We start from the raw sequence: 288358 nt of genomic DNA, 5'->3' as shown, positions 1-288358 counted from the left end.
TGTATGGTATAAGTTGTCTGTGCGGTTTGTTGTACATCGGCAAAACCAAGAGACCTATCCGGCAGAGGATCTGCGAACACAGATCCTGTGTGAAGAACCAGGTACCAGAGAAACCCCTGGTGGCACACTTTAAGGGTGCTCATCATGGTGTGGATGACATCCACTGGTTCATTATTGAGCTGATACGTCCCCAACCAAGAGGAGGGAACAGAGACTTAAAATTGAGAGAAGCTGAACAAAAGTGGATCTATTCTTTGGATACCGTAAGGTACGGTTTAAACATTTCAATTGAATGGTCTCTATTCATCCATTACAAAAAATAGTGGGTTAAATCACGTAGCTAGGAGTCATGAGAGATGATATGATCATGACTAAATATGACATTGAAGTAATCCACATATGTGTATATTGACAATGCACATGGTGCCTGACATCTTATTACATCTAGAGAAAAAATCTGGACTGGGACATACAATCTTTTATTTACGGTCTTCTGTCAGTTGAAGTGGAGTAGTGAGCAAAGTACAGATACCACTTCAAGATGGTGGAGATGATACCCACACTAAGATGGCCGCCCATCATGTGGTAATATGACCACGCGTTAGCGTGTGTCTCACGTGATTCGAGGCACTGTTCGATAAATAGCCCAGGACAAATAATGATCGTCCTGCCGCTTCGACATACCAGGTGACAGCGTAGGGCATGGACAGGAGATGGGAAACGCACATGTCTTTTCGTAAGGTAAGATGAATGCGCTTAGAACAAATACCCTCGGTTTGCCCGCAGAGAAGAAGTTTCATTCCCCTCTTGTTTTTGTTTTGACTAGATTGCGTGACAATATAGGCAACAATATCCAGTGAGGTCTTGGACTCCACATGTCCTTTTGAAAAGCGAGACTATGGGGAGATTTTTCAATTGGTAAGCCCGATGTGAAATAAGACATAGAAGTGCAGTGTTCTTCTAGATAGTCCCTAGTAATACAGGCTTTTACTTCTTTCTGCATAGAATATCGTGGACAGCGGAGAGGTACTCCACGCAGCCCACCCTCCCCCGCCCCTTGGAGGAATAGAAGAGTAAAGGGTGGAACCGTGTAGCTAATACGGAATGGTTACTAGTGCTACGTTGGTCGATTTTTGGAGAACCAGCAAGAGGTAAACATTCACATAAGGGCACGTCTTGTTCTGAACGATGGGGATGTTTTCCTCTCCCTTGTAGGACATGTAAAAAGTTGAAAAATTGTATGAAATAAGGACATTGTACGAAATTAGGATAAGTAAAATGTTGAACAATTGTGTAGTAGTGGACAGTAATAAGACCAAGAATGACCAAATCCCTCTGCTTACATTAGAAATGGAGATGAAGTTGAAAAAGATGCTATGCACGACTTGTTGTGTAAAAAAATTGAAAACCATGTTTTTAAGATTAAATGTTTATTTGTTTTTTAGAAATATTGAAACTATGGCAATTGGCACGTGAAGATATACATGAGAACCAGTATATAACAAAAATTAAGTGCCCTGATGACAGCACCGACAGGATATACAATGGGGATATAATCCTGTGTTTATTTTTGAGATTCATGTTGGTTCTAGAAACACATTCTTCAAGTGTTGGCACAGTTTCTTTTTCCTGTATGAATTAAGAAGGGTATCATTAATAAAAGTAGAGGGTTAAATAGAGACACACCCTCCAGTTCGGCACAAAAAACGAATTTGAAATGTTTGCGTGTTTGCAATTTGTAGAATATGTACACACACTGATGTGAGTTTTAGCGTGTGTTTTAAACATATTGTTGTTTTAGAAAAATATATTGTAATGTGTTAAGTGTGTTTGATAAATGTTAAAATGTGTATTTTTGATAATTACATGGTTATTCGCCCTTTTTTGGTTAAGGGGTGAACATGACTAGGGTTGCATGCATCTAGGATAACTCACTCTCAGCAGAAAGGGAAGGAAGCTGTTCTGTGGGATTCTTTAGATTTAGGGTGTACTTTTCTGACCTATCTGCGACAGGCATTTCATTAAAGGAAGAATAATATCAAAGCTGTTTGTAATTCGTAATTTTCTTTTCTTGATGTTGGTGATAGATATTTTATAAATATTTCTGTTTCCTGTGAGATAGCTGTGAGGAACCTGAGGCCATCCTAATCTCTTTTTCCCCAGCATCCTCTGCTCAGGTGGGCAGGAAAAGGCCATCGCTTTTGGATCCCGAACCTAGGGGTGGATATGCAAGGGAGGATCACCTGGGTGGAGGGAACTTGGGGAGTGAGGAGAGAATGTCTTCGGGTGAGACATGGTATCCCCCTTTCCCTTGTCAAAGTGAATCCAATATTCCTCCTGCCTTTGTAGGCTACTGTCAATCCTTGACTCTTTATTGTGACCAAAATGTCCCACTGGAACGAGGAGGAAACAACTAGGAGTTATGCACACTTCCCTGCATTCACATCACTTTGGTACTGGCACGACAAAGAAGGCTTTTGAGGAGTTCAACCACAATAGCCAGGCATGTCCCACTAATACGTGTCACAAAGGTCAGGCAATTAATGTGGAGGACTTGCACCTGCAGCCTCTTAACAAGCCCCAGGTGTATAAGAGGGAGAGGGAGAGACGACAGAGGGAGAGTCGGCCAGGAGCAAAGGATGCAACGTATGGAGGCGGAGCGGGCTGGAGAGGAACCAGTTGGAGGAAACACGGGTTAAGACAGAGTGTGAGGGAGATGCTGGGGCTAAGGTTGCCTGTGAGAGGGTCGAGACTCCTGCAGTCTCTCCTTCCGATGCCCACAACAGGAGCTGTGGGGAACCGAAGCCTCCAAAGTGCTGCCAGCCGCTGAGAGAGCAAGAGGGGCTCTCAACAGCTTCTGCCATTGAAGAGTGGGGCTGGGAACTACTGAAGACAGCGATCGCTGTTCGCTGGAGATCCCAAAGGAAGGCAGAGCAAAGAAGGAGTGAACCGAGAAGCCCTAAGGTGCGAACGCTTACCAGTGAGTGCATAGAAGGGAACATGCATGGCGAGGCACTCCGGGACTGTGCAAACAACATTCCTGAATGCCTAACAAAGTGAATCTTGTTGCACATGCTACAGAAGGTCAAATGAGAGTACTGTGATCCTTATTGAATACTGAGCTGACTGAAAGATATGATGAACATGTTTATAAAGCAAATGAAGTACTTTTGAAAGATGTAAAGAGCATCATTGAATGCCGAACTAACTAAAGGATATGATTAGTATGTTTTGAATACAGCGACAAAGCAAAGCAAGTGATGAACCTTCATAAGCATTTATGAATTAAGTGAAAGCAACAGAGATGAGAAAGAGTAAATCTCATAGTGTGAACTGAATGCGATACAAGTTGTGGCAATGGCAAAAAGACTGCCCAGAAGAATGTGTTGGGCAGAACCTGAAAAATACAGAAGTACAGCAAAGTACACAGTGTTATCGGTTGTGTGACCTGTAATGGGTGGGCCGTGTGGTCCAACAACTACACCTAGACCGAGTGACCCCACTGGAAATGAACAAGGAGTTGAACTGGTATTGTTTTGAGAGCCAGAAAATTTGAACTGACTTTTTCTGTTTTTGCATGCTGAAAGAGTTGGCATCTTGGGGAAGGATCCCCCGAGACCTTTGTGGAAATGTTGAACTGTTGTTGTGGAACTGTTTGAACTTGGGGATGGGGAAGCTGAAAGAAAGCCACATAGCTGGAAGAAGTTCCGAACTTTACTTTTGAACACCATTGATTTTGCTGCTGACATCCCTACACATCGTATAGATTTAGTTGTGAGGGCAAGTATAGGTTTTGGACATAGACAGACTTTTCATTTGATCTTACTGACACTGACTATCCTTAGTGTTCTTCAGGTAGGGAAATCCGACCTTAGCATGGGGCAGGTTAGGCCTTACTCCATCCTGACATTTAATGTAAATAAAGCTATTTCTCAGAAAGCTGAATCTATTGTCTGTGTCTTACTTCATGTTGTCTTCACATGGTGTAGGTGAGATTGTCTTTTTAAGAACTGTTTTAATAACTGTTGCATTTTTATTTTATATTATATACATCCATACTATGTTATGCACTGGGGTCTGTATGATGCAAGGTTGGCGGAGGCCAAAACACTAATTAATTTGTTCATTACCCCTATATTAAGACAAAGTCATGCTAGAACAAAGCACTTTAGAATGCACTTTAGAAATGTATGCTGCTATATTGCTTTTTAAATTGCTCGAGTATGTATTCATTATGTACAAAGTTGAAGTGTTTTAACAGTTGATGACGTGTTTTATGTATATAAATGCATGTATGACCTAATGCAGAAATCAAGCTAATTTGAATTGAATTGATAGTCCAAATCCTATCCAACTCTCCCACCTTCTTCTCCAATTTGGGTCCCTCTCTCACAACACTTAGGATACGCCAGCTCTCTTTCAACTCTCTCAACTTCTTCACTCCTTTGGGTGCCTTCTTCGCCCATTTAGTCACTTCTATTAGGACAATTATGGTTCCGTAATTCACTTCTTAGTCTCCCACCTTCTTCATCCCTTTGGGACCCTTCTTCACACCTTTGGGCACTTTATTCATAATCACAACTGTTCTTCACTTTTCTCCTGTATTTTCCACGTTCTGGATCTTTCTCCTTCTCCCAGCACACTGGCTCTCTTAACTCCCTGCATTTTGGATCTTCCTTTACCAAAACCCCTAGGTCCTCTATGCAGCCCTCTCTCTCCGCATCTCAGGAGGATAGGTTGGGGGTAACGTGCTCATCTCGAAAGCAAGACGATGCGGAGCAACACAGGTTCAATCCCGGGTCCGAGCTTAGAAACCTATGGGTATTAAACGTGTTATAAATAACCAACTATAATTACCTCAGCCTTCTGGGTCTCCCCTGCAGCTTCTTGCCTTCTGCTCTTGGCAGGCTCCAGAAGCTCAGTTTCACTATCCAGCTGCCTGCTCCCTCTCCAGATTCTTCTCTTGCTCTCTCCATCCAGAACCAAAGGAGTTCTTCCTCCAAACACCACCACCAGCTACTTGAGCTCTTGAGTCTTAAACCCACTTAAACCACCAGCCAACAGAATGATCCCTACAAACAGATAAGGGTGGGGCATTTTATAGGTCGGACACAGCCCATATTATGTGTATTAATGTTCTGCATGACTTGATTTCAAATACATTTTATTTTTCAAGTTGCCAGAGGCCACCTTCACCTTCACTGCTTGACATTTCATCAGTCACACATGTGAAGAGCACATGTGTGGTACTGCTGAGTAGGTAGTGTATTGTCTCTCTATTTCCACTCCCTGCAACACAGCAAGACGCAGTACCTGAAAGCAGAAACAGGAAACGTGGCTTCACAGCACTTGGCAATCTGCTCGCAGTCTCTTGAAATAGTGCCAAGACAGATCCAGTCCCCCACAGGTTGGTCCCCAACTCCAAAACCTGTAGAAGGAACTACAGAAAGAATGTGACAATATCCTACTCCCACCCGCCAAAGGTGGTGAATAAGCCCTACTCAGCTAATATGCATGCACAGTCCCAGACTATCATCCATCTTTTCCAAAATGTCTGCTGACCACCAATCCTACTCGCTACCTCCTCCACCCCCTGGGGAGAATCATCACCCCTTCCTGTCAACCTATAGTTTCTTCACATCACATCACCTTCTGGATTCCAGGCAGAGGGGTCCCAAAGGGAAGCAGACATTGCCTATGGGTTGTCCTTTGTATGCAGTTTCAGAGGAGTTTGCCAGCCTTGAAGTAGGTATGTTGGAAAGTAATCTGTGGTGTGGATGACAGCATTCTGCTAATACTACACAATAAGATTTGGATCCAGAAGACTGTACATCTTGATGCTTGCGCAAGACATCTATAAGTTTATGAAAGCCATGTGGATGACATGTATTTCACAATTACTCTAGCAGTTTTTCAAGCCGTAGGCAATTAGTAGTTTTATATTGATAATACATGTGATAACTGCATCGGTTCTGACGCTACAGTGCTTCAGAGTATGTAAGTCAGTCCCACTACCGCCCCAGTTATAACAGTTATGTGTTCTAAACCTCTGATTTTCAGCACCTTCTGATGACTAATAATGCCCTCTGACCAGACCAACACCATGTCCTTACAACACAACTACCTCCTCCTGAAAACGACCATTACATTGTCAAAACCCCCACCATCGTCTGCTCCTTGTCAAAAACACTACCACCTTACCTATGACAACACGTCACCCTGGCAGTCACCACAAAGTGCTGCCACCTCCTCTCCAATCTTTGTTTCTTAAGCTTGTACTGTTGTATTATTTATGTGTTATTGTTGGATGCCTAACAGAATGTACAGAATATACAGCTATGGGAATGGTACCTGCAGGCTTAAATCCGCCTTCATGCAAATATCGTTTAAGATGCATACTGGCTTTAAGATTAGAAAATATTAGAATATATTGTTGTCATTTGGCACTCCTGATATGAATAGCACCAAGGCCACTATGAAGGAAAGTATGTTATTGAATTTAAATGACACTCAATCCAGAACCACGCTTCAGTAGAACAGGGTTTGTTTTCAAACGTGCAACCCCAGACATTTCTATTAAATTTGAGTGTCATTCTATTTTCCCAATTTATATTGATTTCAAGGGGGTTTTGGGGATAGGGCCTCTCTTTCTTCTGTGGCAGCGGCTGTGGGTAAGACATGGGATGTTCTATCTTCAGGTTTCCCTTTGGTGTGGGGAAGATGTGGCGTCTCTGCCTGGCCTCTGGTAACAGTGCTACAAAATGGTTGCATGTAATCCTATCTCTCTAGAATGTTAATTGGAAGACACGGGTAGATCTTTGATGACTGTCCTGGAGGGAGTGGAAAGGCATTTTAACAGATTCCTCTGCACTTTGTCAGGGGAAAGTCACCAGAATTCCCCGAGACCTGCTCTGAGACCTTCTGGGTACTCAAGATCCACAGGACCCAGAAAAAAGGAAAGCCATAAAAGTCTCCATAGTATGGAGGGAGCCTGAAGCTTAGTCCAGCAAGATCCAAACATTTGACATAGCAGTTCCCCATGCTACTAAAGAATTATCACGAATTAAGATAGTTTCACTTTCTAACCGCTGGCTTCCCTGGCTTCTGAATCATCAGCAGTGGCCGGGAGGATAGCTCAGGGGCAACGCCTTTGTCTTGGAAACAAGATAGGGCATAACAACACAGATTCGTATCGCGGAGACACTGGTACCTGTTATTAAGGGTGTTTTAAAAGAACTATTATAATTATAATTATTATAATTATAATCTGCTTGGGAAACATACACACACAGTTTAAAGCAAGGCATGTCAGCAGCACTCCAGAGGTGAGGAGGAAAAAACGATATGTACTGGGACACAGTTAACTTAAAAATGGTGGCAGGTACAGATATAATCTCAGACCCTTCCCCTTTCAACTCTCATAACCACCGCCACCCAGAACATGGTCCAATCACAGTCCAACTCAACCTTTTTTATACAGATATAATTATGTCCCAAGTCACCACCCAAGTGGAGGTGGAGGCCCTTTTGAAGGTCGGCAGCACAGCTACTGAGTGTCATTGCATGGAAGAAAAGGAAGGTAGAGAGCAGCAAACCCTCAAAGGCCCCTGTCCAGGTAACCCTATGTGAGAAGAGAATGTCAGTGGAGACTGAGGAGGATTGAATGGTGTAGTAAGGAGGCAGAACCGTGCAGTAGAGTGGAGGGAGAGATTTGTATCAAGGAAGACATTTTGGAGCTGGAAGGGAGTAGTAGGGTGTAGTAGGAGGGTGGTCCGAACTTGTTGGGGACATACAGAGGGCATATTTGGTAGTAAGACAGAGAGGAGTTATCAACTCAGAGTCTAGAGCTATGGTTACCTCCTGGAAGGAGAAGAAGACCCTTGTACAGGAGAGACATGTTATCTGAAAAGAGATGGTCAGGTGTATGTGGTGCTGTAGGAAAATGCAGTTATCGGTGTGCAGAGGAATAAGAGAGATGTGATCAAAGAGAGATAGGTGAGAGATAACATCAGGGAGAGGGATGAGAGATATTGTTTGGGAGAGGAAGAAGAGAGATGTACTTTTACAAAGGTGAGAGGGGAAGGAGATACACTTGGGAATGTGTCTTAGGGAGAAAGGGGAAAGTGAAGATCGACAAGAAGATAATTGGTGTAAACGAGAGAAAGGAAAAGACCAGGAAGCAAGGGAAGGTTATAGATAAAAGGAGAGATACCAACAGGGGGAGAGATTGTCAGGAGGCTGTAAGCAATATTTTGGTCAATGGATATTTGGTACCTCAGGTGGGTACCTTGTTCTACTACCCCCTAATCATACAGTACTACCCCACAATTGTGGGCAACAAACAGGTGGTTGTATCAAACTATAATTTATTTACATAAAGAAATTAAAGGTGAAAGTAAGGCAAAGATAGTCTCTAGCTCTCTAATAGTTAGACAAAGAAATAACATTCTAAAACAGTTCTTTTAAAAGATGTATCACCACATGTATTAAAACAGAATTCAAAGTACATTCCTAAACTGCAATTAACAGCTAAAAGGGTGAGAAAGGAATTCAATAAGGTAATATTCTTTCATTCAATTTGAACTCTAAACATTTGTTTTTATCAACGTATTTCAGATCTCTAGATCCATCTTCAGGAGAGAGATCTAAATCCTTATACAACGATAACAAGATGCTCAGTCCTAGGTTTATTTGTAGGTATCCTCAATCATAAGTAGACCAATCACTCCCTACAAAAATAGAAGAACATATATCTGAGTTTACTTTTAAATAACATTATTTTGATAGCTTATATAAGGAGAGTTATATATTTCTACTTACTTAATTTCTTTGTCCAGTGATATATGGGATGGTCCAATATTCTCCTTCTAAGTGTGGTAAATAGTAAAGAACAGTATATTATTATAACCAAATTCAATGTTAATACTGTATTGAGAGATAAAATATCCATTCAAACACAAAACTATCTTTTATATATAAGGCCAATATCTGTGATTTGAATGCTTAACGTATATGTGTGATTCTAGCAAACCTAAAGTTGATAATTAATACATTATATAGGTTGTACCCTTCTTCTTATTTTATTTCTAAAACTATTTACAAATACACAAATGAATAGCTAATCACTATTACCTTGGTAAATAAATTCACTTTTCATAATAAAACATTATTAAATAGCTTACATTTCAGAGGTAGTAAATCTCAATACAGTAGACGGTCTAAACCGATATCTACTTGAGTTTCAATATAGTCCAAAATGTGGGAATTTGAAGCAAAATGGTCACTACCCATAGTGCTCTTTGTTGTAGATTTCATTAGATTTCCAGACTACAAAATAACACAATTCCAACTGCACACACATTTAAAACCTAAACCAAAACATACATTTTTCAATAATGCAAAATTGAATTAAACATGACAACTCATATGGATCTATGCAAATATAAAACCAGGTAACTATTATTGCTCATACCAGTTCATGAAATCTTTGAGAAAGTTTTTATTGTACAGATAATTCATTGAAAAATTCACAGAAAAAAATGTAATTCAAGTTCTTCATTGAAACCTTTTGGATTCACTGAATGTATCCTATTCATCCAATAGGCTTCTCTTTATAGTAACCATTTATCCAAATCATCACCTTTGTTGTGTCCCATTGCACATTCTAAATTCACAAATTTGATCTGAGAAATACATTTTTACAATATGTAAATTGTTTAGCTACTGGTGATTTGAAGTTAGCAGTTCTGATATTGGATTTATGTTCTATCCAGCATATTTTCACTTTTCGTTCATATTTAACTATATAGTATAGGCCACTTGGACATTTGATTCCATATATAACATTGTTGAATCACAAGTAGCAAAGTGTTTGAAACAAATAGTTTTACCAGTATGTAGATGTGATATAAGTCACCCTTAATGCGTTACAGCTTAATTGGCGGTGAAGGCATGAAACATACCTTTTTTTCCGTGTTGTTTTTTCATTTAAAGTAGGATCAAAATTAAATCATTCCCAATTTGTCATGACTATTTTTCATACTTGGGCATTGACTAGAGAATGTAGTAATTTACACCAAATCTGGATTTAGTACCTTTTCTCTAACAACTGATAAGTCAGTTTGGGTTGTAAGGGATTTCAATCCGGCACACAACCAAGTCACGCCCAGTATGTAGTGCGCAATTGAAACCCTTATTAATTTTTATCTATAAGTTCAATATTCTGAACGATATACCACTCGTATCACACCATTCTCCGGAGACTCCCCTGCCCCCCCGGTCACACTGAACCAGGAATCAGGCTAGTTTGCAAAGGTAAATATTTATTTATGTATTTAAAATGTAATCACAATATATTTTAATAAGTAAACAACAATCACCAATGGGGTGACAGAACACTGAATAGTATCTTTAATACACTAGGAATCAAGGATTGAGCATAAAACAAAAGCAGCACAGAAAATATACTTTTGTGTTGGTTTGGTATAGATGGCACTATGGTTAGGGGTTCCCCCTGCAACACCCCTCAACCCACCAATAGTCAATTAAATAGATGTGAGGAGAGAGCAGGTATTCAGGAATAGCACAAAGCAAACAGAATATCCATCCGACCTTCCCCCTTCAAACACAAGAGAAAAACAGAATTGACTTTTCAGCTGTCAGGATGGCTTTGAAATTGTCTTTGGAATTGACTGAGCAAAAACCCCAAATGTGGTCACAAATACTTAAGTTATTATGAATTCCTATGGGAGCCGCTTTGAACAGTTACACACAATCACAAACAATGATTTAGTCAAAAGAAAAAAATTGAAATCTCAAAGTCCAAGTTGGGAGCAGTTTAAAGCTAATCCACATGTGCAAAAACCTTTCAGAATTTCAACTTGCGGCAAACGTTTACTTACGTGATATTCGCTATAACGGGTGAATCACACCTCTGTTTTGCACAAGTAGGAGTTGAAATTTCGCTTCTATCATAAAAACTGAGGGAGTTATAGGGGTTTTAATAAAGGTCATTTTTGTAAAATAGGCGCGAGAATGGAAAACAGAAATTCTTGTTTAGAAATGACAGATAGGTTTTCAGATGCTATATTAAGGACTATAAAAAGGAGAATATCACACAGGAAGGTCATTCACGGCCGCTCATAACAATTCATGTGTGATACTTTAGTTTCCGTTTGGTTTCGGAATTACTTTTCTTAATCAATCAGTAAGAAGCCACAACATGGATCAAATCCTTCCTCTCTAATAGAACCATGAGAGTTTTCTCCCAAAGAGCCATGGCAGACCCAGCACCGGTCCTTTTTGAAGTCCCACAAGAATCCTGCGTCTCGCCTACTTTGTATAATATTTTTACAAAGCAATTATTTGACTACCTTGACAGTTTGGGTGCCATCTACACCGAGGGGATGTGACCAAGCAGTTCGGGCTGGACTGCCCCTTCTGGGGTGGGGCCAAGCCTGATTTGCATATGGTCTTTCCCCTTCTGTAATGGCTTGGCGAGCAAAGAACGATGGTCTGGAGGGTTGCCCAGAGCAATGCCAGTGGTTAAGATTCATTCTAAACCTTCCAGCCATCATCTCTTTGTTTTTGCTTTGTCACCCCGAGTGGGACGGGTATGCCAAGACGTGGGTCCCGTGCCTGCTGGGCCTAGAGACCCAAGCTACTCCTCACTGATGAGGCCCAACAAGGCCGAAACATGTTTGGGGATGCTTGTGGTCTCGTGCAGAAGGGATGTGACCAAGCAGTTCGGGCTGGACTGCCCCTTCTGGGGTGGAGCCAAGACTGATTTGCATATGGTCGTTCCCCTTCTGTAATGGCTTGGCAGGCGAAGAACGATGGTCTGGAGGGTTGCCCAGAGCAAAGCCAGTGGTTAAGATTCATTCTAAACCTTCCAGCCATCACCTCTTTGTTTTTGCTTTGTCACCCCGAGTGGGACGGTTATGCCCAGACGTGGGTCCCGTGCCTGCTGGGCCTAGAGACCCAAGCTACTCCTCACTGATGAGGCCCAACAAGGCCGAAACATGTTTGGGGATGCTTTTGGTCTCGTGCAGAAGGGATGTGACCAAGCAGTTCGGGCTGGATTGCCCCTTCTGGGGTGGGGCCAAGCCTGATTTGCACATGGTCTTTCCCCTTCTGTAATGGCTTGGCAGGCGAAGAACGATGGTCTGGAGGGTTGCCCAGAGCAATGTCAGTGGTTAAGATTCATTCTAAACTTTCCAGCCATCACCTCTTTGATTTTGCTTTGTCACCCCGAGTGGGACGGGTATGCCCAGACGTGGGTCCCGTGCCTGCTGAGCCTAGAGACCCAAGCTACTCCTCACTGATGAGGCCCAACAAGGCCGAAACATGTTTGGGGATGCTTGTGGTCTCGTGCAGAAGGGATGTGACCAAGCAGTTCGGGCTGGACTGCCCCTTCTGGGGTGGGGCCAAGCCTGATTTGCATATGGTCTTTCCCCTTCTGTAATGGCTTGGCAGGCGAAGAATGATGGTCTGGAGGGTTGCCCAGAGCAATGCCAGTGGTTAAGATTCATTCTAAACCATCCAGCCATCACCTCTTTGTTTTTGGGGGCCATCTACACCAACAATGCAGATGACACCCAAATACTCATCTCCCTCACAGGATGTTATGAATCAGACTCCAAGCTTCTCAACAATGTATATCAGGTCATCCAGGCCTAGATAACCACACATGGACTTTGTCTCAATGACAAAAAAACTGAGCTACTACTAATTGGATCACAAAATCGCCTAAATAAATTGCCCGAGCAATTCAAATCCTTCCTTATTGACAACACTCTCAATAAAGTCTCTAAAGATGTCAAAACCTTGGGCATCTACCTTGTTGCAACACACTCTCTCAATAAACAAATCAATTCCAGAGCCTCATCAGTCGCATACAGAGCTAAACTTATCACAGCCCTTTCTCTTCCCCACCAGTTTTATCACTCTGGCTAGAGCCTTGACACTATCAAGATTGATATATATTTGAAGAGGAGAGCCCACCTTTGTGCCATGATGCCAATATAGAGATGAAAGAGGTATACAATTCTCTTTCTACCTGTTCTACCTTCATGATGGAGACATGAATTGGCCCAGTTGTAGTACAGATTTGAGCATAGCGCTGGACAAACTTTGTATTTCATGTAACCAAGATATGTTTAATCGCACAGTTGCTATGCATTCATTTTGTGCATTATGTTAGGGTGACTTATGCCCAACTGGCATCAGACCACTGTACAATGAACGTAAGAACAAGAATGGGGATGGAATACTGGAGAGGATGCGCAGATGTCTGTATGCCTTGTATTAGCACATGGAAATCGTTATTAACCTCAGCCAATCAGAATGTGTAGAGTGCAGTCAATAACTACTGGTTTGACTGCTTTCGGAATATTCTGTCTTAAGATGCTGACGGGGATGCAACAATGCAATTTCCAAACAAGATATTCTTTCAACAAGGCACTTCCTTTGCTGTAGGACTTTTTTTGTGCTGCAGACATCTATTTAACACTCAAAGGAGAAAGAGAAAATCATTGGAAAATGATTTCACTTTCTTATTGAGAAATCGTATATTTTTACATGACATCTAATGCATGCCCATTTAAACCTGTTCAAGTTTCAATTAAAATGCTTAACGTTTGAAGACAACCATGGTGTTTAAATGGTTCAAAATATAACCACAGTATATTTAACTTACTCAGTTTGTCTATTTACTTTACCCGCTCTTAAAGCACCATTTTTTATTTCACTACAAAAACTCCAAAACATGTTTTGCTACTATCACCATGAGCTGAAAGCCTTATTGACTTTGGGAGTGTCAATATCACTTGGGATAATGACCCTTCCCCAACTGATGGCCCTCACCTTTGCCTCATGCCATAACTTGGTGGTGGGTCATTATCCTGAAATAACACCTCCTCCCTCAGTCTATGAGGCTATATTGATGCTACGCCCCACAAGCAAGGTAGAAACATATACAACACATGCATTGACAAAAACATGAGTTCTGGCTGTGTAAACAGACAGAGTATGATTCACTTTGTAAAGCCCCCAAAGGACAATAAATCATTATACTAAGCCAGACTGTTGGCTTTGTCAATGCATGCTCTTTGCAGTCACACACATGTTTAGCAGTTTATTTGCTAAATGATGAAGACTGCATTCATTGTTAATATATATATAAAAGGATGATGTTCTGCAGTTATACTGTCCAGTGGTTCATAAATATAATGTTTTATTTTGGTGCTGTCTTCTACCGACATTTACCATGAAAAGCACTTTACGAATGAATCACTCATCCACACATTGTGCTCACCCACCTCAAACCCATTCTCACTTGTCACCAGGCAACATAACCTCATCTACCTGCCCTGAAACATTATGCTGTGTCACCCGGTGAAAAGGGGAACTCTACAACACAACACAGTAGGATGTAAGATATCTGAGTCAACATCTGCTATTTTGGGCTGCTTCCTCTCGTGCTAGCCTGTGTGAAGATCCAAGCGACACATCTCATCATAAAATACACGGCAACGCTACGTATTCTATACTCTGAGATGTAGTGGCATGCTTCAATTAAAGATCTGTCTCACTCTGCACAGGGTGACTCCATGACACCCAATGCAGCACTGAGCTAATGCTTCTAACAATTACAAAAACGCTATACTCCATATCAAAAGTGACATCTAGAATGCTAGGATCAGTAATGCCAAATCAGAAACAAAAGAATCATTCTCAATTCTAAGAGAATTAGAAACTCCAGTGACCCCCCAAGATCACTGTACTAAAGACTCTAAGTGGTGCGCCAATATTCAAAAAGCACTACTGGACAAAATCTCGCTCCTTCAAACCAAAATTGATGCCAAAAAGAATAGCCTCTCCCCTGACTTTCTACTCTTCAAACATCCAGACTCAACGATGATTCATCCCCTCTTCCAATGTTCACCAATCTCAGTGACCGAAGTCACTAGAATTATTGGAGACCTTAAACCCTCCAGATGTCAGGGAGACACATGTCTTGTCACACTTATCAAAGATATCAGAGAGGACCTCATCCCATTAATCATCACATTTATTAACGCATACTTTAAAAATGGGACAGTACCCAATAATCTTAAGGATGCTTGGATTCGCCCACTCATTAAGGAAACTACCCTAGACCCAAATATACCTAGCAACTACAGCCCCATAACCACAGTACCCTTCCTACTGAAAAGTCTGGATAGAGCAGCTTACCGGCAAATCCAAAATAATCTCAAATCCAACAATCTACAAGGCCTACAGCAGTCAGGCCTTAGACCAGGTCATGCCACAGAAACCACACTCATCGACCTCAAAAACCAAATTGATGAGTTAAAGGATAAAGGTAACCTAGCCCTCCTTCTCCTTCTGGATTTATCAGCTGCCTTTGACCTGGTCAACCACGACATACTATGAAAACATCTGACGACAGCGGCTCATTTTTCCCCTAAAGCCACAACATGGCTCAAATCCTTCCTCTCTAATAGAACCATGAGAGTTTTCTCCAAAACAACCATGGCAAACCCAGCACCGGTCCTTTGTGAAGTCCCACAAGCATCCTGCGTCTCGCCTACTTTGTATAATATTTTACAAAGCCATTATTTGACTACCTCGACAGTTTGGGTGTCATCTACACCAACTATGCAGATGACACCCAAATACTCATCCCCCTCACAGGATGTTATGAATCAGACTCCAAGCTCCTCAACAATATATATCAGGTCATCCAGGCCTGGATAACCACACATGCACTTTGTCTCAATGACAAAAACGGAGCTACTACTAATTGGATCACAAAATCGCCTAAATGAACTGCCCGAGCAATTCAAATCCTTCCTTATTGATAACACTCTCATTAACGTCTCTAAAGATGTCAAAACCTTGGGCATCTACCTTGATTCAACACACTCTCTCAATAGAGAAATCAATTCCATAGCCTCATTAGTCGCATACAGAGCTAAACTTATCACAGCCCTTTCTCTTCCCCACCAGTTTTATCACTCTGGCTAGAGCCTTGACACTATCAAGATTGGACTACTGCAATGCCTTATACATTGATACAAGCTGTTTTAACCTCAACAAACTACAAGTTCTACAGAATAACTCATTAAGAGCAGCACTCAGCATCCCCAAAGCCAATCACATTACTAGCACTAGACATATGGTTCACTGGTGATCAATTAAAAACAGAATAGCCTTTAAAACACTATCTTTAAGACACAAATGTCTGGCTGACAAAGCTCCTACATATCTAAATTATAAATTCACCAAGACCCAATTACCTAGACCCACTAGAGCTGTCCATGTAAATAATTTACAAGTACCTAGATACAAGCTAGAAAGAAGAGGGGGGAAAGGTTTCCCAGTCTTAGCATCCAAACAGTGGAATTCTCTGCCACCTAACATTAGAAATGAGACGTCCTACTGGACCCTCAGGAAAACACTCAAATTCTGTCTATTCGGGCACGAATAGTTTGCTATGCCAGCACTAGAGTAGCACCACAAGAGTACCACTGTCATCTTCTGGTCTAATGCACACCACTGCAATGCTCTCTTCCCCAGTCTCCCTAGCTCACTATTGTAATTAAATTGTAACATTATTGTAAATGTAAATATTCTACTACTGTACAGACTTGGATCAGGTTTTCTTGAAATCGACTATCCTGCAATGATATCATGTAAATACTATATTAAGTTAATGTGTAACTACCTGTACTGTCTAGCATGTTTTGTAAACTTGCGCCCAGATACTTTTGGGTTAGGAGCGCTATATAAATAAATAAATAAATAAATGTACAGTGTGGACGCAAGCACTGACCCAAAAAAAAAATAGTGATTGTTGCAGGGTCAACGGATGTTTGTGAAAGGTCAGCAACACCATTGTGTTTGCAACAGCTGTCTGTCAACCTTCTACACTAGCCAACACCCATGCATCTCTGCATCTCTGCAGTAGCACTGTCTTCCTGCCGCTTAATCTCTAGAGAACAAGCAGCTCCCAAAACCTGCCCTTGTTAAACTCCCCATCGATACCATTGATCCATGCCACCATACCATACCATAGGGTAAACCACACACAGGCACCGGGCTTCAGCTTGCTTAACACCAACACCTAGCAACACCTTCAAACACACTGCACACAAAGCACACACACTCCTGCATGCAGGCAATAATGAAAACAGCCCGACATTCACAGATGATCTGCCAGAAAATTCTACTCTGCTGCCTCTTTTCTCACAAACCCAGCCATAACCCTACATTTTTACTTGCAAGACATTCTGAGCAGAGTTGTGCAGTAAAGAAATGACAGTAATTCTGTTACCGAGGATTTCTTTTGGTGTTTACAGAATTAGCAATGAATTTTATAGCTGTTAATTTCCGAGTTTTGGCCTTTGATTTGAGGATTTACCTACAGCAAAGGGGATCCTCTCCCAAAGTCCATGCTAGAGATTTCCATTAACCACATCTGTGACTGCGTGTGTGCAGCCCAATTATGCAGCTCTGCCCTGGCGTTCTACCCTGCTAGTACTGCTTATAAGCTGCCACATCTTGAAGCTTCCTTGTTCTTGAATTGCATTCTGAACCTCTCGATGCCTTGATGACTATTTTGCCTTGCACTTTGCTTGTGGCTTTTACGCGCTCCTTTGCTGTTTTGCTCCAATTCTTAAAGTCTTGCCTTGCAGGCTCAGTGCTACACCCTCTGCTACTGACAGTGTGTTTTCTTCTTCCCTTTGTTCTGTGGCGCTGCAGCAATAAACCTGTTTCTTGTCCTGATTTCAGGCAGCAACCAGCCCCATCTCCTGTGCTGTGTCCCTGCAGCTTTCTGCCTTGTTACTTGTGTTGTTTCCATTCAGTCTCCTTCTCTGTTCCCTGCTCTGTCATTCCCTTGCTTTCCCGTCTATTTGCTCTCAAGTGTTACCCCATTAGTCAGCCTCTGTTTATCTTGCTTCTAGTCCTGTTTTCCACAGTCTTGCCTTGTATAGTTTGTGTGTTTCCAGCCCAGTTTTCTAGAATGCTTTTGTTACCTCGATTCAGTTACCTTGTACCAGTATTGTGCTCAGTTACCTTGTGCCAGCAACCTCCTTAGTTACTGTGTACCAGTATCGTGTATGTTACCTTGTACCAGTTACTTGTCTCTGTTGCTGTATACCACCTCCTTGCCTCTGTTACCTTAGACCAGTTCTGTGCTACAGTTTTCTACTTTTCTAATTCCTGCTTTCTTGTTCTGAACTCTTGTTTCCCTCTTGGGTCTCTTAGTGTCTGGTAAGTGTTTTGTACAGAGATTGGCTCCTATACTCTAGAAGTCAATCTCTGCCCCTTCCTTTGTCTTTTGTTACCTGTAGTCTATAGAGTATTTCACGTAACAGTGCATTGCGTTCTGTTCCCACAGGCATCCACTGTATGTTTTGGCTGCACCCACACCAGCTTGTCTTTTTTAAGTACACTCCTTGTTTCTGCCTTAGGGTTCAGATACAGAAGCCACTCCTGCTGTCCTCTTCCATGGGCTTGCAGGGTGTGGTGCCTGTAAGAGTAGCTTGCACAGAAGCATTGAGCTTTCCTTATTTCTGTGGGTAGTCTCAGGTCCAACCTGTGCGATTCCTCATTGTTTGTCCAGTACATGTTTCCCATCTCTTGTTCACCATTGAGGTCTGCCCTTTCTTCCTGTTCTGTTGTTCTGATTTACCTTGCCTGTTCTTCCTTCTTGTTTACCCTCCCGCTGTATGCCCTTGTCTGTCCCCTTATACCAGAATAGCCACGCCCAAACTTCAGTTCCAGGTAAGTGTCCTGAAGAGGTCTGCATCGTCAAAGTCTGCATTTATTCATCGATTGGGCTTGCATCTTGAAGTTGCACCCAACTGGAAAGAGCCTAACAAAGGATGGAAGACCGTGCTCCCAGCAATTCCCAGACGACCCATCATGATCTCTGGGAAAATCACAGTCAGGGGTTAAGTAAGGATACCTGTGCCTTTCCCTCCATCCCCCGTCCTTGATAGTATAGCATTGGGTGCATTGTCCTTTGTCTCCTATCTCCCTCTTACTTACCTTTGGTTATCAAACCTGGGTCAAGTATCGTGCCCCTGGGTTAGCCTTGGGTATGGAAGCAATAGGAGAACTTGCCTGTCTTCTGGTAAATTGTTGCTGAACTTTTAAATAGTTTGAAAATGTTTTGAATCACCATCACACATCCATGACATCCCTTTAGAGAATACCTACCTGTGAGAAACCTTGTGATGAAACAAGTGACATTTTGGCACTAGACCCCATACTTCTTAGGGTTGGACTTCTAAAGTATGGCAAATTGAACTTGTGACTGGTTCTCATCATTTTTCACCTGGTTAGTTAAAGTGAAGATACTGATGATTGTATACATTCATTGTTTATGGTATTGCTGATATTACTACCTGCTCGTTACATTTATCAGTGTGGCCTAAAGGACTACATAAATATCTGTATTTCTTTAACTGACTATCTAAGCTGAATTATTGTGTGGGCTCATTGAGGGCCCTGACCACATTGACACTATCCTGAGACGAAGCCTTGACTGTTCTCTACTCTACCTTGATTGGGTTTTGACTAAATTCTTAGAGCTCCCTGTTCACCATAACTAGGGTGGCCTCCTAAAATCTTTCGACCAGATCTGATTTTAGAAATCCATATTAACTTTAAACAAGGCTATTCTGGGAATCATTTTCTATGTATGGTAAGAGCATGACATTTTATAAGAGTGGACCCCCAGTCTCCTTAAACAGTGTGCATGAGGGGTATACGGTGTTATAGGAATGGAATGTTTCCAAGCAGTCAGGACTTTAGAGGGAGAGTCAAAGATCATCCTTACAGGCCAGGGATACTAACAGTCTGGATTGTTTATCATGCACAGTGGGCGAAACATGCATCGCTGATTCTATGTATATAAACATAATGCCAAAAAGGAAGCATACATATGCTGCAGTCAGAGGCCATCACATTCAGTTTCAAACATCCAAGAAAAGAAAGACACTCCCTGTTTTGTGGATACATATTTTGAATCATATATACAATTAAGCTAAAAAAAAGACAATACAATTGTAGTGGCAATGTGCCAACAGTAAATAAACTGTGCTTTCAGAATATTGGCTAGCCACTTCCTAAGTGATAGAGTTGAATGGATAAGGAGACATATCACCCCCGAATAAGGTGTAAAAAGTGAAAGGGGCGACACAAAGATGGGGAACAGAGGACCATATTTAAGTGTGGCTTGACACTTGTCTCACAAAAGAATACACATGTAAAAGGCATACCTGGTGGTGATGCATAGTTTGTGTCAAGACAGAAAAGGAACATAAAACATGCACAGAGGAAAGTGCAAAATGAAATTAAATCTTGTGTAACAAAGCATTGATTTTAGGAGGGATGGGTGATATATTTGCAGAAAGGAAAAAGAGAGATCGCAGGATATCTTCCTTGAGCTGTTCCATACAGGCGGAGTGGACGGAGAGTGGCAGTCCTGCAGGAGAGTCTGGAAGGTCTGTTGCCCATTTCTACTGATTTCTGAGTGGGGGAGGACCCTTACATAAACCCCTTCCATCCGCGGAGCGGACGCGGAGTGGACGGAGAGTGGCAGTCCTGCAGTCATGACTGTCAGGGCTGCAAGGGCAAACAGAGAAATGCGGGAAATTGACATTAACTCGGAGCAGAACGACCTCCTGAGAGAGGAAGAAATGGAGGAAGAGGGTAGACGCCTGAGGAGCGCCAAACCTAACCAGAAACAGCAGGGCCAAAAACAACAACAAACATTAACCTCCAAGGAACATCTTGCGGCAAACACGGGTTTGCTTCAAATGGGCTCCCCAAAACTAACGATGCAGCAAGAGCAAGTGCAAGTGACCAACATAAAGGCGCAACCCACTAAAAGCAAAGTCTACCGGCCACCAGTGGTCTTAGAAGACTTTAAACCAGCCCAACACAGCCCCCAGCGACGACCATTCCTACCTGGAGAGGCGACTGACGTGTTGTGGGCAAAGAGCCTGGAAGTCAGGACAGCCGAGGCTTCTGCCTGCCGGAAAGATGCCCTGTCGCCACTCCGAGCCGCTGCGGTTGAGCAGGACCCCGCAGAGGCGGCCCTCGAAAGGGGACCGCGGCCCGCGTGGGACGGCGAGGAGGGGTCGACAGAGAGGGAGGGCACGGTTGAGGAGGTTGGAGCTGCCGGGAGAGCGAGCCTTGGAGTGGAAGCCAAACTCGACGGTCCGGCGCAGCCCTCCATACTTCCCTCCCCCCTCGGAGCGCCGCAGGACGCTCCCCGCCCCACAGCGGAGGCTCTCGGAGGAGGGCTGCCGGGTGTGGATGTTGCTGAGGGAGGGAGGGGAAAGGAGGAGGAAGGTGCAACAGCCTCAGGAGAGGCAGAGCCAGAGGAGGCGGCGGGCCCCCCACCTGAGGAGAATGGACGGGGGAGCCCGATAGAGAGCTGCACACTGCAAGGGCACCACCGCCGTATCCACCAGTGGGACCGAAAGTGAAAGTGGTGGCTCTCATTCACAAAGAGGCGGAGGAAAGTGCAGAGACCAGTCTGGTCTCAGAAAAAAACAATGAACAATGGCAATCCAACCCTAATAAAAAGAAAAGACAGAGAACAAGTTCTTTGCCCCTCAAGAAACACAAGAGCCGCAAAATAACGAAAAATAAGATCAGTATCAGAACGAAAAAAAATGTCCCAGAAGCTCGAACAGCAACAAAAAACACCAGGACAATTGATGGACAATATAAATGAAAACGAGCCACAGAGAGGAGAAGGAGGGGCACTTAAAAATTCTATAAAGGATTATTTTTATGCAAACATAAGGCAAAAAGTAACAAAAGAGTACTCCCAGAGGGAACTTACAGATCTTGAAATACTGGAAGCTTTAAATGATTGCTTACCGGTAGCAAAACTACGCAGAGTTGAGCACTACGTTAGTGATAACCTGTCATATAGTAAAAGATTGGCCTCAGAAGGCAGCAACAAGGCACAAAGACAGCCAAGTGTCAAAGAGAGGGCTGAGGGGGAATCACTGAGCTCGACGCCACCCCAAAAGAGTCTTATGAATTCACCAAGAGGCCAGTTAAATCCGGAGCCGACAAAAGACACAGAGAAGGGGGAACACAAGAGAAATGCGGACAAAGAGTCAGAAATGGGGGCTGTCATGTCTCAGCACAATGGAAACCCCCATACCATTCAAGAGGAGAGCCTTACTACAGTTGATACGGAAGGTCCAAATGGCGCAACAACAGAAAACGAGGAAGGCTCCTGCAAGCTAAACCCTGCAACACCCTCACCCCCTGAGGGTACAGCCCCGAACGCAGACAACTTTATAGGAACAGACAGAGACAAAGCTCACAAAACCCCAAATAAAACGCTGGTGCCTGAAAATCTCAATCAACCAGGGCTCCCCAAAGCCCAAAGAGAGAGCACGACAATAGAAAGGCCATCCACAGCAGGCACAGACGATCTAAATCAAGATAATCTTATGAGACCCCAAATCAATCAAAACTTGAACATGGGGGGAAATGACAATCGAAGTTCCCATATCGACAAAAACCGAAAAGGAAGAGCCTCATCAGAAACAACAAGGCCATCTCGAGGCAGCTGGACAAACCAGACAACAATGTTAACTGAATCACCTATAAGAAGAAGCTCTCCACATCAACTGACCAGCCTGACGGATTCCTCAAATAAAAAAAAAATTGACTTATTGTCAATTATGTCATCAGTGAACATTGCATTGGCACCATTTATGAAGCCCTACGAAACTATTGCGGACTCCTTGAAAGACCATACAAGCATCCAAGCGATGATCCACAGCAAAGTTATCTTTCTAGAAGCATATGTCATGGCCTTGGAAGCCAGAAAATCAAGCACAGCCACAACAAACGACGAGGGCTCATCTTCCCGACAAAAAGAGCGGTATAGAGAAAAAGAACAAAGACTGGTGAGCAAAACAACGGGGACTCAAACCATAGCTACAATAGACCTCACAACAAATAACTTACCAACACAGTGTGCAAATAAAGAGGTGAAGCTAATACCGATCGGGAACCAACCAACAAAGAGACCACCACCTAGACAACCCACTATTGGAAACCAAACTGCAGAAGGTATTTTTTAACTTTTTACACGACCAGTAAATCAAAAGGAAACATCACTAATGAAAACCAAAGAACCAGAGTCGAGGCAAACAAAAAACCTAGAAGTATCAGAAAAAAGAACCTCCAGCCTATCACCATCAATAATTGAACGAATTGAAAATGAAGAATTGATGAACCTGAGCCAATACCTGCCAGAAAACTCTCCTATGAGCCTAAAGGCTCATAGCCCCAGCGAAGCTTTAACTTCACAATCACACAAAGAAAAAGAAAACACAGAAATCGCAGGGAGACATGAAGAAGCGACTGGAGAATAAGCAGCAAAAAATTCAAGGGAAAACGCGAAAAACACAAAGAACAAGGGCGCAAGATCAATCGAAACAGATAGACAGACAAAGCTAAAAAGGATGATGAAAGAAACAAAAAAAGAAAACGAAAGGATGAGATCGAGATCCAGAGACAATCAGACCCCAAGAAATTGGAAAAAAGAACAAAGACATAACTCCTTCAAACAGAAAGATGGTGAACGTGGTGAATCAAGTAGATCAGAAGATAGACGGGACGAACAAAAACATAAAAGAAAACCGTACAGAAATACATCACCAGGCAGATCTCGTTCTCAATCCAGGAACGCCCACACCAAAACCAATGCTGAAAAGCGACTATGCCAATCACAAGATAAAGGAGAAACGATCTTTCGATACAGATCCAGAACACAGAAATATAACTTAAAACCGAGAAAAGTGGATAAAGCTAAATGGCGCATAAAGCTGACACAAGTGAAAGAAAACAGAGACGAAATAACCTTGAACCGAAATTCGGTGCTAAAACTTTTTAAACACATTCAACAGCTGAATCAAATAAAATCAGAAGACCTGCTTGTGGTAGAGCCCAGCCATGTAAACGCAAAAGCAAAAACGGTACTTTACGTAACATCAACAACGTTGAAAAACTTGATTCTCTATTGTAGTGAAGAGCTGGACGAAATGGGCTATGATGTCAAAGTGCAATCAGCCACAAGCGAAGAAGATAACAAAAGGGAGGCTGAAAACAAAGGGCACAATACGCCCAGCAGAAAGCAAGCAGGCAGACACCTAAAAAGCGCCATAGGAACAACCGGCCGTAAGAAATCTCCTGCAAAAAACAAGGAAAGAGCAAGAGCCCTGGAACCTGAAGAGAAACTGAGGGAAAACCAACAAGCCTCCAAAGAAAACAAAAACTATGAAAGTTCCACAAAAATTAAAGATACAAAAAAACTCAACATTGCCAGGACAATCCCAGAAACAGCGGCCAAACTTTCAACAGAAAAAGTCCTACAAAAAAGATGTGAACCCATGAAAGGCATATGGTCCTGGTTGCCTAAAACTCTGAGGGAAAAAAAGCAAATATAGCAACCCGCGAGAGATGAGCACATTCTTCAAGATAGACATCGCTCGACCCCCCAAAAGTGCGAACTAAAAATGTGCTCGTGGAACACGAGAGGACACACCCACCTACTGTCCCCAAGTGACATGGACCTGGGGTCATATGACCTATTATGCCTCCAAGAGACCTGGCTGACCGAACCCCCTGCAATAAGGGGGTTCGAAGTCATCCTGGCACCAGCCAAACAAGGATGTCGAGGAAGACCTTCAACGGGTTTACTGATTGCGTCTAAAAAAGACATCCGGGATCAAATTAGAAGAAACATTGATCAGCAACCAATTGATTCTGATGGTCAAGGCGTCATGGACCCGACGGATTACCGACAAAAATGCCTATGAGAAAGTCAGCTTTATCGTAGCAAACACCTACTGGAACCCAGCAAGCATAGAGCCTACCACCTACATAGAAAAAATTGAGGACGCGATAGACGAGGCACTATCTGAACACCTGGTAAAATACTTCGGCCCTCATTACGACCCTGGCGGAAATCGTGGCGCAAAATGCACCATGGAGCACGGCGGAAAGCTGCCGATAGCGCCATGGGGGTTGGCGGATTTTCCGCCCCATTCCGACCTTGGCGGGGCGGTAAATCCCCATTCCCCATTTTACCCTTCCCCATTCCCATTTTTGCCCCATAGGGTATAATGGGAGTGGGGAAGGCGTTAATTACGCCACCGTAAAATACGGTGGCGTAATTAACAACAAGGTCCCGTAGCGCCATGGATTTCTCCGCCCGGAAAAACCAGGCGGAAAACGCTCCATGGCGCTATGGGAACTCGTAGTAGGGCGGACGGGTCCGCCGCGAATACCGCTGGTGTAAACCCACTCCGCCAGGGTCGTAATGAGGCCCTTCCTCATTTGCGGAGACTTGAACGCTACGTGCATGAGCTCGGACGAAAGGGAGGCGGACCAAGGACACAACTCAACAGGCAAACAACATGGCAATCTATGGGTCAAATTAATGAAATCAAGAAACCTTCACAATTTGCACGAAGCATTCCCAGACTCAAATCGCCCGCCATCATGGGAAAGAAATGAATCGACAGGTACCATAGACTACATTTTCGTCACCGAACCAATACTGGCAATAACGAAAGACTTTGAAATTACACGATTAACAGTAAGTGACCACAACCCCCTGTCAGCAACTTGGATGTCAACAAGGCCCCGGAATGATTACGCCGAGCACCAAGTCATAGCCAACACTAAGGGAAACCGCCTACATCTGACAACAGATTCCATTGCGGAAATAGAAAAAGGATTCAGCTCAATGTCAAACCATTTGGGCAAAAATAAAACAGACTATACGCCACTTTTGACGAAGTTCAAGAAGAACCGTACAACAAAAACAAACAGTGGAAATCCCCCAAGACACGGGCACGACCTAACACTGGTGGAGAAACGCCGGGCACTGCGTAAAATACAACGCAAAGCAAAATCTTCCGGATCTCCAGGGGCTGTGAGAGCGGCGGAAGTGGAAACCAAATTCTACAAAGCTTGGGTAAAAGGTCATAGACTGTCCCTTTACCAACAAGATGTCACACCGCGGCCGTGGAAACTCTGGGCAAGATGGAGGCGGTATCGAGCCTCTATGCCGGTCCGCTTGACGCTCTAGTCGTCTTGGACCAGCAGGTATAATAGGAGACCACGCCCCCTGCAACTCGCGTTGCAACTTGCTTTCGTTAGTCTCTTGACTTCCGCCCGCACAGCAGTGCCCCGTCCAGTGTGCATTATTACTCCTTGCTCCCTTCGGTCCTTGCTACCCTGACCTCTCCGACTGAGTTTTTCTCCGCTGGATTCTGCCTCGCTCACTTCCCCTTCTCTCGTTCCTCCCTTTTTCTTTCCCTGCTCGGATTCCCAGTCACCCGTTCGCGGTGTGTTCAGTGTCCGCGACTCCTTACTACGCTCGTGTCTCTCTCTCTTTCTCTCTCTCCCACTCGCTTTCTCTCTCTCTCCCCCGCTCGCTTTCTCTCTCTCTCTCTTTCTCTCTCTCTCGCTCTCTCTCCCTCTCTCGCACTCACACTCTCTCTCTCACGCTCGAAATCACTCTCTCTCTCACGCTCGCACTCACACTCTCTCTCTCACGCTCGCACTCACTCTCTCTCTCACGCTCGCACTCTCTCTCTCGATCTCTTCTTCTTTCATCTTTTCCTCCTCTCTTACCTTCTTCCAGTGATAGGTCGAACCCCGTTCTCTCCCAGAGCTTCGCTTGGAGCAAACCCCTCCCCGGGGAGATCAGACCTTCTGTTAACTTACTGTTTCAGCTGATACGGAACTACGCCAGCCTCTCCAGTCTCCAATCTCCAGTCTCCAATCTCCAGTCTCCAGTCTCCAGTCTCCAATCTCCAGTCTCCAATCTCCAGTCTCCAGTCTCCAGTCTTCACATCGGAATTGTCAATACCATCCATTGACACACAGGGTTTTTTCTGCCATATCAGGCTTTTTCCCTGTTTGAGGAGCGGACTCCCCTGGGTTCACCTGACTGCCGGATCCATAGGCGGGCAAGGTGGCCTCGGGGGGAGACCGTCCCTATCTCTTCGAACGTAAGAAGGGAAGAAGGACTATCCAGTCAAGCGACGAAAGGGGGAGTTTCCATACAGAAAGAAGAAGGAGACCAAGGTCATCAAACCCTGCTGAAGTCCCAGGTGAGGAGTCTCAGGGGGCAGGAACCTTTACACACTCTGACAGATTGCAACGCCAAACTACCGGCATGGCCTCACTGGAACAATACCAAGAGATGGTGACAGCTATTCAGGGCCTTCAGGCCGAGGTTCAGAATCTCCGGACCGAGAACACTAACCTACGCCAACAAGTAGCGACACGAGAAGAATCCCGAGGCGACTTACCTCCCCTGGCTTTTTCTTTTGGGAAGTATGATGGCAATCCGAAACTCCTAAAGGAATTCCTGAACGCCTGTATGGTTTATTTCGCATTTCGACCAAGGGCATATGAACTAGATAGAACTAAGGTAGGATTTCTTGTTTCCAACCTTGCTGCTAACGCACTGGCTTGGGCAACTCCACTGATAGCCCTCGCAGATCCTGCCATAGCGGATTACTCTCAGTTTACTCAACTGCTGCGTACTAGATATGAGAGACCAGAGGTCCAGTATTCTTCTTATGAAACCCTTCTAGATCTCCGTCAAGGCCATCAAGATGTACAGACTTATGCTTCTACTTTTACCAGACTGGCCACAGACTCTGGATGGCCAGATACGGCCCAGCAGACCCTATTTCGCCGAGGCTTACAGGATGAGCTCAAGGACGAGCTAGCCAGGATGGCGCGTCCTACCTCCTTTCAAGAGTTGGTTACTTTATCCCTGCAATTGGAGTACAGATTGCAGGAACGAAGGTCAGAAAGAAGGAGATTCAGACACCATCCTTCAGGAGGGATTCCCACTGCAGGTTCTCCTAACCGACCACAACAGGAGGAGCCTATGCAAATAGGAACAACCCGAGGCCCTTTGACCCCCGACGAACGCAAGAGACGCAGAGACCTGGGTCTTTGTATGTACTGCGGATCATCGAAACATTTGCTCCGGAGTTGTCCAGAAGTACCCCCGAGACGTCCGGGAAACGCGCCTCCCCGGTCTTGAGCAGGGAAAAGAACCGGGTAGAATCGAAGAATCCCTGCAATTCCACCCACCAGGATCCTTCTGCGGACAATAACAGCCTTATGGTGTTTTCTGTGCACCTTACATTTGAATCCTCTCCTTCTGTAGAAGTCCTAGCAATGCTGGATTGTGGTGCGGCCGGGAACTTTATTGATATCCAGTGGGCTCAAGAACAAGGCATACCCCTGCGCCGGAAGGCCTGCCCTTTGCCTGTAGAAGGGGTAGATGGAGCTCCCCTTTCGTCCGGTCCCATCATTAAGGAGACAGTCCCGGCTAACATGTCCTTCTCTCAGCACCAAGAACGGATTGTCTTTGATGTTATAAGAGCAGCCCATTTCCCAATCATCCTGGGCATACCCTGGCTACGTAAACATAATCCCAGGATTGATTGGTCAGCAAATACCGTCTGTTTCTTGTCACAGTACTGCACGAAGGAATGTCTACCACAACCCTCTCCTTTGATGAGGAAGGGGATAACACTCTCGACTTTCACTACAGTGGTCCAAACGATTCCACCGCATTATCAGGAGTATGCTGAAATCTTCGAAGACAGGCTACCTCGTACTCTACCCCCACATCGAGCCGAGGACTGCGGTATCGATCTAAAACCCGAGGCATCAGTTCCTTTTGGTCGTATGTACCCTATGTCACTTCCGGAAAGAAGAGCCTTGAAAGAGTACTTGGATGCCAATCTGCAAAACGGTTTAATACAAGAATCCCGTTCTCCGGCAGGATCCTCAATGTTCTTCATTCCCAAGAAAGGGACTACGGAATTAAGACCGTGTATAGACTACCGTGGGCTTAACAGCCTGACCATCAGAGACAGGTACCCTATGCCCCTCATTAAGGAGGTACTGGAAGCAGTGGAAGGAGCCTCAATCTTTACAAAGTTAGACCTTCGAGGAGCCTATCATTTGTTGAGAATAAAGGAGGGAGATGAGTGGAAAACGGCATTTAGAACTCCCTTGGGACATTTTGAGTATAGGGAAATGCCCTTCGGACTAGTGAATGCCCCTGCCGTGTTTCAACGTTTTGTAGACAAGATCTTCTCAGATATGCTATACATCTCAGTGGTGGTCTATTTAGACGATATTTTGATCTTCTCTTCCTCCCTCTCTGAACATCGAAGACACGTCACGCAAGTCCTTCAAAGGTTGAGTGAACACCAACTACTGGTTAAACCCGAGAAATGTGTTTTTGAAGCCTCCTCAGTATCCTATTTAGGATTCATTCTTTCTAAGGAGGGGGTACAGATGGATTCGGAGAAGGTTACAGCAGTTCTTCAATGGCCTACTCCAAAGAATCCCAAGGACATACAGAGATTTCTGGGATTATCTAACTTTTACAGAAGATTTATTCCTAGCTTCTCGGATATCGTTCTACCAATCACCCGTTTGCTTAAGAAGGGTCAGAAGTTCGAATGGGATAAGGAGGCGGATCAGGCCTTTCTTTTACTTAAGAGGACTTTCACTACCGCCCCTATTCTAGTGCAACCAAATCAGTCTCTTCCTTTTGTGGTTGAGACGGATGCTTCCGGAGGTGCCATAGGAGCTGCTCTCCTACAATCAGGCAAGGATGGAGCAGAACATCCGGTAGCATACTATTCCAGAACTCTTACACCTAGTGAGAGGAACTACTCCGTATTGGAACGAGAATTACTGGCAATTCGTCAGGCATGCATCGAGTGGAGGCATTTACTGCAGGGGGCGGCACATCCATTTCTGGTTCGCACAGACCACCGGAATCTTAAGGTATTACAACAGATGGAATGCCGCAATTCTCGCCACGCCCGCTGGGCGTATTTTTTTTCCCAGTTCGACTTTAAAATAACCTACCTTCCAGGAAAGGAGAATACCCTAGCGGACGCTCTGTCCCGCAGTCTGGAGCCCAAGGAAGAACAGGGCCTGGGTGAGATACTCTCTGGTAAGAGAATCCTAGGAATGATCAACTCCTTCATACAAGAAGTAGAGTGCTCGACCAGACCCTCTGAAGTCTCTCCCGACCAAATGACCCTCATGGAAAGGAGAGGGAAGCTATTCTTTTATCAAGGATCACTGTATTTACCATCTGAGAAACTCCAGACGCAAGCCTTGTTCTGGTGCCATGACCTTCCCTCGGCAGGACATAAGGGCCAAGAGGCAACACTCCATCTGATATCCAGATACTTCTGGTGGCCGACTATGGACCAGGACGTCAGAACTTACGTGATGGCGTGCCCGATATGTGCGGCTAATAAACCCATTACTCATCGACCCATGGGGTTGCTCCAACAAGAACCTCTACCATCACAACCCTGGGAACACATTTCCACTGATTTCATCGTGGATCTCCCTCTCTCTATGGGATCCACCGCAATCATGGTTACGGTGGATACATTGAGCAAGATGGCTCACTTCTCTCCCTTGCCTGGCTTGCCTTCTGCATCCGAAACCGCCGAAGTGTTCCTGAGAGAAATAGTCAGATTGCATGGTCTACCTCGGACCATAGTTTCCGATAGGGGTTCCCAATTCACATCCCGATTCTGGTCAGCTTTATGTAGCACTTTGGGTATAAGGAGAGCCTTATCCTCTGGTTATCATCCCCAGAGCAACGGACAAACAGAACGCCTAAATTCCACCCTCGAACAATATCTCCGTTGTTTTTGTCATCAGGAACAAGAGAAGTGGAAATCCTTTCTAACTTTAGCAGAATTCACCTACAACAACACCAAACATTCGGCAACGGGCTGCAGCCCCTTCTACTTCACCTACGGATATCATCCGAGGCATATACCTCTCTTTGGGATCCCTCCAACTTCAGTCCCTTCGGTAGACCAGCGCCTGTTTGATCTTCGATCCATCCAGAAGGAAGCGACTCAGAAGCTGGAGGCAAGTAGAACTCGATACAAGAAGTATGCTGATAAGAAGAGATCTCCAAACCCCGAATGGGAAGTGGGAACTAAGGTCTGGTTGTCAACCAAATATCTCCCTCTTGGGTTCATCCTGGTAAATTCTCAACCCGCTTTATAGGCCCATTTCCCATTTTATCTCAAGTAAACCCAGTGGCCTTTCGATTACGTCTGCCATCCAGTCTGAAAAGGATACACCCTGTTTTTCATACCTCTCTCTTGAAGGCTTATCACCCAGATCCCATGGGCCGTCGTATACCCTTTTCTATACTCCAAGATCCCGAACCGGAAGAATATGAGGTGGAGAGGCTGGTGGATTCACGTTACAAGCATGGAACTATACAATATCTGGTTCAGTGGAAGGGATATTCTGTCGCAGAACAGTCCTGGGAGCCCAGAAGTCATATCCACGCCCCACGACTTCTAAGACAGTTCCATCGCCTACATCCGGGGAAAACTGGGGGAGAGTCGATGAAGAGAGGGCATACTGTCACACCGCGGCCGTGGAAACTCTGGGCAAGATGGAGGCGGTATCGAGCCTCTATGCCGGTCCGCTTGACGCTCTAGTCGTCTTGGACCGGCAGGTATAATAGGAGACCACGCCCCCTGCAACTCGCGTTGCAACTTGCTTTCGTTAGTCTCTTGACTTCCGCCCGCACAGCAGTGCCCCGTCCAGTGTGCATTATTACTCCTTGCTCCCTTCGGTCCTTGCTACCCTGACCTCTCCGACTGAGTTTTTCTCCGCTGGATTCTGCCTCGCTCACTTCCCCTTCTCTCGTTCCTCCCTTTTTCTTTCCCTGCTCGGATTCCCAGTCACCCGTTCGCGGTGTGTTCAGTGTCCGCGACTCCTTACTACGCTCGTGTCTCTCTCTCTTTCTCTCTCTCCCACTCGCTTTCTCTCTCTCTCCCCCGCTCGCTTTCTCTCTCTCTCTCTTTCTCTCTCTCTCGCTCTCTCTCCCTCTCTCGCACTCACACTCTCTCTCTCACGCTCGCAATCACTCTCTCTCTCTCACGCTCGCACTCACACTCTCTCTCTCACGCTCGCACTCACTCTCTCTCTCACGCTCGCACTCTCTCTCTCTCTCGATCTCTTCTTCTTTCATCTTTTCCTCCTCTCTTACCTTCTTCCAGTGATAGGTCGAACCCCGTTCTCTCCCAGAGCTTTGCTTGGAGCAAACCCCTCCCCGGGGAGATCAGACCTTCTGTTAACTTACTGTTTCAGCTGATACGGAACTACGCCAGCCTCTCCAGTCTCCAATCTCCAGTCTCCAATCTCCAGTCTCCAGTCTCCAGTCTCCAATCTCCAGTCTCCAATCTCCAGTCTCCAGTCTCCAGTCTTCACATCGGAATTGTCAATACCATCCATTGACACACAGGGTTTTTTCTGCCATATCAGGCTTTTTCCCTGTTTGAGGAGCGGACTCCCCTGGGTTCACCTGACTGCCGGATCCATAGGCGGGCAAGGTGGCCTCGGGGGGAGACCGTCCCTATCTCTTCGAACGTAAGAAGGGAAGAAGGACTATCCAGTCAAGCGACGAAAGGGGGAGTTTCCATACAGAAAGAAGAAGGAGACCAAGGTCATCAAACCCTGCTGAAGTCCCAGGTGAGGAGTCTCAGGGGGCAGGAACCTTTACACACTCTGACAGAAGACGCTGAAAATATCCTAAAAGCGATAAGCGGCAAAAACATAATAGAATTTTGGAAAATCTTGAGAGCGGTTAATGAAACGCAAGAAAATACTATCATAACCGAGATTGGAGAAACCACGTGGACAAAATACTATACTACTATGTACCTGGCACCAACTACCAACTTAAAATTACAGGGCAAAATGTCTTCGGAGCCATGGGTAAACATAGATGACCCACAGGAAATCCGATCAAAGATCAGAGGCTTAAAAAACTCTCATGCCCCAGGACCCGATGGGATTACGAACATTGATTTAAAAACAAACCAAAATGAGTGGGCCGGTCTGCTAAGTAAAATCTTTGGCAGATGCTGCATCTTGAAAACGATACCACCCTCATGGAAACAAGCAACAATGGTACCAATATTCAAGAAAGGAGACAAAAAGGACCCGGCAAATTATAGACCCATTGCGCTCCTGGATGTCATAGGTAAAGTATTTGGCTCAATGCTCCTTGACCGCTTTAAGATCTGGGCGGAGGAATCACCTTGCAACGACCCACTCCAAACTGGATTTTAAAAAAATCTGGGCACGACAGCTAACATCCTAATGCTAAACGTGCTGAAAAACAGAGTACTGGAAGGGGGAACGAGAATTTTCGTGGCGTTCATCGACCTGACCCAAGCATTCGACCAGATTGACAGGGTCTGGCTATGGTCCAAACTTGAAGCCTGGGACTGTCCACCTTCTATACTAAACCTGATTAAGGCACTGTACACTGATACTTCAATACGCATTCGACTCGACCAAAACGGTCTCTTGTCATCACCCATTCCAACAGCGCGGGGAGTGAAGCAGGGGTGCCCTTTGGCCCCGGCCTTATTTCTGCCATTTACCGGCGACATCCAAGATGAGGATTTAGAAATTCGAGCATTTCCTCCAAAAATCTGCAAAAAATCTGCAAATCTGCAGACGATTTGGTCCTAATGGATCACACACCAATAGGTCTGCAGCGCCAATTGACAAAACTCCAAGGGTATATGCAAGAAAATAAACTGGAAATAAATGCAAAGAAAACAAAATTCCTAGTACTAGAAAAATCGACCAGGAAAACAGAAAAACTGAAACTCAAACTGGAAGGATCATTGATCGAGCGAGTGTTCGATTTCAAATACCTAGGAGTAATCCTGGACTCCTCTTCACAAGACAAAGCTATGCAATTGGCCCTGATGACCAAAGTCAATAAATTGGCAGCTCAAGCTAGGGCCATAGATAAAAAGTTCGGGAGATTCTCGCTGATCCCAGTGCTAGAACACTACAAGAAAAAGGTGATGCCGACATTAATATATGGGGGAGACGCAATGATGAATCTACCACAATCCATCTGGACAAAAATTGAGGCAAAATTTTGGCGAAAAGTACTTAGACTCCCAAACTTGACCCCAATAGCCTCAATTCGACGAGAGCTCAGCTTACCATCTCTTAGAAGTTCAGTCTCACAATCGTCTCTAAGGCTGTTCAGGAAATGCCGGATGGCCGAGCCACCGTCAATATATTATCTCATCAACCTCGAAATAGAAAGGAACACAAGCAAATCCCTTAATAAATGGAAAGAAGAAAACATCAGTTTGCTAGAACAGGCACAGGCAGATGAAGAACAACTAACAAAGTACCCAAAGAGAACCTTCACCAAAATCAAAGAACTTGACTGGATAAACACCCTGGAGACAGCAGGAAAAAATAAACTAACCCTACATCTGCCTCCAAATACGAAAAAACTCAATGAACTACAGGAGTACATAAAGAAGTTCCCATCCAGGAAGGGGAGAGATATGCTGATGAGGGCCCGTTTAAACTTACTGCAGACAAATGAGATCTTGTCAATCAGAGGCCAGTCGGAAAATAATTGTTGTCGATTTTGTGCGACGCAAGAAAAGGAAACAATCCGCCATTTTCTCCTAAAATGTGCCTCAAACCAACATATAAGAAGCCGATACTTAAAATCAACCTTCACAGACTTCATCATAGAGGACGAAGAAATATGTTGGTCTCGTCTGATTGGAGGCGACAAAACACAATGGCAAATAGCCACCTACAAAATCTTGGAAGCCATAAACTGGCCGACAAAGGCACATTTTCAGAGAGCTGTTCTCTTTTTCTTTTCTTCTTCACGACCGCAGACAAAAGACAGAAACCTCAAATTGTGTAAACATCTCTTGATTAAACACAAATAAAAAATAAATAAATAAAAAAAAAAACAAACACATAGAAAGATTGTTGTATCTTGGACAGGGAGACAGTGACTGAAGCAGGCCAATGCCATCAGCCAAACAATGTACATGCAGTTCTTTATCCAAGTTTTGCCCATCAGGTGCTTTACTGTGCAATTTCAGTATTTACTCCTCAGACCATAGAGCTTGTTTGTAATCAACATCCCTTGGATGATCAGTTACATGATTAATGATCAAGAAAGACATACCTTTTGAGATTCCTTTCGTGTTTCTCCTGGAACTGTTTACCCATGGTGTAGGCTTGGTGCTGATTTGTCAGAGCACTCATGTGCTGTAGAATCCTCAGTTTTAATATGCAAGTTGTAATCCTACATACCATTTCCAGCAAATCAAGACAAGACATATACCACATTTGTCATTGTACAGGTTTTCAGGCTTCTGTTTTTCTGTGATTGTTTTATGCCCTTCCCCTACATCTTTCACATCCTCGTACTCCATGGCTGCAATATCCAACGTACTGATCACATGGGAAAAGCTGGAAGTAAGGAGGCTGACATCCATAGAGATTAACTGCCCATGCACGCTCATCTCGACCCCTACACAGATCCTTCGAGTCCCGTTCATGCCCATTTCCAGTTTCAAACAACAACTTGATTAAATTCCACCATATTTGCAGGCCTCCCCAGGTGAGTGGTAGCTTCATTGATGATCGCTCCAAGATTATTCCCTCAAAAAGGGTTGTCTACCTTAATAACATCCTCTTTTTAAGACTTCCACATCACTGAGTGCCAAGCAGCAAAACATCTATTTGATTCTCTATTCTTCCTGACCAGCCGCATGGACCTTAAAGAGATCATACTCTCCCTCATGCATCTCAATGGCCAAAAACTCAACCTTATCTTTACCTCCTCCCTGATCCTCTCTGACTCAAACTGCTTCCCCCTTGGCAGGACCAACCACACCCCAATACCCTTTACCATATCATGCACAAAACTGCCCCAAAAAGGCATGGCTGAATGCCCTGTGATTGAGCACTGTCTCTTCAAGAATGTCATGCTAGAAACACTAGAGGCAACCTTTGCAATGTTCCCCACCACAGGGAATGCCTGAACCATTCCTGATACATTCAATCACTTCATTAAAGAACTAGTGTACAGCCACATTTACCTAATACTAGTCATCCCACAGTCAGTCCATCTGCACCTTTGTACACACCTGTGCTCACCACCAAAAAACGCTTGAACAGATCCCATGAAAAACGGTGGAGCAAGGACCACAACCCAGGGATCGTGCATTCCTCAAATCCCTGCACACCCAACGTAGATACATCATCTCTGAGGGCAAGTCGGCTTACTACACTGCCACCATTGAGGCTGCCGCTAACAGGAGAAAAGCTTTAATCAAAACAGTCAACCACTATCCAAGCCCACACCTGTCCCCAACGTTCTGGCTTTAAAAATAAAATGAGACAGAGTTAATACCTCCGTCAACAAAATGTATTAGATTAGAGGGCTCATTGATGCCTCAAACCCAGATGAAGCCATCCTACCTATTCCCCCATGTACTGCCATACTGGACCAACTTCAACCTCCACTCTTCAAAAGATCTCTTAGACACACATGCCTCCCTTAAAACCAAGCAATTACATGGGTAACTTCCTTCCAACATCCCTCATTAACCAACTCACTGGTACAGCGCTCAGCCCACTCCTCAATATTTTCAATGCCTCCCTCAGTGAGGGTGCCTTTCCAGGTGTGTTAAAGAGAGGTCTTATATGACCTCTTCTAAAAAAAGAAATCACTTGACCCAGAGTACCTAGCCAACTACAATCCCATCACAATCCACCTGTTCATTGTGAAGTTATTGAGAATGTATTTGCAACCCAACCATTTGGCAAAATTGACCCGCTTGGCTAACTTGGCAATTGCCAGTCTGGTTTCCACTTCAAATGCATCGCCAAGACTGCAACCATCCAAGCGATGTAAGAGGCGCAGTGAATCTTCATCAAACTCCCAGCTCTCTTTGACACAGTTGACCACCTAACACTGCTTCCCCTCCTTGTCAAAAGGATGGGCTTCTCTTGAACCATCCTAACATGGTCTGTATCATACCTATCCAGAAATCACAAGGCCATACATATGGTCTCATTGAGATCCAAGTGACTTCCAGTCATGTGTTGAGACACCTAAAGGTCCATCCAACCTCAATCATCTTCAATCTATACCTAAAACCCTTTGGAACCCTCCTAAATGATTGCAATATAGCCATCCATCAGTACGCTGATGACACTCAGCTGTCCCTTAGGGTCAGTGACTCCCAGGATATCATTCACTTCTGTAAATGCCCGACTAGCATCTAAATATGGATTTCAAATGCATACCTCAAAGTGAAACTCAACAAAACCAAATTCGGCTCCATCGGTCCCCCGCCAAACAACAGCTAGTGCAACAGGGACTGGGCAACACGTGCCTGCAAGGATTCACACTGCTCCATTCAAACTCAGCCAAATCCCTGGGCTTCATGGTCCGCAGTGGTCTTTCCTTCTGAAAGCACATAGCCAAAATGGTACAAACCATGTATAAACAGATCTCCACACTCAACAAAATCAACCCTCCATCCCTCTGCATGACTCCTAAACAGTGTTTCAAACCCTTGTGATCTTATACGACAACAACAGAAATGCCTTCCTTACTGGGCTTCCAGCTACACATCTCCCCACCTTTAAGGTAGGTGACCATGCCTCAGCCCACTTCATTAAAGGGGGCCACAAATGTGACTGTATATCCCCTTCACTGCGTATGTTTCACTGGCTCCCCTTCCCCATCAGGATCATATTCTCAACTGCACATATCACCTACAAAACAGTCTTGAAAGGAACATCAACATACTTGGCAACTAAGCTCCACGACTCTGGAGGCTCTCCTGCCTCTACCTTACTTTGATTTGCTGTAGTCACCCCGAGTGGGACGTTATGCCCAGATGTAAGTCCTGTGCCTGCGAGGCCTAGACACCCATGATACTCCTCACTGATGAGGCCCAATGAGGCCAAAACATGTTTGGGGATGCTTGAGGTTTCAAGCTGAAGGGAGGTGACCAAGCAGTTCGGACTGGACTGCCCCGTTGGGGTGGGACCAAGCCTGGTTTGCATATGGTATTTCCATTTTGTAATGGCTTGGCAGGTGAAGAGCGATTGTCTGGAGAGTTGCCCAGAGCAATTCCAGAGGTTAAGATTATTTCTAAACCTTCCAGACTTCACCTCTTTTGTTTTGCTGTAGTAATCTGAGTGGGACAGGTAGGCCCAGACATGGTTCCTGTGCCTGCTGGGCCTAGAGACCCACGCTAATCTTCACTGATTAGGCCCTGCGAGGCCGAAATACGTTTGCGGATGCATGTGGTCTCGTGCAGAAGTGACCAAGCAGTTTGGGCTGGACTGCCCCTTTTGGGGTAGGACCAAGCCTGATTTGTATAGGGTATTTCCCCTTTTGTAATGGCTTGGCAGGTGAAGAACAATGGTCTGGAGGGTTGCCAGAGCAATGGCAGAGGTTAAGATTAATTCTAAACCTTCCAGTCATCACCTCTTTTGTTTTGCTGTACCTTACCCAAAGACGTTCTTGAAGTAACTAATTTTGTTTTGTGTTCCACTACTTTAAACTTGCTTGACTGCACTTTTTTCACTCCTGCATTGTAGCCCGCACTACCTTGGTACTGGTGGATTTTTTGTGTTTTTATTAGTTGCTTGTGTTTAATTAAATATCGTATTTTTATTTTTAAAAAATTATTTGGAAATGAATGTACTATTGTTATTTGGAAGCTTCTGCTGTCAACTCATAACTATGACGATTGCCCTCTTTCCGTGTTACCAAAATAGAGGTTGGGGAGGTTAGGGAGGTATAGAATTCACTTTCTACCTGTATTACCTTTAGAGTGAAACTCTCCTTGTCTAAGTGGTAGTACAGGCACAGTGATGGAAAGCTCTTGTTCATATATCCAAGTGACTTTGGTTAAAAGAAGATAAGACAAAGAAAGGAAAGAAAGAAAGGGGACAGAATCAGGAGCAGTTAGATCATTGATAGGTTGTATACGAATTGTTCGTATTACAACTGTTCGAATGACAATTGACCTTTACACAATTGACCGAATTGTGAAGGTCAATTGTAACATATATGCAGGGGAAACCCCCCGCAAGCCCCCCACCCAACCCATATATATATATACGGCAAACCTACGTGATCAAGCGGTCTGTGTACCGCGAAACGCGTCGTTTTTTTCTTGGTTCCCTTTCCTGATGCACTTATACTAATAAAGAAAACGTGCTGCCAGGTGTTTTTTCCACTTACTTGCTGCAAGGACATTGTTCTCCTGTTGTAGCTGGTCTCTGGAGTGCATTCCACTCGCTGCCTTTCTTTTGAAAAGCATTCATTTCATATATATATATATATATATAACCAAAGCGATATATATATATATATATATATATATATATATATATATATATATATATATATATATACGGTCAGTTGTGAAAAGGTTAATTGTGACCCTTTAAATTCGGTCAATTGTTCATTCGAACAATTGTAAACGAACAATTTGGGTAATACCCATTGATACATCTCCTTTCAAGTAGATGACTACGCCTCTGAAAGCGATAGATCGAACAGAGTTAGCTGAAGTCTATGAGTGGTGCGTTAACCATAGATGTCTTTTTTTCGTGAATCCGTAGAACTTATTCTATGAATTTCATTGGTGCCAAGATTATTGTCTATACATTTTTGACTTTCTATCTGCGCCCAGATGCAGTTTCTGCCGGCTCCCATGTCGGATATGCACATTATAAATATAAAAATCTAATCAAATCAAGCCCACACTCACTATCAAGCGAGAGCACCCTGCCTGATCACTCCCATTATGCTGTGTCACACTGGGAAAAGGGGAAGCATATAACACAATGCCAAAGGATGTAAAATGCCTGTGTCAAGTTCTGCTATTCTGCACTGGTTCCTCTTACACTACGCGCTGAAAGGATCTGCAAAGTTCCCATAGACACAGTGAAATGACATGTGCCCTAGACGTGGAACCGACCTTGCTCAGCTCTAGTATTGAAAATCTGTTTGGTTGCAGGTAGTATTAGTTGCAAGAGCTCAGGTTAGTGTTGAGGTGTAGCCCACACCTCATTGTTTGGTAGAGAGAAGGGGTTAAAACCTGGATACCTTGCATCTGTTAGTTTCAAGAAATCGTTTTTCCACGCAGTTTTTCTTTTTGGTGCTTGATTGTAAGAGGGTTTCTTTATTTGATCTTGTTAGGTTGTAAACACCCTTTATAGGTACAGTCGGGGCTCTTATGTCCCCATGTGGTCAGCCAACACGTGTTTTGACCCGTAGGTCTTTTTCAAGGCAATGTAGTGCGATCCGGCGCCCCCTGTGGGGTTTTGGTTAGTGGCTTGGGTTTGTTCCTGTGTATACAGTGGCTCCTGTTGGGCCCTGTGCTCACGATGGAATATTTCCGAACTGATTTCCGAACTGATTATTTAGTTCGGAAATATTCCAGCGTGAGCACAGGGCACAACAGGAGCCACTGTATATACAGGAACAAACCCAAGCCACTAACCAGAACCCCACAGGGGTTCTTGAAACTGACAGATGCAAGGTATCCAAGTTGTACCCCCTTTTCCCATAGACACACCCCACACAATATACCTGGCAACACTAAACTTTCCTATACTCTGTGCAATGTCATCACTCTACTATAGGGCTCTATCACACTACACTAGAAAAAGGACTGATGTATGGAATGGTCACAGGCACTTACAACAAACTGCTGATTGCTGCAGTGTCAATGGCCTCTACTGTATTATGAACGTTTTGCAACTCTTTTCTGTTGCATTAACTAACTCAAAGACCCGCCCTAAGCTACACCCACCCAACTCTTCATTAGCAGCCTCAATCTGGCTCACTGTCTCCAGACTAGAAACATCTCACAAATCCAGCATTCACTAAACTCACAAACTCGATCATCTATCCTTGCCTCCTTACCATACCATAGGCTAAACCATACACAAGAGATGGGCTCTGTCTTGCTGAACACCAACAGGTAGCAAAACCTTAATGCACACTGCACATAAGGCAAACACACTCCTGCATGCAGTCGATAATACAAAAACGCTAAAAGGTGGGAGACCCCATAATGAGAATAAACACAGCCAAATAACCTGTTCTGTGTGCGGTTTCCCGCCCAGCGGGTCTTCAACCACGTTTTAGCTCCCTGGCCCTTCAAAGAGGAAAAATGTCCATTTGCATATCAGTCTGGTACCATCCAACAGGTCAGCCCAGCACTCAAACAATAGGCAATGAACCGCTGAACAAGAGTACAAGCAGCAACCCCAACCCGTGATTTGGCGTTGTTGGGACTCATTAGTTAAGTGAAGGTGTGCCTCTCTAAACACAGTGAGGAACAGGCCCACATCTGGTTTAAGCCTAGTAACTTAGGGACGCGACCCCAAATCTTCCAAAATACATAAAAATGTGGGCGGCTACTACTGAGATAATAAACGGCTAAATAACCTGTTCCATGGACGATGTCCCACTCACTGTACCTTTCGCAGAGGAGACATATCCATTTGCAAATCAGCCTAGACCCACTCACCAGCACAAACACTGAAATGCTAGGCAAGTCTGCGCTGAACAAGCGTACCAATAGAAACCGCTTGTTGGGCATCATCAGTGAGGTGAAGCTGTGCCTCTGGAAGCACAATGGGCACAATGAGCAAGGGGTCCACATGATATAAAACTTGATTGTTTTGCATCCCTTTGAACATGTTTGTTGAGCAATGTTCACTCTCAGGAGTGGGGCTCCACACTTCTGTAAATAATGAAACACAGCCTGTCTGGCACAAATGTACAGTCTGCAGCGTGGGCCATGTGCTCAGAGTACCTAAACTTGCTGCAGTGCACTCTGAGTTCACGGGCGGCACACGCTGCATCATGCATGATGACGGGAAGCTTGCTGGAATATCTTTTTGAAAAGGGTCTGTTCTCCCTCGAGGTTTTGCTCCCTTTTGTTTTTTTCTGGCAAGGCAACTTGTCACATGTCAACCTCCTGCTGCTAGGACTCTGGAGAGACACACCCCTCCCCTGATCCCTCTTAGTGGCCCAATAGGCGCTGAGGCCTCAAAAGCACTGCTGATCACTTTCTTTCTTAAAGCAGAGCGTTTAAAGTGGGTGCAATTTACTATTTATTGATAGCCTATTTAAGAGACCATTGTTGTGTTAAGAAATGCAACTGGATTTTTTTATTTTGAAAGCACATGCAAAGCAGCAGTTAGCTGCCTAAAATCTGTGCCTTCCTCCAGCACAATTAAACATATTGCACAAAACTGCTTTATCTTTTTGCCTTATTTCCACATATTTATATGTTCCAGGTCATAAAGCATTTATGTAGAATGTAACATTTTTCTCAAATTATATGTGAAGCATGGAAGTGAGCAATTAATATTTACCAAGGATGTGACAAGAGAGGTTGTCACCATGGACACTGGAGGGGATATTTTCTCTGGGTCTGGCCCTGTACTAATTTTCAGGGCACAAGTCGATACGTGTAGGTGGCCAGCATCCGCCCACTTTTTTCAACAGGTAGACGCAACCCCGGTTCTGTGTTTTTGAGGGCAGCATGAAAACATTTTTGCAGGCACCAGTGTTCAGCTACTAGGATTTAACACCAGGTTGTAATCTTTCCAATGCAGGCGCTTACCCAAAGTAACACATAAAAGACATTAGATATTAAAGCGCACGTCTCATGTTTGGATTTTAGTTTTCTTTGGCTTAAAAGGTGGACACCTTTTATACTTTGCTAATGTAGTTACTGGAAATTATCCTCTTGGATTGTTTATATCTTCACTAACAAAAAACATTGTTAAAGGGACGTTATGGTTAAGTTGCGCTACTAAAAACCTATCTCCTTTACTGAAAAAACTATGCTAAAGGAAGGTTCAGGTTCCAGTGCCCTACTAAAAACGATCAAATTCACTGACAAGAAATGTTGTTACAGGGACATTATGGTTCAGTTGCCCTCAGAAAAACCTATCAAATTCAGTGCCACAAGTACATGAAAGGAACATTATACTTACTTTGCACTAATAACAACCTATCCACATTGTGGTTACAAGTAAAACCAAAAAATCCCAGAAATTATTCGCCAGTTATGGTAAACTAAGCAACCATAACTCGCGCCACCTCTGTGCACTGCTAAGACTAACACCCATGACATGAAAGATGACATCACAAATGTCATAGATGACATCACCTATGACAGCACATGTGTGCGTATCTCTATTTGTGTTTACTGATACATGAAGGCCAGATGGTTTTGCTTACGGACAGTCAAGGACTAAAAATTGAAAAGGTACTATATTTATAGACCTTACCCTTCTCATATGTTGTTACAGTACTTTCGTTAGAGTTCAGTTACATCATTCGATACATATACATAGGGGAAGAAGGAATGCTGAAACACAGCAATCATTTTTGTGCATGAAGATAATGAGTTTATTTATGAACACTTTTTGGTAATATTGCTGTTTTTTTCCTTATTTTATTTTCCGTGTATATGCTCATATTTGGATGCATTGAACGCACTTTAGGTTTTGTTTGTAGTAGTACAATTATGTAGAAACTGAAGCATTATTACACACTTACTGCATGTTGCACAGTACAGAAAACTCTGAAAGGTAAGCGTTCATCATTTTCCTATCCAACATGGCAAGAGTTTGAAAATGTCCCCTTTACAGTCCATGCTGCAGACAATGCCTATGGTTGCACATGAGTAGGTTCATGTACTGGAAATAATTCTGTGATAGAATGGTGTTTATAGCAATGCATTACTTAATGAACTATGTATGTCATGATAGTTCTCCCAATGACCTCTGATAGCTTACCCTAACTGGCGAATTTCTGGGTTTTTTGGTTTTACTTGTAACCATAATATGGATAAGTTGATATTAGTGCAAAGTAAGTATAATGTTCCTTTCATGTACTTGTGGCACTGAATTTGATAGGTTTTTCTTAGGGCAACTGAACCATAACGTCCCTGTCACAATGTTGGTTGTCAGTGAACTTGATAGGTTTTTAGTAGGGCACTGTAACCAGAACCTTCCTTTAGCATAGTTTTTTCAGTAAAGGGGATAGGTTTTTAGTAGCGCAACTTAACCATAATGTCCCTTTAACAATTCTTTTTGTTAGGGAATTTCATAGGTTTTTAGTAGGGCACTGTAACCAGAATGTTGCTGGAGCATACTGTTTTCAGTAAAGGTGATATGTTTTAGTAGCGCAACTTCACCATAATGTCCCTTTAACAAAGTTTTTTGTTGGGGAATTTCATAGGTTTTTAGTAGGGCACTGTAATCAGAACGTTGCTTTAGCATAGTGTTTTCTGTAAAGGTGATTGGTTTTTGGTGGCACAACTGAACCATAACATCCTGCTACCAATGTTTTTTTACAGAATTCTTGGCTGCCCTCATGACGAACTTGTTGAAAGCCCAAATTTCCCTGTGTATGTATCCATATGTGCTTCCCTTTCCCTTTCCTAATAGTGTCTATATATCTTAGAAATTTAAGGTGTACATGTTAAGTGTTGGTGAGTGTGTGAGTGGTTTTGCATTTTCTGTTAACATTGCATTTTGAGTCTGTGACGCACATTACTGTCCGAGATGGCTGCAGGTAAGCAATATGGAGGCTTCCTATGGAGACTGCACCTGGCTGCCGTATGAGCAATCACAATGCAGGTATCCGTAGGACTCCAGTACTGGCCGCATGGCTGCATCTTCTAAGACACTTTTAATTAGTTGTGGGAGTTCACGTCTGTCCATTCCACAGTTATGCACATGCGTAGGGCATCCTCTGTGTGCTGGTAACACCGCCCAAGTCGCCAGCCCTAAGGATTCATATGGTAGACTACTGCATTTCAAGCAGTCCTGCTGACTATGTGGTTTGCTGTGACCACCTACCAATTAATGGCTGCAGCACGCCTGGCTGTTTCAGGCGCACTGGAAACACTGAACAGCAACCTCCAGTGTACGCTGGGCATGTTAAATGTTGCATTAATGTGATTGATGTGCTGCTCGCTTTTACATGACCCATGAAACAGGCACACCGTCTCTGCAGTGAGCACCGTGACGGAAAGTGTCAAATGTTCGATTGCGGGTCGTAGAGCTGGATAAAACATTTTACTGCAGGTGTGACAGTCTGTAGTGAGTCTGCAAAATGGCAAAGCTGGTGCGGCTTGGTCCCTCACATACAAGTGCATGTAAAGAGAAGTAAGGAAACAGCAGATTCTTCTGTGCGCAAAGAATGTCAGTGGTGGTTTGAAAAGTATGGTAGCCACATTGGGGCATGCTGAATAATTGTCTTCCTGCTCCACCTAATGAAGTTGTTGTAAGCATTCTTGTATTTCAGAATTCATTCATCTCCATGAATGCTGGTCCTACGGCTAATGCCGTACCATGAAGTGTCCATACTGCATGTGAAGAGAACTTAAATTGAAAGACAAGGAAACAGTGGGCAGGGCACTGCCCTTCCAACAATGCAGTAGGATAATTTCATGTACAGCATTGTACACATCTGCTCCTGCCAAGAACAGGGATACTCCTGTAGGGCAGCGGATCCTTAAAACATTTTTGCAGACCATATGATGCGCTGCAGACGCTTACCTGGCAAAGGGCATTGTATTGTTCATGTACTGTGATGCGCTACTCTACAGAGGGAAGCTACTTGGAAGTGCTTGGGAAGGGTCGGTCTGGGAGCATGACAATGACTGCCGCCTATTTAAGTGAGCGCCGCCCAACATTTTCCTCTCTGTGTACGTGCCCTATGTTATTCCTGTAGGTGGTCCCCCTTCTGTAGCAGCCCTTGCCTTCCTTTCCTTCTGTGGCGTGTGTTACAAGGCCAACATAAATAGAAAACAACTGGAAAAGGAAACAAGATCAATGAAAACAGCTCCTTTCAGAGTGGAAAAATGCAATTGCCAATAAACGGCTGCAGGGCGCCACGCACTGTATACGCTCCCCAGAATGTGTGCTAAATAAAGGGAGGCGTGGCTCTGCGGAAAACACTGTAGTGGAATCGGGTAGAAAGAGCTGGCTGTGAAAAGAGCTTTTTTACGTGGTGCTGTATGTTTTAAAGCATTTACGTGCACAACATCTACTACACAAATTCTTCCTGTACTTCCAAGAAGGGCAGCAAGGCATTTTGGATAGGTCATGCAAAAATCATAATGGCAGGAATAGTAAGATGAACGCGTATTTTTTGGGAAAAACCCTTCATGCTGTGAAAAGTCATATTCCCATTTTGGAAGTACGACATTGTCACATGTCGTAAAAAGGCACAAATAGATTTCTTCCCAATATACCGTGCTTTCTCCATTTCCGGACCAAATGTAAAATAATGCAGCCACATCTGTGTCTGTGTAATGCGATAAAAAATTATGCAGGGAATCAGAAACAAACGCATGACCTGGGCAAGTGCCTCCTTCATCGCAAACGGCACTGAAACTCCAGTGACATGTTGTGAAGCTTTCCCTCCACAATTAAGAACAATAATGTTGGCATGATTGCGTGTCACAAAAGTCTCACAAAGACAAACCAAAATCAATCACGTCATTGCAGGCACTCCAAAGCGGTACAAATCCACATGATAGAACCCAAAATATGCAGTCACTGCACAGTGTTTTCCATTCACTTTCAATCAATGTATTCAGAACTCCCCCAAAAAACGTACGCTGTGGCTCGTGAAACACACAGCCATAACCACAGCTTCTGCTTTTTGGTTGAAAAATACACTGTGTACCACAGTAGGTGTGTGCAAACCACACCCAGAAACCTTATTGAGCAATCCTGTAGCCTCCACAGGGCCATTTCTATGGCCGCCATCTGCAAAAGGCCTGGATGTGACACGTGCAACTATCGCAATGTCCGCGGACTTATCGTGTTGTGCGCGCAGGAGTGGGGGAATACATTTCAACCAAGGTAGGGTATTTCGTTTGTAGTAGTGGCTCTGAAAATAGCCTTTTTTTAAGGTGCTTCCATAGAAACACCTTTTTCTGGTTTTTATAAGTGTTTTTGTTTTTTGTACCTCACCTCACATTCTTACAATAGCGTCTTCAGTGCAGCATGTAGATTGTAAAACAAAATATAATTGTCACTGGTCCTCAAATAAATGCCATTTGCATTGAAAAGGTTCACATATCGAGACACAATGTTGTCATTCTCACAGGAGAACATCCCAGCAGCACTCAAGAAGTCACACATGCTTCTGTTGAAAAGACCCCTTCAGACCTCTGGCTGGCAACAATAATCTTTGGAATAGTCCTATACTAATCTTGGTGCTATACATGAGAAAAGTACCTTCACAGTGGGAAAAATACACTTCAATGCTTTCATCAACCTCTTCAGTTGACGGTACACACGAGAACAAGCCATGGAACCCAAATGGAAGCCACCATAGTGCACGACCACACCTTGTACATTAGCGTAAGTGGCCACTCGTCGACATTCGGCAAGCACAACGCCAAAACTGCAGACATCGACACCGCACCACAATGCCTCCACTCCCTCCAAATTGAAATTGTCATAAAAGCCTCTTTCGATGGCATACTGGAGGAGATCTAGCACAGAGCCATCAGCCACAAAAAAATCTGTGCATCTCTCCATCTCTCCCAGCCTCACTATACAGAGTAATGAAAAAGAATATTTACGCCCTTTCCTGTGACGCACACCCTCAGCACCTGATTGGACAATCCCCATAGTCCCATTTCCATTGGCCAGCATGGTGAGAAGCACAGAATGTGGCACGTGCGCTTCTGTTCTGATCTTGATGGTCGTGCCGATTATTGAATACCTCCGTCCCCAAGTACCACACAGACAGAATGACCAAATACTGTATGTGCAATCTTTGAGGCCACAGGTGTAGTGAGCCGTCAACTGGAACCAGGAAACGCCGGAAGAACCCCTTTGACCGCTGTAAGGCAATAGAAGGTTATCATACTAATGCAATATGGACACAGTAATAAGGAATTGATTGAAGCAAGGCTTACCTAGATGAACTGTGGGCCAGGTTGTAATGCAATAGGGGCAATCAGCAGAGACAGTGGGTCGGGTTTCAGAGAGGCTAGGCTGGTAATTCCATACCTGGGTAGGTTGACAACAAGAGTCCAAAAGAGGAGTCCAAAACACGTAATGGGGTCGAAACCAGTTCAAAGCACAAGATCCAAGCAAGGGATAGTTCGTTTGAGCAATCCGTGAAGAAGGTGCAAGCAAGAAAAGTTCCAGGGCAAAGGTAACAGATGAAGCCAGGAAGAAGTAAAGTATCCAAAAAACAGTCCGTGGTCGTAAAGCCAATGAATCCTTGATGAGAACAATAACGCCAAACAGTCCTTACGAGAAGCAGCTGAGAAGCGCTGCCAACATGGTTTCCGGCGCTTTTGAATGTTAGTTGTAGTCACATGATGCAAAAATGCGGCAGCGTGGAAAATCACGTGATGGCAAAGGATAAACGTGATTGACAGCAGTTCATCTCACTTGACGCGAGAATCGCCGTGTTCCTCGGCGGTGCTGTAAGGTATACGAAATTTTCCACGGGAGTTGCCAGGACAATGAAGGTAGGAAAACACCTGGAAAACCAGTCATCCTTCTCCAGTGTTGAACAGAAGGTCGTTTCCTTGTGCCCTGATGTGCAGTGAGAAATGTGCCAGGTAAATGTGGGCTGATCGTGGGTTGGCTAGTGGGTTGCCTAGTGAGTTGCCTTGTAATGGGCACACTGGGAGACTTGACAGAGCCCCCCCCCAAGGGCCCACGACCCAGTGGGCAGGAAGGATGATCCCGATGGAAATGAGCTACCAGTCTAGGGGCGTTAACATCCTGGGAAAAAACCCAAGAGCGCTCCTCAGGACCGTAACCCAACCAATCCACAAGGTATTGCAGTCGACCCTTTCTAAGACGAGAGCCCAAAATGGCACTGACCTCAAAGACATCTGGAGAGGAGACCGAAACAGGGGCAGGAGGAGAGATGATACGTGTGGGAGGAATGCAAGGCTTGAGCAGGGAGACATGGAATACCGGGTGTATACGCCATGTTGATGGGATCAAAAGACGTAGGGCCACAGGGTTTAGGACCTTGAGAATTTTGTACGGGCCAACAAATCGAGGCAGCAACTTCCGCCAACCAGGGATGTGCAGGTGGCGGGTTGACAACCAGACACGGTCACCCACACGGTAATCAGGGGCTGCCACCCGTTTCCGGTCTGCCTTTGCCTTCATAGACACTTGGGCCTCACGTAAATGGAGAAGGGTCTGGTTATGAACCGAAACCAGATCGCGGGGGCAGGCCGTAGCGGCAGGGGCAGTAGAGGAATCGAAATCAGGGAAAGGAAGGGTTCGGGGATGCTGGCCATATAAAGCATAGAAAGGAGAAAAGCCCGTGGAGGAATGCTGAGAGTTATTGTATGCAAACTCAGCGAGGTGGAGAAGATTCAACCAGGTATCTTGGAACTGAAGAGTCAGGCAGCGTAAGTATTGTTCTAGGGTCTGGTTCACTCTCTCCGTCTGCCCATCGCTCTCCAGGTGGTAAGCGGAGGAGTAGCAGGCGTCAATACAAAGGAGCTTAGTGAGGGCTTGCCAGAAACGTGAGGTGAACTGTGAGCCACAATCCGAAACCAGGACCTGTGGCAAACCAAAAAGACAAAACACTGATTAGAAGAATAATTGGGCCAATGTAGGGGCAGAGGGTATCCCTGTACAAGGAATAAAACGGGCCATTTTGGTGTATGAGTCAACGACTACCCAGATTGTGTCATAGCCCTGTCTGCGAGGTAGATCTGTGACTAGATCCATAGAAACAGTGTGCCAGGGTCTGGGGTGTAGAGGCAAAGGTTGGAGCAGACCTAGTGGTCGACCACGGCGTGTTTTGCACTGAGCACATATGGAGCAGGAGTTCACATAGGCCTCCACATCACGCCGCATCGATGGCCACCAGCACCAGCGCTTTAGTAGTTCCAGGGTACGTAACTGTCCAGGGTGACCATTGATGGCGGCATCGTGGGACCAAGCAAGCGCCTGATTGCGTACATCACTTGTGGGGAGAAAGAGTTTCCCGTGAATAAATGGTAAGCCTTCCTGAAGTACCAAGTCCCAATCTGTCAACTCATTTGGCACCCATTGCCTAATGGTGGATAGCATGGGTAGGGATGGTGTGCATAAACAGACTACATGACCCTTCCCTAATAGTGTTTCAGGATACAAAGACAGGGATTCCCCCCAGGAGAACGAGAAAGAGCATCCGCCTTGCCGTGGGTAGTCCCCGGCCTATGTTTCACTACAAAATCATATGCAGCGAAGAAGAGATGCCAGCGTACCTGTCTGCTATTTACACATTTAAGGGAAGCCAGGTCTTGGAGGTTTTTGTGATCAGTGTACACTATGGTCTGATGTTTTGCCCCTATAAGGTGATGTCGCCATGTTTGCAAAGTGTCCTTAATGGCCAACAATTCTTTTTCAGTAACCGTGTAGTGATATTCGGAGGACGTAAACTTCCTCGAGTGATAGGCTATGGGATGCAGCTGCCCCGTGGCTGAACAAGGTTGAGAGAGCACTGCACCTAATGCAAAGGAGGAATCGTCGGCCTCCAGGACAAATGGAAGATCCGGATCCGGGTGTTGAAGCACCGTGGCGGAAGTGAACCTGGACTTCAGGGTCTCAAAGGCCTTTTGATGCTCCAGTGTCCAACAGAACGGAGCAAGGGGGCTGGTTAAGGCGGTTAGCGGTGATACAATGGAGGAAAACCCAGCGATAAAGCGCCGATAAAAATGGGCAAAACCAAGAAAAGATTGTAACTGTTTCAAGTTGGTCGGGGCAGGCCAGTCAATGATAGCGTGGACTTTCGAGTTGTTCATGGATAGGCCACCAGGAGTTATGTGAAAACCCAAAAAATCCCCCTCCTTAATGTGGAATTCACATTTCTCGGGTTTAGCGAATAAGGCATGATTTTTGAGGCGTGTTAATTCTTCTTTAACATGGACGATATGTTCCTCCAAGGATGAGGAAAACACCAGAATGTCGTCCAAGTAAGCCACTACATATATGTCAAGAATATCACTGAACACCTTGTTGACAAATCGTTGAAACGTAGCTGGGGCGTTACATAAACCGAAAGGCATCACAGTGTATTCAAACAAGCCCTGTTTGGAGCAGAATGCTGTTTTCCACTCGTCCCCCTGACGCATACGGACAAGGTTGTAAGCACCTCGGAGATCCAGTTTAGTAAAGATGGTTGCGCGTGTCAGTTTATCTAGTAGTGGGGAGATCAATGGAATGGGGTACCTGTTCTTTATGGTAATAGCGTTCAGTTTTCTGTAGTCCACACAAGGACGTAAGTCCCCTTCTTTTTTCGGTACAAAAAAGATGGGACTAGCAGCCGGAGAGCAGGAGGGTCGTATGTGGCCTAGTCGTAAGGCTTGTTGGATGTACTCCTTTAGGGCCTGTTCCTCTGACTGAGATAGAGAATATATCCTGCCCCTTGGAATCACTGCATCAGGGACTGAATCAATGGGGCAATCATAGGGTCTGTGTGGCGGTAATGCTTCTGCCGTGGCCTTGTCAAACACAGTCAAAAATTCATGATAAACCGTGGGGATACCAGCCAATACAGCCCCTACAGTATGTGTTGAGGGTACATTTTGCATTGTCTCCTCTAGACGGGAAGAGGCCATTGCCCCAAGAATACTGGCAGGGGAGGAGAGCATCTGAGATTCTATCAGGCAGAAGTTTTGACAAATATCAGATTCAAAGGTGACTTGACCCGTACCCCAATTGATTAGTGGGTTGTGTTGTCTCAACCAGGGAATGCCCAGAATGACACTGAATTGCAGGGTTGTGATAAGATCAAATTACATAGTTTCCTTATGGGTGTCTTGCATTATCAGTTCCATAGGAGCCGTCTGATGCATGATAGGACCGGAAGCAAGGGAGGTACCATCAACTGCTTGCACTGGTTCTGGGTGTTCCTTCTTAATCAAGGGTAAATTGAGTTTGTGGGTCAGTGCTATATCGATGAAACAGCCAGTGGCCCCAGAATCGATCACTATATGTACCTGATGTGTAAGCTCCCTAGTAGGTTTCAATGAAGCTTGTACCACGATAGGTCTGATGGGACCGAAAATGGGTTCAGTGGGGGACATGGAGGTGCTCGCCCGTACCCCCGCTCTTATGAGCGAGCCTTCTGTAAAACCTGGTTCTTATTTCTTGGGCGTCGTGGACATTCTTTTACATAATGTCCGTTGATGCCACAGTAAAAACAAGAATTATCCGTTCTTCTGCGTTCCCGTTCAGCCTGAGTAATGGGACTCCTAATCCCACCGACTTGCATGGGTTCAGGGGCCGACAAAGTCGAGGATGTTTGACTTGAAAAACCAACCTCTGCCTTACGCTCAGATCGACGTGCATCAACTTGCAGGGTTAGGTCTACCAACTCGGAAAAAACAGAGGGAAGGGCCGGGATCACTGAGAGGGCGTCTTTCATAGTATTACATAGCCCTTTGTAGTACACGATAGCTTTCTTTTTCTCCGGCCATGAGGTCTCTGCAGCAAGTTGGTTAAAACGTGTTATATATTCAATAAGTGTTTGTCTGCCTTATGAGAGCTCTAGGAGTTCCAAGTCTCGGGATTGTGCTTTATACCTGGTATCGAATACCTTAGCCATTTCAGTTACTAGAAGATCGAAATCATATAATGCTGGATGGTTATTTTCCAGTAACGGGTTCGCCTAGGTAGCTGCCACGCCAGATAAATGAGAAAGAAGGAAGGCTGCCTTGGTGACGGAATCTGGAAAAGGTTGACAACAAGAGTCCAAAAGAGGAGTCCAAAACACTAATGGGGTCGAAACCAGTTCAAAGCACAAGATTCAAGCAAGGGATAGTTCGTTTGAGCAATCCGTGAAGAAGGTGCAAGCAAGAAAAGTTCCAGGGCAAAGGTAACAGATGAAGCCAGGAAGAAGTAGAGTATCCAAAAAACAGTCCGTGGTCGTAGAGCCAATGAATCCTTGATGAGAACAATAACGCCAAACAGTCCTTACGAGAAGCAGCTGAGAAGCGCTGCCAACATGGTTTCCGGCGCTTTTGAATGTTAGTTGTAGTCACATGATGCAAAAACGCTGCAGCGTGGAAAATCACGTGATGGCAAAGGATAAACGTGATTGACAGAGGTTCATCTCACTTGACGCGTGAATCGCCGTGTTCCTCGGCGGTGCTGTAAGGTATACAAAATTTTCCACGGGAGTTGCCAGGACAATGAAGGTCGGAAAACACCTGGAAAACCAGTCATCCTTCTCCAGTGTTGAACAGAAGGTCGTTTCCTTGTGCCCTGATGTGCAGTGAGAAATGTGCCAGGTAAATGTGGGCTAATCGTGGGTTGCCTAGTGGGTTGCCTAGTGGGTTGCCTAGTAATGGGCACACTGGGAGACGTGACAGCTTCCCCAAGTACTGCAAGGGCTGTGCCCCAGTAAAGAAGAAGCAGTCCTTCTTCCCTTTCCACTATTTTTTGTCCATCACTATCTCATTGGGTACTGTTAAATAGTCACACACGCATCCACCAATGGCATCCAAGACGTTAGCATCTAACACTGTCACTTCTGTCCAACACTTCATAGGTACCGTTACACATTCAGCCTCCAAGTGTCATGTCATTGGAAAGCACGTCCAGTAGAAAGTTCATTAAAAGAATGCAAGATTTGTGCATCAACATTCATCCACATGAGCACCCATCACCACAAAGTGGAGGTATGAATATTTTTTCTGCAGTATGTTTACAACTCCGTTATAAGTGCCTGTGGTGCGGTATCTGCAACTGAGCGTCCATTACGTTCTTAAAAAGTGTACTGTTTTTTTCTCCTATCCACTACCATCAAGTGGTACTCCAATTGTATATGCTTTCAACGTTTCCATTTACCCATATCACCCATTGCAGGAACTCTCTTGTGTCCTTCTGATAATACCATGAATTGTTTTCCCCCACTAACCCATCTCCTACATAAATCGTAAAAATATGGCACCAACACCAGCACTGCATGTATGTTACCAACGTAAAGCAAGGTCTAAAAAGCTCACTGTCTCCACAGCTGTGGTTCTCTCTAGGCTAGACTATTGCAACAGCCTTGTTCTAAATCTGCCTGCTTCTACTCTCTGCCCTCTGCAACTCATCCAGAAGAGGACTGCACGCCCTGTCCTTGGACTCAAGCCCAGGAGCGAATCTCTCCTGGACAGAAATGTCTGCACTAGTTCCCAGTAGCTGCGAGGAATAAGGTCAAAACTCTCTGCATTATGCACAAGGCCTTCTGGGCCCTGGGGCCGCAATACCTGCAACTCTCACTTCCTAAATATGTCCATGCTCGAGCTCTTCCCTCATCCGCCTCCAACTCCCTCAGGGTCACTCGCTTCTGCAAGCAACCAGTTAGCGGTAGATCTATTTCTTCGGCTGTGGCCTCCCTCTGCAACAGCCTACCTGTCTCCCTGAAACATAAGGAGAACCATTGCCGGTTCCAGAAGCACCTCAAAACCTTTCTCTTTGCCTCTGCTTTTTCTCCTCCTCACCCTGCTGACTTCCTGGCTGAAACTGATTCTGCACTGGTTACCTGGCCACCTTCTGATCTTGGACCCAGGCCACCTTCCCACTAGTCACACCCCTGCACTGGCTTTCTGGCCAACCCTGCACTCGGGACTGTTTTCTGTATCCCTACCAGTTCCACCACCACCTGATGTCTGCACTTATCCTTGCATCTGCCACCATTGGGCCTATTTTACTTACTGGCATTTTTTCTTCTTCCGATGTACTGCACTTTCTCCTCCCCCGCCCCATGCACTTGGGCGATCTGAGTGACACCTGGCCTGGTAGGTTTGTTGTCTCTGTCTCCCCTCTGGTCCCTCTTCCTTGCCTCGTTGTGCCTTCAAAAAACTTGTGTATGTGCGCACTATAAATGGCATATCATACAATATCACATCTTATCATATCATACAACATTGCATTCATCAGAACAGGATGCCTGGCACTTACCTTGTACACTTCAGAGATTTTTTTTCCACAGCACCCCACTTACTACAAACTTAGGAAAAAAATGATTGCACAAAAGCAACACTAAGTGTATGTTAGCAACTTCAAACAAGTACATACAGTGCATGCATACAAACAGGATGCTTGTGCCTTACCTTGCTCACTTCCACCATAGCCTTCTGCATGTCGCTGTACAAAGAGACCTTCTGCCACAGTTTTTCTGTACACACCACAACCAGAAACAGTCCCATTTCCATGGCTACCATCCTGAAAAGGGCCGGATGTGGCATGTGTAATCCTGAAAATACCGCAGAATCTGCTGAGTTATTGTGCTAGGAAGGAGGGGGGTGTCGAGAAGTGTGAAACAGGTTAGGGGTTTGGGTCTTCAGTGGTCCCTTGGAAAAGATATATTTTGTGGGGTTTTTTTTCATGCTTACAAAGAACCTTTTTTTTTGCTCTTTATCTGAGTTTCGCTTTTGTTTGCCTCCTTACATTGTTACAGGATTGTCTTCAACACTTTTTGCACAGTGTAAAACAAAGCAGCATTGCCAATTTTGGTTAAAGAAATACCATTTGCATGGAACCAGTGCAAATTTTGCTCATTAATGAAGAACATTTAGATGATTCTTAAAAATAGTCAGTGGAGAACATCCTAGCAGTGGACATAAATTGACACATGCTTCTGTTAATGAAACACCTTCCGACCTCTGGCTAGGGACAAATTACACCACCATGGTCCCATGCACCTCTTGGTGGTATGCTTGAGAAAAACACCTTGGCAGTGGGGAAAATCTGCATCACTTCTTCCATCAACTTCTTTAGGCAACGGAGCAAACGTGCACACGACAACTACCCCAGATGTAGAGCTCCATAATGCAGCACAACAACATTCACAGTACTGACAGAGGCCACACATCTGCAAAGGTCAACCATAACACCAAAACTGCCCTAATAGACAGTGCCCCAGAAAGCCTGCACAAAGGTATCACCCACTAAAATCACTCTGCATCTCCCCATGTCTGCCTGCCACCCTTACTACACAGACTAATGGGGAAAGATAGTACCAGCCCTTCCTGTGAGGCACACCCTCGACACCTGATTGGCTCATTCCCACAGTTCCATTTCCATAGCCACCATGCTCAAAAGGGCAGGATGTGGCATGTGCGCTTTCCCAGCTACAGCAAGGGCCCCTCCCCATTAAAGCAGGGACAGTCCTTCTTCCCTTTCTACTCCAGCCATGCATCCAAGGCGCTGGGGCTTCACCACACACAAAACACCATAGTACACCCTATGTTTAAATGCTCATAGCCACATGTTTGCATGCATGGCTGCATAACGTTGCGGTGGGTGTGCTGAACAGTATGTAGGTGGCTGTGTATATTGTCTATATTTTACATGTGTGATGCTGAGCACTTCCTTTCATGATGCAATATCTTAAAGCACTTCCAAAAGCAAGGGTCTTATGAGGGCCTAACCATAGCAAACGCAAATGGGCACATGTGGGTCCCTAATGTACAACAGTTGCAATGATTTACACCATATTCTAATGTAAACATAGCAGCTCACTTATTCTGTTCTACCAAGTCTACAATGTCCTGCACAACCATTGTGTAACAGTCACCAACTTCAAATACATGCAGAGTTACAACTGCTTGCCTGCATTATGTTGTGGTGGCTGTGGTGAAGGCTTAGGTTCTTGGGTGCATGGCCTACGTCCTACGGCCTTTGACCATGCACCGAACAGTCTAGGCCTTGTCCACACCCACCACAACATAACAGAGCCATGTAGGCGAACATGTAGCCAGAGTCCAGAATTCACAAAGGCAACATAGGCAACGGCACTTCTACCCAACTGCCACCCCAAAATACAGCGATGCATATAAAAATGTTCCAGTTACCAGAATCCACAAACATACCACACTGTTTAGCACCCCTACCCACTGCCATTCACATAGAATTGTATTACTGCCAACCAAACCACAAATTCTTCACAACATTGGTCGTGCTCCTAACACTCTAGTACTGCATACAAGCAAAACTGCAGAGTGCCGTACAACACTTACTAATCTGCGCAATGCAGACTACCCAAGCACATATAAAATCCACTTCAACCGTACCCTCTGCTATACAGACAGTATTCTAACACTGCACCCAGTGGACACGCTGCAGGGTTGCTCACTGCAACATCTCCAACCATGCAATGACAACTGTAAGATTTTCTAACAATGCCCACACCCATGGAGTCAACAATGTATGCAATGACACATACTTCGAGCTTAATACAGAGACAGCATCAGATCCCGGGTCACGATGGGAGGCTTACAAAGCAGTAGTGAGGGGCAAACTCATATTGTGGACAACTGCACATAGAAAGAATCATCTACTTAAAACACATGAAGCGGAACAACAGGTAAAGCAGGCTGAAGAAACGCACTTAACCCTAGCCACGCCTGATACAAACCGTGCCTTACTCCTAGCTCAGAAGCGGCTTCAAAACATAGCACTGGTCAATGCCAGGCACGCACACATGGCCATGCAGGCGCGAATATACCAAACAGGAGACAAGGCCGGCAAGATGCTGGCGTGGCTGGAACGTAGGGAGCAGGGACACAGCCATGTCTGGCAGCTGGACACAGGGGACACATCCCCACGAATGTCATACCAGGACATAACGCAGGGTTTTGCGGCATATTACGCAGAGCTATATAAGACACCCACCACCTGCTCAGATGCTTCAATCATGGACAAGATTCATATTCCCACCTTAAACACGGTGCAACAAGAGCTTCTAGAGAAGGACAGCACAGAGGATGAGGTGGTGAGCACCATGGCCTCCAATCTGGCAAGTCCCCAGGCCCAAATGACTTCCCGGTCGAGCTGTGGCAGAAGGTGGGAACCAATGTAATTGCGCCACATCTACTGCGAATGTACCAACACGCAAGAGAGCAGGGCATACTGTCCCCAGACCTACGAGAAGCCATGATAATAGTCATACCCAAACCAGACAAACCCCCCGAACGCTGCAGCTCATACAGACCTATCTCACTTATAAACAGCGAAACCAAAATATTAGCAAAGCTACTAGCAGATCGATTACAGCAGGTCATCCCCTCCCTGATCCACCCGGACCAATGCGGCTTTATGCCTCAGAGATCGACGCGCATGAACCTCTATAGACTACACTCAGCCCTGGAAAGAGCCGACAGCATACAAGGACCACTAGCACTGCTAGCAATTGACTTTGAAAAGGCCTTCGACTCGGTGATGTGGGAGGCCATCTGGGTCATAATGCGGCGCATGGGCTTCGGCAGGAGCTTCATGAGCTGGGTACAGCTACTATACAACGGCCCAATGGCCAGAACTAAAGTCAACAGCTGGCAATCAGACCCTTTCAGTCTGGGCAGAGGCACTAGACAGGGCTGGCCCCTATCGGTGATGTTTTTTCCGATTGCTATCGAACCCCTAGCTATCCTCCTACGAAATACATCACTCTGGGAGGGCTTCCACCAGTCCGAGACCTGGGAGGATAGGGTCTCGCTCTACGCGGATGACCTGCTCATCTACTTGAAATACCCAGTCAATTCCTGCCACAGAGTCAAACAGATGCTGAAGAGGTATGGGGGCTTCAGCGGCATGCGCGTGAACTAGTCTAAATTCACCTTATTTCCCATAGGCAGCGTGGCAGCTGCGAGCCCCGCAGACTGTCCCTAATGAATTGTATCAGAACAGTTCAAATACCTCGGCATAAGAATCACGAAGCAGCTAACCGACTACACATCATTGAACCTCTACCCACTCGTAACGAGGTTCGCAGAGGACACCCGCCACTGGATCTCTCTGCCACTGACACTGATGGGCAGAGCTGCCCTATTTAAAATGATTGCTCTCCCCAAGTTCCTGTACATCCTGCAAAATGCTCCACTAAACATCCTACATCATGAATTTCTGAACATTGACCACATCCTCCGGAAGCTACTGTGGAGTGGGGGCCACCCACGGATGGCACTCTCCGCACTGCAGAGGTCCATCTGGCAGGGAGGAATTGGGTTACCTAGACTGCAAACATACTACTGGGCCAGCCAGATGGCGCTGGTGAATGACATGCTTCATGGGGACAGGAACCTGCTGCATATCAGAGGGATCAACTCTAACAGAACAACAACATCACTGGAGCTCTTGTACTCTGGTTTGGGACGCACATCAAACTCCGACATGGCAACACAAATTGCGCGTGCATGGGTGGAAACACACCGACACCTAGGGTGGGGCTCGAAACTGACACTGGTCCAACCCATGTGGAATAATTGTCTCCTCCCCAAAAGGCCCGCCTCGGCGCAGCGAGGTGTCACCAGCATTGGAGATGTGATGAGGGAGGATAAACTGGTGCCGTTTGAGACACTCCAAGCTGAATTCTCCCTCCCAACCACGGAAGCGTACCATTACATTCAATTAGGCCACGCCCTGCAACCCCATTGGCAGATTACCAGTGACATGCCAGAATGCCTCCGTTAGAGCGCAACATAGTTCAGGACAGATAAAACGAAATCACCTCAACCATGTACAATGTGATCACATCCTTTGCAACACTAGAGCTGATCAGCCTGAAAGCTAAATGGGAGCGAGATGTGGGACCACTGCAACCAGAAGATTGGATACAGGCCATGATTTACCCTCGTGAGGCAACCATCTCATCGAGGCTCAAACTAGTCCAACTTAAGATACTGCATCGTACTTACTATCCAAGAGTGGCACTCTTCCGATGGGGCAGGGCCTCGGACTTGCGATGCCTACGCTGTAAGCGTGAGGATGGAACTTTCTTTCATATTCTATGTGAATGTGACAACATCCAACAGCTATGGCGGAAGTGCTGTGATAAACTATCCGGAGTCTTGGGCAAAACAATACAAAGGTGTCCGAAACAACTCCTGTTAGGGATCTCAGACAAATGTGATCTCTCCCGCTATCAAAAACTGCCATGGTCACCTGCCATAGCGATACTTAGAAGAAACATTGCGCAGCTGTGGGGATCGGAGAGAACTCCCAGCTATGACCAATGGGTCACGTATGTGGACATCTGCGCGACACTGGAACACAGAGTGTACGCAGCGAGGGGCTGCCCACAAAAAGCGAGCAGAATGTGGCGGAGATGGGAGGAGGCTAGCTAGTCAACTGACAAGGTGGCACTGGCAACATGTACAAGGTGGTCTGCGCAACGCCAGGCAAGTCGGCCTGTCACGAATGAACTGATGTGTGAGAATCCCCCGCCGAAGGCTTGACGGTCCGAGGGGCCAAGGTCCTTTTTCTTTCTTTCCTTTGATGTTTTGTTCCCTTTTTTTCCTCACTGCAATGCAAAGTGTTATTTGCAATGTTTATTCATGTTTAAAAATCAATAAAATCTTTGATTGAAAAAAAACAATGTATACAATGCAGCCAACTCACACACAAACCGACAATGTGAAAATGACTTGCAACCAGTGGACATGCTTGTCGGTGCAAGGGCTCTAGCAATGCATCCAACACAAAATAGGAAGGGTCTTATAAAGGGCAAACCCTAGCAAACGGAAATGGTCACATGGGACTCCCTAATGTGCAACACTTGCAATAACCTACCTACACCATATGCTAATGTACGCATAGCAGATCACTTCTGCTGTTCTACCAAGTCTACAATGTCCTTCACAAACATTGTGTAAAGGTCCCCATCTTCGAAGATATGCAGAGTTACAACTGCATGGCTACATTATGTTGTGGTAGCTGTGGTGAAGGCCTAGGATCTTGGGTGCATGGCCTACGGCCTACGGCCTTCGGCCATGCACCCAACAGTCTAGGCCTTGCCCACACCCATCACAACATAACAGAGCCATGCAGGCAAACATGTAGCAATGTGGCAGAATTCACAAAGGCAACATAGCCACCAGCACTTTTACCCAACCGCTGCACCACCATACAGGGATGCAAGCAGACATGTTCCAGTTACCATAATCCACAAACGTACCATAGTGTTTGGCACTGCTACCCACTTTCATTCACAAAGCATTCTATTACTGGCAACCATACAACAAAATCTTGACAACATTGTTCCTGCTCCCAGCCTACTAGTAAGTGCATAGAACCAATATTGCATAGTGCAGTACAACACTTACTAATCTGCCCAATGCAGACTACCGAAGCACATATAAGAACCAGTTCAACCGTTCCCTCTTCTATATGGACACTATTCCAACACTGCACCCAGTGGACAAACTGCAGGACTGCTCACTGCAGCATCTCCACCCATACACCGACAACTGTAGGATGTTCTGACAATCACCACACCCATGGAACCAACAATGTATGCAATGCAGCGAAACCACACACACAAAGCAACAATGTCAAACCTACTTGCAACCAGTGGACATACCTTTCCTTTTCAACCAGTGGACATACTTTTCCAGCCATGCATCGAAGGGGCTACGGACATACCACACACAACACACAATAGTACACGCTATGTTTAAATATTCTTGTGATGTGGAATGCACTGCCCATTTGCAATTCAGCCTGCCACCACTCATCATAGAAAGAGATAATCGCTGGAGCTGTCATGCCATAACGAAGGCTGCCTGTAATCACCACACAAGTTTGTTGCCTGTTGAGATAACCGTGAATTGGCGTAGCATGCATGGTTACCGCTGGCACACCACTGTCTTCTTCCAATGAGATATATCAGAGGAGCCACTTCTCACTCCCCCACCCTTTAGATCCCTTCTTCCCACCACTAGATGCCAGAAGGTATGTTTCCAGACCCTTTCGCCGTCGCATTGTCCTCGGATATAACATGCCGGCGTTATCGAAAACTTATGACGCATATCACATCACCGTACACTGTAGTGCTATCAAACTTTTGACCATGCAGAGAACAGGGAAATGGGATGCCGCAGCGGTGCCAGATATGACTAATTGTAGTGGGCACACAATTACGTACATGCGCTGCAGCCATGCACACAATGCCCTAGGGGCTTGGCACCTCCACCACAACACTATCCTCTGATACACCATGGCAGCATTTCCCAAAAACTTTGACGCACAGCACGCTCCCCTCCAGCCAACCACCAGCCGACATCATGATGCACTGCAAGCCAATGAGCCTTCTGTCCACGGAGCGACAGGGAAATGGGTCCGGGGAGCAGAGACAGATATCACACATTTTTTTAGATGTACATTTCAGTTCTTTGCAACAAAAGTACTGGTTGGGTTTCCACCAAACACACAAACGCTTTCTGAACCAAGCCCCTGGTCCTGCCGCAATTTGGTTAAAATCCATCCAACCGTTCGGCCTGTAGCCGTGCGCAAAGTTATTCCCCATTCAGTCTCTGGAAAAAAAAGAAATTGGGACCACCCCTATAACTTTGCGCCCCCTCCACGAAACCTCGACAAACTTTTAAAGAATATTCAGCGGGCCCCATATACTTTTTTGCCAAAGATTGGTGAAGATTCGTCCACAGAGAGCAAAGTTATAAACCGCCAAAAAAGTGGTCTTCCTATGGGTTGGGTTTTGCAACTTAACCATAACTACATGCCCGCTACCGCGGGCCGTGTAATATATATATATATATATATATATATATATATATATATATATATATATATATATATATATATATATATATATATATATATATATATTTATATTCAGTAAAAAACTTTGTTAAAGGGACGTTATGGTTAAGTTGCGCTACTAAAAACCTATGAAATTCAGTGAAAAAACGGTGTTAAAGGGACGTTATGGTTCAAAGTAAAACCGAAAAACCCCTGAAATTCGGCAGTTATGGTAACATAAGCAACCATAACTCGCGCCACCGTGCACTGCTAGCACTAACATCCAGGACATCAAAGATGACATCACAAATGTCATTGATGACATCACTGATGACATCACATGTGCATTTACTTTTCATAAAAACTCTGTACAGGGGATTCTTATAATGCTGACCAAAAACTGTCAAGGATCATTGGGATAAATATCATGAGCTAATTAGTGCATTAAGCAATGCATTGATATAAATAGCATTCTATTATGAAGTTCTATCCAGTATACTAAGCTACTCATGCAGAAACATAGGCAGTGTGTGCAGCATACATGATGAAGGTGCCATATTCATAATCTTGCCATGTTGAATACTGAAATGATAACTGCTTTCTTATTAGAGTTTTGCGTACTGTGAAAAATGTAATAAGTAGATAATAAAACCCACTTAATACATAATTATTACAGACAAAACACAAAGAGACAACAACACATACAAATATGAATATATACAGGGACAGTGAAGTAAACAAAAAAGCAGAAGTAGTAGCAGAAAGAGTTCATAACCTAACTGATTGTCTTTATGCAGAGAAACTATTGCTCTGTTTCAAAGCTGCTACTTACCATATGTATGTGTATCACATGATGTGACTGCACCCAAAGGAAAGGAGAGTGAGTATAATGTATACAAATGTGAGCATATACAGGGAAGGTAGAGTAATAAAAATAAAACTATGAGAAAGTGCTGATAACCCTAATGATTATCTTCATGCACAGAAAGGATTGCTCTCTTTCAAGCCTGTGTCTTCCGCTATGTATATGTTTCATATGATGTGACTTGACCCTAACAGGGTAATTCATAGAAATTCGCACAAAAGTGGCGCAAGCGGCTGGTGCACAGCATGCCCGTGCGAATGTCTGCGCCAGCCGCGTGCGCTAAAATCGATTTCCGCGCACAGCGTATTCATGGAATTTCGCATCCAAAACCAGCCGTGGCGCAGCGTGGCGCAGCGACCCTGCAGCAGCGCCAGTTACGCCCCCAAGAACGCCCTCGCGCAAGGAAAAGCCTTCAAAATCCCCAAATAATCGCAAAGGGCTGCGCCAACCCTGGACCAGTTCACAGGGCTGGCAAACAGCAAACGCCAAGCGGGGAATCTGTATTTCAGTGGTTCGCGGGAAGTTCCACACGCGATTGTCCTGTGTACGTGTGCATCAGGGGTGTGGGGGAAGTAACACATGCAAAAGCAGCAGGGTACGTGTATTCCAGGGGTGCGCGGGAAGTATCACACGCAAAAGCAGCAGGGTATGTGTATTTCAGGGGTGCGCGGGAAGTATCACACGCAAAAGCAGCAGGGTACGTGTATTTCAGGGGTGCGCGGGAAGTATCACACGCAAAAGCAGCAGGGTACGTGTATTTCAGGGGTGCGCGGGAAGTATCACACGCAAAAGCAGCAGGGTACGTGTATTTCAGGGGTGCGCGGGAAGTATCACACGCAAAAGCAGCAGGGTACGTGTATCTCAGGGGTGCGTGGGAAGTATCACACGCAATTCCATCAGGGTACGTGTATTCCAGAGGTGCGCGGGAAGTATCACATGCAAAAACAGCAGGGTACGTGTATTCCAGGGGTGCACGGGAAATATCACACGCAAAAGCAGCAGGATACGTGTATCTCAGGGGTGCGTGGGAAGTATCACACGCAATTCCATCAGGGTACGTGTATTTCAGGGGTGCGCGGGAAGTATCACACGCAAAAGCAGCAGGGTACGTGTATCTCAGGGGTGCGCGGGAAGTATCACACGCAATTCCATCAGGGTACGTGGATTCCAGGGGTGCGCGGGAAGTATCACATACAAAAACAGCAGGGTACGTGTATTCCAGGGGTGCACGGGAAGTATCACACGCAAAAGCAGCAGGGTACGTGTATCTCAGGGGTGCGTGGGAAGTATCACACGCGATTCCATCAGGGTACGTGTATTTCAGGGGTGCGCGGGAAGTATCACACGCAAAAGCAGCAGGGTACGTGTATCTCAGGGGTGCGCGGGAAGTATCGCACGCGATTCCATCAGGGTACGTGTATTCCAGGGGTGCGCGGGAAGTATCACACGCAAAAACATCAGGGTACGTGTATTCCAGGGGTGCACGGGAAGTATCACACACAAAAGCAGCAGGGTACGTGTATCTCAGGGGTGCGCGGGAAGTATCACACGCGATTCCATCAGGGTACGTGTATTCCAGGGGTGCGCGGGAAGCATCACACGCAAAAACAGCAGGGTACGTGTATTTCAGGGGTGCGCGGGAAGTATCACACGCAAAAACAGCAGGGTACGTGTATTTCAGGGGTGCGCGGGAAGTATCACACGCGATCCCATCAGGGTACGTGTATTCCAGAGGTGCGCCGGAGGTATCACATGCAAAAACAGCAGGGTACGTGTATTCCAGGGGTGCACGGGAAGTATCACACGCGATTCCATCAGGGTACGTGTATTACAGGGGTGCGCGGGGAGCACCACACGTGAATTGCACGTGTGGGTCCTCCCAGGTGTTCCCTCTACACCCTCCACGGCCCCTGCAGGTGGCGCACACCACAGGGGCCTACCCTGCACATGTCCTGCAGGCACCCCATCCACCATGGCCATGCCCACCAGTCAACCGACATGTCACCTTGCACTACTGCCCACCAACGCATGTCCCCCTGCACCCCCAGCCACCAGGGGCAGCCTCCACCAGGCCCCCACCCATGTCTCCCATCACCCCCACCCCCCAGCAGTGCAGGGGCAGCCTCCACCAGGCCCCACTTATGTCCAACTCATGTCTCCCTGCACCTCCACCCCCCAGCCACCAGGGGCAGCCTCCACCAGGCCCCCACTCATGTCCAACTCATGTCCCCTATCACGGCCACACCCCAGCAGTGCAGGGGCAGCCTCCACCAGGCCCCCACTCATGTCTCCAATCACCCCCACCCCCCAGCAGTGCAGGGGCAGCCTCCACCAGGCCCCCACTCATGTCTCCCTGCACCTCCACCCCCCAGCCACCAGGGGCAGCCTCCACCAGGCCCCCACTCATTTCCCCTATGACCCCCACCCCCCAGCCACCAGGGGCAGCCTCCACCAGGCCCCCACTCATGTCCCCTATTACCCCCACCCCCCAGCAGTGCAGGGGCAGCCTCCACCAGGCCCCCACTCATGTCTCCCTGCACCTCCACCCCCCAGCCACCAGGGGCAGCCTCCACCAGGCCCCCACTCATGTTCCCTATCACCCCCACGCCCCAGCCACAAGGGGCAGCCTCCACCAGGCCCACACCCATGTCTACCACCACCGCCACCCCCCAGCAGTGCAGGGGCAGCCTCCACCAGGCCCCCACTCATGTCCAACTCATGTCTCCCTGCAACTCCACCCCCAAGCCACCAGGGGCAGCCTCCACCAGGCCCCCACTCATGTCCCCTATCACCGCCACCCCCCAGCAGTGCAGGGGAAGCCTCCACCAGGCCCCCACTCATGTCTACCACCACCGCCACCCCCCAGCAGTGCAGGGGCAGCCTCCACCAGGCCCCCACTCATGTCTCCCATCACCCCCACCCCCCAGCAGTGCAGGTGCAGCCTCCACCAGGCCCCCACTCATGTCTCCCATCGCCCCCACCCCCAAGCCACCAGGGGCAGCCTCCACCAGGCCCCCACTCATGTCCAACTCATGTCTCCCTGCACCTCCACCTCCCAGCCACCAGGGGCAGCCTCCACCAGGCCCCCACTCATGTCCCCTATCACCCCCACCCCCCAGCCACCAGGGGCAGCCTCCACCAGGCCTCCACTCATGTCTACCACCACCCCCACCCCCAGCAGTGCAGGGGCAGCCTCCACCAGGTCCCCACTCATGTCTCCCATCTCCCCCACTCCCCAGCAGTGCAGGGGCAGCCTCCACCAGGCCCCCACCCATATCTACCACCACCCCCACCCCCCAGCCACCAGGGGCAGCCTCCACCAGGCTCCCACACATGTCCTCCTGCACCCCCACCCCCCAGCCACCAGGGGCAGCCTCCACCAGGCCCCCACTCATGTCTCCCATCACCCCCACCCCCCAGCAGTGCAGGGGCAGCCTCCACCAGGCCCCCACTCATGTCTCCCATCACCCCCACCCCCCAGCAGTGCAGGGGCAGCCTCCACCAAGCCCCCAGCAATGTCAACCACCACCCCACCCCCAGCAGTGCAGGGGCAGCCTCCACCAGGCCCCCATCCATGTCTACCACCACCCCCACCCCCCAGCCACCAGGGGCAGCCTCCACCAGGCTCCCACACATGTCCCCCTGCACAGCCACCACCCAGACACCAGGGGCAGCCTCCACCAGGCCCCCACTCATGTCCCCTATCGCCCCCACCCCCCAGCAGTGCAGGGGCAGCCTCCACCAGGCCCCCACTCATGTCTACCACCACCCCCACCCCCCAGCAGTGCAGGGGCAGCCTCCACCAGGCCCCCACTCATGTCTCCCATCGCCCCCACCCCCCAGCCACCAGGGACAGCCTCCACGAGGCCCCCACCCATGTCTACCACCACCCCCACCCCCCAGCAGTGCAGGCGCAGCCTCCACCAGGCCCCCACTCATGTCTACCACCACCGCCACCCCCCAGCAGTGCAGGGGCTGCCTCCACCAGGCCCCCACTCATGTCTCCCATCACCCCCACCCCCCAGCAGTGCAGGGGCAGCCTCCACCAGGCCCCCACTCATGTCTCCCATCACCCACACCCCCCAGCCACCAGGGGCAGCCTCCACCAGGCCCCCACCCATGTCTACCACCACCCCCACCCCCCAGCAGTGCAGGGGCAGCCTCCACCAGGCCCCCACTCATGTCTCCCATCACCCCCACCCCCCAGCCACCAGGGGCAGCCTCCACCAGGCTCCCACACATGTCCCCCTGCACCCCCATCCCCCAGCCACCAGGGGCAGCCTTCACCAGGCCCCCACTCATGTCTCCCATCACCCCCACCCCCAGCAGTGCAGGGGCAGCCTCCACCAGGCCCCTACACATGTCTCCCATCACCCCCACCCCCCAGCAGTGCAGGGGCAGCCTCCATCAGGCCCCCACTCATGTCAACCACCCCCCCCACCCCCCAGCAGTGTAGGGGCAGCCTCCACCAGGCCCCCATCCATGTCTACCACCACCCCCACCCCCCAGCCACCAGGGGCAGCCTCCACCAGGCCCCCACTCATGTCCCCTATCACCTCCACCCCCCAGCCACCAGGGGCAGCCTCCACCAGGCCCCCACTCATGTCCCCTATCACCGCCACCCCCCAGCAGTGCAGGGGCAGCCTCCACCAGGCCCCCACTCATGTCCAACTCATGTCTCCCTGCACCACCACCCCCCAGCCACCAGGGGCAGCCTTCACCAGGCCCCCACTTATGTCCCCTATCACCGCCACCCCCCAGCAGTGCAGGGGCAGCCTCCACCAGGCCCCCACTCATGTCTACCACCAACACCACCCCCCAGCAGTGCAGGAGCAGCCTCCACCAGGCCCCACTCATGTCTCCCATCACCCCCACCCCCCAGCAGTGCAGGGGCAGCCTCCACCAGGCCCCCACTCATGTCTCCCTGCACCTCCACCCCCCAGCCACCAGGGGCAGCCTCCACCAGGCCCCCACTCATGTCCCCTATCACCCCCCAGCCACCAGGGGCAGCCTCCACCAGGCCCCCACTCATGTCTCCCATCACCCCCATCCCCCAGCCACCAGGGGCAGCCTCCACCAGGCCCCCACTCATGTCCCCTATTACCCCCACCCCCCAGCAGTGCAGGGGCAGCCTCCAACAGGCCCCCACTCATGTCTCCCTGCACCTCCACCCCCCAGCCACCAGGGGCAGCCTCCACCAGGCCCCCACTCATGTCCCCTATCACCCCCACCCCCCAGCCACCAGGGGCAGCCTCCACCAGGCCCCCACCCATGTCTACCACCACCGCCACCCCCCAGCAGTGCAGGGGCAGCCTCCACCAGGCCCCCACTCATGTCCAACTCATGTCTCCCTGCACCTCCACCCCCCAGCCACTAGGGGCAGCCTCCACCAGGCCTCCACTCATGTCCCCTATCACCGCCACCCCCAAGCACTGCAGGGGCAGCCTCCACCAGGCCCCCACTCATGTCTACCACCACCACCAACCCCCAGCAGTGCAGGGGCAGCCTCCACCAGGCCCCCACTCATGTCTCCCATCACCCCACCCCCCAGCAGTGCAGGGGCAGCCTCCACCAGGCCCCCACTCATGTCTCCCATCACCCCCACCCCCCAGCCACCAGGGGCAGCCTCCACCAGGCCCCCACTCATGTCCAACTCATGTCTCCCTGCACCTCCACCCCCCAGCCACCAGGGGCAGCCTCCACCAGGCCCCCATCCATGTCCCCTATCACCCCCACCCCCCAGCCACCAGGGGCAGCCTCCACCAGGCCCCCACTCATGTCCCCTATCACCGCCACCCCCCAGCAGTGCAGGGGCAGCCTCCACCAGGCCCCCACTCATGTCTTCCTGCACCTCCACCCCCCAGCCACCAGGGGCAGCCTCCACCAGGCCCCCACTCATGTCCCCTATAACCCCCACCCCCCAGCCACCAGGGGCAGCCTCCACCAGGCCCCCACCCATGTCTACCACCACCGCCACCCCCCAGCAGTGCAGGGGCAGCCTCCACCAGGCCCCCCTCATGTCCAACTCATGTCTCCCTGCACCTCCACCCCCCCAGCCACCAGGGGCAGCCTCCACCAGGCCCCCACTCATGTCCCCTATCAGCGCATACCCACCAGCAGTGCAGGGGCAGCCTCCACCAAGCCCCCACTCATGTCTACCACCACCGCCACCCCCCAGCAGTGCAGGGACAGCCTCCACCAGGCCCCCACTCATGTCTCCCATCAACCACACCCCCCAGCAGTGCAAGGGCAACCTCAACCAGGCCCCCACTCATGTCTCCCATCACCCCCACCACCGAGCCACCAGGGGCAGCCTCCACCAGGCCCCCACTAATGTCCAACTCATGTCTCCCTGCTCCTCCACCCCCCAGCCACCAGGGGCAGCCTCCACCAGGCCCCCACTCATGTCCCCTATCACCCCCACCCCCCAGCCACCGGGGGGCAGCCTCCACCAGGCCCCCACTCATGTCTCCCATCACCCCCACCCCCCAGCCACCAGGGGCAGCCTCCACCAGGCCCCCACTCATGTCCAACTCATGTCTCCCTGCACCTCCACCCCCCAGCCACCAGGGGCAGCCTCCACCAGGCCCCCATCCATGTCCCCTATCACCCCCACCCCCCAGCCACCAGGGGCAGCCTCCACCAGGCCCCCACTCATGTCCCCTATCACCGCCACCCCCCAGCAGTGCAGGGGCAGCCTCCACCAGGCCCCCACTCATGTCTTCCTGCACCTCCACCCCCCAGCCACCAGGGGCAGCCTCCACCAGGCCCCCACTCATGTCCCCTATAACCCCCACCCCCCAGCCACCAGGGGCAGCCTCCACCAGGCCCCCACCCATGTCTACCACCACCGCCACCCCCCAGCAGTGCAGGGGCAGCCTCCACCAGGCCCCCCTCATGTCCAACTCATGTCTCCCTGCACCTCCACCCCCCCAGCCACCAGGGGCAGCCTCCACCAGGCCCCCACTCATGTCCCCTATCAGCGCATACCCACCAGCAGTGCAGGGGCAGCCTCCACCAAGTCCCCACTCATGTCTACCACCACCGCCACCCCCCAGCAGTGCAGGGGCAGCCTCCACCAGGCCCCCACTCATGTCTCCCATCAACCACACCCCCCAGCAGTGCAAGGGCAACCTCAACCAGGCCCCCACTCATGTCTCCCATCACCCCCACCCCCCAGCCACCAGGGGCAGCCTCCACCAGGCCCCCACTAATGTCCAACTCATGTCTCCCTGCTCCTCCACCCCCCTACCACCAGGGGCAGCCTCCACCAGGCCCCCACTCATGTCCCCTATCACCCCCACCCCCCAGCCACCGGGGGGCAGCCTCCACCAGGCCCCCACTCATGTCCCCTATCACCGCCACCCCCCAGCCACCAGGGGCAGCCTCCACCAGGCCCCCACTCATGTCCCCTATCACCCCCACCCCCCAGCCACCGGGGGGCAGCCTCCACCAGGCCCCCACTCATGTCCCCTATCACCGCCACCCCCCAGCAGTGCAGGGGCAGCCTCCACCAGGCCCCCACTCATGTCTCCCATCAACCACACCCCCCAGCAGTGCAAGGGCAACCTCAACCAGGCCCCCACTCATGTCTCCCATCACCCCCACCCCCCCAGCCACCAGGGGCAGCCTCCACCAGGCCCCCACTAATGTCCAACTCATGTCTCCCTGCTCCTCCACCCCCCAGCCACCAGGGCCAGCCTCCACCAGGCCCCCACTCATGTCCCCTATCACCCCCACCCCCCAGCCACCAGGGGCAGCCTCCACCAGGCCCCCACTCATGTCCCCTATCACCCCCACCCCCCAGCCACCGGGGGGCAGCCTCCACCAGGCCCCCACTCATGTCCCCTATCACCCCCACCCCCCAGCCACCGGGGGGCAGCCTCCACCAGGCCCCCACTCATGTCCCCTATCACCGCCACCCCCCAGCAGTGCAGGGGCAGTCTCCACCAGGCCCCCACCCATGTCTTCCATCACCCCCACCCCCCAGCAGTGCAGGGGCATCCTCCACCAGGCCCCCACTCATGTCTCCCATCACCCCCACCCCCCAGGGGCAGCCTCCACCAGGCCCCCACCCATGTCTACCACCACCGCCACCCCCCAGCAGTGCAGGGGCAGCCTCCACCAGGTCCCTACTCATGTCCAACTCATGTCTTCCTGCACCTCCACCCCCTAGCCACCAGGGGCAGTCTCCACCAGGCCCCCACCCATGTCTCCCATCACCCCCACCCCCCAGCAGTGCAGGGGCAGCCTCCACCAGGCCCCCACTCATGTCTACCACCACCGCCACCCCCCAGCAGTGCAGGGGCAGCCTCCACCAGGCCCCCACTCATGTCTCCCATCACCCCCACCCCCCAGCAGTGCAGGGGCAGCCTCCACCAGGCCCCCGCTCATGTCTCCCATCACCCCCACCCCCCAGCCACCAGGGGCAGCCTCCACCAAGCCCCCACCCATGTCTACCACCACCCCCACCCCCCAGCAGTGCAGGGGCAGCCTCCACCAGGCCCCCACTCATGTCTCCCATCACCCCCACGCCCCAGCAGTGCAGGGGCAGCCTCCGCCAGGCCCCCACCCATGTCTACCACCACCCCCACCCCCCAGCCACCAGGGGCAGCCTCCACCAGGCTCCCACACAAGTCCCCCTGCACCCCCACCCCCCAGCCACCAGGGGCAGCCTCCACCAGGCCCCCACTCATGTCTCCCATCACCGCCACCCCCCAGCAGTGCAGGGGCAGCCTCCACCAGGCCCCCACTCATGTCTCCCATCACCCCCACCCCCCAGCAGTGCAGGGGCAGCCTCCACCAGGCCCCCACTCATGTCAACCACCACCCCCACCCCCCAGCAGTGCAGGGGCAGCCTCCACCAGGTCCCCATCCATGTCTACCACCACCCCCACCCCCCAGCCACCAGGGGCAGCCTCCACCAGGCCCCCACTCATGTCCCCTATCACCTCCACCCCCCAGCCACCAGGGGCAGCCTCCACCAGGCCCCCACTCATGTCCCCTATCACCGCCACCCCCCAGCAGTGCAGGGGCAGCCTCCACCAGGCCCCCACTCATGTCCAACTCATGTCTCCCTGCACCTCCACCCCCCAGCCACCAGGGGCAGCTTCCACCAGGCCCCCACTCATGACTCCCATCACCCCCACCCCCCAGCAGTGCAGGGGCAGCCTCCACCAGGCCCCCACTCATGTCTTCCTGCACCTCCACCCCCCAGCCACCAGGGGCAGCCTCCACCAGGCCCCCACTCATGTCCCCTATCAGCGCATATCCACCAGCAGTGCAGGGGCAGCCTCCACCAAGCCCCCACTCATGTCTACCACCACCGCCACCCCCCAGCAGTGCAGGGGCAGCCTCCACCAGGCCCCCCTCATGTCCAACTCATGTCTCCCTGCACCTCCACCCCCCCAGCCACCAGGGGCAGCCTCCACCAGGCCCCCACTCATGTCCCCTATCAGCGCATACCCACCAGCAGTGCAGGGGCAGCCTCCACCAAGCCCCCACTCATGTCTACCACCACCGCCACCCCCCAGCAGTGCAGGGGCAGCCTCCACCAGGCCCCCACTCATGTCTCCCATCAACCACACCCCCCAGCAGTGCAAGGGCAACCTCAACCAGGCCCCCACTCATGTCTCCCATCACCCCCACCACCGAGCCACCAGGGGCAGCCTCCACCAGGCCCCCACTAATGTCCAACTCATGTCTCCCTGCTCCTCCACCCCCCAGCCACCAGGGGCAGCCTCCACCAGGCCCCCACTCATGTCCCCTATCACCCCCACCCCCCAGCCACCGGGGGGCAGCCTCCACCAGGCCCCCACTCATGTCTCCCATCACCCCCGCCCCCCAGCCACCAGGGGCAGCCTCCACCAGGCCCCCACTCATGTCCAACTCATGTCTCCCTGCACCTCCACCCCCCAGCCACCAGGGGCAGCCTCCACCAGGCCCCCATCCATGTCCCCTATCACCCCCACCCCCCAGCCACCAGGGGCAGCCTCCACCAGGCCCCCACTCATGTCCCCTATCACCGCCACCCCCCAGCAGTGCAGGGGCAGCCTCCACCAGGCCCCCACTCATGTCTTCCTGCACCTCCACCCCCCAGCCACCAGGGGCAGCCTCCACCAGGCCCCCACTCATGTCCCCTATAACCCCCACCCCCCAGCCACCAGGGGCAGCCTCCACCAGGCCCCCACCCATGTCTACCACCACCGCCACCCCCCAGCAGTGCAGGGGCAGCCTCCACCAGGCCCCCCTCATGTCCAACTCATGTCTCCCTGCACCTCCACCCCCCCAGCCACCAGGGGCAGCCTCCACCAGGCCCCCACTCATGTCCCCTATCAGCGCATACCCACCAGCAGTGCAGGGGCAGCCTCCACCAAGTCCCCACTCATGTCTACCACCACCGCCACCCCCCAGCAGTGCAGGGGCAGCCTCCACCAGGCCCCCACTCATGTCTCCCATCAACCACACCCCCCAGCAGTGCAAGGGCAACCTCAACCAGGCCCCCACTCATGTCTCCCATCACCCCCACCCCCCAGCCACCAGGGGCAGCCTCCACCAGGCCCCCACTAATGTCCAACTCATGTCTCCCTGCTCCTCCACCCCCCTACCACCAGGGGCAGCCTCCACCAGGCCCCCACTCATGTCCCCTATCACCCCCACCCCCCAGCCACCGGGGGGCAGCCTCCACCAGGCCCCCACTCATGTCCCCTATCACCGCCACCCCCCAGCCACCAGGGGCAGCCTCCACCAGGCCCCCACTCATGTCCCCTATCACCCCCACCCCCCAGCCAACGGGGGGCAGCCTCCACCAGGCCCCCACTCATGTCCCCTATCACCGCCACCCCCCAGCAGTGCAGGGGCAGCCTCCACCAGGCCCCCACTCATGTCTCCCATCAACCACACCCCCCAGCAGTGCAAGGGCAACCTCAACCAGGCCCCCACTCATGTCTCCCATCACCCCCACCCCCCAGCCACCAGGGGCAGCCTCCACCAGGCCCCCACTAATGTCCAACTCATGTCTCCCTGCTCCTCCACCCCCCAGCCACCAGGGCCAGCCTCCACCAGGCCCCCACTCATGTCCCCTATCACCCCCACCCCCCAGCCACCGGGGGGCAGCCTCCACCAGGCCCCCACTCATGTCCCCTATCACCGCCACCCCCCAGCTACCAGGGGCAGCCTCCACCAGGCCCCCACTCATGTCCCCTATCACCCCCACCCCCCAGCCACCGGGGGGCAGCCTCCACCAGGCCCCCACTCATGTCCCCTATCACCGCCACCCCCCAGCAGTGCAGGGGCAGTCTCCACCAGGCCCCCACCCATGTCTTCCATCACCCCCACCCCCCAGCAGTGCAGGGGCATCCTCCACCAGGCCCCCACTCATGTCTCCCATCACCCCCACCCCCCAGGGGCAGCCTCCACCAGGCCCCCACCCATGTCTACCACCACCGCCACCCCCCAGCAGTGCAGGGGCAGCCTCCACCAGGTCCCTACTCATGTCCAACTCATGTCTTCCTGCACCTCCACCCCCCAGCCACCAGGGGCAGTCTCCACCAGGCCCCCACCCATGTCTCCCATCACCCCCACCCCCCAGCAGTGCAGGGGCAGCCTCCACCAGGCCCCCACTCATGTCTACCACCACCGCCACCCCCCAGCAGTGCAGGGGCAGCCTCCACCAGGCCCCCACTCATGTCTCCCATCACCCCCACCCCCCAGCAGTGCAGGGGCAGCCTCCACCAGGCCCCCGCTCATGTCTCCCATCACCCCCACCCCCCAGCCACCAGGGGCAGCCTCCACCAAGCCCCCACCCATGTCTACCACCACCCCCACCCCCCAGCAGTGCAGGGGCAGCCTCCACCAGGCCCCCACTCATGTCTCCCATCACCCCCACGCCCCAGCAGTGCAGGGGCAGCCTCCGCCAGGCCCCCACCCATGTCTACCACCACCCCCACCCCCCAGCCACCAGGGGCAGCCTCCACCAGGCTCCCACACAAGTCCCCCTGCACCCCCACCCCCCAGCCACCAGGGGCAGCCTCCACCAGGCCCCCACTCATGTCTCCCATCACCGCCACCCCCCAGCAGTGCAGGGGCAGCCTCCACCAGGCCCCCACTCATGTCTCCCATCACCCCCACCCCCCAGCAGTGCAGGGGCAGCCTCCACCAGGCCCCCACTCATGTCAACCACCACCCCCACCCCCCAGCAGTGCAGGGGCAGCCTCCACCAGGTCCCCATCCATGTCTACCACCACCCCCACCCCCCAGCCACCAGGGGCAGCCTCCACCAGGCCCCCACTCATGTCCCCTATCACCTCCACCCCCCAGCCACCAGGGGCAGCCTCCACCAGGCCCCCACTCATGTCCCCTATCACCGCCACCCCCAGCAGTGCAGGGGCAGCCTCCACCAGGCCCCCACTCATGTCCAACTCATGTCTCCCTGCACCTCCACCCCCCAGCCACCAGGGGCAGCTTCCACCAGGCCCCCACTCATGACTCCCATCACCCCCACCCCCCAGCAGTGCAGGGGCAGCCTCCACCAGGCCCCCACTCATGTCTCCCTGCACCTCCACCCCCCAGCCACCAGGGGCAGCCTCCACCAGGCCCCCACTCATGTCCCCTATCACCCCCCAGCCACCAGGGGCAGCCTCCACCAGGCCCCCACTCATGTCTCCCATCACCCCCACCCCCCAGCCACCGGGGGCAGCCTCCACCAGGCCCCCACTCATGTCCCCTATTACCCCCACCCCCCAGCAGTGCAGGGGCAGCCTCCAACAGGCCCCCACTCATGTCTCCCTGCACCTCCACCCCCCAGCCACCAGGGGCAGCCTCCACCAGGCCCCCACTCATGTCCCCTATCACCCCCACCCCCCAGCCACCAGGGGCAGCCTCCACCAGGCCCCCACCCATGTCTACCACCACCGCCACCCCCCAGCAGTGCAGGGGCAGCTTCCACCAGACCCCCACTCATGTCCAACTCATGTCTCCCTGCACCTCCACCCCCCCAGCCACCAGGGGCAGCCTCCACCAGGCCCCCACTCATGTCCCCTATCAGCGCAACCCACCAGCAGTGCAGGGGCAGCCTCCACCAGGCCCCCACTCATGTCTACCACCACCGCCACCCCCCAGCAGTGCAGGGGCAGCCTCCACCAGGCCCCCACTCATGTCTCCCATCAACCCCACCCCCCAGCAGTGCAGGGGCAACCTCAACCAGGCCCCCACTCATGTCTCCCATCAGCCCCACCACCCAGCCACCAGGGGCAGCCTCCACCAGGCCCCCACTCATGTCCAACTCATGTCTCCCTGCACCTCCACCCCCCAGCCACCAGGGGCAGCCTCCACCAGGCCCCCACTCATGTCCCCTATCACCCCCACCCCCCAGCCACCAGGGACAGCCTCCACCAGGCCCCCACTCATGTCCCCTATCACCGCCACCCCCCAGCAGTGCAGGGGCAGCCTCCACCAGGCCCCCACTCATGTCCAACTCATGTCTCCCTGCACCTCCACCCCCCAGCCACCAGGGGCAGTCTCCACCAGGCCCCCACCCATGTCTTCCATCACCCCCACCCCCCAGCAGTGCAGAGGCAGCCTCCACCAGTCCCCCACTCATGTCTCCCATCCCCCCCACCCCCCAGGGGCAGCCTCCACCAGGCCCCCACCCATGTCTACCACCACCGCCACCCCCCAGCAGTGGAGGGGCAGCCTCCACCAGGTCCCTACTCATGTCCAACTCATGTCTCCCTGCACCTCCACCCCCCAGCCACCAGGGGCAGTCTCCACCAGGCCCCCACCCATGTCTCTCATCACCCCCCACTCCCCAGCAGTGCAGGGGCAGCCTCCACCAGGCCCCCACTCATGTCTACCACCACCGCCACCCCCCAGCAGTGCAGGGGCAGCCTCCACCAGGCCCCCACTCATGTCTCCCAGCCAACATGTCATCACAATGTAGATCCCTGGCCCTTATGGTCAGTGTTAGGCAGAAACATGTGCAGTTCCCTCTGGGACCACTGCAAAAGATTTAGGACTACAGGTGTTTGGCGGTGAACCCACTTGGTAGCAGTCTGTACCACACAGATTCACTTGGTAGCTGTGGCTGATCAGTCAGACTTCCCTCAAGAAGAGTTGAGCAGTATGTGGAGTATACAAGATAGGGCAATTCTTCCCAGCAAGACAAGCAAACACGCAAAGAGGCTTAGTGTAAAGATATTAAGGTATTTATTTATAACGAAACATCTATCAAAAACACTATGGCAAGTTCACGGCAAACAAATCAAACACAATTACTCTACGTAGAAGAAATGATCAATCCCCCTAGCAATATTTCGACAAGTCTAGGTTCTACCGGTACCACTTATTTTCAGACAGAGGTGTATACCTCAACCTAGATGACACTCTAATATTTGTTAGGACGGGAGAGAAAAAGATAGGCAGATTATGAAATCAACACAGTTCAATCCTTCGCGGATAAAATGCAAGGCAGGAAGGCAAGAATCACAATAGATCGTAAAGTTCAGAGGCCAGGCCCACTCGGAGAGAGGCAAGGCGCGATGTCCCAAAAAGTCTCTAGTGGTGATGCATTCAAGTCTTTGTAGCAAATTGTTATCGGCAGATTGAACCAGTTCAGAACAATAAATGAGAAAAGCTTGGAGGCGACCCAACGGAATGGAGAGGATTAAGACACCTCACTCAAACTGATCGAAAGGGAAGCCAGGCGGACACGGTACCTTGTTGTGGAGGGCAGCTCCGGCGGGGGGAGTTGTTCCTGGTGGTGGATGCAAGTCGGGTCTTTGCCAAGAGTAGAGATGATCTCGTCGTCGAAGAAAAGTGAAGTCCGGTGCACCACCAGGGAAGAGACCAGCCGCGGAGTGCTCCGTCACAAGGCACCACCTTTTGGTCGTGGTACAGGAGTAGTGGCTATCCGGTTGCCGAGGTGCTCTGCACGGGCAATTCGACCACTGCGTCCGGAGGCGAATAAAAAGCAAATGGGACCGGTTGTTCCACCAGTCAGGGGAAGAGACTCTCCGGCAGGGAGATCTCCTCTGTCGTCGGAAAGTGGTGAGTCGGTTCTGCAGGGCTCCACCGGAGGTGTCATCGTGCAGGTCGGCTCAGCGTTACCCTCGTCGGATTCTTAGGTCCTGTGGCGACTTCTGAAGATCCAGTCCGAAAAGCCCTGCTTTTATGCAGAAAACCCCCATTCATTCAGCCTAGCTGTCAATCAACACATCAACACGTCAATCAACACATGCTAAGTGGTGAGCGGGGAGGCTCACCACTTGGGCCAATCGGTCCAGGGTGCTTAAACCCCCTCCCACCCCTGTGGTAACCCAGACAGAATGGCACCACTTTGGAGGGTCTCTGTACAGAGCCCGCCAAAAGTGGAACAAAGGGCTCGACCTTTGGTTTAGGAGTCACAGAGACAAACACAGACGCCATTTTAAAACCGAGTTCTGGCAGAAAGTACCATCCAGTAAACTTATTTAAGATAAGTAGACCGGTGGTACGTTAGAGATTAACGAGGAAAAGTATCAATCTCCAACAATGGGACGAATCCCATAGGGTTATGTCCGGGGTCGAACATAACAAGTAGTTTCCACTGCCACCAGCCAAAACTTGAACGAGGGGGGACGGAACAGTGCCCCCTCGAGTAACAGATCCAGGAGTAATCGAATTACCCCTACTAGTACGTCCACAATAAGATGGTTTGTACTAGTCCGGTTAGTAAATTTAGGTCTAGTAAAGCCAATGGTGACTTTACATGCCCGGCGGAGACGGTAGACAGTACCCGGGTATGGAGTCTATGGTGGGGGTCCGCTAGGACGCCCCCATGTTACGGCACGTAGGGTGCGGTGTAATACACATAGAAAAACATATGAGACCCTATGGAGTAAAAGACCCCATAGCCCATAGAACACATTGACATTCGAAGGAATTACACACATACATGTCCAAGAGTGGGAGAAAAAGAGTCTCACTCTTGGCAGGATGGAAAAAACAAACTCCCGAAATCCAGCAAAGCTGCTGGGGGACTCACTAGGTTAGGCATACACCTCTGTCTGTAAATAAGTGGTGCCGGTAGATTGATCGTTCCTTCTTCGTAGAGTAATTGTGTTTGATTTGTTTGCCGTGATAGTGCCATAGTGTTTTTGATAGATGTTTCGTTATAAATAAATACCTTAATATCTTTACACTGAAGCCTCGTTGCGTGTTTGCTTGTCTTACTGTGAAGGATTGCCCTCTCTTGTATACTCCACATACTGCTTAACTCTTCTTGAGGGAAGTCTGACTGCTCAGCCACAGCTACCAAGTGAATCTGTGTGGTACAGTCTGCTACCAAGTGGGTTTACTGCCAAACACCTGTAGTCCTTTTGCAGTGGTCCCAGAGGGAACTGCACAGGTTTCCACCTAACACCCGTGCAGAGCACCTCGGCAACCGGATAGCCACTTCCCGGTGTACCGCGACCAAAAGGTGGTGCCTTGTGACGGAGCACTCCGCGGCTGGTCTCTTCCCTGGTGGTGCACCGGACTTAACTTTTCTTCGACGACGAGATCATCTCTACTCTTGGCAAAGACCCGACGTGCACCCACCACCAGGAACAACTGCACCCGCCGGAGCTGTCTCTCCACAATCAAGGTACTGTGTCCACCTGGCTTCCCTTGTTGCCGGATAGAGTGAGGTGTCTTAATCCTCGCCTCTCCATAGGGTCGCTTACTAGCTTTCTCTAGCGTATTGTTCTGAACTGGTTCAATCTTCCAATAACAATTTGCTACACAGACTCGAACGCATTTCCACAAAGAGACTTTTTGGGACATATCGCCTTGCCTCTCTCCGAGTGGGCCTGGCCTCTGAACTTTATGATCTATTGTGGTTCTTGTCTTCTTGCCTTGCATTTTTCCCGTGAAGTATTGAACTGTGTTGATTTCGTAACCTACTATTTTTCTCTACCGTCCTAAAGAATACTAGAGTGCCATCTAGGTGGCAGCATACACCTCTGTCTGCAAATAAGTGATGCTGGTAAAACCTAGACTTGTCGAACTATTGTTAGGGGGATTGATCTTTTGCTTCGTAGAGTAATTGTAATTGAATTATTTGCCGTGATAGTGCCAGAGTGTTTTCTATAGATGTTCCGTTATAAATAAATACCTGTATATCTTTACACTGAAGCCTTGTTGCGTGTTTGCTTGTCTTACTGTGAAGAATTGCCCTATTTTGTATACTCCACATACTGCTTAACTCTTCTTGAGGGAAATCTGACTGCTCAGCCACAGCTACCAAGTGAATCTGTGTGGTACAGACTGCTACCAAGTGGGTTTACTGCCAAACACCTGTAGTCCTAAATCTTTTGCAGTGGTCCCAGAGGGAACTGCACAGGTTTCCGCCTAACACTCCTCCATGGCCCTGAGGGTCCGCAGGGCCGTCTACATGTTCCCCCCAAACTCCCTGCGGATTGCCTCGAGGCACTCGGCACGCCTCAGGGCCCTCTGCATTGAGTTCTCCGCCCTGACCATCGTGAGCCGTGCCTTTTCCGCCCGCTGCCGCTCCGCATCTATGGCGTGGCCCAACCGCTGCCACACGGAAGACACTTCCCATCCTGGGTCCTCTTGCCCTCCGGCCGATGCCTGCCCCTCCAATGTGGAAGGCCCCGAGCCATCATGGCTCCCACCACATTGTTTCTGCTGCTGCGCCTCTGCCCGTGCACTGCCTCCTGCTGCCTGAACATCCTCCGCTGGCTGGGGTGCAGTCGTTGATGTGGCCACCCCTGCTGGACGTCCGACTCCTGACTGTGGCAGGGATGCCTCCTCCACCAGCCTGGCCGCACCGTCAGAGGCAGCTCCACAGGGCACCCAGGTGACTGATGGGTGGGAAGATGGCACGGAGGACGACTGGCGCATAGGGGGTTCAGTTGAGGAGGGGGTCGTAGCAAGCCCCATCAAACGGAGGAATCCGGCCTGGGTGACCTGTCCCAGTAGGACGACGCGGTCAACGAGCCATTCGAGATGACGTGCAGTCTCCTCATGAAAATTCTGCAGGTCACCTCGCATGGCCCGTTGACGCAACGCCATACCAGTCAGGACAGGCTCAACCCGGACCCGGATAGCCACGTCCGCAGGCAGAGGAAGGCCAATTGTCGTGAGCTCATCCCCTGCCTGAAAATGGGTCTGGACGTAGGCATCCCTGCTGGTGCAAGATGATACAGTGACAGGATCAGGGACAGGATTGCACACAGGCACCTCCGCGGCGACCTGTGCTGCCTCCTGTTCCTGGTCCTGCACTGCACCACTAGCACCAGTGGAATCCCCACCTCCAGACCCCGTCTCTGTTGCTTGCACGGCCTCCTCCTCCACCAAACCCCCCACCAACCTGGATGACTCCGTGCCATCTTCCCCCGTTGGGCCCTGTGGGGTCCCAGCTGCCCCTTCTGCTGCCGAGGAGTCCAACTCCGACCTCCGTCTCTTGGACCTCCCCCCGGCAGCTGCGGCCTGGGACGCGGCACCAGACTCCTCACTCCCCGACGAGATCACAACCTGGGAGGGGAGCCGGGCCTTGCGTCTCCGGCTGCCGGTGCAATCCCCGCCGCTGTGCTCCACAGCACCTTCTCCGCCCTCTTCATCAGTTGACGCTGCAGACAGGGAGAAATTAAACACAGGCATCAGGGCACTGTACAATGGACACATACACACATGACAGTTGCACATGAGTGGCATTGGCAAACCTCAGGCATGGCACCACAATCGGCAACACACATGTCATTTCAACTTGCACACATGAGCCATACCACAGCCACATCCCAACTGCCAGCACCATCCAGACACATACAACAGCATGAGCAGGCAAAGGTGAGCCATACATCACATGCAACACAGGGAGCGCACTACACATGCACGCACACCACCACACTTGCATGCATGTGTACACCTTAGCCAACTGTCGCAGTGTTCCGATGGGCATCCATGTCACAGCTGACAATCAGGCTTCCACATCCCGCTGTCACATGCATCCATGTTGCATCACTGTTGCACCCTTGTCAAATACACACACATGCACATGTACACAGTGCTGATACATGCAGCTGAAAACAACATACATGTGTGACATCACGAACATGCCCACTTACATACACATTCATCCAAACATGTGTGCCCACACGACTGCATTTGGCATGCAAGCCTACACACACAAGCACCATCCATGTCTCACACAGGACAGCCCTCGCATGTGTTAGCCTCACAGCCCTGTACACCCCCACCCATACTCGGCCCCATACAAACAGATGTGCAACCACCACACCACTGGCACATCACCACACGCACAGCTTACAATCATGATGCATGTACACTTACCGCTCGACTCCAGACGGGTCTGCCTCTCAAGGACCTGGACGTGGAGCGCTGGGGATATGCGTTCCAGGACCCTCATCTGATCTTCCGACAAGTGGCCCCGGAGCCCCTTAGCATCCTCTGCCTTCAAGAGGCGCCGGGCCTTGTTCAGGGTCCTGGACCTGAAGTCCTCCCAGTGCTTCTTGACATGTTGGAAGTCGCGGACTGCCACCCCCTCCGCGTTGATGGCAGTCACGATGTCCGTCCAGATCCGAGTCTGTCCTTCCTTGTCGGCGCGCACACTTCCGTAGAGGGCATCATACTGCCCAGGACTTGCTCCACCAGGACACCAACTTCCCTGGCACTGAAGCTGGTGCCCCTCTGCCTTTCTGGCCGGGGGTTGTCAGTGGTGCCAGATGTTGCAGTGCCCGACATGACAACCCCAGAGGCAGGAGTGGGTGGGCAACTGGGTCCTGGGGCTGGTCTGTGGAGCGATGGAATCCCAGTCGGGAGTCTTCGGTTCCAGCAGGGGTGGTCACAGCAACAACACCCCTGGCTGATGTGCAGGCAGCAAATGGCAGGGCACGTGGGCAGCAGGCAGTCAGGCAGCAGCAGATGGCAGGTGGGAGCATGCTCGGGGCTCTGGGGGGCAGTAATTCGGCCTTCTGGGCAGGATCGTGGTCTTCCGTGTGCTTACGCATGGCCAGCTTGATACGGAGTGATTTGGCACGTGAAAATCCTGCACGTTTGCGTGTGAATCGAGGAAAGGCCCTTAGCGTGTATGCACGTCAGCACGCATATGCAATTTCATTGGACCAAAGGCCCTTAGCGCGTAAGCGCGTCTGTGACATGACGCGCGCGGGTGTTTCCCTCATTACACATGATGACACAGCACACATGGATTTACACCAATCGCGTGTGGAACTTCCTGCGCACCCCAGAAATACACGTACCCAGGCCAATCGCATGTACGCTCACTTCCCTCCGATTACACGCGATGACACTCGGACGTGCAGTTTTACCACGTGTGCTCGCATATGCGATTTCATTGGCCCAAAGGCCACCATGCGCAGCTGTGATGTCACGCGCATGGCCGTAGAGAATGGCGCGTGTAAAAATGAAGAGATACACGTCCGAGTGTCAAAGCGCGTAATTGGTGGAAATGTCCTCATTGCGTATGCGCGTCTGTGACGTGGGTATAAAAGGTACGTGTAGAACGCCATTTCCTTGTACGTGCTTTTCGTGGAGAGCGAGTGGGTGAATTCTGTACTTCTTGTCGGTTCACACGCGATTTACTTCACGGCGTTTCCAGTTCGTACTCCCTGTTACCTCTGACAGCTTTTTCTCCTTTCCTCTTTTTCCTGGGCCTGTTTCCTCAAACAGCGTTCCCTTCTACTGTTGTCCTGTCTCCTCAGACAGCGTACAATTGTTCTTTTGGTGGGGGTGTTGCCAACGCGCACACGCGCATATTTTTCACGCTTTTGTTCCTGGCAGACGGTGAGTCGCGCACGTATTTAACATCTGTGCTTGCCCCATGTGTCGCGTACCCCGTCAGAGGTCATTCTAGGCTGCGGGTGACACGCATACGTTCATTCTTGTGTTTCTGGGTGCCACAGCGTAGTGCAGGTTTATTTTTCCACGCACGTGGTCTAGGAGGGGTTGGGTGCACCTTACTTCGCTTTTTTGGGGTGCCTGTGCGTTGCGTGAACCGTCATCTTTCCCCAGGGGTGACATACAGCCTTGCTAGAGCACTAGGGTACGATTACCATCTGGTACCCAACCCCTTTGACCCCCAATTGCCCAGGACAATAGTTCACATCGACTCCCATATGCACAATAACATCAGTGCCATGGCTGGGAGGCGACCAAGCCGTAAGGGTGGCAAAGGTGGCCGAGCCCCAAGTGGTGGCCGTGGTGGATCCAGTAGGGGACGTGGCTGTGACTTGCAGGGTGCCCCTAGCCCCCCATGTGTGGAGGAGCAGTCAAGGACACCCATGCCCCCCCCCCTGGTTGAGGTTACCGTGGCTGACACCATCTATGCTCAGCCCTTGTTGGACCAGCCCACTGTGGAACCAGACCTGGCACAGGGTGACTCCATGGCTGACTTCCAGGTCAGCAGGTCTAGGCCACGTGCGCCGGTGAACGTTGGTGTCATCAGGCCACGTGGATCAGGGGCAGCTAGGTCATCTGCTGCCCCGCGTAGGCAGGCTGGGGAGGCTGCAGGGGCAGCTGCGGCTCCATCCACCCCACCTCTCACACACCCATCCAGGACAGTGTCGGTCCAAGTCCATCATGCTGACATTCCCCCTGACACCATCACACTTGAGCTAATGCCTGCACCAACTCCCATGCTGAGTGTGCAATCCCACGCTCCTGCCCCTAGTGTCCAGAGCGGCGTAAGACACTCAGGATCTCCACCACCTTCCAAGCGGAAGAGGAAGAGTGCTCGTCCAGTAGAGGCTGAAGCCCCAGACACGGCTACACAGTCCGGCCCGTCAAGGAAGCTCAGCTTCAATGAGGCCGAACTGAATGCACTTGTAGAGTATGTGTCCGAACATGACCGCGAAATGGTGATTGTTGCAGGATCCAAGACCACACCTGCACAACGTCAGGCACACTGGCAGACCATTGCGGACATCATAAGTGCCCTTGGAATCGTGAGGCGCACAGCTAATGAATGCTACAAGCGCTGGAATGACCTGAAGCGCAGGGCAAAGAATAAGCTGGCCTCAAGTCATGCCGCAACTCTAGTGACTGGAGGTGGGTCTCCAGCAGACGACATAGAACTCACTTCACATGAGCAGGTTGCTGGGACCTACGTCACGGAGGAACAGATCCAAGGCGTGGGAGAACTGGCAGATTACGAGGCATTGTCCGGTGAGTGCACATGCATGTGTGTGTCATCCATGTGCATGGTGTGTGTGGGAGGGCTTCTGTTTGGGTGCCAGGGGAGGGTGTGTGTGCCTGTGTGGTTTGGGTCACCCATGTGACTCTTCCTATACATTCTTGGCACCAGCATTTGGGTATAGCAGCATCCCTTCGACCAACATTAGACATCCAGCCCAACACCACGCCAGTTGCCCTTGGAGTGTCATCTTGCCACAACACTGCTGCTTATTTACCTCTGTTTATTCAGGCAGATTGTTTGCATACCACCACTTTTACTCGGGATTTCGCAGTCATATTGTCACATGTCTGACATGGCTATTGTACAGTGGACTGGCTCAGTTTCCTGGACATGATTAGTTTAGACATGTCCCTGTGCTATAGGACCATTTTTGACTGGCAGCTGCAGGTTAAACATTTGAACCATTACAATGAAAATAATCAATTATATGAGCAAACTGGACTGAATGAACAATTGGTGACCTCCTCTCCCTCTTCACTTCATGGCTAGGGTACATGCCATCTGTGTGATGGCATGTGTATTTGACCTGCCAATCACTGGCCAATGCGTGATGCCACTGCTAGGCAGCATGCAGCAAATGTGTTCATCTTCCATCTTGGTGTCATCAATGTGTGCCATCTGCCTCCCCATCACACGCAGTGACGGTGCATGCATGGGAGTGTTTTGTTAATATGGGACATTTGTCAATCAAGTACTGTTTCTGTAGCCTCTCAGCCCTAATTGTGTGCCATAGTGCTAATGCCTGTTTACATTTGTTTTCTTTTATGTCTTTGCAGGGGAAGATGCACTTGATACTGCTGGGGTTGTGGAGATGGTGCAGACCCAGGAGGGGTCTGAGGGCCGACCGACCACCAGTGAGGGACGTGGTGTGGTGGTGGGTGAGAACCCACAAGTGCTGCAGGTCGTGCTCTCAAGGGGTGTCTCTGGCTGCACCTCCCCCGAGCTGTATTCAGGTGTCGATTCGGATGATGAGACCTACGTGCCGTCGCAGGTGAGTGTTCCTGGGAGGGATTCTGTTCTGTCCGACCCACCTGCACCAGGGTCAGAACCCTCAATGGGGATGTCAGTGTTGGCAGGTACGCCTTTGGTGGTTACGGATGCAGGGTCACACTCCGCGACATCTGATCCTGTTCCTGGGCCAGCAGATCAGAGGGGGAATGCAGTCCTGCAGCCTCAGGCAGTGCCGGCACAGCAAGGCACAGTTCGCCTTGCCCCAGACAGGTGTGGTGCCCGCCGACGTGGTGGCCGTACGCCACCTGGCAATACCGCATGAGAGCAATCCATGTACGGTATGGCAACCCAACAGGCAGCATCATCAGAGATGATGGCTCAGGTCATGGATAGGGTGGCCACTTCCATTGTCCCCCCCCCCGAAAGGCTGATGGAGCGACTACAGCAGGCAACCGACTCCATCTGCCAGTCACACAGGGAGGACATGTTGGCATCCGACAGGGACAGGCGGGCGGCACTGGCGACTCTGCATGAAGCCATCTCCATTGAGTCCCAGGGCCACAGGGAAGCCCTGAGGCTGGAACTCCTTCACCTCAGGACGACTCTTGTTGAGCTTGAGGCTTCAACAAACCGAAGGACAGAACAGCAGCTGGAGCGTCTCACCCATACGCTCTCAGCTGAGATGCAGGCAACTAGGGCGGAGGTCCGGGCATCCCGTGAGTTGTTGCATGGGGACCTGCGCACACTTATCCTCCAGAACGAGACCTACCACACCCGCATGCTTGCAGCCATGGAGGAACAGACTAGGGCTTTGCGTGGGCTGCCTCCCATAGTGCCACCACCTCCTCATGCAGCTGCAGAGGGTGAGGATAGCGACAGCAGTGATACTCCCACAATAGGGTAGCCGTGTAGGCAATGAGCCCATGGAGGTATTTTTTTTCGCAAGATCCACACAGGTGGGTTTTGGTGTGCACCCTGTCCTCGGACCTCCTGGGCGGCCTCCCCCATTAATGGCCATTTTTGATTATTTTTTTTTGGGACAGTGTGTTGCCTTGTGTGGCTCCCGTGGGCATACGCTGCATTGTGGCTGGGCACATGCAGGCTTGTCATGTATTTGGTTCAGATGCTTGGGTTTTTGTCACACACACCCCTCCTGCTTCCCGTTTCCATGGGCTTGCAAAGGGTGTGCCCAAGTGACATTGACGTACATGGTGACATTGGACTCCCATGGGCTGTGTGGGCAGTCTGTAGTCAATACTGTGTATACATTCATAGTGCATATTGTTGTTGTATTGTACACTGCATGGTGTATTGATATGTGCCTCTGCATCCATCTCATCCTCCATATTTGCAGGTCCATTCCTCATGTCTTCATAATGTGGTCCACCTTGGAACTGGAGTCCATGTTGTAAGCAGTGCACCTACACTCTTGCGTGGCGCTAACACTGTATACTTGGAAGTGTTCGGAGGGCTGTCATCATCAGGTGGTGAGACTAGCTAATTTTTAAGTCTGTAATGTCATGTTTAAGGTAGGTTGGAGGTTGTGTAGGTGATTGGTATTCTTGGTAAGTATTTGGTAATGTGGGTTGTAGGTCCTGCATTACTGTGAGCATTTCATGTGTGGACATGTTTCCATTAGGGACACTGTAGCTGGTGACACTTGGGGCATGTTGTGGGGATTAATTTCTTTCCTCTCACATTGCATGACATGCCATGGTGTGTTGTGTGGCCGTGCCGGGGTGGGGGTGGGTGACATGGCACAGTTTTCATGTAGTATTTTGCGAGTGGGTATTCATTTCTGCAGCATGGAAGTGTCTTTTCATGACACTGCATTGGTGGTGTTTGTGTAGGTAGGGATGCACACATTGTGACACTTCCACATGAACAATCTCAGGCTGCTATGGTTCTGACAGTTGACAGTCCCTTTGTTCGTCTTAATTGTCAGGTCGAGTCATCATTGCTTATCAGATGGTATGTGCCAGGCCTGTGTGCACTCCACTGGGGTGTGATTTCTATGTGAAGTAATTAGCCACCAGCTGCGTACGGGCTGCCTCATCCCGTGCCCTCTCCCCTCCCATGCGCAGCGGCCGTGCATGTGGTTGGGGATGTGGGGGCACCACCATGTCCACAGCCAGGCCACGGCGTGTTGCAACAATGTGCAGGACACATGCTGCCACTATGATCCTGCACACTACTGGGGGCGCATATACCAGCTGCCCGCCAGAACGGTCAAGGGAGCGAAAGCGTGACTTGAGCACTCCGAATGTGCGCTCCACTATGCCCTAGGTTTTTTTTTTTTTTTTTTTTTTGCTTTCGATTTAATCAAGCATCCCAGTGACAAGCAACTGGTTTTCTGTCAATATTGAAAATTGCTTTATGTTTTTTTACAATGTACTAATTTTCATTTATTTGATTGTTTGAAAGTCTTCACACTCAATCTACAAATGGGAGATTTATGTTTATGTTCTTGATTGTATATGTTCTTGCAAGATGGATTTCATTTTATTATATGTACCAATTTTCTGATATAAGGTTTTAACATCAATCTCTCCTACAATCTGTTTATTTGCAAGGAGTGTTCTAGTACACACATTTGCATGCAACATCTATAACCATTATGGTTACATGGGTTGAGACCGGGTGAACATCTCGAATTTATTTTTCATTTCACACTGGCCAACCCTTAGCATACCAGTATCTTTGTTTTGTTGAGATTATAGATTCCGCCCCCTACTGGTATGTTACCCCCCGGGGCAGACCACTGTGGCCACTGAGTGGCCCCTTTATCAGTCTATATATAATCGTTGTTGGAGCAACCATCCGCACCCTGTAACGTCACGGAGAGAGGCGGGGAATATGAATCCTTTGATAATATCAGGCTTAGGGGCGGGAGATATGATTTAGTGTCACAAAAGCAAGTCAGCAAGGTCAATAGCGCCCATAGGAAATTGTACTATTAGCAGACAAAAGGAGTGGTCTTAAAACACTTTCACCCTGACAACGAACAATACAAACAACGTTCTCAGAACACCCCCATTTTGTGTAATTGCAACCATTTCGGGACACCGCGAGTGTTCTTAGAACACATTCAACTAGACAGATTACAATACAGACAGCGTCCTGAGGACACCCCCAGTTTGTGTATTTACGAACAATTAAGTACACCGCGAGTGTTCATAGCTCATTTTTACCTTCCTTGCAAACAAAAATGACACATACTCCGTCCTCTAAACACCCCACCATTTAGTTTATTTACAAAATGTCAGAACAGCCGTGTTCTCCGCGGACAAATCGAATGCAACAAAAATGTCTAGCACATAAAAAAACAAAACATTGAACCTATCTCATTCTCCCCCACCCTCCCCAAACACTCTTACACACCAACACACGGCACAAAATACAATTTTTTATCCACGTTTCACCGCGCTGTACGCGGTCGACGGCGAATACAAGATGGCGGGCGCCACAGAAAACCTGACGCGCTCCACGCCCCTCGCCGTCCAATCAGCGAACACGTCGCATGTCCGCGGACATGACGCAAGGCCATGGGCCAATCGGGGTGCTGTCCGCGGAGCAAACAGGGACGTCCGTCCGCGAAGCGAACACAGATATCACTAATTTTTTTGCCTTACGTTTTGGTCATTTTATAAAAAACTACTGGACGGATTTACACAAATTTGCAAAAGCATGCTTTCGGGACCAAGCCCCCGCTCCTGCCGCAAATTTGGTGTAAATCCGTCCAGCGGTTTGGCCTGTGGCCGTGCGCACATTTTTTTCCCATTATGTCTTTAGGAAAAAACACAAGTTTTGGGACCCCCTATAACTTTTCCCCCCTGGACGAATCCTCACCAAACTTTGCAAAACAATTCAGAGTGGTCCATATACTTTTTTTGCAAAGTTTGGTGAGGATTCATCCAGAGGGAGCGAAGTTATAAACCACCCAAAAAATGTTCTTCCTATGGAAACACCAACTTAACCATAACTACATGGACGCTACAGCGTCCATGTAATATATATATATATATATATATATCCAAAATAAGGAGGATAGGCAAGCCGCACTCCCGCAGGCACAGCAGCAATTGCAGCAGACTCCAAAACACGGACAAAAAGCAAGGAAACACTGGGCCTCATTCCGAGTATGGCGGTAAGGGATAGCGGCCACCGCTAACGAGAGCGGTGGCGGTAATCCCCTACCGCCATACTCCGAGTTCCCTTTGCGCCATGGAGGTTTTAACACCTGCTTTTAGCAGGTGTTAAAAACCATGGCGCTAAGGGACCTTGATGTTAATTACGCCACCGTAATTTACGGTGGCGTAATTAACACCTTCCCCACTCCCATTATGCCCTATGGGGCAAGAATGGGAATGGGGAAGGGTAAATGGGGATTGGGGAATTACCGCCCCGCCAACCTTGGAATGGGGCGGTAATTCCGCCATCCACCAAGGTGCTGCCGGTCCGGGTACGGCGTCAACCAAGGCGTTAATAGCGCCATTGGGTAGCGCCGTACTCGGAATGAGGCCCACTGTGTTGAAAAACGGATGTATTTTAATGTTTCCATAAAGGTAAAAGGATTGTACAGAAAAATAATGGTACAATCAGCAACCACACAAAGACACACAGAGGCAGGACACCATGGTACACGACCTGCACACAACGCGTTTCGCGCTCCACTGAGCACTTGATCACGTAACAAGGGGGGAGGAATTGGCAAGTAGAAATACAATGAAAACTACAGTCCTATTACTATGTTGATTAACTTGTGGGTCCATGGCTAAACAAGGAAAATGCTGGCGGCCATTATAGAGTGTGGTAAAATGCGTGCATGAGTAGGGAAAGAGGAAAATGATGCATAGTCACAAGGGACAAATGGATCATAACTATACAAATATATATGTGTATATATGTATAACGGAAATATGACATAAAGATAATACTGCAAATGTTAACAGATTTTTCAATTTAAATTAAAGCCCCAGTGGAAAAAAAATTGAGCATGAAAGCGCAGTCAAAATGGATAAACATACATGCAATCAAATATAAATAGCAATTCCTGCAAAGCAATAATTCATGCACGCAAAATATGAATTAATAGAGCCACACTGCTGTACAGTGACTGCATATAAAACCATAAATGCAGCGCTGACGCCATGCAGTCGGGATGTGCTGAGCATGCCTGTGAGGGATATAAACAATGGCATAGATGACATATATATCACCAGCTAAGTAGTGCAACGGACAAGCATGAACTTTGCATACCGGCTGTAAGTAGGAACAATGGTCCAAAAGGACTAAAGTGCATAATGCATACGGAGGGCCAGGCTCATAATAGAGAGGGGAATAATAATATTAACCCTACATTGCAGACTCTATTAAAACATTACATCAATCAAGCTAAAAGGTAAATACAAAATTGCAACCAGTTAAGAAAGCCGAAATAATGACTCTGCAATGTGATGATGGAGCCGAAGCAAACCGCGTCATCAGCAAGGTAAGGAATGATGACACCTACACATTTCATCAACAGGTCGAACAACACTCCCAAAAATCAACAATGGTAATAGCTCTCATGATCGAATCAGTGCATAAGTAAAATGTACTCGTAAATGGAAATAAATGAAATACTGGCTAAACAAGTGCAAAATAAAAAGGCATCAGAATATTAAAACGGCCTCATGATGTTAAAGCCAAGGTAAAGTGCAAGTGCATTCATAGCTGGGCCTTTCAGCAAGTATTAAGGTACACATACATCGGCAGTGGCATGGCAGTAATGAAGAATGGCCTCAGGATGGCATGGCCATAATAAAGTGCAAGTGCAAAAGCAGCTAGAGCGTAAAGCAATTGATAAAGTGCAAATGGAGGCAAATGCCAAATTGGCAATTACAGAGCCCACCTAGCTAACTGCCAATATGCCAGTATAACTGTACCTGTATCCACGCATTAAAGCACCAGTATATTGGCAACTACAAATAGTAGATATGGCCTCATGGTCGCATGGCCATATTTAAGTGCAAGTGCTTAAGTAACTAGAACAAGACACAAAACACAAATGCAAATATGAAGGATAACCGAAATAACAATTAAAATGCACTCGTAACAATTTACAGCCGATAATCATAAATCATTGCACAGATTGTAAAATTTGAAGCTAAAATAGGAACTAACCATCGAAGTACAGCAAGGCAACAACAGTACACCAGACCACAGCAATGGAAGGACCCTGAGTTAAAACCAATTAGAAGGAAAGAATTTGATGATGTAGACCTCCCCATAGGTACTAAAGTGAACAGCCAAAGTATAAAAAATCAAAATTAAAATTCAAGTAAAAAGTCAAGAAATAATCTCCAGAACCTAAGACAAAAAAAAGGAGAGAAGAACATCCAAGAACAGCAAATCAACTTCTAAAATGGACATAGAAATTAGAGAATAATCGTAAAAAAGGCCTAGGGAAAGAGACAGAGCAGTAACGGAGTGGGAAGGAAGGCAAAGAATGAAAATTAAGTGCCCAGAAAAGTATATAGTTCCTCGTCAACACTGTGGCCCTTTGGATACTTGGTATCAAAATCTAGAATGAATCTAGTTTCAAGTTGTCTTAATTTTAGGACACGGCCCCCACCCCTCGGATGAGCAGGTACATGTGCCACTCCAAATAAAAGTTAATAATTTCACATCATTGTCGTGGTCTTGTTTAAAATGTTTAGCCATGGGATACGCTGGATCACAGTTCTTAATAGCTCTGAGATGTTGTAGGATTCTCAGCTTCAGTTTGCATGTAGTACTCCCAATGTACCATCTCATGCAAAGGCATGAGAGGACATATACGACAAAGGTGGTGTCACAGTTGATGGAATACTTGATCTTTTGATTAATTTTGGTGATAAGGATGAATAAAAGATTTGAGCACTGGGGCATGGGCACATGCTTTGCATTTCATGCATTTTGTAAACCCCATTGAGGAGGTTGAGAGCCATGTCGTAGAAGATACCTTTTTCTCTACGGGAGACAAAAAACTGGATACAAGTTTGTCTCTGAGAGAGGGCACACGTTTGTACGTCATGGTGGGATGATTGGACAAAACAGAGCCAAGATCACTATCTAAGGTAAGGATGCGCCAATGTTTCTCAACAATTTTCCGAATGTAGTTAAAGGCAGCATCAAATGAGATGATAAATCTAGGGTCATCATTGTTGGCGATTTTGGGCTTGGTATTGTATAATAAAGTGTCTCTAGAAAGGCCCCGTGCCTTCATGTAGGCCATTTCAACAGTCCTCTTGTCATATCCTTGTTTGGCAAAGTCTACAGCTGCCGATGCACAGTAACGATCAAAGCAAGCACTATTGCTGCAGTTGCGACGAAATCGAATGAATTCGCCGTAGGGAATAGATTTTTTGCAGGACGGCGGGTGACAGCTGCTAGCATGAAGGGGCAAGCCGGTATTAGTCAACTTCTTATGAAGAGCCGTATGAATACCAAGGTTGTCCATCTTAACAATGACATCCAGGTATACAATCTCGGAAAAACTATGGCATTCAGTGAAGCTGAGATTGACCTTGTTGGCATTAATACTTTTAACAAAAAGTAACCAATCGCTTTCAGTTCCCTTCCAAATAATAAAAACATCGTCAATATACCGCCACCAGGACACAATCTGTGTTGGAAACAAAGTGGCAGGTAAATCAGACAGGAAAGTAGCCTCCCACCACCCCACCGTGAGATTAGCATAAGATCGTGCAAAGGTACTTTCCATAGCAGTCCCCCTGACTTGTCGAAAGAAAGACCCCTCAAAAAGAAAGACATTGTTGTGTAAACAAAACAGAAGCATTTCCAAAATCATAGAACTGTGACCAAAATAATTTCAAGAGCGAGTGTCCAAATAATATTTGCATGCATTAGTGCCCACTGTATGGTCGATGGAAGTATAAAGGGAAACCACATCTAGTGTGGCTAAAATCAGACCCTCTTCCCATGGTGTATTTGTGATGTGTTGAAGGAAATCCTTAGTGTCCCTCAGGTAGGATGGCAACACAGATACAAAAGGAAAAAGTGTTTTGTCAATAAATTGAGCCAGATGTTCTAGTAGTGAGCCACATAGAGTAAAAATGGGCCTACCTGGGGGACACTTAAGAGATTTATGTATCTTGGGAAGAAAATAAATCATGGGTATAGTGTGGCATGCAGGAATAAGGAATTTAATCAGATCATCATCCAAGAGATCTTCTTTCGCCCACTTGGTACACAAAGTAGTAAGATCGACCCTTATTTCTACAAATGGATCTTTGGAAAGCCTCTTGTAGCACAAACGATTGTGTAGCTGTCTGTTAGCTTCTGCTACACATTTGCCTCTATCTTGAATGACAATGTTCGAGCCTTTGTCAGCTGGTTTAATGACGATGTGTGGCAATTGTTGAAGTTCACTGATAGCCGCATGTTGAGTAAAGGTCAAGTTCTGCTTAGTCATATTGGTTTTCTTGCGTAGTTTTCTGAGGTCACTGATACAGAGATCCTGGAACGCCTCGATGCAGCCCCCTACTGGAAATTGCGGATTGAATCGTGACTTGTTTTTCAATTTGGTACGTATGTCCCAATTAGGATTAATATCAAAGTCAGACAAATCGAAATCAGCAGTGTCAAATTTGTCTTCATCAAGGCAGGCCAGATCCATGAGTGATGGAATGTCAGAAATCAAAAGATCAGTGCCGCCAGTTCGTGATAATGGAGGCTTAGCAGTCGTAGAGTTGGTGACGAAAAACTTCTTTAACTTGATTTTGCGCAAAAATTTGTCAAAATCGATGCGCGCTTGCACGTAATCAAAACTGACAGTGGGACAGAAGTTGAGGCCAAGAGACAAAAGCGAGGTCTGTGATTTGGTAAGGACATGAGTCGACAGATTAACTATTTGGCAGCAGTTCATACGACCGGTGGCTAATTTTTTGTCCCAGAGCGCATTGTTCTGCCCTGTTGGTGCCCCTTTGGACCGTTTCCCACGGCGGCCTTGGCGGATGATCTTCCTGCTTGTGACTTCTGTTCTTTTCCTCTTCCTTTTGTTTTGCCATTGCCTCTGCCTCTTTTTTGGTTTTTCCCATCCTGACATAGCAGTCTCATTTCGTCTGAAAAAAATTATTTTGGCGTAGATTCATCGGTCTCAGATGCAGAGATATCCGACTCTGATGCAGCAGCGCCCAAATCGGCAGACTGTGTGGCTGTCGACTATATGGCATTGGTCCTGCGTAGGCAGTCAAACCGTTTGGCAAAAGTAAAAACTCGGCCCATTTCATAATCTATTTTATCTCTCAAGAACTTCCTATGTTTCCGTTGTTTGATATCATCTTCATGGAGATCAGACCTTCATCAATTTTAATACGTAGTTGTTTGCCTTCCTCTGTGGGAGGAATCTTGGTTAATTCCGTCTCTACTTTGGCCAATTCCTTGAGCGCCAGCTCCCGATCACGTTTAGCATATTTGACTAAGATTGTTAAGAACTTACCGGAACAATCTTTGCTTGCTTCACCCCACTCTTGGAGCATCAATGGTTCTTGATCCTCGAAAGAGGGAGTAGTCATAATGCGTAGGCCTCGAGGTATTCTGCCAATGTCCAAATAATTCTGAAGAGAATGCTCTTCCCACCACTTCGATATCTCTTTCTTTCGCAATTTCTCGTATTCCCTTAATAAAGTCACTTCCTTGCTAATGTTTGCATTAGACTTTTTGTTGGCCCCTACAGTGGGCGGCGTGAATGTATGTTCTTGCTGTTCACTAAATAAATCTTTGGCCTGGAGAAGCCGTTCTGCTACCCAGGCGTCCTGCATGTTGGCCAACTGAGCGGTTGCTTGAATAAAAAAAAAAGGGGAAGAAATATCAAAGAGGCTAACTCTATATATATATATATATCTTTTTTTTACCATGTTTTCACTGATGCCTGCATACGTAGTGGTCATTATCTTGTGATGTCACTTCCTGTGATGTCACTTCCTGTGATGTTATCAAATGCAAGTTAAGGGGCCCGCACTTAATTTGCGGCACTTGACCCCGCAAATGCTAGGGCCTGTTTATAATATTATCAGCTCTGCTCCCTCTGTTCTCACTAACCCTACCACCCATTACCCCAAATGGGTACTTGCTAGACCCAATGTGCCAAGAGGACATGCAAAGGACAACAGCGGAGCTAACACAAGAACCAGTAACGTAACATAACAGTCCTATTTTGTAGAAGTTCTTGTAAATGGTAACTCTTTGCAGTAAGTGCAGCAGGTCCCAACTCTAGATGTGTGTCCCTTTCACTAGTTTTCCAAATCGCACATGCGACAGAAGGCAGCAAAACTCAACAGACTCTGCAAAGCTTGCACTGCACAGTGCCTATACCGTGCATTTGAAGCTTGCTGTTCTGCGGCCAATGTTCTTATAACATGTTCTTGCCCTAAACCACACCCAAGCCCCAACAGACTCATTGCACGATGGATGTTCTGACACAAGAGGGAGAGACATAGACATACCCAATCATACTATACAAAACTCATTAGGATACAGCTGGGAGCGCATCACACCATCACACATTACAGTTAGAAAGCCAACAAAGGAATCAGCAATTACCCCACCCCAAGAATACTACCCAAATGGAACAAGATGTATTAGAATCAGGATACCGACCCCACTAACCCAACTTTCAAAGCTCTGCATGCCCAACCCATCCAAAAAATGCACACATCCATCTCTCGCCCAGCAAACCCCACGCACTTTACCACACTGCATCAACAACCAACAAACAACACAAACAGCACCTACAGCACACAAGGTCTCGCCCGGTTTGATACTCGCACCAAAGCTCAGGGCACGGTATATACCGAACTGAAGCTGCCGACAGCTCACCACCTCTCCCACTCTCCTGCTCCCCCTCCATCCGACTAACCCTACCCACCCTCCTCTTGTTTACAGATCTGCCAGAGCGCTTGGTAACCAACTCTGTTGGTGACGGTGCACTATATAAATACCTTTAACATTAACATTATAAGGGGAGTCTGAACTGCTGTCTGTGCTGCATACACAAATGTTATTGTTCTGCCAGATGGGGCGGATACTTACTATCATCCTCATTTCTGCACTAACCCATTATTGTTTGTTAGCAGTGCCAGTCCGTCCCAAACACTTATACAAGGGGTTTGCTTGCTCGTTGTGCACACTCACAACATTATACATTGATTATGATAAGGTATTAGTTGTGTGTTACTGCACTCAGTGTGGGCGTCGGACAGTATGACCACATTTACATGCCTGAGCTTCGTCTTCATAATTAATTGGTGCAAATCGCTTATGTCAAATATGCACAATGAAAATTACCAAAGCCTCCAACTCCCAGAATGCATTTGCCGATTACATTATAGAACTAGAAAGGTGGTGGGCTGGTTTCATCATGATCATAATGGGCTGGCCACATTTTTTCACTCAAGTTGAACACAAAATAAAAAGTCTGGACTCCAACTGGCTCAATTACTTTACAAAAATAAAGACAGAAGAGCTGGAGTATTTGTTTCAACGGTATTACCCAAATTGTTCGTTTACAATTGTTCGAATGAACAATTGACCGAATTTAAAGGGTCACAATTGACCTTTTCACAATTGACTGCATATATATATATATATATATATATATATATATATATATATATATATATATATATATATATATATATATATATATATATATATATATATATATATATATATATATATATATATATATGTATATAGGGTTTGGGTTGTGTGGGGGGTTGCGGGGGGTTTCCCCCGCATATATGTTACAATTGACCTTCACAATTCGGTCAATTGTGAAAAGGTCAATTGTCATTCGAACAGTTGTAATACGAACAATTCGTATACAACCGTTTCAACATTAGCTGCAGAACATCCAATCCTAGATGTACACAAAATGAAACGGTACCCAGTTAATGTCAATGCTCTAGGCTAGCCCCCTCGTCCACTTCAAGAAATCGCATAACAACCATTGCATGTTTCTGTTAAGACATAAGCTAAAGGACAATTCAGCCTTGGCGTGCACTACATAAATGATGGGGTGACCAGACGTCCCGCTTGTGCAGGTACTGTCCTGGTATTTGGTGTTCTGCCCCCTTTCTTAAGCTGGTGTTCCCATTGGAAACTGCAGTAGTCCCGGTTTTTTGTAGTAGGTCTTCATAGCTGGTAGGCAGGAATCCACAATCTTGCACGGAAGAAATGCTGCACTTTACAACTTAAGATAGTGTTAGTTTGTGATAAATTAATTATAATATGTGTTTTTTTGAACAGTAACACTTAAACCCCCTTCTCCTCCAAATGCTACTGAAGTGTAGTACATTGACAACCACTTTCAAAAGTGAGTCCTACTTTTATGTTAGTTTCCCTATCCCGGTTTTTTACTTTTTAAATTTGGTCACCCTAATGAATGATCAATAATGCCATTAAAAATGCAATAACACTCTAGTCCATTAAAGCATGCACGTGCAAGTCTTTCTGGGTGGTGCTCAATTAATTACATGGCATAGAAGGCCACACTGCACGTGGCATTGCAAGAAAAGAGGGACGGGGTTGCTAAGGGCATAGAGGCAAAGCCTCTTCTGTTGATGCTTGCAGGCTGGAAGTTCTCGAGTCCTGAGTGCCAGTTTTATATTGGCAGAGAGAATATTGCGTGTGTGTTTCATCCAAAAGGGAGAACCCACGGCCTATCCATTGGAATTAGCGCAACATGGGACTAGCTAGTCACTGATGTGTGGGGGTGAAAGAGCTAGACAAGTTTGCAGTGGAGTTGGTGAATTAGTGTGGCGTATTTGCAGGGATGTGCTGCCGTGTGCGAGAATTGATTGCATGGATTGTGCAAGGTGGGGAGAACTGAAATTGAGAGTCCTTAGAGGGAGGAGGGGGATTTGTTAAGCATGCTATTGGTTCATGACTGTTGTAGCGTCCACTTTCTATGTTCTCCATGCTAAGGTAGGACACAGTCCTCTGTCCATGGCGAGCATGTAGGCTGGGCATGGGTTGGCGGAACTACCGCCAAAAGTTTCAGCAGTTGCAGATAAGATTAAAGGAAGTTGACACACCACTTGCAACAGCTCTGTGGCCCTCATTACGACCCTGGCGGAAATCGAAAAACGATGGCGGAAATGCAATACCGCCATCGAATAGCGCTCGGTGCGATTATGACCCGTCACTGTAAAGTACGATGCCATTAGCGACACCGTAGAGAACGCCAACGCTAACTGCACCAAGTACGCGCACGCGCGCCATGCCAAACCGTAATTACCACCTTGGCGCAACGGTACGCGAATTCTGACCCTAGCGGACATATACCTAACGCCATCAAGCATGGCGGAAAGTACCATTCCGCCATGGTGAGAAGTACGGCATCGCAAACCAACCGTAAAAGGCCCTTCTGAGTGCCTGTACACCACTCCCTGGCCACATTGCACAACTCCTCATAGGTGCAATGAAGTCACAATGCAACCAGTGAAATGTACAAGTCACCCATGCATGCCAACGAACAAATGAATCTAGGGGCTCCAAGTGCCTTGTGAGTGGCCATCCATATTTGCCATGGCACCATTGCCGTACTGATGCAGCACAGGCATGTGAAGGTTCAAGTCCAGCAACATGAACTGAAATATGAGACAAACAAAAACAGGCCCCCCATCGCTTGACACCAGTGTAAGGCAACATTCAAAGCAGTATCCTGAGTGAGACTGCACCAGCCCTGTACTCCTGCCAGTAAACAAACCAACCATCAGCATAAGCATGTACCACACAAGTTGGCAGAGTGACTGAGCAGCCAGGCTCATCTCAAGAGGGGCCAATGGGAGCTGCAGGGCACAGATGGCACGAATACAGAAGCTATTCCAATGGACATGACCTCAGTCTCCCTCCAAGAAACGCACGCAAACACAGGCACCTGTGACCAGCCATATTCTGATAATCACATCATTCCACCAATCCACCTGGCTGACCGGCATCTGTTACACAAAAGCTAATCCCCCGCCCCTGAGCATGACATCATTAAAACAGTCATAATGGCAGCCCCTATCCCTGACCTCACTGGGCTTCGTAGGCAAACGCACCCAGTACAGTACCACGCAACTATACTCAGAAGGCGGAACCCAATGCAGATCTTCTCACAATACATCGCTCCACAAATAGGAATATGCTACATTACTTGCAAAGAATAACGCTACACGGTCAATATCATAATCAAAATTTAATGCACAACAAAATCACCAAGCCCATACAGCTATTAGGTCATGAACTCCAAAATATATTTCATTATTGTGGGCTGCATCCGCAATAAATGACCAGCTTCTTCTTGTGTGACGCCCTGTTCCTTCATGGTACACAGGGGCTACATTCACGTTCAAAAAGGCAACATGGAAGCGCCTAGAACCGCAGGGCCGTCCCATTAGGTAGGCACTAGTCCAGCTGAAAGGTCGATATGTTGCTCCTAGCCACTAGTACTGCATAAGGGCATGTGGCCCATTGGCGATCGTCCCATAAGATCGTAATGGTGCTCCACTGATTAACACGAAGCAGCAGGTGTCGGGAGTAAAAGCCATCTGCAGGAGTGGCATACAGATGGCAGCGGCAAAAGGGGAGGAGATACCTGTCACCCAAATGAAATGAAAAAGAATAGTATGGGCATCAGAACTTCATTTGAATTACTCACTTCAATGATCACACTAAATCCACAGCCATATGCATGCTAGCCCACTCAAAAGGATTATTCCCACCCAAAATTCACTTGCGAATCATAACTATATAAATCGAGGTGAAAACACTATTACAAACGAGTGTTTGTGTGCATGCGTCTGTTAAAACAGAATCCATTAGATGGGATTAGTAACGTGCATAGACACAAGTGTTGGAAGGCGCGTCGAGACAGGGAGGGTTCAACAAGGGCAGATAGACGATGGGCAGCCCTGCATCACATAGCGCAGGGGAAGTGGATAGATTCCAAAAAGCCCTGTACATGGCAAACTCTCCATTAAATCATCTGTCCATGCATCCATACATCATTCCCTCATCCCGGTATGAAAACGCCTGATTATTTACTCACAAAACATGTGAAATTTCCATTGAGTCTGTGCGTAATGCAGTCTGCAAAATCCACTGTGCTCCAGCCCGGAATTCCAGTGTTGTGAAGTAACATGTATTTGGGAACGTCCTGCCTTATCGTCCACTACGCTATTGCGCATCCCATACTATTCATATCAATCATTGCATTCTCGCCATGGCCCCTTTCCGAAGGACATTAAACAATAGAACTTCATATCTGCAGTCAGACCTGTGGGCGTCTCCTCGCCGCTAGCTGAAAACCGAAAGCGCTGTCCTTCGAATTCCTCATTTGCAACATCACGTCGAAAAGGCATCTGTGACCGCTTGAAATCACAAATCCATCCATGTAGTGCGGCAGTGTGTGAAAATGGCAACTGGCTTCACTCACAAATGAGACGCCCCGCCCGTCGGTGAACCTCGGTACAGTGCTGCATGAGGGTCCACCGTCAATCGAGTACTACATTCCACTGACCCTTCACAAGTTTGTTCGCGACTGCAAAGATAGTATGTGAAACAATGGGACCATAGCAGAATGAACATATGAACCAATATTTCACTGCCATCGGGATTAAATACATGATTGTAATAGCAAGATGCCATGCGTCGAATTGCAGCGTTGTGTGCGGGACGTGCTCGCCCAAAGGGGATTGCAGCTTGCACAGGTGGAATGAATCACCACAGGTGGAGGCTATACAGCCTGAAAACACATAAATTGCACACCCAACCCCCTCCCACAACCACACCCACTCCAAAATGCTACCGGCAGGACTAGCGATGTTGGCCCTGGGGGACCTGATAGCACTGCAAGTACTCCAACTTCAAGAAGAAGACGAACACCAACTACTACAACAACCGGCCGCACAGAGGAGACGCAGGAGGAGGAGGAGGGCAAGGCAGGGCCAGCAAGGCCCACCAGCACAGCCACTACCACCACGCAGGCAGCCCGCAATCCCACGCCTCCGAGCACATCCGTTCAACCTCACTGATGAGCAGATCCACACCCTCTACCGTTTGGACCGGGACACCATAACCGCCATTGTGGACATGACACACGCTGACCTTGTCAGCATGATAGATAGCCCAAACGCCATCCCACCCCTACTGAAGGTGGTGTCTGTACTCCACTTCCTGGCCACAGGCACCTACCAGCACACAGTCGGACAGTTGCATGGCATTTCACAGCCACTGTTCTCACGGACACTATTGCAAGTGCTCGATGCCCTCCTGAAGCACGCAGACGACTACATCTCTCTACCACGCTCGGAGCAGGAAATTACGAACACAAAAGTGGGATTCCATGCACTTGGCGGCATACCGGGTTGCATTGGTGCCATCGACTGCACCCATGTGGAATTGGTCGTCCCACATGCCATGGAGGCCCAGTACCGCAACCGAAAACAATATCATTCTCTTAATGTACAAATGGTGTGTGACTCCAACAGGATCATTACACATTGTTGTGCCCGATTTCCTGGATCAACCCATGATTCTATGGTCTTGAGGAACTCTACAATACCACGCTACATGGAGCGACACGCAGGGAACAGATCCTGGCTACTCGGTGAGTCTCATTTCATGCATGATAATGTGGGGTATGTGATGCGGCAATGACCTGGCAGGAAGGGGGGGGTGCGTACGTAGCAATGTCATTCCACAAACATCCTTTATTGTCCACATACAGGTGATGCCGGGTATCCACTGAAGAGATGGCTCCTTACACCACTCCGGAACCCACAGAACCAGCATGAGGAGGACTACAACCATGCCCACTCATGTACCCGTGTAGTCATAGAACAGGCATTCGGCCTACTGAAGACTCGTTTCCGCTGCCTCAGCAGGTCTGGCGGGGCACTCCTGTACCACCATGAGAAGGTTGCAAAGATGGTCATGGCATGTGTCATGCTACACAACATGTGCGTACGTAGAAATGTGCCCATGCCCCCTGACGCAGAACTGCAAGCACCTGAAGATGGTCATGATGAGGGTGGGGATGTGGCAGCACCTCAAGGAGTCCGCGAGGCACAGGAGGGCCGTGAAATTCGTCAGATTCTCATAGATTCATGCTTCTAGCACTCACGCCTGGTGGCTGATACATGGACACAGGACTTGTGGCACTGTGTGTGTCTGGAACATGCACAATATGGACTGTACGCCTATAAAGGCCTCGTACACAAAGATCAATGTCCACACATCTCATTGGATGATTGTGCAATGTTTATAGCATATGTGAAATTATGTTACACACCCCATCGACCCGCCACCCAAGTGAGCCCAACACACCCCCTCCACCCTCCTACCTCCCCCCCGAACACCAGTGTCCAAAGATGCTCATTGTCAGTGGGCAGACGCTATTGCAAGCCCCCTCTCCGGGTATCAGGGGCACCCCTGCCTGTGGAGCGCAGGTTCCTCCCAGATCTACGTTGGGGGCTGCCCTGGACGGAACTTGCAACGGATGATGTCTCTGCCTGCTCACGTCCATGCATGTCCCTAAGGGTTTGTGAGAGCTCAGTGAGCACACGGCGCACAGCGGCAAGTTCAGCACATACGTCTTTGGACGTCGCATGCAGTTCCCCCCTCAGGCTCTCGGTGCTTCTCTCCATTTGTACTCTCAGGCTCTCGGTGCTTCTCTCCATTTGTGCCCTTAGTGTCTCTGTACTTCTCATTTCTGCCCTAAGTGTCTCAGTTGATGTTTCTATGGCTGCCTTAGTACCCCACCACTTTAGTTATAATATTTCCAATATTTCAATTGTTTATTTATTCCTGACCAATCAGTGTTTCAAAATTGTTGCCAATGCATTTCGGACATCCGTCCATCATCAGGGCTATCAACACTATTTGTTATCAATCATTGATATTCACAACACCATGACCCATTGGTTCACCCAGACGTGAAATCGTAAAGTAAATGCATGCACATACCAGGTTAAAGTTGTGTTCCATCATGGCGTTCACATCAATATAACAAGTCAAAAAATACAAAAAAATACAAAAACATCCATTATAGATCATTGTTAAACCTCATTTCACAATATAGTAACATCATATACTAAACGCTTTCTACCTGTTTGGCTTTTCGTCCCCAGAGTGTATGTTCACCTCTGTTGTCAGTATCCTTATCTAGCGCGTATCATCTGAAACAGATATTTGTACATATGTGTATAACTATTTCTTTATCTGTGGTCCCCCTCCTTCAGTATTCCCACTCAACCTCCTTTTACGCTGTGCTTACCTCTATTCTCCTGCTCTCCGTACGCGACAGCTATTCAAAAAGAGCTGCCGCCACTCGTAACAGCATTTATCAACACTTCTCATTCCCGCGCATGCGCGCTGCTATGCGCGACACCTTGATACGTTTCACTAATCTCCTCCGCGCATGCGTGAATGTGTCTTTTCAACACTTCAGAAATATTATACATATATCTGCTCGTGTAGCTGTCTATCTATTTAAGTTTAACTCCAAGGTTAACGGACTCTTTGATTACACAACAACTATTATTCTCTATAAGTGTATAAATGTGAATGTTAATTCTATATCAAACACCTACCATTATAACCTCGATCACTTTTATTGGAGGATCCCTAACCCTGGGATCAATACGTACTTACCAATAAGATTGAGTTCACTGTTGGGCAGCGATTAGCTGCCTTACGTCCCACAGGGAAATGAACCCCTGCGGGACGTACTGTGAACTCCAACTTTAGACACATTATTCCAATTAACAACATTATTGAGTAGTGTTAAGCTGCCTTAAGTTGCACAGGGCATAAATTCAAGCATTTTGTCAGTCACGATTTTTCTATACTTCTAACCAATCTTTCTTATGTAGCACACATATTTTCCATCATAGAAAACACATAAAGTTCAACTCCTCATTAATGCCCCCTGGTCTCAGGGAGTCAAGCCGGTCGATCCAAAACGATTCTCGTTGATTCAATCTTCTTCCCAAATCCTCATGTGCATTATTCTGTCTAATAGTCTCCAAGACTTGAATCCTCATCTGGCTGATGTTATGCTTCATTATGTTCCAATGTCTGGCTACTGCCGAATTCGGATTGTTATTTCGAATACACGATCTATGTTCGTTCCATCGCAACTTTCCAGGTCTCTTAGATTGTCCAACATAGTAGATGCCACACGGACATTTATTACTGTATACTATGTTTGAAGTGTCACATGTTGCGTATCCTTTAAGTTTTATTTTTTCACCTGTACGAGGATGATCAACTGTATCCCCTTTTATTATGAAGTTACAGTTACTGCAATGTAAGCAGGGATAAGTTCCTTTTCTCAATATATCCATTGCTTTCTTTTCAGGTCTTGTTTTAACCAATCTATCTCTCAAGTTTGCACTCCTCTTATACGCAAAGGTTGGTAATTCCCTGAATAAGTGTTCAACTCGCATATCACTGGTCAATGTACTCCAGTTCTTCTTAATTACACTCTTTATCTTGTTGCTTTCTACTGAGTAACATGACACATATACTATATTTGGTTCCTTCTTCTCTCTCCTTATGCCACTTGCTGTGGATTCCATCACTCGTTCTTTAGCAGATTCTATCTCTGCTGGTTTGTATCCTCTTGCTTCAAACCTCCTCCCCATGTTCTCAATTTCTACCGCGCATGTTCTTGGGTCATTAACAATCCTTTTTACTCTCATCATTTGACTGAAGGGCAAATTTCTAATTAGACTCGGTTGGTGAAAACTTAGTCGATGAAGTAAATTATTTCGGTCTGTTTCTTTTCTGTAGATGCCGGTCAGAAAATCATTGTTGTGAATACGTATTTCTACATCTAGGAAGTGAATCCGTGTTCTTGAGGTTTCTTTTGTGAATTGTATGCGTTGATCGATGTTGTTAAGATAGGTAAAGAAATCATTAAAAGATTCATCTGGGCCATTCCATATTCCAAAGATGTCATCTATAAATCTGACACACATTGTTATATAATTCCTCCATACTGCATGATCAAGTACATATTCCTTTTCAAATTTGTGCATGAAAGTATTTGCATATGTGGGAGCCATTGAGGCCCCCATCGCTGTCCCAGATTTTTGAATAAAGAATTTGTTTCTATATTGAAAATATGAATTTTCAGATATAAACTGTAATAATACCAAAATAAATTCTTTCATAGCTTTCAAATCACCTTCCTGGAGGAGTAACCATTCTATTGCTTCTAGACCCAGGTTATGTGGAATAGAAGTGTAAAGGCTCTTCACGTCAATTGTAAACATAATTGAGGTTTCTGTGAATACATTTTTCTCCAATATTTCCAAAAAATGATTAGTGTCTTTAATGTAGGTATCTGTCTTTTGTATCAATGGTTGTAAAAACTGGTCAATGTATTGGCCCAATGGTTGTAGTACACTGTCTACTCCAGAGACTATCGGTCTACCTGGTGGTTTCGTGAAACTCTTATGTATTTTGGGTAGCGTGTAGAAGTTCGGTATTCTTGGGTATTTATTTGTGAGAAAAGATCGTGTTTTGGCACTTATCCATTCTAATTCCTCTGCTTTCCCCAGAAGTTCATCTAGATTCTTCATTATCTCAATAGTTGGGTCATTATCTAGCTCAGAATATACATCCATGTTTCTGAGCTGATTCATGCATTCGTCATGATAATCTTGACTGTTCATTATTACAAGTGCTCCTCCTTTGTCCGCTGGGCGTATAGTTATCTTGTCATCTCCATATAAATCTTTCAAGAATTTGAACTCATTCGGTTTCAAATTTCCATATCCCTTCCGTTTAAATGACACTTTCTTAAGATCTTTGAGTACTTGTCGATGAAAAATATCGATAGATGGTACATTTATGGGTGGCATAAAATTACTTTTTTTTCTGAACTCTTGTAGTTCCTATGGGTCTTGTTCTTTAAGTTGTGATGTATCGAGTTCATCAAAAAACACTTTTAATTTTAATTTTCTCACCAATTTGAATAAGTCAATCTTAGTCTCAAATAAAGTTGTGCTATGCGTAGGTACATAACTGAGCCCTTTCTGAAGTAACATTTCTTCACTTTTGGTTAATATTCTGGACGATATGTTCACAACTAACTTTTCTTCTGTCTCGCTCCCCGGGTCTCTACTCTTTGACTTCCTTTTTCTCTTCCCTCGTCTCGTTCTCTTTCTTCTGTCTCTCGTTCTAAAAAAGGTCGGGCTGCTCTAGATGCACTTGCAGATGTGGTAGGTTCTACTTGTTGTTCTATTATCCTCCTTCCTTCGACTGTACTTTGTTTTACTCTAGAATCTTCAGAATCCGTACTGGAGGTATTGTCTGTACTCCCCTGGTGTTGTTTCTTTTGGAATGGGGTTTGATATTTGTCCATCCAAGTGTAAACTTCTCCGTTCAAATAATCATAAGTATCCCGTCGAAATTTCCTCACTTTTTTGGATTCAATTTCACTTTTGTATGATTCAAGTTTATGGTTGATGTCAACCAATATTGCTCCTAATTCTTCTTTACCAATCACTGTACACAATTCTTTTTCTATTTCTTCTATTTCTTCGTTTAGAGTTTTAACATTTTTGGTGAGCTCTTGAATAGTTAAAAGAATCAAGTCTAGCGAACACTTATTCAAAATCGCCTCCCATTTGCGCACAAATTCTTTATCTTCTTTACATAACGTTGGTCTCAAATTAATTCATAGTCCCCTGGGAATTCTCTGGTTTTTAAAGTAACGTCCTAACGTAATTGCATGAAGCTTCCTATTGATTTCCTTACGAATTAGATATTCCAGTTGTTTTATTCTTCTTGTAGGATCAGGATCATTCGTTTTTGTTTTCCATGTTGAATCACTGATTTCTGTCAGGATTGCCTCGGCTTCTGCCGATGTGAAACCTAAGGTTTCTGCTCTTACATTTGTAAGTTGTTCAATATCTTCAAAGGACATATTAACGCGTGCCTCCACCCAATTAGTGTGCCACTGGGAGCAAATGTACAATTAGGAAATGGGGTGGGCACTGCTTTGTTGCTACTTGTTCACTTTTCTACAATCAATTGTGGGGGCTCACCCTTGAGCCTAGGCACTAGGTTCTGAAACAATATCCATACGATAGGGCTGAATAACTTCGAACCCTGGCTGAGCTCGCTCTTTCTCCCCTCGACGGGTTTCAATTCTTTTTCATTAGTAATTTATATTTCTTCGTTAAGTAATCCACCACTTTAGTTATAATATTTCCACTATTTCAATTGTTTATTTATTCCTGACCAATCAGTGTTTCAAAATTGTTGCCAATGCATTTCGGACATCCGTCCATCATCAGGGCTATCAACACTATTTGTTATCAATCATTGATATTCACAACACCATGACCCATTGGTTCACCCAGACGTGAAATTCACTTCCTAGATGTAGAAATACGTATTCACAACAATGATTTTCTGACCGGCATCTACAGAAAAGAAACAGACCGAAATAATTTACTTCATCGACTAAGTTTTCACCAACCGAGTCTAATTAGAAATTTGCCCTTCAGTCAAATGATGAGAGTAAAAAGGATTGTTAATGACCCAAGAACATGCGCGGTAGAAATTGAGAACATGGGGAGGAGGTTTGAAGCAAGAGGATACAAACCAGCAGAGATAGAATCTGCTAAAGAACGAGTGATGGAATCCACAGCAAGTGGCATAAGGAGAGAGAAGAAGGAACCAAATATAGTATATGTGTCATGTTACTCAGTAGAAAGCAACAAGATAAAGAGTGTAATTAAGAAGAACTGGAGTACATTGACCAGTGATATGCGAGTTGAACACTTATTCAGGGAATTACCAACCTTTGCGTATAAGAGGAGTGCAAACTTGAGAGATAGATTGGTTAAAACAAGACCTGAAAAGAAAGCAATGGATATATTGAGAAAAGGAACTTATCCCTGCTTACATTGCAGTAACTGTAACTTCATAATAAAAGGGGATACAGTTGATCATCCTCGTACAGGTGAAAAAATAAAACTTAAAGGATACGCAACATGTGACACTTCAAACATAGTATACAGTATTAAATGTCCGTGTGGCATCTACTATGTTGGACAATCTAAGAGACCTGGAAAGTTGCGATGGAACGAACATAGATCGTGTATTCGAAATAACAATCCGAATTCGGCATTAGCCAGACATTGGAACATAATGAAGCATAACATCAGCCAGATGAGGATTCAAGTCTTGGAGACTATTAGACAGAATAATGCACATGAGGATTTGGGAAGAAGATTGAATCAACGAGAATCGTTTTGGATCGACCGGCTTGACTCCCTGAGACCAGGGGGCATTAATGAGGAGTTGAACTTTATGTGTTTTCTATGATGGAAAATATGTGTGCTACATAAGAAAGATTGGTTAGAAGTATAGAAAAATCGTGACTGACAAAATGCTTGAATTTATGCCCTGTGCAACTTAAGGCAGCTTAACACTACTCAATAATGTTGTTAATTGGAATAATGTGTCTAAAGTTGGAGTTCACAGTACGTCCCGAAGGGGTTCATTTCCCTGTGGGACGTAAGGCAGCTAATCGCTGCCCAACAGTGAACTCAATCTTATTGGTAAGTACGTATTGATCCCAGGGTTAGGGATCCTCCAATAAAAGTGATCGAGGTTATAATGGTAGGTGTTTGATATAGAATTAACATTCACATTTATACACTTATAGAGAATAATAGTTGTTGTGTAATCAAAGAGTCCGTTAACCTTGGAGTTAAACTTAAATAGATAGACAGCTACACGAGCAGATATATGTATAATATTTCTGAAGTGTTGAAAAGACACATTCACGCATGCGCGGAGGAGATTAGTGAAACGTATCACGGCATCGCGCACAGCAGCGCGCATGCGCGGGAATGAGAAGTGTTGATAAATGCTGTTACGAGTGGCGGCAGCTCTTTTTGAATAGCTGTCGCGTACGGAGAGCAGGAGAATAGAGGTAAGCACAGCGTAAAAGGAGGTTGAGTGGGAATACTGAAGGAGGGGGACCACAGATAAAGAAATAGTTATACACATATGTACAAATATCTGTTTCAGATGATACGCGCTAGATAAGGATACTGACAACAGAGGTGAACATACACTCTGGGGACGAAAAGCCAAAAAGGTAGAAAGCGTTTAGTATATGATGTTACTATATTGTGAAATGAGGTTTAACAATGATCTATAATGGATGTTTTTGTATTTTTTTGTATTTTTTGACTTGTTATATTGATGTGAACGCCATGATGGAACACAACTTTAACCTGGTATGTGCATGCATTTACTTTACGATTTCACGTCTGGGTGAACCAATGGGTCATGGTGTTGTGAATATCAATGATTGATAACAAATAGTGTTGATAGCCCTGATGATGGACGGATGTCCGAAATGCATTGGCAACAATTTTGAAACACTGATTGGTCAGGAATAAATAAACAATTGAAATATTGGAAATATTATAACTAAAGTGGTGGATTACTTAACGAAGAAATATAAATTACTAATGAAAAAGAATTGAAACCCGTCGAGGGGAGAAAGAGCGAGCTCAGCCAGGGTTGGAAGTTATTCAGCCCTATCGTATGGATATTGTTTCAGAACCTAGTGCCTAGGCTCAAGGGTGAGCCCCCACAATTGATTGTAGAAAAGTGAACAAGTAGCAACAAAGCAGTGCCCACCCCATTTCCTAATTGTACATTTGCTCCCAGTGGCACACTAATTGGGTGGAGGCACGCGTTAATATGTCCTTTGAAGATATTGAACAACTTACAAATGTAAGAGCAGAAACCTTAGGTTTCACATCGGCAGAAGCCGAGGCAATCCTGACACAAATCAGTGATTCAACATGGAAAACAAAAACGAATGATCCTGATCCTACAAGAAGAATAAAACAACTGGAATATCTAATTCGTAAGGAAATCAATAGGAAGCTTCATGCAATTACGTTAGGACGTTACTAAAAACCAGAGAATTCCCAGGGGACTAAGAATTAATTTGAGACCAACGTTATGTAAAGAAGATAAAGAATTTGTGCGCAAATGGGAGGCGATTTTGAATAAGTGTTCGCTAGACTTGATTCTTTTAACTATTCAAGAGCTCACCAAAAATGTTAAACCTCTAAACGAAGAAATAGAAGAAATAGAAAAAGAATTGTGTACAGTGATTGGTAAAGAAGAATTAGGAGCAATATTGGTTGACATCAACCATAAACTTGAATCATACAAAAGTGAAATTGAATCCAAAAAAGTGAGGAAATTTCGACGGGATACTTATGATTATTTGAACGGAGAAGTTTACACTTGGATGGACAAATATCAAACCCCATTCCAAAAGAAACAACACCAGGGGAGTACAGACAATACCTCCAGTACGGATTCTGAAGATTCTAGAGTAAAACAAAGTACAGTCGAAGGAAGGAGGATAATAGAACAACAAGTAGAACCTACCACATCTGCAAGAGCATCTAGAGCAGCCCGACCTTTTTTAGAACGAGAGACAGAAGAAAGAGAACGAGACGAGGGAAGAGAAAAAGGAAGTCAAAGAGTAGAGACCCGGGGAGCGAGACAGAAGAAAAGTTAGTTGTGAACATATCGTCCAGAATATTAACCAAAAGTGAAGAAATGTTACTTCAGAAAGGGCTCAGTTATGTACCTACGCATAGCACAACTTTATTTGAGACTAAGATTGACTTATTCAAATTGGTGAGAAAATTAAAATTAAAAGTGTTTTTTGATGAACTCGATACATCACAACTTAAAGAACAAGACCCAGAGGAACTACAAGAGTTCAGAAAAAAAAGTAATTTTATGCCACCCATAAATGTACCATCTATCGATATTTTTCATCGACAAGTACTCAAAGATCTTAAGAAAGTGTCATTTAAACGGAAGGGATATGGAAATTTGAAACCGAATGAGTTCAAATTCTTGAAAGATTTATATGGAGATGACAAGATAACTATACGCCCAGCGGACAAAGGAGGAGCACTTATAATAATGAACAGTCAAGATTATCATGACGAATGCATGAATCAGCTCAGAAACATGGATGTATATTCTGAGCTAGATAATGACCCAACTATTGAGATAATGAAGAATCTAGATGAACTTCTGGGGAAAGCAGAGGAATTAGAATGGATAAGTGCCAAAACACGATCTTTTCTCACAAATAAATACCCAAGAATACCGAACTTCTACACGCTACCCAAAATACATAAGAGTTTCACGAAACCACCAGGTAGACCGATAGTCTCTGGAGTAGACAGTGTACTACAACCATTGGGCCAATACATTGACCAGTTTTTACAACCATTGATACAAAAGACAGATACCTACATTAAAGACACTAATCATTTTTTGGAAATATTGGAGAAAAATGTATTTACAGAAACCTCAATTATGTTTACAATTGACGTGAAGAGCCTTTACACTTCTATTCCACATAACCTGGGTCTAGAAGCAATAGAATGGTTACTCCTCCAGGAAGGTGATTTGAAAGCTATGAAAGAATTTATTTTGGTATTATTACAGTTTATATCTGAAAATTCATATTTTCAATATAGAAACAAATTCTTTATTCAAAAATCTGGGACAGCGATGGGGGCCTCAATGGCTCCCACATATGCAAATACTTTCATGCACAAATTTGAAAAGGAATATGTACTTGATCATGCAGTATGGAGGAATTATATAACAATGTGGGTCAGATTTATAGATGACATCTTTGGAATATGGAATGGCCCAGATGAATCTTTTAATGATTTCTTTACCTATCTTAACAACATCGATCAACGCATACAATTCACAAAAGAAACCTCAAGAACACGGATTCACTTCCTAGATGTAGAAATACGTATTCACAACAATGATTTTCTGACCGGCATCTACAGAAAAGAAACAGACCGAAATAATTTACTTCATCGACTAAGTTTTCACCAACCGAGTCTAATTAGAAATTTGCCCTTCAGTCAAATGATGAGAGTAAAAAGGATTGTTAATGACCCAAGAACATGCGCGGTAGAAATTGAGAACATGGGGAGGAGGTTTGAAGCAAGAGGATACAAACCAGCAGAGATAGAATCTGCTAAAGAACGAGTGATGGAATCCACAGCAAGTGGCATAAGGAGAGAGAAGAAGGAACCAAATATAGTATATGTGTCATGTTACTCAGTAGAAAGCAACAAGATAAAGAGTGTAATTAAGAAGAACTGGAGTACATTGACCAGTGATATGCGAGTTGAACACTTATTCAGGGAATTACCAACCTTTGCGTATAAGAGGAGTGCAAACTTGAGAGATAGATTGGTTAAAACAAGACCTGAAAAGAAAGCAATGGATATATTGAGAAAAGGAACTTATCCCTGCTTACATTGCAGTAACTGTAACTTCATAATAAAAGGGGATACAGTTGATCATCCTCGTACAGGTGAAAAAATAAAACTTAAAGGATACGCAACATGTGACACTTCAAACATAGTATACAGTATTAAATGTCCGTGTGGCATCTACTATGTTGGACAATCTAAGAGACCTGGAAAGTTGCGATGGAACGAACATAGATCGTGTATTCGAAATAACAATCCGAATTCGGCAGTAGCCAGACATTGGAACATAATAAAGCATAACATCAGCCAGATGAGGATTCAAGTCTTGGAGACTATTAGACAGAATAATGCACATGAGGATTTGGGAAGAAGATTGAATCAACGAGAATCGTTTTGGATCGACCGGCTTGACTCCCTGAGACCAGGGGGCATTAATGAGGAGTTGAACTTTATGTGTTTTCTATGATGGAAAATATGTGTGCTACATAAGAAAGATTGGTTAGAAGTATAGAAAAATCGTGACTGACAAAATGCTTGAATTTATGCCCTGTGCAACTTAAGGCAGCTTAACACTACTCAATAATGTTGTTAATTGGAATAATGTGTCTAAAGTTGGAGTTCACAGTACGTCCCGCAGGGGTTCATTTCCCTGTGGGACGTAAGGCAGCTAATCGCTGCCCAACAGTGAACTCAATCTTATTGGTAAGTACGTATTGATCCCAGGGTTAGGGATCCTCCAATAAAAGTGATCGAGGTTATAATGGTAGGTGTTTGATATAGAATTAACATTCACATTTATACACTTATAGAGAATAATAGTTGTTGTGTAATCAAAGAGTCCGTTAACCTTGGAGTTAAACTTAAATAGCTAGACAGCTACACGAGCAGATATATGTATAATATTTCTGAAGTGTTGAAAAGACACATTCACGCATGCGCGGAGGAGATTAGTGAAACGTATCACGGCATCGCGCACAGCAGCGCGCATGCGCGGGAATGAGAAGTGTTGATAAATGCTGTTACGAGTGGCGGCAGCTCTTTTTGAATAGCTGTCGCGTACGGAGAGCAGGAGAATAGAGGTAAGCACAGCGTAAAAGGAGGTTGAGTGGGAATACTGAAGGAGGGGGACCACAGATAAAGAAATAGTTATACACATATGTACAAATATCTGTTTCAGATGATACGTGCTAGATAAGGATACTGACAACAGAGGTGAACATACACTCTGGGAACGAAAAGCCAAACAGGTAGAAAGCGTTTAGTATATGATGTTACTATATTGTGAAATGAGGTTTAACAATGATCTATAATGGATGTTTTTGTATTTTTTGACTTGTTATATTGATGTGAACGCCATGATGGAACACAACTTTAACCTGGTATGTGCATGCATTTACTTTACGATTTCACGTCTGGGTGAACCAATGGGTCATGGTGTTGTGAATATCAATGATTGATAACAAATAGTGTTGATAGCCCTGATGATGGACGGATGTCCGAAATGCATTGGCAACAATTTTGAAACACTGATTGGTCAGGAATAAATAAACAATTGAAATATTGGAAATATTATAACTAAAGTGGTGGATTACTTAACGAAGAAATATAAATTACTAATGAAAAAGAATTGAAACCCGTCGAGGGGAGAAAGAGCGAGCTCAGCCAGGGTTGGAAGTTATTCAGCCCTATCGTATGGATATTGTTTCAGAACCTAGTGCCTAGGCTCAAGGGTGAGCCCCCACAATTGATTGTAGAAAAGTGAACAAGTAGCAACAAAGCAGTGCCCACCCCATTTCCTAATTGTGCCTTAGTACCCCCACATTCATCAGCATGTTCCTTGAGGAGCGTGGCCAGTTGCTGCTGTTGCACGATCACCTGGTCGAGGGACTGTTGCCTTTGCTGTGCCATGGCCATTTGCGGTGGTGTCACAGAGGGGCTGATCACCTCATGTTGCCTTGCCACAGGGCTTGTGGGGGATGGCCAGTCGTCGTCTTGTGGGTGCCCCTGCGTGGTATCCTCATGGTGTACGGGATGAAACAAACAGGGGGATTGAGACAGGTCATGGATGGATCCTACATCGACATCACCGTTTTCTGTGTCGGAGCATGCTGCCATTAATGCAGTGTCACCTATGGTGCTGCTGCCACCAGAAGCAGTGCCTTCTGTGGCATCCATTGGGGGGACCTGTGGTGGTGCTGTTGTGGGCATGCTGGCTGCTGGGGTGCCTGTTGAAGTCCCCTCCTGTGTGCTGCCACTTGATTTGTGCTGCTGCCGTGTCTTGATCTGTGCAGCTGAGGTGGAGGGTCTTTGGCCGTTGGTCTTGGCCCTCTTTGCAGGTGTGCTGGTAGGGGTGTCCTGGAGCTCGTCGTTTGAATCGGACCCTGTGGTGGAGTAAAGGAGGGCGAGCGTTATTAATGGGTCTGTGGAAATTGGAATGGCAATGTATCACATGCATTGGGGTGGTACCTGAGGGTGATTTGGGTCAGGGCCTTGGAGGTGGTTTCATTTTTGTGTGGAATGAGGATGCAGTTGTTTTGCAGCCTGCAGTTAGGGTGTGCCTGCTGCACGTGTAGAGGGTGTTTTTAGGATTTTTAATTATTTATGTATTTAATGTGACTTTTAAAGTGCGCTATCAGGCCAATGTATGTGGACGTTCTCCTGGCCATGTGTTTCTGTTGCACTATGTGGACACATGGTACTTCACATGATTGGACATTGTGGATTTAGCATTGTTTTATTTGGGCCACCTACCTGATTCTTCGGATGTCTGCACTCCTTTCTCCATCCCTCCGACTCCCTCTATACTCTCCATTCCAATGGTGGAGGCACAGATTTCTTCCCAGGGGGTCAACTTGATGGGTGATTCCGATCCTCCCCCGGTAGCTGTGGCAATGTTACGGTTGGCGGATAGTATGCTCCGTACGCGTATCCGCAAGTCGTCCCATCGCTTTCTGCATTGCTGTGGGTTGCGGGGTGCGGTCCCCACCGCACTTACCCGCTGTGCCACCAGGGCCCATATGGCCTTCTTGTTCGCAAGTGCCGTCCTGGTCATTTGCGTCGAGAAGACGACGGCAGCATTCTCCTGGAGGGTCTCTGTGAGCACGGTGAGTTCCTCACGGGAGAAGTGGACCTGCCGCTTGCGGTCGCACGCTTTTTTCGCTACTTTTCCCATTTTTATTGTTTTCACTAGGGTGGATACGGGTTGGGATGTGTCTCAGGGTAGTATTTTTAATGGTTGTGCGGGAATTCTGATTTTATAGGTGTACGGCGTGCTGTTTCCCGTTCCGGGACCGTGTTTTTACTTCCGTTTCCGTATATTTACGGTCACCGTATTTTCCGATTGCCGCTCATTACGGTGACCGCTATGATGGGTGGCGGAATTGCACCTAGGGCGCCGTACGACGGCGGTGAGGGGCGTTTTGGGGACATTTCCGCCATCGCGGACTTTGCACTTCCGCCATGGCGTAGTGCTCGTGCCCGATGGGTCGGAATTAGCCGCACTTTACTCCGTCGTGCAATGGCGGAAACGCTATTTACGCTATGGCGGTCAGGTCAGTTACTTTCCGCCAGGGTCGTAATGAGGGCCTGTGTCTTTATTCATGTGTGTGATCCTGGCCTCATGGTCCCGCTTTCAATTTAACATTGGTGCCAAGGTTTCCGAACAAACGTGTGCAACGCAGGAAGACACGTGTGCAGTGCTCCAGCCTCCGGCGGCGTACACCGCTCGCAGCAGAGTCCCTGCTGATGTCCTGCTGCCACGTGTGAAGTTCCAGCAGCACTGCATAATTCGCCCACACGCCTGAAAGACAAAAGTGAGTCCTCGACCCCATTGCCTGTAATTACACCCCCTGACAAGCGGTCGCAGCACCATTCTCAGTAATTGAGGGATTGCCGAACACTTGCAATAACAAGCATGTGGCAAATAACTGTCTGCACCCACCTGCCACAGCCACACTGGCACATGCACCACGTGCCTCCAAGTCTGGATTTCATTTTGTCTGCAGCCACTTGTTAAAGCCACATTGGCACATGCTTCACGTGCCTCCAAGCTTGCAGTTTTCCTCTCATCATGTGGTCTGCGTGCACCGTGCCCCCAAACTCAGTACACATAGCTGAAATGTCTTACAACATGCAAGGTGACGAGGCAGTTGGCAGCTCCTGCTCACAAGCCTCACCACCCGATGTTTACACGCCTCATTAAAGGATAGAATGGGGAAACAAATCACTGCAGCTACAGGCGGTCCCCCACTTCGACATCACTCACACCAGCAGCCGAGAGCCACGGTGGAACCGATGGTTACAGGAACTTCAAATAAACATTGATACAACAGGGGTGAGGGAAGAGCGCCGCCTCAGGGGGATACTCCTGCACTCGTCAGGACCAGTAGTCCGCGACATCTTCCTTGAAATGCCATGAAGCTCCACCACTGAGTTTCAAGGTATTATTAACACCCTGAACAACTATTTCGCTCCACTGCGAAACATAGATTGTGAACGCCACATTTTTCATACGTCCACGCAAGAAAAAGGGGAAACCCTCAACACTTTTATCATGAGACTCAGAAAAAGAGTGAAATATTGTGACCTTGCATATTACTCAACTGAAGAAGCCCTAAAATCACAAATAATTGCCGGGTGCAAATCAGCAGAATTTTGAAAATAACTACTACAGAGATCCAGATCAGTAGAGGAAATACTACAATTAGCCAGAGCAGACATGGCTCTCTCAATGCAAACTGAATCATTAGGAAATATTAAAATCACACAGACGCCGTCCACTGATCCACTATACAAGATTCGAGCATCAGAACGAGATAATAATAAAGACCAAAAGAAATGCTACAGATGTGGCTACAATTTCCCTCATGTAGGGCCATGCCCAGCAGTTGGTCACACGTGCGACAAGTGTGATGGTGAAAACCATCTTCCAGTCCGTCTGTAAAAACGTCAGATATTACCAGAGTCCTACTAGCGAAAGTGGGCCGAGCAGGAGACGGGACAGCTCCCGCTCCAGACAACAGACATCACCAACAAGCAGGAGTCAACGGTCTAGGAGCAGAAGGAGGGAATCCCTGCGAAGATCCTGACAAACAAGGGAAAGGAGAGATGAATCTCAAAGAAGACACTTCCATGAAATCACGGGAAGGAGATCCACAAGGCACAAAGTGCGATATATGGAAGTCTCACCAAGATGCCGAAACACATCCGGCTCATCGTCATCCAGCGGTGACCGCAAGCAGGGTTATGTACATGCCCTAGGCAACAAAACAGCGACAGAATATAGCCTGACATTATTATTGCAACTCAACGGCAGTCCCCGAGATTTTCTGATAGATACCAGGGCAACTGTGAATGTAGTCAAAGAGGCAAAATACCAAGGACTTAAATGCAAAAAGACACTACAACCGGCATACATTGACATTTACCCATAAGGAGCGAACACACCGCTAAAATTCAAAGGCATGTTTAAAGCCACCTGCACATACAAGGACAAAATAGCAAAAATATTGATATACGTAATAGAAGGAGAGGGACCAGGTGGCAGCATCCTCAGCTTTAAGTCTGCTATACAGATGGCTCGAGTACACATCATGTACCAAACCATGACAGCATAAACCACAAGCCCAAAAGACATGATGCAAAACCGTTTCCCAGCCTTATTCAAAGGACTTGGTCGGCTCAAAGGAAAGCAAGTCAAATTACATATCAATCACGACATCAAGCATGCTAGCACAACTTTACAGAGGAATACTGCTGAACATCCAGAAGCGAGTAGAAGAAGAAATATAAGCTCTCCTGCTTCAAGACATCATAGAGCATGCAACCCGACCTACGCCCTGGGGATCCCCTATCATCCCAGTCCCGAAGAAGGATAATGGGAAAAGCATCCGTATCTGCGTGGACATGAGGGCACCAAACAGGGCCATTGAAAGAGAGAGGCATACTTCACCGAGAATGACAGATATGATGCGCCTGCTGCATGGAGCAAAAGTCTTCTCAAAATTAGATCTTAATAAAGGCTATCATCAGCTGGAGCTACATCGGAAATTTTCCAGAACAGGATACACCAGGTAATTAAGGATGTCCCACAGTGTCTCAATTATAGTGGTGACATCCTAGTGTTTGGCACCACTCAAGAATTGCATGACGACACATTGTGGTGCGTGTGCATGGCGATGGAAGAGGAAAATCTTACTCTGAATGTTGATAAATGCAAACTCAACAAGACAGCGCTCAAACTCTTTGGGCACATTTTCTCACAAGAAGGCCTCCAACTTGACCCAGAAAAAGTTAAAGGACTTGTAGAAGCGCCTACTGCACAGTCCATTTCAGCCGTCTGTTCCTTCCTGGTAATGGCCAGTTACTGCAGTAGGTATATACAGGACTTTGCATCCATCAGCACCCTGCTAAGACATCTCACAGGAAAGGGACAAGAATGTATGTGGTCAAACGACTGTCAGGATGCCTTTCAGGATATAAAACGTCTGATCTCATCGGCCTCGTGCATGGCATACTACGACCCAAACCTGGAAACAGAACTGACCGTTGATATGAGTCCAGTCGGATTAGGCGCAATCTAAGCCTGGCTCTCCTCCTTCAGAATCATGCCGAATCGTAGCATATGCAAGTCACAGCCTATCACAGATGTTATGTGCTTACTCACAGCCAGAAAAAAGAGAGTTTAGCTGTAGTGTGGGCCTGTGAGCACTACCAGTTATTTCTGTATGGACAAAATGTCACCATCATCACAGACCATCAGCCCCTCATGACCATATCCGAAAAGTCAACAACAAAAATGCCCCCACGAATTGCCAGGTGGGGACTCTGCCCACAAGAATATTCTTTCAAAATACTGCACCAACCCGGAAACGAAAACAACCCGGCCGACTTTTATCAAGATACCCTCTGCCAGCAAAAGATGAATCACAATCTTGAAAGGCAGATCAATATGTAAATTATATCAACACACTTCCCAAGTCACTCACCATTTCAGAACTACTCCACAACCTGAACAAGGACTGGGTCCTCTCCATAATGAAAGAAAGAGTATCTTCCGGTAGATGCAAAACAAATGGAAATTACCCTTTCGGAACAAGAACAGAAACACCTCCGGCAACTCAATCTTCTGAAGAATTCTCTGTCGCTGTCCCCGGAAGGTCTGCTGCTAAAGGAAGACCGGATAGTGATCCCCCACAAACTACAGGCCCGAGTCATTGACATAGTTCACACCGGACTTAGGGGAATAGTTTCCACCAAACGATTACTGCAAACAAAAGTGTGGTTTGCCCAAATGGACACAAAAGTGGAAGAAGTCCTGGGGAAGCATACAATATGCAAGGTGGTTGCTCCCCGCACATCACATTCCCAGAACCCCTAAAGATGACAGGCATGCTGACTCAAGTATGGAGTGAAGTGGCAGTTGACATGTCTGGGCCCCTTCCCAACGGCAAGCACGTCTTGGTAATCATGGATGATATGTCACGGTTCCCAGAGGTGCACTTGATATGTTCTGTAGAGGAGCAGTTACATGCCTCTGCAAGAAATCCCACCCACCCCAACACCTGTATGTTGGAAACTTGAGATTGTGTCATGCTTGTTGCCAGCAATTGTGACCATACCATGGTGAATATTCGAAAGAAGTTACCCACTGAGAATACCTTATCTAATGTATCCCCGCAGAGACGACAATCTGAAGTAGGAACTCCCAGAAGGAATATGAAAAAGAGCAAAAGAGAAGCTGGTGACATCATGAAAGACGAGTGTGACGCCCTGAAGATGCTGGCTGAAAAGAATGCATGGATCGTATAGAAACTGATGACAAAGTTAAGAATTAAGTAAACTTTCATATGCAAAAAGAAGATTGCACATGTGCGAAGCACTGCAGAAAATGCAAGCCATTCAATAACTGTACAGATGCTGTAACGCAAGTAGACTAAGTGATCATAGAAGCTGGCTACATGTAGTCAAAAGACTTCAGGCTAAGTTGCCATTGTATAGAAACTGGAGAGAGGAAAGGCTGAGAACTGTGTTGCAGCAAGAATAAGTTGAGATCATGGAAACGACTGGCGAGACTGTCTGGCCTGGTCTTATGTTATGTTACTTGGCATTTATATAGCGCCTTATGTATCATTGGTATGACCTCAAGGCGCTGGTAGGTTGAACACGCTCAGGAACCGCAGTTCAAGTCAGTAGAGAGACAGAGAGTCATATAGTGCATGGGTGCACCGGATATGTGTAGAGCTGGTGTGGTTGTTGCAGGATAGCTGTTTGCTTCTTAGCGGTAGATGTGGTGCGGAGGGAGTCAGTTGCATGTGTTCAGTCTGGAGGGTGGACACCCAGACTGAATTCTGGCTGCTTTAGGCTTGAGGAGACACCAAAGCTAGCGGTATGTGCTCAGCTAGCTGTGTTTTATTAGGATGAGGAGTTTGTGGGGTCGTGTTAGTATGAGGACAGCAATACCGAATGTGTCATAATATAGCTGTATTATAGTTGAGTGATGGTATATAAGAGAGAGTAAGCGTAATAGTGTGATATGGTGGTTATCAGTAACACGCCTGCGGCCAGGCACGAGAGCAGGACAGGGGGCCTAATAGTGGCATACATATACAAAGGGACAAAGATGGATAGGGTAAACATGTGATACGGATAACCTAGGGATAACCTAGGGATACAGGTATGTAGCATATACATAGCATAAATATGAGATACAAGGATATATCGAGGTATATCCACTCCATCCATTCTATCCTTTCATCTACTCCGTTCACTCTATCCTTTCCATCCACTCTGTTCACTCTATCCAGTCGATCTGCTTCGTCCACTCCATCTATCTCGTCCATTCCATCAACTCTATCTGTTCCATCTGTTCCATCCACTTCTTCCATTCCATCCACTTCATCACTCCCTCCTTTCCATACATTTCATCCTTTCCATACCCTCCATCCTTTCCATACATTCCATCCTTTCCATACACTCCATCCTTTCCATACACTCATCCTTTCTATGCACTCCATCCTTTCGATACACTCCATCCTTTCGATACATTGCATCCTTTCCAAACACTCCATCCTTTCCATCCACTCCATCCTTTCCATCCCCTCTATCTTTTCCATCAACTCTAACTTTTTCATCAACTCTAACTTTTTCATCAACTCCACTATTTCCATCCACTTGATCCTTCCTATCCACTCCATCCTACCAATCATCGCATCATTTCTATCCACTTCATCCACTCCATCCGTTCCATCCACTTCATCCTGTCCATCCACTCCAAAGATGTGTCAAAGATAAGGTAGCCAAGACTGGTTATCTATTCTTGAAGGCAGTGAATATGAGAAGCTGAATCAACCCTTGTTAAGGTGTAAAGAAAGAACACTGAGTGTGCCAGGTTTTATTCATTTAAAACATTTAAACGCTGCAAAATGGACCAAATCATTGTCTCCTGTCATGTGAGCCAAGGATGGAAATAGAGTTGAGCCTGGAGTTCTAGAACAACGATAGTGCATGCTTGCAATCCCTTATATTCCCAGAGACAAGAATACTCTGCAAGGCCAAGTTCAAAGACAATCTTCACGGCAGAAAGCATGGGTGATGAGAGATGATGGGCTAATTGGGTGGGGAGGTAAAGTCAAGTCCACCTCCTGGCACCTAGGTCTGAGCTTGCGTGCTGCTAAGTGAACCAAATCTTCCAGACATGGCATGAGTGTGCCAACCAATTATAGAGAGCCGTATAATGGAGGGCCTTATAGTTTGAGAGCCAATGATAAACAGTGTACTTAATAGTGTTGAAGATTACATGTTTTAGAGGTACAAAAACACCTAGGGTTTACCTGTAAACCGTAGCGGTTAATATTGCATTCCTGCCGTTAAGGAAAAATCATTTTAACACAAAGAACGGTGCTAGGAGAACCATTTACAAGAACACAAAGCTCACATCTTACTAACATGAACAAACATACAGACTGTCCCTGCTGAGAAGAACACCCTGACCCTATTAGGAGTTACTCTCCCTAGGTGCCCGGTGGTGCACCGCCTATCTAAAAGGGAAATGCGAGAAGACTCTCACTCATCAGCAAGCATACACATTTACCTTTAATATAAGTTAAAAAGGCCAGACACAAGTATCTAAGTGTGTAGCGAGACAGTGTACATTAGATCTTGTCTCATCCGTGTGGGACAAGGGACTCCTACTGCATGGAATTTCTATCTTTGTTTTAATCACCAATTGGGCAGTGGCCCCTGTCACATCGGAACTTATTCTGGAATGTTAAAACAAAGAACCCTTGGCGAGGGGGAAACCTAGTGGCGAAAAGCCTATCTAGTACAGGAAATAGCTATGATGTTTTCAAACTCAATTAGGTGGACATCGTCATGCTCATGAGAAAACTCATGGGCATTCTGGTCGACCGGTTTCGATAACCATAATGATTTGGCTCATCTTCTTCAGGACCTAGATTTCTTTTATGCTGGGCTTCAATCCATCTGTGGACCATCAACCCAGTCCAGGTGGCACCTCCGTTCCCTAGAGAGAGACATAAGGTGAACAGAGGGGAGTAATTGCCTCTGTTATGCATTCTTACACAGTGGTAACTAAGTGCTATGCATGTGTGTGTTCAATTTCAATAAGCCAACTATTGGAGGTGTTTATGTGGAAGGACTGACTAATTGTCCTCTTCCAAACACCATAGAGAAAGCAAAGAGAGAGGGGGCTGGAGGGTTCAGTATTGTGAGAAGGGGAAAGCCCAGTGGTTAACCCACACCAATGATACAACATAATCCATCTGTGCAGATAAGTCAGGTCACCTCTGTTGCATCCTAACAGGCATGCAAGTGATTGTTTCTATAGAGAAGCTACGTTCCCAATCTTAAGCAAAGTTTCTTGCACGGTCGGGAATTTTTAGTATGACAAATACAGGATTCAAATCTCCGTCTAGTCGCGGTGCATGAATATCAAAGCATCTATGTATAAAAACATCATGGTATTAAATAGTGCACCATCTATCCAGTGTGCATGATAGTTAGAGAAAGTGGAAGCTTCCTACTTACCTCTGTCGAGGCTAGCTGCTTCGAGATCATTTTGACACCATAGGCTGCCAGGTGTCACAATTCATTGCAATTCGAAATCCTGGTGGCAGTTTGCAGTCTTTAGGTTGTAGACCACACATCCTGCCATTGCTTTTAAAAAGCCTACGTTTTTAGTGTTGGCTATTAGGTGGTGCTAAAGCGCCACCTATGCACCAAAACTATTGCATTACAGTATAGCTTGGGGGAAACTGCAAATGAGCAGGGACACCAAGGGTGTAGGTGTTCTTTGGTTATTTACCCACCCATTGACTGCCATGGCCATGCTCATCCCTATGGCCACTTCCACCCACTTCCTGTCCCATCCTGCCCAAAACACATCCTCCTGGGATCTCTTTGAACTCGTTTTTTCAAGAGTTACCATCAAACGTTGTGCTTGAAGTGCCTGCCAGTGTTTTTTTTCAAAGGATTCTTCTGAGATGTATTGACTTAATTTTAGCTGTAAATTCACTACTGGTGTAGTAAAAATGTCTTAACATAGTCTAGTTTCAGTTTTGGCTTTTGTATAAGCATTAAGCATTTGCCAGGGACTGCTATTACTTGTCAGGCACTTGCAGTATTTTGCAGCTGCTACCATTGATGGACAGTTATTACCACTATGGCGGTGCTAGGCAAATGTTTTTGCCGTGCCTACACAAGAGCCAGAACTGTTGGCAATCCCAATGGTTGTTTAAATAGTTATCAGTCAGGAGTTAAACTATTACTTCGTGCATACGTGCCAGCCTCTGGATTTTCTGTATGGTGGCAGGAAGACAGATTAAAAGCTCAACTTTTGCAGGACCGGAGAGAACGGCCCCAAACAAGCCATGGAGGGGGTGAATGGGTGGAAAAGGAAAAGTTGCAGTGCTTCAAATGGTCTCTTTCTAGTATTGCCGGACCCAGATATCGCGGTAGTCTCTTGGAATGGACATTAGAACAGTGCAAATTATTCACACTAATTTTAAAACATATGCAGAAAGTAAGCATCAGGTTGTCTCAGGAGTTGGGATACTGAAACACACAGCACTATGAATTTCGCGACACTATGGGCCTCATTACACGGTAGGCGGTGGACCAAGGTGCTATTAGTACCTTGGTCCATGCCGGTAAAATACCGGCACCGTTTTGGAGGAAAGGGGAATTACTGCCCTATTACAAGGTTGGCAGGGCGGTAATTCCCCCTTCTCCCATTGCCCCTCCCCATTCCCATTTTTGCCCCATAGGGCTCTATGGGAATGGGGAAGGTGCTAATTACGGTGCCGCAAGTTGAGGTACCGTAATTAGCACCCTGGTCCCTTTGCGGGTTGGTTTTTAACGCCTGCTAAAAAGCAGGCGTTAAAGTACCAACCCGAAAAGGGACCTCGTAGTAAGGCGGTAAGGGTTTACCGGTACCGGTGCCCTTACCGGTACCGGTAAACCCTTACCGCACTACGTGTAATGAGGCCCTATGTATATGAAACATCAGCATGGCAAGTTATAGGACATGGGGCATCCAGGTCTGGATTGGTTGAGCATTTTACACCTGCCTTGGACAAACTTGAGATGTCTGCAACCTGTTTTCGGGTTACAACGTGTGACAAAGTCACTTATTTGAAACGTATTGATGCAAGCATGCAGCTTGTTGTTGTGAATGATGTGAATACAAGCAAGAGACAGTGTACAGCATCTTCAGTTAGAAAAGACGACAAACACAGATCAGCTTTATTGATATTCTTTGATGCAGGCGTGCAGCTTGTTGTTAAGAATGATGAGACTACAAACAAGAGGCAGTATACGGCATCTTCCTTAGAAGCGACAACACTCAGAGACCAAACTTAAATACATTGCAATGTAGTGTAATGCAGGCTGAAAACCAGAATAACTGAAGAACCATTTTCCATAGTTTGTTAATAGAATCCTGTCAGCATAATGCGGGAATGTCACATGAGCGTTTCCTCACAAACTGCAACACAGTCGCTGAGCCGACCCTGACGCCCGCGCCCTCACAACAGGAGGCCGGCGGGCAACCGCATTCTGACTTCCTGGTCCGAAGCTGAGCTCCCGGGAAGATAATGCACAGGAACTACGACCAATCAATGTGGAGAGTGCGAAATGCGTCACGAGTCAGTAAGATTCTGCGGACTTTCCCAGAACTACAAGTTGCAAAACAAAAGCAGGGCAGAGAGGAAGCGAGACTTTTAGGTAGTGGGAACTGGTGACTTGAAGAGAGAACCTATTCAGATGGAGAACCCCGGATACGAGAAGGACAGCCTGCGGGGTCCCCCAGGAAATGGGCCCCCAGCCGGACCCCCGCCATACGGGGCTGTGAACATGCCCCCGAACCAGCCTCCACTTCCGCCCCAGTATTACCCAGGTGCGGAAGGGTATGCCATGCCAGCCAACAGCGGGTTTGCCCCCATGAACCCTCGCTACCAGGGGTATTCTCCGCTCTACAACGACAACGTCAACGGGTCTCTGGTTCTCGTCAGGCCCGCCACCCACACGACCCTCATAGCGCCGGTCTACATGCCCAGCGAGCCGGACTACCTGTGCTACTCCATCTTCAACCTGCTGTGTTGCTGCCTGCCTCTGGGGATCGTGGCACTGATCTACTCCCTTAAGGTAAGTCCTGCCGAGGTCGCGGACACGGCAGGGGTACATGCGAGGGCCCGGGGGCTGGGTGTTCCTCTTGTGACGTCATCCTCGCGGCGAAAACGGCACTCGCAGTTGGGCGAGGCATGGCTAAGCGAAATTGGGAGCATTTGTCAGCGCCCGGTACCAGCTGCACCACGCGACTGCTGCACCCTACCATGGAGGAAGCCATGTTCACCAGCTTTTTTCACTTTCAGCCCTCGAGAAAGGGAATGGAACAGACTGGTCTGAGTGTGGTCATAGCCCCTTATCCCTCCACACACTACTGCCCGATTAAGAAACTAACTTTAGGTTCAGTGTTGGGCTGGTGTTCGCAGTGCAGGCAATGAGCTACATTCATTCCGAGTCAGAACGTTCTACCTGGGGTGGGCAGGGCAGGGTAGAGGCGGCGTGGGTGGGGGCAGGGCTTCTAGTCCAGTGAAATCGAGGGAGACCCTCATTTGGGTGGCGTGGCTTGCAGGATGGGTGTGGCCTAAAAAGTACACAAACCACAGTAAGGTACGCAATTTCATATATGTAAGCATTTAAACACGTATATGTATACATTACTACAGTTTGTGTACTATGCAAGCCATCTTTTATAAACATAGAAATGTTTCTATGTTTATAAAATATGGCTTGAAAAGTACACAAACCATAGTAAGGAACGCAAAGAAATATATAGCATTTATATAATTGTGTGCATACCTTACGGTTTGCATACTTTTCAAGCCATCTTTTTTAAATATAGAAACATTTCTGTGTTCATAAAAGATGGCTTGAAAAGTACACAATTTAATCCATCTTTTATAAAGCTTAGACGACGGTCCGCCATTTTCGATCTATGCAAGCGGACAGAAGTGCCAGCCAGCCACAAGTGTGGCTGCGTGGCACTTCTGTCAGTCAGTTTCCTCCCATGGAGGGGTCACAAGAGGAAGTTACTGTCCTTTTGTTTCCCCACCCTCTCCCCAGGTCACCAAGGCGTCTTTTACCCTCAGAGAACATGGGGACTCCATGCCATATTTCTATGTTAATAAAAGATGGCTTGAAAAATAAACAATTCAAGTCCTCTTTTATAAAGCTTTGACGACTGACAGACACCGTCACATGACCGCAGCTAATGTAGACTCATGGAGTCCACAAATAAATTAGTTATGTGTTAACCACAAACGTGTGTGTTCATTTGCAGCAGGTATGCTCAAATGCCTGCCCGCCCCTACCCAGGTCCAAGACACGACTCTGGTGACGAGGGGAGCTCGCTGCCACCACCCTCGCACCCTGCCGGTGCAGCGCAATGCACCTGTGGTACACAGGGGAAGACACTCCATTTCCGGTCTGGAAACACGCTGGCATCTGAGAAGCGTGGGGCCCCATCCTTTTGAGTACCAGCCGACAACAGTGATCATGGACGAGCCGGCACTCCACCTTTTCGTGCCTTGAAACACTTGTACATGGGCACGTTATAAATGCCATATCATATCATATCACCTCCCTACAGAAAGGTGATCGGAGCAAACAGTACACCGGACAACAGAAGCACATGCCTGCTTCTAGCCTCTTACCTGAGGTGAACAGTCGGTGAGTCAACTGACAGGGTTCCCACCCGGCACTGAATGCCAGAAGCAGGCATAGCAAGCCTGGTAGCAGGCCCCACACAGGCACCCTACAGTAGGCCCCAGCCATCAGGGCACCCCCAGGACCCATAGGAGGATTGAAACTCCGAGGGCATTGTGCCGGCCTGCCTCACCCACTGTGGCCTGGTGGAATACCCAGAGAAGCTAACGTGAACTCACCCAAGAGGAACAAGGCAGTTTTGGCCACACCAAAGTGACATCAGCAGCATGTCTGACACAGCGCAGGACCCGGCCGGGCCGAAAAACAAAAAGGGAGGGATGCGTTCCCACTGCCATCTCTGCTCCCATTCGATACTACAGACTCCACTAGCCTGGGACCAAGATGACCAGATGAATGAAGGAGTTTGATGCATATCTTGACACCGTCAGCCAGCAGGACGATAAGCGCATTATAGGACTGCTCACTCTCACAGCAGGCCCAGAAGAGCGGGACATAATTTTTGAGCTGCCAGAAGATGTTGAGTAAAAATATGACAACCTTATGAAAATACTAAATGAACACTTTTCCATTAACAAAAATGTAGACTACGAGAGACACGTATTTCATACCACGGTGCAATTCACGGGCGAGAGCATGGACACATTTGTAACACACCTCAAATCCAAAGTCAAGCACTGCAAATTCCATCTGTACACCAATGAGGAGGCCCTCAAATTACAAGTTATTGCGGTGTGTGAGTCAATACCCTTGAAGAAAAAACGGATGCCAATGCCACACACGCTAGCTGAGATCCTCGTCCGAGCAAGAACAACCTCGGCACTAGACCTTCAGATATCCATTATGAGCAAAACTCACATCTCTTCAGCATCCACCATCAAGGAAGAAGCCATAACTAAAATAATGACAAACCAACATCCATCACAATACATGTGTTTTGGATGCAGATACAATCTCCCTCACAGCGGATCCTGCCCAGCCATCAGCCAAATATTTTCTGCTTGCGGAGGTGAAGACCACTTCCACGCAATGTGCAGAAATCCCAAAGCCTCCAGTACCGGCCCAGCGGATCAAAAGTCGCTGCCCGGGCAGTACAGGGAGGAAAGGACCAGGTTCTCAGAGACAACACCACAAAGAGAGACGTCACACCTGGATAAAGAACTCTCCATCACCGGTCGACCACCATAAGGGAAGGAGGCAAATTCACCATCTACACATGAACACGCCTTCCACGAGCGAGTCTGAGTCCCAGTCCAGCACGGAACGGAGGAAGAAAGGATATCTCTGTGCCCTAGCCAACCCCACGGCCTCGGCACACAGTTCCATGTTGCCACTAAAAATCCAAGGAACAGACTTCGACTTCCTCGTTGACTCCGGAGCGATCAACGCAATGGCAGAATGTGAATACAGAAAACTTGCACAATGCCCAAAATGAAAGAAAGCACGCATAGCAATCTACGCATACAGGGCAAAAGAACCACTGCCGTGCCTAGGAGCCTTCACAACCTCCTGTTGACAAAAGGACAAACTGGACCACATAATCGTCCGTGTCCTAGCCACGGAAGTCACAAGTGGGTGTGTGTTGAGCTTCAAATCGGCTGGTCAGTTGGTACTCATCCATATACTATATCAAGTAATGGCGTACAAATACATCTCGCCCACCTCCAAGATTGTGGTGAATTTCCCCAAAACTTTTCAAATGGGTTCGGAAAACTGAGGGAGCGGAAGATACAACTGCACATAGACAAAACAGTCAAGCATATAGCGCAGCACTTCCGAGGAATACCATTTAATAATTCAGCACCTGGTGAAAAAGGAACTACGGTCTCTTGTTGGGGCAGACATCATACAACCTGCATCAGGACCAACACCATGGGTCTCACCAGTAATACGAGTACCTGAAAAGGGACCGGAGGGACAAATAAAACGTGTGCACCAAACCAAGCATACTCGGGGAACACCATCAATCCCCACGCATCACTGGTCTGATGCACCTACTCAACAGGGCCAAAGTCTTTTCCTGCCTAGATCTAAACAAAGGATATCACCAAATTGAACTCTGCGAGGAATTTCGGTACATTACAACCTTCAACATCCATCTGGGGCTGTTCTGCTTTAAGCGCTTAAACTTTGGAATATCTTCAGCCGCAGAGATATTCCAAGAGGAAATCCGCAAAATCATCTGCCGTATACCACACTGTTTTAACTACAGCAATGATATCCTGATATTCGGACAATCCCAGGAAGCCCACAATGCCACTCTAACGAATGTCTGTGCAGCCCTCAGCAATGCAAACCTGATGCCTAAGTGTGCATTCAACAAGACCACACTCAAATTCTTTGGTCATATCTTTTTGGAAAAAGGAATCCAGCCGGACCCTGACAAGATCCAAGTGCTAACAGAAGCCCCGAGCCCGACCAAAGTTGCTCAGATGAGGTCCTTCCTGGGTCTAGCAAGCTATTGTACCCGCTACCTGCCAGACTTTGCCACTCCAAGTGCCCCTCTACGCTCCCTCATGAAACAAGACTGCCTTTTTTTAGTGGGGACCAACACACCAGGGGGTTTCCGAGAAAATCAGGAGGGACATCGCTGCAGCCATCTGCATGTCTTACTTCAATCCCAACATACACACCAAGGTGACAGTGGACGCAGGCTCTGTGGGGCATGTGGTAATCCTTTCCCAACATTAGGGAGTGATCATGCACAAAGACGGATAGTCTTGTACGCCAGCAAGAGCCTCACCGAGGCAGAACAACAGGACTCACAGGCTGAGGAGTGCCTGGCAGTTGTCTGGGTGTGCAAGCACTTCCATTTGTTTATATACGGCAAACCCTTCACCATTATCACGGACCACTAGGCCCTCTTCACCATCTGTGGAAGGCCAGCCGCTCAAATGCCACCCAGGATAGTGAGATGGGGACTCTGCCTGAAAGAATATAAATACATCATCGCGCTCAAGCCAGGTCAGGATGAAAACCCAGTGGACTTCCTTTCCCACCACCCACTCGCTGGCCGCCAGTCACCTAACAACCCCGCTGATGGGTACATCAATTACATCGCCCACCAAGCGGTGCCACAAGCCATTGCGATGGTGGAACTTACAAAGTGCACCGCAGAAGATGCAACTCTAGCCTTCATAACCTCATGCATCCTGAATGGAAGGTGGAACTCGGCTGAATCGTCAATATGGAACCACCAGACACTTAACGAACAAGGGTTCAAGTCCCTCGCAAGGTGCAAGGAGGAACTGTGCCTGTTGCCATCATTGCTGATACTCAAAGGGGATTGGATAGTGCTACCAGCGTCCCTTCACCAGGAAGCAGTTGACATCGCACATGTAACCCGCATAGTGTGAACAAAGCGCATGGTCCGGAGGAAAGTATGGTTCCCTGGCATGGACAAATTGATAGAGACAACAATGAATTGTTGCCACATATGCCTCAGCCTGCAACCCCAGCATTCCCTGAACACATGACGACTCTCCCGGAGGGGATATGGGAAGAGGTTGCCATTCACTTTTACGGCCCACTGAGATCGGGAGAATATATACTAGTGGTGCTAGATGAGCACTCCACACATCCTGAAGCAGAGATAGTGCCTTCCACAGCCGCTACAGTGGTGATTCCAGCCCAAGACTGGATATTTTTCACATACGGGGTCCCCAAGGTGGTCTAGTTAGACAATGGACCCCCGTTCACCAGTAAGTACTTCCACAACTTTGCCACCTACATGGTATTCCACCACCGGAAGGTCACACCATGTGGCCCCAGGCGAATGGGGCCATCAAACGCTTTATGGCGAATGTCAAGAGGGCCATCAGGATAGCCAACATCATCCCCATGCCCCTCAAACAATCCCTATCCCAGCTCCTACGAGATTCTCGGAGAACCCCCCACGACTCCACAGGAGTATGTCCAGCAGAGTTGGTGTACCTCGTGTGGTACCTCATGAAGCCCACCATACAGAGGAGAGCCAAAGGGAACAGGAATTAAGAAGAAGAGGTGCCAATGCCAAAGACAGAAAGAAGGAGTATGCAGGCCACTGGAACCGGGCTGGAACCAGGCTCGAGATGCAGATATGAAAAGAGGTGATGACGTCGTAGTGCGAAAGACCTCATCTCACAAAGACTTGCCACATGAAGGGATCTATGGTAACGGTTGAGAGAGCCGGTCGGACAGTAACAAGGAACAGCTCATTCTTTAGAACAACAGTTAACAGTGTACCCCCGACTGATCTGCCATGGAGCTAGGACGACAACAGGGTGTGGGAAATGTCCAGATACTTAGGGGATGAGGACGAGTCGGACGTAGAGGAACATATCCCTCTGAGAGAACCACAAGCTGAAGAAGAAATGCAACCCTGAGCAGGAGAAATGTCATGCCGCACCATCCGTAAGCCAAGAAGATGGAACGAAGAAATGGGATAGGACAATGTTATTTTGGGGGGAGATGTAGCGCCGTCCGTGTCCACTCCATTGTCGGATGCATGGTCACGCAATGGTCACAGTCACATGACCGCAGCTAGTTTAGCACATATTCTTCTCAGGTGGGGCCAGCAGTGCTGTACATACTGAAACGATTCTAGTGTCAGAAAAAATGTCTTTGGCTCGAGTCTCCAATTTCAGCAAATATCCTAAATGCTTCTACTGGACTAATCACCAGACCTCTGGACCTCCCCAATTTCACCAGAGAGCTCTTTACATTTCCTCACTGTCTACCGTACACCTTTGCTCCAGATCATGTCCACAAGAACCAAACCAGACAGACCCTTTCTGCCACCTATTTTTAATACCCTAAAAGGCTCCCAAACCATGCATTAAAACAACGCCCGTAATATGTGCATTTCCTGTGCAAATCCTGCCTGCTCCCTCTCCTTGCACCATCCTCCCACATTCTGCTTGCCATCATTATCTTTCCATCTCGCCGCCCTAGAAACACTTGCATAGGAAGTCATCAATTATGCACCTATCGTCGCTAAGGATACGCACCTGTTCATGCAGTTCACCACATTCTCCCTAGACTATCTAACACCCCTCTTTTCTGCACTACTCTAGCCTTCGCCCCACTTTCCTGAAATACTATGCAGTAATAAAATTGCAGCAAAAATATCGCCTTTACAAAAAATTGCGGCAAAAATGCTGTGGTTTGACCTGGTAAAGGTGAACCCCATTATACCATTTAAGGGGAGCAGGGGTTGTGGGGGTGTCTCTCACTCCCCTTAAATGGTCTTATGGGTCTGGTGGTTTCGGGGGTGTCCCACGCATCCTTTACATGGATTGTGGCGGCAAAACCACAGCCTTTTTGCCGTGTTTTTTGGGTAAGCTGACATTTTTGCTGTGATTTTAACACATGGAACCTTTCCAAGGCTGTCTGTGTGGACACAGTTTCAACAACACGTCAATCCCTTCATTCTTTTGTTAATGGGCCACTTGTGACTGAACAGGGATTAAACATATCATAACACTACAGACTTTGCAAGCTACCCCTCCTTCTGTATTTCAAATATGCAGCTTATAAACACATCTCAAACAGTCACTTTAATAACTGTGTACATGTATTCAGTTTTCCGGAGACACATAAATCACATTTTACATTACAACTTATCTAATACATAACTCACAGGACATATACATTGAATATACTAAAGGCAATAGCGTAGGTAGGGGTTAGTTGTAGTGCCAAATGTGCAAAATACGCAAATAGAGTACAATTTCAAAATTTCCGAAAATTGGAAAAAGTTTTCATACATGTTCACACAGAGAATGTTTTCTTTTTCTCCAGGGGGTCTGGTACATTATTTCTGATGTTTTTGTGTGAGTTATAATCGAGCCCATTGCGTTCAACACGCAAAATGCACACTGTTTGTTAATGTATAGCTCTCACTCTTTCATAATCATTAAAGAGAACACCCAGCAAATTCCCCCAGGATCACTGTTTTCTAATATACCTATCTCTGATTTCATCTGTCACCGGATGTGGTTAAAACCAATGTCGACACGGAGCCTTTCGAACCTTTGCCTCGAGATTCTCCCCACATCCAATGCGAAATTGATTTCTTAAATCTAGAGAGCCATTCTCTTCTTTACGCCATCAGGTTATGTTTCATTCTATATAATCATACAAAAAATGAAATAAGTTGGAGAACCCTTGTAGGCCTACTTAATATGCCCGCATGTATATCTATAAGCTTGGCAGTAACCTCAGTCTGTCGTCAGGCAGGGCAACACTTTATATTTTCTGATTCCGTTGGCTATATCACAGTGTGGGCTATAACAGTCAAATTGAATCCTTCTTTTTGTATATTTCACCACATTGGTCTGATTTTACATCCATTATAATTATTCATTCTTATTGCTTTAAAATGGTGTTAAATAACCTTAGATCCTTTCGTAAATGCCACGATGTGTAATCCTCTATCTCTAGACTATGGGGCGCCCAATTCACCTACAGTCCAGAAATAAACAAAGTCAATGGCCACCATCTTTTTGTTTACTCAATAGATACCAATTTGGTCAAGACATACATGGTGAAATATCACCTTGCTGTGACCTCATCAAAGATATAGGCAATTGAGAATGACATTTGACAGCAAGGTGATTACTTTGTGTGCAAGCAGACGTCTAAGGCCAAATGATAATGATGTGTTATTATATAGCACTTACATTTAAGCGCTTTATATAAAACTAATATACATACAATATCACCCAACCTGTGTTGGTACTCTTTTACCGACCTCAGAAGGATGAAAGACTGAGTTGGCCTTGCCGGGTTTCAAACCTACAACCTTCAGATTACAACACATCATAGCACCCACTGTGCTAGCTTACCAGCTATAGCTATCTTACCTACTATAGTAAAATGAGCAATTACTTGTCTGAATGTTCTGAAAGTCAGAAAGCAAATTACACTCTGTAGTGGATACCATTAAACTGTTAACTGAGATTTAACAGCAGGCCAGTTCATCTGCAGGTCTGGTGCAAAGATGGCCACATGTCAAGCCTGCGTGGATCTACTTTTCAGGCTTAAGAGGTTGGCAAAATACATACATACCATTGGGTGGGTTCATAACTGTGTATTAAAAAATTTAGAGTAGCACAGGGAAAGCTGCTCACTCACACAACATCCTGTACTCTGGTCACTCGTTCCCTCATACATGTAAAAAAACATCCTTAACAGCATGCATTAATTGTGGCACAATGAAATCAAGGGCCACTTTATGTGCTATGGTCAAGCATTTCTACACTGTACACACGCTTTTGGGCACACAGATTGTGTCAAGTGACCGAGGACACAAAGATGGAATGTCTTGTGATGATCGTAACAGAGACAACGGCGGAAAAAACATGCTATAACTACAACTTGCGAAAAACTAAATAGATTGTCCGAAATTGATGCTATTCTACTCTAAATGCTTTTTGGCCGTTTTTGTCTGCTTTGTGAAATTGAGGTGTTTAAGACCGGACTAAATCAGTGACTCATCCCATGAAGTGTGCCTGAAATAAACCTTTAATGAGTCTAGCAATTATTGTGTAGAATTCCAGAAAGACAAATTATTTGGTATTCCTATTCTTTCTTATTTAGGGTCAATGTTCAAAGTGTTACACTTGTGCAACCCCCTGTTATTTTTAAGAGGCCTGAACAAGTAAGCCAATCACTCCAGAAACAAAGAGCCACATGGCACTGGCAGCACTCAGCCGATGAGCTTCTGTTGAACAAAAATAATGTTTTTTGTTGTTGTTTTTTTGGGCATATCAGACACCTCCCAAATGACGTCCCTCCACAAGGGCTCTCATTTTGCCATATGGTGTGTGAGCCGATATGCTACGTCAGGTTTTGCTTTGCATTCTAGAGCGTTTAGATATTTATATATAATGTAAAAAGCAACATTACATGTATCAGAATAATAAGAGTACATCCATGACTGGATTAGCTACTCACACATTAGACGACAACTGCAGAGCTTTGATAGTCCTGAACATAGTATGATCCTAAACTAGGACGAAAGAGAGCTGGAGACTAAGTAGAGTGTATTGTCTTGCAGAAGGTCAGGCAATGGGGACCACTAAATGGGTCTTTACATTTTAATTTCAAACAGTATCAATGTAGGCATAAATTCACAATATCGTCGTAATTTAAGAGCAAATATAGAGCTGAAGACTCGGCAGAGTTGATAGTCTTGCTGCATGCAGGAATTTTGGCAGATTATAAGAACAAATCTAGTTGTTTACAACTGGTTCAGGTAGCTGCTTAGAGCGCTAAGGTCACGGGTTTAGAGACTGTCAAGGAGTTTCAGACACTTAGGGCCTCATTACGACCCAGGCGGTAAGTTACCGCCTGGGCCGTGACTTTACCACCATGGCGTAAACTACGTTTACGCCATGATGGTTGGCGGACTTACCTCCCCATTCCGACCTTGGCGGGGCGGTAAGTCCCCAATCCCCATTTACCCTTCCCCATTCCCATTTTTGCCCCATAGGGCATAATGGGAGTGGGGAAGGCGTTAATTACGCCACCGTAAATTACGGTGGCGTAATTAACTCCATGGTCCCTTAGCGCCATGGATTTTAACACCTGCTAAAAGCAGGTGTTAAATCCGCCATGGCGCTAAGAAGCCTCGTACTCAGGCGGTAAGGGTCGGCGCTGTTTACGCTGCCGTAAACCCCTTACCGCCTGGGTCGTAATGAGGCCCTTAGTGGTTTAAGCATCTGCAGCAGAGATCTATTTTATTATTAGTAGTCATTTATGTTGTGCTTAATGCTGGACTCCTCGAGCTTTTAAGTGCAGGACACCCGTGTTCCATGGAATTGCCTTGTTTCCAAGGTAAGCGTGTTTCCCCTGAGCTATCCTAACTATATGTAACCCAAAAGGCACGGATAAACTAGTTTCTTAGGTTGAGCACTAGTTGCAGAGATCTATGTAACATTCAAGTTACAGAATGAAAGGTTGCTAAGATAGCTCAGTGGGTAGAGAAGCCACTGCAAATATCCAGGTATGCTGAATGTCACAAACTTGCTTTCTTTCAAGAGAGATGAGTTATGAAATACCATGGTCCCTTTCAAAAGTTGCTACAGCTTGAACTTTATTGAAAAAACAAGGACACTAGGCCTCATTATGAGTTTGGCGGTGTGTCCAAAAACGATGGGTTTGGAGGTAAGGTGGAAGAAATCCTGCAACAAAATACTGGAGGTAATTATGATACCTTACTGCAAAAAAAACACCATTTCAGTGGAATTGCCACTTCCCGAATTACCACTGGTGGCAATTCCACTGAAATCCCCATGGAGTCTTGTGGACACTATACATGGGGATTAACACCACCATACAACTACTTGGAATCCTACAGTAATGCCGCCGGACCAAGTGGTGGTAACAGTAAATCTATTTGGTGGTAATTTTGCAGATTTACCACAGAGATACCACCCAACCCATAATGAGGCCCATATGTAAGAGAGTGATTTACAGATTTTCTGCAAAGGAATTGACAGTCCCTCTCAAATAATGTCACTGAAGTGAAGGTGAGGATCATTACTGCAACTCTTCTTACAAACTCCACTTGAACTTTCTGGCACTGAAGGAAGTTTGCATGGGTTTACAAATTGTACCTTAAGAAGAGCAGCTTGCATTCACCCCAACCAACTGGTACTGGCAAAAGAGGCCAGGCCCGCTGCCAGGGCCACATCCTTCAGGGGCCGTGGAAGAAATTAAATGAGAAATGGCAGGGGTCTGCAACCTTTGGTTCTCCAGATGTTGTAGACTACAAATCCCATGACCTCTCCAAATGGACTATGCTAGATTGGGCTGATGGGAAATTAAGTCCAAAACTTCTGGAGAGCCGAAGGTTGTAGACCCATGCAAGGAAAACCAACTGGACTATACTTATATGAATTCAATAAACATAAACCTGTACAGAGGCCATGATTGGGTGTGAACAGAGGCCTACCAGGGCTTTCTGCAGGGTGGGCGTTTGATAATGTTTTCTTCCCTTTTTCGTTTATCCCCTTTTTATGGTTATTTAATTATGACTGCATAGTGGGACATTCTCTTTTTTTTTCTTTTTCTATAACGATGTGTTATTTCTATAGCGCTTTCACCAAAGTACTGGACATAGAACATATTTGCATACGACTATCACCCAAACAAAGCTGGTACTCATTTATTAACCTCAGAATGATGAAAGGCTGAGTTGGCACGGCCGGGATTCGAAGCTGTGATCTGCAGATCACACACAGACCACAGCTGGAAGTTCTCAACCCGCTGAGCTAGGTTACGTGCTGTCCCTCAGCCAGTATATGCTTATAAATGTTTTATTGCTGTGAGCTAAGAGTTTTTTTTATTATACGTTTTGCAATACAAATGCTTCTGCAGCCCCCAAGATATGTTTGATAGTTTATGTTATGAGTGGTGGCAGATGTATAGACATAGGGCCTAAGTCACGTGTGTTACAGGCTGTAGTAGTGTTGCTTGCTAGCATTTTCTGCAGGTTTTAAAGGCTGGCATTTCCAATTTATGTCCGTGATATTACATTTCCACTTATGCACAGTGTCAGGGAGTGCATTGCATAAAATACCTTGGGGTAAGGTGCAGTGTGCATTCCAAAGATAAATAACATGAGTCAAATATAAAACATAGGTATTCAAACAAGAGTACACGTGTCATGACATCTTCAAACTGAAGGAAAACATACACTCAGCCTCAAGAGTTTCATCTTCTTGTGCTGTGTGATGGTTAGCCAGTGCAAATCTACCTTCCAGCGAATGCCATTTCCCATAAAGTACATTTTCATGTAACTTCCATTTTGGGGCGGGGGGGTGGGCAATATCTCACACATCTGGTTGAATCAGTACATGTGTTAACATTACTGCTCGGTTATCTGTGCCTCGTCGATTGCAGCAGTAGAAGCAGCAGCAGCAGAAGGAACATGTTTTAAGTCCCCCAGATGCGGTTGCTCCAAATCCTCATGACCAGGAGCAATATATTGGGAGGATAGCTTAGGAGCAAGGTGCTCGCCTTAGATGCAAGATGACACGAAACGACACAGGTTCAATCCCTGCATCTGCGCTTAGAAACCTCTGAGTATTAAGCGTGTTATAAATAACCAGTCATATCATATATATGCGCAGGGTATGAAGTGCCGCTTACCCTTCACCGTTAGGATTCCTGCATTTTTGGCTGACAGGCTTGACCTTCTGCCTATGTTGATGGCCCCCACTACTGAATAAGTACATTTTGCGTTGACTCTGGCCACAGGTCGCACTAGATAGTTGAGCCCCAGCTGGCCTTGTAATGGCCAATGCTCTATTTTGCTATGCTGTTAAAGTAGATGCTTGTCATGTATGGTCAACAGCTCAAAGTAGAGGTTGTTATGTATGGTCAACAGCTCATTATCTGCAAGTTACCAATCAGCATGTTCTCTGCTGTCCTTCTTGATGTGGACAATTGTTCTGTTGGCTTTGTCTTGAATCCAAGTTTGGTCAGGCAGGTCCAAACAACTTGGAGAAATTACTTATGTGAATAAGACTGTAGATGTAAATATTATTGATTATTACTGTAGCTGTTATACTTATGGGATCAATGTATCTGTAAATATCTCATGTCTGCAAATATGTTTAATCTGATATATGTCAAGCCTATGTCTTCCATTGTTGCCTGTGGTAACTCTTGTAATGTGTATTACCTGCTCTCCAGCATCCAGATACCCACGGGTTTGGCGCGCTCTACACATGTTAAATAAAATAAAAAATAAAAAAATAAGAAGGCAGACCTGGGTGTGTGCTGCTGCGCTCACTGGGGACAGATGGATGAAACTTGGGCGAGGTTAGGTATTTCCCCTGGCCGTGGAGTGTGAGGGCCGGGGTGGGGCCATTGCGACTGCTCTGTGTACAGGTGGAAGAAATGGGCATTCCTCCATTTCCTTCCTGGGAAGTTCTAAGTGACACCTCTCCCTGTTCTGTGTCTGTATTCGGTCCAGGGTCCATGTCTTGCATGTTGCAATATCGACCTACGACGAATAAAAGCATACAATCAATATCTATAACCTGGGTTTAAAATAGTGGCTCAGGTGAACCCTCAGAGCCGACTAAGTCTACTTTGATCCTGGCATTTGTTCCTAAGTGCGGGAGTACGCAGTCCCAACGACACACACTAGCAAAAGCATCTCTTCCTGGTGTTGTACCTCCTGCTCTGAATAGTGTCCCCAGCAATACTACACCGTGACATTCTTTCCCTCAACATTCCAATGGGATGAAGCCTTAGGGGCAGAGCCAGCAGCACTTCCTCGATTAGTGCTGATACCGGTACGAATGGGCACACAAAGTGCCTTGGTACCTGTTTCTGTGGTAGAGTTTTCTGAAGAATTGGCATGCTTTGTTCCCAGAGTGAGCAGCAATGCTGGGTTTCCTGGAGGTGGGCACTTTCATGCTTGCTCCAACTTGCTTCTTTGGAAGCATGTTTTAGTCTACCTGAATGGAAGAAAAAAATATGAAAGTGTGCATGCACAATGCATGTACCTGTTTGCACTTTTCATGCTTTGTTAGGAGAAATACCCATGTTCAGGAACGTGTCTTATTCATATTGCACATTTGCCATAAATAGATTACACATGCATGCAAATCTGACTGATTTCTTCCACCTGGATTGAGCAAAGGTTGAGTACAAGCGAAATAGACAAATGGCTGATTGCACCATTTTGGTGAACGTGTGTGCAACAGTTTAGATTTTACAAGCATTGCCGCAGTCACCCTTTGTTTCTTTTCTTACATTTCCTCTTGCAGTCATTGCATAGCCTTATGCCATTGTCATCAGCATTCCTAACTTGTGACTCGTTTTAGGACAACCAGTCCAGCCCACAAATATACCGATTAATTTAAATAAAGTAACCCATGAAAAAAACGAAAGTCACAAACAACGAATATTGTTGATCGGAAATAAAAAAGGATCAAGATGAGAAAAGAGTAGCTAATTCATGAACAATACAATAGCCACAGAAACATGAAGGGTGAACAGGAATACATGAAATAGTGGTAATTCATGAAAAATTAAATTGTGACAGAAAATGAACATTAATCAACAATTATGAGCAAGATGTTTATTGTGATGTTTGCACGTATGTATGGAGGGGGGGAGGTTTAGGTGGAGATTTTAATAAATGGTTTGAGGCCCCCGAAGTGTGTGCTGAGGTATTTCGAGGTGCGGACATCTCTGGGCATCCCCAAGCATCCTGCCCCAGAAGCATACCTGCCTAACCTCTGGGTTTTCCCCCATAGACGACAGGTTTTTAGCCTCTTCTACGGGTTTCCGGGGAAGACCCTAGAGTCTCTGGGTTTTCGGTCCTGTCCAGTCCTCCATCGATTGTCTACAAAAGACCGCTGCCGTTAGCCAATCCGGTGGAGGTGTGGGCCGAGCAAAATAAATACGTAATACTGCTTTCAATTGAAAACAGTCTTACCGCGTTTATTTTGCTTAAGCTTTCATTCTTCTTTTTTTTAATTTTTTTTTTATTTCGCTTTTATCAAATCAATGATTTTGCAAAAAGAAAGAAAAAATTGGAGGAAGAAAAAGAAAAAGTTGGAGGAAGAAAAAGAAAAAGTTGGAGGAAGAAAAATTAAAAGTTTATAGAGTTCCCTTTTACAGTTCGGTGTTGACGTTTAGGTCAGGTTGTTTAACAAGAACCTAGTTAATCGAGTTCTTTAGATCTAAGGGAACATGCCTCTAAAGCTGCTTTTAAGATTTTTGCGGTTGCAATAGACCATGTCGTTCTGGAACCGCTCAGAAGTCGATTCCACCAGACGTCTTCTTCATTCAAGAGGTTTGAGTTTATCAGAGGACTCGGGTATGCTCTTCTCCATTTTTCAGTTTTGGGGCAATGCATCAGAAGATGTTTTATCGATTCCGGCTCTGAGTCGGTTTCACAGAGGTGGCAAAATTTGGTTTGTGATTGCCCTCTAATGGCCCTGATTTCATTTGTTGGAAGCAAATTTAAGCGACTTCTCAGGAAGATAGATCTTAGACCCTTGTCCGGGAATCTTTTCAGGACTTCCGAGGTAGAGTGTAGTTTTTTGGGGTGAAAATTCAGGTGGGCGAGCAGTTTGTTATTGCCTGCCAATGTGAGAGTCTCTATCCAATCCAGCAGCGCCATTTTCCGTTTAACTTTCATGGGATTTTGCATCAAGTCGTCTTCAGAACATCCACTGATGACCAGGTGAGTGCGCTGTTTGTTCGCCCAAGAGGAGAGAAGTTTGCTCTTACCCTCCATCATTTCCTCATTGATTATCTTGTAAACAGGTGGAGAGTCTTGCATTATTATTTTCCTGAAAAGGGCTATTTCGCCTGCCTCGATGACCGCTTTCAGGGAAAGAGTTCCCAGTTCTCTTCTGATAATTGAGACTGGAGTTCAATTTGGGAGCAGAAGAACTTTCCGCCAGAAATAGGCTTCCAATTTTGGCCAGATAGTAGAGGGGATCGCAGGCATTGCCTCACAGCCGTAAGTCAAACTCGGGACTACTTTGCTCTTGTAAAATTTTATGGCTGATAGGAGCGGAAATCGTCCATATTTTCAGTCAATTATTTTAGCCTGAGTGGTCAATTTGTGGATTTTGTCCCATAGATAGTTTTGCATCGCGATTTCCGATTTTGAATTGTCCATCATCGTCCCCAGGTATTTAAAGGACTTCACCACATCAATTGTTGAGTCTTCAATTCTCCATCTGAAGTTTTTTGCGTTCTTTTCCTGCAGCTTTCCGAGGGTCAGGATTTTGGTTTTCTCTTTGTTTATCTCAAGGTTGTTACTAGAGATGTATTTTGCTAGCATGTCAAGCTGCCTCTGAAGACCAATTGGAGTCTGGTCGACGAGGATGATGTCGTCAGCGTATAACAACCTAGTTACAGGAGTCTTACCAACTTTCGGAGGGAATGATCTTAACTCGCTGGAATTGTCTTTTAGGTCTCCAAGGAAGGAGATGAACAGGGCCGGAGTCAATGGGCAGCCCTGCTTTACCCCTCTAAGCGTCTGGATTTCTTCAGACAAGTTGTCCGCTTGGTCCAATTTGATCCTGATCGAAGTCTTGTCATGGAAAGCCTTGATTGGATCAAGGATTTTGTTTGGGCAGTTCCATTTTTCTAACTTGGACCACAGCAAAGATCTGTCTATTTGGTCAAAAGCTTGACTCAGATCGATAAATGCCAGATGTACTTTCCCGGGCTTGGATGAAAATACAGCCTTTATGACACTTAACAGCATAATGTTGGCAGTAGTCCCTGAGTTCTTCATGAACCCTGTTTGAAAAGGGTCTCGACACGGAGCTGATTTGGCCCAGGATTGGAAACTTTTTAGGAGAAATGACCCGTAGATTTTTCCAATGGTGTTCAAAAGGGCAATGGGACGATAATTACCAGGCTCGGTTTTGTCTCCTTTTTTATAGATAGGTGCAATCACTGCTGTGCGCCATGAATTCGGAATGGATCTTGTGGTGCTGCAATTCTTGAATACTTGTCCGATGAAGTTAGCCCACTCCACCGGGTGGTTCTTTAAATCTATATTTGTGATTCCGTCGGGGCCCGGTGCCCTAGAAGATTTAAGGCGCTTGATGGCCGAAACTATGTCTTCCTCGTTTGAGAAGTCTTCCCAGGTGGAAAATATTGAGTCCTGCACTGCAACCGGTGCTTGATTCCTTGGAAGTTGGAAAATCGTGGAAAAGTGTGATTTCCATGCTTCTTCTGAGACATTGTTTGATCCTTTTTCACTTACTCCCTCTTCTGTGTTCTTTATTGGCTGCCAGAAAGCACCAGAGTTCTTAGAGGCCAACTTTCTGAGCATTTCTTCAGAATCACGCTAGTACAGAAGGATTCTTTGTTGTCTGAGCCAGGATTTATATGACTTGTGTTCCTTTAGGTAGAGGTCTCTTAGACCCGGTGACTTAGAAATAGCCGCCTGCTTTTTCAGCTTTCGCAAAGTACGCCGTTTCAGGACCAACTCAGTGTCGTAGATGTGTAAAGGTTTTTGAGTTGCTTTATGATTAAGTTTCCTTGGTATCAGGTACGGAACCAAAAGAGGCTGGTAGTCAGTGGGGTTTAATTTCGCCCTGTTTCCCCGAGAGCAATGCGTCGAGTAGTTTTTGGTCAGTTCCTTGATTCTCTCTGATGTAAGCCTGAGACGGTTTCCTTGGTTGGTAGATTCGTTTTTTTCCATCATTTGGGTTCTTTTTCTAACTGTTGTCGGCCAAGAGATTTTCAGAATGTTATGGTCGCTTGCTTCCGTCCTTACAACCTCAAATGATGTAATTCGATTTAACATCTCCTGTAATACAAATATCTAATCAATTGTTCCTTCTTGCAAACCTCTTTCCCAAGTTGGAATGGGAACAGCCTGGGGGAGAGAGTGGGCGATGTTAAAAATGTTTCTAGAATCCATGAGCGACTGCCATTGTTTTCCCCGTGACTCAGTCTGGGTTACTTGGCGCAGCTCAAGACCTCTTGGTTGACCCGTAGGGCATTTAGCATTAAGGTCGCCACTTAGAATTATAAGTGGATTTTCCTGGGTGGTCATGATCCCATCAATCTCTTTTTCAATAGTCGCTAAGAAAATTTTATCTGAAATGACTTGAGGATTCCAGTAAGTAGTGATTATCGTAATCGGAGAGGAAATCAACGATCGACTGTTTTCAGCTAGTCGGTCCCACTTTAGTTGTACTACTAAGTGAGATTGAGTTGCAGCAATCTTTTTCTGGATCGAAAGCCCCGAGCCCGATCCGACTACTACTAGAAGGCCTGCTGATGGACGGCCGCAGCAGCCTTTTTTTGCTGGAGAAGTAGCAACTGAGAAGCCATCTATTGTTGGGGAATCAAGTAGCCATGTTTCTTGAAGGGTAATAATGTCAAAGTCCCCTAGGTTAACTCGTCCAGGTTTTGTGAGATGGGCGAAACCTCTTGTATTCCAAGAGATCATTTTAAGTGAGTGGTCTTGGCAATCTGGGTCCTTTGTTGGTGTATTTTGACTTGGTCCATCTTTTGAATCTGTCCCCTGCCTAGCGGATGGAATTTGTTGCTATTGATTTTGGTGTTTCGAGGAAGTTTTCCGAAGCCACGCCAAAAGCTGTCTGATCGGTGCAAATGTTGACGAGTTTTCATTGGCAGCCACGTGGTCCATAGGTCTCGTGGACTTCCGGTTTCTATCGGAAGATTTTTGGTCCGTCTTAGGTTCGATATAGGACTGTCCCCTACCTCTAGCCGGGGGTCTCCCTTCCCGGCTTCCTCTTGATCTTTGTGAGTTTCTTTCGGCAAGTTCCCCATTTGGAGGGGGGATGCTTTTTGCTCTTTCCAATAGACTCTAATAATTGGGCCAAGTCCCGCCTTGGGAGCGGCAACGTGGTCAGCTTATTCGACTCCGTTCTTGACATGTAATGGATGTTCCCAGATGGGTATGCAGTTTTCATTTCTTGCAGTGTCTCCTCGTTTAGGGAGCGTTTCACCTCTGTAATGAAGTAGCCCTTTTTCAGGAGGTCAGCTTTGCCTTTTTTAGACCAGCTACCTTTTGCTTCTGCGCTTACGTACAAGTACGCCTTTGCATGTTGATCCTTGTGGTATGGTTCAACAAGTACCAGGTCCTCTGTTGTCAGATCTTTTAGGTCTCTTGAGTGTTTTAGGATTTTCAGTACTGTCCCCCTGTTTAGAGTTGTCTTCTCAAAGTTTGCTGGAATCTGTTCTAGCTTTAAAATTGTCATAGCTGCAAGCCTTGAGTTCAAGGCTATTTTTTGAATCGAGCTTCTGTCCCCAGAATGTTTCTTTTTTTCCGTCAGTTCGATACGGTCGTTAAATCCTTTGTGCAAATTAGGTTCGACTCTCCGGGTTTTGATGGTATCAGTATAGGATTCTGGTTCAGCATGGTTTCTTTTGTGCGACGTTGGTTTCTCCCTCAAGGAATACGGGCCACGAGGATGTCTCTCGTCAACGTCAAGCCGGGCCCTTTTGTTGTCAGCGTCGGGCTTATGTTTTTTTGGTGGTGATGGTTGCAGTCTTTCGTGATGGTGGTTTTCAATGTGGTTTTGACAGCCGCTCTCTGGTGACGAGTGGAGAGTGATATTCATTAGAGCTTCGTCTCTCAGGAAGTCTTCAACAGTAATTGGCGAATGTGACAGCAGAGACTGAGAGGGACTTCTAACGTAATGGCAGACCTGTATCGGGGACTGAGGGGTGGCACAGAGTTTTATTTCATTCACTGGCAGGTCTTTGGTTTTCTGTCGGGCGGTCAAACCGTTTTCCAGTGGTTTGCTAGCTGAGGTTTTCAGAACAGGAGCTATCACCACTTCTTGTGGGGTGGGTTTTTTCTTTTGATTTCCGTTTGAATTAGTAAGCTGAGGTGGTTTAACTGTTGTTTGCACTTTACCTGGACTCACCCAGGTCGTTGATGTGATTGTTTGGGAGCTACAGTTGGCTCTTTTAGGCAAGGTTTAGCCAGGCCCTTTTTGACTCCTTCAAATAGAAATTTTCTGAGAGGTTCGATGTTTTCTTTTCCTTTTTGGTTTGTTCTGAACTCTTTCCCAAAGTCAAAGCAGATTTTGCTTGGAACCTGTTTTCCAGTTTGTTGGGTTTTCGACCCCGATTCTCTTCCTTTTTCTGCCATTGGGTCGGTCTGTGATGCAGAATCTCTTGTATCTTTAATTAAGATTGAGTGAGCTGATTGAATCGACTTTTCAGTTTTTTTTTGTGAAGGGACACCAATGATTTTGGCATATATAACACTGTCAACATTTTCCTTTGCGGTTATATACCCTTCAAGGTATGTCATTTTCGTGTGAGTCATTGCGATCAGGGTGGTTTGATCCTTTAACATGTCGTTTATGGCTTCATATAATTTACCAAAAGGAGAGAGTGCGATCGTCAAAGCTGACATCAGTGTGGTCAGGTCTCGTTTTTTCGATGGTGTTTCATTGAGGGCACCCTCCAATTGGGTCCCACCAGCACTTTTCCTTCGAAGTGGAATATTATGGCTGCAGGGTGAAGAAGGAGGCTGTAATTTAGCCTTAGGAGAGTGGAGACCTGTGTCCGGAGCTGATCAAGTTGGTTCCTGTTGGTGTTGATTTTTGGCTAGAGAATCGAAATCCCGGGTCTCAATACTTTGAGGGGCAGGTTGAGAGCTTAGTGGACCCTTTGGGCTATTCTTCTGGGGTACTTCAACTAGCGAGGTGGGTGGACTCGTTGGAGGAAGGTTGAACGGAGCAGATTTTAGACTGCCCGATGTTGCAAGCAAGTCGGCTCTTGGGCTTTCCAGGAGAGGAAAAACTTCATAGGTGTTGTCGTTTTCAACAGAAAGCGGTAAAGGATCTTTCGGTGCATAAGGAAACTTGCATGCTTTAGGGCCCCCAGCGAGGTCGTCCGTTGCGTCTAATATTTCAGCGTCCGTCAGTTCTAGGAGGACATCATATTTTCGTTTCCCTTGGCTGACGAAGTATGCTTTTAAAGACATGCAAATCGCTGCGTTCGTTACGAGCTGGTCCGAAGGTTTTTTATACTGTGGTGCTCCACCTGCCGGACCCTTCTTCTTTCTTTGTTTGCTTTGGTTTCTCTTTTTCTTTGGGAGCTCTTTATTTTTCAAACTTTTATTTGGGTGAGTGTGTGAAAGCAATGAGTCAATGGAGGGGGATTCGCCCTCTAATTTCAGCTTAGTTGGAGGCTTTGCAGGTTGAAACTCTGCAGTAGGTGTGTCTTCCTCAGTTTGTTGGTCTTTGGCTCTGCCCCCTTGAGGAAGTGGGCCCTCCTTTTCGGGCGCATGAATATTAACACGCCCCACCTTCTTCTCCGATGATGCTGTCGGCACCTCCGTAGCTTCCGGGACAAGTGCTAGCGAGGCGGCAGGTGGGGGAGCAAGCTCTTGCAGCTCCCCTCCTCCTCGGCAGAGGCCATCCCTGCCACAGCCCTCCGAGCCGTCACACACTGCGCCGGTCAAACCCAGGGCTCCAGGCGACCGAAGAACCTCTGCGGCCCGATCTCTGGTAAGAGGTTTTTGAGAGCCCTCCTGGGCTACAACGAGCGCAGAGAGTGGCGAAGCCGCCAGCGGTTCCCTCGCCGCCCACCCTTCGGTCAACTGCACTGGGAACCTAACCGCGTGGGGCTTCACCAACTCAGGCGCCCGCTCTTGGACCTCACGGGACTCGATTGCCGCAATGAGTCTGGTTTGAAGTATTTCCACACTGGCGGCGTCCTTTTTTGGGGGTGACGCTGGGGCTGCACTTTGACCCTCATTGGTTTTTTTCAAAGCGGACTCGTGTTGAAGGTATACAAGGGAGCTAGCGGTTTGGGGCCCCAAGTTGGTAGGATGTCTTTTTCTTGAGAGTGGACGAGGGAGGTCAGATCTAGTAGACGAAGGTCTTTGGTTTGAACTCCTCAGCCGTCGCATGTCCTCTTCTTCGCCTCTCAGAGGTGATGACGGGGGTGTTTCACCCCTATCGGCCTCCATGCAGGCCGGTCACTCCTGCTCACGGACTGCCACAGACTGCAACTCTGCAGCCAACTCTGCGGCCGCACTGCGGCTAGGAAGAGGTTTTATGGGTCCACCCACAAAAACAGCAACAAGCGTAGAGAAACTCTGGTAGGAAGGTCTGGTAAGGAAGGTCGACTGCCACAGACTGCCACAGACTGCAACTCTGCATAATTATATACAGATTGGCAGAGAGATACTGAACTGTACTCTGTGTATCAAAGAAAGCAGTTTCCATTGCCAGGTCTCAAGTCGAGGGTACACGCGGGTGGACTGAGTTCACCCACATTTCTCAGAGGAAAACCTTTGTATTGGTTCTTGGAGTTTGACATATGCACACATTTTAACGTTTTCATAAACACAATTTGAAGAAAATATCCTTTCTTGATTTTGTGTGTGTGTTGATTTTATGGCTGGCGTATGCCAATTGTCCTATGCAATTTGGGTGGTTATGAATAGCCAATTTATCGACATTTATTCCATTCCACGAGTTTACCTTTTTGGCGTGTTTGGTCGGAGCCGTGTAAAAAAGCAGCGCGGGCGAGGGAAAGAAAGCTGTCGTCACCTGTGCTGTTCGTATTTAAGAAAAAGAGGATAAAGAATAATTAATTATACCTAGTGCACAGAAAGTGAACCAATACAAATAATAATTTGGCATTTCATTGAACATTATCATGGAAACTGAATCTGCAGTTTTTCCATTTTCCAGGAGGAAAGATCGTGGGGGGATTAGACTTTAGAACATAGGGGGTTGAACAGTGCTCTTTGCAATCCGTCCCTGTTTCCGGTAGAATTGTCACTTATGACTTACTAGCATTGTGTGGACCGCTGATTTTTGAAAGTGTATTTTCTTTTTATTTTGCTTTGGGGTGCCCAGTAACTGTTGTTGGTTGATTCATTACAGCGATTGGTCGCTGTGATTTTGCCATGGGTTTCCAAGCCGGTATTGGCTCGTGTTTGGATAGAAATCACACAAAGGTACTGATTGGTGTTCATTTTGAAGAGTTTAGCTTTTTTTGGTGATTGCGGATATCATGTTGCCCACAGTCGTTTTGCTAAGTGGTCGGTTGGTTACCAAATGTTCTTAAATCTAGCTTCTTTTGTTATAATTCTCTTTGAAGGTACGAAAAAAAATAAAAGGTGCCTCGGGAGATAGTTTGTCGATGTACATTTTGAGGGTTCAGATGGGGCACATTTAAGTGGCAGGCTACTCATACACGGCTCCACTGTGGTTCTGTGTAATCTTGAGGTGATCTTGAGGTGATATTTGGTGTCCTCATTATAAGTCATTGTAGCATAACGAGAAGCCTAGTTAGCAGTGTGGATCATAAGGGCATTAACAGGCAATCGGCATTGATTCCCTCGGTCTCATCGTGCAAAATATATTGTATCATACTCTAGTTGCAATGAAAAAGGGTGATTGGTTTGGTAAATGCCAGAGGTTTTCATTTTTTGCAGGTTACATGTGTGAGTTGTAATGTCTTTTCCTTTTTACCTAAATTTTTTGATCATTGAGTTGAAGACTTGATTGGCACTCTTGAATTACTTTACACGTACAAGCCTGAAATTCTATGAGAAGGGAGGGCATGAGGCTGGCAGCTTGGTATCAACTTTCAGATTTTTCTTCTCCATAAAAAAAACGAAATAGGTGGCTATTACCAGCAGTAGCAAATATAGACTTGCACCCTGTGGGTATTTTGTTTTGTGGCAAATACGTGTGAACATTGTCATTTGCACATTTAGTGGCAGGCTATGTGTGGAAAGGATGTCTCGTGTGTGCACTAGAACATATCTCAGGTTTAGTCTTGGATGAACTTTCATCACATGTATCAATCCACTCCTCTACACTTGTGTTGTCAAATAAGCCAAAGGCAAAATCACTCATTTGGGAACTGGACATGCTCCTTAGTTTCAGGCAATCGGGGTTCTCTCTCCTGGCTGACTCTGACTTCATTGGTAAACTGTGGAAGGAGAGGAAGTGACACCAATACTGAGGGCAGAGGGAGTAAGTTCCCATCAGAAGATTGTTAAACGTGCATCAAGTAATTGGAACTACAGACTACTATTGTATTCTCCCCATATGTCATTCCTCACGAAAAGCACCATTGTTAGCTATGCATCAGGAGCATAAGCTACAAGATGGTGGCAGGCAGCCCATTGTGCGGTGCATGCAGAGACTCATGGCCTTGCTATGACCTGGGTTGTGTATGTAAGGAGTCACCCAGGTACTTTGTGGCGGAGGAGGCGGGGTACAGACTTCTTCGTATCTGGGGCACGTAAGTCTTGGGCGTACAGAGTGAGTGCCAAAGAAGTGCAGTGACGCTGCTGCAATGAGTGGGAGTGCCATACCGTGAGCCCTGTCGGCAGTGCGCAGCAAGGACATAGTGCAGCCTTCTTTTGCTGGCCAATTTCAAGATTTCCAAGATTTACTGTCTCGTATAGCCCAGAAATTAACCACTTGGGGAAGGATATTGCAGTTCCCCGGAATAGAATACTGATTAAGGCTCGCCTGAGAGCCTGTAATGGTAATCTCTAGAGTGACTGCGTTGTTTTGCCGATATATATTTAAGGAAACAACTTTAGTTGCAGGGATGTTAAGGTGAGCAATATATTGTAACAAAACATTTGAAATTATGTCATTAGTGAGGTCACCAGTGATTTCATCATTGTGGTTATAGGTTGCGCAATAGGGGGCGCAAAGTTAAGGTGGCTTTAGCTGAATTTCAGGGGTTTTGTTGGGTTAAGTTTTCACCTTAATGTCCCTGCACTAAAGTTTTTTCCATGAATTTCAAGAGTTTTGTTATGCCATGGATTGTTGCTAAACATGGCCAATTGCCACATCCTGCGGCCGTGCACACTGTATATTTTAGAACACTACCAGACCACTAGCAACGGCTGGTAGGTACGGCCACTCTATATTTTAAAACACTTGCAACCCATCGCTCAAAGACCTTCATCCACCACTAACTGATTTTGACCTTTTTTGACAGTGGTATTGATATGTGTAAAAAGGTATCCGGTCATATTTTCGAAAACGTATTTCCGAAACACCATTTTGTCAAAAACATTTTGCCGATTTTTTTTTTCCGAATGTATTATTTTTTATTTATATGTTTTTTGTATGTTTTGTAAGTTAAAAAAAAGTGTTAAAAAATGGACGTTTGGGGAGTACCCCCCAATTAAAAAAAGAAATAAAAAAAAACATTTGAAAAAAACCTTTTCAGCAAATTTGTGCCGACAAAATGCCATTTTGAAAATATGGCATTCGAACAAATCACTATAAACCGTGTAAAATATTGCAGGCTTGGAGAACTCACAATGTTTTTAGGCGATGCGTAGTGAGATTAAATTATTTGCCATGGATCACACACTTGCTTAACCAGCATGCTACACACCCCTTTGTTTTATGGCCGGTCTGTTGGTGACTGTTCCGAGACATGGCACAACCCTGACTAACTGCTTTTAAGCAGCACTGAAAAGGGAAAAAATGACCCGCTGCAAGAATAACATATGCCCAAGTAGTTTTGCCACCATAGCGAAAATGAAAAGCTGGCACCCATCAATAAACACAGAGTAAGTGAACATATATATTAAAGTGAAATATACAATTGTAGTTCAATTGACCTTCCCCTTAGGAGAGAGTGCACTGGACAAAATAGCATTGGACTTTTAACAAAAGTAATGAACACTAGAAAAATAACCTGAGAGAGGAAATGGCCCAATAAATATGCTGACAAAGTATAAAAGGTGCTCACCTTTTAAACCCAGCAATCAGTTGTGAAATATTCCCTGGAAAACAAAATCCCAATGTGAAACAAATGCTTGTGGTCTTTAAGGTAAGCATCTGCATTGGGAACATGAAAAGCTGAATAAAATCCTGGTAGCCAAAGACTTGAGCTAGCTTCCCAACCTGAAAAAACCAAGAGGGTGCGTCCGACCTCTGAAAAAAGTTACGCGCTCCACCAACACGTCCTTTACTTGTGCGCTGAAAAGCAGCCACATTTGTTGCAGAATAACTGCCCCAGTATCCAGGATTGCAAAATCTCTTGCCACATTGTGGGCAAATACTTGTGACTTACTTGCCCTCTCATCATTTCCCCTCATCACCCCTATGTCTGGCTTTCAACAATACTCTGCTTTATAAAGATAACTTGTAAAGTACACATACAATATTGTCACTCACCTATATAAATCCTTATAGAAATATGTTAGGTGAAAAGTGAACAATTGTGGTATTATTCCCCCATCTTGACTGGGGAAACTACAAATACTAGAATGCAATTCAGCAAAAGGCAAAAAAATGGTCTCTAAGCGCAATACTTTCAAAGACTGGCAGTAGCACTGTTAAAAAAAAGATGCAGATTCCTTGTGTTTTCTTAGTGTGTTATGAGATATTTAAAATTAAGAAAAGACACGGCATCTGGGACTGTGGACTGTCTCCCATCCTTGCAGTAACCAGGAACAACCCTGCATGGCTTCAAAGCAAAGAATTTGCATGTTTCCACAGGCCATGTTGCTCTAAGTGGTCTTGGAACTTATGATCATTTATTTGGCAACATGGCCTGAAGTGGCTGGTAGTTACCTTGTTTTGAAGTTAAGCAGGATTGTTCCCGGTTACTCCAGGGATGGGAGACCTGGATGGCTATTGTGGCAAGTGATCTTTCACCCCCAATGTCACTGCAGCTGTAAAATATGTATATTTACTTTTTTTTATATATATATATATATATATATATATATATATATATATATATATATATATATATATATATATATATATACTTCTTTTCTATATCCACGGGTACAAAACTGCAGATACCCATGGCTATCTGTAGTAATTTTATGAATGGGCTACAGATAGCCGCGGTTATCTGTAGTATTTATAGCCGTGAATATCAGAAAAACTACTGAAAAAGAAATCTTTCTAGCCCCCTCAGGCCCTCACCAAGTGCCCCCCTCATCTGTGCCAGCTTCCCCACTCCCCATATGCCCTCCTTACCTCCCCTGCCCTCTCCCATTTCCCCTCCCCACAACACATGCTGTTTCTTTGACGCAGTTTTCTTTAAGATGTCAGCTATTCGCGGATATAGCCGAGGTTACAGAAAATCTTTGTGTTGCAAACTCAGTTCCTAGACCCTTCTCCAACTCCTAAATTTCACTTGGTGTACTCTAGCCACTGCCCTCCCACATCTAGACTAATGAAATATGCATTATTTTTGATATGCAAATGGTTTCATTTTCCGATAACCTCAGCTATATCTTCGGCTTTCTCTCGCATCGAAAGAAAAATCAGATGGCGGCCATTTCATTTTTAGAAACCCCCGGTTTTGACAATTTACCCGAGATACAGATATCTATTTTGGAGAAGGGGGCACACCCTTTGCCATCAAATATTTTAAAAAACGACTGCATGGAATAACCCCAAACCACAAAAAGGCCTCCAGTAAACGCTTAATACCCAAGTTGTTTCAGACATGGTCCAAATCGTCCAGCGGTTTGGAATATGCGGTCTGGCATAAATATACCTGTTTTGTCTATAGGAAAGTGATTGGGCAGTAGGTGGCAAATTTGATTTGTTGTGTTTTATGTATTCTTAACAACTTTAATATTTTGTAATGAATCTTTACAGCTCTTTGCAGTCTGGGAGGGAGGGGGGGCCTTAATTAACTTCAGAATTTCAGCCAAATCTGTCACTCGAATTAAAAATTATTCACATTAGTATATTTTGAGGTTCCTATGGGAGTGAGACTCACCTTAACTACAGGGCAGTGACCGCCGCCCTATAAAGTGTGTGTGTATGTATATATGTATGTATGTATATATATATATATATATATATATATATATATAATCACAACTATGTGGTAAATTGGATAAGGTATATAATGGGTGGTGAGGGTGGAAGTGAAGTGTGATAAGGCCCTTCCCCACTGTTTGTGGTAAAAAAAAAAGTCAGCAAAATAGGGGAGAGGGGGGGGGATTCAGCTTATATTATGGTGGATGTTGCCAGTGGGCCTTCATTGAAGACATAGATGTAAGAATACATTTGTAAAATGACCCTGATCCATCATGTTACGTATAAGTATGGTATGGGAAAAACAGCCGCGTCCGGGGGAATCGAAGCCAATGAATCTGTGTTATTCCTACCAATACCTGGACATGGGTGTATTAGCAAAACAGTTATTGCCACTTTATGTGATGTTGTGTTGCCAACCTTGTAAATAGTTGTAGCCAACCGTTGCATTTCCCCCCCCCCTTTTCAGACCTTGGAAGCCTATGAATATATAACCATATTGGCCAAACCAGGGCTCAGAAATTCTATTAGCCCAATATTGACAAGGAGATTGTATGAATGGCTAGTACCATTTGCATGGTTCTCAACCTTGCTCTCAAGTAGGAAGATGCTTGAAATTGATTTGACATTTACTGCAGCAAAAATTGTTTGTGGCAAATAAGAGTTTCACTGTGTATGGCTGGCTTTTGGGTGGAGTAAAATGCCAAAAGGAAGTTGTGTCAAACGGCACTCCACAGTGCATGAATTGAACAGGACTTTAAAAGAACAGCTATAAATAGGTATAGTAGAGGCATAGCTGAAAACACATGTTACAATATAACCATTTCTATTGATATCAAATAGATAAAAAAGCATGTAATATATAAATTAATGTCATAAAAACATCTTAGACTTTCATGGTAGAAATAGAACACTGATGGCTAAAGTGCTGGGTAAAGTGCTATTGTGTACTGCGTGTAGACCCAGTATATGGTCAACACCGGATAGTGGGAACCAAGAGGACAGAACTTGCGCCAAGGGAAGTGGATCACGTGGCGAAAAGCTGGCACTCCTAATCCCACCCAACACTAAACCTCTTAAACAAACATGAGTAGTGTAAAGTATAATGTTCATGTTTTCATACATAGCCAAAAACACATACAAAATACATATTCTATCAAAAAGTAAAGCATCAATGGTGCTCAAATGTAACCAAGAAGGAAAGAAAAGACACGTGACAAATAACTATTCTGTCAACAAGTAGGGTGCAAGTATTCAGCTACAAACCTCCGGGGACATTACACATGAATATACATAATGTAAACCCATAAAAAGCTTATTAGGCAATAAGTAGTTTCAACGGCATAATGCGTCTAGCTGGACCCCAGCTGATGCCCATCTTCTTCAGGACGAAGCACTCCAGTGTCGTCAAGGCCACATTGCTGATGGAAGCCTGGCCACTTTCACTCATTTGTGACTGAAAGATTATAGCAACCGTGCTTCCTGATATTTAGCACAATCAGAAATACATATTTTTGGATTTCTGTAGACAAAAAAGAAAACAAATGAATGAAAAAGGGAAAGACAGCAGCAAAGTTAAAACTGCTAAAAGAAAGCTTGCCTCCAAGCACGTTCACAGAAGAAGTTCAATAAATTGTACAATGGTGGGGAGAACAATGTATGCCATGTTCTCAACCTAAACGTGGAGTTATACCATGCAGTAACTTGCAGTATCAAATCAAACCCACATGACCAGACCCAAATCAATTGGTCTGTAAAGACTAAACAAGGACAACAAATAATAAAACAGGGGTAGAAGACCCCTAGATTCAGAGTTGTGAGACCTGCCAGCCAAAAGGGGGAGGGTCCTGAATGACCTTGCAGAGAGAGACTCACCTGTCTCGGCTTGCCCTGTCGCTCTCAGTTTGCTGAAAGGATGGCATCATGCAAACCGCACGTAGAGTTCCCAAGCTAAACAATTCACAAGTGAGAACAGCACGCTTGATGTCTCCTTGCTGTACCATATATCATCTGTGGGAAAGCAGAATGGTCCCAAACAATATAAAACCAATGACAAAAACGGTAGATAAAGCACACCATGTTGTAAGTATCACTGTGCCTAATATGAATGCACCCAGGAGATTCCTCTTGTGCTGGGCAAGAGTTGCATAAGCCCTCAGTGAGCACACAGAAACCACAAAATGTGAACATGATGTATTCTAGAACAGTCACTGCCTCGTGATGTTACAAAGAGAAAAACAAACATACTAAACTTGCATGTGAGGTGGAAGAGGGAAATCCTGCCGGCATAGGGCCGCAGCTTCAATAGTGATTGCAGGGCAGTCCAACAAAAATTGCACCACATATGTATTGTGCAGATGGTGTCATGTACCTTTTTACAGAAATCACTGGTAAATATTGTGTCACCTGCCGCCATGGGGCGAGTAGATTTCTCTTAGGTCTAGTATCTTAACTAAGAACTCGCCCTTCAGGTCTAGTAGGATTCTTAAGATATTTTGAGACCGGCAAACCTTTTTTGACCAAGTTCAACTTGTTTGGTTAGATGGAAAAGTTGTTTTGTCACAGAATGCAAGAATGCAAAGTGGTAATGCTACTGGGCGCAGTGGTACGTCACAAGAGTTGGCTCTCTGAAATGGCTCAAAGTTGCTAATAAATATCTGAAAATGTGAAGGAAGTTAAAAGTTGAGGCACACTATGTGAGATAGTGGGAGTGGTGAATCGAAACACTTTCTGGAGAATTGTTGCCCAAATACTCTCAAAACAAGATTTAGCAGAAGCAGTGTTCATGGATGAGTCATTTTAAATTGTTTACATTCTTGGATCATAGAGCACTTCATCCTGTCCCATCTCCAGGGCAGTTTTCAGTCCGGAATTAGCACTGTCAATCATGCCTTATATTTGTTTTTCTTGTCCAGATATTCATCATCATGAAAAGGTGGCTGTAAACAATTTTTGAGTGGCTGTAAAACAGCAATCGACAGTATGGCACAGCCACAGGCCTGGAAATCTCTAATGCCCATGAATATTTCATCTGAACTACTAATGTCTGTCAGGGTTCTCTATAGTATTAACCATGCACTTATTAAGCAGGGTCAGGGCTGTGAGAGCCTTAGACACCAGATACAGTTGACTGTGTGGTTCATCATGGCTGCGTTCTCTCGCCTAACTTACTTTGTCTAGTCATCAATAATATTGCTCTGGAGAGTAGCCTAACGCTGATGCCCCTTTTCCTAGATGGAAGAATCTGGGTATCCTCTGTTTTTCTTATGATGCTGCTCTAATCACAAAACCACCTGAGGAGGTACAGAAGTAACCTAATACATTTCATAATGTGTAGGACGTGATACTGCCAGGTCCTGGGCACTATCAACAAATGCAGTAAATAAATAAATAAATAAATTAGGACAAAAAACCTTCTCATTGACATCCCACAAGTTTGACCTTTCCTGTTATTGATGAACAACACCAAGAATAGCCTTTTTCCTGGCAGTGGCAAATTCAAAAATCATTCCACCTTTGACTGTCTTGGTTTGAGACTTATGAATAATGGTATCTGCAGTTCCCATTTGGAGACAATCAACCCATTTCAAAAGTGCCAGGGGGGACCCACCTCAAGATTTGCAAAGCAATTTGGCGGGTGAGCAATCATCCCAATTATAGAGTTACATAGAGCCCAAGGTCAATCTGCAGCTTTCTCTGAAGCTGAACCACAGGGATATACAAATGCGGGGCACCTCACTGTAAGGAAGAACCCATTTTCAAAGAACCTGATGGCCCTCCCTGCTAGTAGACCTTTTCTACTGCTTAGTCTGGAGTTTGGAGACATCAGTATATGTAAGCCACACAGCGACATTAAGTAACACCTCTGTTAAAGCCAGGATATGGACATATGGATTTATTATCACTTGGGCTACTTTGAAGAAGTGCTGGGTGATGATTTGGCCTGCTGTTCTTTCTCTCCAGCCCGGGCGAAATATTTAAAACAAATGATGCCTTCCATGATTGGGTGCTGCAGGATATCTTAGAAAGATGCTGCAGGGGCTCAGGGCCCATGCTTACCTAGAGACTAAAACCACACTACTATACAATAGAGAACATATCCTACTCGCACTAGATAACAACACTCCTGCCTTCCTGATCCTTCGAGACCTCTCTTCACCATTTGACACAGTCAGTCATTCCACACTTCTTGAATTCCTGCCTTCCTACCTAGGCATACAAGTCCCTGCCCTTAAATGGATTGAGTCTTTTCTTCAAAACCATACCCCACAGTCAAAGTTGGAGATTTCCAATCAAACCCTAGGGAGGTTACTCAAGGAGTACCCCGGGGATCCACTTTATACCCATAGCTCTCAATGCCTATATAAAGCTCCTCATGACCATTATAGAATAATTCATACCTACCTTTCAAGGATATGCACACGACAACACACAACTTGCCTTCTCCATTTCACCAAACATGAAATCCAACCTCTCCATTAGCCAATGACTTACATACAAACAAAATAGATGGCCCAAAACATCTTATGCCTCAACCCCAGAAAGAGAGAGGTCATGGTCTTTGGCACCCAACACAGCCATCACCTTCCTTCCTTACAGATGGCCCACTGAGGTCAGAACCCCTGTTCACCTACTTCAGAAGCACAGAACCTGGGAATCCTAATGGGCACTGCCCTGTCCCTTAAACCACACATAAAAGATCTCACCAATAGAAAAACGATCTCCTAAGAAAGATACTCCCCTACTTGACACATGACCGAAAAATCGTCATCACTAATGTCCTAATACTCTCCAAACTAGAATACTGCAATTTTCTCCATCGGGGTCTGTCCTCAGAAAACCTACAATTACTCCCAATTATCCCAAATATCAATGCAAGATGCATGCTCAACCTCAAGCCGTATGGTCATATCACTCCAGCTCTAAAAACACTTGACTCATTACCCATCAAAACCAAACAAAAACTCAAAATCCCAAACATGACCCATAATACCATCCACTCTTCTAGCCCCTCATGTCTCCAATCATTCCTTAAGCTAGCCATGCCATGTATATACTTACGGTCATCCAATAAGAGTAAACTAGCACCTCCCAAATCTTGGCAGAAAAAACACAGAGGCACATTGTTTTCTCATAGTGCCCCACCCTATGGAACACCTCACCCGGCTGCATCTCACAAGAACCCAAATTCAACACCCTAAAAAAACTATTTAAAGACAGGTAAACTGCCAACCTTCAATCACAAAGATAGCACACCGCCTGTTTCAACTGTTTAACACTTCCCCCCCTCATGACTCCACTCACTCCTTCATCCAGACAATCCCTTTTCAACTATATAAGCACTTAGACACCCCAGAAGCCCCTCCCTTCTTCACTTCTTCCACATTGGTTAACAGTTTCCCCGCCTCCGCTTCCCTCCCTCGTTCCAACTCACTTTTTGGAATAAACCCACTTGTGCCTTAAAAATATTTGCTTACTAACACTTATTAAATGTCAATGGTGTGTACATCCTCCTACATCCTGGATACGACCAGATGACATTTGCGCCATCAAGCACTCGTGCAAACTGGCACCTGTATTTAGGAACCCAATAAAATACAATAAAATAAAAAAGAATATGTGCTTTTTGGGCCAGGGAGGCTACCTCAACTAGATCAAGCCAGCACATGCAAGGACACATTTTATGTTCTACCTGAGAACTCTCTTGTGGCTCCCTTAACACATCACTGGAAGCAGGCCAGTTGTCACAAATGTGTCAACTGTCTCCTCATGAAATATAGCGCTTATTTTCTTTTTATTTACCCTTCATATAATATTAGGAAAACATAACTTCTTCCATGGTTGAGACTACATCGGTTGGCACATTAAAAGATGCAAACCAGGTTTGCAATTCCACTATTCACAAGTATGTTATATTTGCGTTTTCTAGATATCTGAATAATCCCTCAAAATGCAGAAATAAGGCTTTTCAGTTATGTTGCATTTGGAAGCTCTGTCCTCCTTTTTATAGCATTGCAAACTGTGTATTATCAAGTATTGAGGTTTTCTTTGATGGCTTGCACGTTTTAATATGTCAACTGAATGATACCATTATTTGTATGTGTACTGGTGATGAATTATGTACGTTTTATTTTATTATTCTATGGACCTCAACCCAAATAAATCATTTTTGACTTGACATGAAAAAATAAATCATGAAAAATACCATAGAGGCCAAATAATGAAGAATAAGTAAGAGATACGAATGATCAAGATGAATATAAATAAGTATGGCAACTCATGAAACATACAGTAGTGACCTAACAAACATTACAATTGATCAGATATTATTCAAGATAAAAAACAAATTGTGGTGAATCATGGAACATACAATAGTGGCAAAATGTAACAATGATCACAAATAATGATTTATATAAATATAAAACGTGTTAATTCATGGAAAAATCAACAGTGACCAAATATATATCGATCAGAAATAATAATACATAATAGTAATCAAGATGAATAATGAAAATTGTGTTAATTCTTGAAAATATAATATTGACAAAACATGATCAGATGTATTAATAACCAGAGGAATAAACACTATTGGTGGGACTAATAAAGTTGAGACAAAAACATATTTGTCAAAAGTAATAATGATCAAGACAAATAATAAATGTGGTAATTTGTGAAAAATACATTAGATGTGAACAAAAATTTATATTGATCCAAAATAATGATAAATTATAATTAATATGAAAACTGTCATTCATGAAAGATGCAATAGTGATACAAATATTACAAGTAATACATTGAATATACATTTTTTTAAATATAGTAAGAAATGTAAAATAAAATAGTAATACTAAATCAAAGTAACCATATTCAAAATTGTTTCAAAATCTAATAATTAATAAAAAAAAAATACCACAATAGTGACTTTTTTACATTGAGCACACAAGTTCTTTGAAAATCAAATTACAAAAACATTTCTATGTGTAAAAAGTTAGATGTATATTTTATATTAAATTATAAATTATGTTTTATTTATGTTTGTGTGTGTTTAGTTTTACACATGTTTAGAGACTTGCTCTATAAAAATAAAAAGTAATTGGTTTACGTTTCTCTTGTTTTAGTAAAAGCAATTAAAATTATTTATACGAAATACATGATGGCAGATTTTCATTGTTATACTCCTTATGATTTTAGATCGTTTTGAGTATTTCATTTCAAGCCACTCCTCCCCAAATGGAAAAGAAACGGCTTTGCAGTGTCCAGCCTACCAGCACATTGAACAAAGAATATGGCTGAACAAACAAAATGGCTTCCATTTTCAGCAGCTCCAATGCACACTTTGCCCTTTCCCTTGCTCCCCTGAGTCTCAGTCTGCCATTGCCATTCTCCTCATGACTCCTTTGTTGTGCTGTACAATGTGCACGCTCAAACAAATCACACATTTCAACAACAAAGTAATAACAACCTCATTAGTGCCAAGGACGAGTAGGCTTGTCCTTTTTGCATAGACTTGTATAATAGCCTGGCATTTTATTTTGGCCCCCGGTCTCCTTCACCACCAACACCATCCATCGCATAAAAAATCTCAAAAAATGAAATAAAAGTTCACCAGTAGTGAACTACTTATTTCTAATAAATGTAATTCATAATTACCTGTGCTTTAGTAGGATGAAAATGCAAAGATCACGCAGCAGGCCAAAAGAAGCATAGAGGTTCTGCCAGTCACAAGAATGATACGTAAGGGGAGTGGTTGCTGTTTAGCTTTAGCTTTCGCGCTGCATGCAGTGCATGCCATGCACATCTCTATTATCCGGAAGATTTGGCGTGTGACAAATCATTTCAGCAGTTTTTTACGGAAAATGTTTTTTCAACACACTTCCTATATATCAACAATATTGGTTACAGATGTTTGCAGAGGGGAACACTGTGGCACATCCAGAGCACCCTTTAAAGCAATATTAATTGCATGTGCATATATATATATATATATATATATATATATATATATATATATATATATGCTAGTAATCCCTGATGTATGGCTTTTTGTGGTGCCGGCAGAAAACTTTCCAACTTTGAGAAGTTTGCGTTTACCTTCCACCCCACTATTACCCACAAGTAGGACATTGTCAAAATAACGAAGCACCAGTCCTAAACCTGGTCAGCGCTTAAAAGCTTACCCTATGAAGAAGCTGACGGCACTCCATAACTGCACATGCCGCAGCACTCCTTTTCGGTATATATAGCCTTGGCCACATAAAGCTGCCCTCCCTTATTGAATGTTCAGCAGAAGGACAGTGTCCCTCTGCACAGGTAACATATAAGCCACGCCCCCCCCCAATTTCCAAAACTTTTTTCATGCTCAAATATGTCGCTGGACACTCACTTTGCAGTGTAGATTCCTCTTCTGGCCACGATAGGTGGTTTATACATTTTGAAGTTCCTTATGAGTTCCTTCGTCACAGGTCCCATTGAGGAAATCCATTGCGCCTGGAATTGGTATGTCGTTGAATGTTCCTGCCAGTCTCCTTTCTTGTGCCTCTTTCTCTAACAGTTTAGTCCTAGGATGCCATGCTCTCGCAAAACTTTTTTTGCCCCTTTCCTCTGTGAGCACTAAGACAGCCATTCTCTTAACATGCTCTGGTTAACTGGTTTTTGAGCCCCTTCCTGGCAATCCTCTTCTGCCAGGAGATGTTTTTCCTCCATCCCAGTTGTTTCCTCCTTTCCCATAGCAATGCGAAAAGGTGTGTTCATCGTCACACATGGTACATTCTTGTTTGCATCGGCAAGCAGTGCTCATGCATGTACCCTTGTTAGGAGACCAATATGTTCTGTTTCCCTCGGTAGTAACCTGCACCTGCCCCCCACAAGTCTGCGGCACTGAAAGGCTGCTTGGTGTGTTTTTGTGTATGCCTGCCATAATTGCAGCCTCTACACAATTTGTAGAACACAGATCTAGGATTCGGAGAAAAACACTGTTGGTGACCCATTTTGTTGAAAATCACCATTCTGAACATAAACACAAATGGTTAATCTTTGACCTGATTCAACCTGATATTAGTGCATATTTCACACTATCAAGGCCATAGAAACGAACCACTTTGGTTACAAAGGCTTAACAGCCTTAACAGCCATGTGTCAGGGATCAATAACAAATTCGAGTGGCCAATAATACGGTGTAACATATACTGTGTAACATATATTTGTAAGTGATTAGGTGCTTCACACAATTGTTATGTTTCCTTTTCCTTTATATTTATTTCTGCTCATTAAACAATACCTTTAAAGAAAATCCCTTTAGTGGTGCTTATTTGGCAAAGAAATTGGCAAAGGAAATGTTCTTAGGATGTAAGGATTTTAACTCTCTACTGCACTTTTCAAATATGGTGACTATTCTATTGCCTCTCTACAAGCCACACTCATAGTGTTTGAGGTTGCACTACATAATGTCATGACAAATACACAGGATGTCATGACATTTGTGCATGACATCGCACACTGTTGCATGGACTTAATGGTGTTAAGCGTTTTTCCCTCCCGCCTCAAGCAGGACATGGTGCTTTCACAGATACGGCTGCACAGTTGTTACCATTCACTCTGAGTTGCAGCTGCTCCCTAATTGTCCGACAGATGCCCGTGTAAGTGCACACACCCATTTGCAAGCAGATGGATTGGGTCTCTGCAGGCCCAGATGAACATGGATCATTTAGAGTCTCTAGGTACTGTTATGTTTCCCAAATCCTGTGTGGGAGATCGATAGTATCTTACTATGTTTGCTGCAATTTTGCAGTCCTTTGAGCAGTAAGGGTGTAGATATTTTCCCTGTCATATCAAGTCAAACTATCGGGGTGTAGTTTTTAGGATCCTCTCAAACTACTTTTTTTAAAATTGATATTATGTGGGATTTTGTCCAAGTAGTCTGCAACACATTACTCACCTTGCTAAACCCTCTGCAACAGGGGTTCTACGCTTTGTTAACTTACTAATGACGTCTATGATATTCTCTTTCCCAAATGTGCCTTTCCATTGTTGCAAGCAAGGTCCCCAAATATTAGTCTGTAAATTGTTCTCATACTGAAATGTTGTCCTACACAATATCATCCATGCATGCTCACTAAATGCTTGTTTACATTTAGCCATCCAATTCCTCTTAACCAATGAAACATTATTTGGGGGTCAATCAAAAATAAGAAAATAACTCTGACAAATGATGACTAAGTAACTGACACCTTACCCTCAAAGTCATGCATGCAATGTAATTGGCAAACCATCAGATTTCATTGTTACTATTATTGACTATTAAGCCTCCTGTACATATAAAGGTAAACCTCAAAAGGATTTGTGGATTAAAACGTGCACTCAAAAGGTGTGATCACTCACGATAGTTGCCATAATATGCAAGTGCCAAGTTTCTTCCACCAGTGAACAAGACAGAAATATATGATCAAGAGTACATTGATGTTTCCCATTATGCCATATGTACACACCGAGTATGCCTCATTTAACACTCTAGGTAATCCTAATTAGCCCTCATGTTGTCTATAATTCTGCACAGCCTATACTTTGAAGGTTGGGTCTTAATTGTTGCAGTGCCGCCAATGGGCCCGATTACAATCAAGACCTAATTTCAGCCTTGAATACCTCCAATGATGCTGGGCAAACACCATTTAATCCCCTGTCAAAAATATGTACTTCAAACTATTGTTTCCAACAGCTCAGAGTGTATGTTTTCTAATTGAACTAGTATGCCCACACCCTGGTGGGCTGAATACTTTGAGCACAAGCTATTTCATACATAATTTATCATTTTCAGGTAAGACAAACAGCTTGCCAATTATTTATTTCTTTTTGAATCTCGCAAATCTCTGCTGGCGTGTGATTATTAATCATAACTGATCCGCACCCCAATAGGACGGCCCTGTGCCCTGTCATGGGACTTTTTGGTTTTGGTGCCTTTGTTGATGCAAAACAACACCATAACAACACCATAAGGCCAAAACCATGGCTATGGGTAAGGGTAGAGGAAGGAAAGGGCTTTGAGACAAGGACTGATTGTTATAGTAACTAAACTGGTACTCACCTTTATGACCAAAAGTAAAATCCCCAAAATTTGTAGATGGTTGGTATGGGGCAAGTATATAGTAGTGAGGGGCAAGGTACATGTGGTGGGGTGCGAGGGGTCTTCCCCCATATTTTGCAGTTAAAAAAAATCAGTAATAAATAGTGACCTTTTTACGTTTGGACAAAACATTTGTTTTGTTCTAACATAGAACCACAAAAGATGCCTGTAGCATGAAATGTCCAACTTCCCAAGCACTTCTTTCTGAACCTAGTGCTTTGTAAACCAATCAGCAGGAGTGTTATCAACTGTGAGTCAATTCATTTTAAGGTTGGAGAGGGTGTTGGTTATAGATTGGTTGAAAGGGCTGTGCTAAAATGTGTTGTTGGCAAATCAATGCTCTTAATAAACCAATGAAAATGCCTTATTGAGTGGAGAGCAGTGTGTGATAGGGTATGTCTTTGGCTTTGAGTAATGTGTGGGGGGTGTTTGTTATTGATTGTTTATGAGGGTGTAGTGGGTGGGCCATTGCGGGCAGTGTTTGTGCCCCTTTTGGTGATTCATAATGTTTCCTCTAGTAGCTGAGAGGCAAGGTTGGATGTGTGTTTTGGAGAAATTGGAATTTCTTTTAATTGTTTCCTTTGTTGTTGCTTGTGCATTTATTTAATAAGAAGCGGTTTAGGTTAACAAGAAAAGCATGTATTTTAGATGAGTTGACACTGAATGGGAGATGAGGGGACGGTTTACTAGCATATTTACTAGTGAAATGGCTTTTAGAGGAGTGAGGCCCCATTTTGTTTGGCTTGCATTGGATTTGTTGTGCACTTTAACCTTGCTGACCGGAAGGTGCCTTTTACAGCATGAATTTGGTTGTTTGGGAGGGGTATGCTGCTGTACTTGTGGGGTAGGGGTTTACAAAGTTGAAATGAGCCTTGAGCCTCAGGGGGCCACAGAGCAGCTGCTCGCATGTTCATGGTGTTAGTGCATAGCATTATATTTAATAATATTTAATTTGAATAAAAGAATGTGTCCTCTGCTGCGTGTGTGTTATAGGCTGCATTTCCGGGCTGCTGTGTTCTTAATTTGAGACTTTAAGACTTTAAATGTGTGCTTTGGAGCACGTACGTTTTAGGCTGCTTTGCTAGGGCCCAGCAACCATCAGCATTGTTATCACCTTGTTGCCTTGTACTTTGGTTTCAATTGCATTAGCACCTTGCGACAAGGAAGCTTGTTGCCGTGGGTAATAAAACGGGTGGGAGGGGCTTTGGGAAAATGTGTGTGTTATGGATGTACCAGATGTGGTGTGTGGTGGGGGGGGTGGCTGCATGGTTATGTTAAAAGTGTTATGTGGACTGCGGCCTGGGTCCTTAACACATGGATCTCCCACCGTTTATTATTATTAATATTATAATAATGGTTATTATGGTATTTATTGAGCACAGACCTGACTTCGAGAAGCAACAAAACACTTTACAGAGATGTACAAAAATACAGATAATGGTGTGCTTTACAGAGGTATACAACAGTACAGATTCATAACAAAGCACTTTTCAGAGGTAACAGAACAGATAAACAGCGGGGGGGGGTGGGATACAGAGGGGCACAGAGGAGGGTTACAGTAGTAACAGGTTGCAGGGAGGAGAGGGGTGGGCGGCGTCTAGCGAGTCAGGTCACGTGAGGGGCGAAGTGATGGCCTAGCTGTTGAGGAGGAGAGATTCCTTGTAGAGGTGGGTCTTTTCTGAGTTGGAGGAGCTTAAGGGCATGTAATGATAGGCCTTCACACTCTGCTTACTGTTCAGTCTGTTTATTCTGAAGATATCTGCAATAACAAAGACCCCGAACCATCATCAAGAAGCTCTCTTCACCAACCGTCTCCAGGTAGTTTTTACATTCCTTTACAGAACATCCTCTTAAGGTTCCATACTGACATTCCACAAAATCCCCCCTCTAGACATAATACATAACACATCTCCCCCCTTTACTGACCCAAAAGAAAACATAACTTATTGATTCACAACAACGTTATTGAAAAATGTCAAACTTTGCCTATGCTATTGACAACTATTTACATAACAAAAAGATGTTCTTACACACTAACAGCAGTCAAGACATGGAACCCAGAAATATAAGACAATTGTGGCAACTACAACAGGCTCATATACTGTTGATCTCGACAATGATTATCATCTCTCCTCCTCATGTTCCTGATTGGATCTTGGTATAACTTTCATAATTCTATTTTGTACTCTTACAGCACCCCTCAACACATGAGATACTTGTATTGGCTCAGAATTCATGAAATCCCCTCTTTTCTTGATGATTCCCTTCTTGATGCGTACCCAATCTCCAACTTCAACCCTAACTGCACCCCTTATCTTTTCCTCACCTCTTCCACCACACAGTCAGACTCCCTAGCCCTTCCCAGTCACAGGGGAGACACCATAGTATTGGGCTTTCTACCCCTCATCACCTCAAGCGCGCTAACTCCTGTCTCTGCATGAGGCGATAAAAGCAACGCATACAAGCAGTCCCTTACAGCTGTCTTCTTATCATTACGCGTCACTCCACTCATGCGCACGGCATCCATGATACAACGGTTCACCCTTTCCACCATTCCATTTGTCTGAGGCTGGTATAATGCAGTTCTTTTATGTTTTATTCCACACAACCTCAGATAATCCTGAAACAATTTACCCACAAACTGTTTACCATTGTCCGTCAAAATTGATCTGGTAACCCTTCCCGCTCAAAGATATTCTGCAGAAATTCAATCATACATTGTGATGACACATCCCTCACAATTCTAAACTCTGTCCACCTGGAGAACAAATCAATAACCACCACAATAAATCTCCCACGCCCACTTCCCAAATCCATTTGACCAGTGATATCCATGGCAAGATCACACCATACCTCTGCAGGTGCATCCACCTTCAACATGGGTTGGCGTTTGGCCACAATATTTTTCGCAGAAACCTCACATTCGACACATAAACCAATTACTCTCTCTCGATCTCTTTCGAAACCTGGCCACCAATAGTCTCCCTTGAATACCTCCTTTGTCTTAAATATTCCAATATGACCTTTATGACCAATGCAAATTAACCTCCTGCGTAGACTGCCTGGTCCAACAACACAATCCCGTCGGAATATAGTACCCATCCTTACACTCAATTCTCCCTCACCACCCACATCGCTTTCTCTTCTCCGCTTAAGAGCCTCTTTTCAGGACATCCCTGCCAAACATATTCCATAATCCGTCTCCACATTTCATCTGAACTCAATGCCTCCTCCCACTCTGCATGAGTTGTAAGATACATAGATCATATTGGTGGGATTGTCTTCTAGCGCATATTGGGCCTCATTCCGACCCTGGCGTTAACCAAGGCACTATTAGCGCCTTGGTTGACGCCGTTATATTTCCGACTCCGCCATGGTGAATGGCGGAATTACCGCCCCATTCCAAGGTTGGCGGGGTCGGTAATTCCCCATTCACCATGGGCCCTTCCCCATTCCCATTTTTGCCCCATAGGGCTCAATGGTAATGGGGAAGGTGCTAATTACGGCACCGTAAATTACGGTGCCGTAATTAGCTCCAAGGTCCCTTTGCGGGTTGGTTTTTTAACGCCTGCAAAAAGCAGGTGTTAAGTTCCAACCCGCAAAGGGAACTCGGAATAGGGCGGTAAGGGTTTAACGGCACCGGTCTCGTTACCGGTGACCGTTAACCCTTACCGCCCGACTCGGAATGAGGCCCATTGACTTATTTCAGAATCCTCATCCCATAATCTAGATAAATGATCGGCTCTCGCATTATCTTTCCCAGAGATCACTTCTATATTAAATTTGTGACCATGTAGCCTGGCCACCCAGCATGCCACTCTCCTGGATACTTTATCCAAACTTTCCTTTCAAATATAGATTTAAGATGCTTTTGATCAGTTCTTATTATAAAGTCTGCACCCCACACAAAATTCCACATTTTTTAAATCCCCCAATGACATTCCAAAGCCTCCTTTTCCAAAACCGAATAGTTTTTCTCAGCACCCTTCAGCATCCTATATGCATGAGTTACCACCATGTCTCTGCCATCGGCTCCACACATAGACAGAACTGCACCAATGCCCGAGTCACTGGCATCAACCGATATAGTGCATTTTCTTTTAGTATCAAACATGGCTAGTGCTTTGGCCATATCGATCCTCCTCATTATGTCTTGGAACTCTAACTCACATTTACTGTCCCACATAATCTCTTTTCCCTTTTTCAACAAATATCTCTCATTTTATCAACTCTATCCGCAAAATGATCCACAAACCTGTGATAAAACTCTATCATGCCCAGAAACGACCTCAGTTCCGCTTTATTCTTAGGTGATCTTATTTTCTTGATCCCTTCAACTAACTCCTTTTTGGGGCAGAGTCCTTTCTCTGAACTTTCATGTCCCAGATAATCCACAACCCTTTTTCAAATGTGCTTTTTTCGGCCCTTAACGTAATCCCCCTTTCACTTAACACTCTTACCACTTTACTCACATTTTTCTCAAGTATTTCCTCACTCTCTCCACACACCAATATGTCATCCTGGAAGCACCATACATCACCCATGTCTCCCAATAATTTGTCCATCACCTTCTGAAATACTGAAGATGCCGAAATTAATCCAAAAGACATCCTACATAATTGATACACACCATCATGCATGATGAACGCTGTACATTTCTTCAACTCCTGATCAAGCCTAATCTGATAGTAGGCACTGGCCAAATCAAGCTTCATAAAATGCTTTTCCTTCCCAATCATGCTTAACATCTCTGACATATTCGGTAAAGGGTGCCTCTCTGCTACCACACATTTATTCACCTCTCTCAAATCAACACAAATTCTCAATTCACCACTGGGCTTTTTAACTATGACCAATGGATATATCCATTGAACTCCCTTTGCAGGTTCTATAATCCCAGCAATCATCAATTTCTCCAGTTCCTTGTGCACCCCATGCCTGAGCATGAGTGGAATGGAGTTTGGCACTAACAGGCTTACTTCCTTCTCTCAAAACAATCCTGTGCACCATCCCCTTGACACACCCCACCTCTTACGAGAACACATCCGGGAAGCAATCAATCACATTCAACTTTTCTGTTACATTGAGCACCTGTTCCTCCGTGTTGGGATCTAACCTTATCTGCAACCCTTCTGTTCCCTCCATCCAAGCAGAGTTTCCCGATTCCGGGTCACCTACACCTTCCCTTCCGTTTCCTTTCCTTTAAATTTCAATGTGGCCACAAAGTACCCAATCACGTCAATCTTGCCACAATTGTAACCTCCTGGTCTCTTGTCAGGTGGCAATAGCTCATTCACTTTCCCACTCACTGCATCTTCGTATACTTCTCGTGACATTTAAGAGAGTTTAGCACCTGAGTCTGCCATCAGACATACCAATCTGCCATTCACCCGAATAATGGCAAATGGACTGTCAAATTCCTCATCATTGCACATAACCATGTTTACTGTGACTACATCCACCTTTTCATCTTCCTCTTCCCCTGAGGACTGCCATGCTTCCTCCCTTATATATATATATAACACCTTCTTTCCATCACCAATAACATAGTTTTTACAAAAGTTCTCAAAATGCCCCCATCTCTTACATTTATTAGATAATGCCTTCCTTCCAGGACATACTGGTGAGTTTGCAAAGTGCTTAGAACTCGCACAATGAAAGCATAACTTTTCCTCTCTTCTGCTCCCTTTTATACCAAAACTCTTTTCCATCCCTGCATCAGGTCCTTTAAAAATGATTTCCCTACCCTTCTTCTTCACTCCCTTGTGATAGTCCTTCTTGCCTTCACCCAAGCTCAATACCTCACTTGTGTTTTTTTTTATCTCCTTGCTCGACAACTTTGCTACACACTGCAATGTGTGTTCAACTCTTTTTGTGATCCCAATTAGTTCTTCTAAATCACGGTCATCTTTTAACCATATTTCTTTGCATATTTTATCATTTGAGCAAAGTAACATGAATTGGTCATGGATGTGCTCATCTAGTTTGTTGCCAAACTTACAGCTCAGAGCAAGTTGGCGCAATGCCGTGATGTACTCCTCAACACTTTCCCCTTCATGCTTTTCCCTCATACCAAAATTATATCTCTCCAACACTGTACGCAGGCGTACATCAAAGTGACGATCTCATTTCAGTAAGGCAATATCAAATTCACTTATGTTACTTTCAGCATCTAACTCTACAATACCAGGCAATGTGTCAACAATCCTTTCCCCCTCATAGCCAATAAAATGCATTAACATCAACACTTTGCGCTCTTCAGATATGTTATTACCACAAGCAGCCTTAACATAGTGCAAGAAACCCTTTTCCATGCAGGCCATTTTATCTTAACCAGGACTGGGCTGACCATAAACATGGGAGGCCCAGGTACAACCACCATAGCTATCCTTCAAATGTCAAAGTTACTCAGTTCACCACACTTCACACTGTTCACAAGTATTTTGTCTTTGCTCCCTGTGTGCGTTTCGCTTGTCAGGAAATTAGTAAAGTATTCACAGATCACACATAGACATATTAGTTCACTAAAGTGATCTCTCTCACCTCGTCACGTGATGCCGCTGATACAGGCGTTTAAATCAATTTTAAACCAGTAAGTTCTAAAACTTGTACACCTTTCCGTGTGCAGGCCCTAGGTGCACACACGTAAGTGGGTGTGGCTTAACATGCTAGTTCTGTAGACACAAAACGTTGTTTGTGTTGTTCTTGCTCCGAACATCAACAGCTGATACAATGCCCTGCAATGTGAGTGTACGTAGGATATGTTACTTGCTTCACGTTCAGCTGTTGCTAAGATACGCTGCGCGGGCCCACTGGCGGCACTGCTCACTCTCCTTTGTTCCTCCCACATAGCAGACGGATCGCGTAACTCTGTGGACTTGCGGTGTACTCCGTCACAGAGGCTCCAAATGCAGGTAGGAACACTTCTCCACATCACAGTGCTTCATCTCAACTTTAAAAGAAAACTTTGCGACCTTACCAGCACATTCGTATTGTTTTTCAAAAATCCATCTATGCGCGGACCACGTTATGGATGTGGCAAAATTACTTATAATACCTCCCAATCATTGCAAAAATATACGAGCCGCAATCGTGTACCCAATAGCGAAAACAGTACCTTCAATTTCTGGTACAGCTATACCGCATCCAACGCTGCATTAGCAGAGACAGTACCGTCTCTCTCCATGACACCGGAGCCCATTGCGATCAGTCACCTTCTTCACCAACTTCTCCTCCCCCCGCACAAGCTGTCCGCATGTGGCTTACTGGGGAGCGTGCTACTGGCCCACCAGTAGTCAGGGCCAGGTCTCCCGTTGAGATTGTTCTATCCTTCCGTTCCTTGGTTGGGGATCTGGCGCGATTCTCAACAGATCCTCGTTGCCAGTGTAATGATAGGCCTTCACCCTCTGCTTACTGTTCAGTCTGTTTATTGTGAAGATATATGCAATAACAAAGACCCCCAACCATCATCAAGAGGCTCTCTTCACCAACTGTCTCCAGGCAGTCTGCAAATTCCTTTACAGAATATCCCCTTCAGGTTCCATACTGACATTCCACAACATCCCCCCTTTATACATAATACACAACAGGGCAGTCTGATGCTGACAGGGAAGAATGTGTGGTTTTTTTATGTGTTTACCAGTCCTTATGAAATGCCTTTGTACTGTAGGTTCTTCAGCTGTTACCGTTGTTCAGTTGCTCAGTGGTTAAACGCTGTCAGTATAAATTGTGTTTTTGCAAATGCTTGCTTGTTCTCGTTTGTCCTATGTTAATGATTTTTGTGAAGTGTTGATGCCCTTTGGTTTTCTTCAAGCGGGTGTATTTTAGAACATTTATATATGTATTTTGTGCTAGGAATCACAATTCCATCTCGGGGGAATATTTGCATTTTGTAGTACAAGCAATATTTGTATGCTTGGCGTGATGATTAAACTTTACAGCACAGCAGTGGTTACATTTTTAAGCACGGTGACCAGGGTTCTATCATTTCTAGAGTGCAGGATTAAACCTTGTATACTTTTGTTTTAGCAAGTTACATTTTAAATGCAGCTCATAGTTTTTTAAATAATGATCCAATTAAGCTCCAAGTTGGCATTCTGGTTGTTTGCTGGGTGAGTTCAGGTTATTTTTAAGAGTGTTTTTAAGAGTGTCGCTGTTTCCCAAGAGGCTGAGCATTGTTGTGTCCTGACCTGTTTCCTGCTTTAATCTTTTTCCAAATTTTCACTCCTTCAATCTGTCTTACTTTTTACCCCGTTACCACATATTTGTGTGATTCTTACTCCTACATTACAGGTTTCACTTCCCCACAATTAACTCAATCCAACTTATGTCTTCATTTCTCTTTTATTTGCTTTCACGTCATACGTCTTACTCGAGCTTTACGCCTTTCCAAATTTTCACTCCTTCAATCTGTGTTACTTATATACTTATTCAACAGTTTAGCATTGTGCCTCTTACTCCTGCTTTACTGTTTTTTCACTTGCCCTCACTTTACTCAATCCAATTTACCACTTCTCTACTCCTTTTTTCAATTTTACCTTCTACCTCTGACTCCAGATTGACTCCTTTTTTACCTTCTGTGCTCCTTTAATCTGTGTTATGTCTTCCCTCCTTTTAACATTTTTTTTACTCCTTCTTTACAATGTTCACTTTCGCACAATTTACTCAATCCGACACATATCTTCTTCACTTCTTTTTTCACTCTTACTTCATACTTCTTACTCCACCTTTACTCACTCCTTCAAGCTGTGCTACATCTTTACTCCTTTTAACATTTTTCTTTGTGCTTTTTACTCCTGCTTTACTGTTTTCAATTTCCTAAACCTCTCAATGTGAATTACATCTTCTTTACTGTTCTTCTCAATTTGACCTTAAACTTCAGCTTTACTCCTTTTCCAACTTCCTACACCTTCAATCTGTCTTATTTCTTTAATCCTTTTAACACTTTTTCTGTGTGCTTTTGTACTCCTACTTTAATGTTTTCAGTTGCCCAAACATTTCTGAAACCAATTTACGTCTTCTTTACTGCTCTTTTCATTTTTACCTCATACTTCTTACTCCAGCGTTACTCCTTTACTGCCTTTGCAGTCCATGAAGAAATTGTTTCATTTTTTTACTCCTTTATCATTTTTACTTTGTGTTTCTTATTTTTTTATGTTTTAGAGTACATCCACAGTCCATTGTATTATTTTCATTTTGAGTAATTTCAAATTGCACAAAGGAAACAAAACAGCATTTTGTTTTCTGTTTGAATTCATTTTCTGTATGTTTCTCCACCTTGTGCTGTCAATCCTCACCCCTTGTGCAGCCCCTCCTCCCCTCTTTTGTGGCCACTGTTCGCCATTGCTCTGTCACTCCTCCCTGTGCTCTGTCAGCCATCACCTTACACTGTTAATCCTCCCCTTTGAGCTGCCACTCCTCCACCTTGGAGCTGTCATTCCTCCTATTGAACTGCCACTCCTTTCCCACAAGCTGTTACTCCTTTCCCCTTGTGCCTGCATTCTTTCTCTGACTTGCACTGTCATTCCTTCCCCACTGCTGTTATTCTTTCATTCCCACCCCCTCTTGCCCCATCATTCCCACTCCCTCTTGCCCCATCATTCCCACTCCCTCTGTCATTCCTGCCCCCTTGCCCTGTCTTTCTGGCTCCCTTGTCCTGTCCTTCCTGCCCCCTTGCCCTGTCATTCCTGCTCCGACATTTTGTTGTCACCCCCCTTGTGCTGACACCACCCCCTTGTCTGTCACTCCTTTCTCCCCTTTGCATTGTCATTCCTTCATTCAAATGTTGGACAATGCTCCTGTGTACTGTTGCTGGTCTGGCTCTCCATAACAGCTAACACTGCACACACCACTTCTAACATTGACTAACTAAACTTAATTTGTAACTCCTGTAATCAATTTGGGCAACTCTATAAGCTGACTTGTCGACACAGAAACAACAAACATTACAGCATATATGTGACAACTTCTACGTGTATTTTGGATGGTGGGACGTCAGTGGATTCTAGCATTATTTCCACCTGTCTTGAACAAAAGACTACACATAGCAGAATGCAGTTCAGTGGAAGGCTAAAAAAGTGTCAGCAGGGCCCCTCTTGAATACAGTCAATGTTATCCTGTATACAAGTGGCAGCTGGTCGGTGCTAGGCACTCATGAGCGTGGGGCTGTGGGTATGGCACAGTCTGCCAATGGCTAGGCAGTGAGTAGCAATGCAGATTTGTGGAGCTGTGCTCAGCCCCATGAGAGTGATCTATAGTGACCATTATTACCATTATCATTAGGGCTCTCTCGTTTCTCATGACCATGCGCTAGAAGGCCATGCAGATCTGTTTTCTTTTCATTTTGGATACCGGGCCATTGTCGATTTTTTTTGTTCCCATTTGAAATTTAGGAAAACTACAATGTCCCAGAATTCAAAGCAAAAACTAGACTGGATCACCTTCTCACACATGGCCTGAGAAACTTGAGAGCTCTGTATTAGTGGCAAAAACAGAATGTGACCCCAGCCTCATGCAAGTGATTTGCATTCACCATTATTACTGGCATAGATCGTTATGGCCAAAGTCTCATTAACGTGTTTTAAAATACTTCCATGTACTGTTTGCGACCTGGCATTTCTGGATGTTACCTGGACAACCAATTGTAAATTGTATTGTTTTTCTTCACATATTTCTCAAAACATTTGCTTTAAAATGCACAATTTGAACACTTTATTTTTAAATTGTTCTTGGTGGGTGAGCTCTCCCAAACTTTGCTATATTGGCTCCCTGACTACGCTTGTGCTAATTGCTGGAAATATATAGGACCCACACTGAAAATAGCCACCTGCTGTGACATCACACTTCAGAGAACAAATTGTAACTTGTAACGGTTTTTACTCAATTTTTTCTAAAAAATATTGTGCTTCAAAATGCACCATTTCAACTTGTTATTTAAAAAAATGTATTTGAATGAGAACTGCCCCCCCGCCCCCTCCTCGCCTGATCACATTTAAATAATTTTGGGCTCCCTCGCAACGCTTGCACTAGTTTTTCGGAAATATATGTATTTCAAGTGAAAGCTACATCAGGTCTAAGAAGTCTCTCGCCTCATCGATTCTCCACATACACGCATCACACTTCTCGCCAAGAGTGAATAATCACTAGCCAAGTGGCTAGTGCTGAGTGGACATATTGAGACCTGGCTGTTGGTTAATCATTTTCCCCCTGCCGGAAACGAAAGCTGCCTCTGCATTGGATACCAATTGCTCCAATGCACACTGGAGACGCGGCTGCCTCACTCCCCATGGTTTATCATTTTCTGTTTAAACAAATTGTTGGCTGGAAAGCCCCAGCCTTATGACTGGTTCCTCGTCAAATAAAATGCCTCTTGTCAGTATTTAAAGGGATAGTCAAGTAAAAAATTTTATTTAAAAAATAAATAGGCAACATAAAAAAAAACGAGCACTTTTTTTTTTAAACTTCCTATGTAAAATGTTGAGCTATTCAAGAATTCGCAAAAGCAAGCACATGGGCGCATCCATTTTGTGAAATGGATGCCCGCCTGTGCTGGCTTTTGCTTTTGCGGCACTAATGAAGGAAAAGCCAGCCAGCTGTAGTAAACAAAAGCTACCGCTGGGTGGCTTTTCCTTCATTGGTGCTGTACACGGAGGACGGGGACCGGAGACCAGAGCAGGAAAGCTGCAGCTGAATCTCGGTAAGTGCTATTTATTTTTTTTAAAAAATAAGCACTAGCTACGTTTTTTTTTCTAAGTTTTCCGGGCTGGAGGAGCCCTCGGAAAGAAAAACCGCAGCGTTTTCAAACACAACCGCGTTGTGTTTCTGCCTGCTGTGGCTAACACTGTGTGTTTGCAGGATTTTGCTCGCATTCATAACTTCTAGCTCCTGGTGCCAGCAACGTGGAACATGCCAACAGCAAGGAGCTAGAAATCCGAAGTGCAAAAACACAAAGGACAGTGCTCAAAATCCGTAAGCACTGTCTTTTGTGTGTTGGTGGGATTTTGCTTGCACTTCGGATTTCTAGCTCCCCAGTGCCGGCATGCGCCACTTTGCCGGCAATGGGGAGCCAGAAATCCTGAATGCAGGCAAAATCCTGCGAACACAGAAAGGACAGTGGTCACGTCGGTGAGGATCTCAGGGCTTCGACGTGAGCACTGTGGTGTTCCTGCCAAATTCTGTATGACATCTAGTTGCCAAAATGGCTTTGTACTGAAATGTTCGTTGGGGAAACGGGCAAATGCTGGTGCAGCGCACAGCTTAATGTTTCAGCTGGATCCCTGTGCAGGCGCCATGCCTCAGTACAGTCTGATTGAAGCTGACTGTGTGGATGTATCTGCTTTCTCTATGCATTGGTTGGTTCCTCTGAAGTGACCTCACTTTCGAGGCATCAGAAAATAAACACAGCAGGTGAATAGACCTGTGCAGCAAGCATCACATGGCCCTTATGAGATTAGTTCTTCGCTCTGTCCACTTAAATAGGTTCTCGCCTTTCAATCAACACTTGAAAGACCCAAAGTGAAAGCAAAGGCAGGCAGAAACACAACGCGGTTGTCTTTACATGCTGCAGTGTTTCTGCCTAAATCTGATTTCCCATTTGGGGCTCTCGGGCTCCCCACGGGAGAGCCCCAAATGGGAAAGCAGATTTAGGCAGAAACACAACCGCGTTGTGTTTCTGCCTGCCTTGACTTTCACTTTGGGTCGCCGGTGCTCCCCTGGGGGAGCACCGGAGACCCAAAGTGATAGCCACAGCAGGCAGAAACACAACACGGTTGTGTTTGAAAACGCTGCGGTTTTTCTTTACGAGTTTCTCAGGCTCCTCCGAGCCGGAGGAGCCTGAGAAACTTGGAAAGAAAAACCGCAGCGTTTTCAAACACAACGTTGTATTTATGTTTGCGGTCGATTCAAAAGCAACCGCAAACATAAATACAATGTTTTTAAAGCTGCGGTTTTATTTCTAAGTTTTCCGGGCTCCTCCAGCCCGGAAAACTTAGAAAAAAAAACGCAGCTAGTGCTTATTTAAAAAATAAAAATAAATAGCACTTACCGAGATTCAGCTGCAGCTTTCCTGCTCTGGTCTCCGGTCCCCGTCCTCCGCGTACAGCACCAATGAAGGAAAAGCCACCCAGCGGTAGCTTTTGTTTACTACAGCTGGCTGGCTTTTCCTTCATTAGTGCCGCAAAAGCCAGCACAGGCGGGCATCCATTTCACAAAATGGATGCGCCCATGTGCTTGCTTTTGCGAATTTTGAGCTTGAATAGCTCAAAATTTTACATAGGAAGTTTAAAACAAAAAGTGCAAGTATTTTTTTTTTTAATGTTGCCTATCTATTTTTTAAATAAAATGTTTTACTGGACTATCCCTTTAACTGTTATCCACCCTCCCAACAGGTTTTATGTTCTGAAGCGGGCGAGACGGCATGAGCACCAACATCAAATAAAGATAAGGCAAGGGCCTTTTGTGACGTACGACGACCAGAGAGAAAACAATCATTGGCAAAGCCAACAGTTTGGGCAATGCACCTGCTACTAACAACGTCCAGTTAGTACCACTATGGCAGTGCCTTTTTTTCAAAGGTTTTGTGGTATACAGTAGACAGGAAGCTAGTAAGAGTCTGCAAGTAAGTGTTCGATATAAGTTCCTTATTTAAGTTCATTGTCTTAAGTAAATAGTAAGTACATAGCAGTGACCATCCATGTATTTCACAACAAATATATTTGATTTTCCTCTTACTCGTTTCAACTTCTTGTACTGTCCCTTCTCATGTAGCCACTAAGTGGAATTGCAGAAGCAGGGAACACGGGGGTAAGGCCGAGCCAAGATCAAGCCTTTGTGTCTGGCTGTAGATGCCCAACATGGGCCAAGCCAGAGTCCCATGGTGGCTGGCCCAGGGGTGGAGGCCAAGGGGGATGGTGGCATGAAGGGTAGGGGGGGGTTAGAGGGGCAGAGTCAGTCTTTTTATATGGGGAGAAGGGCTGGGAAAGAGATCAAGGGGATGTCAGTGCTGGGGGTGAGGAACAGCACTGTCCTCTGTGTGTTTGCAGGATTTTGCTCGCATTCCTAACTTCTAGCTCCTGGTGCCAGCAACGTGGAACATGCCAACAGCAAGGAGCTAGAAATCCGAAGTGCAAAAACACAAAGGACAGTGCTCAAAATCCGTAAGCACTGTCTTTTGTGTGTTGGTGGGATTTTGCTTGCACTTCGGATTTCTAGCTCCCCAGTGCCGGCATGCGCCACTTTGCCGGCAATGGGGAGCCAGAAATCCTGAATGCAGGCAAAATCCTGCGAACACAGAAAGGACAGTGGTCAAGTCGGTGAGGATCTCAGGGCTTCGACGTGAGCACTGTGGTGTTCCTGCCAAATTCTGTATGACATCTAGTTGCCAAAATGGCTTTGTACTGAAACGTTAGTTGGGGAAACGGGCAAATGCTGGTGCAGCGCATGGCTTAATGTTTCAGCTGGATCCCTGTGCAGGCGCCATGGCTCAGTACAGTCTGATTGAAGCTGACTGTGTGGATGTATCTGCTTTCTCTATGCATTGGTTGGTTCCTCTGAAGTGACCTCACTTTCGAGGCATCAGAAAATAAACACAGCAGGTGAATAGACCTGTGCAGCAAGCATCACATGGCCCTTATGAGATTAGTTCTTCGCTCTGTCCACTTAAATAGGTTCTCCCCTTTCAATCAACACTTGAATGGTCATTTTAAAAATGATTTTCCATAGGAACCTTTTTTTAAAACACTATCAATAACATTTTTGAGTGAACTACCCCTTTAAAGAGGAACACAGATCAATGTGACGCATGGATTTACATTGTATTCAGCAAAAGAAAGATCAAACATATTCTGAAAACAGATTTTCCACACTAAAATGCATGGTATCTTTCACATTCAAAGATGGCAGCTAGTTTCGGCTTGTTTCTGGAGAGCTTCCTTAGAGACAGTTATCCAAGATGGCCGCCTCCATGGAAGAGTTCAAAGAGTTCCGAGATGGGCAGGAAATGGGTGGGATTAGCCATAGGGATTAGCATGGCTAGGGGCAGGGAATGGGAGGGATTCAATAACCGAGCAACTGTGTATCCCTCCGCAAATGTCATCTCCATTGAAATGCATTACAGACCCTCATTCAAAGTCCATATTTGAAGCTCTTATGTTAAAGCTCTTACTTTAATGAGAATAGTTTTGGCTTAAAGGTTGCACTTTCAGCACCACCTAATAGCCCAAACTAAAAAGAGTACAATACAAACAAACCCTTAAACGTACACACCAAGATAACTATTTCAAACAGAAGTAGGATAGGAGTATGACAAGCATATTTTGAGCACAAAAGTCTAAAAGGCTTGGGCAAAGAAGAGGAGTATTTTTCGCATTCAGTTTTAGAATTGGTATGTAAAGAAGTGTGAAGGACATCTGGTGGCGCCGTCTGCTAAGTGGGAAAAAAAAACATTGGACGATAGCAGCCACAAAAATTCTAGAAGCCGCACTGCTAGAATGTCTGAAAAGTACAAACTCATCATCCTAAGGCATGAAGCCAGAACGAAGACAGACAGACAGCAACCAAGAAGAGGACAGAAGCAGAAACACGGAAGCAGAAACAAAGAAATAAAGAATCAAAGAAACAAAGCAAGAAAGAAAGAAAGTACAACAAACAGCTCGTGATCAACAATCTGCAAACAAAAGCTGAACCAACAGATTCTGTCTTTGTAAAATCAATACATTTTGATAGTATACAAAGTAAATACATTTTTTTTTAAAGTGTTTTTTGGAAATAATGTGTGGTAAAGGCATTTGCTATAGCTGTAACATCCCACAAAATATAGTATACCAAAAAAATATGGTTTAATGTGGAAATGTCTTTTGCAAGATGGTCAGCAGAATGTGCCCCTTTTTTGCAGGCTGTTTTTTTTTCTTATGTTTCTCTTATTGAAGAGACCCATCCCCAATCCCTCGTGTTTCCCATTCCTATCTTTTTTCTCCCCAGATATTATTTTGACTACTGGTCAAGTCCTAAAAAAAAAGTGGGGGGACTCGTTAACATACTAATTGAATGTGCCATCACTAGAGATTAACAAATCAAGGTGCCCTCTGAAAAAAGTGGTGGGACTCTGTCCACAAGTGTGTACCCTCGACTTGAGCCCTGATTTTGACCATTTCTTCAAAATATTCTGGTTGCAATTATTTGTTTAAACTCTCACATTCACCTGCAACGTACTTGGTCGAGTTACTTGCTTTGGGCTACATTGCCAGTCTGCTTAGCCCTGGACTATTTGGCCACGTTGAAATGCATGCACACTTTAAAACTGAAAGACGAGGTTCGTGTAGAGGCTGGTGCCACCAAATTGAGTCACTTGACTTGAGTGGTGTTCACTGTTAGACTGAGCACTGCAATTTCGTCATCACTATTATTGTGCATACGAACACACTTTGCACATTTCCATGATGTCCACTTAGCATATATTGCAGTTCCCACAGATTCCCAGTATGTGCACTTTGCTGTCGGAAAGTTCCTAATGGGTCAGTTGTTGTTCTCATTCTGTCAACGCTGTTGTGTTGATCCTCTAATATTGAAATGCTGGTCAAAGCAAAGAAAATTCATCGACATTGATCGACATTAAGGAGTTTGATAGTCGGAAAAAAGAATGTTTTCCTAAACATATAAAAGGACCACAACGACTATGAAGCTACGAACGACCGTCACTGTCCACTCTGTTTCATTGCACACTTTGCAATTGTATTTTTTTTAATCGATTTAGATATTAACACTTCATTTTCCAATAATACCCCACTTTAGCACAGATTGCCACTCCATGTATGTGCTGGTATAGTATGAACACTTTCTACGTTTCAAAAATGTTGTGCCTAGCGTGCAGGCACAGCTATTGTTTGATTATCCTTCTTTACTATATGTATTACAATGTGGGCAGTGGGTTCAAGTTCTTTGTCTCCTTGTGGGATTAAGTTCCTTGCCCTGCTTTAAATGGTGTAGGATGTCTAAGGCTAGTCAAGTGTCTGGAGGATGGAAGGAGGGCCAGGGGACGATTGTTGGACCTTCTTGCAACAGTGCCTTCCCACTGATTACAGTGGTTTGTAAGGTGGGAGCCTTCCACAGGTCACGCTAGTTTAACGCTGCAACCAAAACATTTGACAGGTGGAAGATTCTAAATAACACGGAACTACTGTCATTGTTCTGGACAAGCCTCCACAGCATTCTCTTTCAGCACATCTGCATTATTTTAGAAGAGGACCATCCATATGCAAATCAGTCTTGGTTCTTTAAACTATGGAAGAAGCTCTGACTCACCTGCTAGGCAATGTCCCCTCCAGGGACATCTGTTGGGGGGTCGCCAGGGGTTGCCAGAGCGACCCCTGGGGCATCCTTTGCTACCCCTGTGGTCTCCCTATCGACCCCTAAAAAAGAAAATTATTTCACCTTTTTTCTTTTTTTTACATTGAAGCTCCTGGGCTGTGGCCAGTGCCATGTGGCTCTTTGTTTCTTGAGTGGCTGGTATTTTTGTTGAGGCCTCTTAAAAAAAAAACAGGGGGTTCCACACAAGTGTAACACTTTGAGCAGTGACCCTAAATAAGAAAGAATAGGAATAACAAATAATGTGTCTTTCTGGATTTCTATGCAATGCTAGACTCATTAAAGGGGTGAAAGGTTGTGTTCTATCGCTTCCCATGATGTCACTTCATGGTGGGGTCAAATGGCATCACTTCCTGTGATGTCATCAGCGGTCAAGTGTCATGTGATGTCACGTCGCTACCCCTGGCATTTTGGTGAAATTACGTCCCTGGTCCCCTTTGCATGGAAACACAAGCAACCCAGACATGTTTGAGCCTTTCTGAGTCTCATCAGTGAGATATGCTTATTTCCCTAGGCAGAGCGAGCAAGGGACCAAAGTGTGGGCATACCTGGTCATTTAGGGAGACAAGCCGTAACCAAAAAAGGTGATGGGTTGAAAGTTATTAATTAAACGTAACCACAGGCATTGCACTGGTCAACCGTCTACACCATCGTTTTGAAGCCAATGGCGTTGAAATATACCAAGAGTTACTAGTGATCTCTTGCAGAAGGGATGTGACCTAGCAGTTCTGGCTGGACCTCCGCTTTAGGGGTGGAGTCCAAGTCTGGTTTACGTTTGGTCTTTCTCCTGCCGTAATGGCTTGGTAGGCTGAAAAATGATGTTCTGGAGGGTTTCCCAGAGCAATCCCAGAGGTTATCAACAATTCAAAACTTTCCTGCCATCAACCTTCAGTTTTGTCAATGTCACTGCAGGCAGGCCAGGTCCGGCCAGATGTGGGTCCTGAACCTGCTGTGCATGGGAACCATAAACTACACCTCATGGATGATGCACAATGATGCTGAATCCTGTTTGGGGTTTCTCGTGATCTTGTGCAGAATGGATCTGACCTAGCTGTATGTGAGTTGAACTGGCCCCTTTGAAGTGGGAAGAAGCCTGAATACTGTAATGGCATGTCAAGCTGAAACAGGGTCTGGAGGGCTTCTCTAAGTAATGGCCAAGGTTATGATTACCTGTGTACTTTCCAGCCATCAGCCTTCAATTGTATTCCTGTGCTGCTGCAGCCATTTTGCTGCACCACACTGATTTGAAATGGCCCACTTTTCAATATCATTTTCAAAACACTGGACTACATATTTTTGTGTTGGATTGTCACTCTAACAGGCGTGAACGTACTGCTTGCTGGGGGTATAGGTTGTGCACACATGGCCATATAAACATGCCAGCGTCACTGCAATTCAGAGAGACTCAGGTTGATACCACATTTAAAATACATGTTCATGCTGATACCTGTTAGCGCTGTGATGCTATGCTCTCTGCAATGCACGCCATTACAAAATGCCCACAAAGTAAAACTTTAGTAGTGACGTCAAACTAAGCTCTTGAGTACGGTTCTTGATGCTCCGGTTGCATACGGTGGTGTCAGGATCATGTGTGAGATTCACTGCGGGGCCAGGAGGATATCTCAGGGGCAACGCCATCGTGTTGGAAGCGAGACAACGCATAGCAACACAGGTTCGTTTCATCTGGGCAAAACTAACCAATTACAATTAGAAACGGATATGACGTTCTCAAACTGTTTCGTAGTTCTCCCCATTCCTTGCCTTTTTATATGGATAAAGATGACATTGGGCAAGTAACTGCAAGTGTTGTAAGAAAACTGCAGTGTAGTCAAACAAATCAATGAATGCGTAGATTTGTTGAAAAGGTTATGCCGGCCTATCCATCCCGGGTTCTCACAGTCTGTGATCTTATGCATTTATGATCACAAGGAAATGTGAAAAGACAATGTAGAAATAAAATGATCTTATCTCTATCACATTTGCCTCTTAAGGTTGTACATGGAGCTTATTCAGCCCTACAGAGACTCTGCATACCAGCCTTCTTTACTCCCCTAAAACAGGCAAGTACTCCCAATGAAGTAAAAGGAGGAAAACAACTGACAGGTAGGAGCCTGCCCTGTGCTGCTACCTACACTGCTCCACATGTATGTTTGAATCACGGGTCCCAGCAGAGCAGTGCCACAGGATTGAGCTTCACTAATCTTACTGCATGATCTGAAGTGGAGTTTTAAGGTAGACATACATCTTTTGCTTGACTTGCTAGGTGAAAGGATGTATGGAACAGAGAAAGATGTTCCTTCATATAGAGACCTACAAAGCTAGCTAAACCTCACTGACTGAATCTCAGAGCAGGGTCAATGCGCCTCTTCCTCAACTGCGTCCTTCCTTCATTCTTCCCCAATACTCCTTTCACCCCCTCACTCCCGTCCAAACTGCTAAACATCCTAAAAACAGCCTCCAGCATTGCTACTTCCAAGGTCCTCAACGAGGTGGACGTAAACCTGTGATTCTTGATCACCCTTCTTTTCTCATTCCTTCACCTCACCACTCCTTCCATCTCTGGGGGCTGCCCTGGCTCCTTCCCCCGGCCTGCTTGGAGACATGCCCAACTATCTTCATCTGCTTGATTCTACCTCCAGAGTCTAACAATGCAGTAAGAACCTATATTTCTGGTTTATCATGTATGGGACTTCCCACGAAATATCGCCTTAATGATATGCCTCAGAGTAATACAAATGAATCGAAAAAAGAAAATCAAACACCATTTGTTTTAGGGTTAAAATATATTTGTACTCGCCCAAAAAACATTACCATCGCGAACATGAATTACTTTTGTACACCTTAAAAAAATATAAATGTATTTCTGAGGCTTGTGGAATCTGCTTAGATCACATGCTGTGCATAGGTCGACATCTAGTGGAAGCTTCAGAGTATTACAGTTTGTTTTTCGAAACTCGGAAATAGGCGTTGACGCAGGGCATGCCAGTAATACTATCCCTAGTGTGACGTCCACTGTACCCATGATCCCTCACGCGTGTAGGACCCTCAGATTGTTTTTTTCCGCCATACTTGATGGAAGCATTCTGTGGAGTTCCCTGGCTTTCAGCCAGATTTTGCTAAATATCATAATATTGCCCTGTTTCTTCCACTCCCTCGTCGAGTCATCGAAGTTCGACGCCGGCCTGGAGAAGAAACAACCGTCGAGAGCTGCACGACGGACTTTGGGCCTCGGAAGGCCTCTGGCCTCGGCCTGGGCCTTGGAAGGCCTATGGCCTCGGCCCTGCAAGTATGGAGAGTGGGGGTGGAAACATACTCTACACTCTAATATTTTCCAACACACACTAGCCCGCTGCCACAGGGTGCGTATGGAGGGTACCCCTTTCAAATTTTGCCCCAAGTGCACCCGCAAGCATGCTTGCGGTTGACAAACACGCCACCTGTAATCTCTGCTTGCCGAGGGACCACCCCGAGGTGAACTGTAGAGTGTGCAGCCGGTTCAAGGCTAAGACACTAACGGACCACTCGACCAAACGTTGGGCCCACCACGCCAGGCAACGCGAGGCCATGGAAGCGGAGGGCACCTTCAGTGATGGCAGCGATGCCGTACTTTCGGACGGCGAGGGCAAGGAGGTGTCGAAAGACGCCCAAGCGCAAGTCCTTGACCTTGGAAAACTGTCCGGCAGGGCAGTTATGGGGAACTCACCCTGCGACCCGAGCGCTACCCACACCACTTCCACACCTAAACACTCGAAGCCCAACTGAGACTCGAGGCGCGTGTCGAGTTCTCGGAAAGAGGCACACAAAGAGCGGTCCACCGAATAGGTGTCCTCTGGGCATTCTCGGTCAAGATCACCTCACAACACCAGGCAATCATCCACAGTTGCCAAAAGTGCCTCACTCACCAAAGTCATGGAGGTACGCTCGTCAGAAGATGAAGCCGACCGCCAGCCCCAGGCCGCACACCAGGAGTCTGCTACAGCAGACAGTTTGGCGGCTGCTTCCGAACCCTGACGTCCTCACTCAAAGGAAAGGGACACTACCCCCGAATCTCGACGCCAGGCGTCGAAAAGCACTGAGAGGGTGAAAACACCAGGGAAACACTCTTCCACTCATGGGGAAGGGGGGAAACAGCAGAAGAAACCATCTCACCCTTCTTCTGCACCACAGTTACATAAAGACAGTTCCAAGTCTTCTGATAAGCATCTAGCCAAGACTCCTGCACATGCCCATAGGTCCAGTCAAGTCATAGAAGGGGAACCCTCTCAAGAAAGGGTCATTCCCAGCTCCAAAAAATGGACCAGTGAGGATATAGACAGGGTTATAACTAGAATGTCCTCCCTAGGAGACTTCTACTCCACGAACCCAGAACACTTCCTCACCTATACCCCTGACGGTGCTACTCCCTCAGGATCTAGGGACCCGCAGCCCCCTGGTAAGAAACCTCGGTTTGAGACCCCAACGCAAGGTCTGTCTTCAGACCCTTTTTACATCCAGCCTTACACCCAGTATAGTGAGGATCCACTACAGGATGAGGATCCAGACTTGGTGACGTTGGACGACCAAACTGGGGTGGACTATTATGGGGACGACGAGGACCAAGATGAGGAGGAAGATGACCCAGAAGTCTACATAATAGACTCCCCTGTATGGGTATCAGGTAATATTATCCCCATATATATGGTCGCCGTAAATAATATCGCCAGGAAAAGGTTGTGGCGATATTATATGGGTGACCATATATATGGGGACAGGGGCAAAAAAAATAAATAATAATAATTAAAAAAAAAACTAATTTGGGGGTTGCGGGGGTGTCCCCCGCATGTTCCATGCAATGTTACCACACAAAACGGCAATTTTTCCGCGATATTTTTGCATGACGAGGTTTTTGTTGCGACATTATTACATGGAACCCCTGTATGAAATGATATATTTTATTTGTATCGCGCTCATACACAGGTGTTTCAGAGCGCAGCTAGGCAAGAGAGGGGAAACAATGGAGAACACAAAAACAACAACGATCTTACTAGGCCCAGTGACATTGGTAATGCACAAGTGCATGGGACGGGGAAAGGGGAAAAGTGCATGGAAGGGGGAGAGTGGAAAGTGCAGAGCAGAGGAGAGGAGAATAATAAATAAAAAATAGAAAGCAGGCAATAAACAGTGATAGTGCAGCCAGCATGTGGCAAGTGCTGTGTTTATGGCGACAGACTGGATAAGTCTGATAAGTGCAGAGAAGAAGAAAATGGGGCGGGGGGTTGTATGGGTACAGATACAGTCCATCCAGTGCAAGGGGTGGCCGGGAGGCAGTGCAGGAGGGTGGCAGGGTGAGCAGGTACCTGGAACCAGAGGAAAGAGGATGGCCAGGTGCACAGTGCCAACAGAGAGCGGGTCAGCAGGGGAGAGGGGGAGAGAAGGCAGAAACAAAGAGGAAGGTCTTTAGGTGCTTCTGGAACCGGAGATGGTTCTCCTCAAGTTTTAGAGTGGCAGGGAGGCTGTTCCAGAGGGAGGCCCCAGCCGAAGATAGAGATCTACCCCCAGCTTGTTTCTTTGAAAAACGATTAACCCGGAGGGAGTTAGAGGTAGAGGAGCGAAGAGCTCGAGAGGGGAGGTATTTGCGGAGGGATAGCTGAAGATATTTTGGACCCAGGCTCCAGAAAGCCTTGTGGACAATGCAGAGGGTTTTGAATTTAATCCTTGCATCCACTGGGAGCCAATGGAGAGATTTCAGAGCTGGAGAGATACGATCCCAGGGCTTGAGGCCAAGGACAAGACTTGCAGTCCTGTTCTGGATAAGTTGCAGAGGGCGGAGAGTAGAGGCAGGTAGATTTAGAAAGAGGATGTTACAATAGTCCAACATAGAGAGAACCAGAGCTAGAGAGACAGTGAGCTTCTGAGGGAAGGAGAGGAAAGGCAAAGTACCTCTGAGGAGGTGCAGTAGGATGTTTGACTTTTTAGAGACCTCAGCGATATGGGCGGAGAAGGAAAGTGTTGTGTCAAAGATGACCCTGAGGTTATTAGCCTCGCAGGTAGGGGTAGGGGGCGGGCCAAGGGATGCAGGCCAGAGAGTGAGGGAAAAGGATGGAGATGGTGTGCCGATGAGGAGGATCTCAGTCTTGCTGGCATTCAGACAAAGATCATTGGCGGCACACCAATCTTGAATGGCGGTTAGGCAGTCAGAGATGAGAGATGTGGAGGAGGTGGATGAGGGCAGCCGGAAAATGAGTTGTGTCGTCAGCGTAGCACTCGAAATTTGAGCAGAAAATGGCAATGCAGTGGGCAAGAGTTGCCAGGTATTGGTTTAAAAACCAGGGTGAGAGGTTAGAACCCTGGGGAACTCCGCAGGTAGAGAGGAAGATAGATGATAGGAAGGACCCGAGTTGGACCTGGGAGGGTCGATCAGAGAGAAAAGAGGTCAGTCAGGCCAGAGTCTGATCAGTGATACCCAGGTTATCACAGAGCCGGTTGAGCAGGATGGTGTGGTTGACCGTGTCGAAGGCAGAAGAGAGATCAAGAAGGATGAGGACAGAGGGAATGTTGGAGTTCAGATTGGAGAGCAGATCTTCACGGATGTTCAGGAGAGCAGTTTCCGTGCTTCTGGCTGCTCTGAACCCAGACTGGTGGTCATGAAGACAGCCAACAGAATCTGAATGTAGGTTAAGTTGAGAGATGGCCAGCTTTTCCAGGAGTTTGCCCAGAAAGGGGGTAATGGAAATTGGGCAATAGTTAGCCGGACAGGAAGGATCAGCTGTGGGTTTCTTGAGAAGAGGATGCACAAGGGAGTGCTTCAGATTGGAGGGGAAGGATCCTGAGGCAAAGGAGTGGTTGCAAAAATCAGCAAGGGCCGGAGCAAGGGTGTCAATGTGGTCTTTGATGGTTTTAGAGGAACAGGGATGAACCTGTATTGATGAGGCTTTCATAGATCGGACTTGTCTAGCGACCTTGTCAGGGGAGAAAATCGGAAAGGAAGAGAATGACGGTGGGGGGGTGGTTAAAGGGGGTCTGAAAGCACAGACTGAGGGGGAATAGGAGGGGCAAGAGAAGAGAGGGTGGACAGGATGTCCTGGGTTTTTGAGATAAAGTGCAAGGCAAGGGCATTGTAGAGAGCCTGGGAGGCAAGAGGAGGGGTGGAGACTGCCGCAGGGTTGGCAAGCTCCTTCGGCTGAGTTGTTAGATGCCGCAGAGACACGGGCTTGAATGTGGACTCTCTTCTTAGTCCGGACAAAGAGTCGGTAATGCCTTTGGAGCAGGCGACAGGCCAGTTTGTCAGAGGTTGAGCAAGAAGCCCTCCATTTCCTCTCAGACGCCCTACACTTTCATGTAAGTGTAGCTAGGTCGGAGTCATACCAGGATTTGCAATTGGCTTTGGGCTTCAAACGAATCCTCATGACAGGGGCAAGAGCATCAAGAGTGTCGGAGATAGAAGAGTAGAGAAGGGACAGGGTAGTGTCTGGGTGAGAGTCAGCCAGAGGAGGGGGAGGAGGAGAGAAGGTTGCTGCGAAAGCCTCAGCTGACACATGCTTCATGGGTCGGATGTCCGTGAAAGTAGGCGGCAGTGCTGGGTGGGATTGGCTTGGGGCGAAGAGAGTGAGATATGGGAGGAGTGGAGGCAGTGGTCACTCCAGGAGAGAGGAGTGGTCTGAGGGATAGAGAGAGGCAGGCCAGAGGAGATCATGACATCAAGTGTGTGTCCAGCAGAGTGCGTTGGGCCAGAGGGAAGGATAGAGCGGGACAGTGAGTTGCAGAGGTTTCGAAAGAGCAGAGATGAGGGACAGGGAGAATCGAGGTGAATGTTAAGGTCACCAAGGAGGAGGAGTTGAGTGGTAGAGGCCAGGAGGGAGGAGGAGAGGTCAACCCATTCAGAGAGAAAAGAGGTGATTTGCCCGGGGGGGCGGTAGAGAGTAGCAACAGTAAGAGAGTATTTGGGAGAGAGTGAGAGCCTGCAGACAAGGCATTCAAAAGAGGAGTAAATCTGAGTGGGAATGATAGTGGCAGAAATCCACTCAGGAAAGATAAGGGCTATGCCCCCTCCAGGTCGAGTAGATCTGGGTGCAGAGAGGATCTTGTAGCCATCAAGGAGTCGAGTGTCGAAGCTCGTGACAGAGCTGGCCGTGAACCATGCCTCTGTGAGACCGAGTACATCTAGGTCCAGTTCTTCAAGGAGGTGGCAGATGTCATAGGAGTGTTTGACAGCTGAGCGAGAGTTGAGAGTGGCTAGAAGAAGGAGGTTGTCAGCCTTAAAGACCTTCCGGGGAGGGGTACAAATCACAGGTACGCCCTACAGAGTTGTGGAGGTAGCCTGAAGAGTGGACGAGGAGGGGGGAAAATTGGGCAAGGTAGCCAAGGAGTGAGAGGAGGGGACAGCTGGAGATGTGAGGAAGTTAATGAGGTGAGGGAAACGTCTATCGAAGAGGAGGAGATTGGGCTGAGGACCTTGGACCATGACAGTGCCATTTAGGTAGACATTAAGGATGACTCTGGAGGAGTCAAAGGAAGCCATGAGGACATCCCAGCGAGTGCCGCCATTTATGGGAGAGGAGGAGACAGGACACAGCACAGAGATCATATGGGGGGTCCATAGATCCGGCGAAGGAACAACAAAGAGGATGTCGGTGAGGGTCTGTCTGGAGGAAGCGCTGGTATAGGTATAAGCAATAGGGAGACCAGGGTTGGAGGCCAAGATATCCTTTTTGAATTTCTTTTTTCCAGACTTAGTGAGAAGGGCAGGATAGTTGATAGAGAAGCAGTTGGAGTAGATGGGAGAAACAGAAAGCGTCATGATTGGAAAAAGAGGAGGCAGAGGAAGGAGTAAGCAAGCCAAGCAGTATTGAAACAGTCACTGGGCTAGCAGGTTACACTCAATGGCCAAAGTAAGATGCAGAATTACAAATGCAAAAATTACACCCAAGTTTGACTTTCAAATAAATGCAAAATTACACCCAAGTTTGACTTGCAAAAATAAATGGGAGACCAGCGGTTATGGAATTTAGAATGGTAATCAGATGGTAATGAAGAGTATAGATAAGGCTTCGAATGAGTACATAACAGGGAGAGTAAAGAGTACCATCCGAGGAGGATGTAGACGTAGACCAAGAGGGAGGGGAACTAACCCAAACAGAATATGGTAGGAGAGTCATGGCAGTCCAATAGTCCAAGGGTAGCAGCATCACCGAGGTTTTGGGCTGTTGCAGCCTGTGAGAGCAGACAGGCAAGCTGACAGGGCCTTAGAAGTGGGCCTTAGACTGATTGGGCTGGCTAAAAGCCTGCCGGCCCCTCATTGGTCCAGAAATGCTAACTCCCCACCAATCAGGGAGCAGGACGGCAGAAGGTGCCCAGATCAGCAGAGCCTCCCTAGTAGAGAGGGCCCAGGCGGCCATGTTGAAAGCACCGCATGGTGCAGAGAAATGCAGGCAGGGAGGCTTCAAAACAGTTGCAGGGCAGCAGGTTTCCACAAAATAAAACGGACTGGAGCGCGTTTGTGCGGCGCTCTCATTAGGGCAGATGTAAAAATATTTATTTTCAAAAATGCCAACATTTTTGATTTTTTTCAGAAAATTTGCAAATATTTTTCAGGATGCAGCTGGGGTGCAGGATAAATGCACCTACCTTGCCCTGGGGGTTTAGGAGCAGCAAGGGCCTTGAGCCGAGCTCCACAGATGAAATGGAATGTTGCAGGAGAAGGAAGGAGCGTTTGTAGACCAGGTGCTCCGTCGCGTAGTGCAGAATGAAAGCAGCTCAGATGTGGAGGGGCCGGCTAAGCCTGCCGGTCCCTCATTGGTCCAGAAATGCTAACTCCCCACCAATCAGGGAGCAGGATGGCAGAAGGTGCCCAGATCAGCAGAGCCTCCCTAGTAGAGAGGGCCTAGGCGGCCATGTTGAAAGCACCGCATGGTGCAGAGAAATGCAGGCAGGGACAGGCAGTGAGGCTTTAAGTGCAGGGCAGCAGGTTTCCACAAAATAAAACTGACTGGAGCACGTTTGTGCGGTGCTCTGATTAGGCAAAGAACCTCAAGTTACCGACTCTCCAGTCGACAACTAGCCCCTCCTAAATGAAGTTTTAACTAGAGTGGCAGAACACTTCCGCATAGACACTCAGGGAGCACAGGAGGAGAGAGACTTTGCTGAGGAACTAGTGGGAGAAAAGAAACCCATTGCCCAAGCCATTCCAATTCTCAAATCCATCCAACGGAGAATTAATCCTTCCCTTCTCAATCCTAACCTCACCAGGGCAGTAAACCCCAGAATCGAGAAATTGTTCAGGGCAGCCCAATCAGACCCGCTTTACATAAGGGGTCAACTGAAGCCTGACTCCCTGGTTGTTACTAATACCCGGAAGAGGGCAGGAACACCTCTATCATCATCTGAGGCTCCCCCCGACAAGGTGAGCAAGAAAATCTACGGGTTGGGAAGGAAGGGATTCTCCACTTACGCTTATCAGGCAAGTATTGCCAACTCCGCCACTCTGCTGGTTAGTTAAAACTGACACCAGTGGGGGCAGGTAGCTGCCCGCAATGACTCCGCACCAGAACCATTAAAGGGCCAGTTGGCCCAGGTCGCGTCGGAGGGGAGATCCGTGTCCGGTTGCATCCTTAAGGCAACCTTTGATGCCGCAGATAACGCGGGCAGGCTAATAGCAGAGAGCACTGTTATTAACAGGCATCCTTGGTTAAGACAGTCAGGGTTTAAACCCGAGACACAAGCATCCTTAATCGACATGCCGGTGGAACCTAATCTACTGTTTGGCAAAGCGGTAGGGGATGCATTAAAGATGCCAAAGACGAGTATGATACTCTGAAATTCCTGGAACAATTGACCAACAATCCCCCCTAATCAAAGAGGCAATGGTAATTTTCGTCGCCCACGCGGCCAAAATTCACAAAGAGGCTCCAATTATACACAGGGGCAGGGTACATCATGGGGTAACAACCAGCAGACTACCCAAAGTTACAGCAGAGGAAACAAGAGAGGCCGTGGTAAAGGTAGAGGCAGCCCCAGCAGAGGCGGCACGTCTCCCGCAAAACAGTGACGCCGCGCTCAGGGTCCCTTCTCACGCATCCCCTGTAGGGGAACGCATTTCCAACTTCACCCAAGCTTGGGAAGGGATCACATCAGACAGATGGGTGCTGTCCACAGTGTCCGCAGGATACTGCATAGAACTGCTCGAGCGTCCCCGAAACCACCCTCCACGTCAAAAGATACGTTCCTTGGACCACCAAAAGATCCTGCTTGAGGAGATCGTCAATCTTCTAGCAAAGGACGCGATAGAACTTGTCCCGGGCAACCAGGTAAACAAGGGTATTTATTCAACTTACTTCCTTGTGCCAAAAAAAGATTTGACAATGCACCCAGTATTAGACTTACACTCTGCAAACAAGTATGTCAAGCCCCAAAAGTTTTGCATGACTACTCTCCAAGAGGTAATCCCACTCCTATAAAAGGGGGATTACATGGCAACATTGGATATGAAAGATGCTTATTTTTATATTTCCATGTTCCCAACGCACAGAAGATTCTTGCGTTTCAAGGTGGACAGTCAGCACTACTAGTTAAAGGTGCTGCCTTTCGGTATAGCCTCGGCTCCAAGAGCATTCACCAAGATACAGGCGGTGGCGGCGGCACACCTGCGCAGGGAGGCAATCCCGGTGTACCCATACCTGGACGACTGGCTCATCACGGGAGAGACCCCAGTAATTTGCAGGTCAAACATTCAAAGAACGATCGACCTCCTCTTCGAATTGGGTTTCTCCATAAACGAGAAAAAATCAAGTCTGGTGCCAAGCATCTCCAAACAGTTCTTAGGAGCTGTCTTAGACACTCAAGAGGGGTTGGCCTTTCCATCAGAGGAAAGAATTCGGAATCTACTACTGCAAATTCCTTTTTACCAGCCCGGTCGCCAGATAATGGTGCGCAAAGCGATGCATTTGCTAGGCATGATGGCGTCATGTATTTACCTGGTCCCCCACGCGCGCCTGCACATGCGACCCATGCAAGAATGGTTGGCGAAACAGTGGTCTCAGGCAAGTGGTCAGTGGGATGATCTAGTGGTCGTTTCGACAACACTTGTTCAAAGTCTTCACTGGTGGACAAGAAAGAACCTGTCAAAGGGGAAACCCTTCTACGATCCAGAAGTACAGGCTGTAGTCACTACAGACGCATCCCTGTCAGGGTGGGGAGCATACCTCCTCCACCACACAGCTCAGAGTCTGGTCTCACACAGTAGCCAAGAATCATATCAATCTGCTAGAGCTTCTGGCAGTATTCAGAGCGCTTCAGGCGTTCAAGCCCCACCTGTTGAACCTGTTAGTGCAGATCCTGACGGACAGCACAACAGTGATGTTTTACTTAAACAAACAGGAAGGGACCCGTTCGCCAAATCTGTCCAAGCTTGCCCAGAAAATTTTGAGATGGGCACTCAGATGGAACATTTACCTTGTCATCTCAACATGTTCCAGGGGATCTCAATTCGCTAGCGGACGCTTTGAGCAGAGATCCCCTCCCAAGAGAACACGAATGGTGTCTACTCAGAGAAGTCGTAGAAGACATCTTCTCACTGTGGGGTTTCCCCACTACAGACCTATTCGCCACAAGCAAAAACAGGCAATGCCCAGGATTCACATCCAGGTTCCCCCAGCCAGACTCCAAGGGGAACGCCCTGTGGATGAACTGGTCAGGGATGTTTGCCTACGCTTTTCCACCAACCCCTATCATGAGGAAGTTGGTCAACAAGATGCACAGGGAATTGATGATGCTCATCCTAGTTGCTCCCATGTGGGTGAGGCAACTGTGGTTCCCACACCTACGCAGACTAGCGCTATGCGAACCCATCAGACTCCCGTGCTGGTACAACCTACTGTCCCAGCACCAAGGTCAAACAGTGCATCCTCAACCCAGCTCAATGAACCTGGCAGCATGGCTCCTGAAGTCATAGAGTTTGGACATCTCAATTTACCACAGAGATGTATGGACATCCTAAAGGAATCTAGGAAACCTAACACGAGGCAATGTTATTTTGATTAATGGAAAAGATTTGTTATCTGGTGCCAGAATAAGCAAATCAACCCGGTTGATTGCACTCCTTCCAATATTGTGTACATGCTCCACCTTCTGGATGCAGGGCTGGTATTTAACTCACTCAAGGTACATCCGGCAGGGCCGTCAGCCTACACCACTTCCCACAACAAGGATTCGTGGTGGAAAGTGCCAGTGGTTAAAGCCTTCATGGAAGGGGTAAAGAGACTCCACCCTCCAATTTCAAACCACCACCTGGTTGGGACCTTAATGTGGTGCTTGCTAAGCTCATGGGCCCACCCTTTGAACCCATGCATAAAGCCAGTCTCAAACACCTGACCTATAAAACTGCCTTGTTAGTAGCCATTACATCCATAAGAAGGGTCAGTGAAATTCACGCTCTGTCAGTGCAGGATACTTTCTTTACTGTTCATAAGGATAAACTGGTTCTACGAACATACCCTAGGTTCTCACCTAAGTTTATTTCTAAATTCCACGTTAACCAGTCCATCGAGCTTCCGGCCTTCTTCCAAGAACCCAAAAGCTCTCCTGAGGTGAAACTACACACTCTAGATGTGCGAAGAGCGATCCTCTACTATGTAGACAAGACCAGACCGCTAAGGAAAACAGACCAACTGTTCGTCTCTGTAGCTACAGGCAGAGAAGGAGATCACGTCTCTAAAGGTGCCATCTCCAAATGGATAGTCAATTGTATCCAACTATGTTACTCCTTTTCTGAAAAGACTCTGCCTTTTACTCCAAGAGCCCACTCTACAAGAGGCATTGGGGCCACTCTGGCTTTCATTGCAAATGTACCCCTTGACACCATTTGCAAAGCAGCTACATGGAGCTCTATTCACACTTTTACTCTACTACTGCATTGACACTCATTTCAAGACAGATACTCAAGTGGGACAGGCGGTTCTAAGACATCTATTTGCTCATGACCCTTCTCACATCCCACCTCCTTCTGCTAACACTGCTCGCTAATCTATGCACAGCATGTGATCTAAGCAGATTCCACAAGCCTCAGAAGGGATACATTACTCACCGTAATCATATTTCTGATGCTTGTATCTGCTTAGATTCACATGCGACCCGCCCTTCCTCCCCTCTGAGAGGAGGCGCTTGTAGTCTTATCTTATCTTTCTATCTATCTGCTTGGATAATCTGTACTCGCGCTACTCTTCATGCTACCTCATGTCAGAAAAAATACAATCTGAGGGTCCTACACGCTTGAGGGATCATGGGTACAGTGGACATCACACTAGGGATAGTATTACTGGCACGCCCTGTGTCGACGCCCATTTTCGAGCTTCGAAAAAAAAAAAACTGTAATACTCTGCAGCTTCCACTAGATGTCGGCCTATGCACAGCATGGGAACCTAAGCAGATACAAGCATCAGAAATACGATTACGGTGAGTAATGTATCCCATATATTTTATTCCCAACTTTAAGGAATAAGTAGTAAAATACTCTGACTTCAAAATCTTATCTGAAGGGCTGAGGTTACGAAGGACACAAAAAACAGCAGGTGTGAAGGACAAGTGTTAGGTCCTTTTTCGAAGTTCAGAAGTGATCTTTTAACTGAGCAGATACAATGGACTGGGAGCCATTACTTTTAAAACAGTTGATTAAATCGTTTGCAACTTTTCAGATAGGAGTGACACATGCTGTCTATTGCCTCCATTAATGCTTCCCCAGCAGGCTTTTTTCTTTCAATTGACCCGATCCAAACCTTTATTTGATATACACTAATGGCATAAAGTGCTTGCGAAGATCGCAAATGTTGCTTCACTTCGTTATAATTTTATCGTCTGTCAATTTCCCAGCCACAAATACATCCCATTCGTCTCTTTTTCAAAATTTTTGCAGCACTTTCTTTTTCTATACAATTCTGGCCTTCATTTTGTGAACTGCTTTTAATCCCTGAAACAATTACAAAGTCGAAGCTTTTGTCCTGCTGACGGGGACTGCTTTGTTACTGCAGGCCTCCTCCATGTCCCAGGCAAAGAAATTTGCGCTGGGATCCTCATAGGGTGGTTGGCAATGTACAGCTGTGGTTGGTTATTGTTGGCAATGGTCAGCCACAGTCTGACAATGGGCATGCATAGTCTGGTGATGGCCACCCATGGTTGGTATCATGGTGGGCCCTGGCATGCTAAAGGTTGACCAGGGTCTGGCGATGCTCGGACATGGACTGGAGAGCTCAGCCATAGTCTGGCGATGATTGGCCGTAATCTGGCAGTGATTGACCTCATTCGATCATGGTCGACTATGGATTGTTGATGTCCACTATAAATTACCATGGAATGCTGATTGTAGTGTTGGCGATGGTTGAGTGTGGTTGGGAAAAGTAGAGTATGGTTGCTGATGGAGCAGGTTAAAGTCCCTGACATCCCAGATGTCTGACCCTAAAATGGATGCTAAACGAGGGACAAGAAAATACATCCAAACAGGATCTCTATCTGCCTCTGGTCGGCTAACCCTCACCTTAACAAATATACTGCATTCATTTTAACTCAAATATCACTCCATAAACTAAAGGGAAAGAGATATGGTTGCAGGACACAAAGTACAATCTGCAGCTCCCTTAAAGTACAAAACAGGGTGGCCCTGGCACAAAAATGGAAGAGCCCGGAGACCCCATCGAAGGAGGTCTGGTTGAAAAAGGTCAAGAACATGTTTCTGATGGACAAACTAACGGCAATGATGAATAACAAGTTGGGCACATTCCAAGCAAACTGGTTCGGGGTACAGCAGACCTGGGGATGGGACGTTCATTGACCTACGAGGGGGAAAGAAGGAGGGATCGGGCGCCCACGGCCCAGGGTATGGTGGACGATGTACAGCCACAAACGTAGTCAATGTTCAACTTTTTTCTCGTGCTCCGGACAAATAATGCTCCCGCAGCGTCTCCCCAAATAAGGAGACCCATCCTGGTCAAAGTTTCAGGGGGGGAGGGTCTGTTTGGGGAGGGAGAGGGGAGGGGGAGGGTTGTTGGGCCAGCTATTGGTATACCCTTTTTGAATTTGCCTTGAGGCCTTTTGTTATATTATAAAAAATGCTAATAAAACAAAGTTTAAAAAAAAAAAGTACAAAACAGCAAAGTAAAAGGTTACATTTTGTTCTCATAGCATTGTTGCCTCGCAAGCATTACCAACAGTAGTTGTAGTCCCAGTAAGAAGGATAGTAGTATTTGTAGTGGTACTTGTATCAGCAGAAGTAGTACTAGCAGTAGTTGCAGGAATACTATCATACTATCAAATACTATCAAACTACCATACTTCATTTACTACATGCAAATGTCCCTTTCTTCTCCTCAATCTCTATTGGCCACGTCCTTTTCTTTGGCTCCACACTTCTAAACTCATCAATACAATTCTGCTATTCATCTCCTCTTCTGTCTCCCTCCTTGTGATTCAATGTCTTCCTCATTGTTTTCGCCTCCATTCCGCTGTTCGAATATCAGCTCCTGTTTCACTTTCTATTGTTTTTTAAATGCCTTCACTGCCTTGCTCCTTCATACCTTTCTTCCCTGGTCTCCTTCTAATCCCTTACTTTTTTCTCTTTGCTCACAATCTACGTTCCACCTTGCAGTTCCTAAACCTCCCTGCGTGTTTTCTCGTTTTCATTCATTTTCCCTACTCGCCCCCTTTCATTGGAATTCTCTACCTCTTGCCATCCGCTCCTCTGCGACCTTCCAGACTAGTCTTAAAACCCATCATCTGCTTCTTCTCGCTGGCTCCTAATATCTTACCTGCATTTTTGTACTTCCATCATTGCATTATTGTTTTGTACCATTCTTTTTCTTTTATGTTAAGCATGTTGGTGAAATCGCTATATAAATCTCAATAAATACAAATACGATAGTTATAGTATTACAACTACTGTCAGGCAAACTATCCCTGCAATTACGAATCAGAAGTATCAGTAGGAGTAGGTATACTAGTAATATTGCCAGTGGTGATAGTATTAGACAATATCAGTGTACTATTGCTACTAGTAACAATATGAATGTTAGTACTGCTGGTATTACTAACAATAATAGCATCTAGTACTGCTACTAATAGTATCTGTTGTATTACAAGTGATACAACTAATATGTGTACTAACAGCAATACTGCTTTTAACAATGTACACAGTATAATAATATGTTTAGTAGTATTTATATCAGTAGTAGTACTGTTTATGTTAGACGTTCTTCTATTACAAGCCGTAATAGTATTAGTTATGCTTGTATCAGTGATGGTGCTACTACCAGCAGCATTAGAACTAGTCACTCCAGTATTAATAGTACAAGTAGTAGTACTACGATCATCAACTTTCGCCCCCTTTGATGCTCGCCCCCTTTGATGCACTCCTGAGGGGTAAAGATCTCAAGTGTTTGAGTGAGTTTTGAAATGATACGATAAATTATGTCATCAATAGTAAATCACAAGTGTCTCTACCTGAGTGACACAATGTTTAACAATTATATACATGTGTCTGTGCACATTGTAACAGAAAACAGAATAACACGCGCAAATCTTTATTTCATAGAAACAAGTATAATATAGTGTAGTTCTGGAGGCTCACTTCCATCACATAATTCATATAAAAAATAAAACAATGTAGAAAGCAAAACATGAAAAGTATAGTCTGTTCCTTCACAAATGATAATTTAAATGATAATTTAAACAGAGCAAATGATTATGTTGCACATCCATGCACAGATCTGTATTTCCAATACACTGGTGCATGAATAATTCAGTCACATATGTATGTATGTATCTCCTAATACACTCCAATGATGATACAAAATTGCCACCGCATTTCAGATAACAACAAAAATCCTTCTTCAGGGCCTTGGGGTACTTAGCTTCCTAGGCGTGATACAACATATTTCGGCAATGCATCTACAAAACAATGCGTCTAGACCTCTCTGCAGCATTCGACACAGTCAACCACAACATCCTCATCATGAGACTGGAAGAATTCGAAATCAGAGACAACGCCTTACTTTGGGTCAGACCTTTCCAACGAATAGTACAGAAACAATATGGATGAATCCTTACAAATCAAGCCCTCGAGAATCATCATGGAGTCCCTCAAGGATCATCCTTCTCGCCACTTACATTCAACATCTACCTGTCACAGCTAATTAACATCATCGAAAGACATGGCCTCACCTGCTACAACTACGCTGTCGACACACAAATAATCTACAAAATACAAGACCCACAAGAAAACAACGCAGCACTAGAGAACTGCCTTCGTGAAGTATACAACTGGATGAACTTAAACTAAATCAAACTCAACCCAGGCAAAACAGAAATAATGATCATCACAAGAAACAGAGATGCCAACCTCTACATCCCATGGCCAACTGAACTTGGTGAAACTCCAGCCCCATCATCAACTATAAAAAACCTGGGAGTCCTGATGGACAATAAACTCACGCTAGAACCACAAGTAAACGCCATAATCAAGAAATCCTTCTTTCTCCTGCGATCATCGCCCTCATCATGTCCAGACTAGACTACGCCAACAGCCTATATCTAGGCCTCCCTGAACGACTCCTAAATAAACTCCAGTGCATACAAAATGCGGCAGCCAGACTGCTCCTTAAACTACCTCGAAGAGAACACATCACACCAGCACTGAAAACGTTACACTGGCTACCCATCAAACAGAGGATCAAGTTCAAATCAATGTGCATAACTCACAGAGCAATCCACGACGAAGGCACAGAGTTCATCAGAAGAAAACTAAACGTCCACCACACTGCAAGACCACCCAGATCCAGCAGTGACATCCGTTTGGAACCCAAATTATACAAGAGAAAACTTGGAGGGTCCTCCTTTTCTCACCTTGCCCCAAAAACCTGGAACAAACTACCAAAGAACATACAGAACACCCCATAACCAGATGGAATGCCCATAAGGACATACACTGAGGAACGAGGCAGAGAGGAAAACCTACCCTAACTCCCTAAATCACCAACCGTATAACTCCAGATTTATGCCCGCACCCTGGATGCACCAAGCTCAACAGCTTAGCTGGGGGCCATACGTTTCCCCGGCTCTGAAACTAGACAGTCAGAAAAGGGAAGAGAAGTTTATACTACCCAATGAACTGCTGACCGTAAATAGATAGAAAGAAGCTAAGTAATGATAATAAAACCCCACTATCGATCTAGACACAATGCTCACCTAACCTGGGGTACTATGCCATTTTATCTGCTGAAATAGCCACAGAATCACCACAGAAACTAGACAATCATTAAACCAAGCGAGAGAATATACCAACCCACTATGACTACCTGATACATAAACTAAACTACAGGGATTATGAGACATATAACTCACTAACCAAAACCTCTAATTTCTGCTTACTTAATTCACACAAAACCAACACAACCACCTCTCTCACAGCAAACCGCAAAAACAAACGACCAACACATAGATCGCAACAACAGCACGCGAGGTCCCGCTTCGATCCTCTTTGCACACTCAAGCTCAGCGCACAGTGAAAACCGAACTGAAGCTGCCAACAGTACACCACCTCTCACTTTCCTACGCCCTCTTCACCCACTAACCCACCCCATCCACCTTTCTTTACAGATCCGCCTTAGCGTCAGGAGACCAACTCCGTTGGTGACGGCGCGCTATATAAAAAGCTTTAACATTGACATTAACATCATTGTGACATTAATTTACTAAATGTTTCAATTCTCAATTGATATCGACAATCCACAAATTGTGCTACACATATTAACTCAATTTGTGAGTCTTTTTTCCAATAAACCTATGCATCCAAACATAGATTAAATGCGTAAATAAAAAAGATTCTCATGCCTGGCCATTTGGCACTTCTCCTTTTCCCTCACCCTAGCACTTGTGCAATCTGAATGACACAAGGCCTAGTAAGATCGTTTGTTTTGTCCTCCCTTTGTCCACCCTTCCTTGTCTTGTCGCACCTAGAAACACTTGTGTACACAGGCTCGTTATAAATGACTTGTATCATAAAGCAACTTTATCAGCACTCTGACCTCTACTATCCCCTAGAGCTGCCCTCTCACATGTCTATGATGTTCACGGGAGAAATGCACATGTCCTTTTCTTACATTTGACTCGATTTTCAGATCCCAAACGGATATTCTGCGGAGATTACTATTCTTTGTGGCTTTTTATTCTCTTTCTTTGGAGAACTTTGGCCTGGCTAGTACCCACAGACATACGATAGGAAATACATGTGAAGTGTAGTTCAGGGGACCAAAACAATAAAACAGTTTTTCCACTATTTAATGATTTAACTTCGTCGAGGTCCTTGGGCTCCTAGGCTTTGGCTCACAGAATGTGCTGTATCGCTGTGATTAGTTTTGCCTCATATATGCTGCTTGATCTCTAAAATGAGTTTCGCTCATACAAGGCACTTTTCCTTCGCAAGGAGTTTGGGTTCCTATGTGGTGCTATAGTACCACATATGTTTGGCTGCTAGATTGCACTTTAACGACAAAGTAAGTTTTGGCTCTTAGGCAGTTCTTCAAAGTGATCTTGTGCCTCAATTAGTTTCAGCTCAAAATCTGGTGCTTTAATTGCACATTTAGTTTTGGCTCATGTGTGGTGCTTGTTAGGAAAGATTTTCTTTTTGCTGCTTTACTCCCATAAAGTTCTAATTGAAACTTTCTGCTGTGTTTTGACTGCTCAGCGGACTTTTTGCAGATAAGTAAAGCCTTCTGCTTTACATACCTTGTCTTTTTGATCCTGTTTTATTGGGAAATCTATTAGTCCGCAAGACTATCAGTACTAGGAGACAATGGGCCTCATTACGAGTTTGGAGGCAGCCATGCCCTTAATAAGGGCATGGCTGCCTCCAAACTCTGGTCCGGGTTCCCTGAATGGGGAACTACCAGGCCATTCCGACCTTGGAGGGCCTGGTATTTCCCCATTCAGGGAACCCGGACCATCCCATTCCCATTTGAGCCCCTGTCGGGCTCAATGGGAATGGGGAGCATGCTAACAACGGGCCCGTTAATGAGGGGCCTGTTGTTAGCATGCTGGGCTACTCGCGGGACCCGCTAAGGACTCCTGGTAAAATCAGTCCTTAGCGGGTCCCGCGAGCAGACCTCGTAATAGGGCGGTAAGTGGTTAACGGCTCCGGCACCTTTACCGCCCACCTCATAATGAGGCCCATTGTATCTCTTAGTGAAATTCCTGTATTTAGTGTGGGCTATTAGGTAGCACCTTTTGTGGCACCTATAAACTGAAACTATTGCATTTGAGTACAGATAGGAAGAAATGGCAGATAAGGAGGGACACAAAGCTTGTGGGTGTTTGGTTATTTGCCCACTCATTGATGTGCCCATGGCCATGCTAATCCATATGGCAATTCCTGACCAGTTCCTGCCCTACCTGTCCAAAAAACCTCCCCATAGGTACTCTTTGATCTTGCTTTAATCAAGCCTTACCATCAAACGTTGCACCCAAAGTGCCTCTGTTTTTCCAAAGCAGTCTTCTGAAGCTTAATGACGTAACTGGAGTTCTAAACCTGCTACTGTTGTCATGAAACTGTCTGAAACAGGTTTGGCTTCAGCCACTCGATTTATCAGCACTATGCGTTTCCTTCACTGAATTCCTCATAAAAACAATCTTTAGCAAAGCCAACAGTTTTAGCCTGTGTGTAAGTATTAGGCAATTGCCAGGCACTGCTATTAGATGCTCAGGTACCATCAATGGCCAGTTAATACTGCTAAAGCAGTCCTTGGCAAGTGCCTTTCCCATGCCTAAACAGAAGCCCAAACTGTTGGCGTTGCCTTTGCTTGTTTTAAAGTTGCACTCATCACCTTCATGTGAAGTGTGGTTGGGATTAATTGTATTCTTGTAACTTTTTCTTTTCACCTTTTTGTTTGCAAATACAATGTTTCCAGGATGGGCTGGTGGCAGCTGATATTTTTGTACCATATGTTTGACTGTTTAGTAGTGCAGTTTTACCGCATAATGCCATAACGAGTAACATATACTCTAAAATAGCTGTGTCATAGAATGTTTGCCTTTCCTTTTGGCCATGTTATCATTTCTTCGTCCTGCCCTCTCGTGTCTGAAATTGCCATATTTAGGAACAACTTCCCCAGGCAAAGCCTCTGGATTCCTGGGCAAAGGGGCAGTCCATGTGTGTGGCCAGATATGGGGGCTGACACTGTCTGATCAATGTTTGATATCTAGTGAAAAAATATAGACTGCACGAATGGTAATACAAATGTCGACCCACCATAACAAAGACTGAATAAAAGGCAGATTGTGTGTTGGTGGATGGTTGGTTAAAGATATGAGGATCCCTATATGATAAGTGGGGGGGGGGGCAGGGTAGCAGACTGTAAGGTAAGGTGGTGCCTTGGAAGGGTGGATGATTAAGTACATAACAAGCTGCTGCTATGAATAAGTGTTACTCTTTATAAAAGAGCTGTCATTGGTCCATTCTGCTATGGCCTTCATTAAGTTAAATCAAAAAGTCCTGAGAAAATCGTAGAATAATGCATAGGTTGTATTTTTCTTGGGTGATTAATGCTGAGACTTGCCCGCTTCTCAGTGCCCCCAGTACTGGCTGCTAGGGTAACTGTGATGCACACACAATGAGACATTCCCTACAGTCGCGTAGTTTGGTCAAATCCGGATTATAGACAGGATTTGAACGCAGGTACTATACCTGCCTCCTGCAGTTACTTTTCTCAACAGGGATTTGAACCACGAGCATGCCGTCCGTATGTAGATTGTTGTTATCTGTATAGCGATTAGAGATTTAAAGAAGAATGCACTAACCTGCACATCCAGCGGTAACCAGGAAAGGCAAAGGTACTGATGATAGTGAAGGCTTCCCTTTAAGCCCAATCCTCCTCACCCGGATTGAACAACCAGGAGCAGGAAGGACTGTGCCCCCAGGGAAACCCTCTATGGGAAAAAAAACCTGCGCAGCACTGAAGACACTGGTTCTGGGCTGGGTTCAATGTCCTGGAATCTTGCGGGAACTGTGATGCTGAGGTACTAGTTCGGAAGGAAGGGTTCTGTAGAAATGAGAAAGAGCTGATGAGAGAGGTAAAGGTCGGAGGAGGAGAGTTCCCCAGAATCCCTGCGCCTACCTATATCTGCCTTGGATGTTATAGTGCAGACAAATTGCACTTCTGGAACTCGGAAGACGGAAGAGATGGAAGGAACACTCCTGGAAGGTAGGGAAGAGGAGGAAGGTTAGCAGAATGACGGGGCTAGGAAAGAGGAGAGGAAAGGACCTTAAAGTAAATACCATAGAATGAAAGAGCTTGGGCTGAATGCGGATAGAGGTCCGGAGATACACTGCAGGAGGTCTTGGTAGTTGAGGTCAAAGAATCCCTGAATTCTGGAAGAGTCAATACTAAAGCACACAAGAGGGAAAGAGTTAGCAATAGAACACAAGTCTGAGAGTAAAGATCCCTAGAAGGCGATCACTTACGAAGCGTCTGGGCTAAAGGAGTAGCGACGCGCGGAGGCAAAGCGCTCAGTTCCTTATATCCGGTCACATGACCCGCTGGCGACGTCTTAGAAGTGCATGAAACAACTAGACCGGCACTCAAAGGATAGCAAGAAAGATACGTCACCATGCTGGGGGGATTCACGAATGCCTGCCGCGATGCCACAAAGACCAACGTTTATAGCAGGTTGTAACAATTGTCTCAGGAAGTGCATGTACTAACTGAGCTCTTTACGACTGGGTGAATGTTGACCCGCCGTATTTCATATGGCTTTTGGAAGATGGTAAAATAACCGCACAGCAAGAATTGGGGCAGAGGTCGTCTGTAAGGCAATCAAAATTTTCATATGTATGGGTGAATACATAAAACAGAAAATATGAACTGAAAATCTTGAGAAGAACGCACTGTATGCCCATGTCGATGCTTAAGAACCTCCCTTTTTGCGATGAGTATCTTTGCCCGAGCACAGTCTTTAAGACAGCTCAGTGGGTTGAGCGTTTACTTCACAGATCTTTGTATAATGTAAAGATAAGGCTTTAATTCACCAATATGCCCATTCCATCACTTGTTCTTGCGCTCACCTATCCATCCATTCATGCATCCAATGCTCACCATGTCACCCACTTAAAAATCCATCCATCCATCACACATCCCCTCATTAATGTTCTCTCATCAATCTTTTCATCCAACACGTCCCTTACTCTCTCAATCACAAATCAATCCATCAGCCACTATCTCACTCAGCGATTATTTCAACTATTGCCATCTCACTATATCACATCAATCCACACCTCTGTCCAACAATCGGATAATGGCTTAAAATTCGATCTCCATCTAATCATTCTGCCTATTTTTCTTATCACAGCCGTTACGATAACTGCCTAAACTATGCTAAACACCTCTATTTCTCAGATCTTCTTCATACTCAATCTGCTCATCCTGTGCGTCTTTTCCAACCTTTAACACGACTTCTCTCTCCTCCTTCCTCTGACCCTTCTATTAATTATACCCTTTCTGCTTCTGATTTTGCTTCCTTTTTTTCCTCTAAAGTATATTCTCTACATCAGGACATTGTTAACTCATCCTCCTCTAATACTGTATTTTCTCCCTCACCTAAACCCTTAACTTTCCTCTCAGACTTTGCTCCTGTTTCCAATTCTGATGTAACACTCCTGCTGGCCAAAGTCCATCCTACTGCAGCTCCCGCGGTTCCTATCTCATCTGCTCTTATTCCCAAAATCTATCCTTTCTTTGTACCATTCCTTGTCTCACTCTGTAACATTTGTCTCTCTACATCTACCTTTCCTACAGCTTTCAAACATGCTGCCACCATTCCCATTCTAATAAAACCTTCAGCAAATCCTCTCATGGTTTCTAACTTTCGCCCTATTTCTCTTCTACCCAATTTATCTAAGCTTCTGGAGCACCTAGTCTATTCTCAGATTTCCTCCTTTGTTAATGATCTATCTCTTCTTCCACGTTTTCAGTCAGGGTTTCGTCCTTGTCACTCCACCGGGACTGCTTTAATGTATGTGCTTAACTCTCTTTCTGTCAGCTTGTCACTCTAAACACTCTTCTTTTCTTATTCTTTTTGATCTATCAGCAGCTTTCGACACTGTTGACCACTTTTAGCTTTTGGATTCACTCTCTTCATTTGATGTTTGGGGTCCTGTCCTTTCTTGGTTCTCTTCCTATCTTTCTAACAGAACATTTTCTATCTCGTGGGGTGCAAAGACTTCCTCATCTGTCCCTCTTGAGCACAGTGTTCCCCAAGGTTCAGTCTTGGGCCCGTTTTTATTTTCACTCTATACTGCTCTACTTGCTCCTATCATTTCTTCCTTTGGACTTTCTCATCACTTTTACGCCGACGATACACAACTTTTATTTATCCTTCTCATCTTTCACGTCGGAAATTCACCACACTCTTACCACCTATCTCTCTGCCATTAAATCATGGATGGCATCTCACTTCCTCATGCTAAATGCTGGGAAAACTGAGGTCCTATTCTTCCCTGCTAACACAATTCCCCCTCACCCCTAACCACTGTCTATCTTCTTTCCCCCTTCAACTCTTTCTATCTCCCCTACTGCATGCAATCTTGGTCTTTATCTGGACTCTAATCTTTATTTTACTCATATCTCCCTCACGTCCCGTTTTTGCCGCTTTCATCTTATAATGTTCACTCCTCCCTTATTTTCCATGCGACTAAACCTCTAATATTGTTCTGACACGCTCTTTGGTCTCACTTCCTCTCGCCCTACTCTTTTGAAATCAATCTACCATTCCTCTGTTTGTGTACTCTGTCTTCTCTCCTACCGTAATTCTATCTCAGCATCACATGCATCTCTTGGATGGTTACCTTTCCACTCCCAACTTAAATTTCATTTTCTGTGCTTAGTTTTTAAATCTCTTTATGGGCTAGCCCAGGACTATCTTGCTGCTCTTCTATCCTTTTATACTCCTTCTCGCTCTCTTTACTCTTCTTGCCTTTTTAAGTTGACCGTTCTCCATTCCCCCTTGTGTCCAGTCCTGTTTTCGTACCTTTAAATTCTTGCTCCTCTTCATTGGAATACTCTTCCCCTATCTCTTTGGTCTATCACGGTGTACTCTCTCTTTCAGGATTCTTTGAAAAATCATCTTCTTCACTCTCCATGATTGTTCGCTTTCAGATTTGATGTTTGATTTACTCTACAGTTCATTATTTTTTTACCACTGGTTTTAACTTTGTGAAGCGCTTTGGACAAAAGCGATATATAAGATTCAATAAAATACAAAATACAAATACAATGTCACCAATCCTGTAACGGTTTATTGAGAAGCCATCCTCAACACTGGGAGTTCCTTCCCTCCCCACTCACGTGAATATGCAACAAACTGTTTAACAGATTCTCTTTTTAGCCCTATCTCAGACAATAGCATGCCCCTTGGATCCTTCTCTCCTGAGCTAACAATGAACCAAGAACAAGGCCGGTGTACAGGAAATATATTGGTATTTATTTAAATTTGAAGTAATAGAAATTACCACAAAAATGTTAAACACCACTTTACTCGTAGCACAACACAATCAACTCCTCTCAGTATGATTAAATCACAAAAGTGAGTTAAAATGAACACAGACACAATTCTTACTTTCTGCAAATTTCTCTGCACAAAATAATTACACTGATCAATAACAAAGGCACTTATATAATGTGTGATTTTGATTTTCCTGCAGGCTTAAAAGGGTAGCAGTAGGATTTCAAGATTATTAAAAAATACTTATGGAAATTATAATTTCACCCACGCTTTTGGTTTAAAATAAAGACAGGGTATTTTTCAGAACGCCCTTGCTTTGGTCTAGGTTGGAAGTCAGACAGAAACATTGGAATGCTTTGGGGAATTTTGGATTTCAGACCACCCCTACTGAAAGGCCTGTGTTGGGGAAGGTGGATAAAAAAGTTGGACTGATTAAGGAACAAAGACACCCCTCTTCCTTAAAGAAGTCGGGGTCAGGTGGACAACAAGTGAGCTTTGTGAATTTTGAATTTTTACGAAATTCACCACGTCATTTTCTGCCAAACGGGGAATTCATTAAATTAATATGTTTGGTAAAATAGGTTAAGGATCTACACAGTTTTGCCCCCTTGCTCACTATAAAGGGAAGGGATTCAAGGCAAGCAGACTCCCTCACCTTTTGGTTTCCCAGGTCTCAGTTCTACTTACATAGCAAGCCTCTGTTTAAGGTTCAGGAAAGCCAGCTGCATCTCAGGACACTCTGGAAAGATAGGGGAGGGTTCTTGTCACTCCACTCTCAAAGATGGCCCCCGCTTTCCACCATAGGACCCAGTCAGCTTTGAGGCCCTCCCAGGGATAGACAGCTCCACCCAGATGTACTCTCAGGAAATTCCTCTGGTGTCTCCTTACAGCTGTCCGATGGTAAGTTCCAGCAGCCTTCCCGGTGGTCTGTCTCTTCTCTCTGTCCTTTCTTTGTGTTTCCTTTTTGTTATACTTACCAATACTTTTCTGTGAGAGCAAGGTTTTCACTCAGTGTTTCCCAAAACAATAAGACAAAAATGGTTCCTACCTTGTACCTTAATCGGAATGAAGCTAAGGAGACTTCACCTGCCTCGCCCTCTCCCCGCCTCCAACACGGCGGACAGAGGATGCGACGGGGAAACCCTCAGAAGGGAGAAAACCCTGAGTCGCAGAAGAGCGGAGGTGAACAGGAAGCAGACTGGATCCCGGTCGTTTTCCCTGGAGGTGTTCCTTCTAGACGCGGAAGTAAATACCTTTGAGGTCCGGAAATGGGAGCGGGTCTGTTTCAGCAGCTAACAGGAGCTTTAGGATGAGAAGGGAAAACAGGTGAGTATTTGTGTGAAAGGAGGTTTGACAGATTGGAGAGAAGAGAGTGGTTAGGATTCTAACCGACCTGGTAAAGGTGCGGGTTGAAAGAAAGGAGGAATTCCGGAAATGCGTGTTGGGAGTTGTAGTCCGAAATCAGCTGATCCCTGAATTAGACGGCAAAGTGAGGTGTAAGTATAAGACAATGTTTCGTTAGGGTTAGTAGAATGTGGGACAGGAGAGGGAAAGAATATGACCTACAGGTCAGAGGAGACTCGAGTGGCTGATCCAGCTGTTGATGCGATCGTTAGCTCGGCGCAGCGTTTTCGGAAGGGTGGAAACGTCTAGGAAGAAGGCAAGATTGGAAAGGAAGGATTTCATATGAGGAAACTTCGGTAATAAGCAATAAGTATCGGGCAGTGAAAAACAGGAGTTTCCTATGCGGGAACTTACGGAGCGTGACCGCAATAAGCAGTAGCAACGCACTGCGGTTTCTCATCCGGTTTCTTTATATACCATGACCTGGTTGGTGGGAGGAGACTCCCCAGATAACAGTGCGAACACTAGAACGTCTGTTTGAACACACAGCGCCATCTTGGGAGAAATGTTGTGAAGAGGCGGCATAAAGCGCCAGCGGCGCAGCACAGACCACCTCTGTGCGATGTTCGTAACAGTATGCCCCCTCCCAAAGGAGGTGCAACCCGGCTTCCCTGGGTGGCGGCGGTAAAAGGCACGAACCAGCCGAGGGGCATGAGCTGCAGATGCAGGCTCCCAAGACCTCTCGGCTGGGGAATAACCCTTCCAATCAACCAAAAATTGGAGAACCCCTCTATGAAAGCGTGTATCACATATGTCGGACACCTCATATTCCGGGCCATCATCCCTGAGTACCGGAGGTAGCGCTTTAGTAGTGACCCAATGAAAGCGGTTCCCAACATCAGGTTTCAACTGTGAAACATGGAAAGTGGGATGGATACGATTCCATGATCGCGAGAGTTCCAATTTAAAGACCGCACAGCCCCTTTGTTCCAATACTTTAAAAGGACCATAATATTTGGGAGACTGTTTAGATGGAATGAGGCATCTGGGGAGAAATTTACTACCCAACCACACATAATCCCCAACATGAATGAGGGGGGGGGGGCGAAGATCGGCATTTATCCGCCTGCTTCTTGCTTCTGTCCTGTGCTGTCCTTAGGGCTTCCAACGCCTTTAGATGTCCTTGTTGAATAGAGTCCACTAAGGTCCCAAGACTAGGGAAAACTGAAAATGAAGGCATTGTTGAGGGAAAAACAGAGGGGTGGAATCCGTATGTGCAGTAGTATGGACTAACTCGGGTGGCGGAATGAGTAGCATTCTTATATGCGAACTCTGCAAGCGGTAGTAGGCTCTTTCAGTTGTCTTGGGCTGCTGAAATATAACATCTGAGATATCCCTCTACTGTCTGATTAAGACGCTCCGTTTGACCATTTGATTGTGGATGGAACCCCGAGCTCAAGGCCCGAGAAATACCTAGCGTTTTGCACAAATGTTTCCAAAATCGTGATGTGATTTGAGGCCCACGGTCTGATATAATCGTATTTGGAAGACCATGTAATGCGAAGATACGATCCAAAGTAACTTGGGCCATATGCTTCGCGGAAGGTACCGTGGGAAGAGGGAGGAATAGTGCCATCTTGGTTAGGGAGTCTATTGTGACCATTATGGTGGTGCAATGGTCTGAAGGAGGAAGACCCACAATAAAATCGGTGGAAATGATTTGCCAAGGCCTATCTGGTAGTGGCATTTGTACCAATTTTCCTAAAGGAGGTTTTGGGGTGATTTAGTTTGAAGCAAGATTGCACAAGAGGCAATATAGTCCCAAACGTCCTTCCTCACTGCGGACCACCAAAAGTGTAGGAGAACTAAATCCATGGTGTTGGTGAATCCCCTATGTCCGGCGGCTAAAGAATCATGACATAATCTCAATACTTCTTTACAAAGAACATCAGTCGGTATAAATAGTCTGTCTCCCTTGAATAGGAGCCCTCCACTGTGTGTCAAATCTTGTTGAACTGGGAGGTTTGCATTAAAGGCCAGTAGTCCTTTATCCTGATCTTCTATCTTCAATAAGAAATGATGGATTACCGGGATGAATATCGCCTTGGGGAACATAGGTTCGGGGTTAAAGGTTTTATGTTCTCGACATTCCCTGCGAGACAGAGCATCGGCCTTCAAGTTCACTCTCCCTGGGATGAATGTGAAAACAATCCGAAAAGGCGAGAAAAAATGAGCCCATCTAGCTTGCCGACTGTTGCACATTTGTGCATTCTGAAGGGTTCGCAAGTTTTGATGATCAGTCCTAACCTCAATGGGGTGTTTGGCTCCCAATAAGAGTTGGTGCCACTCCTCGAATGCCCGTTTAATGGCAAGGAGTTCCTTTCCCAAGACCGTATAGTTGATCTCGGCAGCAGTTAAAGTCTTTGACATGTAGGCCACCGGTCTCTCTGTGTTCTGTGCGTCCGACTGTAACAGGATGGCGCCGATAGCAGACTGAGAGGCATCCGATTCTACTATGAAAGGCAGATTTTGATCTGGAACTGCCAGAATCGGAGATTCCATGAATACGGCTTTCAATGCTTCGAAAGAATCCTGTGTTTTAGCGTTCCATGTGAAAGGAATCCCTTTTTTAAGGAGGTGAGTAAGAGGTTGTGTCAAGAAAGAAAAACATGGAATGAAGCGCCTGTAAAAATTGGCGAACCCCAAAAACCTTTGTATATCCTTGACTGATTTGGGTGATGGCCAGTCACTAATGGCAGATATTTTTGTGGGATCCATAAAAATGCCGTGTGGAGATAGGATGTAACCTACATAAGTGACTGATGTTTTATGGAATTCGCACTTTTCAATTTTACATAACAGATGGTTTTCTTGGAGACGTGCGAGGACATTACGGACATGCTGGATATGTGTGGATAAGTTGGGAGAAAAAACCAAGATGTCATCTAAGTAAATGACAACGTAATGTAGAGAGATGTCTGCGAATAAGTGGTCCATGAATCTATGAAAAACAGCTGGAGTGTTGGTAAGGCCAAAGGGCATGACCCAGTATTGATAATGACCGAAAGGAGTATGCAATGCTGTTTTCCAATCATCCCCCGATCTTATGCGAATCAAGTGGTAGGCCCCCCGCAGGTCTAGTTTGGTGTACACCTGAGCTCCTCTGACCGCCTCCAAGATGTCCGGTATCAGAGGCATGGGGTATCTGTCTGGGACTGTGATTTTGTACATGGACGCAATTCGGTAGAGTTCTTCTTGGGGATGAAGAACAAAGAGGCTGCTGCTGGGGAGTTGGACTCAGTGATCAACCCGTTCTGTAGATGTGAATGGAGATATTCTTTCAGGACTTCTTTTTCTTTTGCAGAAAGTATATACATTCTTCCAAACGGCAGCAGACTATCGGGAACTAATTCAATTGCACAATCATCTCTACGGTGAGGGGGCAGGGATGAATATTCTGTCTGAGAAAAGACATCCTGGAATTGATTGTAAACCGGGGGAAGGATAGACACTTGGTGAAGCCCCTGGCTGATGGTTGCACTGTTTGTAAGAGAGTTACTAGTTCCTAGACATTGTTGCACACAATGTTCAGATCCTAGAAATAAGGTGCCTGCTACCCAAATGATCCTTGATAGGACCGGAGGTTAACGGACTGCCATCCACGCTTTCAGCAGGTATAGCTATGGTCTTTGCTCTTCTGGGGATGCCATGGCGTAGTGCCCACGTATCATCAATAAAGTTTCCCGCCGCCCCACTGTCGATTAGAGCGGACACCCTTTGTAGTTGGAAGTTATCCCAGGCTAAGGACACCTCGAGAACTATCATGGTACCTTCTGGGGTCTTGAAAGAGTCTGAGTGAGCAGTAAGTAGGGAACCTGTAACTTTCCTTGAGCCCTGAACCGTTGTTCCCTTTACGGCCGGGCGTTGGCGTTTCCCGATTTCCTGGGGGGAATGAGAGGACACTCCTGAACCGTATGTGAACTGGCTCCACAATACATGCACAGTCCTAAGGACTTGCGTCTGGACCTTTCTTCGGAAGATAAGGGTCCTTGCGTGGAACCTAATTGCATTGGCTCCTCTGAAGGCGAAGTTTTGTGTACTGGGGCTGCTCCGTCAGAGTACGTTTTTTGTGGGTGACCCTTCCTTCGTTCTCTATGTCTTTCTTGGAGATGATAGTCTAACTACATTATTAAGGCTATGAACTCTGACAAGTTATGGAAACAGTGTACTTGAGAGATCTAGTCTTTTAATTCTTCAGACAAGCCCCACCGGAGTATGGTTATAAGAGCATTGTCAGCCCAGGATGTGTCTGCCGACATCTGGTTGAACTTGATGATATAAGTTAAGATATCCTGACTTCCTTGTTTGAGGTCCAACAGACGCTCTTGGGAGGCTATAGTGATTTCCTGCCTACCAAAAATACTCTTGACGCTATTACAAAAAGCCTGATAGGAATTTCATATTGGATTATCACTGGTCACTAATGGGGTAGCCCATGCTAATGCGGCTCCCGTCACTTGGGAGCTCATATGACCAACCTTATCATGATCCGTAGGGAAAAAAGCCGCCTTGAAGGCAAACTGGACGGTACATGCTTCCAAAAACTCTTTGACGGTATGTGGATTTCCGTCAAATCTCCCAAAAGGTAAGGGGCCAGGAGGTACCTCGGAACTCAAACTGGCTTTCTCCTGTTTAAGTTGTTGAACCTCCACAGAGAGGGCTTGCTTAGCAGCAACTAACTGTTGGACCTGTTGCTCGATAAGTATTTCTTTTTTGGGTTACCGTTCTAAGGGGAACACTGAGTGTTAGCTGGTAGACAGCTAAGACGGGCGTTGCTATCTGTTATACTTACCAATACTTTTCTGTGAGAGAAAGGTTTTCACTCAGTGTTTCCCAAAACAATACGACAAAAATGGTTCCTACCTTGTCTTCTTAATCGAAATGAAGCTAAGGAGACTTCACCTGCCTCACCCTCTTCCCACCTCCAACATGGCAGACAGAGGATGCGGCAGGGAAACCTTCAAAAGGGAGAAAAAACGGAGTCGCAGAAGAGCAGAGTTGAACATGAAGCGGACTGGATCCCGGTCGTTTTCCCTGGAGGTATTCCTTCTAGACGCAGAAGTAAATACCTTCGAGGTCCGGAAATGGGAGCAGGTTTTTTGCAGCAGCTAACAGAAGCTTTAGGATGAGAAGAGAAAACAGGTGAGTATTTGTGTGAAAGGAGGTTTGACGGAGTGGAGAGAAGAGAGTGGTTAGGATTCTAACCGACCTGGTAAAGGTGCGGGTTGAAAGAAAGGAGGAATTCTGGAAATGCACGCTGGGGGTAGTAGTCCTGAAATCAGCCGATCCCTGAATTAGACGGCAAAGTAAGGTGTAAGTATAAGACTATGTTTCGTTAGTGTTAGTAGAATGTGGGATAGGAGAGGGAAAGAATATGACCTACAGGTCAGAGGAGACTCGAGTGGCTGATCCAGCTGTTGATGCGATCGTAAACTCGGAGGAGCAGTTTTCAGAAGGGTGGAAATGTCTAGGAAGAAGGCAAGATTGGAAAGGAAGGATTTAGTACGAGGAAACTTCGGTAATAAGCAATAAGTATCGGGAAGTGAAAAACAGGAATTTCCTATGCGGGAATTTACGGAGCGTGACCACCATAACAGTAGCATTGCACTGCGGTTTCTCATCCGGTTCGTTATATACCGTAACCTGGTTAGTGGGAGGAGACTCCCCAGGTAACAGTGTGAACACTGGAACATCTGTTTGCACACACAGCGCCATCTTGGGAGAAATGCTGTGAAGAGACGGCATAAAGCGCCAGCGGTGCAGCACGGACCACCTCTGTGCAGTGTTTGTAACACTTTTTCTGTCTGTTTGTCCTAGTGCAGTCCCCCTTATATAGCAACAATGACACCACCAATTGTACAATCTTGGGGAAGTACCCTGCAATAATCCCTGCAACTAGGATTGGACAGTTACCCTTCTCTGTCCTCCCAAACCCAGCCTCCAAGTCAGGATTGGATTAGGGGGTTGGAGCAACATATGTAATTTCCCATTTGTCATCATACTTTGTTCTCCTTTTAACTTTTTGGCAAAAACGAGTTATGTAGAACAACTTCATAATATTACTAGCAACTGCCTGACTAAACGTATGTTCTGCTCCCACCAATCATGGAGAATTAGACAAGCCGACCACCATCTGTATCATGTAGCATGGCCATGTGGCACCTTTCTGCCGTTTCCATAAAAGCATAACAGAACAGTTATGAATATGTAAATTATCAAGCATATACCTAATTTCAATTTGCACCCACTCACCAACTCTCACATTTGGAACATGTTCAGATCAGCCAGAAACCTAGTTTAACTGGCCTTTACAGTTCCCAGAGTCACAGGAAGTTGAATTTTATATCTCCAAAAGCACCTTGTTATTACATAAAAAAAACAGTACATAGATGAAATCCATCTGCCTTATGATGGCTGATAAAAAGGCCTAAATGATAATAGTCCTTTTAAATAAATTGTGAATGTTCATATGGGACAAATGGTCCTGCTCCTGCTTCCGGCCATTTATTTTCACTGGGTCAACCAGTACCTTTATCAATATCCTTTCTGTTGGAAGCTTTCTCTTTGAAGTGGGTGGCCCTCATTTTCACACATATTCGACGTGCTCCAGCCAATGATGTCTTTTCTCAAAGTCCCTGCTTTCAGAGCCAGCCGGTCTGGAGTTCATTGAATTTCAACGTCATTCGCAGGACATTTTTATTGTGGTTAGTCATTGGATGAGAGATGTGACATCCAGGCTGGAAGTGGAAGATGGCATTGTGAAGTTTTGCCCAGAGCCAGCAAAAGGGTCTGCGTTGGGCTGACATTTTTTCATGAAGACAAAGTGGCTCTTCAAATGTCACCGGAGTTTTGTGGTGAAATGTAATATACAGCGCTCTTTGTGAACCCACGCATCATGCTTTGTTTTCCTGACATTTTCCTATGCGCAGAGCTATTTCTTTCACTTTTACTTTTAAAACCCTTTTTTATTTGCACACACATTTGCAAGCCTTTTTTGTTTTCTATGTTTAAATATCCTGTTTTCCATGTGACAGGGATCTTTGTAAATTAAAAGGCTGCTTGTCTACTGGTAATGAGAAGTATGCCCCTTTCCACATGACTCTTTATCTTTACTTGAAAAACAAAAACAAATGCCAGGCCGTTTTTGTTTCAGTGTTTAAAATCTTGCTATTCATGTGAAAGGGACTTTTGTTTGCGGCCTATAAATGTACCCCACAATCCATCCATCCAGCCACACCCTCTCAGTCGTGCAATCATCAATTCTTCAATCCACGAAACACTCACTGGTACTCACCAGTCCATCCAAATATCCTTCAAAGTCTGGCTCACCAATACACCCATTGCTCACCCTATCACAAATCCATTTTCCCGTCCATCAAACACTCAACCTCTCATAATGTACCCATCCATCCAAATCCAACCATCCCCTAGCCTCTTACGGACTCACTACCAAATATAATATCCAACAGGCATCTCACTCTCTCACTCACAAATCCATTAATCCATCACTTATCCTTCCATCCAAAAAGTCACTTTCACCCCTCTCACTTGTACATGAATGTATCCAACATATAGCCTCTCACTCACTCTTTCAACAACCCTTCCATTCATGTCTCCAACTCTCAGCTGCTCAATCTTCCTTACAAATCCAGCCAACATTCATGAACCCACTCATTTATTCTGTGACCCATCAATCCATGAATTCAACATGCATTCAACACAACCTTTAACCCTCTAATTAAACCATGCCGCCCAGACCCTGCCCTGCACTCCCCCACACCTCTTCCCGCAGGGCTGGAATGGGGGCTGATGGTCCGGCAGCCCAATTTAATGGCCTGAACGAAGCAAGGGTTGTTAGCAAGGGCTCCAGGCCATTACCCCTCCCCATTCCAGCCCTTGGAACTGGTTGTTAATGCCATTAGCACCCCGGGCTACCACTTTGGTAATCAGGGGTGCTAAAAAAAGTAGTTTCATTAATTGAACGGTACTCTGCGCGTGTGCTGTTCAATGAATGAAACTATTTATCTAAAATGGCCACCATGGTTGTAGAAGGTGGGCTACATACAGAGCCCCTCTTCTATTACCATGGCAGCCGTAAAAGGGAGGAGGGAAGCTGATGCGTCGGCGGCTGGTGCCACTGTTGCCACAATAAGCTAAGTGGGGCAGGGGAACTGAGGTTGGGAAATGAAAAGAAAATGGGAGGTTGGGCAGAAAATGGCAGCCCACAGTGGGGGCGGAAGCCTACTGATTGTGTGGTATGCGGGCTGAGATCAGAGATTTCAGCCCACGATCTGCGGAACCTGATTGGCTGCACTCTATGCTTGGTGTGCTAATATGAATGTTGGCAGAGAAACAGCATTCCCAGTAACTGTGTCTATGGCCCTATGCTGCCACATTGTTTTCAATAGATCACCAACATTCACATATTTGAATTAAGCAGAATAGATGGAAGCAGGGGTCATGATTGTGGAATAACCACCCACGGGCACGTCATTGTCTGAGGTGAATCTGAGGTCGTTATCCCTCTATCATGAATGATTCCTTCCGAGTTCTATAAGTCTATTACCACACAGAGCTGTGCAACCAAAAAGGAAAGTGAATGCTTATAGTTTGCTGGTCATATCACAGTGTTTCGAATAAGGTCTATAGCAGAGACTACAGACTGCTTTCTGATCATTCTGATTGGCTGAGAGCATGTCTTTATTGTAATTCCATGTATAAAGTCAGTTTTGTAGACTTGATCCGAGGCTGTGCCAGAAGTTATGGTCCCTGAAGACCAAGTTAAAGCTTGATGACAGCAAGACTTATTAACCAGGTATAACGACCCATAATTCATAGCACGGCCTGAGGTCTGGATCTGTAAAGCTGTTAGTACCAGTTGCACAAAATTAGTCCTGGCACTCTGGAAGCAGGTTTGGTATCATCAAATTGTGCAGTAATAATGTGTTTTGGGTTTTTATCTACGTTTCTGTCCGTAGTGGAGGTTCGAGAATGTGTAAGACACACACATCTTAAGGCTGTTATCCCTGAACAGGGGAAAATGACACACTAACAGTATGTTTTCTATTCTGGTTTGTTAGCTCACAAATTGTCCAATGAGAGTGCACAATGACCTTCAAAGGGTGTAATACTCTTTACAGCACTCGTTTTTACAGAGGCATTAGCAGTAATTGCACCATTACGACGAGTACAGTAAGTATTAGGAACAGGGGTGTTGCTAGGTGTGGAAAAGACCCGTGGCTACGCTAATGTCGGGACTGTCGGGACTCGGGGCTAACTAGCCGTTTGGTTGTAGCTCCTGAGATTCTTTTTGGCTTACTGCACAAAAACCCAGACTCATTTAAAAGTGGAAAAGGTCGCTTTAATGTGACAGGCCAAAGCTTACAATTAAACACTTACCTGGCTCCATGGCCTTACAAACTAAAGAAATATTTAAACAACTAATTAACTAATTACACATTTTCATTTCCCCCAACAATTAAATAATTAAATAAAGCCATTTCCTCCCTAACTGTCCCTTGGACCCTACCGTCTCCTTACCCCTTTTCCAGGCATCCCGCTTTCTCCCCGGGGCCATGCCCCTCCAGGCTCAATACCTGTGCCCCCGGGGTGGCCCGCTTGTTCAAACAGCACCACCCCATCCTTTCTCGTGTCATTCCCCCATTGTGCTTCCCTCCCCCCACATCAAAAGGGGCCATGCCCTCGGAGCCCAGAACCTCTTCAATACCCCTCAGACTCCCCTCTACACAAATCTCCCCCTTCCTATGACCTGCAGCCAGTCTGACCTGCCACATCAGCAACAGAAAATTTTACATCACAACTTCACTAATGCCCCAACCTGTCACACAAAACTACCAGCCAATCGCTCCTTAACAGACACAAAACAAAAACCTAAAAAACTTGACATGGGACGTAAAAAAAACCCAGCATAACCAAAATACAATGCCCCCCCCCCTTTAATAATCCAGATCTAAACCAAAATGAAGGCGTGGGAGGGCGGTACAATCGCCAAGTCCAACCGTCACCTGCCTCCCAAACCTTCCCTGGACCCTTAAATACCCCGGGGAGGCACTCTGCCCCCCACGGACACTCGCTGGCCGTGTGCAGTGCCAAAAACCTCCCGGGGGGGAAAAGCTTTGCGTTCCCCCCCGGGGCCCTCCTTTTGGCTTACTGCACAAAAACCCAAACTCATTTAAAAGTGGAAAAGGTCGCTTTAATGTGACAGGCCAAATCTTACAATTAAACGCTTACCTGACTCCATGGCCTTACAAACTAAAGAAATATTTAAACAACCAATTAACTAATTACACATTTTCATTTTCCCCCAACAATTAAATAATTAAATAAAGCCATTTCCTCCCTAACTGTCCCTTGGACCCTACCGTCTCCTTACCCCTTTTCCAGGCGTCCCGCTTTCTCCCCGGGGCCATGCCCCTCCAGGCTCAATACCTGTTCCCCGGGGTGGCCCGCTTGTGCAAACAGCACCACCCCATCCTTTCTCGTGTCATTCCCCCATTGTGCTTCTCCCCCCCACATCAAAAGGGGCCATGTCCCCAGCACCAGAAAAACCCTCCCCCGAGGTGTTCTTTCTGCCCCACCCCCACCACTTTACTTTACCTCCAACTCTTTAACCAATCTCCCAGCCAAGAGCCCAGGTCCGCCAGATAATGATTATTCCTATAAATCGACAAGTGTACACCATCCTCTCTAAAGATCATGATACCTTCATACACTATTTCCTTATGTTCCAAAACCTGTACCACCACAGAGGCACAAAACTTAACCATCTCTCTGTTGATCCCTTTCCTAGCCCGCTCTATCGCTTCCTCACTTCTCGCTCCCCTCCACACTCTCCGCGGCAACAACTTAGTCCACACTACCGCTGCTTGAGGCCACATTTCACGCACCCAGACTAAATCCCTTTTCATTTTCCTTAGCAGAGCCACCCCCGTATCCCTTACCAGGTCATTCTCTCCAGCATGAATAATCAACACCTCTGGAGCCCCATAGCGTTCCCGCAACCCAGCCAACATAGGAAGCAACTGGTCCCAGCGCAGACCCCCTAACCCGTGCCATCTTACCACCACATCCTTATAGCTACACCCCAGTTGCCTACCCAGAACCCTTTTCTCCGCTTCTTTCCCAGCCCATTTAACAATTGAATGGCCGACAATCCACACGTGCGCCAACTCCCCCTCCTTTCGCACAGCATCTGAAAAAGAAATTACAAAAATTACAATAATACATTCTACAAAACGCTGTTGTCAACCAAGTCCTCTGCCACCTTCCTTCAAAATTCCCCTTTATCAAACTCCCTGACATACCCCTTGTATCTCCCGGACCTCCAACGCCCCAAACTTTTCACCTTATCCTCCGAAAAACCCAGCCTATTACCCTCAGATGCTGCGCCCATCCTGGATGAATGTGTACCAAAATCCCCTGCCTTTTCTCCTACCACTACCAGAGCCTTACGCAATACCCCCAGGACTTGTGCCGCTGAAACCGGCGTCCCATCCTCATGCTTAAACACCAAGCCTGTCTTACCCCCACAACGCTCCTTCCACAACCTGCCTGTCTGCACTGGGCATAAGTCCTTGCTCCCCTGACCCAACAAAACCCAAGAACCCTTTCCCTTTTGGTCCGTTTTAGACCTATTAATCTTGATGTCCAAACCCAATTCTGTAATTTGCACATCCTCCCACTGCAATCCCCCAAACCCCCCTTTTCCCCCCACCAACTCCGAAACCCGAAAAGCCCCGAAGAATAACCAAGTAAAAAAGTCGCAAACAGCTCCCCCTCCCATACCGACCAGCAAACTCCCCCCACTGCCTTAATCAACCTCTGCAGCAATTTCGCCGATATCAGCCTCCTCTTATCCTTGTCCCTCCTACTCTCCCTTGCCCATCCTTCCAACATCCTACTCGCCATTTCCCCCCACTCGGCTGAAAACCCCAGAACCATTTCCCGTAGAAAGCAATCCCAGCTAACTTCCCTGCTATAGTTGCTCTTGACCAGCCCCTGTCCATGCACCTCAGGAGGAAGTTCATGACATCGTCCCTCCTCCGCTTTTCCGCATCCCATCTACCCTTCCAACTACAAGCTCCCCCTCCAATAAAATCCTCCCAGGCCCTCCTGTATGACTCCTTAGATGCCCCGGCAAATGAACCCTCCACCAAAGCAAGCGCTCTCAGCTTCCTATCTTCCACAGCTCCTCCGGAATCTGCTGCCCCTCCTGATCCGCATCTGGAGCCAATCCACGGAATCTCTGCCATTGAAAACGAGATTATGCATCAGCGATGCCATTATCCTTCCCTGGCACATGTGTTGCCTTAAACACCACATTCCATTCCATGCAGCGCAGAACAAACTCATAAGTCTTGCCACCCTCTGATCCCATGCTGACTGCCTGTTCACCACATGGACCACGCATTCATTGTCAACATTGAAATTCACTTTCCTATTCTGCAAATCCTTCCCCCACAACTCCAATGCCACCAGCAAGGGGAAAAATTCAAGGAATGCTATACTCCTTCCCTCTTTCAACCACAGAGCTGGCCACTTCTCCGCACCCCATTTTCCCCCCCAAAATACTCCGAAACCTCCTGCTCCTGCTGCATCAGAAAATATCTGTTCTTCCCATGTCACCGGGTCTCCCTGCAACCACATTGACACCCCGTTAAAACTCTCCAAAAACCGCAGCCAAATTCTGCAATCCTCTCTCACTGCCCCCGATACTCTTATCCGATGATGTGGGCACTTTGCTCCCGCCATAGCCCTCCCCATGTTCCTACAAAACGTCCGCCCTGGGGCCACCACCCTGCATGCAAAATTCAAATGCCCTACCAATATCTGCATTTCAACCAGCATCATTTTCTTGGCCCCTACCGCTCTCTCCAGCAGTACCACCAGTTTGCTCACCTTGTCGTGTGGCAAGCGTGAGGGTCATGGCCACTGAATCCAGTTCAATTCCTAGAAATGTCAACACCACTGCCGGCCCTTCTGTTTTGTCTTCGGCTAACGGCACACCCAACTCCTCCATTAGCTCCTGAAACAACTTTAGCATTTCCTTGCACTCCCCCTCTCTTTCTGCCCCGCTAATGAACAGAAAATCATCCAGATAGTGCAGCACACTCTCTCAACCCGAGTTAAATGAAAAAAAACCACTGTAAGAAGGAGCTGAACCGTTCAAACAACGCACAGGAAATTGCACACCCCATTGGCAAGGCTTTGTCTATGTATATGCGGTCCTCGAACTGCAAACCTAACAACCAAAAATCCTCCGAGTGCACCGGCAATAACCTGAAAGCCGCCTTGATGTCACACTTGGCCATGAAGGCCCCTCGCCCTTCTTTCCTTACCAGCTCCACTGCCTGGTCCACACTTGCATATACAACCCCACATTCTTCCGGGGCAATGAAATCATTGACTGACATGCCCTCCGGCCATGACAAATGGTGTATTAATCTGAACTCCCCCGTAGCTTTCTTGGGCACCACCCCCAGTGGGGATATAACTAAGTCACCCGGCAGGTCATCAAATGGCCCTACAATCCTTCCCGCCGTTATTTCTTTGTTCAATTTTTGTCTTACCACCTCAACATTTTCTTTGGCTGACTTCAGATTTTCAGCCCACCGGCGCACCCTTGGGCCCTGGTACCCCAATCTGAAACCTTGACAAAACCCCTCACTCAAAATCTTAGCCCCTTCCCTGTCCGGATAAAATTGCAACCATTTTTGCAGCACCCCCACTTTAATTGGAGTAAAAGCTTTTCCCCACAACCCCTCTACCTGAACCTCTCCCCCTCCCCCCAGGGTCCTTGTGCAGCCGTCCTTATTAAATGCCCAACATGCTGCTGAGGACTGCCCTCTGCCTCCTCCCCCTGCCCCTTCATGGGCGGGGCGACCAAGAAAGGGCCGGAAAGGCACCGGCAGCCCACTTGCTGTGTGCAATGTCGGGGCAGGCCTCGTTGGAGCCATCCATTGCAGCCAAAGATCCATGTCTATCTCCCCCCAGACCGCCTGACTGTCCTCCGCCATTCTCGCTCTGAATTCCTCATCATACCTTACCCAGGCAAAGCCCCCAAAACTCGTGAAAGCCCTCCTAATTACGTCCATATATTTAAGCAGGGCCACACAACGCTCCGGGAATTTTTCACAATAAACACTGGCATAAATGATAAATGCCAACGTCCAATTCTCAATAGTCACCGGGACCCTTGGGCGCGAAGCCAGTTCCCTCTCTTCTTCTGTAGACCCCTCCTTAGCTCTCACTTTCCTATGGAGCAATTTAAAAACATCTACAAATTCCCCCGCCTGAATCTTTTCCCTGGTTGCTGCCATCAAGTGCGCCCCCAACGGTTTTGTTATCCCCATGTATGGCAGTTTTTTCTCTTTGCCTTTCACTTCCAACTCCTTTTCTTTCCCAGCTTGCCCCTCAAGCACCAATGGCTCCACCACCTTGTCTGTTTGGACCTCCACTGAGCAAATGCCCTTCTTAACCCCCAAGGCTCCAATGGCCTGTACACCAATGTCTTTCCTTATCCCTTGCAATCCAGACCCTTCGTTTCCCTTCCCCCCTCTTGTGACCCCTCTCTGCCATGCAGATGACCATTCCCTTTCCCGCTCACCTCTTTCCAAGCCGGCCGTCTGCTGTCTGGCGTCCACACCGATGCTCCTCATCTCTTTCTTAGGGGGCTCCTACTGCGGGGACAAAACATGTCAGCAGACTTACCCAGCCAACAGTTCCCCCGACCTCTTGCCCCCGACCACCCTGCACCTGCCTTTCCAGATCCCACCACCAACTTCTTCTCTCCTCCCCCCTTTCCCCTACCGCCCTATAACCTTCCACCTCCCATTGCCCCACATAATCCTCCAATCCAACTTCATCACCCCTCAAATACCATTGTGGATGCGAGCTCATACCCCAGTCAAGTTGATCTTCCTCTTGCGAGCCCGGGGCGTCCGCCCCGCCACTCCTTTGACGTCTTCTCGGCGGGGCGGCGGAATACCCTGCCTGGTCCTCTTCTCTCGGGCGAGGCGTTCCGTCCTCCACCCTGGAATCCTCATTGCTAGGGGCCGTGCTGCACCCTCTAGGCTCTCCATGCGCTGACCGAGGAGGGGCCGTTCTAAAACCGTCTACCTCCACCTGACCCTTGGGGGCTGCGCAGCGCCTTCCGCCCTCACTCCTCCTACCCGGGGGGGGGCGTTCCGCGCCCCACTCTAACCTCAATTGATGGGGACCTCTCCCTCCTTCTCCCACCTGCACTCTTCTGCAGGTATTTACCCCCCCTTCCCCTCTGCCCTGTCACACCCTTTCGCACCCCCTCACTGGCTCCACTGTGGTTCCCTTGAGCCACCTCCTTTTGAGCACTCCCAGCTTCCCTAGGGCTATCATTAACGCCCTCCCTCACTGGCTGCCCACCCGAAATCATTTCTCCCCCGGATGCCCTCCTGTCTATCTCCCTCCTCATCTTCCTGCCCCTGGATTCCCAAACCTCCCCTCTCCCCGCCGCGGGGGTGCAAGCCACCACTTCCGCGAGAGCCCCATCTGCCGCTGCTCTATGCTGCGACCTACCACCACTTATCTCCCCTTCCCCCCTGACCTCTCCACCAGTGACCTCCCCCACTGCACCTTCCAGCTGGCCCCTAGATGCCCTACTAATTATTTCCAAGCCCTCCCTCAGAGCCTTAGCATCAACCAGACCCATCTTGCTGGCTCCCTGGCCCACCATCGTGCACTCCTAACCTGGTTGTGCACTAAAATATATATACCCCTTGAAAATTAACCTAGCAAACCTAAACCCCTGAGCCAAAACTACCCGTGGACCTGTACCCCAAATTGACCAACTACCAACTTCGAACGAGTTAAATGAGCACTTGCCAACACCCACCCGCTAATATAAAATACCCCCTGCTGTTCCAAAAATTATTATTAAAATGTTTTTTTTTTTTTAATACCTCTATTACCCCCTAAAATACTGCCCTCGACCCTGCAACCCTCTGCCCAGGCAATACAGTGCCACAAGCAAAAGAAAGCCCCAACAAACACATGTCCCACTAGCACAGGGGCCGAGATGCGTCCGTGTCACACTGCCCCCTGGCGGGGTGTAAGCAGCACCGCACCTAAAGAAACTAAATAAATGCGGCCCCTTTAAATGGGCGCACACCGCCCCCTCTGTCACGTGAAGGCTACCGCGCACAGAATTCCCCTCTCCCAGCCGAACAACAGGGACCAGGCGTTCCCCTCCTACTACCCCCCGCAACGATCCATGGACGAGAGGCACAGAACCCAACAGCCGGCTAAACCCGTCCTCCCTCCCTACTGAACCGCATTCCCCTGCCCGTACTTCACCCCCACCCCCTGCAGCACTGGACGGAAAATGCCGTGTCACACTGCCGTAGCTTATAGGAAGAAACCCCTACGCCTGCACACCGACCCACTGGACCCGGAGCCTGCAAGAGGGGGTACCTTATCTACGGTACCCCTGGCTACAGAAACAAAATTATGCGATCAAAGAGATTACTAACTAAAACTAACCTCCCCCACTGCTAAACACTATCCCTCTCACCTACGCTAGCCTGCAGTACCGAAGGCCCAGCATCACAGGGAAGGCTCGGGAGCAGGCGACAGGACTGACCAACAATCGCCAAGTCCAACCGTCACCTGCCTCCCGAACCTTCCCTGGACCCTTAAATTCCCCGGGGAGGCGCTCTGCCCCCCACGGCCACTCGCTGGCCGTGTGCAGCGCCAAAAACATCCCCGGGGGAAACGCTTCGCGTTCCCCCCCGGTGCCCCCTATCTGGGGCTACAACCAAAAGACCAGGGGCTATAGCCCCCTTAGCCCCCCCTAGCAACGCCTCTGATTAGGAATAGCAGTAATGGGTCTATGTTGACAAGCCCACCAGGTATGACGACAGGAGACGACAAGAGACGGGTTCACCAAGTTCAAATCTTTGAAAATGGCATAACAGGCGAACAAGGTAAGTACATAAGTGTGAGAGGGCGTGGTAGAAGGGTCACAGAGTATTTACGTGGACAGTGTGGGGTGGGCCTTGGATTGCCTGGTATGTGTAGTTCTCTGTAATAAGTGTTCTAACTGCACTTCCTCTCCTCCTCGGAGGCTATGTCCGGTTTCGGTGGTTAAGCCAGTGAACAAAATGGAGAACAGTGAAGTAAAACACAGTAACAAAATCTTCATCATAAAACAGAAGCAAAGAGTATTTAGCAGGAAATTCAACATTTTAATTTGTTTTAAAAAATGTTTATTGTTGTCTCTTAAGTATGGTGGATAGTTGGGAAGTGTTCACTGCGCTTTCTTTCTCAATTTTTCCATACTGTACGTAAATCTGTGAAGTGTTAGGTGCCATACATGTGCATGAACTCTTAGCAGAATAAAACTAGTGTCTTGATAGACAAGCAGGTAGTTATCGATACAGAAAAGGGCAGGGATAGAAACAGTTATGGGCAGGAAACTTTTCTAGTATGCCATATACACAGGTGGACACAAGTGTGCAGTGCCCTATTAACACACGTGGACTGGCCAACAAGGAAGTCTAAACATTGTGCCTGTTTGGTGACATTGCTCAGATTTTCTTTTTGTTGCTGCATGCAGATCACACCATTAAGATGCTATGTTCGCTTGCACGGTGTAATATGGGGCCACTTTGAACAAAACTGATCCAGGGCCTCTTTTGGTTCTCTGTCCAACGCTGTTTATAAGTGTACAATTAGACGGGCAGGCTGTCCAACCAGGGGAGAGGCAAAACCCACTCTTGCGCACGTTGTGCAAGTCGTGCAGTAAGCATCCATTTTAAATAATGCGAGAGAGAGAGAGAGAATCTCTCATCTTTGCACAGAGAGAGAGAGGGACAATCTTAGCACAGAGAGAGAGAGAGAGAGAGAGAGAAAGAGAGAGAGAGAGAGAGAGAGAGAATGAATCTTTGCACAAAACCGATTCTGCAACATGTCACTGCAATCTCTTGCCACTAATCTAAGCAAATAATACATCAATGTCTTTTCTGAAGTACTTTTTGTACCTTACTTGACATAATTACAGCAAAGTCCCATCTTTGAAAGCATAAGCAAGAAGATAACCCCCCCCCCCCCACCCCAATGTCTTGAATAGTCAGGCATTGGACTTTCCTCCACCTAGTGGGGATGCCCTGTGGTCACTCGTGACCCCACAGGCACAAAGAAGGGATGAACAGGCAGGCAAAGGAAAGCCGGGAAAGGAGAGTGTGGACAATGAGCCAGGCTTGCGCGGAAGCCAGAGAGAAGGGGGGTGAGGGGGGCGTCGTCAAGGTCTTAATGAAAGAGCACAGGCAATGAGAGAGGGTCCCTCTTTTGCCTGGCATCCTCGATGGTAGGAACTAGTAAATCAATGCTATTATGTGAAGGACTGTTTGTTTTTCTTCTTGACATGTTTGCAACTTAGAAGCCATCTTTGAAAACCTAAGCACCAAGATAAACCATATGATAAGCCTAGATATGTGCCCTCGATTGTACAGGTAACTGCAAGCATGCCAAGCAGAGGTGCATCACAAAGCTCCCCCGCGGAGCGAAGCTCTGGCAGTGCGGCACAGCAAGTAAGCGTATGATGCCCCTGGTCTCATGCTCATGTTCCTCTTGTTTTTCAGACTCAGGACTGCAATGCCCGCGGAGATGTGGTTGGCGCAAGGCATAATTCGCAAACGGCACGCACCTTCAACAGGGTGGCCCTCGCACTGGGAGTTGCTATTTTTGTTATGTGTCTGCTTTGTGTGATATTTCTGGTAATTATTCCTCATAATCAGCACCCCGATCAGCCACCTCCTTTTCATTTCGGGGGCTAGGGTGACTAAATGCAGAGAGGGGGTCATGTTCAGGGATCATTGGGAGGAATATTGTAAGGGGAAGAAGCATGAAGCTCATATTTGTAGTGGGGTCTTTGTCCATGATATATGATCTGGAGAACAACAGTGATAACATTAAGTTCAGTTAAAGAATTGGGAATGTACATTTGGATGGTTGTTGAGTAAGGGGGCAAATAGTCATATTTGGGCAGGAGCAGGGAATAGGGAATGGCCATGATGTCTTCAACATAGCAGCCTCTTCCTATCTAAATGACTACACACTCTCTCTGGAACACAGGCTGTGTACAATTGGAAGAATATGGAAGGGAAAAAATGAATACATTTGCAATACTGGCTTTTAGCCATGCCTAGGATTTTGCGCTAATCACGGAAACCTGCAGTGAGATCCAGGAGACACCAAGCATCACTCAGATGGGATCTGTCAAAGCTCAGCGGTGCATGACAACAAACACCAGAGAGAACTTGGACCACCAATCTTAGCTAATGGAACTGAGCTGAAACACTGACATGTCATATTTAAATAATGTGTATTTGATAAAAGCACATCCTTCAGAGAGGCGCACCCCCAGGGCTCGGCTACTTTCTTAATTAAATATAAACCGAACATACTAGCAGAAATCCTGCTCCAAATGACTATCAAATTGCCTCTTGCATCTCAGGTTTGAGCCCCTGGGCCTTGAAACTATACACTGTGGCCCTGATTCTGGGGTGCCTGCAAAAATAGAAAAGTGTTATTTCACGAAAGAGGAACCCTTTCTTATAAGCATCATGTTCTGTCAAAGTAATAATGTGGCGGCCTGATATCAAAGCCTTGACTGTTCCATGTGCCTGATTTATGGCTTGACAACAACCTTAGCAACCATCAGACATGCAGAACCGGCACTGCAAGGCCTGTCAAAAGTTCTGGTTTTGCATCTGAAAAGAAAGGAGGCAAAATGCAGCACCTCTGAGCGGTTGTTACCATCTACTGCACACTTTTTGCTTTTTTAAACCTGCAGCACCACTTTTCTTATTTATTGAAGAGTCAATAACACTTTCTTAAATAACAAAAGTGGCAGACTTTTTGACATGCTCGCAATGAACTGGTACGCACGCTGGCCCAAAAACAGATGTTTTCAGCTTTTATAATGATGATGTGTTATTTATATAGCGCCTTAATCTTTTACAAAAAAAGCTTTTATAGCTGGAAAGCACGACATCTCCCCTCCAATATTTCCACCCACCTCAGAATGTTGGTGCAGGGAAACTGGAACTCCGAATCTCGCACCTCTACACTAATTGTATCACAAGCACAGAATCACGCCCGAGTACCTTGTAGTTGCCCTAGGAGCAGTGAAGTCGACCCTTCTTACTGTGCAGCTCTGACCCTGTACGTTTTCACCCATCAGCTTTGTAGTGTGCCCTACTGCTTGAAGACATGTTCATATGAGCCTTGGCCTTGCCTCTTGGGCAGCGGATTGTACGTGGCACAAATATGATATTCTGTGAATCAGAACATTGCCTCTGAGCATCCAACTGTCTTCTTGAGCAGGTGACTTGGCTGAGTGAGCTCTACCATTGCAGAAGCAGCTTATATTGCAACATTAATCACCATCCTGAACATGCCTCTGGTAAGGCTTGACTTTACCCCCATTAACATTGATGTTCCCACTATCAGCATCGCATACTAGGCACCCGTTTATTTTTTTGCAACATGCTATTTGGGTTAGAAACATGTGCTATTCGATTGTGCTCGAGCACCCTTCCATTTACATAAGGAATGCCCTCACTCTGAGGAAAGGTGGATTGAATGAAAATATCATAATCATATTCTACACCCTTTTACAGTTTTAATTAAACATTGTTTTTTTGTTTAGAATTAATTTGTTAGACTTCTTTGTGTTAAAAACATTTACGAAAACTAGCACTTGTTACACTAATTTTAATTTGTTTAGTACATCTGTAGACTTGTTTTCTACTAAGAAGTAATCATTATTTAATAATACACTAGGCAGGTTTTGGTGTGCTTTTTGTTTGAACCTCCCTACAGTTAAAACAGTCAACCTTATCACCAATTTATTACGTATTTAACAAACCGATTTACGCCCCGTTGACTCCACCGAAAGTGCTGTGCTGTTGGCTGCTTACTCATTATTCTTTACATATCACTGTAAACACTCCTCATCTTATGGCTGCTTTCGATACTGTTGATCACACTATACTTTCTTCTGCACTCTTCCTTGGGATTCTCTGGTTCTGCTCGTCTCTTTCTGATTGGAGGTACTCTGATTCTTGGTTTGTCCAGCTTTCTCTTGCCTTCCTTTTCCGAAACAGGGTTCCTCAAGGCTCCGTCCTTGGCCCCCTTCTCTCCTCTCTTTCCAATAATCCACTTTCTGCTATTATCTATGTGTTTAATCTTTCCTAGCATTTCAATGCAAATGATTCGCAAATATTTTTCTCTTTTTCTTCCTTTTCTGACTCTCTCGCCTCTACTCCTTGTCCTCATCACCTAGCTTTACAGTATTAGATGACTGTTCATTCGCTTTATTTGAATACTTCTAAAGCAGTGTTTCTTTTTCTTTTTCCTACGGTTTCTATTTCACTTCTTGTTCCGCTTCCTTTCTTCTCAGTCACTCCAACTCAACTTCCTTTTCTGCCTCTGTTTAGAATCTTGGTGTTATTTGTGGCTTTTCCCTTTTTCTTCTCATAGTTGCAACATTGCTAGAGCCTGACCTTTTCGTGTATATAATGTACATAAAGCGAAGAATATTAGATTGTGGGATCGATCTCAAAAGTGTGCTAGTCTCCACTATAAAATTGCACAAGTGATTCCAAAAATATTGGGTAAGTTCCTTGGCAGCGAGAAAACAACCAGCTCCCTCAAGCCTCCCACAAAGCCTGCATAAAGAAATGCTTAAATAAAATGGTTATCTAGTCCACTTATGGCCTGATATAGATTAATGTTCTACATTAACTTTGGATTCACCAATAATAATAAACAGTGACGAATTTCCACTGGAAGATGCCAGTCTATTCTCCTAAACCAGACATAAATTACATGGAATTAATTTAGGCCTTGACAACGACCAGGGGTCGAAACACGTGTCGGCTGTTTTCTTCTATCACGAAAGAATAAACCATAACTCATTACCAAGTTGATTTTTCAAGTTTTCTTGGATCAATTGTATACTAACTAGAGTTGGACTTTGAGCGCGAGGCACTCTCCCGAACCACTTTATTTAAGCAATGTACATAAAGCGTATACATTTTGGTCATTTCATATTCTAAGCTTCTTGTTTCCTCATTGTGTTCTCATTTTGATTACAGCTGTGCACATATAATTGGTCTTCCTGGCTACCAATTAGCTCCTCCATTTATAATTCTGCCATTCGTCTCATTTCCTATCTTCCTCCTAGGGATTCTGTTTCTGCTCCACGTGCTTGCCTTTGTTGGCTTCCCTTTGAAGCTCATTTACGCTCTAATGTTCACGGTATTGTTTTTAAGTGTAATCATGGTCCTCCATATCTTTTCTTCCTGGTCTCGCTCTACAAGCTTGTTGGCCTTCTCTGATCTCAATCACGTTTTCTTCTCACCTTTCCTAAACCTTCCCGCGCTCAGTCTCCCGTGTGTTCTATCTTTTAGCTCTACGTACTTGAACCAATCACCTCTCTCAGTTCAATCTTTCTCCTCCTTTGTTTATTTTGTTCTCGAGTGAAAGAATATTTTCTTTTTCCATCTCATTCATAGTTTTTTATACTAATGAAATTGTCATTTACTGATGTTTGCAGTGGTTTCATTACAAATTGTACTGATTTAATTGTCAAGCGCTATTGACGCCCAATAAAAATACAAATGATATTAAATACAGATTAAACAAAATGTCTGGGCACTATTTTCTATACACAGATGTAACTTATTGTTAATACCATTTCTCAGTGGAAATGGCAGTGAGCCAGTGTCTGTTCTAACAGCTCAATGAATTCTGCCTCTACATGTTTTTCTTCTTTACTGTTGACCTTCGACCTTAAACCTCTGTCTACTCACCTTTGAAACTTCAGCACTTGATCCCATGTGGTGAAATCTGCAATCAGAAAGGGACAACCACCTGGGAATGAAACATGTTAATGAATTTATGTTGTCTAGATTGATGATTGGACAGGGGCCGACCCGGATACTGGCTCTAACTGGTTTCTTGACCAGATAGTGAAAAAGAATACAGGATTTATGATGGCGGACACTGACCAACTTTCACCTTTTCCCTTTTAAGTGACGTCTTATGATATCTGTTTTGATAAGCTCAAGTTTTTTTTTGTTGTTGTTTTTTTTTGTTTGAGGATGTTGATTAAAATGTTCTTTTCCTTCTTTTTTTGATGTGGTATGCTTTTTGTATGAAGTGAAAGGTTTATACCTTTGTCTGAACCAAAACACTTTTTAAAAAAGTGTCCCATGAACTATGAAAAAACCAAAGTCTCTCTCATGATTGCTGTATTTGCCCCAATTTCCTTTGCTATTGCTCCCTTCAAATCTCCACATCATAAAGATTTGCCTCTGCTTTCACCACCTCCATCATCGCTCCACACGAGATGAAGCCTAGTCCCTAACCATTTTAGCTGAAAGTTGAGTGGCTACAACCACTGGATATAATCCAGGTGCCATTCCTTCCAATATATGGCTTATTTCTTCACTAACTGAATTGTGTGTTTGCTCTCCTTCAATTCAGTGTCAATGGTAATGCTAAAACAGTCAGGATTTAAAAAATCGTGCCTGTTTTATCACCACCATATTACAGCTGTGATAGCAAATGGCACTGGCAGCATTTCAAGAGAAAACCACTGGTGGTAAATATAGCTGGAATTGAAGGTGCATAATCCCTTAGAAGATCCCCCATTGTCTAGCTCAACCCTGTCAGTGGTGGTGCAAGTTGTAATGTCCCTGGAGCAGGCTTTCCCAGTACAGAAGGGAAGCACGAGCACTTCTCTTCCATACAGGGAAACAGATTTCCCAGGGAGGAATTGGTAGGCGGTGAATGCCTTAAAGGCTCAGAATCAACCATGCCGTGTCTTCAAAATATGAGATAACCCTGTAACCACTACTGTATGGAATCCATACCCACCCTCATAATGAGAGTGAAAATGCACAGAAAAACAAATTACCAATATTCCAAGGTTTTTTTCTTCTGAAATACCGATTGCGTTATTTCAGAAACTCCACTACTGTTCCCACTGGTACTGTGGTATTCCTGTAACTGGGTGACATTTCAGATTACACCCGGCGGGAACGGTAATTACTGTTGATGGCAATCCACCTCAAATGACCTAGCCAGGGTTGAAGATAAGTATTCCAGAAGAGTGGATGACTCCTTCCTCAACAACCTCTGGTGTCTAAGAGAGGGTTACCTGCCGGTAGAGCAAGGTCCAGTTTGATGATGATAATACTGGTGTCCAGGAAGCTCCCGACTGGTTCTGTGGCAAGCCCCCTTGCAATTAACGTTGGCATACCTCCCTGGTGTGGGGAGAGCATAAAATGGCCCTAAATCTTCAAGGTAACCTGCACTGTTACTCACTGCATTTCCAAATCTAAGGACGCTAGCCCCTGGCAAATGCTTTTGCTCTGCTTAATAACCTTTCTTTTGAATGCAAAGTCGCCTTAAGACCCCTAATTGAACCGCTTGATGCTTCATGCAAATTGGCGCCACCTGTGCCCGAAATGCCTGCCACTGGAGGGAGTCGTCCTCGTCTGCCGCAAGGAAAAGTGCTCATAAGTCTGTATTGCCGTTCATTCTGCTTTTGAGGCCAAGGTAGTGAACCTTTGGGCTAGATTCTGCACTTCCAAATATTGTAGGTAACGTGACTCTCTGACCTTTGCCTTGGGCCTCAGAGACTGGTTGGGACCCCTTTTCCTACCTTACATTTTTAAAAGTCACCAATTTTGTGTGTGTGTTTTCTCTGTTTTATTTATACGTGCCTGCATATGTTATTTTCAGTGCTTTAAGTGGGGTAAGAAATTGAGGGGGGGCCCTCGTTTGGAGGCGTGGCCTCCATTGTGGGCGTGGCCTAAAAGTGCACAAATCATAGTAAGGTGCGCAAACAAATATATAAATGTATTTGAGCATTTATATATTTGTTTGCGTACTACTATGGTTTGTGTATTTTTCAAGCCTTCTTTTATATTCATAGCAATGTTACATATTTCTATGTTTATAAAAGGTGGCTTGAAAGTGCACACACCATAGTAAGTTACGCACACTTGTGTGCTTACCTTACTATGGTTTGTGTACTATTCAAGCTGCCTTTTATAAACATAGACATTTGTAACATATGTCTATGTTTATAAAAGACGTCTTGAAACGTAGGCATCTTTTATAAAGCGTTGAGGACGGACAAAACCCAAGGTGGCTTTGTCCGTCGACAAAGCTTTATAAAAGTTGCTTTGAATTGTGTACGATTCAAGCCATCTGTTATAAACATAGAAATATTTCTACGTGTATAAAAGATGGCTTAAACGTACACAGTTGAAGGCATCTTTTATAAAGCCTTGCCAAAGGAGAAAGGCGCCTCGGGCTCAGTGATCTCTGCTCAGAGCACTGACCCCGAGGCGTCTTTCACTCTCTGCGAACCCGCGGGCTCCGTGATCTAATCTACATATTAGATCATGGAGCCCGCGGGTTCGCTGAGGGTCAGTGACCGGGCGAGGGGAACTAAGGGACTGTAGCTTCCTCTGATGGCCCCTCAGATGAGGGGTCATCAGAGAAAGTTACAGAGACTGACGGAAGTGCCAGCCAGTCACAGCGACGCTGTGGCTGGCTGGCACTTCTGTCAGCTTGCCTGACGTTTAACTGGCGGGCGCATCTCTCGTTGCGGCTGCGGCCGCGGCGGGATAATGCGTCCTGCCATTGCGTGGTGGGGCTGGGGGCCCCGGCAGGGCCCCGGCTCAGCCTCACTTTTTGGAGACTGCCGGGGCCCGGCCCCGGCAGGCCCCGGCCCACTTAAAGCACTGGTTATTTTCCCTCCTGCCATATAAAACCCAGAATGTACAGTCTAAGAATAATTAGTTGGAATCATCTATTAACTTGGCATATGTGGATGGTTTTATAGTGTTTTAATGAGTTGTCTGTTTTTAAATAAAATAATGTGCACAATGTCATAGAACCTTGCTTGGGCATTCTTTTAATTGGTACTTGCCATTCTATTCCTGTTGGATTGCTTCTGTTGTTAACTCGCATCCCATGAACAGTGCAACCTGCCCTTGGCCTAGGTTTCCAAATGTAGGGCAAAGGAGGTTGACTCACCACTTTCTAACCTTTATCAACGGGAAACTGCCTGGCTGAGTTGCTATAGAGAGCTGAGCATGGTGCTCTGCTTTACTACAGCTGCACAGTATCTGTTTCATCACACATTGAGCCTCCGTGGCTTCCCAGTGAGCAATTGTTTTGTTTCCTTGCCATTCACAACAAAGTGTAGACTATGGTTAACCTCTGTCATCGGATTCTTTCTGCTTAACTTCATCTCTTTAATTTTGGCCCTACCAATCTCTGGGCCCAGGTCAACAAGGCTCACCACTTCTCTAACACTTGCACCCTGGCTGCACACCAGCCTGAGCCACCTGGCTCTCAGCACCAGCTGTAACCTTTGGCCCTCTTGGAATGGTCAATGATGGCCATCAGCTCCTCCTCTGATCCTTCTCCATTTCTAACCCCTCTCTCTGCTGATGTCCTCCTCGTTCCTCTTCTCTCTTCAACTCTTATTCATCCTTTGTTCCGCCGTCAATTCCAACCTTTAACTCACTCTTGTGTGTCTCTGGGCCTCATTACACGGTAGGCGGTAGGGGATTACCGGCACCGGTAAGGGCACCGGTGCAGGTAATCCCCTACTGCCCTACTACGAGGTCCCTCAGCGGGTCCCGTCCTTAACGTGTGGTCAGACCACACGTTAAGGAAGGGACCCGCTGAGGGACTTCAGAGCAAATAACGGTACCTCTATTAGCGGTACCGTTATTAGCTCTTTCCCCATTCCCATTGAGCCCTATGGGGGCTCGAATGGGGAATGGTAATTGGCATGGGGATTTACTGAGTCCTCCAGGGTCGGAATGACCCGATAAGTCCCCATATCGCCTACCCGGACCCAGAAGGCGGTAAGGGGTAGCCATGGCGCTAATAGCGCCAGGGCTACCTCCTACCGTGTAATGAGGCCCTCCATCTCTCTCCTCCTCCTGCCTCTATCCTCTCTTCCTCCTCCAGTGCTAACCTCTCCTTCACACATCTTCCTCCTCCTTAATCTTACCTCCATCCAACTCCAACTTCTTCCTCACATGTCTGCCTCCACCTTCCTCTGGCACAGCTCCATACGGCATGTCTACACTCCAGCACCCCCTTATCCAGACTGACGCAATAGAGCCTCTTTTATACTTCCCAGACCAAGCTAACTTCGCTCTGATAGGCTCGAATGGTCAAACCTTTGCCTGCCGTGATTTGATTGGCAGTAAGACTTTGTAATTCAGAACTCATGGGTCAGGGCTTTAAAAAAGCATGGTGGCTATTCTATATCCATGCCATGCTTTCTGGATGTTTGTTTAGCGAGAGAGGTTCTACATTTCTCCCTAATTTTCTGTCCTTTCTGAAGGTAAATCAGTATAAGCCTAGGTAATTTTAATTCTGTAGGCAACATTTAGCTTCCCTATTTCCTTAGGAGTTTCTAGGTGGTGTTTCCAGTGAGGTTGTAAGCGAAAGCAAACCTTTTTTTTTTTTTTGTGTGCAGGTCTTGCTTCTGAATAGGGAAGGGGAGGTTTTCCAATGTGTTCTGGGTCAATGCAAGTTAGCTGTGCATGAAGAAGCGGTTGTGCATTTTTCTTTCCCCGTCTGGTGTTTGAGGTACCTTCTCTTTGGTCGGTGGGAAGTGTGCATGCGGTTTCCATTTAAAGTGATGGCGTGACTCCCTTTTGGATGTGGTAGTTATTAGGATGGGGCTGCTCCAGCTTGCATTGAGTAGCGAGTGGCTTCCTGTAGCCCCCAGAATCCAGGGCCCAGGGCTCATCGTCTTCCCCCACGGGTCTATTCAATAGGACTTTGTCACATGGCTCAACATCTTGGACGTGTGGACATGTGCCCCCTGGCAGCTGCACCTCCCTCAGCCATTCTTCCAGGTATTCCGGATATTCTGACACTGCTCCAATAACAAGAGCTTCGTCATATTCAAATGATGATGAGTACAAGAGGAACAGTCTCCATCTTTCCTTAGGCCACTACACCTATCCCCTTCTATTGCAATGGCAATGTGATCAGGGTAGGCACCCACCTGCTACAGCAACTGCAAGATGCTCTCCAGTGTCTTCCTCTGGACCAATGGCAATTGCATACTGATTATGATGGTGAGTTTTCTGTGTGTCCTCTTCACGCTGATGGACTCTGACAGCTGTCACAGCTCTGGCTGGTGGATCTCTCCTCCATCCTTTCCACATGCTAATACCCCAGTGGCAACAGGATTCACAGTACCGCATTCCCTACTACAAGTGGTATAAGATGGAGTAGTGCAGTAGAAGGAGCAGGGGTTGTGTTTTGCCTGGCAGATGACCTCCTGGAAGTATTACTGCTGTATCGACCCTCTGATACATCCATTGACTGAATAAGGATGGGCGACGAACAGGTGCTGGGGATAAGGTATTGGGAGTGGCAGTGCTGGCATGGTGTTGGTTGTAAGAGCAATGGCAGTGCTGGTGGTTTGAACTGTGCCAATTCAAGCAGTGGTGATCTCAGTGGTGGCAGTGTGGGCAGTAGTGAGAGAAAGGTTGTCATAACTTCTGACCTTGGTCCAAAGATCAGTTGATTTAAAGCCAGTTGATTTGAAACCTGTGAGACTAGCAGATGACATGCAGTTGGTAGCTGAAAAGAGATGTGTCGGGATGTGCTGGACCCTAATTTCTTATTGTGGCCTCTCTGTGAGTCCTGTAAATTGCATGTCTTTGCCTGCATGTTTGGTTTAGGTATAGTGTGTCTGGGCTATAATCTACGTTACACAGATATGTAGTTTAGTGGAAGGCATCACAATGGCCAACTACGCATTTACTCTGTTACTGTGCATGTTGTGGCTATATGATGGCACAGCCATGTTGTGACTGCACAGACATATGGACTTTGGGCAATTTGGCTATGATTTGTCAACCAATAACTCACTTCATTACGCACCTCCTCTACCATGGGGTCTGGCATGGATTAACATGCTCATGAATATTCCCGTCAGGCTGGGAATCCTTGGTAAAAGAAAAAACAGTTTCACTTTAACTTTAAAACTGCATTTCTTCTCTGAACCAATCACTGTCCTCTGGGTCATACTGCCTCCATCCAATTGCAGTCCTCTACCTAAGCTCCAACCCGGGTGGCCATCTTCAGATTTTTACCACACTATTCAGTGTTGGGAGTCCTAAAGTTGTTCTCCAAGCTATTTTCATGTTTTTTCAGATTTGCATCCAAAAAAGTTAAAATTTGGACTGATTTGTGCTTAAATATCGTCGACGAAAGACAGAGGTCAGCAGCGGGGATCCACTACTGGCAAAGCTCTTCATCCACCATGTGCTCGTCATCGAAGTTTCGAGAATTCCCGGCCTCGGGCCAAATTCATGCCTTTTCAACCATGAGTGAGGAGAAGAAGGAAAGTCAAAGCCTCTTGAAACTCTGAGTGAAGTGTGGATTAAGGAACGCCTTCGTGGAAGATCGGCATCATAAATACTTGCATTGCCTCCATCCGGACCACAATGTGAAGGGATGCAAAGTATGCAGTGTTTCTCAAGAAAACCAAAAAAGAGAGCTACAGCAGACTGTCGGCATGGCTCAGGTTGAGCAAGGCCACTGACTCAGCCACAGGGCAGAGTCAAGCCTTATCTAGGACCGGCCGGTCCGAGGAGCAAAGCCCCTCCTAGAGGAGGTTGAGATCCTTTCAGGACGCCCTGCTCACGGGGGTCCAAGAGAAGGCCAAACTCTGCAACGCTAGCGTTGTTGATGTGGTAGCTGAGTAAGGCAAAAGGCGATCACCATCACCAGTGACCTCTAGGGTGAGCCTAAAATCAAAAGGGTCCCCAAACCCGGCAAAACTATGTGTGTATACGTGGATAAAGACATCGCAACATGCAAGGTCAACAGAGTTGACGGTACCATCGACAAAGGTGACGACAAGCTCATCATCGTCGAGGTCAACAATGGCCGCTGCAAAAGCGCTGAAGGAGAATGAGTCAGCAAAGGAGGTGGCGGCCCCTCTTCGGGTGTCTCTACCCCTGAGGCGAGATACAGCTGCGGAAGCAGTGATGAAGGCGTCAGCCATTCCGGGGTCAGGGTTGGACTCGATGGCCACAGGGAACCAGCAGCCTCATGAGAAGGCACGAGAGAAGGCACGGTCTCACCGGTGGAGCTTCCCTGATACTTGGATCAGGGGGCTGTCCCATACAGACCAGAGCAGATCTACTCAAGTACCAATGAGGACAATGATCTGCAGGACGATTGCTGCACGGATCACGAGGGGTCACCTGCTCGCAAAAGGAGGCCCATCAGCCCAGACCCATTGCTGCTGGCTTTGTTCACCCCTAGACATGGGGACGTGTCCCTGGTTATTCTAACGACCCTGCACACACTGGTCATGAAAATCCAGCAGAGGGTGCCTCCAGGACCTACACCTTCACAGGACTCACAGGAGCCCCAAAGGTAAGCTTGCCTGTGTGAAAGAAGAAGACCAAAGAGGCCGCTGGTCCTGGCCATCATCCGACTCCACCACTACCTCATTGCAAAAATACCCCACCCAGAGCCTTGGAACCGCATACGGGCGCGGAAACAGCCACAGGCACCAACGAAGATGATTATTTCATCATGGCTGATGGGGAGACGCTGCATGCAGACAAGCCCCATCGGGCCTCCCCACCCAACGAAGTTGGATTCTTCTATTCTGTTATATCAAGGTCCTCAGAGTTGTTTCAGTTAACCCTAGAGGAGACCAAGAAGGAAGGCTTCTGATAACAACGGCGCAAGTTGAGAAGAAAGACAATCATGCCTGTTCCCTTCATGGACATCATTTAGGAGGAGGTCCTGGCACTAATGAAAAACCTAAATACGGCCCAACCATGCGGGACAGACTGGAAAAGAAGTGCAGGGTCCTGGGTTCAGTGCCCAGGTGCTTAAGGTCTCAGCCCTTGCCAGAGTCAGTGGTCTCGGCAGCAGCCAGGAAGCGCTCAGCAAACCTGTCTTCGGCAGCCATGATACCTCCGGACCAGGAGGTGAAGACGCTGGATGCAATGGGCAAGAGAATAATTTACACGGCAGCCTCTACCTTCAAGGCAGCTAATGCCTTAGCCATCTTGTCCCAATATGACCGGGAACTGTGGTTCAAGTTGGGTCCTATTCTGGTCTTCCTGGTCAACAACAAGAAGGTCGAGGCACTGGAGCTCTTTCAGGAGGGGGAAGTAGCCTTGGATCACGCCATCACAGTGGCAGTGGATCAGATGGGGAACAGGGTGTCCCTGCATCGTAAAGGTTGGTTGAAAGCAACTAACTTCCGCCCGGACATGCAGACGAAGGTACTGGATATGCAGTTCGATGATGACCTCTTGGAAAAGGCAGTCGATGAGTCTGACACAGAGATGGCATGCTCCTTGGGAACTTTGCAGCAGAGATAGCAGTCGTCCTTTCATTCTTCCAGAGTAAAACCAGGAAGATCCTCGAAGGGATATAACACGCCGTACCAACAGCCTTCACGCTCCTCCTCTCAGGAAGCATACAGGGGTCATTCTCAAGGCATCGGAGGGCAGCAGCGCCGCCACCTGCAGGGCAGAACTCCGACCCCCAAGAAGGCTGGAACCAGCAGTGACCGCGGGCCCCCACCTAGGCACCCCAGTGGGAAGCTGGCTGGTGAAGTTCGTCGTCATGTTCTCTAACAGGGACACACCCTGGCATTCCAACACAGGTGTCTGTGTATTCAGCCAATTCAGCGACAAGAACAACACAGACTACAGCTTCTGCAGGAGGTGTGGGTCATGTTACAGAAAGGGGCAATAAAACCCACCCCCCAGCATCTCTTGGGCTCCAGGGTATACTCCAGATACTTTTTGGTTCAAAAGAAAAAGGGGGTGGAGGCCGATCCTAGATCTTCGTCACCTCAAGAAGTACTGGAAGTCCCAAAAGTTCTGGATGGTCATGCTGCAACACGCCCTCAGCCAGCTGGAGCAAGGAGATTTTTACATCCCCATTCACAAGTAACACTGCAAGTTCCTATGGTTCGTATTTCAAGGTCAGGATAACGAGTTCAGGGGTCTGCCTTTCGGCCTGAAATCAGCCCATGGGTGTTTATGAAGTGCCTGGCCTGGTGGTGGCACATCTTCGTCTACAAGGCATCAACGTATACCCCTACCTGGATGACTGGCTGGTGCATTGGCGCTCAGGTGCGGTGGCGGGTGACCACACATCGAGAACCCAAACTCTGTAAGCATCTGCTTACCGAGTTTGGGTTCTCTGTAAACTATCCAAAGTCTTGCTTGACACCATCTCAGGACATGCTGTTTCTAGGTGCCCGTCTCAACATGGTGACATGTCTGGCGTCGCCCTCGGAGGACAGGGTGAGAGTCATCCAGGGAAAGTACAGCACTGCTCGTCGATGCAGATGGTGACGGCTCGATCCATTAAGTCGCTGCTGGGCATGATATCCTCCTGCATCAGACTCGTTTGCCTGTGCAGACTTCACTTGAGTCCTCACCAGGTGTTCCTGGATGCGAGGTGGATGCAGGTGTTGGAGAATTTTACAGACAAGATCTCGCTCAACAAGGAGTTCCTTTGGGCGATTCAGTGGTGGGGCATATGGCCAAACCTTGTCCAGTGAGCTCTGTTTCAGGTTCCTCTTTACCAGGAGACGGTCACCACAGATGCCTCCCTAGAGGGATGTTGAGCGCACACTGGACAGTTGCATGCTAGAGTCCTCTGGCAATCGAAGGAGAGGGACCTACACATCAACGTCCTAGAACTTCAGACAGAATTCTGGGCCCTCAAGTTGTTTCTTTAATCTTTGAAAGGCAAGGTGGTGAGGATCTTCACAGACAACACGACCACCATGTTCTACATCCGGAAACAAGGTAGGAACCACTCAACAGCGCTTTCCAAGGAAGCCCAGCACCTGTGGCGCTGGGCCGTTCATCAACACATGTTCCTCGTTCCATTTCATCTAGCAGGAGTCAAGAATGCCATTGCTGTCTCGATCAGCAGGGAACTGCGCTCTTGCCATGAGTGGGAGCTTTGCCAGGAACAGGTGGATTTTCTGTTCAGCAAATGGGGCCAGCACCAGATCGACCTCTTCCCTATGGTGACGAACACCAAGGGTTAAATGTTCATCAGCAGGTTCCCCCGACCAAGGAGCTTGGGGAACGCATTGTCTTTCCCGAAGGGACAGTTCCTGCACGCCTTCCCGCTGTTTTGGCTCCTCTTACATGTTATCAACACACTGAGACGGCACCACTGCCGGATGATACTTGTTGCAGCGCCATGGCCAATGCAAATCTTGTATCCTGACTTACTACGTCTGTCAGTGGTCCCGTCCATCCCGCTGCCTCTGTTCCCGGACCTACTCACCAGAGAAGGGTGGGGGTGATTCTGCATCACGACCCGGAGTCCCTGAACCTGAGGGAAAGGCTCCTGCAGCCCTAGAGTTTGGAGGTTATGCTTTACCCACATAATGTAAGGACATCCTGGCCAGGGCCAGAGCCTCAACAACGTTGAAGTGCTACAGACATAAATGGAAACGCTTCTCTGTGTGGTGTCGGACTCAGAAGATTACCCTCTGTGTGTCACAGCTCTGCAACTTCTACCATACTTGCACTTGTTGGCCAAAGATGGACTGGAGCACGCCTCTATCTAGGTGCATCTCGCCGCCATATCCAGGTACACCAGGTCCCCGGGCAGACCATTTTTGTGGTCTCACAGGTTCATCAAAGAGTTCCACAAGGGACTCTTCAGGACTTTCCTGCCGGTGAAGGCCCTGGCCCCGGCTTGGGAGCTCAATGTTGTGCTGACTAAACTGATGGGAGCACCATTTGAACCTATGCACCAAACCCCTTCCTCGTGGCTATCACCTCGGCCAGGCGGGTCGGGGAGATTCAGGCCCTGTCTTGCAAGCAGCCTTACTTTTCTTTCCATGCTTCAAAGCTGGTACTGCGTACACACCCAAGCTTTATGCCAACGGTGGCGTCAGAATTCTACCTCAACTAACCTTTGTGTTAACTGTCTTCTTCCCAAATCCAGGGCCTTGCATTAGCTGGACGTTGCTCGTGCCTTGAAGTTATATGTGGCGCGTACAAATAATTTTTGGAAGACTTCTTAGTTGTTTGCCAACTTTGGACCTGTAAATCAAGGAAAGGCCTTGTTGAAGGCCTCCATCTCCAGGTGACTCTCCGGCAGCATCACGTACTGGCATTGTCTGGCTAGCAGGCTGCTGCCAGACCGTCCGAGAGCCCACTCCACCAGAGCCATCGCAGCAACAACAGCATTTCACTCTGGTGTGCCCCTGCTTGACATCTGCAGGGCTGCAATGTGGAGGTTCACGCACACCTTCATGAGGTTCTACTGCATCGACAGGGATTCCAGGGAGGAGTCCCCAGTCAACCAAGCGGTGCTACGCAACCTGTTTGCTTGAGGTGAGTCTGTTCCAGAGGTGAGTGTTTGTTTCTGATGAGCCTTGCCTCCATACTGCCACTTTACATGCTTACCAAATCTGAAGACTGTCGCCAGGGTTGTAGCTTAGGGAGAGGACTGTGATTGGATGGGGGCAGTGTGATTCAGAGTACAGTGATTGGCTTAGAGAAGAAATACAGTTTTAAAGTGAAAGTGAAACTGTTTTTTCTTTTACTGAGGATTCCCAGCCTGACGACAGGGAATATTCATGAGCATGTGAATCCATGCCAGACCTATGCTGGAGAACAATAGTTACAGGTAAGTAACTTAAACATTCAAAGGGAGCATGCGGCCATGTGATTTACTGGAAATACCTTTTCCTCATCCCTGCTCCGCTTCCCATTCTTGGGGAGTGCTGTGATTACTTGCATTAAGCATGTTGCATTGCTAATGAAGTTTCTTGCTCGGGTAACTATCCTTGCCACGTGTGGTAATGTGCTGCTTTTATCCTTGCATTCTGGTTCCTGCCGTTATCTGTTGATGAGTTATGCTCAGTACTACATTGCCCAGATTGGAATCCATGTACCACAAGGTTATTTGAGAGGTTGGCTTATAAATGGGCTCTGTGCGGTGAGGATTGCTTCATGGATCTTAAATGGCATGTGGCCACATGCATTTGCATTAAGTGTTTAATTGTAAGACAACATTCATGACAACCACGTGTTTTATGTTTGTACCCACCATTTGCTTGCAATCCAGCTCCCACTTCCCGAATTTCAGCATCCTTAAATTCCAGTGCAGACCAGCTAGGTCCAGGATGGATGCAGTTCCTACCGGGGGTGGAGCATAAGCAGCAGGACACTGGTTTCCCTGACTTCTGGCATTGGACTCTCAGCAGCGTTCAGCCATGACAGGTTACATCTGCCAATGAAGGTCAATCCAGCTCTTTTTTTCTTGTTGCCAGTGCTCCAGGAGTGGGTGTATATAAGTAGTACATGGGGTCCCCTTTTTACATTAAGTAAATTTTGACATGGTGGGATGGCCCTTTTGTGTTCTTAGACCCGCCCACTTTTGATAGGGCTTTGAAATAAACTTAATATACATTTAATATAAAAATTATATCAAATATGTTATCAATTTTGCATCAAATGTATATAATGTGTTTTCTAATTTTATATAAAAAAAGACATAAAGTGAGTATACATTTTATATTAAAATGATATAAAGTGGATATAAAATTGATATAAAAACATGGCTGGGAACCTGTGGCTGCGCTGCCTACTGGTTATGGGTTGAGGGCGAAGTGAGCTGTGAAGACAGACTGGGAATATAGGGTTTTGCTGCATGTTGCAGCGATGATGCCAGAGCGGGGTCCTGCCCGAGGTGTCAGGAAGCAGATATACATTTTATATCAAATGGACAAGCCCCCAAAGTTTTTGATAGACATTTTTATTGAATTCCAATAATTTTATATCAACTTTATATACAGTTTATATATTTGAAGAATTTCAAGAATGTTTGATATAAAATGATTGAGCTATAAATAGCTTAGGGACATTATACATTTTATATTAGTTGTATATTCACTGGCAAAAAACCTGGAACGTTATGGTTAAGTTGCACTAGCAAAAACCTATGCAATTCAATGGACAAACGCTGTTACAGGGACGTTATGGTTACAGGGAAAACCGAAAAAACACTGAAATTCGCAAGTTATGGTAAGCTAAACAACCATAACTCTTGCCACCAGTGTGCACTGCTAAGACTAACACCCAGGACATCAAAGATGCCATCACAAAACTCATTCATGACATCACTGTTGACATCACATGCGTGGGTCCCTCTTTTCTGTTCACTGACATAAGTAGGCCAGGTGCTTTTCTTCACTTACAGTCAGTAAGTAAGAGTTGAAAAGGTTCTGTCTTTGTGTGCGGCAAACTTTTCATATTTTGTTGCATTACTTTCCTTAGGGTACACTCATATGATGTCATACATATACATATAGGGGAAGAAGAACGCGTAAAACACAGCAAGCATTTCTGTGCATGAAGATAATCAGTTATGTTATGAACAGTTTCTGGTAATAGTGCTCCTTTTATGTTTTCTGTACAGTAGTGCAATTATGTAGTTATTATAAGAATGGTAGCTATTTCTTACATGTTTCACAGTACCCAAAACTGAAAAATGAAACCACTAATGGTGTCACTGTGTGACATGGGAACATTTTGAATATTACACTTTAATGGGGTATGGTGCAAAGAATGGCTTCGTTTCCACATGAGCTGGTTCATGTACTGCAAAGAAGTGTGTAATACAATGGTGTGTATAGCAATGCATTGCACAATGAACTACTTATCTCATGACAGTTCTTCCAATGATCTTTTATAGTTTTCTGCCACCATTTCAATAACAATCCCTTGTGGATGCTTTCCATGAAACCTAAATGCACATGTGATGTCATCAGTGATGTCATGAATGAGATTTGTGATGGCATCTTTGATGTCATGGGTGGTGCGAGTTACGGTTGCTTAGCTTACCATAACTTGGGAATTTCAGGGTTTTTTCGGTTTTACCTTTAACCATAACGTGCCTGTAACGTTTGTCCATTGAATTGCATAGGATTTTGCTAGTGCAATTTAATCATAACGTTCCTTTAACAAGGTTTTTTTACCAGTGAATTTAATTGGTTTTTAGTAGGATATCCTTAGGTTGTAAAGAACAACTGTCCAACATAGTGAAACTGCTGGCAGCATAGTAAGGCAGGCAGCAATCGCGGACTATGCGTCTGGTTGCGCACATTGGGTGGCATCCAACCTGCTCAGGAAGGCACCTGCTTTCTTACATAGTTATGCCAATCACCAAATGCAAAACATATATGAAAACAGTAGCATGGCAAAGAATGGCAAGAGAAAATGGAGTACGTGTAGAAATTATGTGCGTACAAAGCACACAGGAGAAAGTCATTGGGAGGACACCATAAGGTAATGCATCAACATCAGAATTAACGTCTGCCTTCACCAATTGTGCCACACTGCTACTGTACATGGGAACAAAGAAGTAATGGGCAGAGTAACGACTGGCAAGAGTTTAGAGCAAAAAGTCAGTACAATGTAGTAAGGAAGCAGAACAGTCACTAATGAGTACACACGTGTAGCAGTATGCAATAGTACATATGTATAAAGTGTTTTTTGTAACGCGGCAATGCCGAGCACCTTCGAGTTCTAGGAAAGAAATGTCCCTCATAACAGAATTACTTTCTACATTAACCCCATTGGTACGGATTTTAGTGTGAATCGTGCATTATGTACTATACATTCCTGCATGTATAGCGAAAACATTCTGTTTTCTGTAAGAAAATATATTGGAAAGGAAAGCAAGGCAGTAGAAGCCGCAATCCTTGCACAACACCATTTGCGCATAGCAAAGGAAAGAAACTGTGCATATAGCAAAATGAATAGGCTGGAAGACAAAGTGAAAAAAATGGGGAACAATTGTGCCCCCTTACAAGTTGAGTACAAACAAATGTTTTGGACAAAATGAAATGGCTGTGGCACACCTGCACTTATACTCCTTTCCCATGTCGCAGGCCGCCATCCCCTCAAAAATCATGTCATGGGAGACGTGACAGTGACACAGCAATTTCTTCCTTCCCTAACAACCAAGTTCTGCAAATCTGCATTTCCCCACAGTAAGTATGGAATTGCTCTTCCCCTTCCCTTCTGTAATGGGTTGTAGGAATGTGCAAAGTTTTTGTGGTATGTTTTTTTTTTCCTGAAATGGCGTTCAGACTATGCGGCACACAGCCCTCCATGGAATGCTTCCAATTAACCAAAAGATGAGTGGCTTCTGAATACCCACAATCACAATGTAGGCATCAGTACGATGACAGCAGCTTCCACATGGCCGCATGTTGTCTACCACCTAGCAATGTGTGTGGAAACGGACATTTGTGTGTACTGCAAGTACAGGCATGTGTATGTGTGCCTCTGTGTCCTGGTAACATCAGCACTCTGCAGCATATGCAAAGGAACGTTAATGTGGTTGGGGCATGTACCCACGTCCTCCAGATAGGTATGCAAATAAGCATCCCACCTGGTGCACCCTATAAGTAGCCAGAATCTTCCCAAAATGCTCGGCGCACGTGTTGCGCACTATTAGTCCGTAGAAAATTGGTAACAATGTGCATAGTATACCCACACACATGCGCACAACGCAGTGCGCCCAAAAAGCATCCAGCGGACAGTATTCCAAAAGCATACATGCCAACATTCTGTGCCCAAAAATATGTACGGATGTTAACATTTCAAAAATCATACCTACCATACTGATGACATAACGGGAAATGATGCCACATCAACTTCTGTCAGATATGCTTCCAAATACAACCGGTTCCTTCCCAACCACGGGTTCCCTTATGCCCTCCTGCTCACCTATAGTCTCTTCTTCTTCCTGAAGTCCAAATCTCCTTCTTCTCCACGCCTCTTTTCGGGAAGGCAGATGGGGTCTGCCTCGAGAGGAAGCCACCCTGCCCCTCTGACTCGGGGCTTAAGGGGGGCCCCCGAACCGGGGCAGACCGATGCAGGGGGAAAAAGCCAAACGGCACAAAAAACCCCTCTTGATGGATAATCCGGCGGGGTTCCGAAATGGAATCGGAATGCAGTTCGAGACTGTCCGCCCAAGATTGGAAGAGAAGGAGAATAACTGAGGATCCGAGAGGGGAGCGAGGATGAGAGGGAAGCTGGAAGGAAGGGAGAGGAGGAGGGATGTTGTGAGCAGAGAGAGAGTCTGCACGGAGTGGAGCTAGACTGGCAGAGTGATGAGCCCAGTCTAGCAGGAGGGAGCCGGAAATCAGGGAAGACGGGGAAAGCAACGAGAAGGAAAAAACACAGAGGACAGTAACAGGAGCGACTAACCCAGAAGCCTAACGCGGTTTGGGTTGCAACGCGCGGACTTCCGGGTTGACGCTCCTGATATGCGCGCCGTCGAAGAGACGGCAAAAACGCTAGAACGTTGGTGTAGAACGGACGGCGGCGTAGCGGCCATATCAATGGCCGCCCCAGCGCCAGCGTCTCCATAAGCACCAGCGGTCGCGGCTGCGGCCGCCGTGCGTGACAGTATGCCCCCCTCCAGCTCCTCCTCCTCCTGGTTTACCCGGATGATTCCGGTGAAAACTCCTTAACAATCTAGGAGCATGTACATATGACCAGGGTTCCCAAGAATCCTCTGAACTGGGATAGTTCTTCCACGACACCAGATATTCCAATCTGCCTCTGCGATATCTGGAATCCAATATGGTGGACACTTCATATTCTTCTGGGGTAGACTGGGGATGACTCCCTAGTTTAGTGGCCCTTTTGACTGGTGTATCAGGGTCTACTAGACGGAAGAGAGAGGAGTGAAAGACTGGGTGAATCCGAGACATAGACTTGGGAAGTTGTAGTCTGTAAGCCACTGGGTTTATCTTCTTGAGTATCCTGAAAGGTCCGATAAACCGGGGTGTAAGTTTGGTTGGGTGGACCCATTTAGGTAGATACCTAGTGGACAGCCAGACTCGCTCTCCTTCCTTCCAGTCAGGACCTGGCAAACGAGCCCTATCCGACACCTCTTTATATTTGTGTCTGGCAGCTACCAGACTTCGTTGGGCGGTAGAGTGGGCTGTAGTTATGCGATCCAAAGTGGATTCGATGGTAGGTATATTAGAAGGAGAAGAGAAGACTGGTAGTATGCTTCTAGGGTGAAAGCCATAAGAACAAAAGAAAGGGCTGAGTCCAGTTGCCGAATGCACAGCGTTGTTATACGCGAACTCGGCGGTGGGTAGAAGACTCACCCAATCGTCTTGATTCTTGTTGACATAACATCGAAGGTATTGTTCCAGGGATGCATTGAGGCGTTCTGTCTGACCGTTAGTCTGAGGGTGGAAACCAGACGACAAAGCCCTCTTGATACCCAACCGATGACATAACGCACCCCAAAATCGAGAGGTATATTGAGACCCCCTATCCGAAATAATCTTATCAGGAAGTCCGTGGATTCTGAATATGTCCCTAAGGAATACTTCTGCCATTTCTGAAGCGGAAGGTACACCTTTGAGTGCTGAGAAGTGGGCCAGTTTGGAGAATGAATCAACAGTTACCATGAGACATGTTTGTCCCTGGGATCGGGGCAGGTCTACTATGAAGTCAGTAGATATTTGAGACCATGGTTGGCTGGGTAATACTGGTTGTTCCAACAACCCATAAGGCTTATGAGTGGGGTTCTTGTTTTGGGCGCAGATCCTACACGACCTACAATGTTGTTTCACGTCGTGAGAAAGAGAAGGCCAAAAGAAGGAGCGAGTGATTAGTTCCAAGGTACCTTTGACACCCCTATGGCCGGCGGTAACATGGTCGTGACCCCATTCCAGAATCTTTGATTGTAGGGGTTTAGAAGGGATGTACAACCGTTGCCCCACCAGTAAAAGTCCTTCAGACCAGCGAAGATGAGGATGTAACTCGCCCGGCACGGAGGTTGTCAAATTAGGATGTGTAGCTGTCTTAACTTCTTGAAGAAAGGAGGAGACTATTCCCACTATCCTGTTGCGGGAAAACATTTTTTGACTGGGTGACGAAGAGGGATACTCGGAGGATAGACACCTCGATAGAGCGTCCGCCAGGCTATTTTGGGTACCTGGAATATAGGAGATAGAGAAATCATATTGGCTGAAGAAATGTGCCCAGCGAACCTGTCTGGAGTTAACACATTCCATGTTTCGAAGGATCTTTAAGTTCTTATGATCCGTTCGTAAAGTAAATGGATGAGTACCACCTTGAAGTAGGTGTCTCCACTCTTCGCAGGCCACCTTGAGAGCTAAAAGTTCCTTTTCAATCACGGAGTAGTTCAGTTGACTTGGGGATAGAGTTTTAGACAGGTAGGCGATCGGGTGTTCTAGTCCGTCCTTGAGTTGAAGAAGTACTGCTCCCAATGCGCTTGCGGAAGCATCAGCTTCTACTATAAAAGGTTGGTATTGATCAGGTTGGGCCAGTATCGGTGCGGAACAGAATCTCTTCTTTAAGTCCAAAAAGGCATGGTTGGCCGTATCAGACCATTGAAAGGGCTTGGCATCCTTCTTGAGCAATGAAGTGATGGGTAACACTATTTGTGAAAAATGTCCTATAAACTTCCTATAGAAGTTGGCTAGTCCCAAAAATCGTTGGACATCCTTCAGAGACATAGGTGCGGGCCAGTTCAGAATGGCAGACACCTTTCTAGGATCCATGGTGATACCTTTCGGAGATAAGACATATCCCAAATAGGGAACAGAGGATAAGTAAAAAAGGCATTTCTCCGGTTTAACCAATAAATGTTGATTCTGTAGACGATGAAACACTGTCTGAAGATGGGAAGAATGTTCTGAGAAGGATTTTGAGAAAACCAAAATGTCATCGAGGTAGACAATGATATTAAGGAATAATAAATCAGAAAATAAGCGATCCATAAAACGCTGGAATATGGCGGGGGCATTAACCAAACCAAATGGCATCACTCGGTATTCGAAAAGTCCAAAGGGTGTCCGAAAGGCAGTCTTCCACTCATCTCCATCTTTTATTCGGAGGAGGTGATAAGCACTCCGGAGATCCAATTTTGAGAAGATGGTTGACCCTTGTACCGCTTCCAGTATGTCTGATATTAAGGGCATAGGATAACGGTCACGTACTGTGACCTTATTAAGACCTCTATAGTCGATACAGGGCCTTAACTCCGAGGAATCCTTCTTTGGTATGAAGAATAGAGATGCTCCAGCCGGTGACTTAGAGGGACGAATGAGACCATTAGTCAGATGAGAGTCCAAGTATGTTCTGAGCGCTTTTTTTTCTAACAGGGACAAGGAAAACATGCGACCGAATGGAACTAGAGCGTCTTCTACCAGTTCAATGGCACAGTCCTCTGGGCGATGAGGAGGAAGATCCAGGATCGAATCGTCTTTAAAGACAGCTTGGAACTCGGCCAATTCTGGAGGAATTCTACAAACCTCATGTATCCCTTCTTGTTGAGGGGTGAATACATGTACCATATCTTCGGAGGCATGGAACAGACAGTTCTGCTTACAAGAAGGGGAGGTGAAAGCCAGTGTGTTTTGAGTCCAGTCGATGAGCGGGTTGTGCCTCCTTAACCACGGGATGCCAAGGATAACCGGAAAATGGGCCGCTCGAATAAGATCAAACTGGAGTTGTTCGGTATGTTGAAGAATGCTCATCTTCAAGGGAAGGGTGGAATGTGTGATGGGTCCCGACGACAGGGGAGTACCGTCTACTCCTTCCACCTTCTGGACTTCATCCAGTTTCTGTAGTGGGATACTATGTTTGTGTGCCCACTCGGTGTCCATGAATACTCCTGCGGCTCCACAATCCAAAAGCGCCGTAGTAGAGCAGACCCTTGTTGGGGTTTCCAAGCGGATAGAGACTGCCATGAGGCGAGAGTCCATGGTGGTTGACTGGGATGCTACAGTCACCGTTACATAGGGACTTGTTGTCGAACCTCGGTTGCTTGTCCCCTTCAGTTCCGAGGTCGATCGTTTCCCGAGCGTCTAGGAGGGACTTCCGTACAATTCCGAAGTAAGTGTGAACTGGATCCACAGTACATGCAGAGACCTGCATCCCTCCGACGTCTTCTTTCTTCCGGGGTCAACGGAGACCGAGTGGAACCGACTTGCATGGGTTCATCCTTATTGCTGGAATGAGACAGTGAGGGCATAGAGTAGGCATTGGATGGAGGGTTGGGATACCCCTTTTGCTTCTTCTTCTCTGCCTTGCGTTCACTAAGGCGATAGTCGATCTGAGTAACTATTGAAAATAAGTCTGACAAAGTAGTAGGACGGGCTATTCTGGCCAGCTCGTCCTTTATCTCCTCCTTCAAGCCACGACGGAAAATAGTGTACTGGGCCCTTTCCGGCCATCCAGCGTCCGAGGCCAAACGTTTAAAGGTGGAGATGTAAGTCATCAGATCCTGGGAGCCCTGTTGCACATCCAAAAGTTCCTCTGCTGCTACCTGTGTCGTTTCAGGTTGTTCAAAGGCCTGGCGCAATAAGGCCAGAAAACCCCCATAATCTCTAATAATTGGGTTGTTGTTGGTCACAAAGGGAGTGGCCCAAGCCAAGGCATTTCCGCTCATGTTAGAGATCATGTATCCCACCTTGGCCTGATCATTAGAAAACATCAGCGGTCTAAATGCAAAGTAGACAGAACATGCCTCCAGAAATTCTTTCAGACGTTTGGGTGTGCCATCAAATTTGCCAGTAGATAATGTCATGGGAGGTAGGTCAGAATCTCTAGCTTCTCTATTGGAAATCATCTGCCGCAGAATTGCATTGTCGGCTTTTACATTCTGCAATTCCACGTTCATGGCCTGGACCGCGGCCACCAATTCTTGGATCTGCTCAGGTGAGGCCATCTTGCTTTCTGGGCGTTGCAATCTGTCAGATATGCTTCCAAATACAACCGGTTCCTTCCCAACCACGGGTTCCCTTATGCCCTCCTGCTCACCTATAGTCTCTTCTTCTTCCTGAAGTCCAAATCTCCTTCTTCTCCACGCCTCTTTTCGGGAAGGCAGATGGGGTCTGCCTCGAGAGGAAGCCACCCTGCCCCTCTGACTCGGGGCTTAAGGGGGGCCCCCGAACCGGGGCAGACCGATGCAGGGGGAAAAAGCCAAACGGCACAAAAAACCCCTCTTGATGGATAATCCGGCGGGGTTCCGAAATGGAATCGGAATGCAGTTCGAGACTGTCCGCCCAAGATTGGAAGAGAAGGAGAATAACTGAGGATCCGAGAGGGGAGCGAGGATGAGAGGGAAGCTGGAAGGAAGGGAGAGGAGGAGGGATGTTGTGAGCAGAGAGAGAGTCTGCACGGAGTGGAGCTAGACTGGCAGAGTGATGAGCCCAGTCTAGCAGGAGGGAGCCGGAAATCAGGGAAGACGGGGAAAGCAACGAGAAGGAAAAAACACAGAGGACAGTAACAGGAGCGACTAACCCAGAAGCCTAACGCGGTTTGGGTTGCAACGCGCGGACTTCCGGGTTGACGCTCCTGATATGCGCGCCGTCGAAGAGACGGCAAAAACGCTAGAACGTTGGTGTAGAACGGACGGCGGCGTAGCGGCCATATCAATGGCCGCCCCAGCGCCAGCGTCTCCATAAGCACCAGCGGTCGCGGCTGCGGCCGCCGTGCGTGACAACTTCACCCAATGAAATGACAGGATATAACATCACAGGAAATTATTACACATTAACTTTCACCTTATAACATCACAGCAAATTACCTCAGTTGGCATATGGCCTTCAAGACATCACAGGAGCGGAGTGCCTGGTGTGCTCCATCCCATATCCTCTGAGCCATCATGATAAAGAGAAGTACCAAATGACTGACGTGTACATAGTGTCACCAGTTTCTTCCTCAACAGAACACAATTTCCTCTGCAAACATATCAATAAGAACAAAGTAACTCACCATGCACTTTGATTTTTAGAACTGGATGAAACTTAGTTAACAATGTATGAGATCACGACACATGTGCTACTTCTGTACGAATGAACCATTTTAATAGGTCTTCGTAAAACAAACGACATGTCAGTGAATAAACACAAGCAAGTAAAGAAAGAGATAATAGTGTACTCAGTAGGGAAATGCATTAACTTTTTTAATAGTAAAGAGTACCTTGGCATCAAACAGTTTCTTTTGTACAAGCCTCATAAAGCCTACACTACTTAGCCAAAACAACTGTATTTGGTGTTACAAACCGTAATGGTACATTGAAATAAGTAAGCATCAAAAAAATGGGGCCAAAATATGAGCAAACATACAATACAGGGTTCCAAAAGCAGGGCAGCTGGGAGCAGTGTAGAAGCTACTTGTTGCAGAGAAGGGCCTGCCTAGCTTAACCCTGAACAGTTAACAAGAGCTACATTTGACTCACACACCAACTACTGGCAAGCAAGCACAACTATGTCAATGTGGGACAATCTGTAATTAAACATTATGACACATCTACATGAAAATCATTTGACAAAAGAATCCTTAGTTATTGAAGAAAAAGTCCTCTACACGTGTTTCACCACAAAGTGTGGATCTTCAGGAGGTGAAAAGTACTCTTAAGTTGTTTTATCCTATTTCTAACTTGTCAGTTTGTGTTATAATTTCACCACACAATTTGTCAATGCTTTTTGTACTGTTTGAATGGAATGAGTTTCGTAATTCAATATTTCTTTCATGGAGAGGAAGAAGGAGATACTTCTTTCCTTGGTGCCGTAAGCAGGAGTTTCTTTGTTAGGACAGGTTATGCTTTAAATTTGCTTTTCTTTTGTACATTGATTGTATTCTTCCGATTGGTGGAAGGATTGAAATGTGTATAAGGTCTTTATAAGATTATATCACTGTTACCATGAGCCAAGTATCCCTATGTAACTAAGACATGTTCATGTAACAATGACTGTCTCAGACAACAGTGCCTCAATGCCCTTGGGCTGCTAGTGCGCTGTACAAATCCAAATAAATAAATAAACAAAGAAATAAAATATCATATATCACTCAGTTTCTTACACAGGCAATGTGAACTGACAAAGAACATATACAGTATTGGGGGTTTGTGAAAGGTGCATAGAGGCTCAACGAACATATCACTAACTTTTCTACACCCTCACTCAGACCTCAAAGGATACACATACACCGGTGGGGGTCTGTGCAAAGTGCATTACCGACTTGCATAACATATCACTCAATTTCCTACACAATCTTTCAGACCGCACACGGTAAACAAACACTGCGGGGGGGCTCTGAAGTGCTGTGTAGTGTGTTTGCGCCTATTCTAAGCAGTGGATATGGGTCATAAGTTTGCCTTGCAAGTAATGGTACACCACCTTTGCTCATCTACAGTGCATCTGCAAGTATAACCAGCCACGTCACTGTGTTTAAGTATGCACACTAGTGGTGACAATTATAAACAGACCTTGGTAGCACCCACACCGGCAGCAGCGATAGTCGGCATTGTCGCAATGTCATTGGCAACTTCCTGAAAAAGGGAGTATACGCACATGTGTGCACCCAAGGACAGCCACGGTCTTCTCCACATGAAGCACAAACATTCCTTCTACCCTTTCCATTTTGTTGTTTACAGCACAGCATCACTAAGTAGTGGTAAAAAGTTGCACACGCTTCCACCAATGACAATGAAGAGCTCTCCACTTCACAGTATTATTTCTGTACAATAGGCCTCTGCGTACACCCCACAGCCACCAACGCTTTTGCGCAATCCCTGTGGCTGTACAGTCCCATTTCCATGACCACCATCCTCAAAGTCCCCGGATGTGGCTTTGGAGCTGGGTGCGCCCGTGGGGGAACAACTTGCAATCAGTGTACGGGAAGGGTGTTGTAAGAGACGGCTGTCAAGAATGCATTTTCTTTTTTCTTTACAAACTTGCAGCAAAACACTATTTGCTTTTCTGGGTTCTTGTGCGGACATTCTTAAAGAAAATTCTTCACTGCTTCTTGTAGACGGCCAAATAACACATCATCACCAGTGGGCGCCAAAGAAATGCCATTTTCTTGAAAATACTCATCATTTCCGCAACAAATGAGTTCATTGTTGCAGAAGAACATTCCAGCACCGGACACAAAAGTGTACATGCTTCTGTTAATGAGACGCCTTCCTCCCTTTGGGCTGGAAACAACATCCAGGAGCACTGTCCCATACTCTGTGTGGAGTTATTCATGAGAAAAGCACCTTCGCAGTGGGAAAAAGCAACTTCACTACATTTACGAACCTCCTCAGTCGACAAAACAAACCTTCACAACGTACGTATCGTGCATGCCACCGTAGTGGATGACGACAATATCTGCTCTACCAAAGGAGGCCAAGTCTTTGCAAAGTGCATGCATGTCGGCTAAACTCCGCTCGTACACAGCATTCCACAATGCGTCCACTCCTTCCAAGCCAACATTTCAAGCAATGTTTCTTTCCAGGGCATACTTGTGCAAATCTCTCATGAAGGCATCTCCGAAAGTCCACACAATTCCGTTCCCCATGTCGGCCATCTTCACTACGCACTGTACAATGTACAACATTTTCACTGTCCATTCATGTAAACCACACCCACAGTACCTCATTGGGTAATCCCAACATTCCCATGGCTATTGGCCAGCATGGTGAGAAGGACAGATAGTGGCATGTGCGGTGCTCAAAAGACTGCAAGGATCGCACCCCAGTAAAGCAGGAGTTGTCCATCTTCCCTTTCCACTAGCTTTTCTCTGCAGCTACCTCATTGGATACCTGTAACTAGGCGCACACGATTCCACCAATGGCATAGAAGACATTAGCATCTAACGCTGTTTGTTGTACACAACACTTTGTTGGTACCGTTACAAAATGAGCCTGCTACTGTGCTCTTACTGCACAGCATATGCAGTCCAAAAGTTAGTGAAAAATTGCAAGATTGCTGCATCGACATTCACCCACATAAGCTCCCAGCACCGCAAAATGAAGGTACGGAAACTTTTCCAGCAGTATGTTTACTACTGTACTACAAGTGCCTCTGCACACAGGATGTGCCACACTTCTGCCATTACATCCTTTAAAAGCATACAGCTTTCTTTCCCATCCGCTACCATCAAGTGGAACTTCAGTGACATGTGCCTGCAACCTGCTCATTTACCCATATCGACCTTGTAATACCGAAACAGGATCTCTCTGCTTTCCTGTCCAGAATGCCACAAAATATTTCCCCCACTAACCCATCACCTACAGATATCATCGAAATATACCACCTACAGCAGCATGGAATATATAGTTCCAAGGGAAATCAACTGTACAAAACATAATTATCTACACAGGTCTACTTATTTGTGGGCTACACTATTGCAACAGTCTCTTTTCAAATGCCCCACCTTGTACTCTACGCCCTCTACCACGCATGTAGAACAGTAGCGCCCAACTTCAAATGGTATCTCCCCTACACTCAAATATCGTTATAGCTCCCAGAGGCTATTAGGCCTAAAGTGAAAAGACTGTGCATTATGCACAAGGCCTTCTGGGCCCTGGGACCTCAATACCTTTGCCTCTAACTTTCTATACATGTCCATGCGCAAGCTCTTTCTGCATCCGCCTCCAACTCCCTCAGGGTCAGTCGCTTTTCCAAGAACCCAGTTGGTGGTACATGTTTTTTTCCCCTGAGGCCTCCCTCTGCAACAGCCTCCATACCTCCCTCAAAGTTAAACATAACCATCACTGGTTCCCAAAGCACTGCAAAGGCTTTCTCTTACCGTCTGCTGTTTGTGCTCCTCTCCCCGGCTGACTGCCTACCAAACACTGGCCACCTGCCCACTCTCACATGTTGGGCCCATGTGACCTGCCCCCACCATGCAAACCCCTGCCATGCCTTTCAAGCAAACTCTGCACTTGGCGAGTATTTTCTGTTGCCCTAACAGTTCCTCCATCACCTCATGTGTCCACTTATCCGTGCACTTGGCGCCAGTGGGATGTATTTTCACCTACTATTACTTCTTGTTCATCCCACGTACTGTACCTTCCCATCCTCCATACATACACTTGGGCGATGTACGTCACACCTGCCCTAGTAAGGTCGTACACTCGGTCTCCCCTCTGTTTCCCATCCCTTGCCACATTATGCTTTGGTTAACGTCTCGAATGCTGCATTACAAATTCCATAGCATACAATTCCACATCATACCATACCATACACAGAGTTAATGCACAACAGTACGATAGATGCCACTTACTGTGTTCTCTACAAAAGTCTTCCATTTTTTCCCCAGTACCCCATTAAGTTCACACTTGCCAAAAACATTGCTGAAAAGCAACAGTGCTTCCATGTTACGCACTTCAAACAAATGCATACCATTCATGCATACCCCCAGGATACCAGCCCCTTACCTTCCACACTTCCACCACACCCTTCTGCACTTCTTAGTACAAACAAGCATGCTGCCACAGTGTGTCCGTACACACCAGACCCACTAACCTTCTACAGTACTGTCTGTTCCTCCAGACATTCATTTCCATGGCTTCCATGTAAAAAATGGCTGCATGTGGCACGTGCAATCGTGAAAGTACAGTGTAATCCATTCACTGATCATACTAGAGAAGGGTTAAGGGGGGGGGGGCAGAAAGAATGTGAAACATAGTAGGGGTTTCGGTCTGAAGAACTGTCGCAGAAATCACTTGTTTTTTCCATTTTTTTTATCCTCTCGTCCTATTTTTGTTATGTACGCGCTTGCATACAATTTTTTTGTTCTTTTGTCCTTTTTCAATGAGTGTCTGTTTCCTTCTCCTCGTAACATTTGTAAGTACTGAACATGAACACTTACCTTACACTTCTACAGGATTGTGGGCTAAGCTTCCTACACAGTACAAAGCAAAACAGTATTGCCAATGGAGCCCAAAAACAAGCCATTTCCTTGAAAGCACTGCAAATGTTGCTCATTCATCGTGGCATAGTCAGTGCTGAACATCCCAGCACTACACATAAACGCACACATTCTTCTGTTCATAAAACACCTCCCGACCTCTACCTGTGGCCAAATTACACCAGCATGGTCCCATACACCTCTTGGTGGGATGCTGGAGAAAATCAACTTGGCTGTGGGAAAAATGTGCATCACTGCTCTCATCACCTTCTTCAGGTGACGGAGCAAACATTACCAGACCATGTACCCCAAATGTATTCCTCCATAATGCACGACCACAACATTCACAGTATGAACGGAGGCCACACATGTACAAAGGAAAACCATGGCACAGAAACCCCACTCAAACACTTTACCCCAGAAAGCCTACACACCTTCCAAGTGAATGTTACTATCACAGCCTCTTTCCACGCCATACCTGTCCAGATCTTGCACAAAGGTATCTCCCACGATGAGCAGTCTGCATCTGTTCATGTCTGTAAACGTGACTGCATCGACCTTTCATGAAACATTTCACCGGCCCTTCCTGTGAACCACACCTTGCACACCTGCTTCCACAATCCCCATTTTTCCACGTGCAAAAGCTCCATCCAGAAAAGGGCACATTGCAGGACATGCGCCTTCCCAACTACAGTGAGGGCCATATCCCACATAACCACACCCACTCCGTCTTCCGTTTCCACTACTGAATATGCTACACTCTTGCATTATGGCAGTATGCAATGCTCACCCACACATGTACCATTCACATCGAAGCCCTCCCTACCGAACACTATCATTTCTGCACTGCACTACACACATAACTTTGCACACTCAAAGGACAGGTCTTCTGTCATGAGAAAGCACCTCCAGGTTACAGCTTACGAAACCCATCCACCCTTTCAGCATCCATATTCACCCAGAGCGTCACCCACCACCACCAAGTGCAGGTACGAATATTTCTTCTCCTCCCAGCACTGCACCCACTCCAGATATACAATAGTTTAAAGTGCAGTACACTAGTTACTAATCTGCACAATGCACACTACTCAAGTACATACACTAAGCGGATAAACCCTATGCAGTACTACAGACACACTTTCTTACCGCAACACTCAGTGGACACACTATATAACTGTCCACTCCATAACCTTCTGCCATGCACCCAACACTCTAGGACTTGGCCACACCCACCACAACTTAACCGAGCCATTCAGGCCACCATGTTCTCATGTGCCAGGGTCCGTTCACCCAACAGAAAGAGAGAGAGCTGCACCGCCAGGAGTCCCACATGAACTCCTGCGTGGAAAATACGACAGAACACACGATAAAAGGCAGCAAAGGACAAGGATACGGAGGCCCTGTCCCTCCGATGCATTTCCAGCATCACAGTCGCCCCCCCCAGACTGAGGTGGAGGGTGCCTAATCTCCCACGGGATAGACACCCTAATCCAGACGGTCAACATACCTTCTGGAAAGGCCATCTGCATTATCGTGACTCTTCCCTGGTCTGTTCTCTATGGTGAAGTCTAGTCCTTGCAGGCTAATTGACCACCTGAGCAGTTTCGGATTTTCACCCTTCATCTGCATAAGCCACTTCAGAGGCTTATGATCTGTTTGGACCTTGAAGGTAGACCCCGTAAGGTAGGGCCTAAAATGCCTAAGGCTCCAAACTATACTAAAACAGTCCCTTTCCACAGTAGCCCACCTAAGTTCTCTACCCTTGAGTTGTCTACTGATGAATATGATAGGATGTTCTCTCCCTTTGTCATCTTACTGGGACAAGACAGCTCCAATTCCGGTGTCGCAGGCATCCGTCTGGACGATAAAGGGTCGGCTGTAGTCAGGCGCACACAACACATGTGCCCTACACAGACTTTCTTTCAAGCCTTCAAAGGCCCTCTGACAGTCTTCAGTCCAATTAACCTTCCTAGGATGTTTGGGTGAAGTCAGAGCTGTCAGGGGTGCAGCTATGGTTCCATAGTCTGCCATGAAATTGTGATAATACCCAGTGAGGCCCAAAAAGGCTCTCACCTGGGTTTGAGTAGTGGGAGTCTCCCAGTCCTGCACATCCAGTAACTTACTGGGGAGAGGTTGGATTTGACCCCCTCCTACCTCATGACCAAGATATGTGACTTTCCCCTGAGCTATCTGGCACTTGGTGGCCTTGATAGTGAAGTTAGCCCTTTTCAAGGCCTGCAACACCTTACCCAGATGTGTCAAATGCTCTTCCCAAGTGGAACTGTAGACGGCAATGTCGTCTAAATAAGCCACACAAAAGGCTTCCAGCCCACTGAGAGCATGATTGACCAATCTCTGGAAGGTGGCACGGGCATTCTTCAACCCAAAAGGCATGACCCTAAACTGGTAGAGTCCCTCTGGTGTTGAGAACGCCGTCTTTTCCTTGGCATGGTCCGTCAGAGCTATTTGCCAATAGCCTGAGGTGAGGTCAAAGGTGCTCACAAATTTGGCAGCACCTATGGTGTCCACAAGCTCATCAGCCCGGGGCAATGGGTGCGCGTCAGTTTTGGTGACGGCATTGACTCCTCGGTAGTCCAAACAGAACTTCCAATCCTTGGTACCTGCCTGGGAACTTGCCTTGGGGACAAGGACCATGGGACTGGACCAGGGACTGGACCAGGGACTGGTTGAGGGTTCAATAACACCCAGATCCAACATCTTGACGACCTCAGCCTGGATGTGGTTCTTAACAGTATCTGACATACGGTAGCTCCTGCTCTTGACAGGCACGCTGTCACCAGTGTCAATCTCGTGCTTACACCATGGTGTAAGGCCTGGTGTCAGCGAAAACAGAGAGACATACTGCTGGAGCAAAGTCCTGCAGGCCCTCTGCTGCTCTGTTGTCAAATCTGGATAGAGATGCACTCCCTCTACTGAGCCATCCTGAGGGTTGCTATATAGCAAACCAGGAAGGGGCTCACTCTCATCCTCTTCTTGCTCTGAAGCCAGCAAGAGACATGAGACTTTGGCTCGCCTGTGGAAAGGCTTGAGCCTATTAACATGGAATACCTGAGGGGCTACCCCTGGGATTCCCATGTCAACCAGATAATTGACTTCGCCCATCTTGGAGATTATCCTGAAGGGTCCAGCCCATTTATCTGCCAATACCCGAGGCTTGGTAGGCTCCATCACGAGGACCTCCTGTCCCGGAGTCCAATCCACTTGCAATGCTTTAAGGTCATGCCAGAATTTGTTCAATTCCTGGCTGGCCTTGAGATTCACTGTTGCCTGACCCATCATCTGTGTCATCCTCCATCTGAGGCCTAACACATAGTCCCCCACTTGCTTGGCGGGACCTGGAGGGGTGGCTTCCAAACCTTCTCTGATCAAGGAAAGGGGCCCCCTCACGGGATGTCCAAAGAGTAACTCAAAGGGGCTGAAACCAACACCCTCTTGAGGTACCTCTCTGTAAGCAAACAGCAGGCATGGCAGGAGGAGATCCCATTTCCTCCTTAGGGGCTCTTCCAAAGCACCTATCATGCCCTTGAGAGTTTTATTAAATCTCTCAACCAGACCATTGGTCTGGGGGTGGTAAGAGGTGGAGAACTTATAGGTTACTCTGTAGTCTTTCTACATGATCTTCATGTAACTAGACATGAAGTTGGATCCTCTGTCAGAGACAACCTCCCTGGGGAATCCAACACGGGTGAAAAGGCCCAGGAGAGCCCGGGCCACCACCTTGGCAGTTACAGTTCGAGGGGTTAAGCCTCAGGGTACCTGGTGGCACGATCTACCAAAACCAGGATGAACTGATGTCCACCTGAAGTGGGAGGGTCCAGGGGACTGATGATGTCGATGCCCACCCTCTCAAATGGTATGCCAACCACTGGCAATGGCTGCAGTAGGGCAATGACACTGCCTCCAGTCTTGCCAGACAACTGACAAGTTGGGCAGGTCCTGCAGTGGGACTCCACTTCTACTCCCATCCGAGGCCATTAGAAATGGGCAGAGAGCCTCTGCTTAGTCTTTTTGGTACCAAGATGACCAGCTAAGGGCACCTCATGCGCCAACTGCAGTAGGAAGGACATGTAAACCTGGGGTACCACCAACCTCTTGAGGGCACCAGGTTCAGGCTTAGTGGGCTCACTAACAAGGAGCTCACCCTCCCAATAAATCCAGAATGTCCTAGGCGCTTCTCCTTGTGCCTGGGACAGGGCCTGTTTCCTCAGACCCTCGAGAGAGTGGCACTCTCTCTGTCCTTTACAGAAGTCTGCCCGGGAGGGTCCCCCTTCAGCTAACAAGCTTTGAAGATCGGGATGATCCTCCGGGTTGAGAACCTCTCCCACAGGAGAGTCTTCTGGCTCTTCTCCCACAGAAGTTGAGACAGGGTTTACCACTGGACCCAGCCCGTCCGGAGCTTGGATCCCAATGGGTGCTGTAGGAACATCAGGAAGAGAAGGATCTCCCTCCACAGAGGTGGCCTTCTTGTTCTTCCTTGGTCTTGCCTTAGGCCGCGCCTTTGGCTCGGGTACCGGACTCACAGCCAGACCCGGGGTCACCTGTGACCTAGTGACCGCAGCAGCAGTCATGGAAAGACCATCCGAGATCAATCCCAACTCGACTAGATCATGACCTAACAGAATGTTAGCAGGGACATTGTCCTGAACCAGGACAGGAAGCTTTGCTGTCTTGTCTGCAATTACGAGTGTGACTAAGGCTACAGGCGATAATTTGGGAGGCCCACCAGCTAACCTGGTGGTTCTCAGAGGAGCACCTACATAGTCCTCTAGCTTGAGCAGGGTCCTGTACACCACTGTCATGCTTGCCCAGTGTCTCTCAAACCAGTAGAAGGCTGGCCATTCAGGAGGACACTTCTCATAAATATACGGGTGTTCTGTGGGATAGTCACCAGTACTAACGCGTACTGGTCCCAGGCCCCAAGAGACACTAAGGAAATCTCTACAGGAGCACCATATGTGATCCCTGTAGAGGAGGGGAAGACAGTGGCCTCCACCTCAGACATGGGTTAAGGGTAGGTCAGGCTGACAGCCTGTACTCCAAGTGCCTTACCTTTACACTTGGAGTCACCCCTCTTGTGATCCAGAGCCCCACAATCCCAACAAGTGCCGGGAGTGCGGGGTACGGTACTGGAACCACTGGGAGCCTGCTTGGCAGCAGGTGGACCACTACTGTTATTCCCACCCACAGATGACTTATCCCCACTAGATTTTTGGGTCTTAGGAGAGGATGGTTTAGGTTTACCCGACTGTGACTGCTTTTGGGACTCCTCAGCTTTCTGAGAGGCCCCCTTTTCTTTGTCCGTGTCCTTCCCACTGGAGTCCTTAGGGGACACCCAGTGGGAGACCCACTTGTCAGCCAGCCTAGCCAGTTTAAAGGGATCCAAAATGTTCTGGTCAGCAACATACTGACGCAGCTCCGTTGAACAGGCTTCAGAAAAATGCTCAAAAACCAACAGGTGGGACAATTCAACAAAAGTTTTCACCTTGTAACCATCAATCCACCCCATCATGTTCATGTGCGCAGCACTCACCCAGTCAACCCAAGACACATTCTCTCGTTTCTTAAAATCCCTGAACCTTTTAAGGTATTGGGTAGGTGTCTTGCCAAACTTGGCAATGAAAGCACATTTCATACACTCATACTGACCCCTTTCTTCCACACTCAGCTTCAGAATACAGTCATACCCAGTCTAAGGCACTCTGCTGAACCAACACTTAGCCCAATCTCTTTTGTCAACATCATGAATTGCACAAGCCATTTCAAACGCTTCAATCCATTGGAGGATATCAGAACCCTCCACAAACACACCAACCAAATCTTTCATAAACTTAGTTGCCGGGGACCTGACACTCTCACTGGGTTTCGCTGACGTCTCCACTCTAGCTGGATTCTCTGACATTCAGTGTCCTTGTCTTTGAGTTCAAGATCCCTATTCTTGAGTTCCACTTGCTGTGCCAGCTCCTCTTTCTTAAGCTCAGCAACTATTTCCAACTTGCGATATTCAAAGGCCAATTTCATCCTTAATAACTCAAGCTCCAAGGAATTGCTGGGGTTCGGAACAGAGGCAGCAGGAATGGTGGCATTCCCAGAAACAGATTCAGTAGAACCCCCAGGGGCAGAGTCCTCATTGGTTGCATTCCCCCCCTCATCAAGAGTTTCACCATCAGTCTGGTAGTCCACCAGGGCAGCTATCAGCTCAGCCCTAGACTTATCCACAAAGTCTAACTCCCTGGCTTCACAAGCACTCTGGAGAGCCTCTAAGCACATCCTAGTCAATTTACCATTTGCAATATACTCCATTGCTTGTAATACAGTTGTTCTGTACACAACCAAACCTTAATTTAATAAAGTGCAGATATTTTGTAAGCGGCACGGTTATAGACTGATTCTTAAAACCATAAGCATCCCACCGCTGCCACCAGTGTGAAGAAGTACTGGTGGGGGTGCCTGTACTTCCGCTCTCTATATGGTAGAGGAGAGGCACAGAGGACCCCAGCCAAGATTCTCAATTGGTAGCAATGGACGAGCAATCAAGGCCTAGCTTCTCAGGAGGTGATGCGGGCTGGTTCTTAAGTAAAGTGTAGTCCCCGAACCACCACAAAGGAATGTCCACACACTGTATTACTGAAAACACAGTCTTTATATAATTAATATTCAAAGCTATGTACACGATCACAATAACGCACTTTGTACTCGGAAATCAACAATTGATAAATATATACAATTCTAAAGTGGTACCACCAATGTTATCAAATCTCATTAAAGTGCATCAACTGTACGGTTAAAATGTCCCACAGATCAATAACGAGGACACCAGCAATAGAGATAGGAAGGAACGCAAGATGGTTGAAACAATAGGCAGATTTCTGACCCCTACCCTTAGGCACAGTTCCGTGTGGAGATCCCCCCACCTGGGCAACCTGTAAAATAAAGATATATAGCACAAGCCCAGTCCATATATTGTTCACTAGTCTTATTTCCTCCGATTAAGGTTTTACCCCCCCCAATGTACCTGGTGGAGTAGAGTTCTTCAAAGACGCGTCGAAGGATCCTTCTTGAGTGACTCCCTTTAAAGCAGGAGCCACGGATCATCGAGAGGCGTTGAAGATGGTGAACCTGTCGTCAACGGCGGCGATGAGAAGTTCAGGGGTGCTGAGACCCCCGATGTCGATCCAGGCGGTGCTCGTCAGCGATGTCCTGCGAGGATGAGGTGTGCAGGGCACCTCGGTGATAGATTGTTCGGGACCGCAAAGAGTTTCAGAAGAGCTGTGGCCCAACGAGGGCGTCAAGCCGTCAAAGTCTTTGTGGCCTTCAGGTGGCGGGAAACCCACTGGCGGATTCTCCTCGGCGCGTTGGTCGTCCTCGACTTTCTCGCGGGACTAAGCAGTCGACGATGCGGACAAGGGAGTCCTTGGATTCAAATGTTCTTAGGAAAAGGAGCGGGCGGCTCCGGTCGTCGGCGGCACGGCGTCAACTGGTCCCCACGGCTGGGCAACACAACTTCGACGGGCCTCCAGCGGTTACACAAACCTGCGAACCCTGGTTGACGGCAATGGACTTCGACAGCGGCGAAGTCCGGGTGCTTTGCTTCATTCTCCTCAGCGGTCCCGTCTCGGGGCGGCAGCCTTTCGAGGGTCTGACTTCCAGGGAGCTTCGGCGAAGGTTAGCGGTGCTCGATGGTCCCTCGGAGCCCGGGAAAAGGGCGCCTTACCAGGTCCTCTCTCGGATCAGTCTTCGACGGATTTGGCAGCTTTCAGATCGGTCGAAGCAAATGCAACAGCAAGTCTTCTTCTTCCAGCTGGGCATCGAGAATCAGCAGTTCCAGTTACTTTTAATGTGAAGACACAGCTTCTGAACTATTTCCAGTGGTGAGAGGTCCCTCTCATCCACACTGCTGGGTCACTCTCAGCAGCCAATCATACAGAAGGGCATTCATGCATTCAGTCAGCCAATCAGGCACACAGTGCATTCAGGCCATCCTCCTCTCTCTCAGACACTCACAACAAGGAATGTGGATTGGGACAAGTACCCAGCCATTCAACACTACACACTGCATTCAGGCCAGTTTCGGGCAGGGCTGTCTCAGTCTTTGTCTCTCATCCCAGAAACCAGACAACCACAACAAGAAGTGCATATTGGTCACACACTCCATTCACCCAGGTCCCACCCACAGGAGGTATCCACAACATACAATCACTGGGAAGGCTCCAGCTAGTCTGGCCGGGCCTTCACAACAACACCATATATGGTACTCCCTCCCAACAGTCAGTCAGGGGGAAGGGACAGAGTCAGGGTTTCCCAGGACTTTGGGAAAACAATGTAATAGGTAATAGAAAGCAAGAGGCCACAGGGGCCATCTTGTTTTCCATCAGGAATCAACTGATTCGAATGGCAGAGCCTGGGTATCCCAAAATGGAGGATACTCAGCGCACCTGTCAAATTCAGCATGGAGCTGCCACCAGCCTATGGCTTTCGGCTATGCACCCGACACTCTAGGTCTTTGTCATACCCACCACAACTTAACCAAGCCATTCAGGGCACCATGTACACATGTGCCAGAAATAAGAAAGCCAACATACCCTCCACCAGTTCCACCCAACCGCCACACCACAATGCAGGGATACAAATACACATGGTCCACTTACCGTAACGGTCAAACATATTGCATGTATTTTGCACTGCAAACCACTTTCCATCACAATACGTTGAAAGTATGGCACCCCAGGAGCACATTCTGCTCAACATTAGGTCTGCTCTCTGACCCTGTACTACGTGCATAAAAGCAATGTTGCATTCAGAACTGCAGCACTTACTAATCTGCGCACAGCACTCACTTCAGTTGCTCACCCAAGTGTGCAATATCCTCTACAACTATCTCTGCCCACCACAAGTACTACAAATACATGCTTAGTTACAATTACATAGCTACATTGTGTTGTGCTGCCTGTGAGGAAGGCCTAGTCTGCTGGGTACATAGCCGAAGGCCTACCACCATCGGCCATGCACCCAACACTCTAGGTCCTGGCCACACCCACCACAACTTAACCGAGCCATTCATGCCACCATTTACAGATGTGCTAAAAATAAGAAAGCCAACATACCCTCCACCACTTCCACCCAACCACCACACAATGCAGAAATACAATCACACATGTTCCACTTATCATAACGTTCAAACATATTACTGTATTTTGCACTGCAAAGCACTTTCTATCACAAATCGCAGAAATTATGACACCCTCGGAGTGCATTCTGCTCAACATTGGACCTCCTCTAGAACCCTGTACTATATGCATACAAGCAATGTTGCACTGCGAACTGCAGCACTTACTAATCTGTGGAAAGCAATCACTTCAGCTTTTTACCCAAATGTACAATATCATCTGTAACCATTCTGTCCACCTCAAGTACTTCAAATGCATGGTTTTTCACAATTACATGGCTACATTATGTTGTGCTGGCTGTGTGGAAGTCCTAGGCTATTGGGCCATGCAACCAACACTCTAGGTCTTTGCCATACCCACCACAACTTAACCAGGCCATTCAGGGCACGATGTACACATGTGCCAGAAATAAGAAAGCCAACATACCCTCCACCACTTCCACTCAACCGCCGCACCACAATGTAGGTACACAAGTACACATGTTCCACTTACCGTAACGGTCAAACATATTGCTGTATTTTGCACCCACTGCCATCACAAGACATTGGGCCTCATTACACGGATGGCGGAGAACCATGGCGCTATTAGCGCCATTGTTCATGCCGGTAAAATACCGGCACCGCCTTGGCGGAAAGGGGAATTACCGCCCCATTCCAAGGTTGGCGGGGCGGTAATTCCCCCTTCCACCATTGCCCTTCCCCATTCCCATTTTTGGCCCATAGGGCTCAATGGGAATGGGGAAGGCGCTAATTACGGAACCGCAAATTGTGGTACCGTAATTAGCTCCCTGGGTCCCTTTGCGGGTTGGTTTTTAACGCCTGCAAAAAGGAGGTGTTAAATCCCCCAACCCGCAAAGGGACCTAGTAGTAAGGCGGTAAGGATTTACCGGTACCGGTAAATCCTTACCGCCATCCGTGTAATGAGGCCCATTGTGATTATAGCACTCTCAGAGCACATTCTTTTCAACATTGGGCCTGCTCTCGAACCCTGCACTACGTGCATACAAGCAATGCTTTATTGCAAACTGCAGCACTTACTAATCTGCGCAAAGCACACTATGGAACCACACACAAAAAGCATTAGTTAGCACTGTAACGTCATCCATATGTACAATATTCCATTAGTGCACACAATGCACACACTACAGGGCTGATCACGGGAACATCTACACCCTCACACCTACAACTTTATGTTGTTCTGAAACACTTACTAATCTGTGCAAAGCACACTATGGAACCACACACAAAAAGCATTAGTTAGCACTGTAACGTCATCCATATGTACAATATTCCATTAGTGCACACAATGCACACACTACAGGACTGATCACAGGAACATCTACACCCTCACACCTACAACTTTATGTTGTTCCGCAACACTTACTAATCTGTGCAAAGCACACTATGGAACCACACACAAAAAGCATTAGTTAGCACTGTAACGTCATCCATATGTACAATATTCCATTAGTGCATACAGTGCACACACTACAGGACTGTTCACGGGAACATCTCCACCCTCACACCTACAACTTTACATTGTTCCACGAATCACCACACCCATACAACCACTCACAAATGAACAATGGGGCACCTATTTTAAACCTGTGGACATAACTTTTTAGCCAGTGGACATATTAACCTCTCCTACTGATGCAGCGATGCATCGAATACACTACGGACTTACCTCTTACGGCACACCATTGTCCATGCTAGGTTGAAATGGTAGTGTCTTCTGCAATGCACTCCCTTTTCCAAATGTTCCTGCCGCCACTCATCACATCAACCCATCGCCCTTGCAGCTACCATGCAATCACCACATAAGTTTGTAGCCTCTTCACGTAACCGCACATTGCCCTACTGTACACTGATACCGCTGCCACACCACCCACTTCTTCTCATAACATTTCTCACATGAAGTGCTTCTCACTCGGACCCCCTTTCCATACCTTCTTCCCACCACCTCCTGCTGTGGACTATGGTCTTCAGTCCCTTTTGCCACCCTATTGTCCTCCCATACAACATGGTGCCATCATAGCAAATTTTTCTAACACATCCCCTCACCGCCCACTGCAGTACACTGAATATTTTGCCCGCGCAGTGACCACCAAAAATGGAATGCCGGAATGGAGCCATATACTACTACAATTTTAGTGCGCACAATGCTGCCTACAAGAGACCCAGCCGCGCACACTGTCTCCGCCCACATTGACACACACACCACAACCCTATCCTCTGATACACCATGGTGCGGTCTCCCTACAATTTTCACACACAGCACGCTTCCCTCCAGCTAACCATTTGCCACATCCACTGTTCACCGATATCACGCTGCGCTGTGCAGCAATCACACTGCGGTCCGCGAAGCGACAGGAAAATGTGTCCGTGGAGCAGACCCAGATATTACTCATTTTTGGAGATGTACATTTCACTTCTTTGCAACAAAACTACTCGTCGGATTTCCACCGAACACACAAAAGCACGCTTTCTGACCCAAGCCTTAACTTTGGTCCCCCCTCCCGTATGAAACCTCACCCAACATGGCGAAAAAATTCAGAGCTACCCATATTTATTTGCAAAATTTGGTGAGGATTCGTCCACAGGGAGCCAAGTTATAAACCACCGAAAAAGTGCTCTTCCTATGAGTTTAGCAACTTAACCATAACTACACAGCCACTATCACGGGCCAGGTAATAAAATTCATATGCATTTTATATAAAAATATTGATATATTTAAATTTTACAATTGGATCTACACTTTAATATGAACTTGATAATAAATCTATAGATAGTATAGATGACGTTAGTCATTTTACACGGCCTATGGAGTTTACTGCATCACTTTGTAACATCTAACTTTGATAGAAATGTAATATAAATGTTATACATAGGATCAATGATATTATGATTGTATAATCTCAATGACAGTCTACAGGGTTATCGAGTGTAGATAGATACAGATTTGATATATATTTCGATCTAAAGGGACAGCCTAAATCTATGATGGCATAGGGAGAGGGTCTTACAACCCAGATATGTAGCTTTTGTGGTAGGGATGGAAAACAAGTGCGCTCTTCCAACCAGCCTGGGGCTATTCAGGAAATGACTATGAACAGCAATAGTTACGATAAGGGGGAAACATCCCCATGAAACCCCAGGGATTCAGAGGATAGTTATACCCCTTTTTGTTATATGGAGTGTGATGAGCTGGAAGATACTCAGGACTTGATGATGGATTGTGAGGCCGGTGATCTCTGTGAGAACATGACTATACTCTCTCTCGATAGCAAGCCTGCGCTCACTGATGCGGCTATCCATCTGTTGGAGATTGCATTCAAAACATTAAGGAGCACATCCCCATAATAGTTGCTAATCCGTAAATGGTGACCTGGAATGGTCATGATGTGGTTCTGGCCCTGGTGGCAAGGCGACCATCCGCGACCGATGGATGCGTGCTCTGAAGACAGTGGCCCTCATTACGAGTTTGCTGGTCTGGTAACAATGGTACCGGTAAGTTTGCCGGTACGGTTGTTACCAGACCAGCAAACTACGAGGTTTGCTCGCGGGTGCCTTTCCGCCCACCAGGTCTGACCTGTTATTAATGGTGCCGGTGCATCTGGCGTCCTCATTCCCATTGAGCCCTATGGGCCTCAAATGGGAATGGGGACTAATAAATACCGGCACCCGGCAATAGGGATGTACCGGGTGCCGGTAAAAAAATCCACTCTGGCGGCAGCCCTGCCGGTAATTACCAGCACAGCTACCACCGAAGTTGTAATGAGGGCCAGTGGATATGAATCTATGGTTTTGCAGGCAGATGCAGCCATGACACCAGCGAGTGATCTATCCCCAACAAATGCTCACAAATGTTTGTAAAAAGCATACATGCATAATTCGCTACATAAAATATGTCACATGATGAGCTCTAATGGCCTTGCAGAAATGATGTGGGTGATACAGTCGCTAACACAGCTAAGGGTTGACGTAGGGACTGAACGATGCATATCTAAAATATTGTGGGCTATACACACGGAGAATAACCCCCTTTTGAAAATGAAACAATTTGGAGGGGGTGTCCGATGTGTGTTAGAAGCATTATTGAGAAAACAGTTTGCAAGTGGGGGAATAAAGTATATCAATGAAAGTATGGTAGAACAATGTGCATGGAGCCCCATAAACTGACCTACAAGGATTGAGACTAGGGCCCTCATTAGGACTCCGGCGCTAAACCATGGTGCTATTAGCACCATGGTCCATGCCGGAGTCTGCCATGGAGAAAGGGGGAATTACCACCCCATTCCAAGGTTGGCGGGGCGGTAATTCCCCCTTTCTCCATGGCCCTTACCCATTCCCATTTTTGCCCCATAGGGCTCAATGGGAATGGGGAAGGTGGCAATTATGGTACCGCAAATTGCGGTACCGTAATTGCCATCAAGGTCCCTTTGCGGGTCCCTACTTTAACGGCTGGTCTAGACCAGCCGTTAAGGTCGGGAGCCGCAAAGGGACCTCATAGTAAGGCGTTTAGGGGTTAACGGCGCCGCAGCCTTTTACGTCGCCGTTAACCCCTTAACGCCGGGGTCGTAAAGACCCCCCAGGTGTTTTCATATGTATTTGCACTGATTTGCAGGAGATAAAAAATTAACATCTGTTGTAAAGCTATCAATTTAATGGGAAAACCGCCATTGGATATGTACAATGATTATTGCTGGATTTACTTAAAGACTGTCTAAGTACTATATGTCCAAGGCTGTTATGTTATCTGGAAGCACCAATGGAGTTATACAGAAGGGAATGTTGCAATCTTTTATGCATTGCAAATATATGCGTCAACACCAGCCACAACTACTGTGAAAAGCATCACAAAGGGGGTTTTGGCGATTTAAGGTCGCCGGTGGGACCCTAACTGCGAGTTAAGGTGGCCAACCTGCAACAGAGTTTTCGTTGCGTTAAAGGACAGTGGCTGTATGACAGAGACCTTTATGCATTTTTTTCACACATTTATATGTTATGTATGTTTGCTTATCGACACGGTGAAAGACAGTCTGTGTATGAAGAAATTGATGATAAATCAAAATTTGTATCTGAGAAGATCATTGTGCAACATCTCATAACTCAAGTTATTTAATGTGAATACAATCTGATTAAAAATACATGTTTAAATGTCAATAAAAAAATCTGTTTTTATAAAACCTGGTTATGTCTTTAGGTTGAACGGTTATGGGGGTGAACATGCCCGGCAAAAGCTGGCAGAAATATATTATGACAAATGGGTGTTAAGGGCTTGTAGCATCATCTGTGAAAAAAAAGCCAACATTAGAAAATGACACCAGAATTTTAACTTGTGTTTTAACTTATATCATGGGATTAAAAACATAGAAACTGTTGCTCTAGCCCATATCAAGTTGTTGACCCCACCAAAACCTAACATTATACGTATGAATGAAATACACTTTAAAAATCAACAAGTGATGTGTGTTATTATCCATAATAAATTGGTCCATATAATAAAGACACAGGCCATTTTATGAATTGTAAACATATTTATTTACAAAATAAAGTTATGCACAAACAGTTCAAAGCAGAAAGCAAAACATTTAATGCAAAATAAAAAATAAACATGCAGATTCAAATGCCCAACTCTCAGACAAATAACTAGAAGGGACATGTCACTTATGTGGCGTAGATGATTTAGAAGTAGAGAGATGGCAGGGGTGCTGTGGAATAGGGTAAGGGGCTGGTAAAGTTTAAAACCAAAATATTTAATAGCCATAGGGGTGCATCAGTCCGCCTGGTGTCAGTGTTCTTTTATCAAACACAATACTGAGCGACTTTTGTAGAGTGACAGTGCACATTTCCCACTGTTTTTTATTGCGCATTATACCCGAATGTGTAACGATGATAGATTGTGGGGTGTTACACACATCTTCCTGTATAAAGGATTGCCCTAGATCTTTCAAACTGTCAACATTTATTTGGGCCGTGTTGTTAACATTTAACGTTATACCTTTTACTTTCATGTTGACGGTTCCTAGAGATATATAGTAGGTGTATGTTTTAGGGCCCACGGATACCAATTCCACAATGTATTCTTCAAGAGCTAGCTCTGAAGTTAAATAGCTCAGATAATTGCCAGTGGGCGGGTTGACATCCCCAGGTCGGTTGACAAAAATAATGCTATCCGTATTGTGATTCAGAACCCGCTCTTGTGATTGTTCCACCACAGCAAACAGTTTTAAGTGTGCGTGTGTGGTTTTGAACGCTGCTATGAATATGTTTGTGGTGTCTGAAGTTGTTGGATATTCCATGGCGTAGTGCCAGCACAGACAAGCCGTTCATTGTATGAACACACAGCTGCTCACATCATAAGAATGATCAAATAGATAGGTGTGAAGCACATCAGGGTCTGTGATGATGGATGTGTTGGACAAATTAAAACTTTGTGCAAACTTACCCGCAGTTAATTAAGCCAAGATTTTGCCAACAGCCGCCGAGTGGGCTTGTCCTCAATGTGCTCCATATGCAAGCATATGCCCTAATGTTTATAATAATCATTAATGTAGCCCTTTTTAGTGGCATTGTCGACACAGCCGACAGAAAAGCCTGAGGCTTCCTGTTTCTGCCGTAGGAACATGCATACATAATCACAAAAATGCTCGATTGTGATTGTACCCTAGGCATATTCCCTTTTTCAGAACTGCATGTAGCTCGATTGTACACCAAGTTCCGGTCAGGCATCACTCTTTATTTGTGTGCTCGCAACGTGCCTGTTTTTTCTCGACGCATGTGCAGCAAAACGGAAACATTAGTTTAACATTGCATCTATAGGGTAACACAGGTGTCTACAGACCTTGGATGGATAGACTTGCATCTGATTAGACAGTAATATTGGTCTGTATTGTCAAAATTGTTACAGATGATCTCGGGATGTCCCACAGGGTAGGGTTTGTCATTATTTACAGAGGGATATTGACTGGTAAAATATAGATAGTGTATTTGCTCACCCTCTGAGACGCACTGATGTACCTTTAAAGCATTTGTGCAGCCACCGTATAGTGCATCTCAGATGTTTAGGTGGTCAGGCATATTCATTTCTTTAAGAAAACCACACACATCAGGATTGTTCTACACCATTGCATGCCACTCGTGTTCCCAGAAAGGGATGACGCAAACACCCACCTGGCTAGAAAAGTCTGTTTCAACAGAGTGTGTCTATACAACTATTCCTATGTAGTGCCCGTCAAACTTTTGAAACCCCTGATGGGATAACAATCAGGACAGCCATGATAAAAGCAGCCGTTAAATGAATAAGCTGTTTCCACTCCCTGAACCACTGCATAGCCGTCCAACCAATATTGTCGGCAGTGTTTCTCACCACCTCCAGTATGGGCGTGTTGTATAGAGATGTTGTCTGTTTATGAGATGTATAAGAGCCACTAAATAGACGGCGTTGAATACAATTTTTTCCATCCATGATATGAATCATGGGGCAGCAGCGTGACTGTTTTTGGTATAGTTGTCTGTAGATCTGCATACAACAACTAGCCAGTGTGATATTTTGAAAAGGATTGACGTATGACACATGCATTTTATCCTTTATAAGTGTTTCCTGATGAGTCATTTAAATGATTCCATCCCTGAACAAATTACAAGCCTGTCTTCAAATGTTGACATCTTCTTGACAGTAGGCCCGCAACTCTTGGCGAAAGTCGAATACAAGATGTTTAGTTGCCTTGTACCATGTCATTAACTGATCTTTCTCACTAGGCATCATGAATTGAACACCATATTGAGGTGGGGGTGGAATTGGGCATATGCAGTTTTGATTAGCAGACGTGTTGAAAAGATGCGGAAAGAAGCCCTTTGAACTGGGAAAACTAAAAGCTTTTTGGAGCTTCCTGAGAATAATGGGTAAAATGTTCAAGGAATCAATAAAGCGCATTTGTAGAGGTACCACAAAGATGGCCATCAGCTTAGCACCGTGGGTGATATGTTTCACTTTAATTTGTTCCCGAACCAACTGTCGCAATATAATGTACCCATCATACCTTTTGGTATAATGAGCTAAAAAAGTGTAGCCCATGAATTTGCTCATTTTAAAAGTGCTAACAAAGCAGCCACACAATAGTCTTCTGTGAATTCCCAACAGCTGTACCCTGTTAGATGTCTGGCATAGATATAGTTTGGTTGATGGGTTACATTCTCTTGGAGAGCCTCCATGTCAATACTATGTAGTTCTCAGTTTTTTAAGTTGGCCCAGGTGTTATGTAACACAAGTGTTCATCCGTGTTGACAACTGAAACTTTGCACACCCCACAGATTATTCTGTTACGGTTACGACTGTCGGGAAGACATTTTCCACACGTGTGACGGTCAAAATGTGGTTCACAGATGACCTTCCCCAATGCCGCTTTCTGAATGTGCGCGTCTAGACAGCCCTGAGATCTTGCAAATGCATTTGACACTCTTCTCTTAAACATAAGTGACAGTGATAGTGGCAACGTCATCTAGGTTTTTTTTGGAAATGTGGTGACAGTGCTGACAGAGGTTTCTAGTACCCAGAAAATCTTTTAGGTTGAATATACCATAGGAATGGTCATCATGGTTTAAAACATAGCAGGAAATATTGCCACACCAAGTTGTTAAAGCAAAGTATCTTGATGGGACTATCAAAATACTCTTCAAAGAGAGCCAGCTGTCCAAACCCTACAGGAGTATCCGTTGGGCGTCCCAGCTCTTCATGTACTTGTAAAGCTGTTGCACGTATGGCGGCATTTGTTATGATTCGCGGTTTGATTAATCCTATGAGACCAGACACCAGACAAAGATTTTAAGGCCTGTGATCAAAATGTAACAACCATCTGCTTTTGGCTTTTATGATGTGGTTATGTAGAATTTTGTTTAAAGGTTTATAAGCACTGCCAGAACGAGGTCTGACAACTGGCGGCATGCTTCTTGGTGGCGCAAAACACATGAGCTCGGTCTGACTCTGCAGAAACCTCTAAAAATTCTCCAGAAACTGCAAAACGCAGAAAGTATCATGAGGGAATCGCCTTGTTTTTTTATTTATTTAATTTATATAGCGCGCCTGACCCAGGGGTATCTGGGCGCTTGAGGTGAAGGTAATGGTTACAAGTTTTCTTTTTTCAGTACGTAGTAGTTTAAGTTCAGGGGTGAACCAGGAGTTCAGATGTGCTCTGGGGTGTCCTTGGCAGAGTTTTAGCGGGGCAATGGTGTCTATGGCTTTGCTCATGGAGTCATTTTAGGTGTTAATCAACAGATTCAGGTCATTTGTGGCAGGTAGTGCATTGAGTTTGGGGACTACCAAAGGTATTATAGCCTCAGCTGTGATATTGCATTTGTTCCTAGTCAGACAAGGTGGTGCAATAGGGGGCTTCTTTGGCTCTGAGTTGTTGATGTTGATTTCTAGGGATAGGAGGTGATGATCAGTCCACACGAGTGGTGAAGAGTCCTTTAGGGTAATATTGCAGTTGAGGTCTGCTACACAATCGAGTATCCTGCCTTTCTCATGAGTGTGTTGTGTACTTATTTGTAAGAAACCCTGTGGCTGGTAGGTCATTGGGGTCATTATAGCCAAGGTTGAAGTCACCTAGGATGATGTTTTGCGCCATGGGTTTAGTATTCTCAGCTACTAGTGACGTAATGTCTTCTTCGAAAGATCTGGGGGGACCTGGAGGTCTATATATTAGGTGGATGGTGATAGTATTTTTAGGAGACGTTTGGAGCTTGACTGTGAGGAGTTCACAGGATGCCAGAGGAGAAGAGGTGGCTAGTCTCATGTAAAACAAGGGTCTGTTTAAACACTCCGTCTCCATTCTTATCTGAACAAAATCATTGGAACCGACAGTTTCCAAAATCTGTCGAACTATTGTTTCCACAGCCTCTGTTATGGCCATTGGTCTGTGGCCCAGAGAGCACAGCTGGTCCAAATTCATGAATCCGAACTCCTCATAATGCTCCAAGGCTAAGAATGTTTAATATCTTCTGTGATAGGCCTGCACCCTCTCCAAATAAATCGAGGGCTTAGGTGTCTGTGGGTTTGGTGCCTGCAGTGTGCTAGGCCGATCCCGTCTGAATATAACCAAGCAAGCTTTTTTAAGATTTTAAATATCCGACACCTCTGAGCTCATGCTCTGCTCCATTTTAACTTTCACCTCCTGTTTTTAGGGCTCAGTCGAAACGCATATCCGCCCCCGCTCCTGACAATCACCCCATTTGTAACAGTGGCTGTGACATTGTCTGTGTGTTTAATTTCACTCAGTCTCCCAGAGCAAAGGGGGATGTGGGCTTGTTCTTGAGTGTTTTTTGTGTTTTCTGATAGGGGTGGTTTGCAGGGAATCGTCACTAGTTGATATTTGGGATATTCCCTGAGCTGGTATTGATAGGAGGCTGGTTGTAGTAGCCATAAAGGGTATCTGTGGGTTATCGGTTGTGGTGTGATCCTCTGAACCCTAGGGAACCTCTGGGTTAGTGCACTGTTTTCAGCAGGTGGGGACTTGTCTAGTGCAGTATCAGGCTGCACCGCTGTGGATTGTTTACAAGGCACCTCACAAGACCCTCCTTTGACTAAGGTGTTATGTTTAACAACTGGTCACTAGCTATTGCGGTATCAGACTGCACCCCAATGGTTGACTCACAGGCTCCCACAGCTAAGGTGGTAGTATTATTCCTCAAATGTTGTATCAATGTAAAAAATGCCGTTTCCACATGTTCAAAAGTGCCCTGGACCACAGTTTACACATTCTTCTTTTTGCAGTATGGCTTTAAACTTTTGACAATGCTTAGCAATTTCTTATAATTTTGTTTTAAAGTGGGCTTCCCCCATCTGATTTTAATGACTCCTTCCCAGTCTGTCGGGGTCCTTTCTCTTCTTGTTCTTTTGAAATAAATGATACACACTTACATGTAACCGGAGTAATATTATTGAAGCTGACAGCACTTGAAGTGTTAATGATGCCAACATTGTGCTCAGACCCCACATCATGACCACCTCCATTTTGTGTGACTGCATCAATATCACTATCCAAAAATAGAATGGGTTTATTGGGATGTGTTTAAACAGATGTATCACTGTTAGTGTGGGATGTTGATGCAAGCTTAGGGTTAACATTGGCCTGTGGTTGAACACTTTTCACCTGAGCATTTGAGATGTTATCGATACCTGCTTTGTATACATCCCCATCGTTGTGCCCACCCTCCTCTTGGAAATCAACAGCAGCAGTATTAGGGGCACCAGCATCTTGACTGCCAACAGTATTGATGCATGCACCTATTTCATTGGTGCCGTTAACAATGCCAACATCCTTAAGAATCACCTCACGAGATAGATAACAGCTTGTAGGGATAGTGTCTGAAAACTCTGAAGGTGGTGAGGTGGTAGTAAATTGTAACCCATTCCCCTGCAGAGCACTCATTAGCACATCTAACTAATTTATTGTGTCAATATGGGTAACAGGGATAAAACCGGTTGTACATACCCCACACCTCCCTTATTCACCACTGCCTGAGTGTCTTCCTGAAAAGGTGTTACAAGCTTGCCCGGGTGCATAGATGAAGGATGCACAGATGAGTTCTCGACAGGGTTTACTGGTGCATTAGCTAGGTCATCTAACAGTTTGACAATGGCAGAGCTGGAGGCGTTATTCTTGCCTTCAGAAATAGCAGCAGCTACATTCTTAGAATTAGTTATTGGTACATCGGTGTTGTAGCACCAAGAACAACCTCGTCACTCATGCTGAACCTCTGCTGCACATAACTGCTGGTAGTGACCACCCCTTTCTGCACAGATGCAACACCTTGTGCCTCACCAGTGTGAGGATTTTTCTTTAGCCGCAGTCAGGACACATGGCCCCATGGTTGTCTTACGACATTGAAATCATTCTCAACATTGTGCAGCGAATTTTGCTGCTTGGAGCATTCTGAATTTACATCACCACACCCACACCTGGCCTGCAGCTATACACTTTTAAAGGAGGATTCCACCCCAGACCCAGCAAAAGGTGTGTCTGAAAACGCTGATGATAAAGTAGCTCTCACCGCCACACTGACAAAAGAAGTTTGGGCATTTAAATGCCCTGCATTTTCTGTCAGAGCCCTTGAGTGCACCGGCGATGGAAGAACAACTACATAACTAGGGACTGAAACCAGGGTGTTCCCTGTAGCGCTTGAGTGCTGATGACATGCTAAATGGGTTATCCCCATTTTTAAACCCCTTGAGCTACTAGAATTCCAGGGGTGAGCTTGCCCTCACAGACCCCCGGTTAAGCACCCATTTGTCAGCCCATTTCCAAGCTACTGGTTGTCACGATTTGATGCAGAGATAGCACAAAAACCGTAATGCTTTGTTAGATCCCTGACATTGCAGCGGGCGTTGCAAGGGATAAATCTGCAGAACAATTCTGCTGCGTTTGGCCCCCAAATCGAGCGGGCCTTGCAGGTGCAACAAAAACATGCAACCCCATCCTTGAGCCCTCAAAATATCCAGGATTTGTTGATCCACCAGAAACATGCAACCCCATCCTTCGGCCCTCAAAACATTCAGTATTTGTTGATCCACCAGAAACATGCGACCCCATCCTCGGGCCCTCAAAACATCCAGGATTTGTTGATCCACCAGAAACATGCAACCCCATCCTCGGGCCCTCAAAACATCCAGGATGTGTTAAATCACCCGCAGATATCTCCATAAAGTCAATGGGTGCCTGGCAGTGTGCTCCACAATCCCCATCCAGAGAGCCTTCCGGTTGTGTCATCATTCAGCTGTTGGAGTACATGCTGCCCCTAAAAATAAAAAAATATACAATCAGCATAGAAAATCTTTTACACAGTAAAAATCAGCACATTACAAAAGTATGCCAACTCTAGCAACACTCCCACATTGAGCCAAATATACCACACTGGTACTAGCAACCCTTAACAATGTCAAATTCTTAGTACAAAGTTAATTGCAGAGCCAGTGTTCAAACCACCTGTGTGATCTGTGACACATTGTCAGAACTGTCATTATTCTATAAAACACAGCAAAAATTGAAAACATATTTTAAATTGATAACACACTTCTTTGTCACGTTTGTGTTTTAAAGCACACACTGCAGCTTTCACGTATAAAGATGCAGGCTGACACTCTGAGCGGCCCTGCACATATGTCAGTTGTAGCACTTTTGCTGCACAATTTGTTTTACATTGTGTCACTTTGCGCATGCTGAACAAAAATGTAAATTGTGGACCATACTTAAAAATACAAGTTGAGTCCAGCACAATCTACAACATAAACTTAAAAGAAGCCAGCTTTCACACCAAACATCTCTTTTAAAAATGATTGACAAGTACTATTCCAACTGTAGGAACACATCTTAAACTTGATGCAGCATCCTAGCACTTGTATCATTAAAAAAAAACAGAACAATTCCATCCCCTTGAATAAAAATCCCGGCTACACCTTTTCCATAACATGTGTGCTGTTTGACAAAAAACTCAAATTCATCCTTGCACGACCGGCCAGACTGGGTTCCTCACAAAGCACCTATATTTTGTTTACATGACAGCACTACAGAGGGCCAAAGCGGGTCTCTATCCATGGTGCGCAGTTACAGCCTTAAAGGCCTGACCATTATTTATACTTAGAGCAGTGTAGAATTAATTAATTGTACGGATATATTAGGGAGGGATTTTAACCCCTCTATAAGTATGACCTTGTGCTTTCTTTCCAAGCTTTAATATTTAAGTGCTGGCTTGGTTAAGTAACAGCGCCATAAACAGTTGCAAACACCTCTTCACATTATCCTAGCCATCATGCAAAGCCAGAAAACTCTACATGTTTTAAACATGTCATTAAAAAAGCACACAGCTGTTTCTTTGAAAAAGTAAAGGCCTTCACACCCCTGTGAAAGACTGCAAAAGATTGATAAGAAAGACAAGTGTGATAAGAAATACAGAATGTCCCTACAGAATCCCCACAGCAAACACAAATATAAGTATAGATTGAAAGCATGCCTTATCTCCCCCAAAACCCATTCTGCAGACAGCTTTACAATGTCTAACTAACATTTTTATTCGCATTCAGTTTCCCACATTGTGTAAAATAAATGTTTACAGTGGCTTGCATTTTAAAATCGCTGTATGTTGAATTATTAGCACAAAGCCACACTTTACAGTCAATCTTTGCCAGTGGCAAGCTTACATTTTCTTCGTGTCATGTTTTATCATATTCTTTAACCTTGCCTTGACAATGTTATCTTCTAACTCATAATTGAGTTTTAAAGGCGCATTGCAGCTTCCACATATAAAGATGCAGGCTGGCACTCTGAGTCTCCTCGCACACATGTCAATCTTAGAGCACTTCTCTGGCCCTGTGTCTAAATTGCAAAAATAGCGTTTATATTTCTGTGCTGTCAATACATGAAAATAGGGTTTTCTTCCATGTTCACACAAGTCTAACACTCTGAGGCTCCCTTACACAAAAATAGACACAAAGGTTTTCTTACACTGGCTCACAAGTGTATATCTCTCTGCTGGTTGATACATGAAAATAGGCTGCTGCTGCTCTCAGCCTCTAGAAATGAAACATCATCATAAAATTGTAAAACCATAGTTCCAAGCATTTGAAATGTGAAAAAGCCTAGTGGCTAAATGTTATAAAGAATATTCTTAATAAACTGCACATCATTTTAGCACTATAATCTTGAGCTAGGTTAATGCAGAGTCCAAGCCTAAATATATTTAGGTCTGCCTGAAAAAGGCCTAAATACATTATCACAAAATTCCAGAAATGTTTTTTTTTAAAGCACGTGCTTGTCATCAAATGCATATTGTTGTTTTATTTTAAAAGTAAACATAACTCACCTTTTTTCTTTCTTTCAGAAAGAATATGCATGTCGTCAGTCCTTCCCATGCTGTTTTGATTGTTTTTGCAAATTTAATTCCGAGCAGTAGTAAGTTTCCATGCTGTTTTACACCCTTTCTCAAAAACATCCTAAATGTCAATTCCACCCGCCTTGTATGGGCAGACAGCATTTAAAAGAGCTCCTGCGGATTCGCCTGTTCAAACAAAATCCTGCCTTCGATTGGCTGGCAGGTGGATGACAAAATGCAGGACTGCAGTCATTTGCATTTGCATGCAAAATGGCCTGGGCATTGAACGGATGTCGAAGTGCGTGAAACTCAGCTGCTAGTAAGCCATGGTGCTCTCTGTGCACAAAGCTCTAACGTCCTCACAGCACAAACAGGATTTGTGGCAGGCTTTGTTTTCCTGTCGTTCTTCCACCGCCTGGATGTGCCAATGACACAATACATACCTTGATTCTGTAAGATCACGACGAGCAGAGTAAGGAAACCTTTTATGATTATACAACATGCCTCCAGCTTCTCAAAGCATATTTATTTCTGAAATATAAATCTCGGAGAGGCAGTTTACTGCTCAATCCACGCACTCAGCAAACACGTTGTTAATCAGCAGTTTGGCTCTCAGTTTACCTCTCTTTGCAGCCTCACATGACCATAACCACAGGCTGGGTTTTGAAGACACCTGATACAACAGAAAGCAGGCCTGGCCTGCGCAACCTCTCCATTACTGCCTCACTTAGGCATTGGTACATAGGGCCTATCCCTGCAGTCTGGGTTAATACACAGAGTCATAGATAATGTTTGGAAGTGTACTATTTTCAAACTGTAAACAGGATAGGGTTGTTGCATATTTGCGTCTATCTCAGGGAAGAGCTCCAATGAATCAAAAATGAGACAAAATGTCCCATAAAGAAAGCTTTACAACTGTAACATTGAAACAAAGCCTTTAGATTTACAATGCCCTGAAAATTCTGATGATATCTTCATAAGTACAGTTATAGCCACACTTAAGGAACTCCCATATCCTGCCATCAGGCTTTTATCTGCAAGTTCAAATGCATGGCCAGGCCAAAAGTATGCATTGTGTGGTGGAGTGTGGCGAGTGCGAACCAGTCTGGCAGTCATCGCTGAAGAGTCTGTCTCTGCTTTCCATTCACTGAGGCAGAGCTGTGCTTAAAACCATCACCACCTCTTGGAGCGAGTTGCTGAGTGTGGCGAGTGTGAAGCAGTCTGGCAGTCCGGCTAGTCGGGCCAAGCGGGATGAAAAGAAACTGAAGGAACCACTGAGAGGACATTTACTTCCTAGTTGCCAGTAACTCATTCGCCCGTGCAGACGCAACACCACGGTGAGTGAAAGGTGATGTATTGCCACCCATTCCAAACTTGTATGCGCCACTAATACGAGCACTGCGGGGACAGTTCTAGCAGGCTCGAACATTAAGGTATATGCCAGTCTCTCACACGCCCCTCTCACTCAATGACCTTAACAGGCCATTAGCACAAATGAATCACTATGCTTCTCGAAAATCTACATTATGCAGCGCAAATACTCGAACAACAGGTGCTGCCAATAAGCTACCTACAGTCCCAAAACCGAAGCCTGCATCGGTTAAAACAATGACAAATAAAACACATAATGGGTTGCAATCGGCAATTACAGGCTTTTTCCCCACCACGCCCGGCAACAGAAGTAGATCATCATTGGTGTCTTCTATTGGTTCACTAGACCAAACACCCTCTAACACCATTGACAACAATAAATAATTCCTTACTGAAATTGGTGGTGAGGCTGCAGCGTGCCTCACTGGGTGGTGAACAAATTACTATTACTCAAAACCACGAGGAGGAAATATTAGACATGCATCTGGGAGGAGGAAATATTAGACATGCATTTGTCCAACTCGCCAGACTTGGTTGCCTTCGTTTCATCCTCGGATTCATCAGAACTTCATGAATCGAGCGGTGCAAGCGACGAATCCAACGCGGCAGGCGCAGAATAAACCTAGCACCATGAAGTGAATGTTTCCAAAAACATAGCCATCCTTCTTGCTAAAGTAGACACCTTTTCCACTCTACTGGCTTCAATTGTCAAAGATCAACTGGGAGTCAAAACACGTTTGACTAAACTCCTCATTAGAATTCAGAAAATGGGAAAGAAAATCTCACCACCCTAAAATCCTGTTGGTTTAAAAGCCCTCGAGGAAGAAACCGTCTAAATTGCTACTCTCCCCATCAGATGGAGGCTTTAGCTCTCATTCTGTTACTCTGTGTCCTTTCATTCACGATAATGATGACCCATCAAAGGCCCCGTCCCTCCTTATCCGTCCCTCACTACTCTTTGGCCATTTTTCTTTTATTGTCCTATTTTTCATTTTCATTTTTCTTTTCATTTCTTTTCCATTTTCTATTTAAGTGCATTTTCCTTTTCATTTTCGTTTCCCTTGGTTCATGTTCTCCTTTCTTAGGATCCTTCCACTACTTCTCCTTTCCCCTCCAAAATTCCATTGCTTCCCCTTTTCCCTTGGATGTCTCTCTATCTGACCGCTTTAGCACCCCACTCAGGCCCCTCCTTCCCCTATGCACCCTCCTGTTCCCAAGAGCCCCCCCCACCATTGCTACCTTTCCCCCGGAGCTTAGAGTCATTCCTTTCCC

At 46.2% G+C, this 288358-nt stretch overlaps 1 protein-coding gene across 1 annotated transcript; it reads left to right on the top strand.

The window, feature by feature from the left end:
• Positions 1-127107: 127107 nt before the first annotated feature.
• On the top strand, positions 127108-234534 carry LOC138450338 (interferon-induced transmembrane protein 3-like). The gene is made up of 2 exons (XM_069604832.1): positions 127108-127600; positions 230461-234534. The coding sequence occupies exons 1-2, from the start codon at positions 127220-127222 to the stop codon at positions 230653-230655; spliced, it is 576 nt and encodes a 191-aa protein (XP_069460933.1). The 5' UTR covers positions 127108-127219; the 3' UTR covers positions 230656-234534.
• Positions 234535-288358: the final 53824 nt, after the last annotated feature.

The sequence above is a fragment of the Ambystoma mexicanum genome, chromosome 1p, assembly GCF_040938575.1.
Source record: "Ambystoma mexicanum isolate Mex_15411 chromosome 1p, UKY_AmexF1_1, whole genome shotgun sequence".
Taxonomy (NCBI): domain Eukaryota; kingdom Metazoa; phylum Chordata; class Amphibia; order Caudata; family Ambystomatidae; genus Ambystoma; species Ambystoma mexicanum.
The sequence above is the reverse complement of the archived record's forward strand: the minus strand, read 5'-3'. Positions and strand labels throughout refer to the sequence as shown.

Excerpts from the sequence above, each read along its gene's own strand:
- LOC138450338 (XM_069604832.1), top strand. The coding sequence starts at position 127,220 with ATGGAGAACCCCGGATACGAGAAGGACAGCCTGCGGGGTCCCCCAGGA. Across the intron at positions 127,601-230,460 it reads CACTGATCTACTCCCTTAAG|ACTCAGGACTGCAATGCCCG; the intron begins GTAAGTCCTGCC and ends CTTGTTTTTCAG.